At 41.2% G+C, this 288358-nt stretch overlaps 13 protein-coding genes and 1 non-coding gene across 40 annotated transcripts in view; 7 read left to right on the top strand and 7 right to left on the bottom strand.

Moving 5' to 3' along the window:
• Positions 1–91943, top strand: part of ptprfa (protein tyrosine phosphatase receptor type Fa) — a 350902-nt gene extending 258959 nt beyond the window's left edge. For 10 of the 24 annotated variants that reach the window (XM_084953588.1, XM_084953595.1, XM_084953593.1 and 7 more), the window contains 22 exons: positions 16632–16749; positions 17713–18294; positions 19606–19715; positions 19866–20122; positions 21169–21250; positions 27863–28075; positions 42736–42899; positions 46464–46475; positions 48438–48547; positions 55721–55753; positions 56320–56417; positions 65226–65349; positions 65442–65617; positions 69654–69773; positions 72187–72341; positions 76595–76880; positions 78364–78542; positions 83748–83874; positions 85271–85396; positions 85536–85690; positions 85807–85942; positions 88785–91943. In XM_084953588.1, the coding sequence (XP_084809714.1) occupies positions 16632–16749; positions 17713–18294; positions 19606–19715; positions 19866–20122; positions 21169–21250; positions 27863–28075; positions 42736–42899; positions 46464–46475; positions 48438–48547; positions 55721–55753; positions 56320–56417; positions 65226–65349; positions 65442–65617; positions 69654–69773; positions 72187–72341; positions 76595–76880; positions 78364–78542; positions 83748–83874; positions 85271–85396; positions 85536–85690; positions 85807–85942; positions 88785–88853 (3432 nt within the window). In that variant the 3' untranslated portion in view covers positions 88854–91943. The remainder of the gene's footprint in view (positions 1–16631; positions 16750–17712; positions 18295–19605; positions 19716–19865; positions 20123–21168; positions 21251–27862; positions 28076–42735; positions 42900–46463; positions 46476–48437; positions 48548–55720; positions 55754–56319; positions 56418–65225; positions 65350–65441; positions 65618–69653; positions 69774–72186; positions 72342–76594; positions 76881–78363; positions 78543–83747; positions 83875–85270; positions 85397–85535; positions 85691–85806; positions 85943–88784) is intronic. The other 14 variants (XM_084953605.1, XM_084953592.1, XM_084953594.1 and 11 more) reach the window with 9 other exon arrangements.
• A 2614-nt stretch (positions 91944–94557) lies between these two features.
• kdm4aa (lysine (K)-specific demethylase 4A, genome duplicate a) lies at positions 94558–117477 on the top strand. Of its 2 annotated transcripts, none has more exons than XM_084953089.1 (22): positions 94558–94666; positions 96987–97151; positions 97771–97946; positions 98033–98147; positions 98806–98999; positions 99304–99353; positions 100421–100524; positions 100696–100833; positions 100945–101180; positions 101665–101897; positions 103943–104325; positions 104770–104866; positions 105051–105235; positions 106222–106426; positions 106913–106989; positions 108949–109004; positions 109647–109755; positions 111516–111704; positions 111817–111987; positions 113018–113137; positions 113540–113632; positions 113733–117477. In XM_084953089.1, exons 2-22 carry the CDS (start codon positions 97014–97016, stop codon positions 113871–113873), a joined length of 3210 nt encoding a protein of 1069 aa, XP_084809215.1. In that variant the 5' UTR covers positions 94558–94666; positions 96987–97013; the 3' UTR covers positions 113874–117477. The 2 variants fall into 2 exon arrangements, with proteins under 2 accessions (XP_084809215.1, XP_084809214.1); XM_084953088.1 differs by having other exon boundaries at positions 104767–104866.
• A 5262-nt stretch (positions 117478–122739) lies between these two features.
• Positions 122740–125544, top strand: LOC146372681 (T-cell acute lymphocytic leukemia protein 1 homolog). Its single transcript, XM_084952084.1, has 3 exons — positions 122740–123053; positions 123439–123503; positions 124358–125544. The coding sequence occupies exons 1-3, from the start codon at positions 123013–123015 to the stop codon at positions 124789–124791; spliced, it is 540 nt and encodes a 179-aa protein (XP_084808210.1). The 5' UTR covers positions 122740–123012; the 3' UTR covers positions 124792–125544.
• A 4499-nt stretch (positions 125545–130043) lies between these two features.
• fam174c (family with sequence similarity 174 member C) lies at positions 130044–135078 on the bottom strand. The gene is made up of 3 exons (XM_084952537.1): positions 132599–135078; positions 130956–131078; positions 130044–130658 (listed from the first exon to the last, which is right to left on the bottom strand). The coding sequence occupies exons 1-3, from the start codon at positions 132856–132858 to the stop codon at positions 130655–130657; spliced, it is 387 nt and encodes a 128-aa protein (XP_084808663.1). The 5' UTR covers positions 132859–135078; the 3' UTR covers positions 130044–130654.
• Positions 135079–135235: 157 nt separating this feature from the next.
• On the top strand, positions 135236–156267 carry LOC146372679 (calcium/calmodulin-dependent protein kinase type IV-like). Of its 2 annotated transcripts, XM_084952534.1 has the most exons (12): positions 135236–136050; positions 138942–139020; positions 139389–139451; positions 141856–141938; positions 143013–143085; positions 146824–146914; positions 147845–147919; positions 149002–149077; positions 149390–149516; positions 150127–150279; positions 150869–151358; positions 153234–156267. In XM_084952534.1, the coding sequence occupies exons 1-12, from the start codon at positions 135944–135946 to the stop codon at positions 153272–153274; spliced, it is 1458 nt and encodes a 485-aa protein (XP_084808660.1). In that variant the 5' UTR covers positions 135236–135943; the 3' UTR covers positions 153275–156267. The 2 variants fall into 2 exon arrangements, with proteins under 2 accessions (XP_084808660.1, XP_084808661.1); XM_084952535.1 differs by having other exon boundaries at positions 150869–156267.
• A 928-nt stretch (positions 156268–157195) lies between these two features.
• LOC146372678 (uncharacterized) lies at positions 157196–160929 on the bottom strand. Its single transcript, XM_084952536.1, has 3 exons — positions 160856–160929; positions 160611–160762; positions 157196–159237 (listed from the first exon to the last, which is right to left on the bottom strand). The coding sequence occupies exons 1-3, from the start codon at positions 160888–160890 to the stop codon at positions 158924–158926; spliced, it is 501 nt and encodes a 166-aa protein (XP_084808662.1). The 5' UTR covers positions 160891–160929; the 3' UTR covers positions 157196–158923.
• Positions 160930–162872: 1943 nt separating this feature from the next.
• Positions 162873–170289, bottom strand: sid1 (secreted immunoglobulin domain 1). The gene is made up of 3 exons (XM_084954186.1): positions 170228–170289; positions 164849–164919; positions 162873–164161 (listed from the first exon to the last, which is right to left on the bottom strand). The coding sequence occupies exons 1-3, from the start codon at positions 170287–170289 to the stop codon at positions 163776–163778; spliced, it is 519 nt and encodes a 172-aa protein (XP_084810312.1). The 3' UTR covers positions 162873–163775.
• An 845-nt stretch (positions 170290–171134) lies between these two features.
• On the top strand, positions 171135–186356 carry LOC146372676 (uncharacterized). Its single transcript, XM_084953468.1, has 5 exons — positions 171135–171961; positions 177712–177808; positions 182687–182840; positions 182932–183077; positions 185015–186356. Coding segments are annotated over exons 1-5 (726 nt in total). The 5' UTR covers positions 171135–171634; the 3' UTR covers positions 185017–186356.
• Positions 186357–186473: 117 nt separating this feature from the next.
• Positions 186474–188449, bottom strand: LOC146372675 (cocaine- and amphetamine-regulated transcript protein-like). Its single transcript, XM_084953469.1, has 3 exons — positions 188193–188449; positions 187097–187180; positions 186474–186695 (listed from the first exon to the last, which is right to left on the bottom strand). The coding sequence occupies exons 1-3, from the start codon at positions 188322–188324 to the stop codon at positions 186588–186590; spliced, it is 324 nt and encodes a 107-aa protein (XP_084809595.1). The 5' UTR covers positions 188325–188449; the 3' UTR covers positions 186474–186587.
• A 534-nt stretch (positions 188450–188983) lies between these two features.
• LOC146372674 (uncharacterized) lies at positions 188984–202844 on the bottom strand. 2 transcript variants are annotated; one of them, XM_084953466.1, is made up of 10 exons: positions 202729–202844; positions 202469–202534; positions 201372–201503; positions 200838–201026; positions 199366–199560; positions 198293–198403; positions 194058–194201; positions 193418–193576; positions 191075–191111; positions 188984–189266 (listed from the first exon to the last, which is right to left on the bottom strand). In XM_084953466.1, the coding sequence occupies exons 1-9, from the start codon at positions 202771–202773 to the stop codon at positions 191076–191078; spliced, it is 1077 nt and encodes a 358-aa protein (XP_084809592.1). In that variant the 5' UTR covers positions 202774–202844; the 3' UTR covers positions 188984–189266; position 191075. The 2 variants fall into 2 exon arrangements, with proteins under 2 accessions (XP_084809592.1, XP_084809593.1); XM_084953467.1 differs by lacking the exon at positions 202469–202534.
• A 1437-nt stretch (positions 202845–204281) lies between these two features.
• trnak-cuu (transfer RNA lysine (anticodon CUU)) lies at positions 204282–204354 on the top strand. The gene has a single exon. It is a non-coding gene; the product is annotated as a tRNA-Lys (tRNA).
• A 2055-nt stretch (positions 204355–206409) lies between these two features.
• LOC146372672 (growth arrest and DNA damage-inducible protein GADD45 beta-like) lies at positions 206410–207053 on the bottom strand. The gene is made up of 3 exons (XM_084953233.1): positions 206953–207053; positions 206645–206858; positions 206410–206523 (listed from the first exon to the last, which is right to left on the bottom strand). Exons 1-3 carry the CDS (start codon positions 207051–207053, stop codon positions 206410–206412), a joined length of 429 nt encoding a protein of 142 aa, XP_084809359.1.
• A 1398-nt stretch (positions 207054–208451) lies between these two features.
• On the bottom strand, positions 208452–209900 carry LOC146372671 (growth arrest and DNA damage-inducible protein GADD45 gamma-like). Its single transcript, XM_084954398.1, has 4 exons — positions 209654–209900; positions 209328–209547; positions 209066–209149; positions 208452–208475 (listed from the first exon to the last, which is right to left on the bottom strand). Exons 1-4 carry the CDS (start codon positions 209752–209754, stop codon positions 208452–208454), a joined length of 429 nt encoding a protein of 142 aa, XP_084810524.1. The 5' UTR covers positions 209755–209900.
• Positions 209901–219735: 9835 nt separating this feature from the next.
• LOC146372670 (growth arrest and DNA damage-inducible protein GADD45 beta-like) lies at positions 219736–221388 on the top strand. Its single transcript, XM_084953739.1, has 4 exons — positions 219736–219996; positions 220183–220284; positions 220399–220621; positions 220743–221388. The coding sequence occupies exons 1-4, from the start codon at positions 219953–219955 to the stop codon at positions 220854–220856; spliced, it is 483 nt and encodes a 160-aa protein (XP_084809865.1). The 5' UTR covers positions 219736–219952; the 3' UTR covers positions 220857–221388.
• Positions 221389–288358: the final 66970 nt, after the last annotated feature.

Genomic DNA, 288358 nt, shown 5'->3' with positions numbered 1-288358 from the left:
GAACAGCTATAAAATCATTTGCCGTTGAGCGAGGATGGCCAGCATGCTGTGTTTGTCTGCTGTAATACTCGGCTGCCTGCCTCTGTTTCGCTCAAGTACCTGACTGCAAGCCTGAATATCACAGCGGTGAAGAGGCATGCACAGATTATTGTGGACATGTAGAGATTAAGATACTCCCATTAAAACCCTCAAAGGAAGCAGGCACAGAATTTATGTTGTAAAGACTAAAGAAGACTCGAAAAATGATACTCGGTGTATCTAGGTAGACTCATCACCACTGTCCTTTATTCAAACCTGTGTCTAAGGATTCTGATTATTTCAGAGAGAAGAAAGCGTCTCCACCCGTAGACCAGCAAAGCACTTTAAAATATAGTATAGCTGTGAAACCAGCCATCATGAGTTCACTGACAGAGCCAGTGATATATCACAGCGTAGAATACAGTAATGCATCAGTTACTGTATGAAAAAATGAGAGTTACTCTATGCTGAGGCCACTTCGAGCTGCTTTATTTAATGGATGTTGCTGTGATTTAGAGCTCGGGTTGCACTCTGGCCAGGGAATGGATGTAATTTTCACCCCATCGTTAACAGCTTACATTGTTTATGATATCGGCTTTTATTTATTTCTTCTAAGAAGCTGAGGAAGCGAAGCTCTTTGTCCTTTATTTTTGGGTACCCAGCAGGTTGTTCAGCACAATGCCCAGTTCCTCTGAATCAAGTTGTTGAAGCAGACATTCACATGTGAAATGTCATTAATGTCCCGATGGCCTTCGTGAGCCAGCAATCTTTTTCATCCATGTGTCTTTCTGTCCATGTGTAGCCGTCTGTGCTGTCGGGGTAGCAGTCCAAACAGAGATGCCAACCTTCCTCATCACAGCATTATTTTTAGGGAGTATCAAGCTAACTCAGAGACATCATCTCTAGAGTCTCCCCAGTGGGACATACCCAAACGGCTTGTGTAGGAGTCAGCTTTTTTAATAAGGTTTAATTAAAATTTGTAGGTCAGTACCCATGGCTTTCACAAGGCAATCCAAAAGTGCATTCAGAAAAATAGCAAATTGTTTTCCATTCTGTACATGAACTCAGTTTTTGAATCAAAAGGAAATCAGGATTTGTTTGTGATACTTTTTTGAGAATATCAAGAAAAAAAACCCACAAGTAATAATTTTGTTAAACCCTTCCTGCAGCTCTCCATTATACACAGAGAGTTTTGTTTTTCTCTCCTGGTCCTTCGATGATCCAGCTTCTCTTTAGTGGTTGCTATGAGTTTTAAAGATGTGCAAAGCCAAAAGGTTAGAGGGTTGGTGGTGGGATCTTGCTCAAAGCTTTGTGTTCTACACTTGGCTTCGGTTTGTTTGTTTTCTCCTCTCAGCATGTAGTTTCATTTTCATGTGACAATCAGACTTAAACATTTACTTTGTTAGGTGTAGGAACAGATTGTGATTAAAATGCACCCTTACAAATTCACTTTGTAAGGTTTAGGCACCAAAATGATTTATAACTCATGGTTAGGATTTAAACAGACCTTTTTACAACAGCACCCACATTAGATGATACTTTATTAGGTAGGTGTAACACAGGATGACTCCTGTTCTATCTAATATACTATCTGTGGTTAGCTGACAATTAGAAACATTAGGAAAGCAAAAAACATAAATATCTAAGATGTGTTAGTCAGTTAGTGACTTGGCTCTGTTGTGGGAACTTCACAAGCAGCAGCAAGACTCCCACACAGCAAAGAGCAGCATGTGACAATAAGGCTACGTTCACTCTGCAGGTCTTGATGCTCAATTCCGATTTTTTGATCAAATCCGATTTTTTTGTCTGCTCGTTCACACTACAAATAAAATGTGACAGCAAACGCGCACTAGTGTGAACGCTCAAAGCACAAAAGAAGACGTCACACACAACGCGCTCTGTTTAGACCCAGACCAACAGTATTGTTTGACAGATGGCCTTAATATAAAGACTTTACATTTCCCAATTTTGGCTTTAAGTTATAAAGTTATTTTGTTATTTACATTTGGCCTAATAATGATCCTTATTGCTGTTTTAGAGGAGCGCTGCTTCAAAGGATAGCTGCAGATTTCTGTCAGAATCTGCAGATTATACAGTACAAAGAAAATGTTCCCGTTTCTCCAACGTTGTCTTCCCAACAGTTTCACTGACATTGGGATGGCCAGGAAGCGTTCGCGATGTCTTCTCCAGCGCTGATAATCGGCGTCTGTCTTGTGTCAGTGACGTAAAAGACGGATTTAATGCGACTTGACCATCAAACAGCAGTCGCTTTCTGAAACATCGGATATGTATCGGATTCAGAACCACATACGAAAGTGACCCAGATCGGATTTGAAAATATCGGACTTGTGCCGTTCACACTGTCACACCATGATCAGATATGAGTCGCATAGGGTCAAAAAAGTCGGATTTGATGCGCTTTCGCCTGCAGTGTGAACGTAGCCTAAAAGACCTCATGGAAACGAGGGGCTGGAGTGCAGGTGTGTTGCAAATCGACTTGCAGGTAAAACCTGAAACAGCTTAAATAGACTTAAACTGGATGTGTAGAAAGAAATCAGCAGAGCGGTCAGCTGATGTGGTCTGGATCTAAGATATTGCTCTGCTGGGTCTTTTGGCAGAGTTTATCCAAATGCATAATAAAATGGAGAGAACAGGAGAAAACGGATGCCAGAAGAAGATTGAAAACATAAATAACCAGTGAACTCACAGATTACACCACCTCTTGATTTAAAAAAAGAGGTGTGTCTTCTGTGACACGGTTTTTCCAGCCTGGACAGGTGAGGTTCACAGTGAAATGGCTAAAAGATAGAGAAGGGACTTGTTTTTGTTCTGATCAATATATTAATGTCACCAAACTTTAAAAACACGTGTTTCCTTAGTAACAGTTTACTACAGCCAGATAAACAGGGAAATATTAAAATACTTGAACTATTATAATTTCAGGACCACGGACAGCGCACAGCATTTTCATCACGATCTCACGGACTGTGATGTAACACATGACTGTTTGTAGTGGTGGACCTACACAAATTCAGCTGCATGCACTTTGACAGTAAGTGGGCTATAGATCATAGATGCACCCACGTGCAAATCTCCCTGATGAAATCTGCAATTTCTTTTATTGATTAATTTGTCTCAAAACAAAGGTAGCTTAGAAAAACGGTGGTGATGTTAACACCACCAGAGTGTAGAACGTTTTTTAAGTTTAAACCTTTGTCAGTCAGGCACATTTGGTTTGTTTTATCCCTTGAAACGGTGCAAGTTGTCTTAATGCAACAATGCTGGAGGCTTACAGTCCTACACTGGAGCCTGTTTTCATTAGAGCAACCCTTTCTGCCAGACTGCCACTGTAGGCCTACATCTCACATACACATGTAAGACCTATATTTATATGCTTGTCTGATTACAGTTAAGAAGCTGCCCCTATCCTGCTAATAAATTATTCTTAGCTTGGACTTAATTGCAAGGCTCAATGGGAAGATTAAGCATGTCATATTTAAATGAACTTCACTGTGTTTAGAAAACAGCACAACGCTCAGAAAACAACCATAAAACTAACCACACCTATCAGCACAATATGTGGGTTATATTCACATATTGTGTGTTTTGGTAAATCTGGCCTGATGCCCAGTTGGTTGTCCAGCATCTGCTGGTCTGTCTGGAGCTTGAAGGGTCTTATTGCTCCCTTTGGGATTGAAGGGATTTCCATCAAGTCCATGTTCTCAGTCTTTGTCCATATATGCTGTGTTCCACTTGCATCAGTATGTTCATCAGTTCCTCTGATTAACTCAAAGTCACATGTTTTTATTGAAGAAACTTGTGTTCAGTTGTGAATATTCAATATAAGGATGTCAAATCTAAAGATTAAGAGAGTGGCCTATTGGCCCAGCACTGGGTTAAGTTTGTTTTAGATTCACAGGTAAGACATGCTGTATAGTGTGTAGAAAGCAAACTCTTTAAAAACAGTTGAAAGTTCAGAATTTTACAGGTCAGCACTAGGGATGGGTATCGTTTAGGTTTTATCCGATACCGGTGCCAAACCGGTACTTTTGAAACGGTGCCGGTGCTTAAACGGTGCTCAAACCGGTGCTTAAAGAATGAAGAACACAAAATTGATCCAAAAACCTCTCATGTTCAGCTGTTTTTTTTGTAAAAAGATAACAATGTTAGCCTTTTCTGCAGCTATGGGGCATATATGGTATCACTCTTGGCTGGAAGCAGTGCTTAAACAATGGAAAAAACACAAACTTTATCCAAAAACCTCTCATGTTTAACTGTTTTCCACTTTTTCTTTGGTCATTTTAGCCTTTTTGGCCAGGGTGAAGGGAGCATCTGCCATCAAACAAGAAGACAGCCGCATGTAGCTATGATGATGTTTGCTAGTTCACCTTACATGCATTAATGTAGTAACGTGGTTAGCCTACTCAACGTAAATTACACACGAACAACATTAAGCTACTCACGCAGAGAAGAACGGCTGCTGCTGCATCATCATCCTCATCATTTCTGCTACACTGGCAGGGCTAGGGGCCAGGACTCTCCTCTTCAGGTTCTTGGGGGATGTTGCTAACTCCGGGTCCGATAACAGGCACCACACCCGCAGTAGATGCGCTCGGTGTGAGGTCTCGCAGCAAGCTATCAAATACGGCGTATTTTTCGGCTTTAAAAAAAAACGCTATGCGTCGCCAGGTGTTTCATCAGATTTGAGGAGTTACCTCCTTTGACAGTATCACAGTATCAGCTTAAAGCACTTGTTGCAGGCTGCTGAGTTTGCATCTTTTGCTGTGAAGTACAGCCATACTCTTGACCGCTTCGCCTTGGGCATTTTTAATCTGTAGCTCTGCTCTAAAAGAACGTACGTACCTGGACCCGCCTACTATCCTCGGAAACGTAAAATGATTGGCTAGAATTCAAAGTGTATGACATCTCAGGAAAATAAAGCACCGAAATAAAGCACCGAAATGTGCGCTGCTTTTCGGTCTGGTTACTACCGTTTATGTCAGAACCGGTATCCGGATACCGGTACCCATCCCTAGTCAGCACTGTTATTGCTGATTGGTCATGTTTTCTTTAAGGCTTAAGGATTGAATCGCACGACTGTGCAGTCACCTCTGTATGCTCGGCTGTCGGACAGGTCAGTTCAGAGTGCAGCAGTGACGTTATTCTGCTTTTCATAAATGATTAATGAAGAAGAAAACACAGACAGACCACCCAAAAACAGAATGTGCAGGTGAAATGTAATCTAACTTTACATCAGTACCAAATTCTAATCTTGACTTTATCCTTTCTGTCTCCTCATCAGCGTCTCCATCTACACGTTTTCATCTCTGTCGCTGTGTCTGCTCTGAGCACAACCTCGGGGAAAAGCTATGACATCTAAAGTGTAGATGAGTAACTGTCTTTTTTTATGCCGCAGAATACTAAGCATGAGTAGATGCCAGCAATACAAGACATAAAATTATTTAAATCCTTCTCCCTATTGTCTGTCTCATAGCTTATGTTTATGGTGCCTGCATTGTTCAGATGGAATAACAATGCGGTTTTACTGCTGATACAGTTGGTTCAGGTTATGAATGTAGTGCTGCAGGTTTTTTAATTTTTTCAAGCAACATCTAGTTTCCATCCCCATGGTGTCATTTAGTTGGTTATTGTGCAGATTCATCAGTTATTGACCATGAAACACAATCCAGTGGCACAAAAAACACAAGTGGGAGATTTTTCTATTTTCTATTCCTTTCAATTCAACACAAAACGCTTCAAAAATAATAATAATTCTAATATTAGTAACAGTGTGAGTGAAAATGTGAGGCTCAGTTGATTTTAGCACATTTGTGACTAGAGACTTGTCAATGGCATAAAGTTGGTTTTTTTTTCATCGTCGCTTCAGTTTTTAACTTAGTTTTTTAGCTCTCAGCAATAAAAAGCTGACGGGGGTCCTGCTGGGCAGCAGGTGGCCGGGCGGGTGGCATAGAGACCCAAGTTTGTTAATGTGGTGACACAGGAGTTTGATGTGTGTATCTACTCGGAGGCTGAGAGGTAGCACGGGCAGTATTTTCTTTTTTGTTGTTGTTTCTGTGATAAAATGAAGAACAGTCACAGTGATTTCACAAGTTTTAAAATGTTCTATTGGAAAATAATAAAAAATTACCTGGGCTATGGTGCCACTGCCAAAACGTTTGTCCATCACTGCACACAAGCTTCAGACGTAAACATCCATGTTTTCATGTCACAGTGTTTTCATCTTTTAAAGACCTCATAGTTTCATAGAGCTCTTTGCTCTCAGACAGCAACGTTTCCAGATTTTTAGTCAAATCTGGTTGTGATGTAAAACTAGAAAAACATTTATAGTAACTTTCTAGAAACTCTGGATGACTATTAAAATAGTCATTTGAAATAGACATTAAAAATGGAAAAATCCGAAACGTCTGTGGTAACTAACACGAGAACAATCTGCGATTAACAAAATCACAAGTAATGGAAATATTCAGAGTTTTGAATGAACATTTAGGGCATCTATAAGTAGGTTTTTGTTTGCAGCTGTTTTTATATAAACCTGCAACAGAATCTACAGCTGTCTACTTGATCTGTTTACTAAAGTGTGCATGGATGCATTCCCATAACTTCTTTATCAAAATGGTCAATAGCCCCTTTGTTAAAAAAATGTAAAAATATTACTTGCCTCTAGATTTACTATCAAATGTACATAATGCATAATGGCAAGTGATTTTGTTCTATGGGTGTGTCTGAATGAAGCTGTGAAGGATATTAGAATGAAACTGACCTGGTTTTAAATGATCCATAACATTGATGAAGAACCATCAATGTTAAGTAAATGATGGCTGCAAAAAGCTTTGCATATCTTATATCTTTGCATATCTTTGCATATCGTTCTTTCCTTTGAATTACAGCTTATTAAAATCGGAAGTAAGGATCCTTTCTGTTGTGCTGTGGTGTATCGTCCACCCGGCCCAAATAGCTTGTTTTTATCGGAGTTTAGCGACTTCCTGTCCTCTACTATGAGGTTGTCCAGACTGCTTTTAGTTGGGGATTTTAACATACATGTTGATGATGACTCCGATCTCTTTGCCAGAGGTTTTATCAACATTATGGATTCTTTTCATTTTACCCAGCATGTGTCCGGCCCCACACATAACAAAGGACACACGCTGGACCTTGTTTTTACTTTGGGTTTGAATATTGATTCTATTTGTTCTGAGGACATTTTTATCTCTGATCATCACTGTATTCTTTTTAACATGTCTTCTCACGAGCCTTTGTCTCCTGTTCACCGGACAATTATCTCGCGCATCATAAATTCCTCCACAGCGCAGAATTTCTCGGATGCTTTTAATTTAACACTATCCCCGCAAAACGGCGTTGATTTCTTAACAGATCTATTTAATAACCATTGTTTTTCGATTTTAGATGAAATCTGTCCGGTTAAAATGAGACCCGTTTCTGTTTCCAAGTCCTTACCTTGGCTAAATGACAACATCCGCTCCATAAAACGTGATTGTCGTAAAGGTGAGCGCTTATGGAGGAAAACTCATTTAAATGTTCATCTCCTTTACTTAAAGGATCTTTTAGCCTCTTTTAACAATGCAATTAGAGATGCGAGGGCTGCTTATTTTTCTCATCTGGTTGCAAAGAGCAGAGGTAATCCTAAGGTATTATTTGACACTATTACTGATATTATTACTCCTGCTCCACCTGCTGCCATTATTTCTTCTAATGAAGACTGCGAAACATTTCTTTCTTTCCTTCTAGAAAAAATTAGTAATGTAAGGAAAAAATTGTCCCCATCAGCATCTGCATTGTCAGTTCCTACGCCAGCTCGGCCTGTCGTTTTAGAAAGCTTTTTACCCGTCTCACTATCAGAGCTGGAAAAAATAGTTAATGCAACAAAAGCATCCTCCTGTTCACTCGACATTTTACCCGCATCGTTATTCAAAAATGTCTTCCACTCTATTGGTCCCTGTGTGCTCACCATAGTTAACACCTCACTGGGATCTGGTAAAGTCCCTGCTTATGTTAAAACTGCTGTCATACACCCCCTGTTAACAAATGCTGGACCCATCTCTCACTAGCAATTGCAGACCAATCTCAAAAATACCGTTAATTGCTAAGATATTAGAGAAGGTTGTGGCTAAGCAGCTTACAGCAGTTTTGGACAAACATAATATCTTTGACAAATTTCAGTCTGGCTTTCGTAGAGCTCATTCTACTGAAACAGCCCTTCTTAGAGTTTCCAATGACATTCTGATGCAGAACGATGCAGGAAAGTGTTCTGTACTCCTAATGTTGGACCTCACGTCAGCCTTTGACACCGCTGACCATTACATTTTGCTTGAAAGGCTGAAATACTGGGTTGGTGTATCTGGGTCTGCCTTAGAGTGGTTCTCCTCGTATCTCTATGAACGATACTTTTCTGTGGCGGTCTCTAAGTACAGGTCATCTTCCACGTCCCTGTCCTATGGTGTGCCACAAGGTTCTGTGCTGGGGCCCTTATTGTTTTTAATATATCTACTTCCTCTCCAGCATATTTTGAGCCCCTTTGAGGACATTTGCTACCACTGCTACGCAGACGACATCCAGCTATATATTTCTTTTAAACCTGAAGATGTTTCTAAGCTGCAGATTCTAAATGTGTGCTTAGAAACCATCAAAGGTTGGATGGCTGACAACTTCCTCCAACTTAATGAAGAAAGGACTGAAGTCCTTGTATGTGCTCCGGACAGACATGTACCTAACATAATGAATGCTCTTGGTCCTCTTTCAACATTTGTGAAATCGTCTATCAGGAACCTCGGGGTAACCTTTGATTCTGCTCTTACCCTGGATGTCCACGTCAAATCTCTGGTTCGGTCCTGCTTCTATCATTTAAGAAACATTTCTAAATTGAGCCCCATAGTATCTCATACTGAACTGGAGATTGTTATTCATGCATTCATTTCATCACGATTGGACTGCTGTAATTCACTGTTTACATGTCTAAACAAAAACTCCCTGGAGCGTCTGCAGATTGTCCAAAATGCTGCAGCAAGGCTTCTGACAAAAACATCTAAGTACTCTCATGTGACACCGTTGCTTATACAGCTGCACTGGCTCCCCGTTGAAGTCAGAGTCCACTTTAAGATTCTGGTTCTGACATTTAAAGCTCTTCAAGAACAAGCACCAGCCTACATCATTGAACTTTTACAGCCCTATGTCCCTAGTAGGTCCCTGAGGTCTTGTGATCAGGGCCTACTTGTTATTCAGTATACAAGACTGAAAACCAAGGGAGACAGAGCTTTTGCCACTGTGCCCGCCAGACTGTGGAATTCTCTTCCTCAGAACCTAAGATCTGCAGACTCAGTGATTACTTTTAAAAAACAGCGAAAAACACATCTTTTTAAAATTGCATTTTGTTAACTTTTGACTGTTTTTGTTTTATACCTTGTAAAGCACTTTGTGATCTTTTATCTAGAAATGTGCTATATAAATAAAATTTTACTTACTTACTTACTTAGTTATTTTTCTGAATACATCTATATCTGTAAGATCCAGGAAAAACCATAGTAACTCACTAGAAACTGATTATTTCATTAATTTTATGTTTCTTTTTGGAAAAGCACCATAAATATTCATCTAGGCAACAAAGACAACAATGAATGAAATCAGGCACTTAATAGAGCAAACCTAGAGCACGCCTCAGTGTGTGATTCACATCCCCAAGTTGAGGAAACTGGGTTTATCTGGCAGGTGAGTCAGCGGCTCTGAATGTGCTGCCTGAGCGAATCGAGCTCTTTGCAAGCAAACACCAGTTTTCGTTATCGCCCTTCTTCTTAAATTGGAGCCCCTCATGAGCCTGGGCCAGACTCCCCTCATGAGTCGGCACTACAGAGGAGAGCACTCATTATTCACACATTACCTCCATTTCCACATGAAGTTTAAAGTGGCACCTGTTCCTCCTTCAGTCCCTGATCACTGTAGTGTTCCTGCTGATCCAAACAAACATTCTGCTCTTCTGACTGCTCTCCCTGTTTTTCATCAGTGGACTCATGAAGACTCAGCGGACTGCGTGAGTAGTCACAGTGTGTGTTGTGTGGACAGGGTTTATGGCGAGTGTGTTTTCTCTCACAGCGTCCCATGATCTCTGTGTGGGTACTCACACAATTATTTTTCCACCTACCTTTCTCTTCAGTTAGCAGTCTAAAGAAGAAGAAGCCTGATGGCGCTCGGCATCTACAAAACCAAGTAGTAACATATACATAAAGATTTTCTCAGTTATACCTGATGTAAGCAAGTGATCTGGATGTGAGCAGTTATGAAAAAAGATATCTTAGATCTCTGCTTTTCAGTTTAGTTAATTAAGGTGTTCGAGTGATCGCAATACATTTTTACATAATGCCAATTCAAGGCTGTATATTTATTGCACAGATATCAGTATGTTGTAGAATTGCACAACAGATGCAGACAGCATTTTGCTAATTAGGCTAATAGGTTTAATTCAACCCAACCTCGTACGGCCATATTAGAGGACTCCAAATCTAAACCATATATAGTGTCAATGTAGTGAAAAGTGTAGGGTTAGTGAAAGTGACCAAAGGTCACATGTGAATATTGAAAAAACAAACGAATTAAAATTTCTTATCCACAAGAGGGAAAACAATCTAACAAGAGTCTGAGAACTGCTTTTGTTCATAATTTAAAACAAATGATCACAAATGTGTAACGATTTAAAATTTGAGACTATATTGACAGCTTTTCGGGTCAGAGAGGAGACTGGCAGACGGTGGCGTAAACCTTCACAGCCTTTACAGATGTGTTGGTGAAAACCAGGGTGGCACCTGTGGCAGCTGCTCACAGTGTGTGTTTGTATGTGTGTGCGTGCACGTACATGTTTGGGGTGGGTGTCTTTTTGGTGTGTTTCTTGAATCACAGCCTCCCAGTCTTTGAAGGAATGCAGTTGTAAATACTCTGTTGACTTTATTCTGCAAGTGCTCGTGGTTTCACTGTTGGTTTTCTGAGCCAGCAAAGGAATCTCTGTTTAGCTGACATACTGTTACTGAACACACACAATATTCTAGACTCTGCAGCAGTAATTGTCAAACAAGTGCTCAGTGTCTCCTGTTGCCTCACATCACATTGTTATTTTATTGAATGTGGAATCTGTGTAACGCAGAGGTCTGCTTTATGCTACCTTCCATCCAATAAACAGTGTCTGCTTATTTATTCTACTTGAATGCAGCTGCTGTTGGTTTATTCTGCAATCCAAATCCACAGAGACATCAGTGCATACTGCTTTTGTTTGTGAGCATGAAAAGTACAGTGCTTCCCTTCCAGCTCTCTGCTCCATTCCTTCTCTGCAGTGCCCATCATAATAGTGCTGTAAGTCTGTGCACCGGTTCAACATAACACACAGTCCCATAGTTCAAGAGTAAACTAGATGTTTGTGTCTACCTGTAGTGCAAAGCGCGGGGCTTATTGATGAAGGATTACAGGGAGTTGGGGCTCAGTTTGTACTGCTGTAAGTGGGTTTTTTTTAGATATTTTGTTCTGTGGTATGTGCTCTGTGGGCTATGTGTTCACGCTTTGACCTGCTCTCACTTACAATCTGTGTAAGATTGTCTTATTTGCACTCGGCAGACACATCAAATCAGTGCATACACAACACGCTGCTGTTTTGTGGCTCCTATTGCGTCATTTCTCGAGGTCATCAACATTTGTGCATCTATTCTTGTCCAAACCTGTTAGAAGCTGAGACAGAGAGAAATTTAAAGACCGTTTGCAGGTAACTGATTTTTGCAATTTGGAAAATCATGTAGTATTGTTTTTATAAATTACAAAGGTCTGATACTAGACAATACTAGAGACTAGAATCAGCAGACACTGTTTCTGCAATAGCTGCTGTCTGAAATAAATATTTTCAGCCTCTTGAGGGTTATGGCTAGTTTGGGAAAGTGGAAAACGCGTTTTGATTGCATTCTCAGTCGTGCACCTTGCCTGTGCTCTGGTGACTCACTGTAAATGACTGAAGGCACAGTCAGACGTATTGCATCTGTGCTCTGACTAAACAGTGACATCACTTATTCTTCACAGCTTTGATGCTTCCTTTCATAATATTACATCATATTGATGAGCTAACAGCTTGTTAGTGAGTTTCTAATGAAGTAGAATTAATGGAAAATAAACGGAAGGAAGTTCTTCAAAAGCAGGCTTGGTGTAACCCGGCATTGAGCAACATTTTAGATACTTTTAGATCCTTTTAGGGACAAAACTAATTTAGGTTTCAACTTCATTGCTACTGTTCACTATTAAGTACTTATTAAATACTCAGTTATTACAGTGGAGCTCTCCACAAGCACAGACTGCAAAGGAAAATAAAGTTCACATTTAAGAACACGTCGGCTGCTCTCTGTGGACCTGTACATTATTGATGACATACATTTATTAATAACAGAGTGAAAACAACAGTCGGTGGTTCTGCTCGCTTCTTTTTCTTTGTGGTTATGTTTTTGTATTGTTTCTTTGTTTTTTACCTTTATAAAATGTGGTTCTTGGATTTAAACAAAAAGCCATAAAATCCTAAATGACTGACTGCATGCGCTTGTGGAAACAGTGCATTGGTTGCTTAGTGTTACCTGCCAGCATGTAATTACTTCTCTGCTAATACTTTACAGGTAAACTCAAATTAAAAACAATTTCAAGCATATCAGAATTATGAACAGTCAACAGAAAATGCAGAAAGAACCACTGCAAATCTAAAATATGTATTCAATTTCATTTTAATTCAGTTCGACTTTATTTGTATAGTAAAAGCCTACAATAATAACTATGCAGAAGGGCCAGGCAGCACTTTTCTGTAATACCAATTTCTACCACATGTTGGCGCTTCAAGTCACTGTAAGCTTTATTTTGTAGGAATCAACACATTTTTATTTACAATATCAGAGGGAAAAAGCAGCTGTTGAGGAAATGTTGGGAGGATTAAAAAGAAAACTATAGCAGCACATTTCTAAACATATTTAACTACCAAATGGTAAAATGCCACCGAGTGATGAAAGCTCTGGTTCAGAGCTTCACAGAGTAATTACAAAATGTACTTTTAAGACTATCGTGTCTTTAAGGCAGCTTTCTTCTTGATTGGCCCTCATAAATAGAAGCTTTGACCAGAATGAGGGACCGTCGGGTCACAGCCAGAGCTGTGTGTCTGAGATGAGAGATATGATGTCCTCTCTGCTGACATCATACAGAGCCAAACCGTGTTAAACTGTGAAGACGAGTCATTCAGATGACCCTGCCATCCATAATTCTGCACAGTGGAAAGAACCACTCACCACATCTGCCCCTGAGAGGCCCTGTTCACAGGGGAACACTCATTTCAGACCCATCCTTCCAATTTCTGTTGTAATGAAGAGCAAAGCTGAAACACTCATTAAATTTTTCATAGCGCATGAGTTTTCCCTTTAACTGGATTGAAACCAAAAAAGAAGCCTCTAAAACGTTTTAATTATTTCGACTTCATAGTTTATTTATTCAGTAAGCTGTGCCTGTTTTATTTAAATGGGTCAGTTATTTCGAGGAACAACTCCTTTCAAACTCTACACAATTAACCCAGAGTTGTTTCTCTAAGAGATTAAACCCCAACACGAACACCTTATAATGCTCCAGCAATAGAAATACTTTGTGCATTTACTGTTGAGTAGCAGAGCACAATTTTCCCTCTGCAACGGTCCAATACGTCAGTCCAGCACAGGTGGCTAATGATAGTGGACGGATAAATGTGCTGAACTGGAGACAGAAAACTGTGGGTAATAAATAATGGGTTATTTATTACCCCCACCTCGTCCTTGTCTCAAGTACATCAGTTTGGCTCTTTACCCTCGAAGGTCCCACTCTTTTTAAGCCCACATTCTTCTGTTTGGCTGCATAGGGTTTGAGCAGTAGAGCGTCTTGATGACCACATAAGAGATCTCTCTCTTTGACAACACACAGAAAAAAGACTAACAAAAAAAAATAGTGTGAAACTGAGCAGGAAAAAGCAGTGTGAAGCCTGACCTTTTATCTCACAGCGATTACTTGTACAAATGTCATTATTCGAAACTTTGGCCATGTCTAATGAGCATCCACTGCTAGAACAAAGAGGAATATGTCCAGTTTAAATTGGGTAAGGAAGCCCAGCCCTTGAACAAAGGTCTAGCTGTATGCTTCCAGAGCCATGGCTAACAAGCTTGCAGACTGTTAGCCCAGCTTCCCTAGCTGCCATTTCAAGCATCAAATTGATCAAATTCCTAAATGTAACATGCTGACTGTGGGTGTTGTTGAAGGGTCTCCAGCATCCACTGAAATATCAGGCACAAGTGTCCTTCCCTCTTCATGTGAGGAAGAATCCGCGCAGTGTGCGAACTGCTAATGCGCTTTTGTAGTGGATTTGTTCCCAACATTAGTGGAATCTCCCCCACTGGTGATGGAGGTTGAAAAGACAAGGAGGTGGAGGACAGCAGCGTTTGATGTCTGACACACAGGAAGTCACTGCCGATTGATTGGCTCCCGTTAAAGCAGACGTTCCCCTCATAGGAGAGATGTCTCATGTCTTAATGTAAAGCGTATCATCTGTTCAGTCCCTGGGAATTCATCCCTGCAGACTCCTGCTTGCACTGCGTTTGAAAGACAGATGAAAGACCAATTTGATTTTTTTTCTTCCCATTTCAAAAGCAAGAAAATCTCTGGCAACAAAAGTGGAAAGGAATAGCAGCAGATTAAAATAATGAGGCTTTTAGAGGACTTCAGTAGCTTCACATGAGTCGCATTTCTCTCTCATCTTTCACCTTCTTTGCCCTGCAGAGAACACAGGAAGGAGGGAAACATCTTAACTCTTTACGCCCCGGCTGAATTCAGTTTTGTACGTCTCTGCTCTTAAATTAGCAGAAGACAACCCTTTTAAATATCCAGTGGTAGATATTAAACTGCCTGCCACAGAATAATAATTAGAGTGGTGGTTGTTTCTGGAACACCCCCCCTTTTCCTTTGGCAGCGCTTTGCTAATTTGCAGTGACATCTCCGTGGCTCAGCAGCCCCTGGGCTGTAGGCAGAGGCACGGTCATGATGGGGAAAATGGAACCCACTGGGCATTCTTTACTGGAACTATCAACCCCCGCACACACTCGCAGCTCCACCACTTTCCCGCTGCCATTTTTCTCTCATCACACGCTCCTTCATCTCTGCAGCTCTGCTCCACTCGGCACTCAGGAGTAGAAAGCAATCCTCTGCTATCTGAGAAAAGTGGACCTTTTTCGTGCCTCTTAATGGACTCCCATCAGTTGACAGGCCGTACATGTGGCTATATTAACGCGGCTGGACGAGCATGTTCGAACATGTACCCTAATGTGCATGGCAGAGATTCTCCTGAGACAAGTTTCTTTGAGAGGTCTTTATCATAAAATACATTTGTGTTTAATATTGCTGACAGTGACTGTTTTGTATACTTGGAGACGGCTTATGTTCTGTGGGTAGATTACTGGAAGGCATCAGATCCTCGTAAAACAAAGTGAGAGCTGTGTTCAGGTCCTTGGCACTAAGTCCTCCACATTTTCAGGGGATGTTTTCGTTGTCTGTGATTTGAACCACACAGTCGCACCCTTGCTTTTTGTAAATGATATGGTTTTGTTGGCTTTGACAGAAGGTGACCTTCTGTATGTGATGTGGGGCTTTGCACCTGATTGTGAAGCAGCTGGGATGAGAGTCAGCATCTTCAAGTCTGAGTATGGTGTGAGATGAACAGGCTGAGCAGTGCAGCATCAGCACTACATCCTATTTTTTCTGTTTTGAAATTTTCTGCAGTGTTCGTGTTACGTAACGCACTTTTGTCAGACACCATCTGTGTTTTGCTTTTATACGCAGGGTGTCTTTTGGCTTTGGCTCCTTGATGCAGTATCGGACACCAAGAAATAACGTTGTCGTATCAGATCGCTAGAAAGTCGGAGGTTGATGGTGATTGGTGGTCACTGAGTAATCAGCCAGGAGACCATCGTTTGTCCTTGTTGTTGTGCTCATTGACTGCCTCGTTCTTTTATTGCTGTCACTCACTGGTTAGGTGGACCTACTAACAAAATGGCTTTATGTTCTAGTTTGAATTATCTAACTGGACAAACAGCAGGTATATTTTCATTATCTTCTCATGACTCGTTTCTTTAAAGAGAAGATCAGGATTCTGGATTCAACTTTATTGTCCATAAGCTGCATCTGTGCAGTTACCAGTTAAAGAATAATAGAAATAAAAGAAAAACAGATAATCAAACGGGAAACAATCTCTGAAGAACCTTAGTTTCCAAAAGCCTTTTGTAGCACTCGGTGCTGATGTGGAGTGATGGTATGTTGGAGTGCTGTGAACAGGTTGGTGTTTGGGTGGTGTGGAAATGTCAGAATACCTTGAGTGGTGGAAATGTGAAGCTGATGCATGTGTTGTGTGCTTCAGTTGCTCAGTGCACTAAATTTTCTGCCAATTGAACTGAAGCTGTTGTCTCAACTTGAATTTTGTTGCCCTTTCCTCTGTTTTTTCCGTCCTCTCTTCATCTTTGTCTCCGTTTCTCTTCCTCCTCCTCTTTTCTTCCCCGTGTCTCTGTGCTGAGCAGGAGGCCTTTATAGCAGGTCTGCTCCCAGAAACAACCTATTCTGTGACTGTGGCTGCATATACTACCAAGGGTGACGGAGCTCGCAGCAAGGCCAAGGTGGCCACCACCACAGGAGCAGGTGTGTGTGTTGCATACAAGTAATACAACAAATCTGAGGCCATATCTTGATCACATTCCTGCTTGTTTTCTAATATGTCACCATTTAATACCTTTCAGGAGTTTTTTTACAGTCCTGCGTAGTCTGATTTTTTCTGTTTGTCTGATTTTGATAATAATATGAGCTAATGTTGGCTCCATTTTACGTTTAGCTCGGTATCATCCTGCTAGAGCTTCTTAAACGGTTTTGCAAATAGGCAAACAGCTGCATTCTTATATAAAAGATCTTGAAATCTTGTTTTTTGTCACAGTAACAGTAAAATTTCTAAACTTAACTCACAGCTTTGGGTGCTCACACTGTTGCTTTTGAGTTTTCCTCAAAATGTACTCTAGAGTACTTGGCTGCCCCAAGTCAACACAAGTCAACACTCATTACATCCCTGATAGAACGGGCGGGGCAAGTACACACAGAGGCATTTGTAGCATACTCGACTTCTTTGAGTTGGAATTGACCGATGATATTTCACAAGAACAAAAGTAAACCCAAGTACACTGAGAAGCAGCTCTTGTTTTTTAAACCAGATGTCATTAGCAATGAGCAGATTGTACTAAGAGTCCAACAGCACTGCACACAAAGCCACTCTGAAAAGCATTCCTGACTTTGTCTGTTTCACTCCACCATAATTTACACATCAGAAAAATTAATTTTGCAAACAGTCTTTGCAACTTTGACTTCTTTTGGAGTCAGAAGAGTTGCCCCCTGCTGATCTTCCCCCCCACAAAAACACAGGGTTAAAGAGCTTTTTAGACTCAAAAGCTAGTCTGAATAACAGTCTTTGTTCTTCTGATAATAAAAGGTAGTGTGGCCTTTATGATAATCTCAAAAACAGGTCCTATACCTTCCAACCAACTAAGAAAATAAGCTAGATCATATCTAAATGTGTCTTTTAGTGCTGAATATTTACAAATGTTTCCTGCATCGCAGTTCCTGGAAAGCCCACTATGATGATCAGCACCACCATCGGGAACACCGCTCTAATCCAGTGGCAGCCCCCTAAAGAAATGGTTGGGGAGCACATGGGATACCAGCTGCAGTACAAGAGAGCAGAGGAGGAAGCTTTCACCATTAAACACTTCAAGAAGACAGATGATCATTTCACAGTCACCGGCCTCCACAAGGGTGCCGTGTACATCTTCAAACTGTGTGCCAAAAACAGAGCAGGGAACGGGGAGGAGTATGTAAAAGAGATCAGCACCCCTGAGGACATTCCCAGCAGCTACCCGCAAAATCTGAGCGTGGTCGGCCTTACTGCTACTTCCACCAAACTGGCCTGGGACCCGCCTCCTCTGGCTGAAAGAAATGGGAAGATTGTGAAGTATGTGGTGATGTACCGAGACATTAACAGCCCGAACAACAGCACCAACGTTACCGCAGATACACAGATGACCGTCCACGGTTTGCAGCCTGACACAACCTATGACATAAGAGTCCAAGCTTTCACCAGCAAGGGCGGAGGACCTATCAGCCCCAGCATCCAGAGCAGGACCATGTCCACCTCCATGCCAGGTGAGACCACAGGCTTAGGTGCATCTACTAAAAATCTCAGTGCTCTCGACCTCAAGGTCAGAGCAAGTTTCTGAAAATCGTGTGAATGCAATAACTTGAGAACAAGATGAAACTGAAAGGAGGGTGAGGCTAGCCCCAGTATTATTTAGTTCTGTCCAGTCCTCTACATAACTCAAAAAAATGTAGCAGAACTTTATCAGGGAAACAAATTATGTTCAGTTTCTACCCTTTTTTATTCCTGCGTTTTACTAGAGTAACTTTGTATGATTCAAAGTGAAAATTAAAACAAGTTTAGACAGTAAGTAGAGTCACAAGTGACTTTACTCCACTGACAACTTGGAGAGTTTTTATTTATTTAATAACCATTGCCTCTAGCTGGCATTTGCAAACTGCAGCCCTGTAGGATTCTACTCTAGAGATGTTAAACAAGGACTTTCTGGCCATATTTGATGCAGGAAGCAAGCAGCTAGTTCCTGTGAGTGTTTGTGAGTCTCACACTATTAAATCCACTTAGTTCACTGAGTTAGACCTCATTATAGCATACCATCTGAAAACAGTTAAACATACACTTAAATCGTGCCTGTGTGTTATTTATTACAATGATCTTTTCATTGGAAACCTTTTGAGATGAAAACCTCATGAAGCTGGTTATGATATTGACAAGAGTGTCACTAACGCACGCGGGGAATTTTAAATATGAAAAAAGCTCATTTATGTTTGTTTACAGTTTCCTACATAGTCCATGTGCGTCGTGTCATCTTTGCTCACTGCTATGATAGTTATTCGATAATATTTGGATATGAGGTATAAGCCTGGATTCTGCTGGTGCATCATGTAGTTACCTGCTGATTAGCATAATCCACTAACTGGAGCACAAGCTTTCTTGACTGTTAGTACAATTACATGCACAGCAAGCAATATTGTTTTTCAGATAATTGCATTAAAATTCCAATTAAAGTTATCAAAACTGCAAGCTGGCATTAATCGAGCAGACATCTGTCAGCTGCACACGTGTAAACGTTTTCATGCCACTGATAATGTACAGTTTAAGCCTTAATACAACTGAAACAAGCGAGTTGTTTAAAAAATGTATTGGCAGGCTTAAGTGGACATTAGAGAAACAGCAGTTTTTGGTCGTTTGTTATTGCCAAACACCTGTTTGTGCTTTTATAGAGTAAAATCATAAAAACTGTGCCGAGATCTATCTGGTAGTGTTCCCCTTAACTGTCTTGCTTTTCTTGCACCTCCTCATCAGCACTGAATCATCTCAGTCATATTCACAATCAAATTAACCACCTAATAATCATCCAGATCTTCCCTCAGTGTTTACCAAGAACTTTGGTGTGAAGGCTGTGACAAAGACCTCGGTCCTACTGACCTGGGAAGTGCCAGAAACATACAAATCTCAAGTGCCTGTCAAGGTAAGCTCAGCGCTCTCTTTCATGCAGGCAGAAAACTGGTTGATGTTTTGGGTAAAACAGAGAGCTGGATATTAGTGACAGACATCACAGTGATACTTATTACAGTAGTGCAAGGTGTAAATTAACCTCTATAACTCCATCCTGCTGTAGATTCTGTACAACCAGCAGAGTGTGGAGGTTCAAGGCAACCTGAAAAGGAAGCTGATCACACAGCTGCAGCCAGACACTGATTATTCGTTTGTGCTAATGAGCCGAGGGAATAGTGCTGGCGGCCTCCAGCAGCAGGTCTCCATCCGAACGGCTCCGGACCTTCTGACGGTGAAACCAGCTCGATACCATATAGATGTGGAGGAAGGTGGTAAAGTGACTATCAGCCTGCCGAAGGTCCCGGACGCAGCGGCTGTCAGGTCAGTGCTGACAGTTTGTCTGTTTTAACACTGACAGTTTCCGTGATTTGGACTGCTCTTCCATTTCCACATCTCAGTATTAGTGTGTTAGATACCGTCGCGTTGGTTTTTAGGCGCCAAGAGCGTTGAGTGTCAGGGTATTAGCCAGTCCTGTCAGCTGATCTGAGCCAGGTTCTATAGACCGTATGGATACGTGTGAATCTCAGCAATGTCTTGTCCACTGCATCTATAGAGTTTGTGCCAGGCTATTTTCCCCAACATACACTCAGCGTATTAGCAGTTCAAACATCTTAAAAAGCCAGAAAATTCTGGCGTGTTTCACCAGCCATTACAGCCTCTCTTTATTAACTTCTTGTCATGTTTTACCCACTTCACAGCGAGCCAATTATCAGAAGCAGAAGCGTTTTCTTTAAGGTCAGAGTAGTTTTAAGTGCAAACAAGACAATCAAACCTCTGGCCCAACAGCTCCGTGATTACAGCAGAAAACCACACGACTATATTAACAGTCGCCCCACTGCAACTCGTTGCCCTCTCATGATACCAGAAAGCAATTTGGGAGGTAATCAGCAATAAGAATCCCAATGCAAATGGTGCATTTCACAAGAAGTTTATTTCATATTATTACCCAGCTTGGTCAAGAAGACAAGCACATAGAAATAATTAATTGTGTTTCAAGTGTTTGTTTCTCCGAAGAAACAGCCCACAAGTCAGCAGTAATTAAGAGGAGTGGAGTCAGTGGAGAAAAAAGATGCTAATGTCCAAACCAGACCTTCTCATTAGGCTCAGTGAATCCATCTGTTTAAGAGAAGGTTTAGAAAGTTTATGGAGAAGATCTACAAGATGTGCTGAAACAACATTATACACACGCACACATATAAACTGCATTTTTTAGTCTTTTAATACGTCTTTAATTCACTTTGTGCTTCTGACTCTTGTGTTGTGGTAACAGGTGAATTTCCTCATAAACTCATCTTCTCTTAACATTGAAGCTCTGTGTGTGTGTTTGGTGCACAATCATATATGGGTGCATTATACGTTTTGTGCAGGTGGTACTACATAGTGGTTGTCCCTGTCACTCCAGTTTCTCTGAGGAGATGGGAAAACCCTGAAGACATGGACATACAAGAGGTGAGCGGATGTCTAGTTCAGTTTGATTTCATTGTTGCTGACAATCTTAAAAACGGCTCTTTTATCAGTTGTAATTGTTGCCATAAACTTTGTGAACACTGGGTAAAAGTAAAAAAGGAGTCAAATCCTAGAAAAAGTCTTTCAAATAAGTTGGGACATAAGCTGCAGTAATTTATCCATAACGTAGAAAATATCAAATATTAAAACATGAAAGATGTACAATTTTAAGAAAAATGTTGCTTTTAAATTTGATGACAGCAATGCGTCTCCAAAAAAGTGGGACGGGGCAAACAAAAGGCTGTGTTACCGCAGTGATGGTATAAAAAAAGAAACTATGACTGGAGGTTAGCTGCCAGTAGGTCAGTCACATGATTAGGTATAAAAGAGCATCTTAGAGAGGCGGAGCTTCTCTACAAATCATCTGCAAATTGTATAACAATTTCAGAAAAATGTTCCTCAACATAAAATTGCAAAGACATTAAATATCTCGCCATCAAGGCCAAAACTCAGTATTGGATGCCAGTGGTCTTTGTGCCCTCGGGCAGCACGACATCAAACACCGGCATGATTGTGTCATGGGAATCACTGTGTGTGAGCACAGCTTACAGTGCCATCCACAAATGCAGGGTAAACCATGCAAAGACAAGCCCACATGTGAATGTGATCCAGGAACACTAAAAACAGAATCACTCAGCCTGGTATAAACTGGGAAATTAGCTATAAAAACCAGAAGCAGCCTCAAGTGGCCATTGAGGGAACTGCAGTTTATTGTTCGTTTTTTTATTGCAGTTAAATTTCCCTATTAGTCCCAGTGTGAAGGGTAGAAGCAGCAGTAAGGTGACAGAGGGTTGGCATAAGGTGGAGGAGGAAACCTACTGGCAATATGCATGGGACTGATAACATTGAAAACAGGTGATTAAAGCTGCTAAATGTTTTTCTGCCTATGTTTATCTGGAAAAGGGCGAGAAACACTGAATGAAAATGTAAGTTATTGCAGTGTGAGAGACAAAACAGAGTTTGTGCACCTTCATTACAGGAAAATGTTTCCAGCAGTATAAATGGGAATCAGTTTTTATAATTTAGTGGCACCTTGGCAGGTTTTGAAACATCACTGACACCTTCTGATCCAGAAATGCTGTGATTATGAATCCGCTTCTCCAACCACCCTCGTGGAATGCAGCGTTCTTCGGCTTTTTAGAGCACCGCCTGACGTCACTGCATGCTTTGTGTTTTAGCTTTGTTTTCATTTACATGTCTTCATGATGAATTTTCACAACCAATCAGACTAAAAAACTGAAGCCCTTCTAGCATCCTCGAGGCTACACAATTCATTACACGCAACAATTCAAAAAGGTTGTGAGGGACAAACAATATTCGAATGACTTGACTGTTCTCACCGTCATGCAGTCAGAGATACTAAAAAACAAAATGTAAATATGGTCAGAAGCTATCAAACGAAAATGTTGTTTACAAGTGGAAATGTTGCGAGGCTAAATAGAGGCGATTAAAGAAAAATCATCATGCATCAATATGTGGATTGAGGAATATTTGTACATAGAGTCGCCACTGATGATGGCAAAAGGAAATTTTACCTCATGTCTGAAGCTATGTTTCTATTTTTGATTCAGTTTTATTTGCTGCATCTCCCATAATGCAGACGGGGTGGTGTGGCATCACTCTTATGTTGGCCCCTCTTGTAAACGATATTGGGTTAATGTTGAGCTAAGTGGTGGCACGGGAGCTCAGTAGTTAATTTTGTTGAATCTACAACTCAAAAATAAATGAAGTTTTTCACAGAGTAAACTAACTGCAGTGCATCATTCTGACATTTTGCTTTGTTCTTGCTTTAAAACTTGCTGACACATTAACTGCTGAGTCAGCTCTGCTCCTGAAACGTAAAATAACAACTAAGAAAGATAGATTTAAAGAGAGAAATGGGGCTTTTTTTGCTTCACCTGCAACTGTATATAATTACCTAGTGTCAGTAAAATCCTTTAGCTTTGATTTTATTGTATCTCTTCCAAGTCCTTTCTAACCTACAACAGAACTGCTGCTTAAGGTGTCATTTACACACATGAGGCGCTGCACTGCGTTGTATTCCCGTGAGCCTTCATTGAGCAAGCTCTAAAGGAGATGAGCTTTTACTATGTCTGCAGGCAGACTGATAAGGTTGAGCTGTGCAGTAACTGTTATGGGTTTGTCATTAATTCCCTCCCCTGACAAATTATGAAATGCATGCAAGTGGATAATGGTCTAACAATGAAGGTAAAAATCTGGAGTCTGGTATCTTATAGTCTAGACCAGCGGTCCCCAACCCCTGGGCCTCGGACCGGTACCGGTCCGTGAGTCGTTTGGTACCGGGCCGCGAGAGTTGAGGCTCAGGTGTGAAATGTATAGTTTTCAGGGTTTTTAATCGGTTTTCAGCGTTATTTTGTTATCGTTTTTATCTTTTACTCGGTTTTCCTGGGTCTTTTCACGTGTGTTATGAATAAATTTTCTTTTTTTCGGTACCGGTACTAGTTTCATTTTGTTGTATTTATCCGCGACACCTTAAAGGCCGGTCCGTGAAAATAATGTCGGGCATAAACCGGTCCGTGGCGCAAAAAAGGTTGGAGACCTCTGATCTAGACCCTTGTTTGCTTCAACTGGATAAATAAAAATGTAAAAGATGGACTTTCTAGGTCTTAAAAAATTAAGCCAGTGTAGAAGAGCTTTAAACCTGAATTATTTCCAAGGGTCAGAGGGGGGTTCATCCTCATTGCTGTACAGACTGTATAGAAATCACTGAAACAATGTATGACTCTGGTAGTGACAGACAAGTAGCTAAAGTATCCCTTAGTTTATCAGTCACGGCTTCAATAAAGTACGAGGGAGACAGCCAAAATGCTTCAAGCTTCAAAAGAGGACTTTGCAAACCAATGGGCGACGTCACACTGGCAGCTATAATGGATTTTATGGTGTTTACTATAATAGCTAGTATAGCAGTGTCTTTACCTTAAATTAAGTTTCGTTGCAAAATGGTTCTAAATAAATAAAACTTCCATGAAATGTAACTTTTGACTCTGCATGTCGAAAAACATCCAAAAGAAAGTAGCGCAAAGGTGTTTCTAATAAGATTCTTGAACGAAACTAGTAGGACTTTCAGTGTAAAGGTGTAGCAGGTGTAGAAACTAGACACCACAGCTATGTCCCAATTCATAGGGCGCAGCCTTTGGAGGCCACATTTCAAGGCCAATTATGTCATAGCTAGGCAACGAAGGCTGCTCCAAATGCGCCTGACAAATGCGTCCTTCATTTCCCCGAATTTGAAGGATGGGTGGGGTGTGTCCTTCGTGGCCCAACATATCCCAGAATTCATTGCGCGGCCCAGCCAATTCCAAATCTGAAGGCTAGACCAACCCATTTCACAGCCTCGCGCTTCGGGCCTTCTCAGTCTATGAAGGACCCGGCCCACGTAGACCGCGAAGGCCAGGTCCTCCGAAGGATGCAGCCTATGAATTGGGACACAGCTCACATCTCGTTTTGGCTGCATGTAGAGCTCATGACCATAACCGAGAGCTTGGAATACATTTGAATAATTCAAAAACTTCTGGCCCAGCTCTCTTGCCCCTTCACATGGGGCAACAACTGTTTCTCAGCTCAGAAGCAGCAATCCATCCAGAACCATTTCTTTGGACTTGAAGGTGCTAATTCAGCCGTCTCAGTGTGAATAACTGATTAGATCGTTACAGGACTTTAGGATCAAAGACGCAAATGTGATGAGTTTTTGCTAGAAATTTTACCTGTTCTTTAAGAAGAAACAGGAGCGGTCAGACCAAACCTACAGATACTCTGTAGGTTTGGTCTACCAATGCGCCCTAACCAATGCGCCCACAGCTCTTCATACTGCTTTCTGGCTTTTTTTAACCTTTTCTCCTGATCTTTGACAAAGAAACATGTTCACCTACATCCTGTGGCGCATTATTGATCTGTTCTGCTGTCAAAAAGGGGATTTCATTCTAATTGATTTTGTGCTCAACCACACGTTTTTGGTATTTTTGTAGTTTTCCTGAAACCAGCTCTCACTCCAAACACTGACAACTGGACCTCAACTGAAACTCTTGAACATATCCAATACATGTGTGCATAAAACAACACACAGTTATCAAAGAAGCATTAGTGTGCAATTACATTTGAATCTGGCCAATATGAGCTCTGTAAAAAGGCATGTATGTGTTGTAGAATAGCAGCATACACAGTTTAAAGCTGAGTCTTAAAGTCTATGTCTTTGTTTTTATAGGATGCTGATGCATAAAGACTGTGTAATTATACTAACTTATAGTTATCATTTGCATACAAGTCTAAATGTGACCTACATTGTATTTTTTAGTCTTTGTTAGTAACTCTGGCCTCCACTTTTTATATTCCAGTTATTTTGGAGCTACAGCAACTAGTAATGGAGTTGCTCAGTGTCTGTGGTTTGTGTTTACTGGTCACTATCGCAGCTTCCTCTACTGCAGATTGTGTTGTTCACTAAAATGCAGATCACTATCTGGGTTTGGCTGGAGAAAAGCACTTCACTTTAGTGGAGTCATTTTCTAATAGAGATGGTTGGCAGCACATCAATCTTGTCATGACTTCTGTCCTACTAATAAAGGGAGGCCAAGTGCATGTTTCAGTCTGGTCATGCACAATGTTAAATACTTATTTATTATATCTTGTGTGATTTATCCATATATTTGTATTTTTTGTTTTTGAGTTGTTGGTGACTGGTCAGTTTTAGGTTTCTATTCATTCTACAGAACTTAATATTACTGTTTATTTATTTATTGTCCTGAGTTGGAATGGTCTATGGCAGGGGTGGGCAACTCCAGGCCTCGAGGGCCGGTGTCCCTGCAGGTTTTAGATGTGTCCTTGATCCAACACAGCTGATTTAAATGGCTAAATTAGCTCCTCAACATGTCCTGAAGTTCTCCAGAGGCCTGGTAACGAACTAATCATTTGATTCAGGTGTGTTGACCCAAGGTGAGATCTAAAACCTGCAGGACACCGGCCCTCGAGGCCTGGAATTGCCCACCCCTGGTCTATGGCATGATTATAAAGTTCAGAGATTTCCCTTTTTTATATATCCTGGATGAGCCCCAGCGTTATAAGCCCTGCTTATTTAGGACACAACGGGGTGATTTTTTTTAGTAAGGTAAAATGTATTAATGGCAACTTAAAAATGATGGCAACGTGTCCCTGCGAGGCAAACATACAGCTAATTGGTGCTTTCCAGATGGAAAGGGAGACCTAATCATTAGGAGTAATTTAGCTTATAAAGGTCCAAATTCCTTCCAGCAGCAGTGTTTGAGTTTATTAGTTATCCAAGAAAGTAGGATATAGCTTTGGCATATATCATAGTGTTTTGGGTTTTTCTGAATGACACTTTTTCTTATGAAGTGTGGGGAATGTAAGAAAATTTTGAGAAATGTAGACTTATTGAAAGTGTGCGTAAAGGGCTCAAATTATCTGCCAGACAGCCCTCATGTACTTTGACGATGGGGGGGAGTCCTAGGCCCTCACATGGACTCCCAAGCAGGGGGGATAAGTCGGGTGAGATGACCAAGGACTGGACCGTCCCCAGTATGTCAGTGTCACCTTGAATATTGTTGCTTTGCAGGGACGTGTTGGTCTAAAATGACAAAAGCAGGTGGTTGAAAGACACGTCTGTCTCTGAACACAGAGAGCAGCTGAGTTTCAGTAATGAAGCCACGACCCTCGGTGCTTCCTGAATGTCACAGAAGGCTTTCAGACTTTATAAATTCAATCCTGCTAATTGTAAGGCGTTTGGCATCCTCCAACATGCACCTTTCACCGAGTGCACCACAAATTTACAAATTTATAAGATAGAAGTAACATTTTTACGTGGCTCAAAAACAAAATAAAATCAAATAACATTAATTAAAAGGTTTATCGCTTCAATTTAGACTTAGAGAAATCAATTTTCTAGTTTTTCCAAATTGCAGCTTTGATCAAACTGCTGAACAAAAGTGTAGTGCATCAGCAAAATAACAAAAGCAGCAACATGATGAAGCATCATTTTGAACAATAACATTTCATAATAAAGTGGTTTAACTAATATCGGCACCCTGTTTGTTTGTCTTCTTACACATTGCTCATCTTTACTGGTTCTTTTGACTTTGTTGACCAGTCACACAGAGGTCTCAGCAATTTAGTTCATTCTAATCAATAAGACAGGTGATAAAAACTGCAGAGTGTATAGAAAAGGATGGATATAACCCTCATGGCATCTCCCATTGGCTTTTGAATTTTGCATTTTGAAGGCTCGGTGGCATTGTTGCTTTGTGGAGCCATTAGTTTCTTGCCTGGTTATATTGTTAGCATTGTTACAGTAAGACATGCAGACTTTAAACCTTAATTAAGTGAAAACAGATCAACAGTTAAAGGTGGTTTGGATTAGAAATAAATAAGAGTAAAACAAGTAAATAAAATGGAAGAATCTTCTACTATAACTGTCACAGAGGGTCAGGAAAAGAGAGCCTTCATCTACAGAGATGAGGTTTGTTATGTCATCTTGTGTCACTATGCTCCATTGTCATGTCAACTCATAATATTTTGTTGCTCTGGTAGCTTCTGGAGTCCGGTGCTGACAGCAGCCTGCAGAGAAGGAAAAGGCAGAGCAATGACTTCCTGCAGCCCTACATCGCTGCCAAGCTGGATACGCTCCCTGAGATCTTCACTCTGGGTGATGAAAAGAAATACAGCGGCTTCTACAACAAACCGCTCCCTGGACAGCAGCAGTACCGCTGCTTCGTTTTGGCTGACCTGATGGACCACGAGTCTGTGAGTGACCTCTCTGCATTTATGAACACGTTCAGCAGCAGTGATGCATTTGGAAGTGGTTCAGTGGTTGATCTCAGGCCAGGGCTTCAGTGCATACACTGATTTCTTAAAAAAGAGCACCACCCCACCTCAAAACACGGCAGACTTACAGTACATTGTGAAGATAATGCTACATTTTTGTCCACAAGACTCTTTGGCTTTTTCTTTGATCGTGAGGCAATATAGCAAAACTGAGATTAGTGTTAGTAATGAACTGACAATTTGTTAATACATTTTCAATATATCAGCTGGTTCTGTCCATACAGTGTGTATTCTATAACTCATCCATTTGTGTAGCCTACAGAGAGTTTGAGTGCTGTCATCAGTGGTTAGGGTTAATTAAGGGTAATTCAGGGTAAGGGTTAAGTTTACATTCAAACTTCCTCTTTATATGGAAGTTTCACCTTTGACATAACCAAATTTGACTAAAAATGTATCCAAGAGTTGAGTTCAAAGATGAAATCCTTTTGTTTCCAAAGCTAGCTTGTTTTGCATGTGGCTAAAGTGCAACACAGTAGTTCTCTTTCACAGGAGGAGCATCCCTAAAGCAGGGATGTTACCCACATGACACAGCAGCAGTAGCTTAATTGTTATCCCTGTATCAAAGCCAAATTGCAATTGGGGTTGCTGTAGCTCAGGCGGTAGATGGTAGAGCAGGTCACCTATCAATAGGAAGGTAATGCTTCGATCCATGTCTCCTCCAGTCTGCATGCCAAATATCCTGGGCAAGACCCCGAGTTGCTGTCCGGTGCATTCATGGGAGTATGAGTGTGTATGTGTGAGCGTTAGACAGAAACAACATAGAAAAACAGTGCATGTGTGAATGGGTGAATTCGGGGAGTTGTGTAAAGCGCTTTGAGTGCTCAGAGTAGAAAAACTCTCTATATAACCCAGTCTGTTTACCATTCCCATTTACCAAGAGATTTGAGGCCAGACTAACAATCTGCAGCAGTGCGAAACCCTCTTTTGGCATTAAAAAGTTACTGTAAGATTTTACTAAAGAGGTGCAGTGTCAGTTTTGTGACTAAAAGGTGTGGAAGTATTTTTGCATAAGTATTTGTAGAAGTTTCCCTTTTTTGGGAAAGAAATTTGGAGCACATTTAAATGATTCCTACAAAACCTATTTAAGTTCATGCACTTTACAGCAAATAACAGAATTTAACCCTGAAAAAAGCAACTCTTATTTTGTTCCCTATGGTTGTGGTAGTTGTCTCTAGAAGTGTTCAATTATTAGGAATTAGAAGAGGAGAGGTTATCAAAATGAGTGCAGAGTTAGCACAGCTGGATGGCTCAAAGCTATGAAGGCACTCCCTAACTTTGGCTGTCCTGTGCTAGTGGCTTTACAGTGCCGCTTGCAGTGTTTCCAGTTTTTAGTTACATTTCTACACAGATCAGTCTTGTGTCTCTTGCTTTTGTTTCCACAGCCTCGTGCACACAATGAGCAGATTTTGTTTAACTTCTCTCTGGTATCAGATCTGTTACAAACTGAATGAAAATGCAGAAATGTGTCAGATTCAGACCTGACATCTGTTAGATTCATATTTGAATCCTACAATCTGTAAATTTTGACTTTAAAAAATGCACGCAGTCTCACACTTACATAGCCTGCAGAGATAAAGAGCATGCATTTAATGACAAAGTAATAGCAACATCATTAACAAAAGGCTGGGTCACGATGTGACATCCTCTCCTACATATATAAGGTCAGTAATGACAAACAGATTCATAACATGGATTCATTTGTAATAAAGCTGCGATCCTGTGCTCTAACTGAGCTGTCAGAATTATCCAGAGAATGAATGTCTCGAGCTACAAGACTGCGCATCGTCCACGGCAAATTCTAACAGAAGAGTTTGTCTTCCAGGCAAAAACACATTGATCTGAATTTCCAGAGAGAAGCACAAACATGAAACTCACATCCTGATTGGTTCTGCCTGCATATCTGCAGTGCTGTTGGTAGAATGCTGGTCATCATTAAAACAAACTATTTATCTTTATAAATTAGCAGATCGCCAACAGAACCTCCCACTTCCGTCGACTGTGGCATCACGCTAGTTTGCCCTGGTTAGTAAATCTGCCCATCGATGTTGAATTTTCAGATCTCCATAATGGAATAAACACTGTGGCTACCTGACCAGACCTGTCCTTCTTAGAACAGTGGGATTGTCTGGAAGGTGAATGCGCTCATGTGTCCAGCCACAATTCACAAACTCAGCAACTAACACTTGCATCAAAAACAATACAAACATTGAAATACAAGAGAGAAACTATCACAAAGATGCACCAAAAGTCAGCAAATCATTCATCAGCAAAGTTACTTGTGCAGATTTTGTATTGTACATCTTTATGAAAGTTGTATATTCACAGACAAGATTCAGGAAATAGAAACAGTAACAAGGACCAATGTTTGATATCATGCAATAGCCTTGCAATGAACGCAACCTGTGGGACACTTGTTACTGTGGACCTTGCAGCTGCTTCCTGTGGTGGTGTTGTACTGGATTGCAATATGCGCTTTTCCCCCCACACTGCTGTGTTTGAGTGCACATGATCAATAGTCAGAATAAAATGTGGAAGAAAACAAATGAATTCCCCCGAGTTTGACCATCTTGCCAACAAAGTGCCCATTATCTTTTATGTTATGTAATCCTTCTGCACTAATGTACCATCTGAACACACAATACAGCTGCTGCTACCACGTGAGGGAGAAGCAAAGTCAACTATTAGAGTGGAATAAGCTGTAAGTTACAGCCTGCCTTGTATGCAGCAGTGCTGTGTCAAGAAAGGTTCACTGAGACCAAGGCTATGCTTGACACCTCTTGCTCTTTAATAAATCATAAATCTGCAGCAGGGGCAAGGGAACAGCAGAGGCAACGTGGATGGTTTTTTAATATGCTGCTCTATTGCTGTTTTGTCTGCATTTGTGGCCTTTAAAGTTGTCAGATGAATAGTTCTCATAAAACTGTGGAAAAACTTCATTTATGGGTCACATTGTGGTACATACAGCTGCAGTGCATGTTCCATACTTCTTTGTAATGCTGAATGGATAGAGCAGAGTTGGTTGTGAATGGCATTATTGCTTTCTATCTGTGGAATACAAGAGCAGCCCTTCCAGCAGCGCTGCACACATGCCAAGCACGTCACAGTGATGCTAATCATGTCCTTGACTCATGCATGCATCTGCGGGTATATCTCCCAAGCAGTTAGGCCGTGATCCCCACTGTCACTCACATGCACCTTGCTTCCAAGAGCATTAAAACTTCAGACTGCTTCTCTAATTTTAACTGCTCTTGTTCTTGTTCGCCCTCGTGGCATCTTCATTTAAATGTGTTACGATCTATGGAGAGGGAGGAGGTTGGTCCAGAATAGAACACTTCTAAAGGCTTCTGGCTTTAAACAGTCTTATGAACTATTCACACAAACATGGTGATGCACCAGATCAGCAAAGATTCACTTGGAGTAAGGTGTAGGGGGAGATTAAGGTTCAAATCTTTTTATGGAAAGGCTTGTGAAGAAGAACAAAAATGCATGTACGGGGTCTGATCAGAAGGTTCTGACAAATCAAAAGCCTCACCTGATTTAGATTTGGCTGGTCTCACATTCATCTTCATCTTGTTCCAGCTGACTTTTGCTTGCTGTGCAAGTTTGAGGTCCATGGTGGAGAACGCAGAGTGGACGTGGTTACAACAGCAACTTCCATGACCTGAAAATAGCAGCTGAAGGATGAAGGATGACTGAATACATTAAAATAGATTCTCTCAAACAGGTTTTGATTTTTAGGTCCTGCTGTCTGAACTATTTTAATCATTCCTCATATGAGGCTTACATTGAAGTAAAGCATTTTCTGAAAATGTGCTTGTACTACGCTGAGCCCAAACCATGAGCGTGTTACGGAGAGCTGCTGGATGTTAACAGGATAAACCTGCATTCAGAGACTCCTTGTATGGGTGAACCCAAGTCAGGCTTTCATGACTAACCACTTTCACCTATTGCTGAGCAGACTGTGCAAATCCTTCACACGGTGTTAATATTTGCCTCAGCTCTTGTCTCGCCCCGCCCAGTGAAGACAGCAGGCCCACTGTGGGTCCTGCTCAGGGGAGAGTTACAGGGTTTTTCTTAAATGATCCAAGGTCTTGGCCCCACTATGTAAAGTGCTCAATGTGACATGTTATGATTTGGAGCTCTATGGATAAAACTGAAATTAATTGAGCGTTTAAATGTCATTCAAATATCAGTGGCTGAAAGAAGTGTGAGATTAAAAAAGGGGGCAGATGGAGAAATGAAAGCAAGCTTTTTTCAGGTTATCAATGAAGGAAATTCAGCACATTGGTCGGGTTTATCTGCAAAGTCAGTCAGTGAGCGAAGAGCGGCCTGAAAACCTTCCAGCTAGAAATCTGCAGATTTGGCCAACAGTTGTAGAAAATGGTTTTCTTTGAACATGTTTGATTTACAGTATTGACAAAAGGATCATCTTATATGGACAAAATTCTAGGTGTGATGGGACATTTCATGCCCTTTACAACAACCCTACCCCAGATGTGATTGGGTAAGAGGCACACCGTGGGCAGGTCACCAGTCTATCACAGAGCCAAACAATCCTTTGCACTCACGAGTAATTTAGAATCACAAATTAATCTAACTCTAATAACTGAATGACCTTTAACTGTGGGAGGAAACCAGAGTACCCACTGCAAACTAGCCAGACTGTGGGTTTGAACCTGGGACCTTCATGCTGTGAGGTAACAGTGCGAACCACTGCACCACCACGCTGTCGGTACAGCCTTCACAAAAGTAGGAAAGCTACGATTTCAAGGCTTGATGCAGAATTTTTCTGCACGTTTTTGTCCTTGACAGGTTAAACCACAATAAATAGCGCTGGCATGCACGGGGTGTGTAGGTGTCTGCCTCCAGTGATTTTCCTGTGGTTTAAAATCTCGTGTGGTCTTGTGAATTTCGTGAGTCCAGCAACTAACCACTCTTACTAGATTGTATCAGGTCATCTCAACAAGAACAAATGAAGTTGTTAAATCTCATACAGATCCTACATGATTTAATTACGTTCAGCATAGAAACAAAATACAAGTTAGACTTTTGTAAATGTAACAACCCTCCAATTTCCTTTTTTTTTAGTGTACACGTTTGGGATCTCTGTCTCTCCTCAAGTTACATAAAATTCAGCTTTGTAGTTGTTGTACGATCCTGCTGGCAGAAAAACACTGAAACTGCAGTTTCCCCACCTTTAGGCACAAAGATGAAACGCTGACCTTTCTATCTAAGTGGGTAAGACAGCAAATTAATACAGCAGAGCTTCGGTGGCCTCGGTGGATGTTTTTAGTGCTGTTTGTATGATCCTGACACTCGGTGGAGAGGTGGAGAACGGACATCAGGCCGGAGGACTGCGGTTTTTTAAGAGGAGCATCCGTGTGCATTTAAAAAAATGTTCAGAACTTTGAGATAAAAAGAAATAGTTTGATAAAAACTAAAATGTTGATACATATTTAAGCAAATCGCCACACATGCAGGGACTCTCTGTATGCATAATTGGGCATCTTATTCCTGTCATCCCTTAGTTCCTGGAACTTTATCAGAGAGACTTAGCAATTTATTGTTCTGTACATGCCATTGTCCTCCAACATTTAGATGCCATTCAGACATTTTAAATAAATGATTAAATGGAGCAGTTCTCATCACTCCCACTTTGCTGTGCCTCCGCTCATTACAGCTTTTGTAATGAGGGAAGTGCGTCGTCTTGGACAATACTTTTCCACAGTATTGAGAACAGAGCTGCAGGGTCCAGATTCGATAAATGACACGTTGCTGAATGTGATTCCAGCCTGTACAAAAATAGAAACCTAATCACATTCATTGAAAAAAGGGGACATAAGCTTAGCTTTTATTTCTGCCGCAAAGCTGCTGGAGGGGTGGAGGCGACAAGAGAAGAGTGGGAAGGAAAAGAAAGGCGAGGGGGCTGGAGAGTGAAGGAAAAGGGCACTGTGGCTTTCTGTGGCCCCCACTGCTGGTAAACAAGCCGGGACGTGTGAAATTGGATAAAAGAAAAAGGCCATATAAACAGTGTGATCACTTAGAGTGGAGGGGTGGAGGGTGGGTCGGCTAGGAGAGCACGGCGGCTTCCTGTGAATGCAGAGCCCTGTGGGAGCGACAGAGAGGTGAGCAGAGGAGTTAGAGGGAGCTTAATGGGAGGATAAGACCAAGAAAGGAAAGAAATGCTGCAGTCACTGGAGAGAGGGCCTTACAGATGCCGAGATGTGTTTCTAATGTGGGAGGAGGAGAGTTGCTGAACTTTGAGGGGAAAAGAGGAATAGGTACTGGATATCTTCCAGCTTGTACGCATAGATGAGCCGAGAAGAGATGACTCCGGCTGAGGGAGAAATATTCAGTGTTTCAGAAAATAACCGAGCTGTCAAAAGCATTGCAGTCAGATATTGTTTCATACTTTGTAATCAGTCACTTCTTGCGGAAGGATTACGGACGGTGGAAACAATTTTGTTGAGCAAAATGTTCATCCCCCTGCACCTCTGCTATTATAGACACTTCTCTTCTTTGCGTCTCCTCTCTCCAGTTTGCAGATGTAGCAGCAGCTTATTTTTCACCCCTGAAGGATTACTATCTACGAGGTCCCACCGCTGAGATTGATCACTTCAAAACTTCCCCCCTGAGATTATCTGAATATCCTTCAGAATATGCTTCTGCTGCATCTAAAAGCTGTGAAAACTGTCATTTTTCAAAAAGAAAAAAAGTTTTCTGAGCTGTAAGCAGTACTTTGCTAAAAGTGCCACAAAGTACTGAAGAGAGAAGCGAGCGGAAAGCGCTGAGGAGACAGATGAGCTGAGCACGTTATCAAGCGCCACACCTTTTAGCTGCTAATGCTTCAAGGTTTCTTCTATACGCTACGCTACAGAGCTCGGAAAGGTGGCTACCGTCTTTTTAAAGAAACGCTGAGGCTTGTCGTCAGTTATGAAAATGTGTAAACCAGGAATGGAACCAATATAATAAGACTTTTTCATTAGAATTATCATAAGAGAAAAGCAATGATGAGCTCATGAGTAAATCAGTCTCTTCATAATCCCCCCTTTAGGCTACAATAATAACGGTGCTGTCGGCGTGACAATGAAACAAGAGGGACAACAACTGAACTTTTGTTGTTTTACTGTATTTCTTTATTTCTCATAGAGCAGGAACAAAAATATAAACAGTGAAGCTTTAACAAATGCAGCTACTACAGTTTCCATCTGCACAGCACAAGCCCACAGTGTGCACTCTCCTAACATTAGTCACCTTCTCGGTCATTAGGGAGTCTTTGACAAGACTCACACCTGCAGCCGCTGCCTCACACTTTTTAAGTGACATTTCCTGTTGACTTGTTGTGACATTTTTGTCATTGCTTGGCTAAAATATCAACTGCTAAGACTTGTTTCTGAGACTGAAGTTGCAATAGAAAGATTCCCAGTCTCGTGCCACAGCTCTGTCCTGATACAGAGACGCAGACATTTGAAAACTGCAACACTGCAGTGCATTAATATAACCCCGCATGAACCGGGAGGATTATGTGACAGCGATGGCAGAGCAAGGAGACATTCTTTTATCACTGTGGTTAATTGAAGTAATAATACTGGGAGCATTTCTAACAAACAGCTTATCCAGGTGGCGAGCTCTGAAAAATGACACCAGTGCAGAAGCGCTAAAAGCCGCAGTTCCTCTGGTGGCCACTTGACTGACTACAAATGCCAGTCAAATCCCCTTATATACCCTCCCATATCAACCTTTACACCAGAAATAAACATGTACAATACAAGCAAACAAATGGCAAAATAAACATGGATACTGGAGCTTGGGAACCGGTTAATGACAGAAGTGCCTTGAATTAAAGTCACTGAATCAAATCTCTCTACAGTGTTTGTGCTGCCGTTTTAATGAACACAGACTACGGCCTGCTACAAAGTACAGCCTGCCCGAAAGGTTGTGCTTCAGTGTTTGGCAGTTAAATTTGACTATTTTACCAGTCTGCTATTTAGTACTAGTTAGCACATATAAGTATCTGTGCAATGCAGCGGTACTGTTTATGAATGCAGCTTGCTAACCAAAGATTAGCTGACAGCTGTCCAAAACTAACATGTTTATGGTGGCTATGTCCATCTTTTATATACAGTTTCAGTTTAACAGAACGTCCTTTTAAAGATTTTTAGAATTAGCAACACAGCTTGTGTTTAAATGCAGGATAAATAGTAGCAGTTAGGACATAGCTTCTGTAATGTGCATTATGTAATGAAAGCTGTTTAGCCATCTGCTTATGCTGCTTGTGCTGTTAGCCATGAGGAGCTGTTAATGGTTGGTTTAAGTTTGGTGAAATCGCTCAGGTAGAAAGTGAACTGGAAAACCATCAGAATAACTCAGGTTATGTTTCAAATCCATCCCCTCCTAAAATACACACAGAAGTGAATTATGACCTGGAGAATTAACACTCCCTTTATCAGCATGTAAAAAGATTATTTATTAGTTTATTATTTATTTCTGGCCTTTTTTCTGCTTTAGAGAATCAAGCTGTGAGTTTGTGCTGCTGCCTTGGCCAAGAGATTTGCTCGCAGTGGGACGGAAGCACAGAAAAACTGTTCCTCAAGGCAGAAAATATTAATTATGTATGAGTTTTCATTAAGGCTATATGCAATAACTAACAGGTGACCAGCCAACATAAACATCTTGCGTATGTACTTGATGGGTAAATAAATATATTCCTACCCACAGCTGTCAAGTATAATGGTGTGAAATGGGCATGACATCAGCCAGCATGCATATATGCATACTAAATGTCTGACATTTGCAGCTTGTACTAGATGCAAAAACAGGGAGACGTTCACAGAACCGACTCCATGGCACCACTTTTGAGACACATTTAAAAATTTGCTTACTGATAAACAGCCTCCTCTCATAGATTAAAGAAACGTTTAATCAGCTCCACTCCCTCCACTACTTAATCCATTTATAACTGTTCCAAGTCTTAATTTCTATCAACACTGCACCAGAAGCTGGAAGAAAGGAAGAGAGAAATGAAACCAAACTATCAGGTGCAATGCAAAACCAAAAAAAGAAAATTAAACTTCTTAACACCAAACATCTTTATAAATGACTGCGTGTCACATTCAGCATTGACACTTAGTGTTTGCAGTAAGTTTGCAGTGCATGAGAAACTTTCAATAAACAAGCGACAGCTGCACTGTTATAATAAAAAATCTAAATCCCAGTCGGAGACCCACCTGATTGGTAGATTACTTTTGCTTCGCTACAGTGCTTTAGTTGTTTGGGACGGACGAAACGGCAAAAAGTAGACTTGTCCCAAAAGACACTAACAACACCAAACTATAAACACTGAGGAGATAAGACATTTGGTTGGCAGCATGTGCTTCTTGGAGAAGGGATATGAAAGCGGTGCATCAGACGAAGGAGCAGAGACAGTTCGGCTGTGGGAGGATAAGCCTGGAGCACGCCTGCTGCCAACTGGTGCACGCTTCTAATGTGGGTGACAATTACTCACACACAGCAACACACGTACAGTCGCAGTCATTACGAAAAACAGTGGAAAAAGGAAATAGAAGAAGTATCACTCACTAAGCTTTCTAACAGTGTGTGTGTGTGTGTGTGTGTGTGATTATTATTATTATGCAAATAACAAAGGCACTTATCCAAAGCAAAGCAGAGCAACTTGTACCTTGACTAAAGTCATGCCAATTCAGCCGTGACAAATGAAGGCCTGAGTAAGAGGTTATATTTTAAGGCCTTTTAGTTCAAAGAGAGCTTTATTAACACGTCTGAGCAAAAATCAGGTATGTTAACAGTTATGACAGGATTAAATTCAGTTTTTCTGCGTGCAGGAAGTTCTCACCAACAACAAAGACAGAAATCGGATTGTCAAGACTTTTGTTTTCTCATTAAAAAAGAGGTTTTAAAAAACTGAGAGACAAGTTCATGGTTGCTTCTGTAGAGTGAAACTCATTACATGTGCATGCTGAAAATATGGGTAAGAAAAACATCTCTACTTTCACAGTGACTCAAGCCATGTGACTGCCACTTATTTTTGGTTAGCTTGTTGTTGTGTAACATCAGATCTTCAGGCCATCAGATTCCCGTGCGCTTCTACATTCATACAAGTTTGGATTAACAAGAATGATTATAATCAGGTTTCTTGCCTTGAAATTAAAGTTTACACTACAAAGAATAAACTTTAGAGTTTGATGTGTTTGCAAGGCCGTTCTGTGTCAAAATGATTTTTTTTGCATTTTGCATTTTGCAGCAGGACAAATACAAAAAAAGTCTGTTATAGACAAAGATCATGTATAATTCATGTGTAGCTGTCAGATTGGATACCGCAACCTCGACCATGAATGCTAAAGTGAAAATGAGTGTGAAAAAATGTGCTGAAATTAATGAATCATTAAGGAAACAAAGCTGGTCGAGGGTGGCTTTGTTTTTAACAAGCGGCACACTTCAGTGGGGTTTACGGCTTTTACCCAGCGGAGCTGCAGCCTTGTTGAGCCAGAGCCCGTCAGGCTTACAGGAATATTTATAGTCTCATTCACCAACACAGTGCAACATACTACACTTGTCTCACAGAACATAAAGTGACAAGCAGAACAGTTACTTAAAGAGAATTACTCCCTGCAAATTGATCCATGTAACCCCTTTTAATCTTTATTCTGTTGCCAATATCGGACTGCCTCCAACTCTGCAGCTTAGAGAAGACCTAAAAGTGTTTTCTTTGATTTCACTTCATCTGCAATATTTGATTATTTTGTAATGAAGCGATTTTTTTTTTTGTGCCCTGCTTTACTCCAGAGGTCATTAGGATGACAAACATCTCTTGGTTTGGTGTTTTTTGGTATTAATTTCTCTAATTTTACATGTCAAAGTCAATTGGAGAAGTACTACTGCTGTGCTGGTGAAATACTTGTTTAATGTGTTTGGTGGCTCTGGAGGAGTTTTTGTTTACTCGAGTGACATTGCTTGAGAAATGATTGGTCTCCACAGAGACTGTAATTACAGAAACACTGCATGAAAACCTGGCCGTCTGGGGGTTTAATGATGTGGGCTTTTACAGAGAGGGGGCTCTAAAATACTGATGCAATCATGGGAAACATTGCTGTTTAACATGGGAGTCATACTGCCATAGACTAATGGCCCATTTCCATTGAAAAAACTGTATACAAAAGATGGATGTAGCTGACATGACATCACTGCCTGGTATTTCTGATTACCATATTTTTCAGACCATAAGGAGCATTAAGTGAAACAAAACAGTCAGATAAGTCAAACTTTACTCAGCTCCTTCTTGCTTCCGTACCGTTGATTCATTAATGCTGAATCCTCTCACAGCTGCTCTATTCTCATGTTGTTGCAGTATATGAATGACTAACCTCGTATTGTGGATGGATTATCTCAGTTGTTCTCCTGACTGAAGTTTGGTCCGTTTACAGCATCCTGCCATGCGATTGCATTTGTCTCTAACCATCAGGAACCTTCACGTTAACTTTTATCCAGTGGAAAAAAAAACAAAAACATTAGACAAAAATCCATTAAAAGCTTTCAGCATATTGAAATGCAGTTAGTCTGAGAGAGAAGCAGACCCTCGCACCTACTCTGGCCTGTTTTTAAGTAGGTGACAATGATATGAGACTATGGCCAGATGGCATAATCGATGCTTTGTTCAGCGTGAGTCCGGATGGTCGACATCAGTCCATTACACAAATCAAAGCCCTAGATCAGGGGTGCCCAATCCTAGTCCTCGAGAGCTACTGTCCTGCAGTTTTTAGATGCATCCCTAATGGTTTGATTACCTCTTCAGCATGCCATCAAGTTTGGCAAAGGCCTGATAACAAGCCATTCATTTGATTCAGGTGTGTCAAAACAAGGATGCATCTAAAACCTGCAGGACGGTAGCTCTCGAGGACTGGGATTGGACACCCCTGCCCTAGATGCAGCTATAAAGAAATATGTATGCTTCAACAGATTTGTATGTCTTTCGTTTTTCTTTGTATATGTGCTGTTTTTTCCAAAGATGCGCGACTGCAGAGCTGTGACTTTCTGTCCACATAACATCATCAGCATTTACAAACATTAAAAATAAGTGGAGAACACAGATCTTTTAGATGAACAGACTCTGTCCTAGCAGCGAGACATGAGTTTATATTGTGCCAAAGTAAGAGTCTAAGTCCATGTCCTTTAGTGATGGCAGGGGAGAACTCAGGGCTGACCTCAGGTCTCCATGCCCCATCTGAAGGTGTAGTGAAGCTGTTGGCATTATTGTGTCCTCAGAGGATGTTGCCGATGCGTATCCTTGCACTGAGCTTCTTGCGCCCCCCTGGCCTCAGGGTGGGTCTCATGACAACAAGCAGTACGGTCCCACATCAAGCACATCCAACACAGCAGCCTGTCTCACACCTCACTCTCTGTCCTCCTCTATCCCCAACCCCATCCCCTCCACCTGCTGCCTTCCAGGAGCTGTTACAGATAACCAGTTGCCTTCACCTGCAGAGACCTGTTATCGTTTAAACCTCATTTACACTCCCACATGGAAACCTGCTTTACAGTTGCTTAAAATCTTTAAATTGATGAATTCAATCAAAATGTTTTCACCATTAAAATATTTAAATTACGTGAAGTTTTTTGGTAATGTGATGGATAGTCCTGTTACAGGTTTCACATTATTCCTCTGATCGATGGGGGACTGTACCACAAAATATTGTGAAGCTTCAACGAAAGCAATAAAAAGGCTTCATGCAGGTTACATGGATGCAATAAATGCAGGATTTTCTTTGGGGTTTTTCAGGAACTTTTTCAGGAACTCTGTGCACCACGAAGATATTTTAGAGTTTTAACAAGAACCAGCAAGAATAAACAAAAACTTATCCAAAAGAGTGCAAAACTGAGTTTCCATTAGCATATTGTTATGTTTGCCATACACTGGGAAACAGATCAGTTTGTATAGTGTTATTCTTTTCCTCATTGAGACAACAAATGCCTATTTGTGTTCTAATTATTGATGATTGTGTTTTCTGTTGTTGTTGTTGTTGTTTTTATTGTGATGGGGTAATCATATTAGTCATAGAAACTGAACTGGAATAGAAATAAACGTCACTGCACACATGGGGAACAAAGGTACCTTCATGCTATGAAGCACAAACCTCTATATCAGCCTGCTGCCAATATACAAGACAGAGACATAAACTAGCCAGAATTTCTTTCCATTTAATTTCAACAAATGAGAAAACAGTAAAACGCTCACATCTAAGAATAAAATTAATCTTTTATCTAAGTTGTTTTTGTCTTGACCCAGACTGTCTCCTGATATTGTATCGTAAAAACTAGATGAAACCTTTACCTCTAGGAAACGTTTTTTAAACAACCCTGAGAGCCACTAATTAGCTCTAAGAATATTCACAAGTTATTTCCATTCATGCAGATTGTATCTGTAGACAATGATTTTTACTGTCCCATTATTTTCTTCCTAATACATCGCACAACTACCAGCGGGACTGTTTGATAGATGTGTTGCATTGAAAAGGGACGCTGTGGTGTGAATACCTGAAATCCCAAAACTTGGGGAGCTGTGTGAAATGTAAACAAGAACCAAATGCAATGATTTGCAAACCTCATAAATCCGGATTTTATTCATGGTGAAACACAGAAAACAGGAAGAGGAATGACGTCCCCTTCTTGTCTGATATAGGACTGTAGATGCTCCGGTCCATGATGCGCCAGAAAGGTCTGGACTGCACTTAAGCTAGTTCAACACTGGACTCCTCTAGTATGAAGTCATGCTGTTGTTTTAGGTGTTTGTTTTTGTTTTTTTAGGGATTTTTTCACCGTGTTTACTTCTTCGAAACTCTTTCTAAGATGCTCCTTTTATGCCCACTCATGTTACTCACTGTTTACCAGTTAACAAAATATTCCTCCAGCTGTTTCTTTTTAGTACCACTTACTTTTCCAGCCTTTTGTTGCCCGTCTCCCAACTTTTCTCAAAACATGTTTAAAATGAGCAAAAATATTTCATGAAATAAAATGAATAAAATGATGTTTAGACATCTTTGTGAGGACAGAACATTGGGACCAACAGCCACTTGTTGCAGCGGTCCCCAACCTTTTTGGTGCTACGGACCGGTTTATGTCCGACAATATTTTCACAGACAGGCCTTTAAGGTGTCGCAGATAAATACAACAAAATAAAACCGGTACCGGTACCAAAAAAAGAAGATTTATTCAAACGATAAAAAAATAATGATAAAAACTGATTAAAACCCCTGAAAACCATAAATTTCACACCCGAGCCTCAACTCTCGCAGCCCGGTACCAAACGACTCACGGACCGGTACCAGTCCGTGGACCAGGGGTTGGGACCGCTGGCTTGTCCCCGTCCTCATGAGTTTGAAGGCATTTTTGAGGCTCAAAATGTGGTTTTGGTGTCAGGGTTAGGATTAGGTTATGGTCAGGTTTGGCACTCGTTTTTGATGGTTAGGGTGAGCAGCTAGGGAAAGCGTTATGCCAATGAGATGTCCTCACTGAGATATGAAAACAAGTGTGTGTGTGTGAACTGACTGAATCCTTCTCGTTTGCAGCAGAGGACATTTGCAGCCAGCCCTTTCTCTGATCCCTTCACGGTGAAGGTCAGTGGGGTTATTCGACAACCACAAGAAGACCCAGAGATGCTGTGGGTGATGGGTCCAGTGCTGGCAGTCATTCTGATTATCATTATAGTCATCGCTATTTTACTCTTCAAAAGGTGAGTATGACACACGCAACAGCAGACACTGCGAGGACACACACTGGTTATTTTTGGAGTGACGCCTCCAACAGATGCAGAAAACATTCATCGTTGATCACATCAGACTCATAGACATACTGAAAACACTGTTTTTTACAAGCACATTTTAATTTCTGTTAACATTTTCCTTCACAAGGCCTTTACTGCTTTGACTTCAGTGAATATTCAAGTAAAGACAAAGGCTCTTGTTTTGTTAAAATGCTAAATTATTAAATTAATGTAGTGGATCTATCAGTGACTGAATATGATTTTAATAAGTTTTAGTACATACCCTAATTTGCAATAGTAGGAAGGAAGAATTCCTTTTTAAGAGGAAATGATCGCAGCAGAACCAGGCGTAGGAAACAGCAGCTTTATGGGACGTGTCAGGGTAAAACGAGCGCACAGAGATAACAACAGAACTCAAATTATGGAAGACAAAAGACGAAATGTAATGATATGCAATACAGTAGAAAAGAAATACTCAATACATGATGGGAAGTCCTCCATCGGGCTGAGCCTGTAGTGACATATCTAAGACATCGTTCAAGATGACCTGATTCAGCCCTAATTTTCCTTTATTATCAAAAAGGAAAATTTTAAGTATGATCTTAAAAGTGAAAAGGGTGTTTGTCTCCTGAACTCAAACTGGGACCTGGATCCACAGGAAGGGAGTCTGATAGCTGAAGCTCTGTCTCCCATCCTACTTTAAGGGATTCTATGAACCACAAATAAGCCTGCAGGCTGAGAGTGAAGTGCTTCACTGGGATAATATGAATATGAGGTTTTTAAGATTGTATAGCACCAAGTCACAACAACAGTCACCTCAAGGTGCTTAATATTGCAACGTAAAGACCCTATAGTAATACAGAGACTGGTTAGGGTTAGGGTAAGCAGCTAGGGGCCCTCCACGAACAGTGGGAAGGAAAAACTTCCTTTTAACAGGAAGAAACCCCTGATAGGACCAGGCTCAGGGAGGGGCGGGGCCATCTGCTGCGCTGGTTGAAGCTGAGGGGAGGGAGATGGGACAAAAGACACACTGTGGAAGAGAGACAGAGATTAATAATAACTCATAATTAAATGGTTTATAAACAAATGGTGAGCGAAGGAGAAATGCTCAGTGCATCATGGGAAGCCTGTGGAGGGTGAATTCAGGGTCACTCGATCCAGCTTTAACTAGAAGCTCTGTCAAAAAGCAAAGTAAATGAAGATCTTCTAAATTAGTAAGACACCATTTCCTCTCCATCTTATGAGTAATCTGCTTTAAAGTGGGTATTTGAGAGTGAGACCATGGTGTCACGTACTTCTGATCTCAGAGCAGCCACAGTATTCAGAGTCGTACACAGTAAGGATGTAAGGCTATTAACAAGATAATCAACATCTGTGGGAGCAGGCTTTAGGAAGGCGCTCTGATAGTTCAAGACTTTGAATGTGAGCAGAGGAGAAAAACTAGAAAGATCCATTTTTCTAGTTTTCCCTGAATTCTCTCACTGCAGCATTTTGTAAAATAACAAAAAATGGAATACACTCACACCTAAATTACTTTTTCTAGTTACCGCTTTGTCATTTCAGTTAGCAGAGCAGTTTGTTCATATATATTTTTATAAACTTTATTTAAAAAAAACGTTTACATGTCAAACTATCAGATGTTAAAAAAAAAATTACACTTTTATTCCCTGAAATTAAGTAACAGAAGCATCAGGATACAGATGATCCTTTTTCGTCATCTGTTGTGAGAGAAGCAACACTTTTGGTAAACCTTGGAGGCAGTACATGCTCATTGTGTTCCTCCTCATATCATCGAGCTGAGTGATCATTTTCACATAGTCCACAGAGAGACCTGAAGCATTTTCTTCAGCACAACAGATGACAAGAAGATTTTATTAGAACCGAGTGCCAGGAAACGGTCAGAGTGGAAGATTTTCTAGAATAGAGACAGACAGTTGTCTTGTTTGAGCTGGCCTGAAGGCAAAGGTCCTCCATGGCATATGGGAGGGAGGTGCTGCGAGCTGCCTCGCGGCCCTGCTCTTCAAGCCTGACAGTTGGCTCGTGCTTCCTGTTCTTGGGTCAAACATCTGGAGTTACTGACTGGGCTGACGAGGGCCTCCATATGGCTGCTGCGCTGCTCAGAGGCACAACTTGTTTTGTCTTTTTCCTCATTCTTCCTTTTGCTGTAGTCCAACGTCAAACAAAATCCTTTGTTTTTCCAAGATCAATTTTTTTTAGTTAAGTAAAAAATACATACAAATATAAATATTGCCTGAGATTGTGAAGACTTGGTGACATTTTTAACTAATATTGACATATTCGAATATCTTAGAGTTACTAAGACCTTAAGTGCGTCTAATTAAGGGGTATTTTAGATTGTTGGGTGTGTTTTTACTGTAAGCCTCACATGATTCCATTTATTTTGAAAATCATGAAACTTGAATTAGGTCATTAGTCACAAGAAAAGTTTTCCACACAGTTAGCTTATGTATACCAATATCGACTCATGCATGCTAAACTGAAATATAAAGAGGCTGCTTGGTATTGTTTCACTTACAAATTTTGTTGAGGGGAAAACTAATGCAAAAGTTGGAATTAATACCAACCATAGAAATGGATAGCCATGGGTTTATGACCCAGAAGTGACCAGAAGGTGCAGTGTTGTTATTAGCTTAGCCAGGAGGCTAGGTTAGCATGCTGCATTCATAAACTATACAGGTCCAATTCACAGCCATCGGCTAATTCATTCCAAATAAAAAAGAAAAAGACAGGATTTGTCTCACCAGCAGCACAAATACTGCAGATAGATGGACTGAGACGAAGCCTAGCAGCTACACCCTGCTGCGTCACCTTCCACCTATCAATAAACGCCGCCAACCCCACATGTAGACTTTATGCTTTAACAAAATAAAAAACACAAATTCATCCACCACACGGCTGCTATGAAGAGGGGAAGGAGCTCTGGAGACCAAAACAGTTTTTTGTAAGCATGTTTATTTCTGCTGTAAGCTTCGACACTTTAACTCGGGAGTCTGTGACTCTTGGCTGGCTTTTAGAGCCAGTCTCCAATGACCATTAGAAGAACTTTGGTTTTTGGCCCTTTCAGCACTGTGGGTTGATGTTTAGGGGAGACGGCTGCTTCATCACTTTCCACAGACTGTGAAACCAGCCTTCCATTCAGGTTATACAGTAATTTGTTCCAGGTTGCTCTGTGGAGATCATTAGAAATATTCATTTATTTATTTATTTATTAATTTATTTAGGACAGTGCATGTTAATGAACATAAATGTAAAAAAAAAAATTACATGAATGTAAACATGCCAGATTATAGCCAAAGGCTAATTTCCATCTGTAATATATCTGTAAATATTAAAAACACTCTGTCTTTGTTCATGAACTACATCAGATTTTATTAGAAAATGAGATCAGGTCAAAGATTTGATGAAGGAGTAGTTTGTGAGGTGAAGCAATGAACTCTGTCAGGTCGACTTGTAAATGAATCCTCTCTGTTTCTTCCTCCTTGTTAACTGTCTGCCTACTTTCTGTGGATGCAGCAAACAAGAAAGGTTAGTGCTCCTGTCTGTTTCCACCCTCCCACCCTCCAACCTCTCCTGCCTGCCCTTGCACATCGTGCATGCTGTGTAAAACATGCTTTGTGGGTCAGACATGTCTACATTTGCTGACAGTGATGATTTGAAGTGACAGATACTTGTTTCTGTTACACGTTCAAATCACACCCCCACATCAGTGTCTCTGAGCTGTCTTCTTTTTGTTTGGTTTTCAGGCATATCGGCTTCAATTGACAGCCCCTCTAAGCATGTGTGTCTTCAGTGTCAGCGTGTGAGACTACATTTTAGCATGTTTGTCTCTTTGTGCGTCTGTTTTCTGCTGTTCAGCTCTGTGTCGAGTGTCGAATTCACAAATCCGGCTGATCTTTCCCTCCAGAATAATTCTCCCTTCATGCTTTCTTCACCTCTCAGCCCCTCACACACCTGCCGAAGCAGCCTTCAAAACAAATTGTAGACATGGAAAAATCGAATCCTGATATCACCAAGAGGCAATAACTGACATCACAATGGCATTTCACTCTCCTGTTTGTGTTACCTGCAAAAAACATGCTGAATACACACCTGTGTATATATGTGTCACGTATGCGTGGGCTGATTGATGATGTATGGGCTCCATTTACTTTCCACAGTCCCTAATTCAAAATGTATAAAATATATATAATATCCGTTTATCAAGAGATGTTTTAAATATAAAGACATTCTGTTTCAAGGTGAAACACTCAGGTTTTCCTGCACGTAAACCCTAATGTAGTTATTACATTTAAGAAATGCAAATTAACGGTTCATTTAAAGGGGCTATAGCTGTTTGAGCTGAGCAGATGAATTTCAGTGTCATATTTCTGTTTTAAAGGAGAGTCATTTGCATTTCTCATTGTAGCAGCCGTGCAATGCAGTCTCGTATCGCCACATTTCCAGAGAGGGGGTGTTGAGTTGCCCACTCTTTATTTGCATAAAGTTTGGGTCGAGGCTACTTTATGCAAATCAGGTGTGTCTGAAAATCTTTGAAACAGGCAGTTGATGATCTTAAATCAGTGTTTGAAAAGTATGGTTAAATGGAGAAAGCTTCTACTGTGCAGTTCAGTAGCATACTGTAAATATTAGGTCATACTTACACGTTTAATATTCCCAAGTACAACAGATACTTCACTAATGATAAAGCCCTGTTAAATAAATACCAACATGAGCCACTAACATTTGAACTGATTTCACTCATTTTGTTTGGAAAACTGTGTCATCGGAGAAGGGTCTGGATTTGACTCATCTGGTCGTCTAAGGAGTTTAGAAGTGCTGAGAAATAAAAGATGCCCTTTCAACCAAATTGAGATATAACAGGATGTATTTTTCTGGCTCGCCACCTTTCACTTTTTAATCAGTTCTTAATGTTCTTTTGATGCTTGGTATGACGCCTTCAGCGTCTTCTTTGAGCGTCTTCTTTGAGTGGGTTTTAGCTGAAATTCTGTGCAACCCTGGAATCAGGAACCAAGACTGGACACATTGTTACCCATCGACAGATTTTATTCACGTATCCAGTCCAGGGTCAAGTGACTGAGTAAACCTTAGGTTGCTGGTCTGTTTCAGGAATTATATTGTTACTGATTTTAAGTCTGTGTTTATTGTTTAGTAGATACTTTTCTTGGGCCATAAAATAAAATTTTAAACAAATACATTAAAATTCCTATAAAATTGAAAAGTCAGAGCAAACCAGTTCAATATTGCAAATAGGAGGACACTGCGTGCAGCCAAAGTTTTAGTCCTCAGACATTCTTTTCATCATCTGTAAAGCATGCTCAAATTACATGTAATCCTTATTATTTTTTGCACAATAGCTTGTTGCAGATTATTTATTCCCAGTATTTTCCAGAAAATAAAGTTTAGTAATTTGCTCATTCGGAGTCATTAATACCCATTTGGCCTGTTGTTACATTATGTAACATTAAATTGGTTTTGCTTTTTCTCCAGGAAACGAACGTCTCCAGCCAAGGATGAGCACATGGCAGGAGTGAAGGACTCGCTGCTGGCCCACTCGTCAGATCCTGTGGAGATGAGGAGACTCAACTATCAGACACAAGGCACGGACACACACAAACACATGCACATGCAAACATTCAGCCCCATAAACAGACTTTTACTGTTGCATCCAGTTTCTTTTTCTAAAGGTGCTGAGAAATTATCACTGAAGGATTGTGTTACTGAATCCATTGACACCCAGAAATATAATGAAGGGTCCTGTTTTTGAGGTGACAACTAACTGTCAGATTCAGTTTCTCAAGTATCAGTGTCACCTCAGTCATTTTTGGATGAGACTTAGACGGTTTTAAAACTTGTGTTTTAGTGTCTGTGCAAGAAAATGAAACAACTGCTTTAGAAAATATCTTCATTCATATTTTGAAACCTCCACTTTGGCACTTTGTCTCCATGTTGTTGTTCTTTTCATGTCAGAAGTGATATTTTCATGAGAGGGTGGAGTCTTAAGTTAGCAAGTTTAGCAACGTGATTTTATAGAATTTTTTTTAGTTCAATTTAATTTCATCAGTTAAGTTTTAGTTACATAGAGCCAAATCACAACAACAGTTGTCTTAAGGCGCTTCATATTTTAGGTAAAGACACTACAATGTTACAAAATAACCCCAACAATCAGACGACCCCCTATGAGCAAGCACTTAGCGACAGTGGGAGGGAAAAGTCTCTTTTAACAGGAAGAAACCTCGGGCAGAACCAGGCTCAGGCTGGTTGGGGGTGAAATTTTAAGAATGCCTTGCTCAGACACAGACTGACTGACTTTGCATTCATTCCAGTAATGAATGCAAAGTAACAAATAAATCACATTTCTTGGACAGTCAGTTAATCTAACCATTTTGTTTATCACATACTTTAATTAAAAATGCGCCATCACCACACACACTGTCAGGAGGGCCATATATTAGCATGAATTTAAACATCTAGTGCTAATTATTGATGCAAAACTGACTCCCACTCATGTTTGTCACAGTGATTTCATTCACTGCCTCCTATTCCCTTACTCCGTTACTTTGAAAACATGGCGTTAAAACAAAGTGTGTGTGAGACATCATACTTCTGCATTTTGTTAACTTCATTATCGTGCTGTTAAAGCCTGTGCTGAATCTTGTATGGGTGGCATATTGTTTCTGGGGCAGCCATGTCTCCTAATGCATGTTTTTGGAGGCAGGAAGTCCGTCTATAACTAAACAGTTTTCAGCTGGCTTAGTCTGATGTTCATTTCTGAGAAAAATGTCTGATTTCCATCCATAATTTTCATGTGAAAAAGCATGTAAACACTCTAAGGTTGTGTGCATCGGGACATAATAAAACAAAATCACCTGGTCTGTACCAGGTTCTAAAATTAGATAAGTACACTGCTGGTCAAGTTTTAGAAAACCCCACTTTTTCCTGTTTTTATTGAAAATTATGCCGTTTATTGTCTCATTGCACTTTGAAATGAAAGTATAGTACAAATAAACAATTGGAAGCAAGAAATCTTGGAATCAATTTATAGACTGTGGTGGGGCGCGGTCTGCAGTGCCGTGCAGGGGGGGCGGACGCACCTGCACGGCATCCGTAATCACGCCCGCCGAGTTAAAACACGGGGACTCAGGTGTGTGTGGTGTTGTTTCGTGGTGAGAAGTGTAAATAAAATGGCTCTGAATGTTGATCTGTGGTCCCGCCGTGCCTTATTCTCACCACATAGACCAAAATGTATTCTCCGCTTTGACTCATCACAGTCGCCTCCTTTGGCTGATAACAGCTGAACACACTTGTGTCATTCTTTCTACAATAGAAATCAAAGTTGTTCCCATATCTGTTGCAGAAGTTCCCATAAATATGTGACACTTGTAAGTTCCAACACTGCTTTTATTTTAATCCAGAACACCTGCAGAAATCAGTAACACCACCTTTACTGCAGAACAGCTTTAATTGTTCACCCGTTTTGTGTTCCCTGAAAAAAGGACTTTTTGTATGATTGTGAAATACACACTATTTTTCATTTTCCTGTAACCTTTTAACCTCTGGCGGTTCATCTCTTACCTTTTGTACCGTTTCAATTCATTGGACTTGAACAACTTGAATTGCAGTAAAACAGGAAAAATGGAGGTGTTCTCAAGCTTTTCACTGGCAGTGTATAACATGTGATATTTTAAACACGTCATTACTAATTCGTCAGAGACAAATGTGGAAGCGGTGTATGAATAAAATACATATTTACAGTGTCCATGGAAAGAGGTGCAAGTGGCAGCCAGGTTCTACTAATTAACTGCACTTGATCAGCAAGTGTATAAAAGCAGAGGTTTTGACAGTTTTCTGGTCTGGAGCGTTCAGGTGTGTTGACACAATGCAAAGATGACAGAATAAAAGACATCAGCAGTGATTTCAGGGAAATATTGTTGTTGCCCATCAAGCTGGAAAGGGATATAAAACCATTTCCAAATGATTTAAAGTCATTCTGCAGTTACAAAGATTATTGTTAAATGGAGAAACATTCAAAATAGTCACCAGTCTTCACAGTATGTGCAAGTCTCAATTTCACCACAAGGTCAAACTGTGCAATCTGCAAAAAATGCAAATGCTTCATCTTCTGCTCTACAGGACTCAGTAAGCACGTCAAATGTTAAAGTTCAGTTCATTTTTATTTCAAACATATACAGTCACCAACATTTCATAATATTATTGGGACATGGACACCTTGAAGTCATCTTGTCAGACATGATCTCTTCTATCTAATTTGAGAGCGTCTGTCCAACAGCTACAGGAAGCCTTGGATGAAAATGGCCCACAGAAGAAAGGGAATAATAACAAGAGCACCAGCAAATCTGTTAGGAGAAAAGAAAATAACCAAGGTGTCGCTCTGCATTAGTCAAAGCCCAGACCTCAACCCGAATGAAGTACAATGACAAACTCTTAAGAAAGCTTTGCCTTGGCTTAGTTTTTGTTGAATAAGAATGATGCTAAATTTTTAAGTTATGGCCTGATGCATGAAACCTTAGATTTTCTTTCCATATGATTGTGCAATCAAAGACTAAATTTACCGTGAAAACAATTAGAGTGAGATATTTCTATTCAGATGTTCAAAAGAGAAATCGAATGTCTTCACATCCAGTGATCGTTGAGCTGTCCATTCACCCTGACCTCCTAGCGAGGACTTTGTCCCAGTAACTTAGTAACCCTTTATTCCCATAAGAATTACTTATAAACAATTAGTTTTTATATTTTTAGTCTGCATGCATACTGTAGCTCTGTTTTTCTGTTTTATCGTCTCTTTGTGTCCTCATTCATTCTCCCATCTGACTGTTTAACTGATTTTTAGTTTTGTTTTTCATCTGTTCTACGCCTCCCAGCATCTTCTCTTATCCTTTTCTCCCACCTGTCTTTCAGTGGGAAGTTTTAAGCATAAAGTATGTCATTGTTTTTTTGTCCACGTTCTTCTCTCTTGAGATGGGTGGCATTTACCTGTGGTGGCAGCAGTAGGAGGGATTTTGGCAGATGTTGTTTACTCGAGCATAAATTCATCAGCTCACTTGACAAACTCTGCACGCTGGGTGGCCTCGACGTTACTCATAACAAAACACTGGGAAAAATGACAGATGATATCATGATAATGAAGTCAAACTGTGATCTTTTTTTTTTTCAATAAAATGGAAACGCTCCACAACTTTTAGTTGTCAGTTCGGGTGACCGGGGCCATTTTACTTTTGTAGAATTTCCAGGTTCATATCAGGTAACAGAATTAAATTATGAAAAGGCTCAAATCTTCATTTCCCTCTTTAATATAATGTGTATATAACAGGATTTTCATGATAATCTTAAAAAAAAAACAAGTAATGATATAAATTTATTTAAAATTCCTTGTGTATCAAAAACTTCACACAGCTTTTTCATTTTATTTTCTACTTCCATCATGGACTTCCTTATATCACTCTACAGGCAAGGCCATCAGGTGAACTAAATCAATAAAATACAAATGCAGCCACAGAGATAATCTGCAGTTTTTGGGTTGGTGTCCAAACTATTGACTCGTGCTGTATAATCATTGTTTTTTCAGGTTTTTCCAGTTTAAATATTTGTCATTTAGTTCCATTTATGTCTGTCTAGCAGGGCAGTAAGCCTCATGTGCACCTTCTAAATGAATTGCAGTGGAATTAATGGATGATTTGATCCAGTATGAGTCACTGGGTGTTGTCCCTCAGTAGTTTTCAATTACTTAACCAATCAGAAGAAAGTAGGCTTTCTGAAACAGGAACAGGGCTTGAAGAGACAGGAGCTAAAGCAGGTTAAAGAACCCAATGCAGACAATGTAGGCAGACTGATTTAACAGAAGGCCACTCAATGAAGCTGCCGCAGAGTTTAAAGACAATATAATCCAAACAAGCTCACGAGATCACAGAGGGAAATGCATGAAAGACTGAGGCAAAGATAGAACTATATATACACATGGAGTGATTAAGGGATTGGAGACAGTTGGGACAGAGGTGCAGACGATCAAAACAGTGAGACGGGAGAAGTACAAATAAACACAAAGCACAGGAGCAAATACTGAAGTACAACAGGAGCTAACTCGGTGGATGACTGCGATACACAAGCTGTGCTGAACAAAGCAACTGTGAGGAAACTAAACTCAAATAACAGAACAGTAACTAAACACCAGCTACAATTCAAACACAACGAGAGATACAAGGCTTAAAACACAAGGGTGCAAAAAGTTCACAACTTTAAAGAAATAAACAAAAAGTTACAATGAAACCAAACAGGAAACACAGAAACAACTCAAAGCTTCAAAGAATACATAAACAAACATGATACACAAGGGATGATAATGTAGTAACTACTAAACAGGAATGGATGCAAAACACAAGGAAACACAAAACTGACTCTGCAGAAGCCAAAGATTTACAAATTGTTATAATAGTTTTATAAATGAAGGGAAATCATTAACACAGGAATACACTAACACAAAAGACCAACAACGCTTTGTGTGCTTATGTTCGTTCGTCTGGTCATGATCTCGAACTCTGAGCATGTTACTACTTCAGCTTGAGCTAATTATTTTTGCCCTGCTTGTGAAACAAAGGCGTTAAAGGCACACTCAGACACGAGCTGGTACTCACTGCTTCTGCTGTTTTTTAATTTGCTCCCTTCTGAGATAATGACAGCCAAACTCGTTGTAACTTCCCACCAAGGCTCATTCTGGGACATCTGTGGCAACCGAAGAAAGCGCAGAGCAAAATAAGGAAACACGAGTCTGTATCTGAAAAAGAAAATCTCTTCTTCAGCACCAAACACATCACCATAAAAGTCTTGTTGGAACAACATCAAGTTTTAGTGTTTCTATTAAGCATTCACATATACAGAATTCACATATAGTGACGAGTTGATAAAATTGTTACATGTTACTAATGATTGCCTCTATTTTATGCTACACGCTGCTATTTTGGTTACAGTATGGATGAGATTGGAGTAGATGAGGATGCAGAGGCGCTGGATCGAAGTTCCAAAAACGCTCCAAACTTTCAGTGTTTTTGCTTCTGTTCCAACCTGACGTCTTTGCAACACGTAGCTTAAATGGACACTCTTCAACTGTTAGGCCACGCCCAACGATGTTAGGCCACACCTAATCAATGTGCTCTCATGTAGTTACACGTTTAGTCTTAATATTTGCACCATTTTGTAATATTTTGGAGTTATTTTATTCAAAACAAGCGCTGTTGGAAATGAAAGTTCTCTCAGCAACATAATCTTAATCTTGGTTGGACTGTATAAAGTAGATCTGCTCTCCCATTTGCTGCAATCATAAATCAATAACTAAAACAACACCTTTGATCTCATGTCGAGTGTATTTATTGCATATTTCTTGCTTTAGCACAAAATCAAACTTAGACTTTAGTCCAATCAGTCCACAGCACCAAGGTCAGCCTCAATTTTGACAGATTTGCTTATGATGCTACTTCTAAATATGAAGGTTTTTGTTTTGTTGTTCCAGATATCATTCAGCACATATGACATATATTGTTTAAATGATCACAATGAGCAATTTCAGGTTCAATAAGCATTCATTTTACCCAAATGATTTTGTTCATAATGTAGCAAAGACTGAAGTTGTGAATTAAGTTTGCAATAATTTTACAAGACTGGCAAAAAACAAAAAGACGTTCACTATATTATTACTTGGGTGAGTTACTGAGGTCTTGTGATTGGTTATCGTACCCAAATCCTTTTAGAAGCAGCCATCTTGGCCAGAGTCTGAGCAGCTATTCTGAAGCTGCTGTGTAAATGAAAGTGAAAAGACAAAGTTCCTATTGGCACAGGGACAGTAAAACCACTTTAATACAATCATGACTTAATCAAATAAAAACAAACAAACAAAAAGCTAAAAGTTGGCTAAAAGTTGCTACTGCTGTGCATAGACAGGTTCCAGGACATAAACAGCTCAGTCCAGAGCACTAAACAGATACTGTGCTGGTTTATATTATGGCTGCAGGTAGTCAAGGAAACGTTTTTTTAAATGCATCTTACATATATTGGTACATATGCTTCTGGTTTCAGCTGTTTTTTCCGCTCTGGGACAGTAGTGACAAAATCACCACTACAATAAATTTCAGGCCGGTACGATCAATGACTCTGTTACAGAGTCATTGATCGTACCCAACCTAAACCAATGTGTCTGTGAGATGACGATGAACGTGTGTCTAAAAGAATGTAGTTTGCATTAAGATCTCCTTAGCAAATATGTAAAGTATACTTCACTGGGAATGAAGGACCTTCAAACACAGGGGTAAGGGCCTTTAAGTGTCAAGAGTAAGATGATGAGCTTCTTGAGGCTTTAATGCTCCTTGCCTAAAGAAATCCTCATTTTGAAAATGAAAAAAGGGAGACGTTTTATTCTTGGCAGCTGTGGTTAAAAACAGATGTCAGAGTGCCAAGAACCAAACATCCAAAGGTGCTAATAACAGCAATGTTGGACCAATACAGCCCAGTTTGGTCCAAAATGGACAGCTGAGTCGGACCACTTCAAATGAAACCAAAGAACAAACAGATACGAAGCACAGTCAGTTTATTGATTACAGTGAAAATGATGTTAAATTCTTTTAAATGTTATTTAGCCATCTGGGAAAGTTGTGTTCAGTGTCTCTTAAGTCTTTGCTGAGTAGGGCAGCTCCTTCCTCACTGTTCCTTGTGTCCTCTTGTCCTAACTGACCCCTGTGCTTTGGTTTTGCCTCATCTTTCCCACACAGGTTCCAGTGTCCTCAGTTGCCCGAATACTCCAAGTTAGTTTTCAATCCTCCTGTGTTTTACTAATGTTTCCTTTCATTCCTGCCTGGTGCCCTTTTCTGTTTTACATAGAAGCCTTTAGAAGTAGAGACCTCCCATTTATCACCATCACCTTCTCTTCTCATGACCTGCCCATGTCAGCTATTTTACACCAAGTGGGTTTCATTAGCGCTAAATGTAGACTGTCTATCTAATTTAATAAAGCAATACATCTACCATTAAGTTAAAATATATACATATATATTTGACCACATCAGTTAAAAATGCTGTATTTTTTGCACCCCAGCCACCTTCCCACTCACCTACTGCTTTATGGGATTTCTTTAACCAATCAGCATGCTAGTTGGTGCTCATCTGCAGCGTGGTTACAGCATGCTGTTGAAGAGCTGCACAGCCAGACATCATCCCTCTGCTCAGCACACAGCACTCTCACTGTCACCTCATATCACTGCGACCAGTTAACACTGAGCCTTCAACATGCATCTGCACTCTGTGTGCGCACACATTTCTGTGCATGTGTGTCTGTGATGGATGGCACTCACCACTCTCGCTGTCTCTGCAGGGATGAGGGAACATCCTCCCATCGCTATTTGTGACCTGGCCGACCACATTGAGAGACTCAAGGCCAACGATGGTCTGCACTTCTCTCAGGAGTACGAGGTAAATGTTCCTGCTCTTATACACGCCTTTCAAGTAAAGTAATGCACATTTCAGCCACTGTCAGTTATTTCAGATTTTATAAGCTAGTTTTCCGTAGAAAAAAACCTAGATGTGTAATAGGAAAGCCGCAATTACTGTGGTGTACAAGAGTGTGAGAATTGATCGTTCGTGGTTCAAAATGAAGAATTAGGTCAGTTGTAAATTGCCAGGTGTATTGCTGCGGACCTGAGTGAATGCAGTGCTGAGTTTTCAGGTTGTTTGGATCAGTTTTTCTGATGTTTTGGCTAAAAGTTGTTTTCTGTTACCAGAGTTTGCACTGCAGTCATTGCTGCATACTCTCGGCTGTGTGTAGAGGGGTTCACATGAACACAAAGGCATGCTCTTTTTTGCTTTGAACCTAATTTAGCTTAAAAAACTCAACTTGTATAAAGATGTTCTAGCTTTTAAGAAATATATTTTTTCTAACAAAAACAGCTGGATTCAAATGATTTATTTACCTTTTTTGTTTGTTTGTTTCCTTAAGTCATTCTCTTCTGTAGTTTGCATGTCTGCTTCTTCATACCAGTCTGCTCCTCTGAATAAGCACAATCTAAGCACACACATATTCAGTGAGCGTGTCCTTGCAGTTGTCCTCTTTTTAAAACAGAACAGTTCTTCTTTGCCTTAATAATTGATTATAAAGTCACTTTAGAATAAGTGGTCACTTACGAATGTTAATCTCGAACTTTCTGGGTTCTAATTTTATGAGCAGCTTCTTCATCCTTCAGCCATCTTTAACTTGTTTTCTCTCGAGCACTTGAATACTCTCAACCTCTCCTGTGGTGAAAGTCATCGTCTCTTTCCACCTTGATGACAGCCCTGCAGCATCTCTCTCGTTTGTCTGGTTTGACGCCTCGTACTAACATGCTGCTCCAGCTACACCTGCATAGAACAATATTAGCTCAAAGGGATCGTTGTGTGGGAGGTGCCAATTATGAGCTTAAAATGAGTCAGTGCTTTTTAAAGACAATAAATAAGTGAATTTCCTTATACTAGTCAACACTATAGATCAGTTGTTTGTTTTTTTAAAACTGAGATGATATCAGCCTGAATAAAATACAATGGCATAATATCTTTAGCCCCTCTTGAAGAAGTGAAGAGAAAATAATCTCCTTTGCTGACGCAAAACTTTCTTTTTCTTGATTTTTAGCCGTCTTTAAACCTACTGTTTGTTTCACTCAGTCCACGTTTAAACATACATATTGACACAAACCCATCTGTAAAATCAGCATTTTATTTTGTAACTAAAATACCTCACACAGCACATTTTCCAAGAACCATTTTTCCCCCTGAGATGTTTTCATTTGTGTTGGCCGAGCATTACAGAGTTAAAGTTTAGATTAGCCAAAAAAAAGGATGCTGCTAAGTATGCATGACTTCTCTGCTTCCTTTCCAAGAATAATATTCGACTGCTTTTACCTACTGTAAGAGCCAGTGAGGGATTATGGCTTGTTGATGTCCTACAAAGGAAGGTAATTTGCATTTAAAGTGGTGAATTTCCAAGCGGATAAACCAGGACAGATGGGTGCACTGTTTATGCACGGCAGAAGGAAGGGGGCATATAAATTATGAAACAGCAACTGAATCAACTTTTCCACCTTTCCCATTTTTTCTTACCTCTGTGATGCAATGGAGGGAACTTTCTGCAGACAAGTTGTCTTGTTTGCAAAACAAGACAGTTCAGTTCAGATACGAACGTTTTGGTTTGAATGATCTGTTAAATGTGATTGTTCAGATGGAGAAAAGGAAATGCACAAAACTAGGTTTAGATTGCTTTGAAAATGAAATTTGATTTCTGATCACAAAAGTGTAAACTGTTAAAAAACAATATCATTGTTATTGTTATGACAGCAAGCTGCTATCTACATACTTTCTAGGGTATGTGACAGGTGTATCGCTTCAAGCATCTTGAATTTGGGGTCCGAGAGAGACTTTTTTAGACATGTAAATGTCAGGTGGTCTTATCCATAAACCATACTGTGGATGAAACATGGATTTAGCGATCATGACTCATCCACTGGTTCAGATGTTGAAACCTTAGCTTGCTTAACACCGACGCCACTCTGTTGTTACAACAAACTGCACAACAGGCAGACATGTTATTTGTCATTAAAAATGCTCCAAAGACATCAGCATCACAAACGAGTCAAAAGGTCAGTAAAAGAACTGAAGTTTTTGGCCTTGGCTTCATTTTCAAAACATCGGCGCGGCTACAAGTCTTAGTATCAAGTCTTAGATGATTATTAATTAGCATTGTTGTTGCCTTTCTCGATTACATGAAGTTTTAAGAAGGCAACTTCTCCACAGAGCAACCATTTGCCACACATGCTGAAGTGTGATTGAGAAAGGATTTTCCAGAGGATGAGGCCAAAGCCTTTCAGAGCAGCAGGCTGACACTGGAGAGCACATTGTTGGGACGTGAGCCCAAAGTCTGCACAAGTGTCTAAAACCAGCCTGCAGAGCACATTTATTAACTTTCTCCAAGACTTAGAATAAGAAATGCAATTATTCATTCAAATTCCATTTTTAAAAAAAATAAGTAATGAAGACAACAAGTTTAGTGTTTGTATCCACTCGTGATGACATCCTGAGTGTGTGATGTGTAAGATGCTTTTCAGGCATGTGCACTAAAGAATTCGTTAAACTTTGATCAGGACAGAAGTGACAGAAGCATAAGGTCTCACACACACACACACACACACACACACACTGTCCCCTGTCCTGTTGCAAAGGAGGCCCCCGTCATTAGTCCACAGTGAGAGCAGCAAGGCTTGAAATGAAAAGCTGATAATGGCTGTGTTTAAAATGAGACCTGCCAGAGGATCCCACAGCTTGTTACGTCTGATAAGTGGGCCAGTCTGTTTGGGGACTACTGGAGACCACTTCATATAACGCATATGGCCCTGAAACAGTGCTTCTCTTCATTATATCATAATGATTACATCTGCTATTTTGGCTGTATCAAATGGTTTGCACAAGTAAAACTTATTTTGGGCTGATGCTCAGGACTCCTTAAAGGATTTCTAATATGATCATTTCTAACTCAACCTCAACATTTTTATTCGTGGACTCTTCTAGAGTACTATGAGTCACAGTCACTGTTAGTTTGTTCACTGCCCAAAACAAGACAGCCCCCCTCCCTCTGAACTAAATGTCTTCTGATTGGTTGTCTCTTAAAAAAAGAAGTTTTGAAAAGATTACAGGCGGGGCTTCTGTGCTGACAGCTAGAACTGTGTGCCTGGGACGAATAGGCCACACCCACCCTGATGGGTGCGGTCTATTCGTCCAGACAATTTGGGATTCATCCTCAAGGACAATATGCAGACTGAAAAATCCAGGGACTAATAGATGACACGGGAATATCTTTTATAACATCGTGCAGATCAAAGAGTAGAAAACTCATTTCAGTCTGAACCCTGATTTTCTGGCTTAAAGGTATTACTTATTTTCACATAGGTTGACCTCATTATTTGAAACTGGAACCAGTAGAACAGCATGTGACTGAAAGGGAAAGGCAGCCTAACACAGCTCTGTTGAAAGATCTGTTTCATATCTGCTGCCCTCAGCACTGCCATGAAAACTGCCCACGCTGCTGCTCCAGGCCTTTTCCACCTCACAAACACCAGGCCAAACAAATTTCATTCGAGTCCCTTTAAATGTCTCAGTAAAGCATGGCAGTGAACCTGTGTGTACCACAGCCGGGCCTCCCATAGGTGCAACACAGTCAGCATTAAAGCACGTCTGTTTTTTCTGCTGTGTCAATTATTAAAATGAGTTTTTAGGATGGGCAGCTGCTCAGAGTGCATCAGAACTATCTCGGGTCACTTGCACAGAAAACATGACACATGAGGAGATGTTTTATGCCACTGTCAGTAAATCGTCTGGGAACTAATCGTATATTAAAAACTGATGTGTCTATATATTATAGTCAATCACAAGTACTGATGACTGTGCTGCAGTGTGACTGTCACTGTTTCTTTTTTTTTATTTCATTTTCTGGCTTCTGCTGCCTGCACAGCAGGAGGGGTGGTGACAGTGGGGGGGTTTGAAACTTTGTTCAAAGATGAACCAAAAGAAACAAACCAAAACCAACACCAGCTGCCTACTGAGCAGGAATGTGTAACCTCTGCAATGCTGTGTGTGTGCACTCAAGATAATCTACACTTAATTACAGCTGAGGTGTTATTAATGAAGCTGTGTTTACATCAGGGCTGCCACGATTAGTCGACTAGTCACGATTACGTCGGCTATCAAAATTGTCGACGACTGATTTAATAGTCGACGCGTCGTTTGAAGCTTTGTAAGATCACAAAAGACGCAGGAGGAGTAGTAGGATTTAAGAGTGTAATAACGGACTGAAACAGAAGATGGCAGCACTGCACGCACGTTCACTCCCGCACGTACTAAGAACAGGGAGGTCGTCTCAGGACAATCTCTCGGTTGGACACACAGTCTCACAAAATTGCACAACATATCACAAACTTGTTTGTCTCGAAAGTAGTATCGGATGTCTATATAAGGAGAACTTTGGAACTGTTATCATTTCCAGTAAGATCTAGCTGTGATGTCATCAGGGTAATATAAGGATGGGGAGCGGTCTGCTCGAGGAAGATTGAAAGATTGTAGGGTTGCTGTTGCAAGTTTCTTCCCACACTGTACTGTGTGTTCTAATAAAATAATTTGTGTTGACCCACTATGGACTTCCAGTCGTATGTCTCTTCCTCAAAAAATTCGAACCATGACACAAGTTAAACCCCGAAGAAGAAGAAGCAGTAGTGTCCAGTATCGTAGCTGTGACCCAATTCAGAAACCGCATCCTCCTGTGCCCCCATTTGTTGGCCGATTACGTTACAGCGACAAGACGAAAACTGTACAAATTCGAAGACTCCGACAAATGCGCCCTTCATTTCCCCAGGTTTGAAGGATGGGTCGGGTGAATACTTCGTGGTCCAACCTATCCCAGAATTCATAGCGCAGCCCAGCTCAGTTTCCAACAATGGCGGCAGCTAGTTAGTTTTAATATTACTGTTATTATTCTTTCTGGGTCACAAAATAAACTTTTAACATATTTTCAGGCGAGAATGTAGCTGTGTAAACCTCAAATATCTGCTCAGTTTATCAAGACACCACATATTTTCAAAAGCGCTCCGACGTTTTCAGAGACGTCTGTTACCCACTAGCTCGATAGCGAGCCGGGGTTCAAGGCTCACTAGAGCCGTGAGAACACCGGACTCCCGGCAAGTCGTTTTCAAACCCACCGCCGTCTTTTGCTACTCAGGTTAAATATATATAAGTCACTTAGATAACTTAAAAATGTTATTGTTTGGCTTTTTTTAGTATTTTATTTGTTCCTGAGTAAATCGGTTTGGCTGAGATTAAAGTTATAGTTTTTACACAGCTGAATAAACGTCAAGCAGACAGCTGATTATCAGAAGTGTGAGGTCCTGTTATATTTTAGATAGCAAGGAGTTTATTAAACTTCACCGAAACAATCTGCAAATGTCATTAAAATTTAATAAACGATCATCTTGTCTTTATTTTTAGTTAGCACATACCTTAAACACTTAAAGCTGTAAGCTAATGATAGTTATATAAGAGCAGATGCTGCTGGTGCAATAAGCTGTACGTTTTACGTCCAATGGATGATGATCTGATTAGCCGACTAATCGCAAAAATAATCGGTGACTAGTCGACGATCAAAGTAATAGTTTGTGGCAGCCCTAGTTTACATATGACATCAGTGTATTCAAGCTTTTTTTTTAATTTAGTAAAACAGGTTATGGGTTTAGTTAAAAAAAACTAAAGTTGAAACACAGAGTAGTAAAAACATCTGATATTACCTCTAATCTGAAAACTGAGAAAAAGAAAACTATGTTGAATGTCTGCAGGAATAAGATATGTTCCTTATACCAGCTGTATAATAAAAACATTACATACAGCAGTGACTAGTCAATCAAAATGTAGCCACGAACTGAAGCTTATCCAGCTGTACCGTCTCTTTTCCTCTAAATGAGACCCTAAATTAGAAAATGAACGTCATGTTATATTTAATAAGACGTGAAACTAGTTAGTGAGATTATAAATGCGTCAGGCAAGTGTTTCCTGAGGTGATGTATCAAATGAGCAGTGGGGTATTTTCACATACAGTAAAGTTTATACTTTAGCCTGCTAGGGCTGCCTCAGACGCTGAGCATTTAGTTGGTCTTTGCTGACAGTCAGCATGGCTGTGTGCTTGTACAATGCACCAACTATGCACACGACCCAGGCAGCATAATTTAGGTGGACTTTAAGAAACTGTAACAGGAATGACTATTAGCGAGTCTCCAGATGTCCGTATCTGTAACAAAGACTTAAAACATAGTTTTGCAGCTTATTTTTTCAACTTTTTGTGGCCATTGCAATGAATGCAAGTTTAAAACAGTACCAAAAACACAGGCGACATCAACACTCTAACCAAATGCATGCCTGTGTGCAGGAGGAGCATAAAACTCCCGTAGTAATCTTGGCTGTTTTGTCCATATCTCCCATAATGTCTTTGGTCAGTCAGTCTAATCATTTTAGATTTGGAATTTGGTTTTTGTAAGTGTTACTTTTGGCTAATGTTTGATGGTTTATGTTGCCAATACCAGTTTTCCTGTACATAGATAGTGTTTAAACCATTACCGAGGTTAGATTGTTTGAAATGTACTCATTCGTAATCATGAATTTATGTGACTTTAACTCTGACTGAATGACATTCATAGTAGTTTCTTTTTCCATTCAGCTGTAAGCCGCACAAAACATCGCTGAGGGCTGCAATTAGCAAACAAGGCGTACTTGGAAAACCCTGGTTGTAGAAGATCTGAACAAAGAACACATTTATGTATGTTTGAACAACAGTGTGAAATAAAATAGATGTAATGTGTGCCTGTGCCGTTTTGGGGGATTTAGTGTATTAAAGGTAAATCAGTTATAAATTGCAATCCACTAAATCTGCACACACTGAGTGTGAGCTAACCCTGTCACATGCATGTGCTTCACAGAGGCCTGTTCCTCTCTCTGTGTTTACCTGCTTTGTTTTTTTTGTTTGTAGAAGCGCAGATAGTGATTACGCTGTCATCGCAGTAACTGATCTACATGTAGGCGGAGCACATTAGCAGTAATGTGAGTGGTTTGTCAGCGCAGTGTACTGGAAGCCTTACCTAACAGGCTGTTAAATAAGATGTGCTTTCAACCTGTTTCCCCGTTGTCATTATTATCAGTTGTAGAGCGCAGCGCTGAGCAGCTATGCAGCCAGTCAGAAAGAGAAAACGCAGCAGGATATTAGAGCCCTCGCCACCGATTCATTTTTCCCGTGCATCGGTATCTGTGTGTTTATTTACAAGTGTGTGTGTGTGAGATTTCTTTTTTTTCCAGGTGATGGGAGATAAGCAGCTGGAGCATAAAAGATCAATCAAGAATAACAGTATGCAGAATGCCATTTCAGTTAAACCTGTGCCTGTGCTCACAGCCAGCAATCGATAGAGACTGTTAACAGGCAGTAAACCTGCCTGGTTCATATCAGCTCACAAGTGCAGCAGAGGTAAAGGAGGCAGAACGGCTCGCACGCTAATTGAAAGACTGGCAGGTTCCTCAAGTCCGCCTGTCAAAGTTACTGAACCCCAACTAATAGCCAAACCGGGTGATTAGGCAGCAACTTAAAAAAACAAATAAAGCTGACACTGGTTTCTTCATCAGGTCAAAATGAACTTTGTTCATTTGATTTGTGTTTCCTCCCACATTAAACTGAGGTTCTTTCCTTTGTTGGGCGACTGCTTAAACAAAAAGCCGCTCAGTGGAGTCGTTAAAAACAGTGACTTTCTGCAGAGCTTCGTTAAAACAGCACATGTGGCTTGACCTTGCTCTCTAGTGCCCTTCTTATGTGTTGCTGGAAGTATTTGTGCCTTCTTCTTGCACCTGGTTCGACTCAATAAACATCACGTAGTAATCCAATAATTTCCTTTTGACATGATATTTTCTGTTGGTCCAACCATGCATTCAACTACTGTTTCAAATCTATACGTAAATTGTCCAATGAAATTGTTCCGACAAGATGATGTAGCTAAAGGTTGATATCAGGGTAGCAAACATAATGTGGTTACTCACTGACTTCATCCTGCTCAGCTTTGAAATATCACCTGAAGCAGTGACTCTGCACTACATATTTAAGCAAATTCAATTATGCAGCTTAAGTAGTTGATGAGTCATTCTTGAGCCTCTGATCATTATACTTTTGCATAATTTAGGCTTCAGCAGAAACTTGTTTTGCTTTTTCTCCTGTGAGTCTCTACCTCTGCTCACAGGTGCTTTTCAGCCGGCTCATATAATACAGCGACCCCATCTCACTTGAGTTTGACTGCTTTCCTGCCTCTGCCTTACTGTTGGTACTGAGAAATAAAATCGAACACAGGTCCTTATCTCTTCACTTTAAATATGATGCAAGTGGTCCCCATCGTTCAGTCTCATATGAGGAAAAAGACATGTCTAAGGCCATCGTCCTAAACCTCACCTCAGTGCTTTCCTTGATTCACCACACACCGAGCCAGTAGGTGGGTGGGTGGGTGGGTGGATGGATGAGATTTTAGGAGTGGAATGTGGATTCAGGGGCTTAAAGATCAACTAGGTGATGGAGCTGCAGGCTGAAGGAGGGATGATGAATTTATGTCACATATATCGGCCTGCACTCTTCACTCAAAGAAGAGTAAAGATGCTCTCTCACCCACCTCTCACTCCCAACGCTTGTGTGTCCAGTCTATTGATCCAGGACAGCAGTTCACCTGGGAGCACTCCAACCTGGAGGTCAACAAGCCAAAGAACCGTTATGCAAATGTTATTGCTTACGACCACTCCAGGGTCATCCTCACACCCGTGGACGGTGAGAAACAAGCAGTAGTCGACCTCCATTTTCTGATCTGCTGCCATTTGTTTTTGTTTGCTCATTATGTCCAACTGTGCTTCTTGCTTAAGGAGTTCCAGGTAGTGACTATATAAATGCTAACTACATTGACGGGTACAGGAAACAGAACGCTTACATCGCTACCCAGGGTCCGCTGCCAGAGACGCTAAGTGACTTCTGGAGGATGGTATGGGAGCAGAGGACATGCACCATCGTTATGATGACTCGCCTGGAGGAGAAGTCACGGGTGAGCTCCATTAATTTTGCAGGAAGTATCAGACAGTTTTTTATGGCCTGAACCTATACATAAAGCTTTTTCTGGCACTTCCTTCAGGGCTATTTTTTGGGGGTTGAAGAAGTTATATACTCTGGGAGAATCTCCTGTGTGGGGCATCTGAAACCAGAACAACCTGAACAACCTCAAAACCAAGCGACCTAGACAAAACCAGCTGAATAGAAGCACAAAAAGTGGGAAAGATGTCAAATTTCAAATCTGCAGTGGTGGATAAGAGACAGACAGTGGCTGAGGTTCAGCAGGCTAGAAAGCGAATAAGGAGAGAGGCTGGTGTTAATGGAAATAAAACGTTGTTTTCTGTCTGTTTTACAGCAGTTCCAATCAAAAACACATAATAAACACTAAACACACCTCTGTCTAACATGCAGGGACGCTCTGCTTGTCCTGTGCACTTTAGCTGTGTATGTTTGCAGACTTGCAGCTCTAATGCAGACAGAGAACAATAAACAATAACAGAACACTAGCAGCCTAGACCCACTGCAGCACAACTAAGAGAGCATGCAGAGTCATGTGATCCAGTCCTAACTATAAACTTTATCTAAGCCTGATCTTAAATGTAGAGAGGCTGTCTCCCAAATCCAGACTGGGAGCTGCTTCCCAGCTGCCTCCCATTCTACCTGCAAATGCTCTGGAACCACAAGTAAGCCTGCACTCTGAGAGCAAATTGGGAATATGTGGCACTGTGAGGTCTTTAAGATAAGATTAAAGACTTTTTATGTAAGGTGTCATCTGTAACAATGAAACTGTATGGTATGATTTTGTTTATAATACTCCCTAAGGGTAGCATGTATAATGTAAGTGGACCTGGTCCCAGCACATAACCCTGTGATTCCATATATAATATATATGTGGTTCGGTACATAATTACAAAAATAAAGTATATGAAGAAGACTCTCAAAAGAAGATCATTTGTAACCTTCATTCATGCTGTTTCTGTGCTGAGATGAATTCTGAATTCAGACTCAAACATTTGTCTGCAGGTGATCAGTTCGGTGTTGGTCAGCTACGTTTTCAAAAACGTTTGAAATAAAAGGAAGGTTATAAATTGGTCTGATTAGCTTACACAGCTGAGTCAAGTAAAGGCTTTTATAAAGTAACGGTTTAATTAGCAGCACCTTAAAAGCCCGTGGACTGTAGCCCATTAAGCAATAGATTCATCATATTTAAAATTTGAAAACAATAATTAATGGGGAAGCTTCTTTGAGCGGTCTTCTAGGAATGGGGTCTGAAAGCCACATTGATGGTTTAGAGGAAGAAATCTTTAACGTTATAATATAAGTAAATATCAGGAGTTATTACAGTTGCTGTACTTGACAGCTGTAAATGTTTTTTCACTAATAGCTGCAGTTTTATTTATGAAGAAATTCATGAAGTTTTTGCCAGTTAAAGTTAAAGGAATATGTCCAGTTGAATTTAGAAAACTACAAACTGTGCACAAAGTTAAATGGCCTGACACGTAAGTGACTGTGTGTGAACCAAGGGTGTCAGACTGCTTTAGTCCTCTGGCCATCCATCTATTCACTTTCCTAATTATCAACCTTAGGCTCACATGGACCATATCTCCTGGAGGCTATCCTGGCTATTCAGGTGGAATACACTCTGGACAAGCTGATAGTCCCCATCACATGACTAATGCAGAAAGACAGACAAGCATAGACTCTTGCATGCATGTGACCTATTAAGAATCACCAATGAACCTGACACCGTATCTGTGGACTGTGTGAGGAAGCGGGCAGAGGAAATCTGCACAGCAGCACCTTCAGGAACTTTCTTCCTGTGAGGCAGGAGTGCTTATCAGTGCAATGTTCTGCTACTACAAAAAAGTCTTCAACCATCAAGTTTATGTGTACCATACAAACTGGCCTTCTGACACGAAGCGACCCCCAAAAAGAGCATCAGTTGCAAAAAAACTAAAAATCCCTGGTCAGTTATTTGTGTTGCTCCTTTTCGAGCTCCATCACTTTGAGATTCGGCTTGAAGAAACATATTGTGCTATAGCTGTATGCCTCTTTTCAGTTCAAGGACGTTTCACATCCACAGCTCGTATCTCTGCTGGTATGTGGATACAAAGTGACACACATTGGGCCTCACTTTAAACTCAGTAACGAAGCACTCGGTCTTCCTCCTCTCCTTCAGCATTGATGTTCATTTTTACTTCCATTGCCTGTTAACTATCGTGTTAGCGTGCAGGTGCAGTGGAGGTGAACCTGTCTTTTATGTAGAGCAAAATGTTTTACAAATAAAGGTTTTTTTGGGTTTGATGAAAATTTCAAAGAGGCATTATTGATTTTGACACAATATGTTGTAGTCATACAAAAACGCATCATCCCAGCTGCTGGAGGGAGAGAGGTGGTGGCTTGCTGCAACCCATAATTTAAGAATATCAGTGCACAGTTTATATATTTTCTAATATTTTGCTCCATTGCTGTCTGGATGAAATTCATTGATTCTCTCACAATGGAAAATACATTACAAATAGGAGAAGACAAATATAAGACAGGAGGCTGGAAGAGGATTGTCGATCCTCTGATTTACTGCTCTGAATGTAGCTCACTCGCAGTACTGATGAGCTTGGCTCAGCAGCAGCAGCACGCCGCCTGTGGAATCACATGGCAGGTAGCAGGGTAGAAACGGCGTTCATGTGAGTAATGATGTGAAACCCTCATTCTCACTGTTAATAACTCCACAACCACAGGGCAGAGCTGAGTGCCACAGCACTGTGCCATTACTATTTGTGACAGTGGCCATCAGCCCTCTGCCAGAGCCAATAACAGCCGTCTGTGGTTCAACCAGAGGCGCAGCAAATATTAGATGCTCTGTAACCTGAGAGCAGAGGTGACAACCTGTCTGTCCACACTTCCTGCTAATGTGCATGGCCCACAATCAAATGAACACATCCTGCCATTATTTACAGACTATACAATCAGAGGCTGCCATTAGACACACCAACAAGTTTCTCTTATTAGTTATTACATGCAGCTTCCTTAGCAATAATCATTTGGGGGCCATGTGAAGTAAATCATCCTGGAAGCTTGGGGTTGTGAGGGTCTAAGATTATGATTATGGTCTAATCTTATGTAATGTAAGCACTGAGTCCTTTTCCAAATCCATTTTCATATAGGAATGAATATATCAGGAGAATCAGGTCAGAGCATTGTTGAGTTCTCCATCCTTACATGTAGCATGCATAAGGACTTAGCCTGTCTCAGACATTATTTTACTACTTTCTGTAGAAGCTGTTTCCACACAGGCATCACAGCCCTGAGCTTTTCCGTGATTATCTGATGGAGGAACATTAGAGAATCTAAATATCCATCACACCGGGCTGTTTCCTGATGTGTAGGAAAAAACAAATCTGGCTGTCACCCGACCCAACTCTCCCGATATTGCCGGTAGTTCATGTGTTAAAAAAGGTATCCCAATGGCATGTACGTCTGGGCCTAATCTAGGCTACTTATGGTACTTTTAGCTTTGATATAGCCCTGGTAAATGCTGTGTGGGCCTGATGTGCCCCAAATACAAGTTCCACCGTCTACAGTGGAACTTAGTTGAGGAAGCCAAACTTACCCTAAGTCAATACCATTAGTTTAGACCAACGGTGGCCAAAAACACTGCAAATAAGGGCCACATTTCAGGTGTCCAGGTCACAGGCCAGCAATCTCAGAAGAGATGCCCAGACCTCCCTCTCCCCAGCCCCCTCTTTCAGCTCTTCCAGAGGGATACCAAGGTATTACCTGAGACCAGACACCGTTAGAAAGGTGCTTGTTTCAGTCATGTGCATATATGATCCTGTTCTTTCAGTCACTGTCTACAGCTTGAGGCCAAAGGTAAGGTCATCTCCAGCTCTCTCTTTTCACCCGCTGAGACCAGCACAGCAGTCACATCACTGCAGATACTGCACCAACCAATCTGTCTATCAACACCTACTCCACTTCCAACACCACTGGTTGTAGAGCTAAATAGTCCTTTACGTTGTCTCTGTTTGCAGGTGAAATGTGACCAGTATTGGCCCGGTCGAGGCACGGAGACGTACGGGATGATTCAAGTGACTATGTTGGACACACTGGAGCTGGCTACGTACAGTGTGAGAACGTTTGCCCTCTATAAGGTAAGACCACCATGTTGCTGTTGGTTCGTTTAGTTACACAGATCACCAGGAGCAACTCAGGGTTCAGTATCTGGTCCAAGGATACTTTGACTTGCAGATCAGGGATCAAACCTCTGACTTTCCAATTAGTAGACGACCAGTTCTATCTAGTGAGCCCACAGCTGCACAAGCAACCTCCCATCCAAACACTAACCAGGACCAACCCAGCTTAGCTTCCAAGCTCAGACAAGACTGGGTGTGCTCAGGGTGGTATGGCTGGAAGCCAGCGTCACATCTTAGTCCACTTTACTCCATAAAGGAGTAAAGTGGACTGTTTGAAAATTGCTTAAAAGTTAGAATCTTCTGTAGTTGAGATTAAGCTTCGTTAGCATACGGCTTAACTGTAACCTATCTCTAAATTTATGCTATGCAGTTTGGCAACCGCCTGGTGGAGGTTAAATCACATCAGTCACTATTTTTCACTAACAGTAGACCCAGACATATAAAAAATATGTAGAAAAATTAAACACCAATAGTAATAAACTAAGTATCGGTATTTTCACCCTGTATATTCAGTTTACTTTCAGCAAACAAAGGAGTGTCATTTTTTATCCACTTGTTTCGCTTCATCAGTCATTTCCAGATCCTTCATTGTTCAAAAGCAAATAAAAACTGAAGCATAACAAAGAACTAAAACAAGTCCAAATTCTTTCAGTTTCAGTAAAATGATCTGAGACTGCTTCATACATCCGAGGAAACATGGAAACAGGATCATAATTTAATCACTTAACAAACAGATTGCTGAACTCTCGCAATTGCAAATCACAAAATGTCTTTAGCTCATGGACCTAATTCTGCTCACCAGTGTGCAAGTATTATAAACTAGTGTTTCCCACAGAACCTTTTTTCTCTGATAATCCAAAAGCCACATACTTTTTTATAAGGAGCTGACAAAGAAGTCATTGGGATGCTAAAGACATGCTACCTTCTGGGTTGGCCTACAAAAAAGGTCATCCCTGCAGCACTCCGTGCTGATTAAGGCTTCCGCAGCTTTAAAAGGATAGAAAATATTCTTTCTTGTCTAGAAAGTACTTAAGAGTCTAAGCCAGGGGTGTCCAAACCTTTTTCACTGAGGGCCACATACATAAAAATATAGGAGGGGCGGGGCCACTTACTAGAAATTAGGTATATAACCTTAACTTTACTGTATTACTCTGTGTGTTAACAAGAAAAACGCAGATAAGAAAGTGGTGCAAAAGCAGGGTAGTGACAGAATCGATGCGCATTATTGATATTTGAAGCATGTGTACCTGCACATTAACACACGGGTACTGTGGAATATATTTTTAAAGCGCTCGTGCTCTCGTCCACTCCCTGCAAAAAATTAGCAGCTGTGCGGCGTCTGTGGCGTCGGTGCTCTCATCGCTTGCGATGGAGTAAAAATCAAAAGCACAGCTTTATCAGACAGTTGCAGTTTAATGTTGGCCGACGAGTCTTCGATGCGTCGCACGACTGGATTTCTGGACACGCTGACGTTGTTGAAGTCCTGCACTTTTTCCACATTATTTCGGTGACTTTAACGAGGCCGTGTTTTATGAGGTCTCCATCTGAAAAAGGCTCGCCATGTCTTGCGATGAGTTGGGCGACCTCATAGCTGGCTATTGGAGCCTTTTCCTGGACAATTTGAGCACGAAATAAATACTGTTGCTGACCCTGCAGGAGAGTTAATTTCTGCTCTCGCTCAGCACCAGTGTCGGATGCATAGGCCTGATGTTTGGTTTCATAATGACGTCGTGCATTATACTCTTTCATAACTGCCACAGTTTCAGTGCAGATCAAACAGACACACTTCCCCTTGAGTTCTTTGAAGAAATATTCACTCTCCCACCGTGTCTGAAATTTTCTGCACTCACTTTCTACCTTTTGCTTCTTTGGTTCTGCCATGTTTAGTAACTTGGGGAAAATTTCTCCTGTGATTGTCCTTTTTGGTGGAGCAACTGCCTTGATCAACAGCAGCTCCCCCTGGTGTTAAAACTAAGAAGTGCAATACACTCAAGCAAAACTTGAAGTGCGGCCATATCCTATTCTATTCTGCGGGCCGCAGTTGGCCCGCGGGCCGGAGTTTGGACACCCCTGGTCTAAGCAGATTGTGGCCTTGGTGCCTGAATTGGGGAAAAAAAAATGTGGTGTGCTTGATATTATGTTTGTCACTGATAAAGCTATCAAAACGTCATCATTCACCAAGGACACTTTGTGTGCTTCTGAGTGCAGCTCAGAGTGCATTTGTGATGCACAAATAGTGCATAATAAGAAGTTCTTGCATTAATCATTCAGATAATTGAATTTATGCCAGTGAATCTTTTAGCCTCATAATCACATTAGTGTGTTGGGGTCTGTTTTTATGAGTGACAAACTTGAGTAAATGTGTCAACAGAATGGCTCCAGTGAAAAAAGAGAAGTTCGACAGTTCCAGTTTCTGGCTTGGCCGGACCATGGAGTGCCTGAGTATCCGACCCCAACACTGGCCTTTCTACGCAGAATCAAGTCCTGCAATCCTCAAGATGCTGGACCCATGGTGGTTCACTGCAGGTAGACCTTATCTTACATTAACACAAATACTGCAGCATGCTCAAAAACTATTGTTTCAGATCATGTGACATTGCTGGAAACCATCTTCGTGTATGCAACTCTCAAACCAGTAACCAGCCCCCTTTAAGGGACATGCACACTCTTGCATCTTGCAAGGTTTTCACAGCTACTCTGTGTGATATTGATTTAATATACTTATTTGCTTTGCCTGTTTTCTGTCTCCATCTGTTGATCTGTATTGTTTAGTAATTCATTCATTTATTTATTCAAGTCTTGTGTGAGAACGTTGTAGCTGAAGTCTGATATTATCCTAAATTTCTAATATTTTTTAACTTTGTCTGAGGCTAACATTGATCTTGTTACAAAACCAGCTGAACCTTTTTCACAGCTATGGCGCCATCATTTTAGAACGAAGATAAAAGTGCATTTTAAACACTGTTGGTACGTCCGTGCCTGACATTTGCATTTGTGCAATTTATTTCTCTATGAACACAAATGCAAATACACCAAAGTCCTAGAGGTGAATCAGGCAGACAGAGATGCAGCCTGGAGGAAGCTCTCACAGAAGCCTTTTCACCCCAATTTCCAGTGTAAACATTAATCTGCCTTTAGACATGCTTGGACAATAAGTCGCAACCTAGTTTGTTCAAAGCATACTAACACCTTTAAGCCAAGAGCAGCGATTCTGTTTAAATACTTTGCTTTAAGTGCTGAACGTTCCTCACAGCTAACCCATCAAAGAAAATGTGTTGTGCCGAAAGAAAACAGAAATCCTTCAAAGTGTTTTCGTACGCTGCACACAGCACACTCATGTTTACCAACCCAGCTGATCTGGGGAGCTTTAAACCAGACTTATCAAAGGAACAACAGGGGCAAGGATCTGAAAAGCCAGTCCAGTTTTCTGTAGGCAGCGTGCTCCCTCCCTGCTGTCTGAAGGACCTTCACACCACTTCTTCTGTGAAGAAGTGGGATCAGTGATTTCAAAGTGTAGCACTGAAATACTTCAGTATCTAAAGCTCATACTGCATTTAGTCTCCAACCTGTAATAAAGAAAAAGCAAAGCAAACGGAGGAAACTGGAGAAAAACAACTACTGTGGATCTTTCACTCTACGCCCTAATGTGGCAGTGTGTTATTCATCATGGTCTCATGTGTTCACATACAACATGGTTTATAATTGAAATCCATCCATTGATCTGTTTACAAGAATGAGTTAAGTTGGTCAAATGAACAGAAGTGTATTGGATTCTGTAAATCAGAATACTGTACAGCCTTCCTGTTACAAAAGAATCGCCAACAACACATTATTTCACTTTACAAAAAATGTCGTTTATTTGTCTTTAAATGGAGGGAACAGAGTCCCTTATGCTGGATGGATGTCACTTCCTGTTTCTGCTGTCATATAGTGCAGGAAAAGGGACCCAAATGCAGGACTCAGAAGCAGGCAGGGGTAAAACAGAAAAGCACATTTATTAGGTTAATGCACAGAACCAAAAATAGTAAGTCCACTGGGGAAAGACGAAATACACAAACAAGCCACACAGGGAGGGTCGATAAATGCTCAGACATAGATAAAGGGGGAGGGCTTGATTATAGATTTACACATGAGATAATCATGGATAATTGAACACAGGACAGTAACAAGACAAAATTAATTTAGGACATTTACAGAGGAGAAGTAAAACTATCAGAAAGACAAAATAAATCAGGAAATAGCCAAAAGAAGGACTATTAAATAAAGAAACATCACACTACAACCTAACATACAGTGAGGAAACACTGAGGGTGATAAGAATGGAATAAACCAAAATCACAAACAAAAAAAAAAAATGAAACTTTTTTGTTTGTGAGAAACTTTCGTTTCTCTGAGGCACGTGCTCAGAGAAACAAAACAAAGAAGCCAGTCCGTGAGTATCAGAGAGCAAATTGTGAATACTAAAATACAGAAAGACCCAAACACAAAGCTAAGCCTGCAAAGTAAGGACTCAGACACCAGCAAAACACACAGACTCTAACATCTACACTTCTCCACCAGATTTATATGGCACCAAATCAGAACAACGCCTGCCTAAAGGTGCTTTATGTAACAATAATGCAGAGAAAAGCCTGACAATCAGATGATTCCCTATCAGCAAGCACTTGGCAACAGTGGGAAGGAGAAACTCCCGTTTCACAGGAAGAAGCCTGTAGCAGGACCGGCGTCAGGGAGGGGCGGGGCCATCTGCTGCAACCGATTGGGAGGAAAAAAATATAATATCACATCGTTTATACGCTTTTCTTTGTCTTGGAAATGTTTCCGCTTTTATGTGGCTCTTGGCCAGCAGAACTCTTTCTTCTTTATTAGTCTGCTCTCATCGAAGGTTCGTTTTAATGTCATGCTGAACGCATGAAGAATACATCATATGAACGAACTATTCCCTTGTGATTCCATTCTCCTCTGCCGTCCTTTCAAAGTCAGCTTAAAATTCAAAAACGGACACTGCTGAAGGTCGTGTAGAAACAGGAAGTGACATATAGCTGTCATCAGGGACTCCCATGTGCCGCTGCAGCTTTTGGATGTTTGTTTCCTCCGTTTTTTATCAACCAGCATAAAACACCAGTTACAACATAAAAGGTACAATCTTAAAATGCATTGTTTCATTTTGTACTCTCACCTTATATTAACTGTTCAGGAACTTTCATTATTTTGTATTTAACAGTCAATAAAATTGTAATTAAAAAATACAGAAACTGCTTTTTTATCATTTTAATAATCAGATGCAGTTTTACAATAATGTTCTACAAACAAGTTAATAACTACTACACATTATTATGTTTGTTAATTTTGTTAACTAACAATTTATAATTAAATAACAGTGATTAAAAAAAAATACCCGTTTATTAACATTAAGGATGGAAACTGTTCTAAGGCGAGCAGGAAATAGATTTTTCTTCTTTTTTCTGCATCTCAACTGACTGGTCTGCTTATACTGTACAAATTTAGACACAAAAAGCAAATATATTTCTTCCTTATGGAACAGATATTACATTTCCATAAAGTCAGAGAACCGTATCTGGCTTTTCCATTTCCAATTCTACAGCACAAATCCAGAATTCATATATTTCCATAAGGGGATGTTAGATATAAACTGCAGGTATTTTTATTTATAACACAATAAGCATGTATGCAGAGGTCCTGAGCTGCACTTTAAAACCCACAGTCATCCTGTAACCCTGACATCCTGCAGTGCTCACGGTGCAATCTGTGGGCCTCGTCGTCCACAGCACAACATTGTAGATGGAACCAAATAATGGTAAATAATACAATGATATACTCTGAAAGCTCTTGTCCTATTTATATGTTCAAAACAATACATTTTTGGATATGGACTGTTCTTCAAATGGCTCACAGCAGTTTGGTCCATTCACTAAAATCAAGGTTGTAGAGTAATCTCTTTACTTCTGCCACACAATAGAATAAAACAAGTTTCCATATTGGACTGCAGTTTGTTAGCTCCATTAACTCACACTTTTTTAATTTATATCATCATTTATTTACCTTTTTACTGTTAAAATTAAAAATCTCTTTTACAAGAGTGTCCTGGCCAAGCTCAGCAGTGGTATCATAAACTAATTATGAGCACGGCAAAATACAAGAAACAAGTAAAAAGTGCACGATCGTAAAGTTCAAAACTGAGGAAACGTAGCTGATCTGTGTCAGAATAATTAGTTTTAATGTGAGCTTTAAGCGCAGGTGCCACGAATAAGTCTTTGGACCAAAGACAATAACCATCTATAATTTCCTTCATGTGTAGGTCAATAAGAAAGACCAAGAATGGCCTTGTAAAAGAAGATTTTACTGATGCTTGTGTCTCCAGAAGGACAAAGCAGCCTATCCAAGCCGAGCAATATTCAATGAGGTGTAGAGACTCTAAGGTCCATCATGAATCTCTGTGCTCCATGACAGACAAATCCAGAACGTGTAAGCGTTGTGAGCAAGCAGGCATATAAACGAAATCACCCTGATCAACCAATGACATAAAAGTGGAATCAATGGGCCCCTCCTTGCCTCCATAATGTTAAAGGCCAGCCTCGTCTCTCAGTGAGTCTTTATGGAGGCACGAGGACCCATTTGTAACTGGTTTGGACTGGTATTCATGAGGATTTCGATGCTGTTCCCGACCCGTGGAAATGCCACAGTAGTCAGGGGAAAGATGTGAAGCGCTCAGGGATCTCTGGTCTGACGCCTGTGTTTCCTCTCTGTGCTCCCGTCAGTGCCGGTGTGGGCCGGACGGGCTGCTTTATTGTGATTGACGCCATGTTGGAGAGGATGAAACACGAGAAGTCGGTGGACATATACGGTCATGTGACGTGCATGCGAGCTCAAAGGAACTACATGGTGCAGACAGAGGATCAGTACATATTCGTCCACGAGGCCCTGCTGGAAGCTGCAGTCTGTGGCAACACAGAAGTCCCTGCCCGCAACCTGTACGCCCACATCCAGAAGCTCACCCAGGTGCCCGCTGGAGAGGCGGTGACAGCTATGGAACTGGAGTTTAAGGTGAGCAGATCTGGACTTTACGATTGTACGGCTTTGGGCACTCAGTATATTTAAGGAAGCACTTTAAACACATACAGTAACTGCCTCGACTGTGCTTGGATTCAGTGACAGACACTTTAAGTCATGGAAAAAGATGAGAGAGCAGCTGCACCTTTAGTTTCTTACAGGCTTTTCAGGATCATGCAGTGAGTTTGCACTCCGTTGTGCAAACTCACTGCATTTCTGTCCGCTAGTAAACTGGAGGTCATTCCATAACAATGTACAGTACACACACTGTGTGTTACCATGTTTCAGTGCAAATTAAGAATAAAAGAAATGAGCTTTAAATGACTGCAGTACTAGTAGTAGTCTCAGAGTCAGATTCACTACATGTAAACACTTTAATGCATCTAGAGAAAAATATTAAACAGGTTTTGGGGATGGGTGGATGGATCATTGAACACAACCATGCCATGAGGGTAAAAGCATTTTTTGTTTATTTAAATTGGAGTCCCTTAGAATACAGGGATCTGCAAGACTCATATCCATCCAGCCTACTTTAGGTAGATTTTAAATCATAAAGTCAGAATCAGTTACTACAACATTGCAGTCAGTAAAAGTATAGCTATCATGGCCTGGTTTGTACAGTCTCTCCAAATTCAAGTAAATGTAATACTCAAGTGCAAGCAAAGGCAGAAGGAAGATTTTCCTTCTTCTCAGAGGAGAAGTTGTTAAAGCTTAACTTCTGAGCTCCTGATGAGGCTGGAGTAGAGGGAGCTGCAGAGGGAGAGCAAGAGCAGGGACAAACCAGGAGATAAGGTCATCCCAGGTTAGGTAGTTTTACACAGGATGATCTGCAGCAATCCACTGTCTTCAACTGCTTTAGCAAAAGTGCAGTGGCTTTAGCAGTTTCTGTCCTGCAGCAGGGGGAATGCCCAGCATTCAGTATTATGCTGCCTTTTAATGCAAGCAGGGTGGCTGTAAATCTGAACAGAGCATGATTAGGTTTTGATCCTCAGTTCACTGCAAATTTGTTTGTCAAGCAATTCTGAGATTGACACCTTGCAGTGCAGAGGTCTCACATTAGTGCCTGTCGGTAAAGAAACACCTCCTCCCCACCGAAACTGAAAAGAAAAATTTGAGAATGAAATCATTCACGCAGCTAGGTTTGCATCCAAACATCTTATTTCTCTGGTTTGATCTGCATTGTCACAGGCCTGTCGGCTCACACTAAATGTTTCAGGATTTGTTTTGACTTTTCAGCATCTTCAGGATGAGCTTCAACACACGACAGTATCCGACATTCATTTGAAGTCAGAGAAAAAAAGGATCGTCTCAAAGTGCATCATTCTCGTGCATCAGTACGAACGTTAGCTCCTCGTGCCCTTTAACAACCTTGCTCACGCGCCACACTGGTTTAGCACTATAAAGACCAGAGGCAGATGATAGACAGTGGATGCTGCCGTGTAGCTGCAATCACCTGTCCTTTCTTCTGTCTCTGCAGAAACTGGCCAACTCTAAAGCACATACCTCAAGATTCATCAGTGCCAACCTGCCGTGCAACAAATTCAAGAACCGCCTGGTGAACATCATGCCTTTCGAGTCTACTCGCGTCTGCCTGCAGCCGATCAGAGGGGTGGAGGGCTCTGACTACATCAATGCCAGCTTCATCGACGGGTACAGGTGAGCCCACAGAAATCACTTCACAGAAATAAGTAGTGCGGCGCATTTCTGCTCAGCTGCTGCACCTCTAATGAGCCGGGGGTTGGACCTTCTCTGTGGCAGCTGACAGCATTAAATTACAGGCTGACATGGAGTCCGGTGTTTCACCGCCTCACATCCCTTTGTTGTGTCAGTTGTCAAAACAAATTGGTTTTATTGACAGGCCTGTTCATTCTCCCACTTTTTCCACCTCTTGTGAATGGATAGGCTGTTTGAGATCAGTGACAGGTCAGAGAAATGAACTGATTACACCAACAGGTCCACGACGCGACTGCCGTCTGTGTCCATGTTCTGTCTTTGGACATGAAGAAATCTTGAGGGTTTTCTACCTTTATAGAAGGGAAATGAACTGAGGTGACACTCAGCTTAATGCCTGTGTGATCGTAGCTCAGTATGAAGGCCAGAAGTCTGATCAGTCCTTTTCTTATTTCTATCAACATTTATGTGCAAAAACATAATGAAAACAGTTTAGGTTAAGTTTATTTCATTGTCTTCTCTTCTCAAGGAAACACTGACATTGCAATAAAACATAGTAAAGTAGAGACATGCATGAATTTGAGATTCAAAGTAACGCTGATTTGAAGAACATGCAGTCTATATGGTTCATATTACTTATTCCTGTAGTCTGCATTTGGAGCTCTACGATGTAGCACCATGCCCAAAAGATTATGTGACAACACGAGTCATGATCGTCTCCACAGCTTTAGCCAGAACTCGTATGATCGCATGATTATATGGTTCAGGATATACAAAGTTGGTCACTTGAGCTTTGGGCTAAAATTCAACTCACAAACTTTCATGTTTTTGCTCAGATTTTATTCTGAAAGTTATGACGGCGAGTGATGATTCAAATCTCCCCTCAGTCTACTAACATTGTCTTCTGTTTACAGTAAGCTTACAGCTGCGAGATGCATCACTGAGCACTATCACAGTCGGTCACGTCCCCTTACTTCAGGTGTAGAAAGCATGTTTAGACAGTGCTGTTTATTTATAAGCACAGATGAATATTAAATTCTTTGAATGGCCAGCAGGTCGTCGGCTGCAAAAAACAACTTGTGTTTGTGTAGATTTCAGCTGGAAAATGACTCCAAAGTTATTGATGAGTGCCCTCAATGCACGGCCTTGGTAAACCGTTACTAAACTGAATACAACACGATGTTTATTTTATAAAATCTCTTCCCCAATCTTTGTCCAGAAACACGATAAACAGAGTGACTCTGACATTAGCCTAGGAGCATAAAGTGTCCCTCAGACTTAGTCACATTCAGCCCAACACGTCACAATGTGATTTCATAAACAGCACACATATCTCTCACAACATTAGCACTGATATTGTCACACATCACGTTAATCACGGCTCTTTTATGAAAACACTTACTGAAAGTTTTCTAGCGCACTTTCACAGAAAGCAGTGGCTAATGAGTCAGGACTTCCCATTTTACATGCAGGGTGGGTGTATGTTGTTTTTGGCTCCCAGCACCTAATGAAGTCCCCTGAGTACCCCCCACCAAAGGGAGGCAACGGAAAGAGGCAGGGGTGTCGTGTAATTCCTCTCTAATTCCTGTGTCGGTAATTAAGAGCGAAGTGAGATTCGGGGAGCTCCATCCCTCACTGAGCTCAGCCTTTAAAGAGCGAAGCATGGATTAGGATAGATTAAGGTGAGGGGAATGCACATGATTATGATGATTAGTGGACATGCCCGGTGACGTCTTTGTGTATCACCATTAGTTATTCTCTTCCTACTTACTGCGCTGCGAGATACAAAGGCAGCGAGTGCTTACACCACCACGTTATTAACTCTGCATGAGTCAAAAGTTACAACAGTGAAATCTGCTTCCTGCTTAATTAACTTTTGATAGAACTCTGTTGTGGTTCTCACTATTAACTGTGAAATGCTTTAATTTGTCTAATATTAATGGAAAATCTATTCTATTAACTTTTCCGGGTTATTGATTTGGCTTTCGTTTCTGTCAGCGAGTTTGCCTGAAATTCTTGCTTCATGCAGAATTTTAACTGGTTCATATTTTTTCATAGTTTCAAAAAGATAAACCTTCACATATGCTATACTGATTACATACAAACTGAGGTATTTCAAAGGCTTTTAATGATTATAGCTTGTAGCTCAAGAAATTCAAAAATCTAGTATCTCAGATTATTGAAATATTTCATTTAAGGCTGCTTTTCAATGAACCATATATCTGTCAGTCTAGTTCAGTAGACACAACCACAGGGAAGTGTGCTGACTTGAAAGTTGTCCAGGTGATGATCATCAACACCCTCTGCAAGGAAAGGAAGCCACAGAAGGTCATTGCTCAAAAGGCTGTTTGCAGCACGTATATTCATGATAAGATCATTAAACCCAAGCGACAGAGATGACCACAGATTTTTGTGGATTGTGAAGAATGTGGGAGCGCTTCATAAGTAGTAGAGTGAGGGACATTAAAAGCTGTCACACACAAGTGTCTTGAAGAAAAGTGCTACACCATCACAGTCCTGAATCAGAGGCTGCATTACTGAAACTGCATTACTGCTCAGAGGTCCAAAGTCCTCTTTTCTTTGGTGATTCGGGATGCCACGTCATCTGCTGGTGCTTTTTGCTTCACTGTGTTTTATCACGTCCAGAGTGAACACAGCTTGTACCAGAGTATTTAGAGCACTTCATGTTTCCATCTTCTGACAAGTTTTATGGAGATGGAAATTTCTTTTGTCCAGCAGGAGCCAACACCTGCCCACAGAGCCAAAATCACTACCAAATGCTTCGCTGACCAAATTATTACTGTGCTTGATTAGCCCGTCATTTGTTTGTGGTGTGAAGATGAGAAATACTCAACCTTAGAAAAGAAACAAAAACAGAGAAGCTGAAGGCAGATAGCAAAACAACCTGGTAATAATAACACCTCAGCAGTGCTGCAAGCTGATGGCCCCATCACACAGCACAGGGATGCGATAATTCATGGTTAATGGGGTATTAAATAAGGACTATATACTGCTGGACCCTTTCTGCTCTTGGCTCTGTATGATGGCACGATCATCATGTTGGTGTTGTTCCCAGATCAACATAGTAAATGTTGTTCCAGGACCAATCAGAGTGTTGTGACATCATACTTTTGCGACTTCGGGAAAAACCGCCGTAAAACAAAAAATTGTACTTAAGCTGCGAGAAACCGCCTCTGTCCGCCGATCAACAGACCCTGACCCTTTAATAAACGCTGAGCAGAATTGATATTGTCCTTGCAACACTGGAACTTCATAAATGCCCGAATGGCTTGGCGCGCCAAAGAATAACGTCACAACAATGTGATTGGTCACTTGCAATGTTGATCCTGGAACAACATAGTAAATGTTGTTCCAGGATCAACACCAACACGACGATATCAGATCATCCCTGTAACACGACATATTATACATATGTTAGACTAAGTTTAGATCAATATAGTCACAAAAGCTGCACCACATGTTGTTAAAGCCTTAGTCATCCATTTAGATACAAGCTGCCTTAAAGGGGGGCTAAGCCAAGATAATAATAACAATGTAAATAAGGATTATTTTGAACTGCAAATCATGCAAAGCCACTCTACTCCAAGAATAGAAATGTGGAGCTTTCAGGCTTCCAACTTGCAAATGATTGCACACCGTTTTTATTTACATTTTAAGCAGCATCCAAAGTTTTGTATTCAATCCCAGGAGGCTTAAGTGACATCAGCTCAACATGAACATCCAGAGAGTTCTTAGAGACGGGCTACACGTTGGTTTTTGATTTTCTGCTGGCAGTAGAAAAAAAGCAGAATAACTCCAGCCTTGTCTCTAAAACAAAGGTCTGAATATTAGCATATATGCTAATATTCAGACCTTTGTTTTAGAGGGTTAGGGTTAGGGCTACTACAGTTTAGTAACATTTGGTTCAAACTGTTCTGGGTGCTCATCAACAATCTGGCTTTAAATGAACTTAGCCAGGCAGGATCAGCTGCTGCTGGTTAAATGCTTCAGTCAGTCAGCAGCGCTCAGCAGGTAAAGTGACAGCATCAAAATAAGCAGCTTTCGTTCCTATATTTGTTTTGGTTGTTGTATTATGGAGTATTGAAATAATAGCTCCACTGCTTGTGAGAGGAGGACAAACATGTAGCCAAAAACAACAAAGCCTCCAACCACCAGTGTCACACAAGAGCACTGATATATACAGATAACAGAAACACACCCAGGCATGCAAGTCTGTGGGAATTACCTAGGCCCACTGTTATATGCGTCAACACTGCCCCCTGGTGGTGTCCAGCTGCAGAGGATCGCCTCGAGCCGGCAGAGCAGCTGGGGTGGCATCTGTCATTTTAACAGAGCTGTTAAAAAGGCTATGTGTTCAAGCAAAACTATTTAAAAATCAGCGCACACATTAGCAAGCAGCTGACTCATCAAAATTTCTTTAAAGGGGTATGTGAAATTAAATATTTAACACCTGAGAGGTTCGTTCAACACTTGTGGGATGTCATTGCCCAGAACTCTTATCTGGATGTGGTGAAGCCGCAGCTAAATTAACTCTTTTATTTTTGCAGTGTCACGAATTGTGAAAAACCATGACTGTAATTCATAATAAGCATTTTAGGCAGATGTACTTGACCCATTGCACATTTTAATGGAGCAAGTTCTTGTTTTCTAAGGTATTATTTATCAGCTTACGTGTCTCAGAACCAGCCAGGCAAAGTCGGTCATCACCCGAAATACCCGGACCCCCAAGTTCCTAAAACCAAATCACAGATCTCTTTGGGAGCACTGAGTCGATCATTAACTGACATAAAAAAGCAGGTAAAATTAGTTTGGGGCAGCTGGTGATTATCTGGCTAAGCAACGCATACACAGTTTACTTTACTGAATCACAATCAGGTAAGAAGATGAGAATAAAGATATTTCTTTGCTTTCATTGGACTGTACATGTACAAACTCACTCGCAGCCTTGACAGATCAAACTAAACCTTTTCGATTTCTGTCCATTTCATGATAATATGAGTGGGCAACAGTGAGATTATTTAACTGCTGTCACTTTGCTTTACAGAAAGAAACCCAAAGTGATTTTCTGAAGCAGAGCTGAAGTGGAAGAAAACTGAAGCCAAATAGCAGCTGAGCTGCTGCAGCCCAGAGGAGTAAACACAGGCTCTGTGTCTCTGTTTCCATTTGCAGGCAGCAGAAAGCCTACATGGCCACCCAGGGCCCGTTAGCCGAGACCACAGAGGACTTCTGGAGAATGCTGTGGGAGCACAACTCCACCATCGTAGTGATGCTCACCAAACTCCGAGAGATGGGACGGGTAATACAAAACAGCTTCACCTTCTTTTATGTCACGTTGCACTGAAAACAATGCAAGATCTGAATTGTTTCTATACATCAAGCAGAAATCTGGAATGAAAGTGATGATAAAGGCTCCACAGGGAAAAGGAGGGCAGAGCATACACAAATGTATATTTTTAACATGAGTAAAAATGCTTTCTTTTTTTTTTTTAAGGAGCATGAAATGTTTTTACATTTTGCCAAATCTGGTTTTAATAAAACTCGTATACACTGAATTTACTGTTAAGTAGAATGACATTTCAAAGAGTATAATGATCTGTACTTAACACATAAGGCTCTGCTTGAAACATCTGGCTGTGTGATTTTGTACAATAAATATTTTTCAACTACTGGTAAAGACAAAGTTTGTCAAGGATTTAAAGTCTTTGACAAAAAGTTCAATATACTCCTAAATACCATCCAGTAATGGGTTTCTAAAGATGGTTGGATCAGTGTGTATAAAAGTGGAATATACAATTTGAATATGCAGAAAATGTAGTGCTTTACTTAAATGAAGAAAGACATTTATTCACTTTATTCAGTAAAATTTAAGTTAATTTAATTGTTTTATTTTTGTCATTGTAACTTCTTGTTTTGTCTGTTTTTGCTTTTTAGTTAGTTATGAATCTATTATTTGATCATCACACCTCTCAGGTCCATTAAATATGCAGTCTTATAATAAACAGTAAAAACAAAAGGCTGTTATGTGCAGTGATTTTATATGTCAACATGGATTTGCTCTGGCTGCTCATGGAGGTGGGTTGCAAAGCGACTGGCAGCTTAAATATATTTTTGGGCTGAGCTGATATGGACGAGCTGTGAGATCAGCTGAGCTGACAGGCATGTAGCTGAGCTCGACGTTACAGCCTGCCTGATGTCATGCAGGATTTCTGCAGCTCTGTGTATGTTACAATGTAACTGTATCCATGCAGATTTACAGTATGTGCACATCGATGCATAGAGTTCATTGTCATATACTTTTAAATGTTACAAGAAACAGCACTGTTGATGACTCATAAGGACATGCAGATACTCACATTTTGCTATAATTCAGCAATGACCTGCTTTCAAATGAACGCTCCTGTTCCACCACGTCAGCCTTTGTCCAGTCTCTGTGTTATCAAAGTCCTTGAAGAAGCTGGTGCTGAAGTGTCACACTGCTTTTATTTCCTTTATCAGCAGACACTGGGGTTGTTTGCTGTGCTGTGGGTGCTTACACAGAAGGAAAAAAGCGTGGTGGTCAAAAGCAGCCTGACAGCAACAGAAGCCACTGCCCATTTCACACTAATCTGAGGCCTAATCGTTGCATTTTGGTCTCATTGTTAAAACTCCAAGTCAGTTATGCATTTTGCGATCATCTTCTCTCCATCTTTCAGGAAAAGTGCCATCAGTACTGGCCTGCTGAGCGCTCTGCACGTTACCAATACTTTGTTGTGGACCCGATGGCCGAGTACAACATGCCTCAGTACATCCTCCGAGAGTTCAAAGTCACTGATGCCCGGGTAGGTTCTCTTTTAGCAGCAGCAGGAATGTGACTGCAGATCATTCATACGCTCTTTCCAGCTGGTGGGGGAGGCAGGGATCGTTCTGTGTGAGCCATTTATCTTTTTTTTTCTTTCCATTTTCCTGCATATTAACCAGGATGGTCAATCGAGGACCATCAGGCAGTTTCAGTTCACGGATTGGCCAGAGCAAGGAGTGCCAAAAACCGGGGAGGGATTCATTGACTTCATTGGCCAAGTGCATAAAACTAAAGAGCAATTCGGACAAGATGGACCCATCACTGTTCACTGCAGGTAACTAAGAGTGTGTGTACGTTTGACAGTGTATAATCGGTTTGGTTGTCAAAATCTGACACGAGAAGCTTTAAGTGATAAATTTCAGTATAATAATGTTAATGTATGTTTACCAGTGCTGGTGTTGGGAGGACTGGTGTGTTTATTACTCTGAGCATCGTTCTGGAAAGGATGAGGTATGAAGGAGTGGTCGACCTCTTCCAGACCGTCAAGACTCTCCGAACTCAGAGACCGGCTATGGTGCAGACAGAGGTATCAGTGTGATGCAGGGGCGTTCATCACAAGGGGCACAGTCATAGACAGCACATAAAAGAATATAACACATCTTTTTGATTCTCCCCAAACAATAACATATCTTGGCTATATCTCTATCTACAAATTCAAAAAGCAACACAACATTGTGGCTTCATTAGTATCTGTGCAGACACAATCCACGTCTCTATGGCTCCTCCTGCCAGAGCAATAAACAAACATGTTGATCGACATCACGAAGTGCACAGAACTACATAAGTAACAAGAAAATTAGTTCACTTGTGTGCCACAATGCACAGCTGACACTGTCGAAACTGTTTGTTGCATCAGTGCAACAACATGATTAGCGCATATGTTTACTAGTTTATCTGTTGAATGGGTCTGTTAGGGCAGGGCGGGACAACCGCCGAATTTACAGAGTTCTCCCATAGATTTCTGTTCCGCTTTAGTTCCACACCTCCACCTTATAATGTCTCTGATGTAGCCTTCAGATATGAAAAGTGAAAAGTGACTTTGCCTTAAACCTGCATTATATCTCATGACCAGCAGGGGGCAGTCCACTGAACGCAAAAGCAACCCAGTAAAACTTTGTCAATGAGTTTAAGGTTTCAGTTTGTGAATACATTATGATGTTTATTTTATAAATTGCTCCATTTAGAGTGAAACGGAGCTCAACAGTGAAGAGTAAGAATCCCATCCATATTCTGATTAGGAGCCATAATATTGCATCCATCCAAAGTAAACTTGGATTGTGAAACAATGGCAGGTGCTCCTGTAAAAGGTCTGTGATCTCTCTGATTTGTGGAGGTCACAGTTACTGTGGAAATGTTTAAAACCACAAACGTCACGTCGCTTAGTGAGTATGAAACTTATGTAACCACGACTGTACCATGTTGAAAACAAGATTATCGATTGTACAGGGAGTGCAGAATTATTAGGCAAATGAGTATTTTGTCCACATCATCCTCTTCATGCATGTTGTCTTACTCCAAGCTGTATAGGCTCGAAAGCCTACTACCAATTAAGCATATTAGGTGATGTGCATCTCTGTAATGAGAAGGGGTGTGGTCTAATGACATCAACACCCTATATCAGGTGTGCATAATTATTAGGCAACGTCCTTTCCTTTGGCAAAATGGGTCAAAAGAAGGACTTGACAGGCTCAGAAAAGTCAAAAATAGTGAGATATCTTGCAGAGGGATGCAGCAGTCTCAAAATTGCAAAGCTTCTGAAGCGTGATCATCGAACAATCAAGCGTTTCATTCAAAATAGTCAACAGGGTCGCAAGAAGCGTGTGGAAAAACCAAGGCGCAAAATAACTGCCCATGAACTGAGAAAAGTCAAGCGTGCAGCTGCCAAGATGCCACTTGCCACCAGTTTGGCCATATTTCAGAGCTGCAACATCACTGGAGTGCCCAAAAGCACAAGGTGTGCAATACTCAGAGACATGGCCAAGGTAAGAAAGGCTGAAAGACGACCACCACTGAACAAGACACACAAGCTGAAACGTCAAGACTGGGCCAAGAAATATCTCAAGACTGGTTTTTCTAAGGTTTTATGGACTGATGAAATGAGAGTGAGTCTTGATGGGCCAGATGGATGGGCCCGTGGCTGGATTGGTAAAGGGCAGAGAGCTCCAGTCCGACTCAGACGCCAGCAAGGTGGAGGTGGAGTACTGGTTTGGGCTGGTATCATCAAAGATGAGCTTGTGGGGCCTTTTCGGGTTGAGGATGGAGTCAAGCTCAACTCCCAGTCCTACTGCCAGTTTCTGGAAGACACCTTCTTCAAGCAGTGGTACAGGAAGAAGTCTGCATCCTTCAAGAAAAACATGATTTTCATGCAGGACAATGCTCCATCACACGCGTCCAAGTACTCCACAGCGTGGCTGGCAAGAAAGGGTATAAAAGAAGAAAAACTAATGACATGGCCTCCTTGTTCACCTGATCTGAACCCCACTGAGAACCTGTGGTCCATCATCAAATGTGAGATTTACAAGGAGGGAAAACAGTACACCTCTCTGAACAGTGTCTGGGAGGCTGTGGTTGCTGCTGCACGCAATGTTGATGGTGAACAGATCAAAACACTGACAGAATCCATGGATGGCAGGCTTTTGAGTGTCCTTGCAAAGAAAGGTGGCTATATTGGTCGCTGATTTGTTTTTGTTTTGTTTTTGAATGTCAGGAATGTATATTTGTGAATGTGGAGATGTTATATTGGTTTCACTGGTAAAAATAAATCATTGAAATGGGTATATATTTGTTTTTTGTTAAGTTGCCTAATAATTCTGCACAGTAATAGTCACCTGCACACACAGATATCCCCCTAAAATAGCTCAAACTAAAAACAAACTAAAAACTACTTCCAAAAACATTCAGCTTTGATATTAATGAGTTTTTTGGGTTCATTGAGAACATGGTTGTTGTTCAATAATAACATTATTCCTCAAAAATACAACTTGCCTAATAATTCTGCACTCCCTGTATAATCTATTTATCAATGAATTGGTTTGATCCAAATCAAATCTTTTTATGATCACGTTTCACCTCACCGCTGGTTGGCTTGGTTCATATAAGTGTTGTGTAGCAGGATAATTAACAGGGTATTTGGGGCATGTATACTCAGTTTACTACTCCTGCATAATATCCAGTTTTAAAACAACAGACGGTCAGCCGGAAGCTTCAGAACAGGATTTATGTTTGTGACATATTTACATTATAAACTGCTGCTGCACTGCAGCGGCAAACCTGAAGTTCCTAATGAAAATAAATCCACTTTACTGTACAACTTTGTCTCTGCTATAATCCTCCTTACGTGCTGATCAAAACTTATTTTGTGTCTCTAGGATCAGTACCAGCTGTGCTACCGGGCTGCTCTGGAGTACCTGGGAAGCTTTGATCACTATGCAACATAACCCTGCCCAGAAAGATGCCTCAGAGGAGATTTGTGTCTCTTCTGAGCCACATCCACTCTGCTCCATTGGCCCCTGCAGGCTGATGAGGAGGCTCTGAAGAGGACTGATGAGGAGATGACCACAGCAGGAATCAGGAGAGATTAATGGAAAGAGGAGAGGCGATGTGATGACCTCCCCCTCCTGGACTGGTGCCATGATTCTGCCACAGACCCCACACAAAAACAACCCAAAAAACAACCCTGAAAGACTCGTACTGTACTCATGCCTCATTCTGATCCCTGCGACTCCCCAATTTCTGCCTCCTCAAAATAGCAAAAACTATTTTTCTGCTACTTTCATTTATATCCATCATTACTATGTTGTTAGCCATTATTAGAGTTTATTTTGTGATCACTTACATTGGTTACTATATGTCTTAATGGGTCTTTTCTTAATTTGCCTCTCTTGTTTTTCTTAATTTTTAATAGAGGACATGTATTTTCAACATGATCCAAGTCATTAATACTGGACGCCGTATATTCACAGCTGCTAATGATTTTTTTATTTTATACCACAGATATGATATTCTAATGTTTATCGTTATTCGGTTGGTCTTATTTAGAGGGAAACTTGGAGAATGATGATCTCTACTAGACAGATCAACTGAGCAAATAAGGTTTGTGACCTGCAGTATGAAATACATCACAGCTATAAATGTGCAAAGACTCATCACATCTGAAGAACTGCAAGCATGTACAGAGTTTTTTGTCATTAAATAATGTTCTCGGAGTCTTCAGAGATCTGGAGGCTTTCAGCAAAAGAATAATGAAGCAGTTGGAAAAGTTGTGGACTCAGGTAGACTAACACAGATGGCCTGTTCATGAGTTTTTTTGTGAAATAAGTGTGACGTCAAATGCAGAGCTCGTGCTCCACACGTAAAAAATGAAATTCTGACACCTGGAGAGAAAAAAAGAATAAAACCCCAACATCAGAAGATCCTCTGTGAGCAACATTAGTGACAGTGAGGACAAAAAACTACCGTTTAACAGGAAGAGACCTCTCACAGAGCCAGGCTCAGAAAGGAACAGCCATACACAACAGTCCATTGGGGGGAATGAGGGGAAATAGAAGCGAAAAAAGGGATCGTGAAAATGAACAACAGACAAGTTATGGGAAAGAGCAGACAATATTCTGGGATGAATTTTAATCAGATTGGTTTTATTGCTTCTCCTTGAAGGATTAACTTCACTCTTTATTTCTGTTATTGTCAGCAAATTCCATAAAAAACCCAACAGCACAAGTTACACACTGCAGTGTAGGGAAACGCAATCAGGACCTCTGGTAGACTTTCTTTGCTTAGCTGTGATCAGCTCAAATGTGCTGCTGCTGCGACGCCAGTACTCGCTGCTCTTTGTGGATTTACACACCTGAATTCAAAACAATATCAGGTGATGTTACATGAACCATTGTGACTGATTTCTAATCCCCTGATACTACAAAGCTGGTATAAAGGTGAAATTCAGTGAGTGAATCACCTTAAATGTCATTTGATTTCTGCTATCTCTGATATGAACCAGCACAGACTGTGGCCACTGCAGCTTCTCTGCACTGTCAACATCATGCATTACTGTGAACATCACCACAATGCTGCAAACTAACCTGTTTCACCTTGCACTAAACTGCCTGGTATTTTTATGCAACGTTCAAATAACACAAAGTTAGTAGACTTCAATTTGCTTTAAAGGATGTTTTAAATTTAGGGAGAAAAAATGTCACATCAAGCATTGATCTGATATCTGGAAATTTTAAAATGGCTTAAAAAATGACATGTAAGCAGTGGTGATGGCGCCATGTTGCTCAAAAGACAACAGGAAGAGTGTTTCTGCACAGCAACAGAAATCAGCATAGTTAAAAATTACTATTAACAAGCGACTTGTGTTTGAGACCTATTGGAGTTTGTTTTGACATTTAAGTTGACGTTTAGGCTAAAATAGACTTTTATAATAATCAGTACACGTTACCAAGTTCAGCTTTCTAGCCTGCTACTTTTACACATGACCACAAGAAACTAGAACACACTCTCTGGCCTAATGTGGCTCTTTGGGATTGTTGAAGAGGCAAACTTAAAATGCCAAGAGCCTTACAGAGGCTCAACTGACGGGCAAGCAGCGTGATACGTCTGGGGCTACAAATGTGCCACATGTTTTATGACTGGCAGATCCTGTGTGGACCAGACATGGATAAAAGTCATGAGATGGGCTTAACATTAAAACGAGTGTTGTGTGGGCCAGATATGACCCAAATGTCCAACAACATCTGGCATCTTGTCCAAATAAGGTGGACCTGTGGCTGAATTTAGGGAGGCAGACTCAGCCTGAGTCGGGTACATCACCCAAGGATAAATGCAGCTCATAGAAAATTTCATGTGGGCCCAACATTTATTGGTGTCTGGATATGAGATAAATAAGGATTTTTTTTTATTGTAAATCATTTAATGCTCCTGTAGTGGACTACAAACTTTAAAAAAACTGCAACAACAACAACAACAACAGGGAAATGGTTCTAGAAATAAGCTAAATAGGCCCTCCGTTAACATCAGGGGTTACTAATGTGAAAAAGCTCTGCTGTGACATGCAGCCTGGTTTCTGATGCTCATACTCATTTCACAAAGATTCTCCACATTGTGTTTGTACAAAAACAGCCCAGTTGTTGTAAAGCACACTGAATATGGACTCAACATCCTACAGTACAAGACAGTCATATCTCACATATTCACTCATCTTTGCATCTCCATCTGCATACATGATTTTACATTGACAGGATGCATTTAAACGGGATCGCCACCACAGATAACTCACCTCTTTTATCACTGTGTTGCAGGCTCAGAGAACAACATCATTGTTCTTTGATGCATCTCTGCGTTTTTCATTGAAAGATACAGTGAGGTGGCTTTTGAATGATGCGGACCACTTAAAGGATTCATTTCTCATAGTTGTGCTGTAGGGGTCCTAACTGTTGTATAAACGATCTGTTTTCTATTAAAAGCAGAGAAAAAATGTCTTCAAAATCTTGATGTTAATAAAGTTGAAATGTTGGGTTTTTCATATAAAAGCAGTGACTTCTTTCAATTTTTATAAAAATGTGACGTGAGGTGACACCCGGTGGACCAAGGGGAAACAAATATGCTGTGCTTTGCTGTCCTCGTGTGACTGTTTGGTGTTGTTTATTTTAAGAAATATAGAAGTAAACCTTCATTAAAGTAAATTTAGGGGATTTTGTTTATGAAAATGACATTTCTGCAAATTTCCTGTTGTCTAAATTTTACCCAATAAGAACTTTATTTTGCACAGCATCAAAAGCATCAAAAGTAAAAGTACTGAAGGTGTATAAAAAGGAAATCCTACAGTCACTTAGTAATAATGACTGAAAAGAAGCGTTTCTCCAGTGGAACTTTTTATCTTCTCTGCATTGTTACATTAGAATGTCTGGAGTAAAAAGACAGCAAAACAATACAAATTTATCATAAATGTAGTGCTTTCTGGGCACCCATGTACTGAGATATCGCACCCTGACTTCCTTCTTTTAACAAGGCTGTTTGGTTTGGCAGTCTTCCTACACAGTAGCCCATTCCACAGCTGCAGACTTCCTCCTTCATGCTGAAGAAAAGCAATCTCTGGGTGACTGCTCTGAATAACAGTGGATGGCTGCAATGGCTGTTATTTCCGATTTCACCCTTCCAATAGCGTCATCCATCCTGATCCCTCCATCCATCCACCTTACTTAGCAGGGCCATTAGAGTATCACCCAATGGGAGTCTGGAATAGCAGAGAGTGATGCCCCAAGTAGATCAGGTGCTACTAATTTCCATGTGGTGAATTTAGCACCACATGGAAATTATCAACCACAGCCCATTTTACTCAAGATGATCATTTCTTTCAGAGTTCCAGAACCTCTCTGGGTATTCTTGATAGAGTTGGATGGGTGACGAAACGTTTCTCCCACTGAAAACGCTACATCCAAATGAACAGAATCAAACTTTGGGGATTTACTTACCTGGATGATTGAGCATGCATCAAGATACAGTTTACATGCAGTATATAGGACTTCAGGTCAGCAAAGGCCAGGACGTAGGCCACGTGTGATGTCCAAAAGGCTCTGATTTCTTAAAATAGATGGTCCTATGTGCTGGAGTTTGCTTTCCTCGGTGTGCTGGAAGGCAGCATTTTGTCAGATCTGTCAAGACTTGCACAAAAACTGAGTAACTGATAATAAAGCACTGATAATTCAGAAGGAACAGCATATACAGAAACCCAAGAAGGATTATAGGGTCTTAAGATCAGTAGGCTGGAGCCACTAAGTTATTGCTTATATTTTTCTAGGCTGGTGGCAGACACAAAGCAGATGTGCTTGGATACAGTTTTATAAACTTGGAACTTGTCAGTGGACACCTTCAAATCATATTCCTGAAAATCTGAATCAGAAAACTTTATTAATACCTATGGAAATTATGTGGTTACAGTTGCTTCAAGGCAATAACAGTAAGAGACTGAACAAATTTCAAAGTTAACAAAATATAAGAAATAGCTCTAATATATACAAATAACTCAATTATAAATATACAGAATATCACAGAAGTGAAATATTTATGATTGATATTTTACATTAACCTGTAAAGCTTTGCTATTTGTTATTTTACTGTGGAGGATGTGCAAAAAGGTGCAGCTATTACACTGTGTACTGTGCATTAGATAGAGGAGTTGTAGATGGATATGGCCACAGGCAGGAATGATTTCCTGTGCCGTTCAGTGGTGCATTTGTGTAATCTCAGTCTCTCACTAAACGTGTGTATTTATAGTCCTCGACGATGTCCACATCGACCCCCTGGATTGAAACAGGGGTCGCAGGTTTCCTGGTCCTGAAGTCTACAGTCAATTCTTTGATCTTTATCACATTGAGCTGTAAGTGATTCTCCTCACACCGCGTGCCAAAGGAGTCAACCACAGCCTGGTACACTGTCTCATCAAGCTCACTGATGCATCCAACCACTGAGTCTAAGGCATCATGGGTTCGTGTACTTATTTGGAATGGTCTGTAATCAATATACATCCTGATTATGCAATTTGTCCCCCTTGCTACAGCAATTGGGGATGCATATAGACTGTGCGACTCCTTGATTACTCCAGCAGCAAGTACTTTTTGTCGGTGGAACCACCTGTCGTCTATAACTGTTGGCACAAGGCATCTTGATCAGGATGAGCTCCATCATCTAACAATTCAACGTTGATTGCTACATTTGTCACACTTATATATATGTAAAAGCTCAAAGCTCATTTACTTACTAATGCTAGTTGTATTTCCACACAAAACACAGATTGTAACTGATCTCAGAGCAGTGGAAGCCTACAGTGGCTTCTTGCCTCACAATCTGGTTCTCATCAGTTTACCATCAAAGGCCAAAGGTTCATCCACAATACAAACGTGAAAAAATGAACATAAAAAAAGCTGCTGGCCTCTCACAACCGTGACATTAAAATAAAACATCAGAATCTCTTCGACTTACTTTTAATATCTCAGAATGGGAAACAGGTGTTTCATCAGCTGAGCTGTCCGTAATCAGAACAGCAGGAGGCGTGGTCTGGAAACACAGGGCGTTGTGATTAGCTGGGAGACTATGGAAGCCCCGCCTTCATATGCGCTGTGTAAACAAACACACACTGGGCATGCGTCACTGTAATAATGGAGGACTGTCTTTTCTAGCCGGACTGATGTTGTCCGTATTGCAACTCTGTTACCTGTAATCGGAGAGCAAACAACTCCCCTTCATTTCAGCGTGTGTAAGTTAAAGTTTGTTACTTGTGAAGCGGCTCACTTTGAGGGGAGCAGAAATAACTGCTAAGTTTGCGCATGAGAAACTAACGGTGAGCAACAAGCCATGTTTGCTAGTTGGTTAGCAGCTGTCAGATCTCCGAGTCCGCAGCACACTTCTGCTATTAACTTCTACCAGTTTTGACGGTAGGATCTGCGCTGTCCGTAAATGTTGGCTACTTAGTGGTTACTTTTGAACATTAGGGTGTTTTTGATTTTTGTTGACTTAACTTTTAATTCTCGGGTCGCAGAACAAGCTATGTTGCAGATAGCATTTTAGCTAGCGGACTAGCTAAATATTTTTCCGAGGAGATGCGCTGTAAGTGGGCTACCACGTGTGAGTGACGTTCTGCTGAGCCAATCACATGCCGAAGATAAGACTGAGTCGGGACTGTGTCCAATCACAGGGGATCTCTGAGTCTTCCAGTAAAGTCCGTTAAGACAGAGTGCAGCGTTGCCTTTAGCTAAAAGTTGAGTATGTGTGTAATCGGAAATTGATTTTTGTCATACACATTGTTTAGTTAAACTAATTACTCCGGGAGTTTACGTTATTATTCTGTTAAAGAATAAACTAATCAAATATAGTTTATTGTGTGTTATTACTAAAGGTGGAGGCTTGGTTAAAGTTTTTTTTTTTTTTTCTTTGAATTCACAAACCTGAAACGAGGCTGTAGATGGTGTTTGGGATCCGTGTGTTTATGTTCTGGTCCCAGTCTGGGTGGATGTTTTGCTGGGAGTGCTTTTGACTGAGGAGAGAGGTTTTCAGTTTTCATAAAGTTAGGAAAATGTTCACAAGCAGACAAGAATGTAAAATCACAGAAGTTATTGCTGTGATGCTTGGTATAGTTCAACTTGGTGATATGTCCGAAACTGTGTTTGTTGCTATAATTAATTATCACGAGAAGTCTCAAATAAGCATTTATTTCTAGTTTAAATGCTGCAAAGTGCTAATTGTTACTGGGTGTGGGCGTGGTGCCTTTGTTGAAACTGTAGTGCCCAGCACTGCTATGAGATTGTGGTTTATTACATCCTGTGTAGAGATTTTAATTTGAATTATGATTATGGCTTTTAACAGTTATGAAAACAAGCTAATCAGGATAAGATTACTCATTTTTTTCATATTCATTTGAAGATTTTGTTTTGTCTTTGTAGTAAAATGAGACCAGATACAGCCTCAGGTCAACGCAATATTTTCAGAAGTAAAAGTTGCAGAAAGGATCTGTAGCATCATTAATGTTTGTGTGTGTTTATATAAAGCATTTTGGTTGGTTGTTAGCTTCAGCTCTACTTAGTTCTGTGTGTGGAGACCAAGCATCTCTCCTGAGGTGTGTGAGTCTGCTGCTGTCTGGGCCTTTTTTAGGCCTTGTCTGCCCCCAGAGATATCCCACTGTGGAAGCTGTGGGCCAGCAGGTATTGACAGTTGCTCTTGCGAAACGGCCTTTGTGGTCAAAACACCCACTAGTCAGGCAACAATCAGTCCCTGTGAGCTTGACTTTTTTATGTATTTATATAGTTTTTTTTAATTGACTTTTCTTTAAAGTTAAAGGGTATCATCTATAAACAAAGAAAAGGCCATAAAAACTGGATATTTGCTAAATTAATGACTTATCACTGTAAATAATTGACCAAAATCATTGTGTTTTTTGCTGTAATTGAGCAGCCTTGTTCCTGTGTGCTGATTTCAGGTTTTAGGTTTTATCATAGATAACATTAGTCTTTGTAATGTAAAAGTGAAACTGGCTCCAAAGTGACAGAGTGATTTTTTTTTTAACTTGCTAAGTTGAAGTTGTTTTATTTTATTTTTTTTCAAGTTTGTACTAAAAAATTGATGTTCTGGTTTTATCACCTGGCAGTGTGTTTGAGATGATCAGTTAAGTCTGTTAAATGGCACAGAGGGGTTCAGACGTGGTCACAGACTTAAAAGAGGAACTGTGAACCTGTGGCGATGGTGGATATCTGGTAAATGTCACTGATTGTGGTGTTTGTGATCACTGCGGCAGATCAGTTAGAATATATGAGAGAAGATGCTTCAATGGTTTCCTGTACTTAACTGACAGGCTGTGCAGATTTTCACTTTGTGTGTATGTGAATGTAGAGCACATGACAAAAAAATGCATAGTAACTAACGTTAATAAAGAGCAACATCAGCTAAAGGCAAGTCACAACAAAGAAACTGAGTTACTCCCAGGATGCTCCCACAGATGCTCCATTGATGCTAAGCGTGCTGCATTGTCTGAATGTATGCTTAACTGTCAGGCAAACAGACATAATCGTGTTTATGTTTTCCAGAGTTGAGGTCACAATAACCCTCCCAAGATGACCACAGACACGCCAGCCCAAAGTGTGGGCGGCAGGGTAATGACATTCACCCCCTCCAAAGAGGAGTTCAAGGACTTTGGACGTTACATTGCCTTTATGGAGTCACAAGGAGCGCACAGAGCTGGGATGGCAAAAGTAAGTGGCTTCTGTCTTTTTGTCACTTTTTGTTTAGCAGAGCAGAGAAAACGCTGCGAATGTCTTTGTAACAACAGCTGTTAAAAGACTTTTGAACCAAACGCACAAAGTCAGAAGCCAGTCGTTTCCTGTTCATTAGTGTTTAGAGGATCACATCTGAAAGTTTGCTCTTAGTGTGAAAACATGAACCTAACAGGAAGTTAGGTTAACTGATCGTGTTCAACGTTGACATATTCAGAGTTTTATCATCCTACTTTAAATAGTCGCTTATAACATTTGTGTTGACATATAAATGTTCTGAAGAGGCAGATCTAAGAGGAGTCTGAGACTCCTGTGCTATTATTTAAAGCTAACATGCCTGTAAAGTCACTCATTAAAATAACACAACTTGTGCACTGATTCATAGCCGTACTTCCTGTGTCATCTTTACATACACACAACGGTATCTGTCTACACAATTTCCAAGACTTAAGACAGGAAGATAAATGTATTTTAAATAATAATAATATCTATGATAATATGTAAAAAGGTTGAGAAATTTAGTGTGATACTAATTCCAGAAATTCACTATTTTCCTTCTGCTGTTGCCCTGAGTTTCTCTCATCCGTGCTCCTTGCAGGTTATTCCTCCTAAAGGCTGGAAGCCCAGAAAGACTTATGATGATATCGATGACCTGGTGATTCCCGCTCCCATCCAGCAGGTGGTTACCGGCCAGTCAGGACTATTCACACAGTACAACATCCAAAAGAAGCCCATGACTGTCCATGATTTCCGCAAGACCTCTAACATGGACAAGTCAGTTTACTCAATGAAACTTTGCATGAATGGGTTTCAGCGACTGTGACCTCTGCTCAGTCTTCTCTGACAATCTCTCTCTGTAGATTCTGCAGCCCACGATACGTGGATTTTGACGAGCTGGAGAGGAAGTTTTGGAAGAACCTGACCTTTAACCCTCCACTTTACGGTGCTGATGTCAGTGGAACGCTATATGATCCAGTGAGTGGTGATAGGCTGCATACATGGAACGTACATATATCTTTAAAAACAAAATACTCACAGATTTGGATTCTGTTTGTGGTAGGCAAGTGGGGTTGTTAAAAAATGTAGTTTACACATTCCTCCTGTGCCAGTGTTATTACCTGAGTATTTGTGATAAATCGTTGAGCGACAGAATCAGCTGGCTCTCAGAGAACCTCTCTTCCGGCGCATATCTTCAAGTTCAGTGTCTCTGTTCTGTTCTGCAGCCTCGGTGAGCTCAGAGCAAATGAAGCAGCTCTACCTGTTGCAGATTCGGACTAGTCTGGCACTCCAAGATCAGAAAGATTACCGTTCCCAGCTGGGGTCCAACGAATTGTAATCTCTCATGGAAAGAGAGAATCTGTGGAGAAACATGTGGATAAAATTGAGGCAAACTGATGGGAAAATACAACCACATATTATACACTGGAGCTAGCTTGTTACTAGCTGGACTACTAAATTGATAAATTGGGATGCAGTTGTTCTCATAGATAGATTAAAAAAAGAGACTTTTATGTTCACAAACTCAAAAATCTTTCTTCATTCCTTAGTTTTCCTGATCAGTTAAAGGTAAATCAGTTTCACACATACAGTTAGTCGTCCTGACTTGCAGCCTGTGTGAATCCTTCCTCTGCAGGATGTGACTGAATGGAACATTGGTCGTCTCAACACTATCCTGGACATTGTGGAGAATGAGAGTGGCATCAAGATCAAGGGTGTCAACACGCCGTACCTGTACTTTGGGATGTGGAAGAGCGCCTTTGCGTGGCACACAGAAGACATGGATCTATATAGCATCAACTACCTGCACTTTGGAGAGCCCAAGTCCTGGTAGGGTCACTGACAAACCTCACCTTTGTTTGAACGAATGAATATTAACACATATCAAGTTTTTGTATTTAGCAGAAGAGTCTGTTTGCCAAAGCAGCCAGTTTACAAAACAGTTTAGAAAAATCCTTTAAAAATGTCTTTGTTTGTTTATTTACTGTTGAAAACATTCAGTTATTGTTTCTGTTCATGTAGTTATTACTTAAAGTGAAGCAGAGATCTCATCCGCAGATTGGAGCATTTTTGACTCTGATGTAAGCGTCACAATCACCTTTTTCAGTATCTCTGTACGTTTGTTACTTCTTAGGTACGTCGTCCCACCAGAGCACGGGAAACGTCTGGAAAGGCTCGCCAAGGGTAGGTGACAGAACCCTTATTTTTGTCTTTAAGCTGCTTGATCACAGAGTCGATGCCTGAAGTGACTTCAGCTTATTATGTGTAGATGTATGAATCCAATCCAATCCAATTTTATTTATAAAGCACTTTAAAATACCCAGCACAGGGACAAAGTGCTGTACAGAAAATAAGTTAAAACAATAGAATAACAGAAAACAGCAAAATAAATAAATAAAACACGTAAAACATAAAATTAAAACGGCCCTATGTTAAAACAAAAACAAGATAAAACAGCATCGAATCACCTAAAAACAACTAAAATAAAAACCAACATCTCACGTGGTGTCAAAGGCCAGGGTAAAGAGGTGGGTTTTCAAGAGTGACTTAAAAGCAGATAAAGAACTGGCCTGTCTAATCTCTAAAGGAAGCTCGTTCCACAGTTTTGGAGCTGCTACAGCAAAAGCACGATCTCCTCTAAGTTTACGCCCAGTCCTGGGTATCTTCAGGAGCAGCTGATCAGCTGACCTGAGAGAGCGGGTGGGTGTATGAGGCTGTAGCAGCTCAGAGAGATAAGATGGGGCGAGGCCATGGAGAGCTTTAAAAGTAAATAAAAGAATTTTAAAATGAATCCTAAAAGAAATGGGCAGCCAGTGAAGTGAAGCTAAAACAGGGGAAATGTGCTCAAACTTTCGAGTGCCAGTTAAAAGACGAGCTGCGGCATTTTGCACCCTCTGCAGACGAGTAATATATGATGCGCTGACCCCAATATAAAGTGCATTACAGTAATCCAGCCGAGTGCTAACAAAGGCCTGGATCACTGTCTCAAAGTGCTGCCGTGAAAGAATTGGCTTTATTTTTGCAGCTGCCTGAGGTGAAAGAAGCTAGATTTTACCACTGCCGTATGAAAGGGGAAGTCCAGTGTACTCAGAAAGTACCCCAGAGACTGTAACGGCAGTGATGTTTACATATCCCACATAACTGTTTTACACTAAATCCTACATTTCTTACATTTCTTAAATCTTACATTTAAATAAAAAGAGCCAAAGAGGCCCAACTGCACCACTGCTGATGAGATCCTGTGTTTCCAGGTTTCTTTCCAGGTAACGTCCAGGGCTGTGAAGCCTTCCTGCGCCACAAGATGACTTTAATTTCACCATTCATCCTGAAAAAATATGGCATACCATTTGAAAAGGTAATCTTTTATTTAATTTGCGTTGTCTTACATGCAACACCAAATGATGATGAACAGATAAGCAGAAAAAACCGTCATGATTAAGTAGTGATAATGATCAGAGAGGAAATGAGTGGATGCTTTCAAAATAAAACATTCATCTTATACTGATCTGTGTTGTTCTCGACTCAGGTCACTCAGGAGGCCGGGCAGTTCATCGTGACGTTCCCGTTTGGTTATCACGCTGGTTTCAACCACGGCTTCAACTGCGCCGAGTCAACTAATTTTGCCACTCAACGATGGATCGATTACGGCAAACAAGCAACGCTGGTACATAAAGACGTTTGAGCGGCACTGAGTATAATTCCACAGCTGGTTTATTTATAGTGAAGTGCATTCTTATCAACTTCGTAGTGTGTTAAAAGAGTGTTTTCCTCTCAGTGTTCATGCCGGCAGGACATGGTGAAGATCTCCATGGACGTATTTGTACGCAAGTTTCAACCTGAACGTTACAAGCTGTGGAAGGCAGGGAAAGACAACGCTCCCATCGACCACTCCAGGCCCACGCCAGAGGCCGCCGAGTTTCTGAAAGAAGACAAAAAGATCGAACCTTCAAAGGAGAGTCCCGCTGAGGTGCCATCCGAGGAGCCCAACACTGCTGTCCAGGAGGACAAAAGGTCTGGATTTAGTCACTACTAACCCACTGCTCCTATATTCACGCAGTTTTCTGATACGGATGTAAACCGGTCGTAATAAATCATTCTTAAATGCTCATAAAATCTTTACCCAATTTTAAGTACAATAACATTAATAACAATAATCAGCTAAAGCTAATTAGTTGAATTAAAACATGCATCCACCATAAAGATGAAAATTTGAGTCACTGCAGATTTGCAGATGTTCTCAGCTTAAAGATTGCAGTGATTCAGACTGTTTTCAGTACAGAGGTGCTTCTGTCTCCACTCAGAGGAGCAGCACTGACACAAATCTCTTTAGACTCTGCCAGAAGTGATTGAACATAGTCTGTGACAGATTCTGTGATTTGCTCTCACATGTCAGCCTCACTCGGAGTTGTTTGTTTGTTCTCGGCAGTCTTTGAGAAACACGGTTTAGTTTTGAGTCCTGTCCAACATGTCTTCGATGTGCTCTCCCACGTATCAGTCCAGAGCCTCAAACTGGGACTAAACGTCAGCTTGAAGCTGTCAAAGCCTCTGAAGATGTCAAACCTGAGCTGCCAGTGGTGGAGGTGGAGCCAAAGGAGGTGGAGGTGGAGCCAAAGGAGGTGGAGCCAAAGGAGGTGGAGGTGGAGCCAAAGGAGGTGGAGGTGCAGCCAAAGAAGGCCAAGCTGTCACGTAAGGAGTCTCCAACTAAAGTGACCAGCAAGGCAGAAAAAGGTACCTCACACTTCACACCAATGTTCCCTCTAATGTTTCACGTGTCCGAGCGAACACACAAACTCCCTGAGCGTCCCCTTGGACCACTGTGAGCGACAGCAGACGTGTGCACTGTGGTCACGCCAGCATCCAAGTTACATGTTTATTAAAATAATCAAATTACAGCGTTTCTGTTAGACTACTTTTAATTAACTGCTTCAGCCCACTTACAATGAAAATTAAAGAAAATCGTGTTGATGACCTGTGCAGTATGTTAACACTATTGGAAGTAAAAATAACTTGAACTCCAGTTTTGAAAACACAACTTCCTTTTTTTATATATTTATAAAGCTCTGACTTGTATAATGAGTCTGTGGTCTGGGAGAGAGTCTGTAACTCTGTCTGCAACATACAGTAAATAATGACCAATGTTGGGCAGTTAATGATATAGTTACTTCTTCAAAAAAGTAACTGAGTTATGCAAACAAGTTTTTTTCAGCTGTTTACCTAAAAATGCAGCCAAGACGTTTTTTAAACAAACATTTCAAACTATTTACAGAACAATCAGCTGTTCTGCATCAAATCTGATGCCACACAAATTATTTGTGCCGCTCCAAAAATAATTTGTGTCCACTATGAGATGAAGAACAACAGCCTGATACCTGCAGGCCTGACAGCAGCAGATGTATCACTGCTGTAACACCTGTAACACTCAGCAGTCGCCTCATTGTTCTGACACACACAACAAAACTATTGACTACACTACACACTAACGACACACTAACTACACACTAACGACACACTAACTACACAACATTTGTGCTAAACGTCGCAAATCTCTCACATCTCAAACACGCCGTCACTCCTAAAACTTCCCCCTCCCTAAACAACTAAATGCCATGTTGCCATATCATTTTTTGATTGGTCCACATGGTACATTTTTCGACCAATAGGAAAGGGCGGGGTTTTTGGTGTTTTTGCTCTCAGGCTTTCGAGCGTTTTCCTTATAAAACGCCGTTTTTACCGTTTCTTCCTGCAGTAAATATAAACAACGACAGTATTCAGGAAGAAAACCAAACATTGCAGATATTTTTATCATAACTCTGGTTTTACGTGGCCGATCAACACAATTTAAAAACTGGTGTAAAGTCCACACTTTCTCCGTCAGTTGTTCCGTCTGTCCTGCTCACATCTCCAATGGTTGTACACGTTGTCATTAACGTGGCTTCGCTCCACATCAGCCGCTTTGCTCGCTAAAACACCGGCACATAAGGACGCTGTCAGAGCCTGTCAACCACGTTGATTAGCTGCGTATATACGACTGTGAATCACATCATTGGCTGGACTTTGGGATAAGGCGGCATCGTTCTGATCCCATACGGGAGCAGCCAGTCACTCACTGACTCACACTGCAAGACAGAATCGTTAAAGTTTTCATTTTAATTTCAATTCAGGTTAGATTTTTTTTTTTTTGTGCACAGAGACCTGCCAGCAGTGCACACGGTCGCAGCTTAGAGGGAACAGTGCTTCACACGGAGCAAGTTTTTTTGTTGTTGTTGTTTTTTTGTTATTCGTTTTCTTTGCTTTGATGCATTGCAGATAAAATAGAGAAAACAGATAGTTTTACACAAATCAACACTCAAGTGATTTATGCGCCTGATGGTCTGAAGCTTTTTTTAATGTAATGACCGACTCATCACTGATTTAGCCCCACAGAATCATATTCCATGAAAGTCCTTTCAAAGGTCTAACTACACGCAGCTGAAGTAGTAGCTGCATATCAAAAGTCACATGAATGTGGTCACATGCTACCTGTCCAGCGCACTAAAGTACCTACGTTTTGATGGTTCAGTATAAATGGACTAAATGTTTAGAGGAACATAAAACACAGAAGAGCTCACAAAAGGCTCAGAGTTGATTTTGGGCTAAAAAGTTGATATTTATTTTAGGTCAATATGTGAAATAAAGTGAAGATTATAAAAAGACTCTGTGGCACACTGAACCAATGTCCTGTAAAAGTTTGGGGGCAAAGTGCTAGTCTGTGTATCTCAATGAATCTCTTTCAGTCAAGGAGGTGAAGAAGGAGAAAGGGACCAAACCCCAGCCTAAAGCTCAGTCCAAAGCCAGTGCCAAGAAAACTTCAAACAGACGAAGTCCGCTGAAAAAAGAGAAGAACTGCGTGGTGGCTATGGAGGTCTTTCCTCCCGAGCCCACTGAGAACCAGGTGGTTTCTCTGGGCGCCGAGGAGACCGCTGGAAGCGAGGAGCCTCCACTGGACAACAGCTGCAGCAAAGTGTTTCAGAGGACGCTGAGTCCCGCAGACGTCCTGCACGTCCACAGCTACGCCAAAGGAGACTACGGCGACGGAGAAGTGCTGTCCAGAGAGGAGAAGACGAGTGAGGACAGCGACCATGAAACTGAGGAGGACAACTGTCATGTTAGCAAAGCAGTGAGTGGACATGTATTTAACATTGTAAGTTACCCACTTATAGACCACTGCTATAGTTTTTGCACTTTTCTGGCCTTGTCATTCCAAGATGTGTGATCTTTGTACTGTTCTAAACATTTTCTCCAGTCTTTGGTTCGTGTGTTTGTCCAGATGCATACATGCAGCCATCAACACTCTTTGCTACTTTCCACGACTTTGAACATTGAATAACTGCATTACTTTAACTATAACCATCGCTAACTAAGGATTCTGGTGCAGCCCAGTCTAGTCATCTAGTGGTGTGTAAGCCTTTTTTACTTTCATGCTGAGATATTATTATAGGAAAAACACCCTATAATGATGAAGGCGCAGGCCTCTGGAGGAGAATGATGCATATATGGTGCAAACATGATCAACTGCAAACTAGCTGCGTGGCCTTTTGAAAATGCTGTTTCTCTCCAGCAGGTGGCAAAAGCGATGGCAGGAGTTCGAGAGTTTGAGACTGACCTTGGGCAGCTTCCAGGACACCATCCACTCATGAAAGACGGCATGAGTGATGAAGGTGTGTCTGAACACTTTAAGGTCCCATTATCTGCATGTAGTTTATATTTGAGAGGTAATTAAGCCACCTTTGACTTCAAAGCCAATAACAGAATTAGATTAGTGAAACTAAACAAACCAGGCCTCTAATGTCATTCCTAATGCTGTTTTAGCTAAATGTGTTGTCTTTGCTTTTTGTGCCTCAGAGACTCCAGAAGAGCCGCCCCCAGTGGAGGCAGGGGGTGTGGAGGGTGAGGGCTGGGCCAAGCCTCTGGCTCACCTGTGGCAAAGCAGGCCACCCAACCTGAAGAAAGAGAGGGAGTACAACCAGCGAATAGGCTCCAAACCTCCATACTGCTCCATCTGTTTGCTCTTCCACACGTACCACCAGGTAATTCGCGGCAGAGCAGACCTGCTCCTCACCAGTCCACCAAGACAAAACCAGATATGGTACAGGCCCCCGCAGCATCTGAACGTGCAAGTAATATAGTGTTCTTTGGTAAGATAAGCAAACGATATCATACAAAAATACAGGTGAGGTTTGCTAAAAGGGATTTTTATGAGAACAGTTGCATCATGGGAAGTTTACACTGTTTTAATTGGTCCAGACTGTATCTTCTGATACATCAGAGTGCAGAGTAAATCCAGCCTCACGGCAACTTCATTTACCAAACTGCATCTACGTGAATTCAATGAATGTACTTGGTAGTGTTGGGCGATATGTAAAGATTTTCCAACCGACACCTGTCAGTCCAATAATCGACGATGGGCGATACATTCGCGCACGCGCAGACTTTTTGATGGGCAATGTAATCATGCACGGACTGATTTGCCCGTTTACAACACAGAAGTTCAAACATGGACGAACTAATTTCCCCCCAAAATTAGGGCTGTCGTTGATATGTTCGTCCAGTCTAACCCTGGTACTTGGCATTGATCCTCTTTATGGCTGTTCGTGGAAACTTGAATAGACTCCAGATTTTCCATGTTAAACAAAAGTCCGTCATCTGTGAAATCTTCAAACATTCCGTTCATAGACTGAATGTCGTGTCATATCATCTATATTTACCTTTTTCCTCAACTATTTTCCCTTCTTTCATTCTACAAACATCTCATCTTCAGTACTGGTTTCCAGTCTGCTAATATTAGCGCTGTACCTTAATGTGCGACTGTTTTGCTTCTTAGATGTTTGATCATAATCAGGTTTGAATATGGAGCGACTCCAAAAATAGTATTTTTGACAGCTAATCAGGGCGCGTAAGATTACGGAGCATTTAAACCTCTGCGGCTGAAGATGAAAGCAGTAAATTGTGTGTTTCGAGAGACAAACAGCAACTCTTAACAGAGTCCACATGTGTTTGTTGTGACTGCTGTCAGACTGAGTGTGCGAACAGCATCGACACGCACGTGGTGGTGGCCGGGGAGCGGATGCGAACCAAACCTCTGATTCCTGAGATGTGTTTCACCACCACCACAGAGGACGACGCTGAGTGTGAAGAGCAACCGGTCACTCCTCGTCTGGAAGAAGATGGAACCAGTCTCCTCATCAGCTGCTCACAGTGCAGCGTGAGAGTTCATGCATGTCAGTACACGCATGTGCGCCTGCACACACACACACACTCTTCAAGTAGGAGTGTTAGTTTATATCTAACCTAGCCTTGTTTGACATATGAGTGTTTTCATCAGAGGCTTTTCCTGCTTTAAAACGAGTCTTTAAGTGTGACTACTATACGCACAAATGATGTTTCAGCGAGAAGAAGAATTTTTGTTTCAAAACAGAGTTTATCAAAATGACCAGAGAAGGAAAGAAATAACAACAAGGAATTAAATTCAAAGAACAAAATAGAATATGAAGTCTTTTACGCTCCTGAGTAATCATTTCATTACGAGTTTGAACCGGTGCAAAGACCAAACAAAACAGAGGACATTTCATACACAGCATTTATCATATCATCAGTTATTAATCATGTTATTAGAAGTGTTTTACTACAAAAATGGAATCATTAAAGCTTTTCATAGTTCTTCAGTGTTTCACTAACATCTCAAAGTTTGCATTTCTACCTTCCAGCCTGTTACGGTGTCGATCCAGCCAGTGTGAACAAGGAGTGGAAGTGTGCACGCTGCAAGGCCAACGCCATGACTGAGGTCAGCCAATAATTGTGGCTGTTTTTACTCTTTATCGAGCCGTGCAAGTTAGCATGAATCCAGTTGGTAGGCAAGGGATTTGTTTCCTAACGGCTTCTAAAAGTGGAACTGTCCATCCTGCTTCTTCACAAGTCCCATATTCCAAATCATGAAAAGATATTTTACACAATCACTATTTGCCCCATTAACGTGTAACATTAATTACATTAATTAATTAACGTGTAGTGTTTGTTTTTTTGTTTTTTTTAAGGGTGTTGAATTATATTAATTTAGTAGATGTGATGGATGATTTTACAGTTACGTGTTTGCCACACCAGAGAGAAGAAAAATGTCACTTTTTACAACTTGTAGGCGGATCATTTGATACCTTCGGGGTTACAAGCAAAAGATTACTTGCCTAAAACAATCAGATACATTAAATGCTACATCAGTTTAATTAGCTCACATCTTGATAATGTACTGATATGCACCACTGCATGAAACACATTATTATAAATAGAGACTCAAAGGAGAGACTGCTTTGAGTCTGTTAAATTTATACTCTAACACTTTGGTAGTGCAGGGTTACTGAATGAAGAAAGGATTAGGCTACTAATTACTATTTATGAATACAATATACACACACACACACACACACACACACACACACACACACACACACACACATAAAGCAGTTATCTCCCCCCTGACCTGTCATCCTGGCTCCCCGTTGCCGTCCCGTCCCCAGGCAGGGACGATATATAGACAGAGGGAGATGGAGTATTTGTTATTTATTCATCAGGATTGAAATATTTCTGCCTACATGTGTGGTTGTCATGTTTGATCATGTGATTAAACACTGAATTAACTGCCTTGTTTATCACAGTTTAGAAAATAAATTCACTGTTTCAAAAATTCATCACGGAGAGAAAGAAGTGTGTGTGCAGTAGGGGTGGGGGAAAAAATCGACACTGTGTAGTATCGTGATATTTTGTTTGCTAATAATGTATCGATACAGCGACAGCAGAAATCGATATTTTGTTACAAAAAAGTTTTTGTGGACTGGAACATGCTCCGACTTCAGAGCTGTTGATCAGCTCCTTTTTCTGAGCAAGAATCCTTCACTGTCCAAATGTGTTTAACTTTTTTTATGGCAGCAATAAACATGACAGTTTACTTATTTTAATTTAAGATATGTTTTATTTTAATTAAGTTTAAAACTTTTTTTATTTAATGTAAAATTACATTTTGTTTTAATTTACTTTCAAATTCTTCAGTTGCTGAAGGGGCTGCATAGTTTTCATAAATTGCATAGTTCAGAATAGCTATAATTGTACCAGACGGTTGCATTCAGTTAAGTTGGACTAGACTGTAATACAAACCGTTCAGTTTGTCAACAATACAACTGACTGAAATGAGAGAAAGACTGAGTGTGAGACTTTGATATTAGATAAAATGAAAATTGATAAAGTTTACCTTTATGTACAGAATCTGAATATCGCAAAATATTTTTAAAAATTGCAATAATATCGTATCGTGATAATATCGTATCGTGATAATATCGTATCGTGGGATGTATGGTGATTCCCACCTCTAGTGTGCAGTCGTTTTCAGGTTTGCACCTTTTCTTGAGCTCTCCTGTGACAGAACCTGAAACTACTGCAGGCTGACTTCATCACAACTGTGTGAACTTAACGTGACTTGACTGTAACAGATGTTCATTAATATGTAAAAGACGAATACTTAAGCTGTAATGTGACAGTGAGGAACTTAAACAGATCCATTGGGTCCCTAATTTTACCTCCCACGTGTTTGAATAAACTTTTAGATCAGACACATTGTGTTTGATATTTCCAACCACATCATAGATGTTGGCCCTTAAACATTGATTTATTAAATCCATATTTAGATGTTAACTACCAAATGTTCTGTATTTTCATCATTTTGATCATCTCGCTCTCTTTTTTTTTTTTTTTGTAGAATTGCTGCCTGTGTTCATTGAGGGGCGGAGCTTTGCAGAAAGCCAACAATAACAAGTAAGTCATTTAAGATACATTAGTGAGTGAGCACATCTGATCATGTGGTGCATCTCGAGATTAAATTCTGTTCTTAGAAACAGAAATCCTCTTGTTTTATTTTCCTCTCTTTCTGTCAGAGAAAATGCAGCAGGTAGCTTTTCCCAGCCACATGAGATCTCTGTCTCCAGAAGAAGCTGAATATAATTCAGGGCCTGCACAATAGTGATCTGGCCAAGAAGCCAGATGGTAGGAAATCATGAAATTGGAAGGATAAGAGCGTGCATGTTAGCAGGAACTGAAAGATAAATTCAAGGGGATTATTCTTGAGTAAATCAGGTGGGGATTTTGTCAGTCTGTGAGACGGTGATTTAAAAAAGAAAACATTAAAATGTTAAAATGAGTCGCTATCTTGGTGCCTGGAGGCCCTTATTATATCTAGACGGCCTGCAAGTAAAGTGGAAGTGGGGAAACGTGGGTGTGATTCAGTAATGGACTTGACTTCATTGTTTTGTGTGATGATGCGTACAAAATTGACTCCCCTGCCATCTGATTCATTTTGCTGTATCTTTGCTTGGATAATTAGAACCATAAAAACAGATGAGGAAAACAAACCTGTGGTCGGGTGTGACCTCTTTGTGGGGGTGTGTTTGTGTGTTGCAGGTGGGTACACGTGCTGTGTGCGGTTGCTGTGCTGGAGGCACGCTTTGTCAACATCACAGAAAGAAGTCCCGTGGACTTGAGTGGGATCCCACTGCAGAGATTCAAACTGGTAAGTTCACATTTTTATGAAGAAGGAAATTAGAGTCTGAAAGCTGCTAATTAGAGTGAAAGTGCGGCCTCCAAACAAACAACGTGAACAAAACAAAGATAGCAGCACGTACAAATAATTGACACGAACGGAGAGAGAAGCTGAAATCTCCGGTGCTCGTGTAGCTCACATAGGATGTTTAACACTTCCTCTACACAAATGACATCAGTTTGTCATTCGTTATCTCTTTAGAAGAAACACTGTTGTTCTGAAGAGATGACACTAAAACGTGTGACACTGGTTTCTTTATGTAGTCGTCTGCTACAGATTGTGATTAGAAGCATTTCAGGACCCAGTACAGACTTTAAGCTGGCGAGGTGTGATTGCGGATGACGCTCAGGTGCGTCCGGACTCTGGCCCAGCGACAGGGAGGTGTCAGTTCAGGTGGTCGCCCGCGTATCCATCGGCGCTGGTGACGAGGTGGGTCCGGAGGTGGCGGTGCGGCAGGTGTGGCCGTGAGCCGAGGCTCCCAGACGGGTTGGCGGGCGGCCGGTGGGCAGGCCTCTGGTGGAGGTGAGGCCGGTCTGGCCAGCATGCCGACTTCAGGCTTAGCAGGACCCTCGCACGCCCCGACCTCCATCTCCGGCGGGTGAGGTCCCTCGTGCGCCTCGTCCTCTGCCCCCAGCTGGGTAGGTGGTGGGGGTGGAGGTTGCTCGGCTACCCTCCTTCAGGGAGAAGGAACAGGGTCGGGCCCCTGCCGGGCACCAGCCGCTCCTACCCGAGGAGTGGGTACAGGTGCAAAGACAGGTTGGCTGGTCTCACTCGGGGGCCGGCGCAGGTGCACTCCCACACAGTCGAGGGTCAGGGGTGTGGGTGGCGTTGGCCAGGACCCAGTCTAAGCTGCCTGCCTCTGGTGCTTGATCTGGTCCAGCAGTTCTTCCTGTTGTTGCCACCTGCTCCCCCCACGTGGTCACCATTTGGGCCAGCTCCTCTCCTGGCTGGCCCAGTACTGGGTCGGGCGTGGCCCCATCCTGGGTTTTGGCACCCCTGTAAACGACCCACAGCAGACCTGCCCACACATTCATGCTTTTCAGCATTTACTTTTATTTGCACGGTTGCTGTGACACACAGATGGCTGCAGCTTTGCAGCCACACACACCCACAACAATGACAGCAGACAGGACCCAGTACAGACTTTAAGCTGGCGAGGTGTGATTGCGGATGCCCCTCAGGTGCGTCCGCCTCCCCTGCAGCGGCACTGCAGACCACGCCCCTCCACAGTCATGATGCAGGTAGATACAGTACAGTTGTTCGAGAAACAGCTGTGTTACAGTTTAAACTCTAAAGAGGTTAAAATATCTTAGATTTCCTGACAGTGTAGCTCCTAAAATGATGGCACATAAGATGAATTCTGTATGTTGGTAGTAGTGCTTTCATGTCACTTGCTCAGCGTCGCTTTGTTATCACCAATTTACTGATTTTAGGATATTATGTGAACCAAGATACTAGGGGGCACTAATTTTATGGTGTACTTGCAGACAGTTCCTGCTGTTAAATACCAACTACAGGGTAGCTTCTGGTGACACGACAGTGTCCCTAATGTGGCCGTAACTGTTTGTTCATATGTTTGAAATGGAAATGTGTGAAAGAAGAGAGAAGATCTTAGAGATGAGTTACCAGGTACATTTAGTACTTGGTATGAGGGCAGTTTGTTGCTTGAAGTTTTGTTAATGAAAAAATAATTTCATAGACTAAAACTAATTTTCTTTCACTTCAAACAGAAATGTTACTACTGTAAGAAGCGGATGAAGAAGGCGTCCGGCTGTTGCGTGCAGTGCTCTCACGGGCGCTGCCCCACCGCCTATCACCCCACCTGTGCACAGGCCGCCGGGGTGCTGATGCAGCCAGATGAATGGCCGTTTGTGGTACACGTTACCTGCTGTCGACACAAAGGTCCCGCTCAGATTGAGGTAAAAAACAAACAAACGTTATTTTATATCCCAAACTTCCCCAAATATCAGATTTATGAAGCCGTTTGCAGTCGCACGCATAAAAATAAAAATACTTTTTCCCCTTTGACAGCGCAATAAGGCAGCCATGCACGAGCTGACCGTGGGACAGAAGGTCATATGCAAGCACAAGAATGGGCGCTACTACCAGTGTGACGTGGTGCAGCTGTCCAAAGAGACGTTCTATGAGGTCAACTTTGACGATGGTTCTTTTAGCGATAACCTTTTCCCCGAGGACATCGTGGTACGTTCCACTACCTTCTACATCTTTTCATTTTACAAAGAACACAAAGTGGTTAAACATACTCTCAGATCTTTAATAAAGGAGACCACACAGAATTTAAATAAACTTAATGTGAGGAAATGTCGATCAGCTGTCTCCAAATAAGCTGGCTGCTGGTGTGGAGAGGCTGAACCGCCCTCTTCACAACCTGACTCGCTGCAGCGATGGCGTCCCATTACTGTACCGCGCTCAGAGCCAGTGAGCCGTTAGCTCGTTCAGCTCGCTCACTGCATGTGGCAAAGGGACCCAGTGTCCATATATTGTGTATCCTTGTAAACAAGCAGAGATGTCGACTTTGTACAGCAGTTAGTTGGCAGTAACATCCCAGTGTCAAAACAGTGACTAGGAGAGATTAGCTAACAGTTTTAGCTTAAAACCGGCTAAGCTGAAACTGTTTAAAGGAAGTTAACGTAAAAAAACCAAATGTTGCCAGTGTAATACAGTGGTGTGCTCATGATGAAGATGATGAAGATGCTAGGCAGCCTCCTGGTTAGCCTGTGGAAATGGGAGGATGGACGTTGAACAACAACCACCTGTTGGTAAACTGTGAAGCTGGTATGAGGCCGTGAATATGAAGCAAACTGTGCTGGATGTCAAAGGCGACGCTCGTGTGTTTGCTTTCTTTTAGCAGACATTTGTTCAGACGTGTAAATGCACGTCGACACCCTGAATGATCCACAGTGTGTGTTTCTCTGCAGTACACAGCAGCGGTTTAACCCTGCACTATATTTGGGATATTTTCACAGCTTGCCCCTGCAGGCAGACAGTTCCTCCTCCTGTGCTCTCCTTAAAGCCACCACACACCTTTAACAGTCATTTTACACAGCAGTTCCTGATTATAAGCCTCTGGAGTAATCCAAACATCATTGAGTGCTTCACACTTGACCCGAGCACAAGAACAGCTGACACTGCCATATTTCATGTCAGGTTGCATCAGATATTTATCCTCCTTTCACGTTTCTTTGAACTTCGTTTGTTTTTTGCCTGTTAGAACCGAGACTGCGCTCAGCTTGGACCACCGCCGCAGGGTGAGGTGGTTCAGGTGAGATGGACGGACGGCCTGGTGTACGGGGCCAAGTTTGTGGCAGCTCACGTCATTCAAATGTACCTGGTAAGATTTTTTTTCTTCTTTCTCCAGTTTTTAATCATGTGAAGAAAAAACTCTTTAGCGTGTAACAGCAGAGACGGTAACGCAGGCGGGAACCATTTCTGACTTTCAGTAAGGAAGGATGCGTTCACTGACGAGCACATCTCCTTCATGCCTCGTATTTCTGGCTGGATTGGGGAATATTTTCAGAGTATGTTGGACGCGTAGTAAGAAATCAAAATGCTTTACAGCTTCACATAAAATGAGTCACCTGCTCAGCTTTAAAGGCTGCGTGTTCAGTCGTCTTCTGGCCGTTCCTGGAAACTTCTAGTAAATCAGCAGCAGATTGCAAAGATGTTGTTCAACAAGCTGAATGTTATTATCTGTTTGTGTCCTGACTCAATGTTCAATGTTTCTGGACTGCAGGTGGAATTTGAGGACGGATCACAACTAACAGCCAAGAGAGATGATGTCTACAGTCTGGATGAAGAACTCCCCAAGAGAGTTAAAACCAGACTGGTACGTGCTCCCGTCTGTCCCATTCAGCTTTCCTTTCAGTTTATTTGGAAGTTCATCAAAATAAAGAAGCACTTTCAGTGACGGTACCATCTCTTTACAGTCGAAAGCATCGGACATGAGGTTCGACGGGATCTTCGAGGAGAAGGAAATCATTCAGGAGTCAAAGAGACAGAGAGTAATCAACTCCCGTTACAGGGGGGACTACATCGAGCCTGTGATCTACAGAGCCATCATGGAGTAACGGCCACTTCCTGTCTGCCCACCCACTCACCAGCAGCACTGACAGACTGAACTGTGCTCACTGTACCTTAACTTAGCAGCTAGCCGCAGAGAGAGTGTAGCTCCAGATGACTTCCTTCAGGACCCGCTTTGGACTGTTCTCTTTTTTACTCTCCTGTCTGTAAGTCGAGGAAACTGCAGTGTTGTTTCATTCAGTTTTTTCCACACAAGTCCACAGACGGGCTGAATCCACGCCCGGCAGCACGCATCAGAAGGAAGCAATACAACAAAAAGCATTACATCAGTCAAGTAGCATTTTGACACAAAGATGTCAATTTAAAAAATGAGGTTTTGAATCTGCTCTAAACATTTCAGTCTCCTTAGTGTTGATCTAAGCTTAAAGCAAACTCAGCTTTATTTCATTTCTGTCCTTTACCATTAGTGCCTGTGATACACTGAGCCCGGCAAGTAACAGGTCAGCAACTTTTTATACGCTCGGATTTACAGTTTCTGACTGTCTGAGTTCGTTAGAACGACCAGCATTGTCCAAAATGTTCACTCTTAAATTTCACCGATAAGACTCGATGATTTATTACCCTACACTCCACTGTTTGTAGCACAGGAACAAACACGCCTGACTGCAGGTCCTGTGTTTGACCTCTGCACCCGGGTTTGCCACTGGTCCACTTCTCTTCTCTACAGTAGAGAAAAACCAAAACACTCAATTGTTCCAACAGTTGGACTTACTGAAGGAAGGCGTGTGGAAGGGGCTGGTGTTATATGTGCACACCAAGATTTCCTTCACAGAAATATTTCCCCAGTTACTGGTTCTTAAATATGTGGTAGCGTCACTGAAGCCAGGGCCACAGCAGTAAGCAAGGCTGCTTCTGAGGGGGGAGGCTGAGCACTTCCTGCTCACACTAAGAACGAGCATCACAGACATACTTCTCTTCTTAAAGATCATTTATGGAGATGTTTAACATTAAATGCAGAAATCTTCCATTTTTGCTGACAGCAGCATCGCAGCAGCTTCTTTGAGGGTTTTTGTGTTTAGAGTTGAAACTATTGCAAAACGATTGTATTTTCAGAATCAGCTGACGGCTCCCACCTGCTGTTAGCTGCAGCAGTGGAAACGCACAGAGACATCAAACATCTTAACGTTTACAGTTAATTATTTAAGGAGTCAGATCGAAGAGCTGAATTAACTTTTCTTCTTCTTCTACCAGTTACTCAAAAGATTAGTTGGTTAACTGATTGAGCTTTTAAAAACTTTACCCCTGAAACTTGCCGGGTTTCAAACTTTGAGGAGGTTAGACTGAAATACTGCCGTGCTAATCTAATTGAACACAACTTGCTTCCACGCAGCAGCGCCACAGTGTTACAGAATGAACAGGACCCCCTACTTCACTAAAAGTGGATCAACTTCATAAGAATGTGCAAATTTGCCACAAACCATCAGACTTCCAGCTTGTGAGGCTCATGTACTACCATAGATGGTGGTCACAGAGGAAACTTAAATAGCATTTCAAAGATGCAGGAGTGACGTTGAAGAGTCAGGACAGATCCCAACCTTAGAAGGTTCTTCAAGCTGTCCTGATGGTATTTTTAAAGGTTTAAAAACCTTTAGAGAAACTGATCTGTGACGTCTGTGACAGAAGCCTGAACTGAGGCTTTAACACTTTAACAAGCAGGTGATCAGACCTCGCTGTCGCCAGATTTATTACTCGGGGCTACATTTTTGCATAATGTAATTCATCACTCGTTAACAAGCTAAACTAGCCAATTGGTTGATCTTCTTCCATTTGGCATCCATAGATGTAAATGATTTGCAGAGTTGGAGAATTAAATTTCCCGATAATGACATTTGGAAAAATCCCCAACCCCCCAACCCCCAACCCCCTTTCACCCAATAGAAACACGAGTCTATTAAGCCACAGTGCAGGTTACACAGTTACTCTTCACTGGCAAACCTTCCAGCACATCTGGACTGGTGTTCAGTCCAACGACACTCTGATCACCTCTTTGTCAAGTGATCTTGTTACAAGGAGATAATTTTAAACAGCAACCTCAGTGTTTATCTGTACTGCAGCTTGAACGCCCGAGTTTCTGTACCGAGACTGAATCAGTACTTAAAAACAACTAAGACCACCAAAAACTTTGCCTTAAATCTATCATTTAGAAACTGTCAATAACCTGTATTTTTACTCTGATCAGACGACTGCTAATCTGACGGGTTTTTAGACACATAGTGAGCATTTTTAAGGCGTTTTGAGTTCAGTAACAGCAGTAAACTAAATATTTTCCACTACAAGTACTTGGGGACAAATAAATAACATATCAGTGAAGTCTGTTGATTCTCCAAAGAGCCTCTTCCTGTGGATGGACTTTGGTTTCATTGGACTGCAGCTGGTAGTCCTCGTTCAGCTCTAACATCCTCAGTGAGCTTGATGTAGTGGCACATGAACCAGTACACCTTCTACTGGTTCTGGTGTCCCTTCAGCTTGCAGTAGGTCGTCAGCAGCTGCAGTCCAACAGCAAAGCTGGAGTCTGTCCAGCAGGATGACATCCTCTGTGGAGGAGCAGCGCACTGATATTTAGTACAACAAGGACCCTGTGAAGGCGTCAGGAAGGGAAAACAAGATGAACAGTAGCAGCTGAACTTCTTATAATAAGGGCGAGAGGACTGTCCCAGTACAGGTGGCAAGAAAATAAATTCAATGCTTAAATTTGTCAATAAATATACTTGAGCAACACGACCTTAAGTTTGTATGTGGAAAAGACTAATATGTGTAATATTTCAGAGTTCAGAGGATTTTACTTTGATGCTGTTTGAAGGAATCTCCCTGTAACTTTTCCCAGCATTCCCGGCTGCAGGGATACAGAAATTGATGACCTATTTCTCTTTGGGAGCAGTGCCATTTAACACACTGAAATTGCCTCCTTGTCATTAACTGCATTCCTTCATTTAGCAGAACTGAAATTCGCTTTTTCATGTTTTTACCTGCCTATTTATTAAAGGTGCTTTGAGAAAGCAGCCTCTGCATTAATAAGAGTCTGCAGTGACCCTGCAGCCGTCGAGGTTGACGATGTATGTTCTATTTTTTCTACACTATAGAGATGAATTTTAAAGAGTCCATTTGGATTTTTAATGCGCTTTGTTTCCTCTCTCCTACTGAAAACTGTGCTTTGCACTTTTATTTAAATTTGCGAGGACATTTGAACAGCTGTGTGCTAAATTTGTTAAAATGTTTAAGAATGTTAATTGTACATTTATAAGATGTCTTATGGATTGTGTGCTCCCCTCCTCCTCCCGGCCGAGCCTCGGGCGTCACAGAGTCCGTCTCCATCAGTCCGGCGCAGAATGAATTTATTTTATTCAGAAACTATCAAAAGAGTTTTACGAGAGCGAGTGGGGACGGGATTTTCTTTCAATTCTATTTTGTTGTTGTTTTGTAAAAGCTGTTCTGTGTAAATGTCATTTTAAGATGTTACCTGTCGACACAGGAGAGACCGGTCCACTCTCGTCGTCTCCTCTTGAAGGAAAATATGAAAATACTTCCAGATTATCATTGAAACATTTTGTAAAAAGTCATGTGTTCGTTTCAGTAAAGAAATCTGCTTAAGCACCAGTTGTCTGTCTTGATCTTATCCATATAATTGAGGTAAGCTGTTTCCTGTTTCATTACTAAATGACTTCCCCTTCACTCTTGCTGCTGTCCGTCTGTCACAAATCGCTTCCAATACTCATCTCTGAGTTTGCAGATTTAACTGTCTTTGTGCTGAACCGTCTGATGACCCAACGACTTTCAGTTAAGTTCAGACTCAAATTTTAAAGCCTGAAGGTCCTCGGGCAGGTTCCTGTCCTGTGATGTAAGGACGTTTATGTTAATATCAGAGCCTGGTTATTATAGTTAAATAAAAACTACTACTTTTTTTTTTTTTTTTTTAACTGGATGTTTAAAAAAAAAAGTAACTAAAATAAAGACTAGTATTTTCAATATTGTAGCATAGTATAATACCTGCACTGGTTTTCCTTATTTTGCCTCTGATATATGCCCTCCTTACAGTAATAATCACAGAGACTGAAACTAATAAAAACTTAAAAACTGAAGTAAAACATTTTCAAATAAAATCCACTCTAGAAATTAACTGAAACTAAAAACAGTCAAATAAAATTACTAATTAGAAAATACTAAATTTAACTCTTTAACTTAGTGCAAAAACATGCTGGCATGTCATATTATACCAACATATGTTTAAAGGTGCTCAGTGTGAGTGAGATTGCAGCTCATCAGATTTGGCTTTTTGAGATTAGAAGCGAATTCATTGCGTTAGAAGGGCACTTTCATGTAATACCAACTTGAACCACAAGAGGGTGCAACTGCTCAATGTTGCGTCCAGTCAGTCTGAATCCATGCGCGGCTCCACCTCTGTGCAAATACCGCGCATGAGGGAAAAGAACTGTAACCGAGGACAAAGGTACCGAATAAAAGGGGCAAAGAAATAAACTGATAATTTGTTACATTAATTAAACATAGTTTTCCCAGTTATTTCCAGACGGCACTTACAACACATCCTGCTGATATCCCAGCTGCACATGAGACAAACCAAACAAACGGTGCGAAAAATAACACGACACTGCAATCCATTTACCTGTGGGTACCCACTGCAAACAATCTAGGTCTCAGCACAGCTGGGAATCAGCGCTATGTGTTGATGTTAAAGGAAGTGGCACAAACAAATAAACAAAAAGAGAGGTTAGTCCTCACACGGCTCAGTCTCAAGCATTAACCGCCTTTACGGCTGCACGGACCAAAACAAAATTACAAATCAATGAAAAGAACGACAAAAGCACAGAGGCAGCACAACAACAGCTGAAAAACACAAACAACATTATGGTTTAAAATGTTACCCAATAAAATATCAGTTTTATTAAACCATTGAAAAAATCACAGAACTAAAACAAACAAATATACCAACGATCGGTTTCCCTGCGCGCAGTCGATCAATTCCTCCAATAAAACTCGTGGTCACACTAAAAAAGTCCAACAACACGCATTAAAAATTGGCACCTACAATAATAAATGATCCAAACGAAATGGCAAAAGTCTCTTACCGAACAATACACCCACTCGCACCAGAGTGCCTTAATCGCCTCTGGTTTTTTCCACAGAAGAGCGCCGACCTCACCCCACGCACCCACTCTGCCAATCACCTGGCAGAGAGCAGCGAACTGCCAGGTGACACTTACAATACATACTAGTGGGTTTTGTTGTTGTTGCTGTTTTTAAATATATTATTATTTCTGATATAAAATTACTTACTTACAACCTCAGACGCAGCACTGCTTTCACTCAGAGAAAAGCTTCTTCAGACACCCACTCACACTCAGACAGTGGTGTGTTTGGACTGTAACACATCTCTCGCCTCTGCAGAGTGAATCTGAACCCAGTTTCATAAAACTTATTGGCAACCAGCCTATTTTAAGCCAACACTTCTTTTATTTTTTAACTTTCTGGAAAAGCCTAAAAGATGTATATATTTTACATATTTTATTTATTTACAGACTTGTGTCAAATTTATTTTTTTAACCTTTTTATTGGTGCCGTTTTGCACAGTTGTTTAGGTTTGTTTGTGTCATTCTTACAGGTATGTGCGTTTGTGTTGTGGGCTTTGGGTTAAAACTGGCCAAATTTTATCCACCATTGCCCAGCTGATAGCTCACGTCTTTTTCCACTTTGACCATCGTGGTAATAAAACAAATGCTTAATTCATTTTTAGTGTCCACAACTACTGTCTTTAACTTCTGTTTCACCTGATCATCAATGGTAGTTCTTTTCTACTCTCTTTGGCCACAACATGGCGCTGTTACACATTTGATTCAGTCCTGATCAAACATTAAAGACCATTTGAAAAATGGCAACAAAAAAAAAAAAAATAGATCATATTTTGCATGGTTGGATCTTAACAAGGTTCCAAGTAGAGCTTAAACACGCAACAAGAAGAAATGGGAGTGAGACAAAACATTTTTTTGAGCATGACATCATGAGCAGCAGCTTTACAGCTGTGGCTCCAGCAGACATCAGCTGATACTAGAAATTAATATTAAATCAATTCTAACATCAGCTGATCAAGCTTAAACGTGCTGCTGTTGTTTAGCGCGACATCCGCTGGTTTCCTCTTTCTGGAAGAAAGTGGGCGATAAACAAACGAGAGAAAAGCCGATCAGCTGATCATTGATCAGTTTCATGATTGAAGTAGGAACAGGAGAGAGAGGGGGGAGAGGATGAGAGGAGAGGAGGCAGCTGACAGCGTAAAGACAGAATAACTCCAGCTTTGTGTCTTTTTCCATTCCAGCTGATGTCCGGGACAAACTGCTCCTTTTCACCTCAATACGAAACTTCAAAGTTCGACCTCATCGGCTGTAATCTATCCAGCCCAGAGTCGATCATGACCAATTAGCCAATCCACCACCTTTCATTGTTTATACCGTTAAAAAAAGACCCCAAAACAAACAAACAACAAAACATCGGCCCATAAAAACGAAAAAGCACCAGTCCAGCTATATATGGCAACGGGTGGATGTAACTGACTGATGCACAGAATGGGGCCCAGGTGGTGTGAATGATGAGACCAGACACAGAAAATCTGTCAAAGAAAACCAAAAATATATTGAACAAATTGGGGAAAAGGGGAAGTGGAACAAAATTAATACAAAACACAACATGGATAAATACATGTACCACAATTCATTTCACTGCTTGCAATCGCTGTGCAAAAGACTTTTAAATGCCTGTGTTGAGAATCCATTCATTTCCTTTTGAAGGTCAGTTTTCAGGACTGAACCCTTTAGGGTTGAATATGAAGAAGCACAACAACAAAAACATCTGACCTGCAGGGACAGAAAATGTCCATTTCAATTTGAATTCAGTTTAAACATCAATGATTCCACACTTCTATACGATGGCGTGAATCTGATCATTGCATTGCCACATTTCACAAAAGTACAATATTTCATTCATAGCTTCATCTGTACACTTCAGCTAGAATTTGCTGCAAACAAATACGGAAACTGCACGAAGGAAGGTAGTTAAATAACAGACAGCGCAGCCGAACTCAAGGCATCTTTGCCGCGGCGGGGACGCAGCGAATCAGCTGATGTGGGTCATGTGACAGTGTGTAGGCGATGTGGGTTACATACGACTAATCAAATTCGCAACCAGTTTCATGTGATTGGTGATATTAGACTAAGAGACGCCAGATAAAGAAACGATATGCTCAAAGTCCTGAATCAGTTTCTGAAGCTGTTCCTGTGGCTCAGTAAATTTCAGCCTCTGCCCTGAAATGAGGTGACTTCATTTATACGAGTTATCAGCAAACAATAGATGTCATCATTATGATGAACGGAATTCCTGTTTATTTCACACAGTTGCATTTAATACGTTTTATTTTACTCAATTAAATATCACAGACCAGAAGTAACACAGATTAATATATATATATATGAACTGAAACCAAAATGCAATAAGAACCAGAAAAAGGATCATAAAAATAAACTTTCCTCCATAAAGGAAGAAGTTGAGATTTATAATGGAAGTAATAAAGGACAAAACAAAAACCACGTCAACATCATCACAGACAATTAGAAAGATTCAAACAGCTGATTTTATTTAACCTCCACATCAACTCTACAAACTTTAATGAAAATAAACACCATAAAAAATAAAAGCACATTGTTTGCAATAGTCCTCATTAAGCGTTTTAATCTACGATGGTCACTAATCACTAATGTTTGTGGATAGTTAAGGTTTTAGATATCACTCTGGGTCAACACACCGGAATCAAACGATTAGTTCATTCCCAGGCCTCTGAAGAAATTCAAGACCTGTTGAGAAGGTCATTTGGTAATTTAAATCAGCTGTAGTGGATCAAGGACACGTCTAAAACCTGCAGGACACTGGAACTCGAGGCCTGGAGTTGGACACCCCTGGGCGCAGGTAGAGACTTTAACGGAAAGCGAAGCGGCCGTTTGATGGCGTCAAACATCAGATAGACGAGTCTAACAGCTCGTGAGTGAACTGCTCAGCTGGAACCACACGACACCTGCAACGCTTCCGGCTGCGCGCGCACACACGAGTCATAAATAAAAATTATAAGATAATTAAGTAAAAGGCGATTGATAGAAGTTTAACAACCACCACCGTCCCATCGATCAATAAATCAATAATGAGTTACATTTTTACTTTTATAGGCTGATGCAGTATAGAAGATGTTATATTCCTGTTTGTAACTGACCTTGGACAACATGGCTCAGTGTGAGTATTTAGCATGTTTTCCTCCTTTGTCTCTGATTTTTAAGTTGTCCTGCTTGGCAAAGATTAAAACAAAATCCCAGTTTACCAGCATTTCATTAAGTCTTCTTAATATTATTAAATCGTGCCGTTTCCCTCTTACTGACGTGTCCTATAATAGCTGTAAACGTATTTTGGTGCAGAAATGTGAACAGATAGAACTTCCGAGGAGTATATAAATAAAATAAAAATTCCTCTTAAAATTTCGGCTCACCTGAGAGGCGCATTAAAGCTACTCAACAATAAGTCTGAGACTTTCAGTTTTTTAACCCCGCAAACAAAAGCGAGAAACCCTTAGAGCTGTCAAGAAAAGAGTTTAAACAGAAACAGTCATATGGCATGTTTGGTTTTACTTCATGGCAATACGTAGATACTTCAGTTAGTGTTTCAGTCACTGAGAAGTTTTCGCCACAGGACCAGCCTTGATGGTCTGTGCGTACTGGGTCCGGCTGGCAGCGGCGGCGCCGAAGGCTGTGGAGTCGTGACGGAGGAGAAGGAGGAAAACACGACTCCTACAGAGGGGGGAGGGGGGAGGCGGACCAAGGACCCTGCAGGTCCCTGGAGAGCTGCTTCCTGGGACCCTGGGTTTAATGGCTTTAATGGGACTGTCTTTATCAAAGGGGGCTCCGAGAAAACGACGCGCCGGGACACGGGGAGGTGGGGGTGGGAGGGTCCGTGGATATAAAAAGAGGCGACTGACACTGACTCTCCACAGAGCCGAGGGAAAGTCAGCGGAGCCCGAACTGCCAACTGAACCCCGATTAGCCACCAGAGTCTCCTTCACTTCTGCTGCTTTTGTCTGCAAGAGACATGCTGCACGAAGATGTCCAGGACCTCCACACCTTCCGCAGGTGAGACCGGCGTTTATTAATGAACTGTAAACGGCTTAAAACAACCATTTTTGTTACTGTAAAGATTAATAGATGTTGGAGTTTACAACAGTCAGTGTGTTTGCACTAAAAAGCTGCTTGTTTTACATAAGCCGCAGTTATTACCTGTATATGCCATTATTGGCTTTTTAATCTGCGGTATTTACACAGTTTTACAAGACAGGGAGAACGCCATTATAACGATTATGGTGCATTTGTTTCAGCATGTTGCTGGCAGCTACATTCTATTGAAACCATTTTTAAAATAAAATATGATTTTCTATAATTCAGGCAAAACTTTTGCAGAAAACATCACCAAGGAGGATTTTTCTGCTCCTCACTAACGTGTCTGTGTGTCTGTGTGCAGTGATCCAGATCCACGCATCGCCCTGAAGCTCAGAGCAGCTCCGTATGAGAGGAACCTCACTGAGGGTGAGTTCACTGCATCACCAGATATGGAGACAAGCATGTTAGTGTGCTCTTCTATAGAGCTGACAAAAGACATTTTAGCAGCATTAAGCTTTAATTAATTCAGCATTTAAGAAAAATAATATCACATTCAAAAGGTCCACTTATTAGTTATAAGTGGTTATCAATACTAGCAGCTGTTTTCAACCGTGAATTATAAAGAAACCAGATAAGGATCCTATAAGATGAAAGAGGGCTGTTTTAATTTGTAAAAAGCTTCGCAGTTTTCCTTTCTATTAAAGATAAAACCTTGACGACGATGCTGTATAAAAACATGTTTTATAGACAGAGTGAGATTGTGTTTCTTCTTCGTGTGGCTCTGTTTAAGGTGTCGTGTTCTCTCCACCGTTCAGTGGTTTCGGTTGTGAATCCTTGTCCTTGTGTTTTTGAAGATTCTCTTTTCTTTGCTTCCTGTCTTTCCTCTGTTTGTCTCACTGTTTCTCCCACTCCAATTCCTGTCTTATTTCAAAGGCACGGTCCTCATGCAGCTTTCAGTTTTTTCCACTTCCCTTCTTCGTTCTTTTCTGACTTCACCTGTATTTTGTAATCCTTGTCTTCATGTTGTGCGTTTAATGTGAGTCTTTTCCCTCAGTCTTTGTCAGGTGGTCGTCTCTGTTTCCTTCACTTCTGTGGTTCTCTTTTATTTATTTGGTTCTTTTATTAGATTGTTTCCTACTAGAACAAAACAGCTGTTTTTCGTCACTGCACATGCTTATGCTGTCACCAGCTGAGGGTCACTCAGCTACTTTGTACCCAACCTTACATCCTTAGATGTGGTTCTCTGGTCACCAGCTGACCCTTCTTTGCTCTCCCCTCAGGTACCCGTCCCAGAGTGGTACGTCGGATTTTCACCAACAGTCGAGAACGATGGCGCCAGCAGAACGTGAATGGTGCATTCGCAGAGCTGCGACGTCTCATACCCACCCACCCCCCAGACAGGAAGCTCAGCAAGAACGAGATCCTACGCCTCGCCCTCAGGTACATCAACTTTCTGGACCATCTACTGACTGAGCAAGACCTCAGCGGGGCCCCACAGAGCCAGGCTGTGAGGCTGGAGGAAGACAGACTGCAGGGGACGCCATCACCTAACTCCACCTGCGAGAGTTCATCAGAGGGAGACTCTGATGGGCTGATGGGGGAGCAGAGGCAGCTCCAGTACCAGCAGGTACAGCTGAGCAGGTTGAGCAGAGATCAGCTGAGACTGTTTCATCACTCCAGATGTGAAAGCCCCTGCAGTCTGGGGTCAGACTGATGCTCATGTGCTCCAGTTCTGCTGTGAAGATCTGTTTGTCGTCAGTCAGCTGATTCAGGCTCAAACACAAAGATGTAAACAGGGAACACTAACAAGACAGAAACCTTCGTCATTTACAAGCTTTTTGTCAGACAATGCCTCTGCATTATTTCTGACTGGTTTTAGAAAATCACAAAAATGATACACGACACTTCATGCAGCAGACAGATGAATTATTGATCTTCATGAATAAATGATTATAGGTCAGACGTACTGGCATTGGGAACATCTGTTCATATTGTAAATGTTTTGGGTTAAACTGATGATATTCTTCCTCAGTGAGGTGAACAGAGTGAAAGGGAAATGTGGATTTTAAAGGCCATTTAATACATGATTGAGATGTTAGTGTAGCTAAATAAAAGCACAGAGTGATGGCTGGTAGCTTTAAAAGCACACATGGAATTATACATAAATATGAATTATTCTGCATTTAGTAATTCACTAATGAAAAAAGTTCATGTGATATTCACATGTGTCAGTGTTATTAGACGTGTGCTTTCCATGTTGTTTGTGTGTTTTATGTTTGATATTCAGGGTGATGTTCTGCCATGAAGCAGAAGAACCAGTAACCAGATTCAGGTTCTTTCATGAGGAACCTTTGGTGATTTTAATGTTAATAAAAATGTCTTTTTGTCCACTGATGAAATCTGTGATGATGCGCAGGTGTGATGCTCATATCTGAATACAGAGAAATAAAAAATACAGAGAAACTGATGCTTTTCCTCTTCGTTAATGACAACCTGCTGAGTCACTCGTGCAAGACTATCATAAATTCTTCATTTATTTTATTCTAAATTTGCACCTGATGATTGAGTGAAGAGCTGCAATAAACTGATATCATCACATACTCATATAGCCTTTGTCCAAGAAGTCCTCGGCATACTTCAGTCTGACATAAGGGTGTCTCTTTTGCAGAAGTGGAGGTCTGGGGTCTTTAGACACATTGCTCACTAGTTTTCTTTCCAGAGTCTTTGAAATTTTCTCTTCCTGCTTCTGCCACACGTGCTCTGTACTGTGAGGGCCGATGTGAGCTCCTTGACGATGCCTCTAACTCCAGGTGTTAACAGAAATGCTGTGATAACTTGGTATATCCATCTGCTGCTTTGTGACATCAACAATTCTGTTTTTCAAATCTAAACTGATTACTGTTTCTGCATGATGTTTTCTCAAGAGGCAGCAGTGGTTAGCATTGTTGCTTCACAGCAAGAAGGTGGTGAGTTCAATCCCACTGTACGGTCGGGGCCTTTCTCTGTGGAGTTTGCATGTTCTCTCTGGGTACTCTGGCTTCCCCTCACAGTCCAAAGACATGCAGCGAGTGGGGTTAGGCTAACTGGTAATTCTAAATTGCCAGTAGGTGGAATGTGAATGGTTGTCTGTCTGTGTGTGCTAGCTCTGCAACAGACTGGCTAAGACAGCTGGGATAGGCTCCAGGCCCCCACGACCCCGAAACGGAGACGAGAATGGATGGACGGGTTTTCCTATTGTGCATAAACTGGAAGTTAACTCTCAGTTTTCACATGATTTTACAACCTTTGATCATTACAAAGTTACAGCACATCATTGCACAGCAGAGGTTTGTGCTCTGGATATGGCTCGATAAACAGGTTTTAGGGGATCGTAATATCTGACATGGTCATTTTTTTCTGACATAATTCTGTTATTGTGTGTAAATATAAATGATTGATTCTTTCTAAGGAAAATAAATATGTTTTGAAATACTGTTTTGAAAAAAACAGTGCATAAGTAAACGTTGTTGTTATATTGTAACATGTGATGTTTTTTTCTTTTAAAAAAATTATTTAAATTAATTTCAATGCCAAATTTTGTTGCAGCATTGTTAGTGTGCGTCTGTGTGTGTGTGAGTCTGTGTGCGTCTGTGTGTGTGTGCGTCTGTGTGCGTCTGTGCGTCTGTGTGTGTGTGCGTCTGTGTGTGTGTGTGTGTGGGTCTGTGTGTGTGTGTGTCTGTGTGTGTGTGTGTCTGTGTGCGTCTGTGTGTGTGTGTGCGTCTGTGTGTGTGTGGGTCCGTGTGTGTGTGTGTCTGTGTGCGTCTGTGTGTGTGTGTGCGTCTGTGTGTGTGTGCGTCTGTGTGTGTGTGTCTGTGTGTGTGTGTGCGTCTGTGTGTTGGGGAGCAGGGGGGTTGGGGTGATGGGGCGGAGTAGACTGTCACTGTAACAAGGCCATGATGAGTTGAGGAGATGACTGATAAACATCTCACCCAATCAGACGGCCCTGAGGGAGATGGCAATAACAACAGGACAACTCAGAGGAGCAGAGGGGCGTGTTTCAATTAGAGAGCTGTGTGTGTGTGTGTGTGTGTGTGTGTGTGTGTGTGTGTGTGTGTGACAGAGAGATATCGGCTCATCCTCAGTTCCCACCACTGTTTCTCTGTTTGGCTTCCTCCTGAATATCCAGTGGGGTTAAGGTCAGGTGGCTGTGGAGGAAAGTCCACTGAAAACCAGCTCCCCCTTTCAAAGCTCCGAGGTGGGTTTGAGGCTCATTAATCTGCTTCAGGATGAATCATTCTCCAAAAATACGCAAACCGGAGGATACAGCATAGCTCTAAAGGATGGATTCCTCCATCACCTCATTTAGATTTAAAGTGGAGTCACAGCAGAGAATGATTCTCTTCCATCATCCACACCTGCACTCTCTGTCCACTTCAGTTTGCCTCAGCTTTATTTCACTCTTGGTGCATTTGTTTGGGCCAATGTGACAACCTTACTCTCACTCAGGTAAGGGCCGAATCAGCTGCTTTCATTAAACTCACTGTGTGTGGGGATCTGATCCAAACCAAGTACCTGGTGTACTCTGCAAGCTAAGCAGCTCACAAACATATGGACGTGTAAATGCTATCTTGCTCAGAAGGTTCATATAAAACCTTAGTTTTTAATGCTGCTTTTTAGTCTTCTTTGTGTGTTTGGGATGATTTCCACATTGCATGGATCAGTGTCAGTCAAGCTTTAGCCGTTGGACAGATGGCCTCACGTTTGACAGACCGAAGTTCATGGTTAACTCAATGAGAACAAGGTGCCCAGGTCTGTGGCTCCAAAAGAAGACCCAAATCATTACCTGTCCATCACCCCACTTGGCAGGTGGATTGAGGTGTTTGTGCTGATTTGCTGTGTTTGCTTTTCACCAAACTTGGTCCTCTGCACTTTGGCCTCATCTTTGCAAAGGACATTATTCCAGAAGTCTTGTGGTTTGTTCAGACACAGTTTTGAGTCTGAGATGCATCCGTTTTCTTCAGATTCTCTGAGCATTGCAGGCCAGCAAAGTGTCAACATCTGGTTTTATACATGTGTTCACACTTGCTGATGATCCTTCAATCGAGTAGATTTGAGTAAGCAGTTAGTGAGCACTGAGTGTCAGCCAGTTGGGTCTTGGTTTTTTAATCTCTCAGCTAACACAACTTGATGTACTGGACTTCTGATGATGTCACCTTTATCCTCCGGATCCTGCTTTGGATCCATGAAGTGTTTTTGGGCTCCATGCTCCGCCCTCTTAGAAACCTTTGATCCAGCTCGATCTGGCTCTGAAACTGCCCCTTGATGCTCAGAACAATAATCTTACATCTGTCCATTTAGTTGGCTCTTCTGATGTCATGTTTCCCACTATCACAGTGTCTGCTGGAAACTGGAGGTGCAGCCATATTTCTAACAGGTGAACAATAACTGCAGGTTGATTTAGCTAAAATTAGTGATGGTCTTCAGCAGATTTATTGACACCTGATCAGATAAACTGTGTGAAAACAGAGAGACTAAGGTGGGAACCGAGGATAAGCCAGCATCTCACAAACACACACACACATATACTCAGCTTTCTCTAATTGAAACACGCCCCTCTGCTCCTCTGGGACCTGTTGAGTTGTACTGTTGTTATTGTGATCTCTCTGGGGACCGTCTGATAGGCTGAGATGTTTATCAGTCTTCAGCACCACGCCCACTCATCATTAGCTTGTTACAGTGGCAGTTCAGCAGTCACCCTGCTATCAGCGATCCCGAAAAATCGCCACTTCCTGTTTTATTACCTCAGAATTAGCCTGTGTTCAGTGAGTTTAGTAACAAAGCAGCAACAGGTGGAAGAACAGGGAGAGAAAATTCTTTCAGTTATGGCGACAAAAACATTATTTCCACATGAGGATTTGTGGGTGATTTCTTTTCAATTTGTTTATTGATTGAATATAACAGTAAATCAAATTAGTTTTTTATTAAGATACCAAACTAAAGTTATTTATTTACAAAATATTTTTGGCTTAAATCTAGTATATAAGTATTGGTCTTATAAAAACATAAAACTGTCTTTTTTGGCAGCTTTATAAATTATCTGTGTGTTTGTGTTTTCTAATTTTAATGACAGGTGACCCTGTGTGTGTGTGTGTGTGTGTGTGTGTGTGTGTGTGTGTGTGTACACATACATAAAATGAAGTATTTCTCACACTTTGCTTAACGTTGTTTCGATTGTTTCCTTATTTGAATACATTTTGCAAAGATTGTTTTGGATGTTCATTCATAATATTTGTCCCACGTTATCATTCAAATCTGATCTTTTTCTGATGTTTTCTGGTTCAGGCTGTGCTAATATGATCCCTATACGACAGGTGCAGGTGCAGGCAGGTGCTTTGCTATTAACGTTGCCTTTAGCTTAATGTTTGAAACAGTAACACTGGTGACATCTTGTGGTGAACGCCTGCTACTACAGCTTCATTTTGAAGCTCCGGCCCTCACCACTAAGCTGTAAATAATTTTATTATTCAAAATCTAAGTAATGATTAAATTATTTAAAAAACAAACAAGCAGTTACACAGACTCAGTAGCTGCTTTGAGATCCTCATCGATTCCTGTTTCTAATTTAAGACCTAAGAGCTCCTTGGTAAAAATAACTTATTTTTTACATATTCCAGAAGTATTTTGCTTGGCAAAAGTATTTTCCAATATTTTATATTTATGGTTATAACATTTTTACATATTTTACTAAAACTTCATGTACTTTGGAAATATTCTTTACGTCATGTATTTTCACTTACTTCTGCAGCACTTTTACAAAATTATTTTTTCCAATACTGTAAGCACATTTTTTTTAACTACAGATATTTTACTTATATATTAAGTTTGTAAAAGATGACATATCATATCATGTCACCTGACACGACATGATAGAAAATAAAGTAGCCAATAAAGACTCATGTTCAAAAAACAAAAACAGATGGTAAGACATTTTTTTATATCCAAAAATCAGATTTTAATGTTTTGTTAAGAAGTGTGAATCTTGTCCACAGAGAAAAAAATGTCATCAGGAATCAAAGAGTTATACAAAAAGCTTCACATTCACCCTTTTAGTCTCAACACAGCCGATGTGAAACACTTTGTTTCAGGGCAGGCCGACCGTCTGTCAAGACAACAAATCCTGATCAATTGCAGCATTTCACACCACCATTGCTGCTGCCTGCCATCAGTCTGCAGTAGTATAAAGCATGTAGTCAGAGCAGAAAAGCTCAGAGTGGAAAAATACACCAAATAAACTCTTAGAAAAACACTCTGAAATAATATTAAGAGGAGTAACGAACAGAAAAGGAACATTTGGCCTCATGAGGATCCACTGATCCGTCATGTCTGCATTTCATCCGACACCACATTTAAAATAACAAAAAATTTGATTATCCTGCTCGTCTTCCTTGAGCAGCTGTGATTTGGCATTTTTCTTCAGTGACTATTTGGTCAGTTTGTTTGTTATTTCCACTTCTCTCAGCAGGCGTTGGTCACTTCTCCCACCCTCTCTCAATCTGTAATCAATACGGGCTGATCCGTCAGAGGACAAAGACCAGGACTCATCTGAACAGAGACAAAGATAACACCAATCAGACTGATTGTAAATCAAAGTCAGCAAAGTTCAGACTTTGGAACAATTCCAGTCAGTGTCTCTGGATTATTTAAATAATCAAACTATTCAAAATAATCAAAAGTATTTATTTACTGTTTTGACAACTTTGTGTTTTCATGATTCTATGTTTTTTACTTTTGCTGATGAACATCAGATAAAAAATAAAAATAAACTTTTACTGGTATTAGCCTTAAAATCAGGTTCTGGTTCTATTTCAGCGTTACTGCTGTTGCCTGTTAACCTCTGACCTGCGGAGGCTGCGAGATTCGTACAGCGTGTCGTCCTCGTCGCTGTCCACCGCATCCATCTCCACAGCATCGTCCTCGTTGGACAGTAGACCATACTTCTTTCTGTGGGTGGGCTTCTTCAGCCTGACGACATCATCACAAAACAGACATTTACTATTAACTCGACGCCACTGTGCTCCAAACAGACAGTTGTAATGTACAGCACTTAAAAAAAAAACACGGGTGAATTATGATATTTATGAACTGAATGTGAAATGTTAGGAGAATGAGATTCTTAATGTCAAGGCACTTAAACTCAGAACAAGGCCAACTGATGGCCAAAACAAATTGAGACACTGGTAGACGAGGATTAGTGTTAAGTGTTACCTCTTGAACCGCACAGTGAGTCCAGCAACTTTACACAAACGCATGACTGACACTCTGCACAGGTGTGTCACATCGCTAATATGAGACAGAGCTTAAAATGACCGAATTTACAATGACGTTTGGTGTGACATCACTCAGGTGGGAACCAAACCTGTGATTTCATATGAACACCACAGCTGCTCTAAATGATGGGAGAGACCAAAGGCCAGCAGTCTGTCACTAAACCTTCTGGTTGATGAAGTTCAGACTGAGGTTACACTTACAGCATTTCTCATGATATCTCTCCTTATTTATGCTATTTTTTGTAGCATAATGTAGATGAAGTATTGCCTAAGTGCTGCACAATATGTCCAACTGGCTCTGACTCACTGACAAACTAATGGCGGGACTCTAACTGAAGAGTGGCCACTAAAAGGCTTGCTCTAGTGTAAGTTTAGAAATTGCCAATCCTCATATGTGGACAAACATTAAGCCACACTATTCATAAATTCACAGTTTTAAAGTTTCTCCGCTTCTCAAGTTGAGGACATATTGTAAATGTGTCTCACGTGACTTCCTAAAACTACAGGAGCGACTCTTCCGTTTGGCTTCTGTAAATATTTGTAATTATTGTGACAGTTGACCCTCGATTCTGACCGCATAGTCTCCGTCTGTAAGGAGCAGGTTTGCTGAGGAAATTAAAAACGTACTTCTCACCAAAGAATACGTCGGATGAAACGAGAGGCCAAGTTCCACCTACTATTATCAGCAACGGCTACACTGAGAGGAGAAGGGATAGGAGTTTGGAGTGTATGCCGAACTAAAAATGGTTACTAAAACATTATGCTAGGACTTATATATAGTCGTTTACAGCACATAAAAACAGCTTCTACAAGCGGAAGTTTTAAGTTGATAGATTTATGGAGGGAATTCGGCTTTATGCATGTTACTCTATTCTTACTTTTGGATTTCTCTAATAACTTGTCAGATACAGTAATATACACAACCGTGTACCCCGAGAATGCAAACTATGTCAAAAAGCTAACAATAAACGTGCAGCACCTTATAATCAGCAGACTCCATTCGTAAATCCAGTTTTTTAAACTTTCTTCGCTTCTCAAAAGTTACTGAAGTACTGTAAAGTGATTTTTAGAAGCTGGAAAATGTGCTCTTCAGTTCGGCTTTCATCTGATCTGTAAATATTTCTAATTATTTTGGACATTTTAGGCCGAAATTGTGACTGCGTAGCGACTGTAAGAAGCAATGTTTTTGTTCTTGAATTAAATCGTAGTTCTCACCGCACGGCTCGGATGAGGAAGTAGAGGACGCCGATTATAGTGATGCCAACGAGGACGTAGAGGGCCCTCTGGATCATCGAGCTGTCCACGTTGAAGGCATTAAACGGACCCTTGCTGGTGCCGTTTATGGCGTTAACCCTGCTGGAGTTCGTCGCGGCGGTTCTACGAGTTTCGGTGCTGTTCTTCACATCCTCCGCCACGGACAAGAGAACCCAGCATACCGATACAAGAACCGCTGAGAGACTTCGATAAAAAGTCATTTTATATTTGAAAACTCTCAAAACAAAAAATAAGAAAGGAAGCTTAACGACTTTCGAAGCGGTTCGGAAGCAGAGTCGGGATTTCCCAGATACACGTAGCGTTAGCTAAACTCTACCGCCACACTGTTGACAATCCCAACAAGGAAGTTTAGGTCCAGCAAAGGTCGACGTCACAATAAAGATGGAGTCGCAGTCGTAGGGCCGCACGTTACCGCTCACCGACCAATCATTGTAAACCAATCCGCAGAAGGAGGCGCGGGGTTTACGCAGCACTGTACCACAAAATACACCATGAACCCAACACTTTAAAAATTATACAAATATAAAAATGGGCGCTAAAGTTTTTTTGTGTTTTAGATTGTAATTTATTTTATTTTTAAGCATTTATACTTCATCTAAGTTTATTTGTTATATTATGTTTAATAGGCTGCTGTAACAAGTTCTAGGATAAACAATGTAACCTATATCTTATCCTATCTCACAAGGGACTCAAAAAGAACCAGTATAACACAACTTGATCACTGATGAGTTTAAAGACATGCAGACACACAACAAGGATCCAAAACCAGCAAAGGGGGATTGGGGAATTTAACGTTACACGCCCCCACCCCCAAACACAAAGAAATTAAAGAATAACCCGACAAAAACGACAGCGACAGAAAAAGATACACATAATCACACTTGGCTCATCCGGACAAGTGATAGGTTAGTGAACCTCAGTATGCTTCCGTTTTATATATTGTGTGGTTTTCAGCAGCCCTGATGCAGTAATTAACTTTTATACTGTTAATGCCTCTATCGATGATCGCAGCAGCAATAAACTGAAAGTCCAAAACAATTTCCTTTAATCCACTTAAGCTTCTGTTTACCTACCGTCACTGTCCGAGGCTCCTTACCTTACCACTGTTGTCTGAGTCACTGAATGTAATCCAGAGATTTGTATTAAAAACTTGCTGGTTCATAATAATGTGGTGAACTTTTATACTGTTTACAGTGTAGTTTTTATTTGTTTAATCAAATGTGACAATGATAGAAACACACACACACACACACACACACACGCACAGAGGGTAAATGGTCTGTATTTGTATAGCGCTTTACTTAGTCCCTGGACCCCAAAGTGCTTTACACTACATTCAGCCATTCACACACTGGTGATGGCAGCTACATTGTAGCCACAGCTGCCCTGGCTGCCGGACACTGGCGACACCGGGCCCTCTGACCACCACCAGTCAACGGGTGAAGCTTCTTGCCCAAGGACACAACGACCGAGGCTGAAAATAATTAAGACCACCTGATGTATTTTAAATAGTTTGGTATTTCTTTTGTATATTCTATTTACTTTACTGGATTATTGGTAAGACCATATTTTCATGTAATTGATGACGTATAGGTATCAACGTAATAAGGACACATAAGGAATAGAAAAAATTAAAAAGCAAAGAAGAGACAGGAGAAACGGCCTTCAATCGTATTATGGATGTTGACAATGCACATTTCTTTCCACTGGAGGGCACTCTGCAACTTTGCTGATGGCAACTAAAATACAACAACCAGCAGATCAGAGCAGAGAGGGCTAGAGCAAAAAGTAAATCACTAACTCCACATAACAAATGTTAGGGAATTATGCTTATCTTTCATCAGTCCAAAAGTTTAACAATTTGTTTTAGTTTACTGTGGACTTCTGTACTATCAGGAGAGGCGCCATCTGGTGGATATTAGACGGACTGCAGGTTTAAAGCATTTCTCACTGGCTTCTCTTTTCAGATAATGATGTATTTAGTGTTGTGCACTCATCCTTTCATGTTCACAAATATCTTTATGGAGTCCCGGAATTCAGTTTGATAATATTTTTAATGTCTCTTTAATTTTTGCACACTCTGGAGTGCTCAAATAAAAGTCCTGCAGCTTGTTTACGTTAGGAAGCTGTTGCCCCAAGGTTACCACAATATGATGTCTTTGAAATATAGAGGTTATCTTAGAAACAATAATAATCCTTAGCACAACACTATATCAAACTGCGAATAAAGCCGTGGAGTGCGTCTCCTGTTTGTTCGTTAAAACCTGACCAGAAACTGATGAGATGCAAAGAAGGAAGCACCTCAGTGTTTCAGCGCTGTGCTTCTGCGGCGCTGGGCACGTGTGAAAGAGTGGTTTGATTCGCGCAGAATCAAAGTCTCCACATGTCACGCTAATGTACATTTATGTATTTAGGTTATTTCTGTATTTAGGCTGCTGACAGAACTTCGGTGACTGAGAGGATGGTGGTCCAATAGGAGTGCGGCTCGGCTCCCCCGCGGGGCTGTGATTGGTCTGCGGGGTGGCGGCGGGGCGGGGCTGTGAGATTACAGCAGCATCTCTCTCTCTCCGCAGATCCAGCAGACATCTGGAGCAGCCCTACCCGGGAATCAGACCTCTGAGCATCGAACGCTGACACCCTCCACCTACTCACCCCGGTGTTCGCAGTCTGTTTCCCGACACGTACCCGCTCTTCGGTGTTGCTGTGGTGGCTCTGTGGGCTGCATCTCCGGAGGGAGGCTGCTGCGCTCCGGAGAGACGGACGGTCCGTTTCTGCCAGTGAAAACACGGAGGTACTAAGCCTAAACCTGGGAGGATGGTGATGGACTGAGCTGATCCGACGTCTGAGAGGTTTTTAGGGCCCGATGGAAGCTGCGACACATCTGGACCTGGAGCGTCTGGATCCCGGCTCCAGCTTCAGTCTGGATTAAAGAGCCGTGCTCATCACCGGGGGTTCGGTGTATTTGTTTTCTTCTTTTAGTTTTTGCCCTTTCCTCACAGATAAACGGTCCTGATTGAGAGTTTGAAGGAGCAGGCGGATCCCCCCCTCCTCCTCCCCCTGCTGGTCTGGATTAAAGCCCATCAGGATCATGAATCATCCCCCCTCCGTGACTCTAATCTGGGTTTTACCGAGCTGGATTTAAATCTGAGATCTGATCGGGATTACTCTGTTCCTGGTTCTGATCGGGTCACATCCGGCCCGGTCTGAACCGGTCCAGGAACTGGTGTGATCTTTGACTCGGTCCCGGTCTTCTTGGTGCTGGTTTGGGGGAGGTCTGCTATCATCATGCCGACGTCCCGGCCTGGTTCGGAGCCGGTGGAGTTCTGGGTGGACGGATCAAGGCGGGACGGGACGGTGGAGGAATTCTACACCCTGAGCTCGGAGCTGGGCAGGTCTGGACCACATTATGGGGGGGACAGGGGAAAACTGATGAGTTCATATAGACACTTCATTGGGCCAAAGTTGCCTGCATGAGGGGTCCATGTGATCCTTCAGGATTAACTTTGGCCACACTTTATAATCCATCCCGTGGATTACAGGGTTACTCATTTGAATGAGGTACCGGTTAAATACTGGTTCCTGTTAGAATTTAACGGGAAACACCGGAGCAGAAGCAAGAAAACGAAGCTTGAGCTTTGGTGTCAAAATGTTGTCAGCAATCTTTGTCTTCTTGTGTAATCACAGAGTGAAAATGTGTTTTATGCGCAGCATCTTGTCTGCACATTCACGTTGTGTAATCAATATAAGATTTCAGACTGCGCCACTTTAAGCAGATTTAAGTGAAGGTTGTTAAAAATATTGATAACAGTAAAACAGCTGCATCACGTGCTTGGTGCATGCGTATAATCTGGTATTATCTATCTATACATATTTGTAATGATTTTTAAAATGAGGTATATTTTTTATCAAAAAGGTTTTGCATTTTTAAGACTGGTATTTGATTTGGTTATTTAGCTTTTAGCTCTATCTAGGTGGTAAATTAGAATATTGTACTGGCATCTATCCAATTTCATACTTACTTTTTAATGGTAGGGGAATTATTTCCATTTGCCGATACAAGTTTTTTGAACAATTTACAATACAGTTTGTCAAATATTTTATTAATATATTTGAACACTTTACAGATTTTTTATTAATAAATCATATTAATATCTTCCAGGTTTTCAAGTCAGTATTGATGTGGATATTTTAAAACATAAAAAATGACAACATAGAAATAAATACATTCAAATGTCTTGCATTGATCAATAAGTACTTCTGTTGCTTAAAGTACATTTAGCTTACACGTCTCTACTTTGACTGCAGCAGTTTTAATCCTGTACATTTATACTGCTGTGCTTTTGCTTCAGGTGCTCTGAAGCTTCAGTGTCTGCCAGTCTGTGTGGCTCATGTTTAAAAACCATAAAAAGTCAGAGCAAACATGGAATTTGAGCTAAAAGACAACAAAGATGAGTCGTGAAAGAGACCTGCAGACTGTTGGAGCTCGGGCAGTTTGTTCGTTGTTTGAATGTTTACAGCGTGCAGTGGACTGTGTGTATTTACACACTGTGTTTGTTGTTATCTCAGCAAACACCAACACCCACAACACTGACAGCAGATCTGCAGAAAATGATGAAAATGATGTCAGCAGTGAAATCAAACGTGTGAGCATGCCGCCACCAGTTCTATTACCAGGTGTCCTGTTGCCATGGAGACCAGCCAGGACTGTGTGAGAGAGCGAGAGAGAGAGAGAGAGAGAGAGTCTGTGGATGCTTCTCAGATGGATCTGTTTCCTCCATCTGTCCCGGCAGAATACCAGATCCCTAAACACACACACACATACACACAGAGTTGTGGTTGTGATCCCATGACTTAATTGGACTTACCCTTAAGTAATCTTACTCTAATCCTAACCGAAACCCAACTCTCTTCCAGCTATAATCTAACTTAAGTCTAACTTTAACAGGCAGGTGTGAAAAGAAAAAAGCACACTCATAACAGAAAAGATGTGAATAAAACATCTCAAATAAAAACTCAACTTGATTTTTTTTGTATACGTCCACCAGCTGTTAAACCTTATCTAAACCTTTTTAATTTGAGTAACAGATAAGTTGAGTTGCATACTGCCAGATTCTATTGCAGAATCTGCTGCGGCATTATTGGATGGATGAACCCGTTGTGCATGTTTCAAACACAAGGACTTCCTCTTGTAGGACCAAAAGTACCTACAGATTCGAGGCCTCTATGTTAATTGGTTTAAAAAATAATATTTTGAGAGAAATGTGTGAGATGTGTAAAATATGGAGCTGCCACAGCTGCTGTAGTTCTATAAAAAGCCTCGTGTAGATGAGGTAGTGAAAAAATTGGTTTCGTTAAGGAAATTATTTCTCTTTTAGCACATGAACAGTGTGGTGGGAGTTGAAAAGAAAGAAAACCCCACACAAACCTGGAAGAGTTAAAATGGCTGGCAGTGGACAGCTGTGAGAATATTGATGGTTACACCCTCGTGCAATAAAGAGGATGTATGCAGTATCACAAGACACAATAAGACACAATAAGACACAACGATCAATTTGTTTCACTAACTCATCCACACGAGGCATTTTGTAGAGGGAACAGGAGCCATGGCAGATGTTTGGCTTTACATGACAACTGTAATCTCTGCATTTCAAATTTCAAATTAATCTTGAAATTTTGACTTTAATATAAAAATGGACATTCATTTTGTTTTCCTAATGTGGCCCTAATTCTCCGTCGTATAGTCTAGTGCAGGGGTGTCCAACTCCAGGCCTCGAGGGCCGGTGTCCTGCAGGTTTTAGATGTGTCCTTGATCCAACACAGCTGATTCAAATGGCTAAATTACTTCCTCAGCATGTCGTGAAGTTCTCCAGAGGCCTGCTAATGAACTCATCATGTGATTCAGGTGTGTTGACCCAGGGTGAGATCTAAAACCTGCAGGACACCGGCCCTCGAGGTCTGGAGTTGCCTACCCCGGTCTAGTGGAACATGTCTGAATGCCCTTCAGTGGAACAAACACTAGTTTCTTGGGGTTTTTTTTCACTGCACCAACATTTAAGTACCAGCAGGAACCAGTAAAAAGTCTAAATGTTGTGTCATTCATACAGTAGAATAATTATCAGTGTTTCCTGAAAATGAAACTAAATTTTAGTACTTAGTTCAAGTGCCTGTTTGGCTCCAATAAAAGAATCTCAGTTCCTCCTTTTCAGTAGCTCAGACTGGTTTCCATGTTGTACACACAGGTCTTTGCAGTGTTCAGGTTTAACTGTTTTGTGTTTCCTTCCAGAGGAGCGACTTCTATTGTGTATCGCTGTGAGGAGAAACAGACCCAGAAGCCCTACGCTGTCAAAGTCCTCAAGAAAACGGTCAGTGAACCAGCATGATGGAGACTTTAGCAGTCCAACAATATATAACATGTGCACAGATGAGTCGAAACATTATTAGCAAGAAATGATGAAGAAAATAACGTAGACTGTCCAGTTAGAACAGTGCAAGTCAAAGTCTAGGAGTCGAAGTCACGTGTTGGTTTGCCAAACTGTGTTTGATGGGGTGGCTTCTGATTCTTGGTGGCTACCAATCCAACGTCCCGGACGGATCTGCTGCTAATATCTTTGTGATATACAGGAAACCTTCAAAAATCTGTAGGGTAACACTGTTTCAGCAGAAGATATTTGTTATGTTTTGACTTATAAGGGTAAATCCGTCCATTCTGATAATGTTTCTTCTGTTGCAGATTGACAAGAAAATTGTTCGCACCGAAATCGGCGTTCTGCTGCGTCTTTCTCACCCAAACATTGTAAGTATATGCGATATATGTTATTGTGGTTTTCTCTCTATAACTGTAGGGTCTTTACCCTACATTATAAAGCACTTTGAGTGGTTTGGCACTATCTAAATGAAACTAAACTGAATCGAAAAGAGGGTTGAGTGCCTAAAATAGGTTTTGTGCTGAGCTGTAACGATGCTTGTTTAAGGGAGTCTGTGGGAATTGGGTTGTTCTTGGACCCAGCCTTGGTTCCATTTGGCTGCAAACAGGTAAACGTTTTTCTGAAATGCATTTTCAAAACCATCAGAAATTTAAACGTGGATCTGCATTTGTAAAGAATTATTTGATGGGTGGAAATGGAAGTCTTAGCCCAGAGATCCACTAGACCCCAAATGATCTGCTAACCCCATCAGATGACAGCCAATAAGCTCCCAGACTGTGAGCGGTCTAGTTCAAGTCAGGTCACTCGTAGAATATTTATATGTATTACTTAATCAAAATTTTCCTCCAGCTTTTAATGTTGTTGGATAAAAGCGTTGTAGAGTTGTGAACTTTCAAATCAAATTCAAATTCAAATTTTATTTGTCACATACAGTCATACACAGTGCGATATGCAGTGAAATGCTTACACAACTGCTCGTGACCTAAAGAAAAACAGGCTATGAATAAGAAATAAATATGAAAATTAAAAAGGGTAAATTTAACTAGGAAGGAATAAAATAAAATATAAAAATTAAAGTTAAAAATGAAACAACTGCACAACAACAAATTAGAATGAAGGGTAAATTTAACTGGGAAAGAATAAGATAAAATATATAAATTAAAGTTGAAAATAAAATAACTGTACAACAAAATACACAATACACAAATACACAGTATAGAAATATATAAGAATGTATGAAGAAATATAAATATATATATACAATAACAGCAGCTGTACAAGTATTAAATGGAAATGAAGAAATATAATGTCCAGTGTCCACATTTGTGTCTTGTGCAGTGCAAATATGCTTAAAGTGATTTAGTGATGAAGTGATTCGATTAGATGACCACGCATCTAATCGAATTAGTGTAAACAAAGTCCAGAATGTCCAGCGGACAACTTTGAGGAATTATTCTTGGTCCATTCATGTGAGTCACACATAGTTGAAATAAGTGCAAAATATGAAAATATGGAAGAAAACACCAAAACAGACACTTCGGGTTCTTGCCAGGATATGAATTAATGACTGACTTTATAATATGCAGAATAAATCAGTTCATTTTTATTGTTAAAGTTCATGTTCACCTGGTCTGGTGTGACTGAATAATCTCTCTTATTTTTAGTCGACTCTAAAATTTTCCCCATAAATCTCTCTTTTCTTTGTATCACCGATTTTAAACACGACCCCTTAATGTGAGCTAAAACACTTGTTTATGAGCTTGTAAGAATTTAGATTCAACTTTATTTCAGTCTGAGCATGGCCCAGAGTTCATCTACCAAGTATGTGAGCTATAGCATGTATTCTAATATTTTATGTAAGACAAGACTGACGCATCAGTTCTGTTTTTCTTTTCTTAGTACTATTTTAAAAGCAGGTCGATAAACTGCACCACATCAAAGTACGTGATGTGTGTGCATTTTTATTGTACTTTAAGTATTGAACTGTCTATTGTCTGTTTCATGTTTGTTTCTTTATTTGTTGAATCTGGGACAATGATGACTGGAAATATGAAAAAAATCTCGTTACTATGTTCCTGCTTGTAAAGTTCAAAAATACTTCAAAGTGTTTGCTCTTCTCAAGCATGTTTTAAGTGATATTGAGTGTTTATGTACCAGAGGCAGAATCATTTGGTTTTGCCTTCCACTATTAGTGCAGTTTCAGTTAGTGCCTGTTGTTTACCTGGTGGTTAGGCTTTGGCACTAAAAGCTACTTAGGCTTTAAAGGCTGGGTTTAGGCTCCGAAGGATCCTAGAAAAGGTTTACAGGCCTAGGCTGGGATTAAGTTGTATTAATTAACATCTAATCCACCCTGAAATGGATAATTGGATGGGTGGATGGATGAATAGGAACAACTTGGTTAAGATTAGGTTCTATAAAGTGCTTAGTTAGGTTAGGTTTAGGTTTTACGCTGATAGATAATTAGTAGGTTCAGACACTTAAAATCCTGAAATGGTTTAGGAAAAGATTGTGCTTATATCGTTCACATTAGAGTTGGGAATGACACAACCAAACCCAGGATGTGTCAGTGAGGAACACCAATGGCTTTGACAAAACTGGACATTTTTGCACTCTTAGAGTGAATTATTCAATTACCAGTAATTTGAGCAAATAACAACAGTCCCACTGAAGTTCTATTTTTATATGGACATTGTTATATACATATATGACTCTCAGTATTCGCTCATGCATTTTTAATATATTTTTGGCTTCTTGTGCTTGCCTGTGGCTCAGATCCAGCTGAAGGAGATCTTTGAGACAGACACAGACATTGCTCTGGTGCTGGAGTTGGTGACTGGAGGAGAGCTCTTTGACCGGTACGTACACACTCACATTAGCTGCTTTAGCTGTCCTACTGACATTGCTGTGGTATCACTGGTTGGCTTAGTTTGGGAAATCTTTGATTACAAGTTGGGCTGTAGTCTGGAGTTCAGTTACAGTAGCTGTTGTGCAGTTGTAATGGCAGTAGTTGCTGTGTTGCATTTGTTACATTAGTTTCAGTGGTGTGTGTAGATATATGCATTGCTGTGGTTGCACATGCTGCATCAGTTGCAGGTGTTGATCGAGATGGTGAATAGTGGAGTTTGGCTCGATCCATTTTGTTGTTATGTTTAGTTACAGATGCTGAGTTGGTGTGTTTAGCTGCCGATTTGCTGCAGCAGCTGTTGTGATTGGTGGAGTAGCGAAAGTTGCAATCGTCTATTTTTGGTATATGGTTTTGTTCATGGTTGGCAGTGTGGCTGTAGTGGCAGAGGCTGGTTTTGCTGCAAAAGTTGTGATGTTTGGTTGCTATAGTTAAGAGCACAATTCCTGCTAATGAACCAATCACTTAACTTGGCACTTGTCCTGTAGTTGCAGTGGTTGCCATGGTTAGATGTTGCTGTACTTTGGGTGTTTTAGAAGTTGCTGTGTCCGGTTACAGACGTTTCTGTAACTGAAGTTCTATGTGTGGGCTCAGAGGTCCCTGTGTTAAGTTACTCATGCTTTTATTAAAGAACTTGTCATGTTTACTGGAGGTGTTACTGAAGTTTCTGTGTCAGCGATTGGTCATTTACATAAATTAACATGTTTAGTTGAAGCAGGTGTTGCTGTGTTTCGGTGGCGTTGTTGGTGTAATGTGATGTGGTTGTTTTGACTGCATAAGTTGCCATTTTTACAGGCTACAACTGCAACAGCTACAGTGGTTTGCTCATTTTGTCCTGAGACTCTTAAACTGAGATGCAAAAGTCAAAGAGAATGAAAGTACTAACAGCTTGTTCCAACATCTCTGTTGGAAAACCGAACCAGACAAACACGTACATTAGTAAAGTGTAACCAATCAGAGAAAAGATAAAGAGATGCTGCTCTTGAGTTTCATGTCATTTTATCTTTGACTGTATTTTTGTTTCCAGGATTGTGGAACGTGGTTACTACAGTGAGAGAGATGCCGCTCATGTCATCAAGCAGATTCTGGAGGCTGTGGCGGTAAGATGCTGTATTCAGTGTCTGGTTTGACTTTGACAGCGTTTTATTAAATTGTAATAAAAATTTAATTATTGTGGAAACAAAGGCCTCTACAGGCTACGAGCAATGAGAGGAACTACAGAAATCCTGAAAGGAATTACAAAAAAAGATTCTTTGCCTATAAATAACCTTTACAGGCCCAAATGCTGCTGTTATTAATTTAAAACCAAAAGTGTAGTTGCTGTTTGGTTTAGTTGCTGTACTTCCCATGTTTAATCCCTGGTGCTGCCTTTGTTACAGTAGTTGATGTACTTGCAGGAGAGGCTTATTTTTTGACCTGTGTTTGGTTACATGTGTTGCTTAAATTGGTTGGCTTAGTTGGAGTGGATTCCTTGTATAGCTGTAGGTGTTGCTGCCACTGCAGTAGCTGGTTTAGTGGTTGTTGTTTGGTTGCAGTAGCTTCCATGCTGCAGGTGCTGCTGATACTACAGTAATTGGTTTAGTTGCACAGTAGTGATGCTTAATCACATTTTCAGTAGTCGCAGGTTTATTTAGAGTGGCTGCTGACAGCTGGCATTGAGGCTCAATTTGATCTATTTGGTTGGTGTTGCTATACTTTATACTTCGTAACTGCTTGGTGTGGTTGCAGCAGTTGCTATGTTTAGTTGCAGTTTCCTCCGCTGATGCATGGTTGTTTGGCTGCATTATTTTGCAGTAGTTGCCATATTTATTTCCAGCTTCTGTCATTCCACTAGTTTGTTTATTTGATGTGGTTGCTATGTTTAGTTACAAGTGTCGCATCAATTGCCATGTTTGGTTGCAGGTGCTTCTTTTGATGTAGTCGTTAATTCAGTTGCAGTAGTTTCCACGTTTAGTTTCTTTTGATATACAGTAATTGCTGTTATTTTAAGGCTTAAAATGGAAGAAGGTCTGGGAACCTGAGCTCTGTCTGGGTTTTCTGCTTCTGATCAATCAGCTGCAGCGTCTCTGCTGTCTGTGGATCATTTACCTCCATCCACCCCTCTGCTCATTAGATTACTGCTCGCCCCCACCAGCTCTGCTCAGTCTCTGCAGCCTCACACCCAACCTCAGCTTTAAACAGTCTGTTTATAGATCTGAAAGGTTTCCTGGAGAGCAGGTCGTCAAATCCGTAGAGGCAATGTATGTAAAATTAAATCAACACTGTCAAAGGTGTTGGGCTTTTATTCTCATCTGATGGAGCTAATTTACCGTTTTTTTGGTCACAGGCTGACTAGAAACGTATTAAGCTGATATTTATCTGAAAGAACTAGATGTGACATTTCATTAGCACAGAAACATTATACGGCTCTAACAGGAGTCTGCTATCTTGCCATTCAGAAGAGGATTTTTTTCCTCGTGTAGGCGTGAGCCCTCCTCCAACTGATGAATCACAATCTTCCTGTTTCTCAACAGATTTGATCAAACGTTGAAGTGGCAAAGAAATCATATTTAAAGGTTAGCGTGCTATGCTTAATACAAAACCAAGAAGCATTCACTGACATGCTTATACAACACTGTACTGAACACAGACACAGAATGAGCTGATTAAAGAAGCGAGTGAATCATAATAACATGTCATTATCGCCAGCATGAGACATCCCAATCTTTTGATGATCGTCTGAAGCTTTTTGTTGCAGCTGCGGTTCTGTCTGTAATCATAATGCAAAACACACTCAGGCTGAGAGGCGTGTCTGCCTGTCAAGGCAAACTCAGGGGACCCAACACAGGTGTTGATGTGTTTATACTGTTGATGTATAAACATACTGTTGAGATATATATATATATATATATATGGTTTCTGAGCATGGCTCAGTTGGAGGTATTGCTGTAGTTGCAAGGGTTGAATGAGTTGTGGTAACCACCATGTTTAGCTGTGGGAGGAGGTTGTTTGTTTGTTGGTTTAGCTGCAGAAGTTGTTGCTATATTTGCAAGGTTTTAATTAATTTTGATATTAACCATGTTTACTTGCAGGTGTTGCTGCTTTGGCAGGATTTGCGATTTTTGGTACCAGGCTTACTGTTGTAGCAATAGATTAGATTTAGCTGCAAGTGTTTTGGGTTGCTTGGTTACATAGCTGGCTAATTTAAAGTCACATACGTTGCTGTAGTTACCAGGTTTGTTTTAGTGCCAGTAATTGGCATGTCTAGTAGGAGGTACGGCATGAGTTGCAGTGGTTGGCATAGTTACAGTAATTTATAAATATAGCAAGTGACATCGTTGTAGTTTCATTTGTTTGTTTAATTGCATAAATTACCCTGTTTAGTTGCAGGAGTTGCTGTAGCCGTGGTTGATTTAGTTGCAGGTGTTGCTGGTATCAGTGTTGTTGCACATGGCAGCAGCGTGCAGTGGCTGCAGGTCTCTTATGTAACAGCTGCTTCCATCCTGCTGCTGAACAGATTAAAACCAGAGAGGATTAACGCACGCACACACTCGTACACACTGACCACAGCTGACCTACATCTACAACACAGAGAAACATACGCCCCTTTATGTGTGTGTGTGTGGGGGGGGGGGGGCAGGATTACAGTACTGTTGTATTTGTTGTATGTGATGTGAGTGGCATTAATCTGTAGCACAGAAACATCCCGCAGCCCCTGAACACAGCAACAGCTTTAACAGCAGATTCTCAGCATCTGAGTAAAGACCCTACAAGGTTGTGTTTGAAATTAGAAACAAAATATAAAAAGAAATCCATATTTAAACTTTTAGATTGCCAAACATCAAAGCAGAAGTGAAAAACGACACAGAGCCCGTCTGCCTGTTCTGAATTACAACCCCACACCTTCACCAGCATGAAGGAGGCTCTTTGACTTCCTCACAATGTCAGCAACTGATTTTGTGATTCAACATCAAGCCGTAACGTAAACCTTCTCTGTGGCTCTTTTCCTCCTGTTTGGCAGCTCGATCTTCAACATCCTTTGTCCAATATATAAACTATCCCTCCTACGCATATCTTTGCTGCTCAACCTGAGCTGTTCCTCTGATGTACTCAGTCCTAATGCTGTCCATCCAGCTCTTTGGAAAATCTTCAACGTAGCCACCTCCAGCTCAGTTTCCTGTCTTTTTAAAGTGCCACTGTCTCCAAACCAAGCAACAAAGCACATCTAACTGTTATAATCTATTTAATTTCATTTATATAGTGCCAAATCACAACAACATTTACCCTGAGATGCTTTATATTGCAGGGTAAAGACCCTATAATGATACAGAGGTAATCCCAACAATCAAAGATCGCCCTATGAACAAGCACTGTGTGTCACTGTGGAAAGAAAAACAAGAGCGCGTCTGTGGAAACAAGAAAAACACCCTTTCAGCTAGATTGTTTGTCTTTATTTGTAAGTAACCTGGTCCTTTAGGATAATCAACAGTACACCGTTTTGTTATTTACCAGATAATTGCACTAAAATGCTGTAAAAGGCACCATCACCACAAGAATAGTCAAGAGATGAGGCCATGGCCCTGTGATGCAAACTACGCCTTGATAAAGTTTTAATATTGGGCTCTATTCCAGTTCTAAGGCTAGAAACGTGTTTATTTTTGCTGCAAAGTTGGGGATTTTAAATTGGGAGTCCATGGGGACTGACTCGCTTTTGGACCAGCCTCAAGCTTCAAGTGGCCATTAGAGTAAATGCACTTAAGCTCTGGCTTCATTTTTCAGTCCAGGAAGTTTCCGCTTGATGAGGCAACAATTGGATCATCTTTCCCACGTTTTTCATGCTTTTCTTCTCTGTGCTTTAGTATTTACATGAGAACGGTGTTGTGCATCGTGACCTTAAACCTGAGAATCTGCTGTACGCCGACCTGTCTCTGGATGCTCCGCTGAAGATAGGTAACAAACTCTCTGCATACCCTCTACATCTGAATACAACAGCATGAAATGACAAGTTTATCATGTTCCAACACAAGTTGTGGAAAATATTTTTCTGTTATTATCGACCACGCTGTCTGTTATCATCAGTGGTGAAACAGTGCAGTTTGGAAATGCTGAGTATGACTGTGATGACACATCGATGATCTAAAACACATGAAAGTAAAACAAAACTAGTTTCCTGGCTCATAACAACAGGAAATTATTGCTTTGTTTATTTCAATTTTAAACACCGTCTGCATTTGCAAATAACATGTAAGTAACTGCCCTAAAGACTGTTTTCAAATCTGCTCCTATCAACTCAATTATGTCAGCTCCTATTGTGCTTATACTTTATGTAAAATAAAAATCAGCATTCTTAAAATACCCACAAACTGTGGTCGTCTTGTGGCCCTGAAAATATGCACGAACACTGGAGTTTGCTGTGAGAAAGCCCAAACATTTGCATACAGATTTAGCATCAGTCTTAAATTGAGGTTTTGCATACAGCTCAACCTTCAGTGTCTTTGGCTGCATTTGAGGCATTAAACTTGTGACTGCATCATATTTCGAGCTTGTTTAGTCCGAGAGGTAAAAACTCTCACAGAAACATATTGTTGGCTCAGAATTTGGTTCATTTTTGAAGGAGCTCCTGCGTCCAGATGGCCAGCGAGCCCTCGGCTAACAGATACAGATGGAAGCCTCCGTTCCTTTCGAGTGAAACTCTTCTCCACCAACACCTTCCTTTAGTTCAGAGACTTGCCTGCAGAAAAACACATTTTCCTCCACCTCCACTGCTTCACCCCCTCATTTCTCTTAATATAGAAACAGGACACTGAACAAAACAAATGCATTACAAGGTTTTTATCTCGCTTCAGTCTGAATGAAAGAAAATATTCTCTTCTTTTACAGCTGACTTTGGTCTTTCAAAAATCGTAGATGACCAGGTGACCATGAAGACAGTCTGCGGTACTCCGGGGTATTGCGGTGAGTACAAAAATACCACACTGGTGTAGCGTAACTATGAATTAGCTATCTATATCTTATCTATATGGCCTCCAATCACACAACATTAGTCATCTCAAAGTCCTTTGTACTGTAGGTTGAAAGCCTTCAGCATTATAACACAAAATAGTCAAACGATCCGATATAAACAGCACTTGGCAATCAGAGAGAGAGAAAAATTTGCCTTTTAATAGGAAGAAACTTCCTGCAGAAAAAGGCTCAGGGTGGGGCTGCCATCTGCTGCGACCAGCCCGGGCTCAGAGGAAACAATCGATGGCAAAAATAAGACTCAGCTCACAGAAACAACGAACAGGACAACACAAACTACTGCAAAGAAGCATAAAAGAGTGAATGAGAGAAGAGTGATGGAGAAGTGCTACGAGTGTCATGTGAAAATTCTCAATTTATCAGGACGTAGTGAAGATGTCAGTGTTTTCACTGTGATCCTTCTAATCAGCTGAAGGCTGAAGGACAACCAGATAATGAGAAGTTACAACGTTAAAATTATTTTTCAGCATTGCTCTGAGCAGGATGCTTCTATTTTTGGCAATGTTGTCAGTTAATTAGTACATCCTCAAAAACGACTGCAGTGTTGCTCACGGTAGTACTGGAGATGTAACACCATCCAGAGAAGATTTCTGGTTAAACACCAGATTTTTAGGACCAAACACAGAATTACTGGATGGTGTCTCTCCCACAGCAGCACATCATGTTTGAGGAAGACTCAAACACTCCAGCATAGTGTGGGATCTTTAATCTCAGTGATACTACATGGCACAGCAGCAGGACTTGGTGGTGTAGTAACAGCCAATGAGCAGCACTTTGAGGTGTGGGGAAAGGTAAAGTGGTGACGATATGGCAGCTGACGCTCTGGATGGTGTCTGTAGATGTTGCTGTAGTAGGTGTAGTATCAGTAGTAGATGTGTTTATTCACCTGCGTTGCAGTGATATATGCGAGTGGGCAGTAATGCGTTCCCTGTAGCGTGTTCTCTGTGGCATTTCAAAAACTCTCTGTTAGAGCTTCTGTCAGCCATCTGCTGTCTAACAGACTCCTCTGCTTGCAGCTCCAGAGATCCTGCGGGGAAATGCCTACGGCCCTGAGGTGGACATGTGGTCGGTGGGCGTGATCCTCTACATCCTGTGAGCCCATTAACACCTTGCTGCCAGTCCAAGCGTACACTCACACATATATACTAAAATATTCATTGCTGACTCACTCTCATCAGTATATAAGTTTTATGGTCCATCTGATTCATGACAGCCATTTAACACAATGACGTAATGTGGAAGTCTGCATCCTGTTTATCTGCTTTCCTCAGACAGCAATTAAGCTTTTAATGCTGCCTTCAAATGGATCTGAGACCAACACACTGCTGTGGTTTCTCATCTAGAAGGGATGTGGCAAAATAAGCGTCCTTTCCTAGACTCTTTCCCTTTGGTTTGTTTCCCCAGACTCTGTGGGTTTGAGCCCTTCTTCGACCCAAGAGGGGATCAGTACATGTATAGTCGTATCCTCAACTGTGACTATGAGTTTGTTTCTCCGTGGTGGGACGAGGTCTCCCTCAATGCTAAGGATCTGGTGAGTTACACCAATGATTTGACATTATTATTTATGTTAAATGTGAAGAAGTGCAGGACCTCACACTTTATTTTAAAGCTCTCAGACATGTTTTGTACTAACTCTTGCTGCCCAGGACAGCGTAGTAGAAACTTAAACTGACCTGAAAGACTTTATACTGGGCATTGACTGGGATTGGTGACATCACTGGGACTTCACACTTTATATTAACTTGTCTGGAATCACTTTGGACTTCAAACAATATTAGACTTGGATGTATATTTGTGATGCTGTTTTTGGACGGCTTGGTACGTGTTGGATCTTTGGTTGGTGTCGACTAACACGACTAAGGCTTATGCTAAACTAAAACTAGACTTGGACTTGACTTGAGTGGAGACTTGTTTGAAATGATATTGAGATTTATGGAATGACTTGACACACTAAATTGTCTTGATCTTTACCTCTGGATGACTAAAGATCCATTTCTTGGTGTGATTTGAATTCAGAATGAAGTGAATGACTTGATAATTCACATGAGCCTGATTCTAAACCTTGAATCTTAACATTTATTCATAGATTGGACTTGGACTTGTTTGAAGGCCTCGGTTTGTCCTTTCTGATTTGTCCGCAGGTCAGTAAGCTGATTGTCCTCGACCCTCACAAGCGCCTCAGTGTCCGGGAGGCTCTGCAGCACCCCTGGGTGCTGGGCAAAGCTGCCCGGTTCTCTCATATGGATACTACCCAGAGAAAACTACAGGAGTTCAACGCTCGACGCAAACTTAAGGCTGGTCCTTTGTCATAGTTTCATTTCACAGTGATTGGTTTTGTGGGCATCAAAGGTCACAGAAGACTTTTTTGTCATTTTAAGATTTGAGTTGACATTTTGGGAGATAAACTAGGGAATGACTCTTGTACATAAAGCCAAAAATGAAATCTGCTCAGAGCATCTGCACCTGTATACTCTGTGGCCTAAACTTTTATATACACACACATAGACTAGTTAAACTGCAGGTGAAACTTCACCGGGGCTCCAGATTCCACCCACCAAGAGTTGGCTTTCAGATGATTCAAACTTCATGAATGAGGTCAGTAAAGATCTTAGTAAAGCTGACTCCGGTGAGCCTGGTTGCAGCATAAAAATGTAAATTCAACAATCACAGGATTTACATTCGAGCGGGCAGTTAGCAACAAAATTATATTTTTTCTACGTGGCATTTTGAGTTTATTGAAATTACAGGACAGGGTAATAGAGAAACATATTTAACAGGGAAGAGGAAGCTGAAAGCAAATATCAACTCAACATAGTTGACAAATCTGCTTTAAAGACTTTTAAAAGATCCTGAATACTCACTCACTTTTCTGTGTGCTGACAGGCGGCCATGAAAGCTGTCGTGGCCACAAGTCGGATGCATGAAGGTTCGCGGCGTCGCACAGACAGCTGTGACATTCCAGGTTCAGGGGCTTCCAGGCAGAGCAGCATGCAGCAGGACCCGCCTCCTGAGTCTGCATGCTCCACCCAAAAAGACAAAGAGGCTCCACCTCCTGACCAGCAGTTGCCACAGGAAGTTGAATCGAAGTCTGCTGACCCCAACGCCCTCAGCCCCTCTCCTCCACACAGCCCCAAACTACCCAGCTCTGATGTCACACCCACAGGGCCCATCCCCACCAGACCGCCACTGCGCGCTGATGGGCTGCGACAAGTATCTGTAATCCCTAAAAGCATGCTGGTCCAACCCCGGCTGCCGCAGAAAAGCTGCTCTGTCATAGAGCCAACCCCCAGAGTTGGGGCCACACCCACACCGGGCTCACCCCCGAGTCCCAACAACCTCAGCAATGGCTTCACATCTGGGGCGGAGCCTACCAGTAAGAGCACCCACTGCCAGTGATCACATGGCAAAATTAAAAAAATTCTCGACTCTGCTTCAGTTTCACACAGAAGTAAAAAACGTTCAGCTTTCAGCATCTAAATTAACTTATTTGGACCAAATTACAGTAAACCCAAAATCTGCAGCTCACATCGCACATTTAACCCGCATCACCACACGTCTGGGATCTCTTTGGCTTACATGCTAACAGATACTGATTCATGGAGGGTTGGCTGGACATTTCTGAAGATGGGCAGGTGTTTTATCTTCTGTTTTTTAGTATAAAGGCCTTCGATTATTTAGGAGAAGTAAAAATAATTTCCCCCATCAGCACTCGTTTATGTGAGGGTTGACTAAAAACACAAGAAATGTAATAAATGTGAATTGTGTCTGTTAAGCACTTCAATCTCAGTAGCATTGTCGAGCTTGTTTGCTCATTTTCACTGAGACAGTGGATGTGTTAAGCTAAGTCAGTGACAAATAACCAGCATGCTGGGGAGCAGTTATCAAGGCCGTGCACATTTGGACTGGAGGGTGTGTTAGCATTTAGCTCACCCACTACAGCACTTCATCAAGTAGCTCTGAATTATTCAGCACATCAGCAAGACTCAATATATTTTTGCAAAGACTCAACATATTTGGAAAAAATTCGAATAATAAAATAACTCGTAAGAGCTACAATTTATTTGTCTTACCACAGAAATGAACCAGTGACAGTGACGTGTGTGTTTACAACCAAAATGAAGCACTCGATCAGTGACACTGGACAACTGTTATCACACCTTCTTACTTACAACCGGTATCAAAAGGGAGCTATTATTTTTTAAGTTCTTATTTTTTTGTTATTTCCTGTAATATGTTACAGTTTGAGCTGTCAATTTTAAACATGGCTAACATTTCAAATAAAAAGGTGAAAGTATGTAAAAGTATGTACTTGGCTTACAATGAATTGAGGAGTATTTTTAACTCTGCTAACTCTGCACTGACTATCTCAGTTGTAGAGATTTGGGGAAACTTCAGAATAAATAGGCCACTGTGGCTTTCAAAGTAAACTTTAATGGAGCACACATTATAAAAGTAAAAACTAACACCCAGAAAGTTTCTGGATTACTGCAACTAAATGCAGTTATTGACTGAGCCATTTATTAATACAGAGTTTTTAATAACCCAGATTCACCAACAAAATCTGCATCTAACATCAAAGAGGTTAATCGCCGGAGAAAAAAACGACAGGTTTTCTTCAGGGAGGAAAAAAGTGCTTCATTTTTGCTGCAAACATTTATTTTGGTCTTTGCAGACTCCCACGTTAAAGGAACATTACAACATTTTGCACCAAACACTTTTGCTAAATTTGACTATGACTCACATGTCCTACAGTTAGCTTAGCATAGCATAATACTGGCAATAAAGAAGCAGCTAGCTTTAAGTCCACTTTCCACCACCTTCAGACTTAACAGCCCAGATCTCGTAAACAGACTTGGACTGCTATCATGTGGGCTTGATGAATGTATCCGGTACCAGAGGAATTAGGTTCAAATTTTGACTCTGTTTCTTTTCTTTAGCGTTTCTGTGGTAACACTTGGGTGATCTGGCAAAGAGCTGACTGTTTGTGGGCCTAGATTGTGATTGTGCCTGCTGTGATTTAGATTTGCACCACAACTTGGGTTTTACAAAATCATGTTCAAATCCAACATTCAGATAATGTATGGATTCCCTAACTGAGTGGCACCGCAGGCCGACCTTTACTGCAGCTAAACATTCAACAATCTAATTGAAAAGAAAAAGGAATTCATTCAATTTCCACAAAGAGGCAATAATCAATTATTTCTATCCTATCCCAGGTTTAATGTTCATGCTTTCTGTCTGTTGGCAGGTGTAGGTGGAATTTCCTCCATACTTAACACAAAAACATGAAACTGAAATCCATGCTGATCTTTTCCTTTAAGTCCTGCTCTGGGACAAACTGAGACTTGAGTATTATGTTTGGGCTTCTTCTTCTTCTCCTGACGCAGAAAGCGGACTTTTCCTGTGCTGCTCAGGACAGAGACTGATTGTATTTTATTAAACGTACACAATGACTTGGCGCTCACCTGCATGAATGGATGCTCTTTATTCATGGACAAGGAGAGAGAGCGCAGCTTCATTTCTCGGCTTTTTCTTCTTCTTCTGCATCCCTTTTTTTAGCATGCACGCTCAGACGCTTCAGACTTTCATGTTGCTGTAAAACTCTGAGTTTTTTAATCCTTTTTACTATTTACCGTCGACACCCGCTGCCGTGATTACGCAGCTGTATGAGTAAATAGAGTACCTCCAGTGTGTAGCGTTCAGGTAAGTAACTCGTGTTTGTGATCTTCTCGTAAAACGTTGTGTTGTTTACACTTTATCAGCAGTGACGATGCGATCTTATTTGCACTGTACATACTGTAGTTTGGTTTTAGACAAGTTATTACTAACATCTTTACTGCTCGACTCGCTAAGAAACATGTTCAGTGTTTAAGCTCCCAAATATACCAAATTTGACCTTTGTGGAAAATAAACCCCTTTCATCCAATCTAAAACCACACGTTCTACCTCTTTTTGTACAGGGGCTTCCAAAATGAAATGAAAAGATGCAGATCTGGAAAGAAAATGAGATGAGACAAGAACGATCCAATTTACATTTACACTTAAAGTTATGGTGGCCAAGACAGAACTAACAGAAAGTCTGAGAAACACAAGCAAGCACTTTAAGGCAGGCAACAGTGTATGCTACCTAGCAGGAAACATTATACTGCATAGCTGGTTCCACAGTAGTTAATCACTGTGAGGTTTTGGAGATGTTACAGGAGTTTGTAAGAACACTACATTGGCTACCGAGCGGTTTCTCAAACATTTTGTTTGATGTGTCAAATGTCCACTCACGACACCACAGCTCATTAGTCAACAAGTCCTGAATTTATCACGAGCCAGTGCAGGAAATTCCTCTTAACTGACCGCACATATGCTCACACAGAGCAATTCATTTGTTTGCATCACTGAGTGAGGCTGGTCAGGAGCTACAGGCTCGCGATGAACTGGCTGTTTCAGATGTTGTTTATCCCAGCAAGGCCACGATCTCCGAAAAATCATGGAGAGCCTTGCCAAGATGTCCAAGCCTGGATGCTTCTTACTTCATTGTTTTCTGCATTCGTTTCTTGTCTCACTGCTGGCAAGCAGTTTTCTTGTACTGCATATGAAGAATGGACACGACGTTGGTTTTTTGAATAGATGAGAGGGTGGATAGCTCATGTATCAGCTAACACTGGCAAGCTTGGTTCGTAAGCTGCATCCATTAGCGTAAGGTGAATGATGCAGTATTCTCTCACTGTGCTTCTGAAAGTGAAAGAAGGATGCTTAACTGCATCTGAATGACATCATCTACATTTGAATCCACACTGACAAGTTGTTTCTCAGCAGAGAGCTCAGTCCGCAGTGAACCGCTTCACATAAAACCAGTCCAGTCTCTACTTTATCGAGACGTTTTCACTTTGCAAACAGCAAACCTGCATCACAGCATCATGTCTGGAAGATAACTAAAGCTAATATCTCACAGCTTTGATTCTCAGCGGTTAAATCACCCACACAGACGCCCTGCTGATTTTAGGATCAAATCTTTTATTTTAAAAGAAGCTAATTAAGCTGCATGTGCAAAAAGTGGGCATGTCTGCAGCACACCAGGCTGGATGAACGTCATTATATGTCAAATTTGTAAATAATATTAATATGTTGAAGCAATCCATATATTTGGTATGTGATGTAGCTATCTTTTGATTCTTTTGACTCAATTCTTTTCAGAACTGAGTTAAAAGAATCTCATTTTAAAGCACTTTAAGAAGAAACATGAAGAGGTGCAGTAAAGTCTCATTAAGCAGTAAGCTGTGGTGTTTACAGCTGCCTAAAGGTCTTCTCGGTTTTTTCAGCTTCCTCTGCTTTGTGTTCTGTCTCAGCCACCAAACAAAATCCTAGATTATGAAGAGGAGCACATTTGTTCCTGAAGGGCTTTTCTTTTTTAAAGAGGAACCACAGCTGTAACCAACACTGCTCCCAAAATTGATGAAAACTGATGGATGGATGGACATGCTGATCACCAGCTTACCATCTCATAAATGTAACAGTCTGTCTAATCGCTGTCCCATATTTTATTTAGATAAAAAATGTATTTGCATTTATGCATCAAATTATTCTCTTCAATTTAGATCACTCACCCGGGTTTTCACATGGTTACATGGGAAGTAATTAATCATTAAAAAGGAAATGTCAAACCTGCAGTTTCAGACTGTCAGTCACAAAACATATATTTTGGATTTGAATTTCAGTTTGTGATTTGGTTCCTCTTTAAACCATTCAGTTAAAGCACGAGTTTTCCGTTGGACAGATGTGTCACAGCTGGATGCCACGTTTACCTGAGCACAGGTGTTTAAAGCTTCTTGCCAGACGGAACACACTGGATAACTAGCAGTCACGGTGAACGCATGTAACTGTATATTTGATTTATATCTATACGCTTCTGTGAGAACATGAACATTTTGCTTCTATTTATCTAACCTGTTAGAGATTTGCAGGGTGGGGTTGAAGTGGGCGGGGCTACAACTGTAAATGGTATTTGTTTTGTGTTTGATGAGTATAATTGTACCTTTTTTTAAAGATTCTGACAGCTGACATATAAAGTGACAGTGTGACAGTCTGAGCTGTTACACGTGTATCTTTGCATGTATTATTTAACTTCCTTTGATCACATCAGATTGAAGAAGCAAGCAGGGAGTTTGAATCCTGCAGGACTCTGTAACAGCAGCTCAGCTGATCTGAGGTCTGTTTGAATGAACTTTTGCTGCAGGATGTTTCAGGCAGGGTTTTGCATCACATGTACAGTAAAGGATATGAATCACTCATTGCTTCTGGTCTTCTTTCCACACCTTTGCTGTCAGCCAAAGACGTTTGGAGGACAGACGGTGTTGACGGTATTCTGGTATTTCTTTTGGTGACAAATGAGTGTGCTCATCATACACACGTTTTGTTCGTCATACTCTTTCTAGTTTTAAATAAAATAGAGAATTCTAGTGTGAAAATGCTATCATGGCGTCTAAATTCAAGCGTAGCTTTCAATATAATCAGACAGAAAATAGAATTCCTTGGAAAGATTTAGAATCGGAAAGAGGAAAGAGGGAAGAGGGAAGAGGAGGCTGGAATGGGTTAAGTTCAGGATATTACAGAGTTAGTACAACCTGATTGTAAATCAATCATGTAAAAAAATAAAAATAGCATATAAATATAAAACAAATATAAATGCTATGTACTTATATGGTTTATTTTTGACTTCTGTTGCCATGATGACAGGTCTCTCTTGAAAATAAGATTTCTAATCTCAATGAGATTTTTACCTGGATAAATAAAAGACTAATAATAAAATGTAATTCGTGTTAACCCACTGAGCATTATCTGTTGGTTAGAGAAAAATCTACATGCATTTCAACTCAGAAATGCAAACATGCATTTGAGTATATCCACGTTTATACTCTGTGTCAGTGAACTTTCCTGACCAGGTTCTGTTGTTTGACCTGACCAGTGTGTTGACCAGTTAGCTCACGGGCTTCGGGGTGAAAGGTCAAAGGTTTCGTTTCGAGAGTTTCTGTTCACTTTTCTTCAGATTTATAGAAAGATAATATAAAACAATTCTTGTATTCACATTTCCAAGAATGATTAGGACAAAATGCATCAGAGAGCACGGTGACGTTTTCAACATCACAGAATCGATTGCTTTGATTTTTTGTAACAACTTTTTAATACAGACTACATGTGAAGTCATCCAGTGTTAAAAAAAAACAGTTTCCCATGTGTTACGGATTCAAATATTGGGGATGGATACAAGAGGAAAAACCACAATAACAACACTGGTCCGGCCGGGTTGAGTCAAACGATGATTTTAATGATCACACGCGTGGGAGATGGACACCGTACGCAGACAGCATCAGATCTCAAAATGGTGGAGCATTGATCAAACTCTTATAGCCTCTAGTGGCCCCCACCTGATCATAAAAGCCTAAACATTCACATTCTTTCTCTCACACGGCGCCTAAGCTACGACCTTGGCTCCCTGTTTATCTGCTCCTGCTGAGATGGGGCAGAAAACCTCTCCAGTATGTTCTGTTCTCTTCTAATCAGACAAATACGGCGATGACTTTCTGCAAACAGTATTTCTTATAACTCAGCAGTATAATGCATCATAAAACAATATCATTCATTCACAATAAATCAGCAGTCTAATGTAATGCAACTCAGTTTAACAAATGCAATAGTTATCACCTTCTTCTAATTCAGGAGAATAATGCAAACTAAAACTACATAATAATTCACCATCTTTAATTAAGGGTCTAACATGGCATAAAATAATATTATAATCTCACACATGCTAGGGGCACACTGAGGACTTGGTAAGCAAGCAGAGAATGCAAGTGGAAGTCGTGCCCTTTCTCCTTTGAACCATGAAAACCACAGGGAGAGAGGTGGGGTACAACCTGGACAGGTCACCAGTGTTAACACAGACAACCATTCACACTCACCCCCATGAGCAATTTAGAGCCAATTAACCAACCCTCACTAATTGCATGTCTAATTGCATGGGACCACACAGACACGGGGGAACACGCAAACTCCACACATAAAAGTTCTGGCTAGACAGTGGAATCAAACTTGAGACCTTCTTGCTGTGATGCAACAGTATAACCACTGTTCCATCATGCTGCGGCTAAATAACACACTAAATATGACTATGAAACATGAAATATGTGCTTCAGGTTACCGTGTGTCTTTCTGTATAAAAGCCTGGATTTATTACCGATTAACCCATCCATCCATCGGGTCACTGCCGCGCATCCTTTTCAGGGTCACGGGGGGGCGCTGGAGCCTATCCCAGCTGTCATAGGGCGAGAGGCGGGGTGCACACTGGACAGGTCGCCAGTCTGTCGCAGGGACACAGAGACAGACAACCATTCGCACTCACATTCACAGCTATGGACAATTTAGATTTTTCAATGAACCTATCCCCACAAAGTGCATGTCTTTGGACGGTGGGAGGAAGCCGGAGTACCCGGCAAGAACCCACGCAAACACGGGGAGAACATGCAAACGCCACACAGAAAGACCCCGGCCTGATGGTGGAATTGAACTCAGGCAACAGTGCTAACCACCGTGCCACTGTGCTGCCCATTAATGAACCCATTAATTAAATTCAAACAGAAGATATCAGCCTGACCATCATGTCCAGTAAGAATACCAGTTTAAGGTTTCTTTGGATTCATTTAATTATTTGCTGTGATTTCCTCTGTACACCTTCATAGCAGAGAATCTGAGAAACAGCAATTGTAATATTACAATTTTACCATCAGTTTTATTGTTTCATGAATTATTCCTCATAATTGTGTTTGTTTGTTTTACTTTACATAAAAGTTCCCATCAGAAAAATACTGAGTTTAAGTAATATGAGCTCAAATCGTGATCAAGGAGCGCCGAAATGTCATTCCAGGAATTGAACCTGTGGCCTCCAAGTCATTAGTCAGCCTCTGAGCAGAGTTTCTGTCGGTACATTTTCCCTCCTTGCATTGTTCCACACCAGTATGAAGATGTGAGCCTCCAGTCGGCCGTTGACACCTCCCTCACTGAGGTGGCGCTGTAGCCCCGCTTTGACTTCTTCCATGGCCGCTCAGGCCGTACTGATGTCAGCACCATATCGTTCAGGCCCCACAGGATGTGCTGCTGAGGAGAGGTTAGTCCAGTCAGAAGGCAGACCAGGAGGGGAGCAGATCGTGGATGCTGAGAGAGCCGGACGGACGACAACAACTGAATAGACGGCGTGTTGGAGGAACCTGGAAACAAAGAACATTGTAGTATTTTTTTCCATATTTGAAACATGTTAACAGAAGAAAATGGCAGAACTGTATGGATGTGTTTAATATTTTAGATGAATTTCCAAACTTCCATTATTAGGTAAAATGCACTGAAACAACAACACAAACATCAGATCCCAGACAGGCGCCTTTGTACTGCTTACTGTGATTTCTACAGTGCCATGAAAAAGTATCTGCCCCCTTCCTGAGTTTTAATGGTTTTTCTTTTTTGCATAGTTACATGTGTCAGACACTCAAACTTCCCTTATTAGATAAAGTTGGGGAAGTGGTAGCTACTTAACTGAAAAAGTTCAACGATGTTGTCTGTGGAACCTCACAGATTAATGTAGACTTAAAACATATTTTAAGGTCAAAGCTGCATAAATTTTAAGATTATCCAAGTCAAAGCAAAATAGTTTTATGATTATTTCCATCTATGAAGGGTGGAAAAAGCTCTCCTGGACCGCTGTAAATGGGGGGATTTCCAGGTTCATCTCAAATTTTCCAATTAAAAACATCAACATCTGTAAGACTTTTGGGAAAGTCAAACGCGGGGGTGATGTCTCGGGGCTGCTTTGTGATGGTCTTGGGCTTTTTTGCTGCCTCAGGGCAATTTTCTTTCCTGGACATAACCGTAAGTTCTGCTCTCTACCAAAAAAAGGAGAATCTCTGGTCATCAGTTTGTGAACTGAAGCTCACGCAGACTTGGGTTATGCAGCCGGATCCAAAACACACCGCAAAGTCCAACCCCTGAATCTGTGGCTCCAAAGAGAACCAAAATGAAGTTTTTAAGTGGCCAAAGTCTGGACGTAAATCAGACTGAGATGTTTTGAAGTGACCTTAAACAGGCTGTGCATGCTGGAAAACCTCAATTGTGGCTGAATTAAAGTAATTCTACAAGTAACAGTGAGCAAAGTCCTTCACAACACCTTGAACGATGGCACGAGCAGTTATTAAGTTTAGGGGGAAATTTCTTTTCACACAGGTAGGTTTGGATAACTCTTTCCCCTTATTCAATGAAATCATCATTTAAAAACTGCATTTTATATTTGCTCTGGTTATCTTTGTCTTCTATTAAAATTTGTTTGATGATCTGAAATATTTAACAAGCCATTCATGGCATTGTATTCTTAGTTTTTCAGTTCTAAAGTCCAGAGAGGCCTGGACTCAACATACAGATAATTAAACCCCTGACATACTGGTCTAAAGGGAAAAAGAAAGAAACAAAGACGATCTTTCATCTTGTTTTATGTTTCCATGTTTTTGTTAGTTTCTAAAGAGAAGCTCTCAAAATCCAAACAGAATACAAACACAGTGCTGACCGTGGTGCAATTTGTCTAGTGGAGCTGTACCTGTTGACTTGTTTTGATGGTTGAGAAGGTCATCATCAGCATCAAAGTCAGCCACTTCTTCATCAACATGCACCACCAGCCGGGTCCCAGGGCCAAAAACCATCGAAAAAGAGAAAGTCTGTCTGGTGTGAACTGAGCAAACAGTCCAGCAGCTGCAGCAGCAGCAAGAAGCAAACCACCATTACTAACAGTGGAACAAACGTGAGTGTTAAAGGAACAGTTCACTATTCTGTGCAGCATCTTACCTTATGAGGATGATGAAAGTCACTGCAGTTTCCATGACGATTCCACTAAAGATTTAGCTGAAGAGAGAAAAATCCTGGTAAACAAAGATTAAAGTAAAAAGCTGTTGAATAATACCTGTGCATCTATCAGATTAAAGTCTGGTACTTCAAGAACATTTCTAAATCATATCGTTTTCCTTAAATACTGATATTAATTTCTCAGCTGCCTCGACCTTAGATATTTATCTTTGATAAGTGTGTCCCCGTGGTTCCTGCTGTCACTCTGATGCCCACAGATCTCCTGTGTCGTATCATCTCTCATCAGTGAAATCAGGAAACTTCAGGGTCTGGAAAATAGAAACATGAGAAACTGCTGGAGCAGAACAACAACAGTCTCCAGAGGAGAGAAACTGCTCTTGGATCACATCGACCGTTGGTTTAGTCAGTTGGTGAAGGACAGAAAAACAGGAAATTTTCAGTTTTTTCTTAATTCAACTGTTGGACCCCAAATAAGATCCCAGTGAAACCGTCAGTTTGCATGTTCACAAACACTGTTTTTATGATTTATTAGCTGAACATTTCCCATAAAGATACACTGTAACACAACATATAATATAATATAATATAATATAATATAATATAATATAATATAATATAATATAATATAATATAATATAATATAATTCATGTTACATATGATCTTTGTTACATTTAAATAAAATGTAACTGATGCAAGAGATTACTGACAGTTTAAGGAGACTGACAATAAATACAGCGCCGATTGTAACTATGGCAATTACGTTTTTGATTATAATTTTCTTGAGATGTTTGATGTTGAATGTTTATTTCCTATTTCAAGTAAAAGAGTTGATGAGTGTTTTTAAAATATTTCACATAAAACATACTAAAATTACTTTGGGGACTTTAAGGACAAAAACTTTCAGAGCAAATAAAACTAAAAGACTACGTGTGATTAAACATTTCATTTAACATTTCACTTGGGTTGATTTTTGTTTTACAGCACAAACACAAAACGCACCAGAAGTATAACAGCTCTGCATCAAACACATTTATAATTTTATTACCATCTTGTACTGAGTTTTTAAAATGGTGTAAGATTGTCTTGAAAGAAAGTTTCATGTTATAGCAGCTTACAGGAAAGAACATCTTTAAAGGGTGCATCCACTTAGAAATATGATTTTGATGCGTACTTCACTTCATGACATCTGCGCAGATGTTGTTCGTCTGCTTGCTTCAACACCTGCAGCTTTTATGACATCACAGCTATTTTTCAGTCACTTGGGTTCGAGCTTTAATATAAAATGTGAAACGTTTAGGTTAAAGAAGAAATAAATCTCAAGTTAAGCTCGCCTACATGCCCCCATGGCACAGAGGCAGGCTGTCCTTAATTCAAGGACAATAGAAGGGTGAAAAGTAAGTTGTAATAATGAATCTTTAAGTCATACTTTATCTGTATTTTCAATTTTAAAAATATATGGTTAGATATTTAATGATATGAGGTGCGTCAGATTTTGACAGGCTCTAGAGGTTTCTGCTTACTAATGAGAAGTTTTTTACTTTAATAATAACTCTTTTTTAAACTATTCTTCATTAGATCAAAAAATGTTGTTACGTGTGTTTTCCTGTGCATATTATTAATATAAAAGAGAATATAAAAAACTTTCAGATAACCTCGACATTCATGGTATAAATTTAGGAGTGGCAGAGAAGTACATGAAGGTTGTGCAGAGGCAGCGCTGAGGTGTGCAGTAAGAGTGACAGAAGGCTCAACTCTGAGCTGCTTCTTGTTTGCAGTGGTGATGAACAGGTTGACAGATGAGGTCAGACAACAGTCTCTGTGAACTATAATGTTTGCAGATGATATTGTGATCTGTAACAACAGCAAAGAGCAGGTAGAAGAAAGCCTGTAAGTAAAAGGAATGAAATGGCCTGGGATTACAGCACACATCTGTGAATGAGAAAAAGGTATAACAGTGAAGCTGCACAGAGCACAGGTAGTGAAGGTGGATGAGTTTAAGTACCTGTGGTCAGCCATCCAAAGCAGCAGGCAATTCACAGGAGAGGTGAAGAGGAACATGCAGACAGGGTGGAGTGTGACAGAAGGACAATAGCAGGAGTGAAAGGGAACGTTCATATCCACCAAATCAAAACACACACACACACACACACACAAAACTAAATTATGCTGAAAACACAGTAGACACCAGCAAAACCACATCACTGCTGTCAGAGCACATTCACAGACCAAACACAGCCTGGCTAACTGCTGCAGCTGTGCAATGGTTTCTCAGGGGAAATGGGTGGCAGAGGAGTTCAGGGAAGAGACAGGACACAACTACAGGCACACAAGGCTGAAACCTATGTTTGGATCAACAGTTTTTATTGTGGAAGGTATCAACAGGAAGCAAGCATTCTTGCTGGGTGAACAAGTGTGTTTCCTGTATTTGGCAAAGACAGAATCAAAGAAAAGATACTGCAATGTACAAGAAAGGCAGTTTTTATTTATGTAGTTTTAGCTTTGCTGATGCTATAATCTAGCAATAAATCTCCCAGCAGAAATGGTGGGGAAAGAAAAAGTAGTGCCACAAACCAAATACCTTTACAGCAACAGCTTCATTTGGCCGGACTGTGAGAGCGCATGGATATTGAAAAAGCACAGCCTTTAAATCACTCTTAATTCAAACACAAGTTAATTAAAAATCTCAAAAACTTGGCCGTTGTACATGTAAGCTCACTGTTTTCAGTCACTGCACAAAAAAGCACATTTATTAAACTGTGAGATGGGGTGCAGATATTCTTCTGTGTATGATGTTCAAAGATGAGGCTTAAAAATGAGGGAAACTTAAGAAGAGCAGAGAAACAGTCTGAACAAGCAGCCAAGTAAAGCCAACGACTAACTGGCCGATCCTCACTCCTGACATTATTTCCTTCTGCGGCTCCGTAGCCTTGGTTCCTTCTTCCGGTCATCTCCCCGGCTGATTCCACAGTAATAAACCGCCGAGTCGCTCTGCTTGGAGCCTTGCACCACCAGTGAGCCATCGGCTGCTATAGAGACTTTACTGCGGGGAACACCGTTGCCGTATTTCAGTTTGAGTCTATCCATAGACCTGAAGGAGACAAGGAGCTGTGGTCCCTGTCCTGGTGCTTTCCTGTACCAGCTGAGGGTGGTGGGGGCGGTCGGGGCAGCGGTGGTGGTGAGCATGGTGAAATTGGAGGTGTCCAGCAGAGGGCACTGCAGGGTGGCATTCTCTCCAAGCCTCACCTGGATGGTCGATGAGGGATCGACAGCTGCATGGTTCTGTAAACCTTTACATCAACAACATTAAAGCGTTTGATATTCCTCACATACTGAAATGTTGTGTAAAGTAATATGAACACGTAAAAAAGAAGAAGCTTGTAGTGGAAATTCAAAACCTACAAAGTGAGTGTTAAAAATAAAAAATTAACATGGGAAAAAATGTTATAACATGTCATAAAATCAGAAATGTTTGGGTCCAGATTTGTTGAATACATGTTAAAGAACAAAATAGCTTAAAAATTAAAGTATGTTAAAAAAAATCTCAAAATATTACCATTATGATCAAAAACTTGAACTTTTTGGAAACGTATTAAAAATGTGCCTGTTTTCTTTGCATTTAACTTTAAACAACATCAGCGTTTAGTTTGTTTGACCAAGATTTAAAACCAAAAGAAAACAGAGAAAAACCTTCTAAATTAATTTTTAATAAATGTTTATCCAATCAAATCTGTTAGTCTGTAAGCCAATAAACATTTTCTCTTTTGCACTCTAATCTCTTAATCCTGCACACAGGAAGCTTCATTTTGAACAGATTTTCACCATAAAATCCTTTTAAATTGGCCTAAAGTGGCGAACAGAGCTTCAGCTTGTCGACAGCGTCTTCGTTAAACATCCAGTTTTAAAGTCGGTGAGTCAGTGAAGTGTGAATTTGAATTCATTAATTGACGACAGAAAAGACAGAAAGTAGAACTCACCACTGAGAGCGAGCAGGATCACCCAGACCAGCAGAGACTCCATCATCAACTGACTGAGGAAGCTGCTGCTGCTGTTAATGAAACCAGCAGAGTGTTTCAAAACAAGACTAACGGATAACAACACATGGCTCAGTATGTGAATGCTGGATGTTTTCCCCTCATGTGAGACCTTTAGTTCTCATGTATGTAAATGTGGTAACACTTCATTCATATGTTAGATACATTTTTAAAAAATGCTGAAAATTTCAAGATATTTCAAAGAAAGTTTTGTACTAATCAGAAGAGACATACTTTTAACATTTAACATAGTTAGGTCCATATATATTTGGACACTGACACAAGTTTGTTTTTTTTTACCTGTCGACTGAAACATATAATGGACATGGACATAATTTGTAGACTCTCAGCTTTCGTTTGGGGCTATCCACATTTCAGTTCGATGCAGGGTTTAGGAGTTTCAGCTCCCTAACATGTGCTACCCTCTTTTTAAAGGCGCCGAAAGTAATTAGACAACTGACTCAAAGAATATTTCATGGGCAGCTGTGAGTAATTCCTCTGTTATGTCATTATCAATTAAGCAGATAAAAGGCTTGAAAGAGTTGATTTGAGGTGTTATGTTTGTATTTGGAAGATTATGCGGTGAACAGATAACAGTCAAAGGAGCTCTCCATACAGGTGAAACAAGCCAATCTTAAGCTGCAAAAACAGAAAAAAGCCCATCCGAGGTATTGCTACAATATTAAAGGTGATAAAAACACTAAGCTTTGGTTCATCCTGCAAAAGAAAGAAAGCACTGTCCATGTCCATGGAAGTCAGCAGTGGTGGATGATCACAGAATTATTTCCATGGTGAAGAGAAACCCCATCACAACAGCCAACCAAGTCTTCAGGAGGCATCGATAATCAAGTCTACCATAAAGAAAAGACCGCACGAAAGTAAACACAGAGGGTTCACTGCAAGATGCAAGCTACTCATAAGCCTCAAGAAGAGAAAAGCTCGATTTCACTTTGCTAAAAAACATCTAAACAAGTCCACAAGTTCCACACTTTATACTGTCATCGCCAGCAAAAGGTTTTCAACCAAGTATTAAAAATGAACATTTTATTTTCAGTTATTTGATTTGTCCAATCACTCTTGAGCCCCTGAAATTAAGGGACTGTGTTTAAATAAATGCTTTAGTTTATCATTTTTTTATGCAATCTTTTTGTTCAACCCCCTGAATTAAAGCCGAAAGTCTGCACTTTAACTGCATCTGAGTTGTTTCATTTAAAATTCTCCAAAGGTTGATTCTGTTCATCAGGACGTTTTCAGGGGAGAAACGTTTCGTCGCTCATCCAGGTGACGTCTTCAGTCTCAGCTGACTGCAGGTCAAATGTAAACAGTACATTTGCACAATGACTGAAACCAGCCCACTGAAGGAACAATGGGCTGGGAGGTCAGTTCATGATCATAATTATGCAAATTCTCATGGCCATTGATCAACAACCACTGATCAATGGCCATGAATGTTTCTCCCACTGAAAACGTTACGTCCAGATGAACAGAATCAACTTTTGGAGATTTACTTACCTGGATGATTGAGCATGCTTCATTTAACATTCTTTGTGGTAACGTACAGAACCAAAACTAGAACAAAGTTGTCTCTGTCTAAATATTTATGGACCTAACTGTACATGTGCTGGTAATGAAGCAAATAAATATAATTTTTTCCCCCCAATGTTTTATTTAATAAGAAGCTAGATAATTGTGCTTGTTAGTAAAATGCTCTCTTGTGCAAGATTAGGGTCTTCAAACGTTTCACCTTGTTTATCTATCCCCCAGTAAAACCTTTGTACTGTGATATAACACAGAGAAATATTTCAAACAGCTTTGAACACTTTGTGAGAGACCTTCTGCTTTTGTCTGTGTTATTCTGTTTAAGCAGCCCGAGTCTCATGTATATTTCAACTGTCTTTACAATAATAGGAAAATGTGTAAAACTTAAATAAACAGAATGCAACGACTTGGAAATCTCAGAAACCAATATTTTATTTAGAATAGAACACAGAAAGTATGAAATGCTTAAACTAAGAAAATGTACTATTGTAATTTGAATTGATGGAAGCAACACATATAAAACATGTATCTCCAAACTGAGGAGACCAGTTGCTTCTGGGAAAGAAATGTTCTCCTATTCTTGCTTGATTGTATTTTTCATTTCATGATGTTCCAGATGTTTTCAGATGGTGAAAGGTCTGCAGGCGGGCCAGTTCAGCTCCTGGTGTATCTACAAAGCCTCACTCTGATACTGCAGGTGTAGTGTTCAGTTTTGCATTACCTTACTGAAATATTTAATGGCCTCTCTGAAAAAGTCAAGACGACAGCGTATATTGCTCTGCACACCTTTCAGCACTGATCATGCTTATCCAGACGTGCAAGCTGCCAGTTCCATATGCACTAATGCAGCGGTCTCCAACCTTTTTTGCGCCACGGACCGGTTTATGCCCGACAATATTTTCACGGACCGGCCTTTAAGGTGTCGCGGATAAATACAACTAAATAAAACTAGTACCGAAAAAAAGAAGATTTATTCATAACACACGTGAAAAGACCCAGGAAAACCGAGCTAACGATAAAAACGATAACAAAATAACGCTGAAAACCGATAAAAACCCTGAAAACCATACATTTCACACCTGAGCCTCAACTCTCGCGGCCCGGTACCGGTCTGAGGCCCGGGGGTTGGGGACCGCTGCACTAATGCACCCCTATACCAACAAAGATACGGGCTGTGGACTGAGTGCTGATAACAAGCCATATGGTCTCTTTCTCTGACCTTTACCTCGATGGATGCAGCATGCATGTTTTACAAACTGAATTACAAATCTCGATTCTTCTGACCATAGAACAGGTTTCTACTTCCCCACATTTTAAACGAGCTTTCGCCCAGAGAGGAAGGCCGCATTTCTGGATCATGGTAACAAATGGCTTCTTCTTTCCATGATAGAACTTTAACCTGCATTTATCGATGGCATGGTGAACTGTGTTCACAAACAATGAAGTGTTCTGGAGCCCATTCACTCATTTTCACGACAGAATCATGCCTGTTTTTATTGCAGTGCCCGCTGAAGGCCCAGAGACTGAACGAATACACAGATCACTGTTGATGGTCACAAGTTTTTTAAATACAATTTTAATAGAATTTTGTTAAATGATCACACTGTATAAAATAATACCATGAATAATTATTGAACTCTTGTCTGTGTTTCAGTGGGAGTTTGAAGGTGTAGAGTATGTGATCTTCCAGCAGGTGGTGCTGTAAAATCATCACTGCTTCGGAATCAGTCTGAGGTATGAAATCCTGAGATGATGAAGCCTCAAAGGGCACACAGGGACTGGAGACTGTCACAAGCCAAAAACAACTTGTTTCAAATCTGAGCTTGTGCAAGGGGCTGCACAAATCATTCGACTTTCTCTCCTCTGATACAAAGCGACAGTATTTCACTCACTGTCGCAACTCTGACATGCTGGATTCTTATGCGTTCTGTTAAACTGAACCACATTATCTCATTAGTGATGTCTTAGTGTCAGCAGTAACACAACGCTGAACAAAACAATTAGAAACAGAAATGAAAACTTTGGTTGTATTTGGACAACACAATCAGCTGCAGAGCACAGCACTGCTTTTATTGGTAAGCTGGAATATGAAGCCACTAACACACAGCCAGCAGGAAGTGTGACAACATGACACTGTTTTAGTTTACCTGAGTCACCCACACATTCACACACACATTCATCCAAGCACACGCTCACACTCCTGGTGGATTGGGGGCATTTCAGGGTTCAGCAACATTCAAGGTTGCTTTGGCAGACAGGGAGAGCTCGGGATTGATGAGTAGATTAGCTGCTCTTCCTCCTGAGCCTCTGTTTTTGGTATATCTGCTGCTAACATCAGCACCATTGTTCCTGGTTTGAATTAGCTCACTTTGCTGAGACTGCTTTTGCACTAAACTTTAAACGTGTTCATTTGTGCTGTAAAGTTTTGCATTTTAAAATCAGAGTCAGTGGAGATTGATTCACTTTTGACACCAACACCAAGCGGCCATCAGAGCGACTGTGGATTTGTGGCACTGATGGGCTCATCTCTTTTCCAGGAAAGGGAGGAAAACAACCTGAACCTTATTAGAAACTACATGTTAAAATGCATTTAGATTTCAAAGAAGGTTTTAAAGAAGTTTAAAATTGTAGGTTTGAGTTGATGCAACCATCTATCATTGGTTAATACTGCTGCACCATCAATAAATAACAAATACAAGGCACTTGATTCATAAGACAAAATTCACATTTAGATTATCCCAGAGTGACAGAGTACAACACTGTGTGTCCAGTGCTCTCATTATATGGAACTAGAGGGTTAATTTAATTTAAAAAAATACAATCATGGACATATTATTTCCGGTCTTGGCTTAGTATTGCCATGCTGTGTGAGAGTGCGGTTAACCCCTGACCTCATCTGAATGCACAGCACTTCCTATGTTTGGACAGTAGAAAGGAGGGTCAGAGGTCAGCTGGCTGTCTGCCTTCAAGCCAAAAACATCAGATCTGAGAACAGAGGAGTGTTTTCTTTCTCTGTTCTCGTGTTTTCTCTGCATTATTGGGTCTTTACCTAACAACATGAAGCCCCTCGAGGAGACCGATGTTGTGATTGGTCCTATATAAATAAAAAGAATGGAATCGGTTCACAAATCTTTATATGGTGGCAAGAAAGTGATGCTGATTAAACATTTCCTGTTGGCTTTTGCTGCAGCTTTTGAAGGTTTGAAGAATTCAGATAGTTTTGTGTTGCCATTTGTGTTTGCAGGTGGTTCATATTTTAAGGTATATACACATCATTTGGCTAAAGTGATAGCTACTCTGTTTCTTAGTTTAAACGGTGATTTTGAAAACCTGCATTCAGGATGGCAAAATGAGAAAAACATACGGTAATTTTAATGAATGGTTTATTGCTTTAATCAAGAAAAATAATCAGTTTCAGCTTCTCCAAAGTGAAAGGTTGGTGCTCTCAACTGTTCTGCATCCTTGTATATTTAATATTTTTGGAGCCCTAAATGAACTAAACCTGTGAATGTAAATATCTTTTTCATGGCACTAACATATAATTAACTAGTGTAACTGAATTGTCGAAGCATGCAGAGGTCCACAGCATTGTTAAACTTGACTTCCTTTGAGTCTCGATTTCAAAAAAAGATCAAGTTAAAACTGGACTGTAGCTCTGATGTGACTAAATGAGTCATGCTCGGCTCTCACTTGAAAACTAATTCTAATGGGACAGTCGATTGGTGTAAATTGTAGAGAAACATATTTTATATTTTTCAGTCGGAGGATTGAAACAAACCAAACCTGGTTGAAAATGAGCTGAAATTGTACAGCAACCTATTTTGTGTACAGATGTCGCTCCTCATAGATGCACTCAACCACCCAGCACTATGGCAGCTGTGCTGATGAACAGGCATATTTATCATTGACAATGATGGCAGAAAGCCACTGTTTCCTGCTCACTGTTTTTCTCTGCTATTTATGGACTTGGCCCAGGACACCTTCACTACACTAACTGTTTCTCTGTCAGAGCAGTTAGCAAACACAGAACTAAAGGCAGAGGTCAGTGCATTATTGTTTGGACAGGAAATTTAATGTTATTTCCAGTTAGATTTGAAAAAAGAAGCATTTTTCTTTAAGCTGTAATGCATTTTGATTCTAAAATCTCTTTAAAGCTCTCCCATCAGCAACAATAGTTTGGTGTTTTCCAGCTGTGAGCAGCCGGTCCATTTACCAGAAGTCCGTGTTATTTGGTCTTAAGGCTCTTTGCTTTCAGTAAGTCTCCCTGTTTCATCTATTCTGCAGACGCTGCCCGTAAACCTGCTGAGAAGTATTATCCACTGGCTTCTTTATGAAAACAACTTGCATGTGTTTGGCTCCATCCCTGAAAACTCTGTCCTGACGGGGTGGGGTAGGTGGGTGTTGTTAAAGGAGTGGCTAACCCTAGGTGATTCAGAGACATGGAGCCACAGCTGGGCCAGGGTCCCTTAAAGCTCCTGGTAGGAGTTACAGATGTTTAAAAAGATGTTTGGCTAAACCACAGAGACTGTTGCCCCTGAGCCAATCACAGCGAAGGTAGACATGTTGGGCATTGGGGGCTGTGGTCTTGTGAATCAGAGGGTGGGGCTTGTGGGATCTACGTGCCAGCAGCTGGCATGAAAACATGAATGCGGCTGTAAAGTAGGTTTTCTTTCTGATGCTACGTTTCTTTGTCTTTCTTTTCTCTGTTTCTGTTTCTCTTTTCTGAGTTTCATTTCTCTGCCTGGAGCATATTTGCAGTTTGAGTTCATCCAAGATCATCACTGGCAAGCTGGGAAATAGAAACAGAAAGCTTCAGTGTTCGACACACACACACCCACAGACACACTCCCTCTCTCTTTACATGTAACTTTCCAAGTTAGCTCTGTGTGAGTGTTAAACTCTGCTGGCTTCACTCTGATGTTGTAACTTTCCTGTTGATCGCTGCATGCTCTCTGGGTTTGATAACACCGACACAGAGGAGGGCGAGGTTCAGGGTGGGACGGTTCCTGGGGGTGGAGATGGTGAGGTTTGCCGTCCTCCTGTCATCGTGTGAGGGAGCCCCTCCCTGTGTCCCTGCCCAGCCTGAAGGGAAACTCCAGCTCACTTCAACCTGAGAGACTCACTGAGAGCAGCTGCTCACTCCACCGTTCTTCATCTTTGTCATCATTTTCATCACCTCCAATCCCCCCGATGGCGGCCGCCTCCAAGTCCTCCCAGATGGTAAAGAGTGTGGTGATTGCCCTGCTGGCGCTCTGGTCCATCATCTCTCTCATCGTGATCGTGGTGTGGGCGACATCTCCCGACATGAAAGGCGCAGCCCAATGCCGCGCCGAGCTGCAGGAGGTCACCGAGAAGATGGAAGGGGCAAAGGTGGTGTATAACAAGAACAAAGAAGCTCTGGAGAGGATGGTGTTGGAGGAAAGGAGGAAGACAGACCAACAGAGAGCTGAGAACCTGGTGCTCCTGGGCCAACTCAATACCACCAATGTCACACTGGAGGAGTGCCGGCAGGAAAACGTGAGTTCAGTCATTTATTTATCATTTCAGCACCTCCTCTGCTACCCATGGGTGGCATTTATGTCAGACTGATTATGTAGTTTACAATGACGTAGACTTAGTTGAAGAAATAGAATAGAATAGAATAACAGAGCACCAGTTGGATCAGTTATCAGAGCCATGCAAAGCTCCCCTCCTGCTGTACCTATCTTTGCATAGTATGGTTGTTTCATTAAAATGGTGAGCCAGCCTTTGCTTCATATTAGAAAATGTTCATATATCGTTGGACCAACGAGTAATTTTCTTTGAGGTTAGTTTGCACGATGGTCGGTTAGCCTTACTACACCCTTAACTCCACAAACCCTTCAGAAGCTTCTTATTGTATCTAAGACATTATAATAACTTCCAGCTGCAACATTGCAGTCATATGCACATGAACAAATTACTAAATATTATCCTGCAATATCATGTGCAGGACTTTTCATAGAGGTTTCAATTAAAAAGCTCTACGTCTTTTTTAATAGAAATATGTTGTGTAGGTTGGCCTGCTGCTACAGTGGTTAGCACTGTTCTCGTACACCAAGAAGGTCCCGTGTTCCTGTGTGGAGGTTCATGCTCTACTCATCTCCGGGTACTCCTGCTTCCTCCCACAGTTTAATGATGATTCCTAATTGAATGTTAGTGTGAATATTTGTCTGAAGGGCATACCTGCCTCTTGCCCTTTGATAGCTGGCATAGCTAGGCTCCACAAAGTAGAAAGGGGGGAAAGGTGGATGTTTGGGTGGCAAATTTAAACTAAATTAAATGACTAATATGCTCCTTTCACTTTTGAGAATTTTAAACCGGTTTTAAAAAATGCTCTTTATCTTTGATACTGCGGGAATAAAAGTCTAAATCTTTTTGATTGGTTCCTTTCATCACAACCACCAATAGAACCTACGGTCATACGGTCGACACTGCAAAGAGTCAAATAGAAATGCATTAGATTTACCTCAGTTTTTTATTCCTGCCAGTTTTAGACTGAAGCTGAAGTTGTGCTTAACTCACAATGAGTCCCAAACATCAGACTTCCCAGCATGCACTGGAAGCTCCCAAGAATGATAGTTTGACTTAAATTACAAACTTAATACTGATACTGAAAATAGCATCTTTTTTTAATCCAGCTTGCAAAATTGAAACCAAAGCTGCCCCACCCACCTCACCAAAACCCTAATGGCTTCCATCTGTCCTCAAAAAGAAAAAAAGCTGAGACATATCAATAAATCTCATCAGAGAGGGTAGACGGAGACCAGAGTTTAGCATGTTTAGGAGTCAAAATGTAAAACTTGCAAATATCCACAGTGAAGGTGCAGAGCTGAGTTTGATGCAACAAGGATTTCTCTGAGTGTGGAAATGAGCTCAGATATGAACAGAGTGGGATTCTCTCCTCCTCTTTGCTCAACTCTTTCCACTTTGGGAGACCTGATTTTCCTTCGCGTACAACAACTTTTTTCCTCCCTGCAGGCTTGACTCAGTGTTTATAGGATAAGAGGCATTCAGTTGCTTCCAACATTTCCAGCTCTGTATTCTGAGAGTCGCTGGTTGGAAAAAATGAGTGTTTGCCTTCTCTCTCCCTCCTCCTGTGGTTCGTCCTGACTCACTCCTACTCTCCACCTCTTGCTCTCCTTCACTCCTCCCTCCCTGCTCCTTACTTTTTCCTCAGTCTAACTTCTCCCCTCTTGACTCTGACTTTTGTACTCATCCAGTAAAAATGTTTGGCTTCAGCACACATTTTTGTGCTGAAGTAGTTGCAGGCGTCATTGCTGCTTGCTGTCCACAGCTATTGAGATTATGGAAATGGATGCATGCACAAATACACACAGCATTTTTCTAGAAAAATGAACCTGAACAGCTCACCACTGTGATGTGCGCAAATCAGGTCATCGCAAACATAAAAGGAAAATGAAACTCAAGGAAACAAAATCTTATGTTGAAGCTGCTTTTAGGGCTGAGTGCCAATGAGCAAAGCTCTCTTAAATATGCATGTTTATGAGAATTATAGCAAGATGTTCATCCACACTGACAAAGCAGACATTTTGGAAAGTACCAAAGAAACCAAAGTTTATTTTGTTCTTCCTGTCAGCTTCCTGTGCTCAACTTCAAGCTGGTAGAAGAAATCCTGTCAGATATCATTCAGCTCCTTTTCAGAGATTAGCAGTTATTCTCAACTATCTTCATCAACATTTCCCCAGCATTGCAATTAGTGCTGTTAAGTCAACCGTGCAGGCTTTTTCTTTTTGCAGGTCTCCTGTGGCATCACTGCACAGACATACAAAGTTTTAGCAAAGTCAATCTAAACATTTACATAAACAGGGTTACCATTGTGAAGAGTTTCGTTTTACCCCAAAGTACTGGCTAAACCCTCCCAGCAAATGAAAGCAAAAGTAAAAAGTGAGGCACAACAAACAAACAAACAAAATCCTCCTAAGAAGCTTTGAGCCTTGGATGCAAAGTGCAAAATACAAAGTTTTCAAAGGGGCCTGACAAAGTTGCACCACCTCTATCCCTCCAATCTTCTGATGTAGATTTCACCTGTCTATAAAAAGGAAAGGTTATCTTATATTACTGCAGCTGGTTAATCGGGACATTCAGTGAATATGCAGAGGGCATCTAACAACAACAGGGCTGAGAAACAAAGCTGAAATTCCTCCAGTACACTTACGACCTTTTGGAGGATTTTTAAAGGAGATATCTGAAAGATAATTCTTAACTTTACTAACATGTCCAAGACGTTTGTGCTGAATTCACAGTAAGTTAAATTGTAGTGTTTTTTATTTATTTGTTTTATGTATTTGTTACTTAACACTGTGTGCATAAAACACCCACACAGTAAATGGATGCAGCTTGCTAACAGAGGCTACGTGGTAGCACTGGCTGATACGCCACCCGAGTCCTTTCTGACTCCATAAAACCTGCAGCACTCATGCTGAAAGTCCAAAACCTGTAACTCCACCGTGCTTGGATTTTTCTTGATTCTGATTAGTTCTTTGGGTGTGACTGTGCAGAGCGACGTGCAGTAAAGTCTGTTACCTTATATGACCATTACTTCTAGCCATCTAATAAGCAATAATGTTAACTGCACCTGAGTAAGTGAAAATCTAATTAGAAAAACTGGTTAAAAAAAGGCAACAACAATGTAAGAGGTGGGAGTTTCCTAAAACCTTTGTCCAGGATTAAGAAAGACAAAAACGTCCTCTGTGGAAGGAAAAGCCTGGACGTGTCAGTTAAACTCCACTGCCGTAAACACACTTTCTTCTTTTCTGCATGTAAAGAACAACTGTCGCTCAGTCCTTCCAGTCATGCTCTGAGCTCTCAGATGTGAAACGTTTGGACTACATGTGATATTTGCAGTTGTTACGTGAAATTTTGAGATCTGGGTTTAATTTTAGTTGGTGTGTTTTCATGTTAATCAGCTGAGGCTGTCTGTAATGTTTGTCTTTTGACTTGGGTATTAACTTCCTTTAAGTGATTGTCATTGCACTTTTTTTTACTGTAAAAGTTATCAATGAGACCAGCAACATTGGAAGCACCTACCCTTGATCCATTTTTGCACTCCTTGTCTATCAGAAATCAATAATCAGTATGAATGTTAAGACATTGGTAAAGATCAGAAACCACACAGTTAGCAGAAAGGAGCACTGCTGTGAGTGCAGAAGAACAGCAAACAGAAAGTCATCCAGATCCCTACATCGAGCCTTCAAAAAATGTTCTACGAAAACAAGAAAAAACCCAAAAACTGATCAAACGGTAAAGTGAACCACTGAGACGCCATCAACCTGAGTCATGCAGATATCTTTGTTAATGTTATGCTAAAACCTACACATAATTGTCTAACAATCCCACAGTGCACTACACCATATTTTACAGATGTCAAAATAACAAACGCACAACTCAACTCCCGACCAGTGATGATACAAAACCACTGCAGAGGTTGACTTTAGTTCTCACGTTTGAGAACTAACATGAAAGTTCTCACTTTACATACTGAGGAGTCATTGTGATAACAATAGGGGGATTTTGGAAACCTGTCCTTATGCTCCAGTATTGATAAGAGATTGATGTAATAAAGATCTCTGCCTCTGCACAGCATCAGTGTCATTATCAGTGAAGTCTGAGTGGACAGATTATGTTATATTGTATCATTAAAATGCCTCTCAGGATGGAGAGATTTGTTTGGACTGGTCCTTTACATCTAATAATAACTGTTGCCTGTGATGAAAGGAATTCTTCTAAAAGCCAGCGCTGTCCTGCTTTCAGTCACCAGCTGAGCTCTGAGAACACAAAGTTTGGTCCAAGTTGATGTCGTACCAAAAATGATATGAAACACTGAATTGTTGCCACATAGAAGCTCTGTTCATTACAGAAAACAAAAAAGTCCTAGCTATATATTATTTATGTGAAGTCAAAATATCTAGATTTTTTTTACTGAAAAAAAGTTCAGAATTAAATTAATGTTTCTACTGCTGATTTAAGCTTTGCCAAATTTTCTCAATTGCTCAAAATGTTCATGTTGCATGCTCCCAAAGAGCAAAGAGGAATCCTGCCATCACACAGCAGGAAGAAGGCAACAGAAAAGCTTCAGTCGGAGAGTCTGAGTCATGATGTGTGCCAAACCCAACAGTCACTGAGTCACTGGCATGAAGACCCAGCACACATTTTAGCAACTGATTTACAGGTTTAACAAATCATACATATAAAAACATTAAAATTGTTGGAAAGAATCAACTTCATGAAAAACGTTGTTTACAAACGAATAAATCTTTTGTTAAACTTGAAAATCTTTACTGCATGTACAGAGATTCAAACTGTAACGTGACTCTTGGTGAGGCAGCAGTTCTAGTTGTTACACATAAAGAACCTGTCAACTTGTCATGCTGGTTGTGAACATTTGAGTTTTCTACTAAAAGACTAGTGACTAGTTAGTAGAGGTAGTCCCGGTTCATCTATTTGCCAGTTTCTTGGTTCATTGCTTCCTTTGATCCAAAACACCTGTGAAGTTTGTTTACGCCCACATACTTGCCTCCTAAGAGGATGAAGCACCTTGTGACAAAGTGGATGAGCAGTTGGAATACGCTCCACACACCTAATCAATGCCCCAAATCTTTAAAGTTTCTTGAAAATAAACGAGTGAAATCTTTCTGTCACAATACTCAGAAAGTCAACAATGTCTCAGACAGGAACTTTTTTAAACTCACTAAATCTAAATATGAATCCTATTGTATGACTAAAAAATGAATTCTTACCACCAATAAACTGTTTGTGGTAAATTTACACAAAACATGGACATAACCCTGGTGATGCCACCCAGTGGTTAGTGAAGCTGCATGTTTTTGTCCACACCATCGTAGCCTCAGGGTGATGTGTACTCGGGCCATTAGGTGAGCAGTGGGATCATTTTCCTACAGATTTTGATCAGAATTTTGCTGTAAGTTTTAAATTATTACAATATATATAAAATATGTGGTTGATAATGATGGAGGCATAAGAAAATAAGGGCGTAGTCTTAAACTAACCACTGACCCTCTTGCTACAAGTTGCTGATAGTTGACAGAACCACGGTCAGAAATCTTGCTGTTAAATCAAGGGATTTGTGATATAAAATGAAATATTATTGATAGGAAAAGCGAAACATTACACAAACGTAATGCAATGTCACGCAGAACTGTTAACTCACAGTAACATCAAGGTTTCTTCTTCTTCTCCCTTTGGGGTGTGTTTAATTCATTCTACAGGTCCTCCTGAACAGGAACATGACCATCATGCAGGAGGACATTGAGGAACTGCGACAGAAAGAAGCGAACCTCACTGTTCAGCTCGGCCTGCTGAGAGGTAGGAAAAACTCCATCACTGCCATGAAAGGAGACTTTTCCCCGGCCCTATTCTTAGCCATATTTTCCTCCACTGTTACCATGAGGACAGAGTGTAAATAAATACACGATTGGTCGGTCAAAAAACAAAAAGAAGTGGAGGGCTGGTATTACCAGCAACAGCCCAAGTTGTAGGTGTTGTTGTCTCACCACCTAAAACACCCATTACTCTGTCTGGATCTCGTTGTCAGTGTTGTTGTCATTTCTGTACGTTGTCGCAGTAGATTTGCCTCATCAGTAGAATTTATTCCTTTTTTTATGTTTACTTTATCAGGAATTCTGAGATAAAAATCTCTTTTACATAGAGACCTGGCCAAGGTAGCAACTTTACACACAACACTGGTGCATTGTTCCTTTGTTGCCGGGTCCTTTGCCGGTGTAATTACTTTCAGAACAAACAGCGGGACTCGTCAGGTCTGAGGAATGTGGGTTTCCCTGTACTGAAGGATCACAGCGCTATGCCAACAGCTCGCAGGGCAGAAGTGACTTCACAGAGCAGCTCAACATGTCACAAACTCCAACACCTGCATTTTAATTTAACTCTTACATATCTTCATGTTTCCTCTAATGATCAGGTCCAAAACCTGGTGCAACAGTTGTCTTTGATTCTTTGTGCCGTTTGCAGCAACACAAACTACAAAATTCTGTGAATCCAAGTGCTGGAGATATTTCAGTACCAGCTGGGTTGATGGTTTAACTGCATCAGCATTGTGTGGAGCTTCTAAAATTAATTAGATCATTTTTTGTTGTTTTGTTTTTCTTTCCAAAGCCAGGCAATGTCTCGTTGTAAAACAGCTGCCCATCGGTGTTTTTTCATGTCCTTTGTTATTCTTTTAAAGCTGATGAAACAGTTATGTAAAAAAACCTTCGACTGAGGTGTTACAACAGGAAACTGCATGGTTTTGAGTTTAGGAACCATTTATGTTTCACTTCCTCTTTTGTGCACATTCTCTCAGGGAGGCAAGTGGTTCACTTTGTGGTGTTTTTGGTGTATAAACTACCAGTCAAAGGTTCAGACACGCCTCCTCATTTAATGGTTTTTCTTTATTTATACTACTTCCTACATTGTAGATACATACTGAAGAAATCAAATATTTGAAGCCAGATATAAAGAATTATGTAGCAAAGAAAAGATTGATAAGATATTGATATGTTTAATATTTTATATTCCTTAAAGTAGCCGCCTTTGGCCTTCTCTCAGTGAGCTTCATGATGTAGTCACCTGAAATGGTTTCACTTCACAGCCGTGTCTTGTCAGGGTTCATTTGTAGAATTTCTTTGCCTTGAGTGGGACCATCAGTTGTGTTATGCAGAAGTCAGGTTGGTGCACAGCTGACAACCCTATTTGACAATTGTTATAATTCATATTATGGCAAGAACCAATCTGCTAAGTAGAGAGAAACAACAGTTCATCATTACTTTAAGAACTCAACGTCGGTCGGTCCGGAAAATTCACGAAACTTCAAATGTGTCCCCAAGTGCAGCCACCAGAACCATCAAGCGCTACAACGAAACATGATCACACGAGGACCGCCCCAGGAAAGGAAGCCCAAGAGTCACCTCTGCTGCTGACGATAAATTCACCAGCCTCAGAAATCGCAAGTTAGCAGCAGCTCAGATTAGAGCCCAGATAAATACCACAGAGCGTTCCAGTAGCAGACACATCTTTACATCAACTATTCAGAGGAGACTGTGAATCAGGCCTTTATGGTCAAATAGCTGCTGATAAACCAAGACTAAGGAAAAGCTACAACCCCAAACACACCTCCAGGCTGTGTAAGAGCTAACTGACCAAGAAGGAGAGTGATGGTCTGGCTTCCACAGTCACCCGACCTTAACCCAATCAAGATGGTTTCGGATGAGGTGGACCGCAAAGTGAAGGCCAAAGGGCCGACAAGCGCTCAGCCTCTCTGGGAACTCTTTCAAGACTGTTGGAAACCATTTCAGGTGACGACCTCATGAAGCTCATTGAGAGAATGCCAAGAGAGTGCAAGGCAGTAATCAAAGCTAAGGACGGAAAGTTTTGAGTTATTTCACACTTTTTTTACTACATAATTCCATGTGTTCATTCATAGTTTTGATGTCTTCAGTGAGAATCTACAATGTAAATAGTCGTGAAAATAAAGCAAAACCATGAAATTGGAAGGTGTGTCCAAGCTTTTGTCTGGTAGTGTATATGTGATGTAGGATTTCTTTAAGCAGGTGTAAAGTCTATATTTTGTCATTTTGAGAGTTGCACTCATGGAGATCTGTTTGTTGTTGAGGCAGTTGGGCTTTCTGAGCGTCTTCGAGGTGATGTCTGGATTCTCTGTAATGTTAATGTTTAGTGTAAAAATGCAGTTCAGTGCTCAGAGTGTCCCGGACACCAAATATGCAGAAAAGAATCACTATCGACTAAGGTTTTGGGTTGGTCATTAAGTTTAGTCATTAACACTTTCACAGCAGCTTAATTCAAACCACCTATTACTGACTAATCAGTTAAGTATGGGGTCATCTAAGATGTTCTAACCCTGCACAATGAAAACATGCATTTTTTAAATTTTAATCCAAAATATTACCTGTGCCCAGTGTTTATTTTAACCTATTGATTTAGCCCTGGAGGGCCTACTTTTGGTAGCTAAAGATGCTAAAACCATAGCGCAGTCAGAGGGATGACAGCAGCATTTTTTCTTTGTCAAACCAGTTTGAACTAGTAAACGGCAACAAATAAGATAACCATCTCAGAAGATAATCTGCTTTAGTCTTGTTTGTCTCATTTCATCGTAAACTGAAAATGAAACTGAAAAAAGTGTTTCTGAGGTTCAGAGGCACCACTTTGTGGTGACACATAGATGTTTTCTCCCCTGCTGGCCAACTCAGCACTCACATTCTTAACTTTTGTTCAATGAGATCAATTCTTAAAGCTGGTCATATTATGAGTTTTGAACCAAAGCAGCAGGACTTGGTTTAAGTAGTTCCTTTTTAAAAAGAGCTCATTAAAAAAACAGATGTCAAACTAAAACTTCATTAAAGGACTCTTTCTATTGTTTAAGTGATATTTTTTTTATACTGTACCATAAAATACTAATCTTTATCATACGAATGAAAGCAATTTTTCTTGACTAGGAATCTCAAAAAATAACAGGGCAAGAACAGTGGCCTGATGGGAAGTGGAGACATACATTAATGGAGGTGACTTCCTGTAGCAAGCGGTTGAAGGGAAACAATAAATTCCTGTACAGAGGAGATATGAAAGGAGCATTGTGTTAGCAGGGAGAGGGTTGCTCTGATAAACATCAGTCACTATTTAATATGAACAAATCAGTGTGGAAGAAATCAGTCACAAAAACATCGGACTAGGAAAAAACATGTAGCCAGGGCGTGTTTTCGTTTAAAATGTGTACTTTTGATCCCTGAAATTTTTCTGTTTGCACCAAACACTGTATGTATGTATTAAACAGACTAATAAAACCCCACTAATTGTTTTTCACCAAAACCAAAGCACAGATGTCTTGGACAGTTATTCAGCGAGCCATGCTATTTATCACATAACTGCATTTGAGTCATACTGAATAAAAAAATTAAGTTACGCTTAAAATTTAAGAATGCTCATTGACTTACAAGTTTCCAGTCTCAGGTCATTAGGAAGCGGTTTCACAATCAGACCCGTGCCTTCTTGTCACTTCTGGTTTTTGAAACCAAGATGTCAATGGGAAAAAACCTAATCTCAGAATCAGACACAACGAAACAAATGGACGATGTTAGGTAGCTACTTTCATCTTTTACACCATCTATGCACCAATGACTGTAGAAAACTTTTATACAGTCATTGCTATGAACCTACAGCTACAGCCCCCTATGTCTCTAACTACCTGTCAGTCAAATAAGCCAAATGCCTAATAATGCAAACTTTAAGCTATAATATAATTGAAACTGGTAAGTTACTTAAAAGTTCACATACTATACAGCTGTTATGAAGGATGGGATTTGCTACAAAGTCAAAATTGTTGTTTACCAGGTTTGGGCTGCAGTTTTTTACGCTTCTGATTTAGGTTCATTTTCCAGCTTTAGATGTTGCTGCTTTTTTTAAACATACTGAAATAATTTTGCTGTTTCGCAGAAGACTTTAGGAGCCTGGTTTTTAGAAGTGTGAGAATGTTGGAAAGAATTAAGTATGAAAGGAAATAAATGAATGTGTGTTGGAAACAAGTGAAATGATGCCACAACTCTAGAAAAAAAATCAGGTTGTAGGATTGATGATGATGATCTCACTGAGCCTGAGTAACATTCTGCAAATGAACAAGTCAAAGTCCAGACAAGACGAGTGCTGGCAGCACAGCACAGGTCATTCCTCACATAGCTCCCACTGGAGGCTCTCTGATACCACTCCATGTTTCCTTATAAGCTAATGCAGGCGCAGACCCGAGACGAACCCTCAAAGCGTGTCCGGACTGAGGAGTTCCCAAGAAAACAAATGTAGGATTGGTTAGTTACTGTTGCTGGGTTGGAAAACTGTGAGGAAAAAACGTGACCATGTCAGCCTGTTAAAGGGAAATCTACAGGTCCAGAAAACTAAGCAGAACGTAGACTTGGAGTTTTATTTCTACTTCACAGAACTACATTTTTTTAAAGTACCAGTTTTCAACCGCAGTCCTCTCAAGATCCTTTATATTGTGAGACAATATAATAAGATAACCTCAGCTATCAGGCAATCCCATGTAAGGAAGCACTTGGCGACAGTGGGGAGGGAGAATCCCCTTTTAACAGAATCTGGAAGTATCCTGTATGTGTGCTGTTTGTGTGGTTCATCTGTTTTTGCATTGTTGCATTCACTGGTGTTTTCCCTGTTTTCTGTTCTCAGATCAAATTGACACCCTTGAGCAGAACCTGACCCAGGCCGTTCATAAGACCGAGGCTGCAGAGAGTCTGCAGAAGGCTGCTGAGAGCAACATGATGGCAGCTCAGGCTCAGACCAAAGGCTGTGAGTCCAGCAAGCAGGCTGTGCAGAAGCAGCTGTGAGTCCACACTGTGAGCTAAACTGATCATTGGGGGATTCTCCTGAATGAGGCAGTAGTTCTGACTCTGTCTCTGCTTTTGTGTTAACAGTCAGAAGTGTACAGCGACCAAATCTGAAGCTCCTCAGCTGACACAGCCACGGGCCCCCACATCTGCCCCTAGTTCCACTGCTCCTCTGTTTGCTGGTATTCCTGCACTGATGCTGCTTGTCTGCAGTGCTCTGCATCTGATAACCTGTGAGTAGCAACAATGCTTACACATCTGTCTCAGTGCAATGTTAATCCCTTATGCATGATGCCAAATCTGATCCTAAACAACCTGCTGCACCCAAACGTGTTTTGCACAGGGTGTACTTAAGTTGAGTTTAAGTAGATTTGCTTATTTCAGTTAAGAGTTTATTGTTAAAAACATTTTTCATTTTACTTTAGTTTTATTTATTGTGTGTGTGTGTGTTAGTTTTTATATGTCTTTAGTATTTACCAGCTGGCATCCTGCAACAAACACAGATAAAAACTCTTTTGCTTAAAAATGTAACAACATGGAAATGAATGATCTATTATCACTTTCAAAAAACGTACAACAGAAAAAACTCATTAATGGTGTAAAATAAACGATTAAACATGTAATTATAATATGCAACAACATAAAAAGATGACAAAAGTCTGCATGAATCTGCAGTTACTAAAATACCATAGTTCATTACACGGGTTAAGTTATCATTAGGAAAGACACACACTCACAAAATAAATAGTTCTCCATCTGCTGGCTGGAGTTGCTCACTGCAACGAACCAGCTGCAGAAAAGCCGTAGAAAAGAGCGTCCTTAAATTTTAAGTCCTTTAAATTTTTGAGTCCTTTAAATGTTGGGGTGGAGCTAGACACTTCAGTTAAATTCAGTTTTATATATAAATAGTGTCAAATCACAACAGTTGCCTCAAGGAGCTTTACACTGTAAGGTAAAGATCCTACAAAAATACAGAAAAAACTGAAAACAAACAGCCCCTATGAGCAGGAACTAGGCGACAGTGGGAAAGAAAAACTTCCTTTATCCTTTAAACAGGAAGAAAGCTCCGGCAGAGCCAGGCTAGGGGACAGGCGGCCATCTGCCACCACCACAACGTGAGATTTCGTTGATCTTCATTGTTTTACACATTTCTGTTGTCCTAAATCAAATTCCATTTGCTAAGTTTCAGGCAAATGGAATTTAATCTGGCAAACTTAGTTATTCTGAGAGAAAAACAGTTTTTAGGTTTGAATATATGTGGAACTTTTTTCATGTATTTTTTCTGTATTGTTTTTTAATGTGAAGAAAAAGTAAATTCAGTAGAACGCAGTGCTCTGCTATTTGCTTTGTAAAGTAGACTCAAATGTCTTTATTATTATTATTATGACCAAGTTTCTTTTGCATCTTTTGTTAAGGGAAGTAAGCTCTTAATCTGCATGTGACATATATCTATGTCACTGTTTTAGTTAAATTTCTTCAGTTTTTTTTTTTATCCATTTGGGAGATTTTAACAGCCTCAACAACTACTGATCAAAGCCCACTGATCAATGGCCATGAGTACCATTCATAGAGAGTTGGTGAATGGCTACAATCAAAGCATTGTAAGGTGGCGAAAGATGTATCTTTGCTCAGTAGATGTTGATCAATGGTCATGAGAATCTGAATCTGAATGATCATAAACTGACCTCCCAGCCCATTGTTCCTTCACTGGGCTGGTTTCAGTCATTATGCAAATGTCCTGTTTATAAGATTGAAACCTGCAGTCAGCTGAGACTGAAGACGTGACCTGGATCAGCGACGAAACGTTTCTCCCACTGAAAAAGTCCAGATAACAAAATCAACCTTTTGGGATTGACTTACCTGGATGGTTGAGCATGCATCAAGACACACAGGAGATGTTTATTATTTATTTACTGTATTATGCAGAGTGAATAGACACCCACTTTATTGGTGGTAAGGTGACAAAGGCTTGAACACTGCCACCTCTACAGCAAAGAGGTCCTGGGTTCAACTCCCATCGTCCAGCTAGTTTTTTGTGTGTGGAGTCTGCATGTTCTCCCTGTCCCAGTGTGGGTTCTGTCTGGGTTCCAGCTCCCTCCCACATTCAAACACATGCATTTTAGGTTAATTAATGATAACCATCACTTAACTTGTTTTTTCTGCTTTTTAGGAGTTGAACATGGAAAACGGTCGTACTAACAGCGAGCACTACTGTCCAGCAGGAGGAGCGGAGCCTGGACTAACATACCGACTGCTGTACAAACTTTTTGCGTAACAAACAAACTGGTTACCGTGGGGATGCATCACGCTGAATGACTGGACACAAACCTTGCTTTTTGTTTTTTACCCCACAGCTGAGACGTTTACTGCCCACTGGACGCTGTTGACTGTCTTTTTTACTGTTACATATGGCCATTTTTAGAACAACCATTTCCATTAAATGAAATCAGATAAAGGTCAGATTTTTACTGCTAGCTGCGATCAGGTTCAAGTGTGTGAACGATGTTTTGCTTTTTGCATGCCTTTTTGTGCGCTTGAAGCTTCACTCATCCAAAAGACTTTTACAGGCTTTTCATGACTTTCATTAGATGCTTTTGTTTTAGGCGGTGGGGGTGGGGGTCAACGTTTCCATTTAAATAAACCTGAGGATTGTTTTAGGTTAACACCATATTTTTTTTCTCAGTTTTGGTTTAAAGTAGCTTTTTTTTGTACATTTCAAGCTTTGCTCTTTCATTGGGAAATTTTGACGACTGAAATAACCTGAATGTTACTTCGTCCAAATCTAAGGATCTATTTTAGTGTTTTAATATTGCAGCTGTTGGTTTTGCAGGATATCCTCAAATGTTACTGTTGAAATGGAGGTTGAACATCTGAAATGTTTGTTGCAGTAAAGGTTGAGGCACTTGGAGCAATGTACGTGTTCTGGAAATATTGCTGGTTTTAATTTCACTCAAGTACTTGTAAGGTAAACATGACAACATGTTCAGTGTGCAACTTTTTTCAGGTATTAAATGTTCTATTTGGTCACAACAAATTTTTTGTCGCCAGAAGATTTAATGTAATTTGCAATTTTCAACTTAATGCCAAAACTGGACCCTGTCTGATTATCTGGTTTTTGTACATACTTCAAACAAGTACAGACAGAAATTTAATTATCACAGATGTTACTTTGTTTTTAATGCTTTTCACACCGGCAGCTACAGTGCTGACGTCAGTTTCATTAAACATCAAACACCACACATTCTGGCTGTTACTAAGTGATCTTAAAATCTTTTAAAGTTGACTTATTCTGCTTTTGGTCATTTTGTTTTGTACTGTTTCAGTGATGGATACTCATATTAAAAAGTTTCAAAGTCAGTGTTTGCATGTATGCAAAATGTAGAGGTCAGACTATGTGCAAATAATCCCTGTAAGGCAAAAGTACAAACTTAAGACTGTCCCTGATATCGTCCCATCTGTTGTTCATTAAAATAACCCAGAAACTGATAAATAAAGATAACTTTGAACTGTGATCGTGTAATCATGCATTATAAATACAGTAGTATCTGTGCAAATTGAGTGAATAAGTTCATGTTATTTTTTCTTCATAAAAAAAAGCTAAAAAAGAAACAAATTTCGATTGTCAGTAATGATTTTTTTATTTAAGGTAATGTTTGTATTTAAAAAAAACAAACAAACAGACGAGAGGCAATTTTAAAAACGTGTCTTTATTCTCTGAACAGCCGGACTTTAGTGTTTGAACTTTACAGACACTTGAGGACACTGAAGTTACAAACGGTTCCTCCGGGACAGCCACACAGCTTCCCGATTCTCGAAGCCTTACGTATTGCACACTGCTCACCTGCATCACACTGACATACAAAAACAACATGACTTTCAGTCTGGATACAGTTTGATCATGATATTTGCTAGTACAGTATTAGTTGGACAAACAAAGACTGACAAGTACATTGTTACATATTCATATAAAAAGAGATGTGAATCACCAGAAACCAAAAAGGTTTGTGTCTGTAAATCTTTCGTTTTTGTGGAAGATGGGAGGCATTTCAGTTTGGCACGAGGCCGATTGTCTTATCCACTCAGGATCAGTGGTACTTTATTACTTGGATGGCATGCTGCTCTAGAACAGCAGTGTGAGAAATGTGCATGCTTACTCTGGAGGTGGAAATCTGCTAACCTGAACACCTAAAATAAATCCCAAGCTATCTGATCAGCACTGGAGGAGGAAGGAGAAATGAACGATCGTACTTACAGCAGCAAGCCAGCCGAGTTTTTTCTCTGAGGATGGCAGCTGTTTGCCCTTTAGCTTCTCCAGAACTTCCTGCAGAGCTTCAATCTAAGGAGGAAAAGAGATCATGTTAAAATCTGACTCAGAAATCAGAAGAACTGAAACTAACATCATATTGTGTTTATGGCTACGTCCATCGAATTAATTTGAGATCCCAGAGGAGCATTTACCATCATCAGCCTTGGACTGATAATGATCAGCGGCACCTACTCTGTGGTTTTTAAGGGCTGTAAACATTGCATGAATTCAGACTTGGCTTCATAACTATTACAATTCTTGTATATCTAATTTTCATACTACATGTGGACAGCATTTCAAATAAAGAGAAAAGCATGTAAACTAAATCCTGCTGCTTGGCACCAAGTACAGCTGTTACAGACTACGGTTTGCTCTTAAGGAGGTTTCTGAGAGATCCGGCTTTTAGGCAGAGGAGGGGCCTTAAAGAGACCTAAAGCATTCGGCTTTGCCCGTGATAATCATTAGCATGTTAACACTAAACTGCTTCAATTAAATTGGTAACATTTTCAAGTCAACTTCTCATAATGAAGAAAATGCTAGCATAATTTAACAGCTCTAGATGATGATGTCAGCATGATGGTTGAATAACTGAGCCCCCCTCTCTCCTACCCCTCTCTCCTTTACCGCAAAGGAAGCCTTTATGATACAGCCAATACAAGAAGGTGACTGGGAATATTCAGCCCTGAAGTTTGTACTGGATTTAGTTTATATCAATCAAAGCAAAGCAGACTAATTTTTAACATTTCTTGCAAGTCCTGTTTGCAGGGAAGCCAAATAAAACAAGATAACACAAGACTGACTAAAATCTCAAATTTGCAAAACTCAAACTGCAGGCAGCAGCTGATGGACAACATGGTCATGCAGAATGGACGACAGACCTAGCTTCAGATTTTCTGTTCCTAAAGGCGTTGCTGTTGTGGGTTAGTACAGACAAAACAATTCAGAAACAAAATTTGTAATGAAAAAAAAATTGTTGCAGCCCCCTTTGTCTTTATAGCATCATCATGACCCATCATAAGTCAGCCATGACGTTGCTACTCACCAGCTCTTTCTCTTCTTGTGTCTCGATGGCGTCGTATTCGGCTGACCTCTCTTCGATTGGCTCCTCGCAACTCCCTAAAACAACGAGCAGCCAGCAGGAGGCACCGAGAAGCAGCATCCTGCTGCTGACCATTGTGCTGAAGGACTGCCGACAGGTAACGGACACTAAAAGATGCTGGCCAGCAACACTCAGTGTGCTCCCTGATTCTGAGGCTTATTCTCAGATGTTTTTAAGTGAGCAGCTCTGACGTCACTCAGACAATGTTTAGTTTTCAATAATGAGACAATCAGCCGTCTCACATCTGAGGTCAACTGTGAGAAGAACCTCTGCTCTGTCAAACAGGACATGAAAGCAAGATTTCATTTTTTAATATTGGATTAAAATCAGACTTAAGAGATGACACGATTCCTGCTGCCATACAACACCACCACACATTCATTTTAAATATTTTCTCAAATCAAATTCATCAGTGTTTCAAAATGATCAGTTCTTATTGCTGTGATTTATGGATAATGGCTCTTTACAAACAGCAGCTTGATAGGAAGAGGTGCTACGCCCAAAGGTCTTCGTGTGTCACCGTTTACGTCAAAGCACATAAGAAGCTTTAACATCTAATCAATGGAGTCAACATGTGTCACGCAAGCAGAGCAAAGGGGGTTAGAGTAAAGTTCAGTGGCATGAATGAGGAGCAAATGTCAACCGGCAAAAATAAAACCATGTGCAGGATCAGAACCTGCCACAGGAAGTTGATCTGTTTTTTTTTTAAGACACAGAAGAAGATGACGCTCAGAGGTAATCCAGCTTTCTTTTTAATAACAAAACACTCTTTTCTCCAAATAATCTGATTTAATTTGTCAACAGCTGCAACTTTGAAACAAACACTTCATATTCGCTTAAAAAAAAAAAAAACAACAACAAAAATTCCACTACATGCACCGTTTCCATGACAACATTCAACTAAGAACAAATAAAATACTTGTAGAAACACAAACAATAATCAGATTACAAATGAACGTGAGCTGTGAATGAAAGATGAACATCCCAACTGCATCTTGTCCCTTGATTCTCTCGACTCTACAGTAAAGAGATAAAATAAATAAATGCGTACATTTAAGATCAGTCGCGCTGCTCAGATCCTGCACTCATTCAAACTTTGTCTTTTTCCTTTTAATCAGGTAAGTCTATAGAAACACAACTGAAGAGAAACGCTGCTGTCAGAGAGATCTTCCAGGAACAGTGACACCATTATCTGGATAATCGATTGGTCAGCAGGCCGTGATTTCATATCGGTTTACCTCTAACCTGGAACCTAACCTGCTCCTTAGGCCTATAGCATACGTTTCCAAGATGATTTACCCCAGTAAGACGTGAACCACCTTCACAGTACAAAAAACCCAGGGTTAACCCCAATAAGCCAAAATTATGCTTATAATACAGGCTTCTGGTCCATAACTTGCAACTGTCACCTGAGCCAATGTTGGGACTTTTAAAGCTTTTTCTATTTATAAAGACCTCCTCAATGGCCATTTAGGCTAAACAGAGGAATTAAGTGACCAATGAACAATTAAATGACAGAAAAATAACCTCTATCTGGTCTTTAAGTCTGACGTCATCAGCCGTGTCAGGCCCAAACTCTGCTGCAGGTTATAAAGTCAAACGAACACTGTGGCATCACTGAGAGTTACAAACTGTCTCAATTCTTTCATCTGTAATAAAATGATCAGTGTTGCTGCTTTACCAGGTGTAACAATGAAGTTTAACATCCAGGCATCCATGAAAACAGAACTGATTACATTTAACAGAGTTAGAAGTTAGCAGGAAGTTAGCTCGCTGGCTTCCACCTAAACATGATATAGCATGCTCTGACTGAGAGATTTCTGAGAAATCCAAACGTACAGCTCTGCTATCACTTCCAACATAAATGAAGACAGAAAACTAAACAGCAGTGACGTTTGTAGGGTTACTGAAGTTGGGCTAGCTGGTAGATAATGATGTGCTACGTGATCGCTAGCAACACAGCTATGTTAGCATAAACACAGTGAAGCTGGAGGATGAACGCTAACTTTTTTCCACTCGATAAACGTTAACGTGAAGATTCCTGATGGTTAGAGACAAATGCAATCGCATGGCAGGATGCTGTAAACGGACCAAACTTCAGTCAGGAGAACAACTGAGAGGTTAGTCAGTAATATACTGCTGCTGGGCTGGAGTTACATCGTAAGGGTTTAAAAACTGAGCTTTAACATGAACGGCGGCAGTAAAAACTGAGAGGCGCCGACAGTGATCACTGACTGTTTTTATGGGCTTGTTGCGATTAAACACAACAAGATACAAAACATTAAAACATGTTAAAAACACAAAAGCCTTAATAAACACAGAGTAGTTTGGACCTGAAAGCAGGGCTCATCACGTCATCACTTAAAGACCAGATAGAAGTTTTGGTTATAGAAAACAAATATAATAAAGCAAAATAAAATTATTTGTGGCAGTGGTGTAAGGAATTAGCAAAAGCTATGTTTTATAAATAGAGGACAGTCTGGGCTATGAGCTACCAGAGCTTTTTGTGTCATTTTCCACATTTATCATGTGGAAAAACTGAGACGTGCTGTTGAAATTACACATTTTTCTTATTTTAAGATATCTCAGGAATTTGTCTCTCCCGCTGGTCTCAAACTGGAGATCTTTCACGTTACAAAAGTGTAAACCACTACTCTATGAAGCTATGTATACACTCCATGGCATAAATATACCTTAAAAAAACTTTTTATATATACACTGACATGTTTTGCTGTGATGTGATGCCTTTGTGTGAAGCGCATTATCACGAAATTCTATTCCTGCCTGTCTCCGAGTCTGCGCACATGTTCAGTGTGGATTCTCACCTCAGTCTCTGGAGGTCGGCTTGAACATCTGCTGAGCCTGAAACAAATTCACGACACATAAGTTCAAAAGCAAGTGTCACATTCTGATATTTATAACTGTGCTACAAAAAATTTATTTAATGACACAAGCAAAGTCCTGAGTGTTTCTGGAAAAGCCTCGTCTCACCCCCAGCTCTTACAGTGTTCACTACTCAGTTACATTTCAATGCAATCAGTATCATTTACTGTTGTTTTTAATACACCTCTACATTCTATAATTCATTTAACAAATGATGCTTTCTACTAGCTAGCATCTACTGGGCTTCACCTCAGGTCATGTTTGTGCTGCTGGTGACTTTGTAGCATTTCTGATGCAATTATCTTTTATGGATGAAGCTTGCTAACGAGGAACTCCACCTGTCTTAATATTGTCACTTCAGGCTAAAAAAAAAAAATAATAATAATAATAGACACCAGTAGGTGACGTCAAGTAAGATCCACCATTTATGTTTGGCTGTTCTGAAGGAACAGATTTTATATAATTTCAGCACAATGAGCTGCAGTTGTGAGATTAATATGCAAAATATTACTGGAGGTCAACTTTTTAAGGTTTATTATAACCTCCCCTAACACTATATCCAGTAATACCCTTAACTGGCAGTTCATTACAACTGTACCATCAAACCAACTGGTCACATGGTTTGGATAAAACACGTGACCTCTCAAGTGCTGCGTACTTCAGAGATACAGACCTCATATATGAAGACAACAGAGATGGATGAAGATTTATTATTTTTTGTCACAATTGTCAACTTGTTTTGTTTTGTTTAAATGGCAGTCACACATCTTGTGATTTATCAGTTCATATTCATTTATAAAGAGCTTTTTATACTCTTCATATGTACTCAGGACGTGCCATATACGACCATGGGCCCCATAACGAGAACAACAGGAAACAGCTGGGGGTGAAAGAGCGTTGGAACCGTTAGTGAAGTATAAACTTCAATACCATAAAAGGGGTTGCAGCTAACTGTCACTGATGCATGATAATATACTCTGCTTACGCACACAGAGCGTGTACAGCCCTTTAAATAGTGACACTAGTGTGCTTCCTTTTTGAGATCTACGCAGAGGGTGGTATTGTGTACATCTCCCACATATATGTGCTAGGGATGCACCGATACCGGTATCGGGTATCGGCCTCGATACCACATTTTCTAAAGTACTCGTACTCGTTAAAAGTCCCCCGATACCGAGGACCGATACCACGGTCTGAGACCTGTCTATGTTTGAGCGGCATGTAAGGGGTTAATCACAGGCGCCGAGTGCCCGCCCCCAGGCCCCGAGTGCCCGCGCCCAGGCCCCGAGTGCCCGCCCCCAGGCCCCGGCTGCAGCTCAGAGCGGAGAGAAAGCGAGGCCAGACATATCAGCTGTGTGGAACTATTTCAATGTGAACGAAGACGCGAAAACAAAGGTGGACTGCAAATTGTGCTCAGCGAAATTGTCCAGAGGAGGCTCAAAAGGTAGCGCATTTAACACAAGCAATTTAATCAAGCACCTAAAATCCCAACACAACAACGAGTACAAAGAGTTTACCCACGCTTATTTACCCACGCTTATTAGCACAGAGGAGCATAGCTGATGCTATAGCAGTGGGACGGAAAATAGTTGGGCATTTTAAACATTCCGCCTTAGCCTACTCCCGCCTCGAGGACATTCAGGGACAGCTCAACCAGCCAATAAAGAGACTGCAGCAGGACGTACAGACGCGCTGGAACAGCACGTATTACATGCTCCAGTCCCTCATTGAGCAAAAGCGAGTGCACGAACTCCCTGACTATCTCACCGCTCACCAACGGGCTCTTATGGAGACGACTGTTGCCATCCTCGCCCCCTTTGAGGAACCAACTAAAAAAGTGAGCAGCTACGACGCACTAGCCTCTGATGTCATCCCAGCTGTGACTGTGCTAGTGAGACTTCTAAACAGAGAAACAGACGAACAAATTTAAAATTAAATTTTGTTTTTTACAATTATTTATTCTGTAATATGTTGCATACAACATGCTTTTCATTTTAAATAAATGTTCTTAATTCCAAACTAGTCCCTTGTTTGTTTGTTTTTTGTTAAATTATAGCACTAAAGCTGTTACCTGCCAATTTAAATCATGTTTTTATTAAGTACTCGGTATCGGCGAGTACTGAAATGCAAGTACTCGTACTCGTTTCCAAAAAAGTGGTATCGGTGCATCCCTAATATGTGCTTAATAAATAACTGTTGTTGACTGGACCTGATCTGAGTATTGGTTGTTTGTTCTCAGCCCAACATCAACGAATCGGGACACTGTCTAATAACCTGCTACTGACCATGAAGCTGCCCGTGTGGAAGCCACACATGTACCACAACATCAACATGCTGAATGTGGAATCAGTGCCAGGAGAGCCATCAGACTCTTTCCCACCAAACATCCACGAGGGAGGAGGAGGAGGAGGAAAAGGGGGTGGAGTCAGGAAGGACAAGCGATCCTGACGAGGGAGACACCGGCAAAGGAAACATTATTATTACATTAAAAACAACATTAATAAACATTAACTTGATCCAAAGTAAAGAGAATTTGATTTCCACGTGTCACTGAAAAAAGAAAACGTGAACAACGTCCACATTAAAAAGATAAAGAAATGGCAGAAAAAATGGATACAGCACAGCATTGCAATGTTTTGTGTATCCATGTTGTGTTAACGCACAGAGACAATATATTGCTATATTATTATTTAAATTGCTATTACAAATTTAACTTTGCGGTACTAAATTAAAATCACTTCCTTTTTTAGTCACCAGATGGTGCTGTTGAGTGTTTTGCTAGTTCCTACAGACAGGTTTATAAAACAAAGACTGAGACATTAGAGAAAAATCAGAGCATTTAAAAACATCTGGACTTATTTGGGATTTATTTTTATTTTTCAAGAACGAAAAAAAATCTCATAAGTTGAATAAATGTAGGTTTACCTCTGAGCCCAAATGAGGAGGAGGAGGAGGAAAAGGAGGGAAGCTGTGACTGGTTGTTTTTTCTGCTCCTACTGTCTGCTGGCTTTCTTTCTTCTCCTCAGCTTCTTTCTCCACTTCGCGCTGATCATCAGGTCTCTCCTTATCCTGCAAAAACATGTATGACAAAGAACACACAAAATATCAGAGGAATCTTTTCTGTAAAGTACTAACTATGAGACAAATTATAAATAAATTGACCATGTGCACGTTAGCATATGCTACTTCCGGTGCGGAAACTCCTGTGGGGAGCTTTGTTTCCGGTGTCCTATTCGCGCCTGGTTTACGGTCCAAAACAAGTTAAGCAAGTGAATGAATCAAGCGGCGATTTACATTTCTATAGATGTCTCGGGCATTTACCCAATATATCTGTAAATGATGTTCATCGACTTGTTGATATTTTTCCCCTGCACCTCAGAGCAAAAGAGAAAAGGGATTCAAATGTTATATTTCTCAGCTGTCCCTCGTTTATCGTGGGTGTTATGTTCTAAAAATAACCAGCGATAGGTGAAATCAAGTAGCCAATTTTATTTTTTGATGGTGCAAAACGTTTCGTGGACATCGTGGACATACAGTACTGCACTTCAGAGTCACACTGCTAGGATCGATGCAGCGATTCTGTACTGTACAGGAGAGACGTCACGGAGGAGATCGTCTGCAGCGATCAGGACGCAGGACACAATGTGACGTAAAAAAAATAAGCATGCAAACTTGCACTAAAAAATCTGCGAAACAGCGAGGTGAAAGGTGAACCGCGTTATAGCGAGGGACCGCTGTAATTTTGAAGTCACAACGTACCCTTCGTACATACTAATGTATAGAAACCGTTACCAGCAATCATTCATTTTTTGTGTGGCTTTTTTCACGGTTTGTTAACATGCTGTGTAGGCGTGTACTTGACTAGCTGATATCGACATAATGGGGGAAACATCTGGTTTGACTATTGTTCACCTGTAGTTTGAATGCTGAACATTTGCCTGTTTAAGTCATAAGACCAGTCACTATACAGAGATGTGCTTCTGAATGTGGACGATGTGTCTTCTGCTGCAGTGATGCAGTTCTGCTTGTGTTGAGTGATGTAAACAACTGATCGATCTAAACGCTTTAAACGTCAAAATTGATCATTGGATTTTTTTATGACACAACAGTGGTGAGTGTTCCCACCTTCTCCTCTTTGTAACGCGATCTTTCCGTTTTCGAGTTTTGGACATGATTCTGGAGGATATCTTTGCAGTAGCGATTGACCGCAAAGTAAAGCTACCGGAAATGTACAACCCCACATCCGGTCTCAAACCAGGAAGTTAGCATTTTCTCGTGCACAGGGTCTATTAGGCTATACTGAGTGAAAACACTTATAGTGTATCTATTAAGCTTTTCTGAATTGACATCAAAGTGAACAGTGTGATCAGTAATCCAACCGGCATTTAAATGATTGGTTATATGACTTTTTAAGTTAGAAGTAGAAACTAGTTATGTTCTTGGTTTCTGGTTCTTGGTTGCTTAGTCTGCAGTTTAAGGATAACATCAGTAGTGCTAGTGTCTTGATGCATACTCAATCATCCAGGTAAGTAAATCCCAAAAGTTGATTTTGTTATCTGGACGTTTTCAGTGGGAGAAACGTTTCGTCGCTTATCCAGGTGACTTCTTCAGTCTCAGCTGACTGCAGGTTTCAATCTTATAAACAGGACATTTGCATAATGACTGAAACCAGCCCACTGAATGAACAATGGGCTGGGAGGTCAGTTCCTTAATCATAATTATGCAAATTCTCATGATCATTGATCAACAACCACTGATCACAGCCCAGAAGATCACACCAAGAAGGTCTTGAGTAAAGGTGGTTGTCCCAGCTGGAAATTTTCTTTGCCTAAAGAAAGCTCCAGCCGATCCAGGAAAGAAGGAGAAGCGCAGCCTAATGCTGGGCATACACTGTGCGATTTTTGGCCCATTTTGAGCCAATTTTTCAGTCGTGTGACCGTTTTGGGGATCGGCCCGAGTTTCGCCTTAATCGTGTGTCGTGCTTCGTATACATGGGGTAACGAGAAGCGATTAACACCTCACGACCAGCTCCCGATCATCACTCGTTTGGGCGTAAGAAAATCAAACCTGTTTGAAATCCTGAAAAGTCGGAGCAGCACGGCAGTGCAGCGCGTGATCTGGACACAAGCGATGGAGGCACAACTTGTAGAACTTTGGCTCATCCGAGCCTTTTCGATGTGGCCTCACAAAATTATCACAACCGCAACAACCGTGAAAATAGTTGGATGGACTTTGCTGCTCAATCACAGCTGCCTGGATCAATGTTTTTCATTAGCAATTTAGCAAAGTTGATGGTTGTGGTGTGCGTGTCTGTGTGAGTGAAAGGCAGGGAGGGAGCGACAGATTTTGTGTTATAAGCTTCATGTTATGGACGCACAGTGTGAGACCTACCAACTTCTCACCCCTGCGAGTCAATCGTACAGTTTGAGCAGGAGCTGAATAACGTAACTGATAAAAATCACAATCACAGCTTAAGCGAAAACCCGCAGTGATCCCGTACTAGAGCAGGGCGATATGACCAAAAATATTTATCACGATATACATTTGAAAATTTGCGATAATGACATAACTGACGATATAATTGACACGAGACAAAATACTTTACAACTCCACAACTTTATTAGTGCAAAAAAACCCATCAATGTATTTTCACTTAAACAAGCAGCTGTTTTCATCAAAGTCATATAAAAATGTAACAGTGCAAATGCAAATTCCTCGCTGACAGTTTAACGAAAAAGCATTTCCAGTGGAAACTGGCCGACATATCCTCAGCATAACCATGTATAATATCCACAACACTTAAAAAGAGGTTATACACACACAATACGGTAATATTATGTTGAAGCACAGTACGTATCACTCCGCGAGGCTCCTGCCTATGATAGCCGTAACGCTCCGACAATCCATCAAGCGGTGCGGCTTCGTAGCTTAGCAAAGTCGTACTGAAACATTTGACAGACTTTCGAGCGCCGTGTACATAAAATCGTTTCGAGGTCAGTAAACACAACCAGAGTTCATACATAAGGCTCACGGGATTATAAGGGGCTCTGTCGACTTTCAGAAAAATCAAAGGATTGATTTCAAGTGTGCCGTATTTTCCAAACAACACGGTAATAACGACGGCCCGCTAGCATGCGCTACCAAAAATAGTGCTTTGTTGTGTATCTGACGGACGAAAGCTAAACCAGTTCCACCACTGAAGCTGCAGCATTTTTACAAACCAGTTCAGGTTCATCCGTTTCATTTAACGATCCGCTCTCGCCCTTCTCATTCTCCGTCGCCATGTGCGTATGAAAACAAAGGCACTGCACGTTTTACCCATATTCTATCGTGATATTTCATTTTCCTATCGTTGCCCAACATTATACCGGTGTTACCGTGAACAGTATGACAGCCCAGCACTACCCCGTACGTGTCAGGAGTATCACAACAGTTGAGACGTATTTCTTCTAAACACAGAGTCTCACGCTGCTCCAAAAATTGGTCCACTCCAACGATCGGGTCCCCCGACACAAACAGAGTAACATAGTGTACGCTGTGCCAGGAGGACTGCCAGGATTTATACATCAGGGAAACCAAACAACCTCTGGAGAAGAGGATGGCACAACACAGAAGAGCCACTTCGCCAGGCCAGGACGTCTGTTTACACCTACAGGCCAGTGGACACTCTTTCAATGATGAGGATGTAACATCCTGGACAGGGAGGAACGCTGGTTTGAGGGCGGAGTCAAGGAGGCCATTTACGTGAAAAGGGAAAGACCATCTCTGAATCGAGGAGGGGCCTAAGGCTACATCTGTCTCCATCTTACATGCTGTGATTGCAGCCATTCCCCAACTCTCTGTGAATGGGACTCATGGACATTGATCAGTGGTCATTGATCAGTGGTCATTGATCAGTGGTCATTAGAATTTGCATAATTAAGATTAAGGAACTGACCTCCCAGCCCATTGTTCCTTCAGTGGGCTGGTTTCAGTCATTGTGCAAATGTCCTGTTTATAAGATTGAAACCTGCAGTCAGCTGAGACTGAAGAAACTGAAAACATCCAGATGAACAGAATCAACTTTTTAGGCTTTTATAAACCTCTTGAAGGCTCTAATGTTTTGATCACTCACCCATGAATCACTCTATTTAGATTCTTGACCACAAATGGAGACTCACTCTGGAGTAGTTCTGATCATCTTTCCCTGCAGACCTCCTCTCTGCTCCTCGTTCTCCTTGGTTCTCCCTACTTCTCCGCCTGCTTGTTAAATTGGACCTCCAGTTGCTGGCCTACAGGAGAACAACACAACACCTTTTTTTCTTTATGGGGCATAAAGACACTGATCAATGAAATTAAAAACACAAAAGAGAGCAGAACAAACAAAACAACCCCAAAACCATCATTTTGAATAGTTAAAACAGAAAGACTGCCCCCCCCACTTCATATCAATGATGAGAAAAGCTTTTAGACCACATCAAAGAGGTGAGATTCTGCCCTCATCAGACAGCAGGGAGGATCAGAAGTGAACTACATCTAATTAAAAGAGTCCTTTAATAAAGAAATGTATTTTGTTTTTTATTATTTTCGTTTAACTGCTTTCATATTCGTGCAGTGGTTCAGTTATTTTTTAAAAATGCACTCAATGTTGCTCCATAAATGTAAATGATTTTTTGTTACTATTGTTTCTCTACTGCTTTGAAAGGTCCTGAACACTTTCTTTCATCCTGAACATAGATTACATATAAAAGGTAGACATCACAGCTTCGGTTAGCTTGATTAGCATGCTATATCCACCTATACTGCACAGGTGCAGATAACTGCCGATCAGAACTAAACAATGTACAAAAATAATACCAGAATTTCACTAAACTCAAGCAGAGACAGCAGGAGCCAACCTCAAGTTATCTTTAAGGGAACTGCAATGTTGAGCTGACTGAAACTGCCGCTTCGCTACAACAAAACATTTTTTCTCAAGTGTTCATATCCATATCAAAGACAGGAGCTACTGTATAATTGTAGGGTCTTTATAATATAAAGCACTTTGATTTGGTGCTATAAAGTTGACTTCAACTGAAGTAATAACCCTCTGTAAAACAACTGAGTAGCAGCACAAACAGCTGAAAAACAACCTGACGTGGTATTAACCTGTGATCTGGACCAGGAAAGGTTCTTAGACTGTCTAACTTGTCAATACTGTCTAGACTCTTTATAGACATTTCCCCGTCACTCAGAGCCTGGTGTGGGTCTCTACCTTGATTGTGGCGGCTCTGCTGGGTCCATAGAGCTCATCGGGACTCAGCAGGCAGTTAACATCTTGCTCTTCCTCATTGTTGTAGTCATCAAAGCGAATGCGGCAGCGCTGACCTTTTACCCACAGAACCACAGCAGGATAAAACAAACCATCCTCTGAATACACCGCCCGACATCGAGAACCAGGCTTCCAGTCCTGAAACACATAGAACCAGTTACTGAATACAAATTCACATTTTCAGTACATTAAAAAATGATGTACTTTGATGTATATTGTGATTCCAACTGGTTTTCTGTATTCAATCAAGAGGATACAAAAAAATACTTTTATTAAGATAAATTTAGACCAGCACTACTCTAAAAAACTCGCAGATTTAACGCTGTTCATGAAGCTAAATTTTTTAAAAATGAGTGTTTTAGGTTATGGTACTAAAAGCATGTATACCACCATCCTGCCTAAATTGCATCACTAGATTGGCTGATTGTCTGTAGTCGATAGTTTATGTTAGCTACCTAGTCACAGGACCAATAAGTCAACGGAAAACAAGGAAACTAAAAAGCAGTTTATGGTCACTCTTGTGTTGGCCCTGACTGCAGCAATACATTTTATGTTTCGGGAAAAACAGAAGGAAAACAAGGAAAACTGTCCACTTTCTCTCTTAAGCAGTAAGAGGCTCTTCATTGTTACTTGCAAAGCTGGTGTCTGTAGAGAACTAATAAATTACAAATGTCTTGAGCACTGTGAGGAGAGGGTGCTTGAATTAGATGCTCTGTTGGTTTGCCAAGCCAACAACGTGAGGTTGATGCTGAACCCTAAATTTGATTCCTCATTGGGTTGGGTGCACAGAGTGTTTGACACAATCAGCTGGCATAACAGATGTCCACAAGACACGACGAGTACTACTTTATTCAATAATAACTTCTGATTTCCCATCCATTACACTGGGTCATTGTGACCATAGGACAACGGAAGGAACAGTCAATAGTGAGGAACCACTTACTGCTTAATATTTATCATTATTACTATTATCATCATCACAACAACAACAACAGATATTGACAATGTTTGATGAAGTATTTAAGGAAAGTTAACATACAAACTATGATGAATCATTCTTCACTCTGAATGTGTTGCTTAACAAAACTGAATTAAGACATTTTCTGGCTTTTTTCCGATTGATCTTTTGACTACATACCACAGCCAAGCAGAGCTTCCTCAGCTGTTACCATGTGCCTTTAGTTGTTCTTCTCAAATAACTAATAAGCAGGTATCAAAAGAATTTTTAAACGACGATTTTAAAAATACTGACAACTGCCAGTGCTACCCCTCAACAAGACTTTCAGAAAACTCACTCTGACATAGAGATCAAGGTCAATACCACATCAGCTTTTTACAGCTGAGGAGTAAACACCAAGCACCGACTTACACTTTAACCCATTAAATATTGCCATAATATGTTAAAGTGCATTAACCTGAGCATGTGAGTTCTCCATTTGTGGTGTAGCATTAGGACTCTTAAGCGCACTCAGTTCCATGTCCTCCTCATTGCCATAGCCAGTGAAATGAACTCTGCAGTTGTTGCCATCCACAGACACCACAGCTGCTGGATACTCCTTCCCATCTACAGACCACACTGCCCGACACTGAGCTCCCACGACCCACTGTGAGACATAACAGGGTTTTTTTTGCACAACATATTATTTATTGAAATCACCAAAATAGCAATAGGTGTGTTTACTTAATTTTTTATTTTAATTGGTCAGGGAGTAGTTTGTTAGTTGATCCTGCATCAAGTTATGAAAAGACAGAACAAATTCTGAGACAGTAATTTAAGTGACAAAATTATAAGCTGACAAACTTAAAGTTCTCTCAACTTCCCTGCAGCTGCAGTTCTTGATCTCTGTCTGCAGAGTGCAGCAAAGTCACACGTATCTGCTCCGAAGCTCTGGGCTACACTTAAAAACTGCTTCTGCAGATTAGCCCTCACCTGTCTGTGAGGTCATTACCTTTGACTCAGGATCAGCAGAGTCAGCTGAAGATGGACAGGCCTTCTGTCCATCATTCTGTCCGTCCCCATGTTCTGGCTCCTCTCTGCCGTCTGCCTCCTCTGAGGCTTCAAGCCCTGTCAAAGTCACATCCTGTGTACACACACACACACCTTATCCAAAATTTGTACAATTTTTACTATGACATGGAGGCCACAGTATTATAAAAGCTGGGAAAAGACCATTTTACCGCATTCTAGTCGACTTCATAAAGCAGTTATCCACTGGTTATGGTGGAAATGTCTATTTATTTACAATTTAAAGCACAAAGCATTTAACTTTTGGCTCAGATACTCAGATTCTGTTTGGAAAGTAACATCCTTAAAAACAGAAATGCCTGTTACGCTGAACAATTGTCTTCTTTTTAAATTGGACGCTCCCTTTAGGGGTCACCACAGCAGATTATCTGCCTCCATCTCACTCTATCCCCAATATCCCGCTGTGTGTGTCCTCCTTCACTACGTCAGTCAATCTTCTCTGAGGTTTTGCTATTTTCCTCCTTCCTGGTAGCTCCATATTCAACATCCTTTGTCCAAAATATCCACTATCCCAGCTCTGCACATTTCCAAACCATATCAGCCAATCTTCTCTAACTTTGACTCAAAACTGCTCAACCTGAGTTGAGTCTTCATCTCTGCCACATCTCTCTTTTTTCCCTCAATAAAATATACTGTAAAAACATAACCAAGTTGAAGAACAAATCTTTCAGTTAAACTGACAGAAACTGCAGAGGTAACCCAGAAATTTACAGTAAAAAAAATATCACATTTATTATTATGCATTGCATACCCTTAACTTTGAATATAATTTAATGGGTGGTCTTTGCAGTTTGGTGTAGCGTTGTGTTAAAAAAACAACAACAAACAAACAAAAAATTTGATTTTTTTTTCCTGTATTAGGATATCTTTGGGAATAAATGTGCAATTATAGATTCTGTACGGTGACAGGGGAGTTTCACTGGTCTGGCCCGCTTAAGATTAAAGTGTGCTGTATGTGACCCACAATGTGAAATGAAGGCCACTTGTGGAATAATGTAGATATTTAACTTTCAAACCCACTTGGGATATTTCCAGGGCGTCACTGAAAACTTCTGCCAGAGAACTTTGGTCTTTCACGGACTCCTCCTGAGGACAGAAAACTGTTAGCTACTCCAGCACACAGGCTAAACTCTGCACATTATAAAATATCTTCAACCCTTCAGGCCCTCGGTTTGGTGTGTAGCCAGCTAGCTGCCTTTGAGGTTTGTTGTACTGTTATTAGTCGCCGTCTGGCTGTTTTGTTAATTAAAATAGCAAATACACATAATATAAACACGTACCAGACACACGGTATCGAAAACTCCGTTTTCGGTCAGTCCAGTCATGGCTGTAAATAGTTACAGATACAACCATTTCACAAACCTTAAAAAAACGCGCCAGCACCTGCGTTAACTAAACAGCTTCCGGCCCTGCATTTCAAAATAAATGTTGGACCGGAAATAAATCTTTTAATAAAGACGTTTCTTCCAGCTGGAAAAATATAAGAACACATTTTTCGTTTTGTTTTGTTTTTTTTTTTGCTTGTTTGTTTTTTTAACGTCACGAACTTCTACATAAATCTGTTTTTTTTTTTAAAAGTACATTACTTTCATTGTTTTCCTCATATCATCCCCATGCTGCGCCAGGGCATATTGGGAGCTCATCTCTGAACTTTATCATTCAGCTTGTTGTCAAATGCTTAGAAACTAAATGAGTGTGTGCAGCTGTGAGTAACTTATCCTATTGTTGGCAAACCTGGGAACTCACAAAAGGTCCACACATACACAAACCGTTTAAAAGCATGGAAAAGAATATTAAGAAAGACACGTGCAATAAAACCTGAAGAGATTAATTTTTTACAGAAACATCGTTAACTACAACCCCACAAATCTGATAAATTACAAAAAAGAAGAAAAGAAAGAAAACGAATCACCTTTGTTCACTCATATGTCTACACCAGGATGAAATTCCAGTAGGCTGCTGGTACAAAACTGTCAAAGCCTTTTCACATTTTTTTCCTTTAAATTGAGCATCTTGCCACTCTTCAATTCTAGATCCTCTGAACTGACGCGATTAGCTTTGTAAACGTAACTATGGTCTTCGAGGTGCTGCAGACAAACCCACATTGTGCACGCGGAGATCACGTTTGATTATTAGTTTGTTTTTTCGTTTTAACTGCTTTTTCTGCCCCATGTTCACAGGTGGTCCGCCTACGTCTGATTTTTGCTACCTTTGCAGCAGCTAATCATCAGAAGACTGCACGCGTATTTCCTCGTTTTTGCCTTTGTTTACAAGACCTGTGCTGGCAAATGGTATGGGGGCAGTAATTAATTTCAGTTCACTTTAATAGGTAATTGCACTACCGAGCATCAGGATAAAAGTAGAAAAGTTATAGATTCACACGATTTGAGAGTTGTGTGTTCACAGTTAAGGCTTTGTGCAGGAATGCGGGAGTGAACCAGGAAAAGAAACAATCGCTCTCACCGGGGGCTAAATCTAAAGCACGGTCCCTTCTCAACAGTTTTTGACCAATCAGATAGACGCGCATTCTCTTTTATAAATAAAAAAGAGAGTGTGTGTAAAATAAAGGAGATGCCTATCAGAGAGTGCCATCTCTGCAATGACTCGTAATTACGCATTGACAGGATGTTCCGATCCCATTTTACACCGATTCTTAGACCAAGTTACTGACCTGACCGTTTTTCCGTTTTTCCCCGCATATTTAGTGACACAGCACCAGCCGCAGAAAACTGTGGAAGTTTTCTTTTTACAAACCCATCTTCTTAAGTCATGGTCTTGCAGTCTTGACACACACACACACACCGGGACGGGTTTATCTTTCTGGCTTCACACCGCCCGGCTAGCTCAGTCGGTAGAGCATGAGACTCTTAATCTCAGGGTCGTGGGTTCGAGCCCCACGTTGGGCGACACCTGTTTTTTGGAGCAAGCAACTTCCTCACGTGTGAAGTCTTTGCACGCATCCAAGAGTTAGCTCAACCCACTACAACTTCCAAGCTAGCAAGACTTATCTGTTCAATCTAGCATTAACAGCTCCATTAATATGCGGCACACACGTACCACATGTTCACAGCATCTATTAAAGACAGAACTAAAACACAATCAGGAACTTCAGGGTGGATAAAGATAGACAGACATAATTAGTGTTGGAAAGGAAATGACACCGACCTCTCCCACGGGGGGATTGAAGAAAAGGCAGTGGCCAACCGGGTACCCCAAATTTATAGCGTTGCACCAAAGCAGAAGAAAGGGATGAGGAGGGGCACTAAATGATAATGAAGATAACTACAGGCTCTGAGGTCCTACAGGTCACAACAGGTTGGGGTTTATAACACATTTTGTGTAATTATAACAATATGTAATTTATGACCCGGCCACACCGAGTTAGTGTCACATTTGACGTTGGCTCACTGTCTCCAGCAACTGCTGATAGCTAAACTGTCTTAACACGTTAGTTGTGCTGCTCTGCTCACTTTTGTTTTGAAATTTCTTAATGCCCCCCCCAGAGTTTGCCCCCCGTCTTTTTTGATACCCCGAATGTCATTGTCATTGTTTGTAAGGCGAGAAAAGAGCATCGGAGTCTCTTCAAAAGCAACCGAATTAGTTGCATCACATATTATGTCTAATTCAGTCTTGAGTCTTTAGTCATCAAACCTGAGGCAAAGGATCAGTCATTAAAGAAGTTAAACAACTATTTGTGGCTAAGCAGATGGGAAAAGTACACAACATTATTTCCGTTAACATATATGAGGCGGTCAACCAAGACGCTGGAAAATCACTCTGTCACTCCATAAACCTGTACACGAAGCAAACTCGTAATAGAATTTTTTTATGTTAAAGTTTTTGAACACATACAAAAACCTATAATGCAGTCTGAGCACAGAGCATCATCTACACCAGTTTTACGAGTGGAGAGTAGATTTGTAGTCCGTGGCACCAATGAGTAGTCTCGCTCCATCCTCCTCACCGAACTAGAATTGTATTCATGGAAAATATATGTAATCTTATACTAATTAGAAGAGTAGGTTGGGGATTTATAATTGATAACAGTACAACACACTGCTTACTTATGTTAAATCATCATCAATGAACGTTGATAAGCTACAGCTTTATCATTTTTGGTGAATTTCACTACAGGTCCACTCGTTTCTTTTTGCTCTCACTTTGCGGTCTTCATCCTCCTCTCTGTCCTCCTCTGTCAGTCTTTGTGCCGTCACCCTAAAGTTAAATGTTACAGTGAATAAAAGGCATAAAGTGATCCACATCAGTTTATACCAAGATTCAAAGTGAAAGCACACCGACAGCTAACATCGGATTGGATATCTGTTCATTTTCGTTCAGAAAGAAACTGTGTTGTACAGCGAAGTATTTATTTTCCGTTCGGAACATGATGCCTTCATTAACATCAGACAACAGATTTAGACATCAGACAGTAAATTACAAAAAAATGATGTTTAATCAACATTAACGTGATTTTTTTTATACAATATTATGTGAATGAAACACTTTAGATTTATTAGTGAAAAATAAAAAGAGGGGAACGAGTGAAACTGTGTTAGCTGACCACATTCCATCATGTACGAGCAATGTAGGAAATACTGAAGTACATTCTTTCAGTTGATAAACTTCATTTTATTTTGCATGCACTGCTTAACAAAATGATTCCGTTTTAAAACTAAATCGTCCTCAGCTGCTCTATTAAATCTGACACGGGTCTGGATGAACCCGGTACCAAAACACCCGGAGCCTCTGCCGGCTGCTGTTCGAGTTTCACGAGCAGTTCCTCAGTTTTCCACCCGCCCACTCAGGTCACATGTCGAGACATTTTCTCACACACCTCTTCATGGCCCAAAGCTTCCCGTCCTGAACCAGATCAAACTGAACTCCCGATAAAGCAAAACCCCGTTACTCTACTTGGGCCAGTTTCCAATAATTCGAACCGCTCTGCAGCGGTCTAGTTTAGGTCAGCGGTCCTGCAGATCAAGGTGGGGGAGCCACTCGTACCTGTGGCGGCTCTCCTCGCAGAACCTGGCGACCTGCTGAAGAGCCTCGCACTGCAGAATCTGTTCAGAAGTGTTCTGCAAAACAAAGCGTGGTTGAATATTTATGTTAACCAGAGTTTATCTAGAAAATAAGTCAGGATCCACACTGGCAAAGTTTGACAAATGCAGTGGAGCAGAATGAGGCGTTTGGACTTACAGTGACCAAGATGCAATGCAGGTTCCGGGATTCGTTTCTGTTGCTGGTTTCCTCTAGCAGCTGAGCGAGCCGCCTCATTCCCGTCACTCGCAGGATGTCGAGGTAATTGTCGTAGCAGAAAGCCTGCAGCAGTTTGAAGTGAATCTGCAGCGCAGCGTCATCTTCATCCTCCTCATCAAGGGCCAGCACACACAGCACCGCGCCATCCGGGTTTCTGCGGGCAGGACAGGAGAATAATAAACCCCACATAGCGTCAAAATCACTATTATTCTGACAGTACACATGAATTGCTTTACATTAATACTTACTCATTCAGGAATTTTGCAGACTCATAAACTCCCACAGTCAGACAGTTCTGATGATGAGCTGTGACCAATACATGTTCCAAAGTCTGGCTGATGGTCTCCATACTACAGAAACACGAAGGAAAGTAAGTCTAATACAGGCTCTAAACAAGAGCATAAAAGCGTATCAAACTGCACTGTAGCCGGATTCAAAATGTAACTTGTGTCAGTGCGTAATTACGCACCAGACATGCCTATCTTACCTTTTTTCGTGTGCTGCTGGATTCCAGAGAAGAAGAAGAAGCAGTCGTAGACAAGTCGGTGGTCATTGAGCAATGACGAATCTCTGTCTCTTCAGGTCAAAACTTTTATACCTGCTCTGGGACGTCACACCTTACCCCTCCCTCTGTTACTGGCCAGCTGTACCCCCCGTCCCTTTTCAAACTTCGCTCCCCGTCTCCCTCCTCTCCTTTCTGCACACAAGTTTGTTTGCTTAAATCCTTCTCGTTAAAAAAATAATAATTAAACTGTGGAGAAGATGATTTTAGCATAGGGATAACCTCTCAAGATAAGCCTGTATATTAGCTTTGTTTTTTATGGATGAGCCACTGCAATGTGAAAGAAGAGGCACGCAAAAAATATTCAAAATAATATTCTGATATCTATATTTTAAATGTATGTATGCAGCGTCTCTGTTCCTGTCTTACGCATGCTTCACATCACGCATGTTTGACAAACATGACTGGAAGCGCACTCTCCCTCTTTGATCAAGTCACGTAGACCTGGAATGGACCTTTTGGAGATGTGCACAGTGAGCGGGTTTAAACGGGTTCTGCTCTTTTGTTTGGTGAATTCGAAAAGTGTTCCGGTGGACGTGTGAAGGGCTCGCAGAGATTAAGGTGAAAACAACGCAGAAAGCTGTGAGCTGTAGCTGATAGCTGGTTGAAAGTGCATTGATTGTTTCTTTAGGCTGATTCACTCAAACATTAAGGACATCATGTGTTCACTGTCCCTGCAGGGATAAGACCCCCGGAAATATCTGGGCTCTGTACTCAATCACTGGACTGTGTCTAAATGCATTTAGATAAAGTTTATGATGTCAAATCTCTGCAGTTTCCTTCACTTGTAAGTTTTTATCTTCATATTCAGTGTTTATTACATTAATACGTTAATATCAGATAAAATTATAAGATCAATTAAGTGAAGGAATCCAGTTTACACAAGATGTGGGGGCATTTTATGTTAGTTTATGTCAGTCTTTGAGTGATTTTGGGGTTTTCTGAAAACATCTCCAGGAAATGTTTCAGTTGAATCATGGCTATTGTGTTTAATGAATGAGAACATTAAACTTGATGAAGCCCCCAATAAGGTCTCGTGCGGAAAACACCTGATTGATTAAAGACTTAATCAGTGGCGCTGATAAGGTGAAGCTGTGGAGTTTACTGACAGGGTCGCTGTTACAGCCATGCACCCGAAATGCGTCCACAGTCTTTTTTTTTTTTGTTCAGTTTCAGTTTGGTGGTTTATGAGGGGGTGGGTGTCTGTTTCTACCGGCAGAGAAAATGTGTGATAGTTAGACAAAGGTGACATGAAAAATTCCAAGATCACATGAAAACTAAAACTAAAGATTTTTTTAATTTATTTTTTATTTTGGTTACATTTGCACGCAGAGAATAGCCCGAAGTCTAGTTTGGTTTAATTGTTTTTTGTCATCTAGCCTTGAAGCCTTTTGTTGTCGTGAAATTCCTGTACAGCACTGACAGTGAAATGAAACAGCAGAGATGATAAACTTTATTTGGCTTTAGTTTTATTTTAATTTTTGTTTTTCTCTTATTTTTCATTAAGACAGCCCCAGGAGGCTTTGGTGCATCCGTTTCATTGGCAGAGATATGACTTTGTGCAGTTTTCGCTTTAAGAGGCAGTAAATCTCTCGTTTTCAAAATAATAAATTGAAAGTCTGAAACTGAGGATTTCACCTTTACCCCATTTTTTTTCTCTTTGCAACTTTAGAACGTGGATTCAGAAACAACGAACACGCTGAAGAATTAAATCCTTCACTTTTATTTACAGCAACGACAACAACAACAACAACTGGGTAGCGATAAGAACAAACGTAGTAACAAGAAAGGCAATGCACCGACGAGTCCCTCCGTCGGCTTTCTTCGCAGAAGCTGCAGAGGATCTGCAGGGCCTGGCGTGGAAGTGGCTCCACTGGAGGAACCTGCGAAACACAGCGAGGAAGGACGATGAAACTCCCGGAAAACACATCACTTTGCTTCTTATTCGAAGTAGCCTATCATGAAGCCAAGTGTACAAATTACAACGATTTTAATAGAGATAATTGGCAAACATGCGCCATTTGTTAACTGCGCAGCAGCACAAATGGAAATTTGGCTTACAGTGACCAGAATGCAGTGCAGGTCCCGCGAGGCCTCGTTGCCGCTGATGTCATCCATGTTCACCAGCTCTGCCAGCCGTCTCATGTCTGTCGAACACATGATGCTGACGTTCTTCTTGTAGCACATATCCTTTAGCTGGATTAGATTCATCTGTAACATAATGTCACCCTCTGTTTCCTTGTCGCTGGCAAGGACGCACAGGACGACTCTGTGCGGGTTTCTGCGGGAAACAGGACGACATTAATGTCACCATTGCCACGTTGTTCCACTATTAGATCAACTACTGCATTTGAACTGTATTTAAATGTAAAAATTAAAATACTTACGCTTTCATGTATTTGTAGGACTCAATTACACCGATTCTGAGGCAGTTCTGGTGATAAGCTTCCACGAGCAGCTCCTCCAAAGCCTGACCCACCATCTTCATCCTACAGATACGCAGACGGTTAGAAATGCGCACAAACTAAGACAAAACAGCCCCAAAGTCAACAAATAACCCCAAACAATGAGAATACACCCTAACCTATGACTCAACATTAGAAACTGCTATAAAAACCAAAATTGGGATGAAATTTGAGCAAACTTACAATGTATCGTGTAGCAGGGGTGCGTAATTACGCACCACTGGAGAGATACAATGTAAGTTTTAATTTGGAAAATTGAGACTTACAAAATCAAGTTAGCGTAAAGAAACATAGTGATTAAAGAAATCAAATCCTTTTTCAGACACCGCAGAATGTTGCACTGAACTGAAACACAAGCAAACCTTTTAATAATCATGTGCAATTACCTGACCTTACTTCGACCGAAGCAAACTTTTAGACCAGGCCACCCAGCCCACGATTATTCTAATATTTATCGACAATTGGAAATTAAAAAGTAAAATAAAAACTTTAATTGAGGTCAAACAAACATGTCTGTGCGTCCCCCTTACCCCCTCGTCTCCTACAGACTTGAACTGAACTTCGTACACAGCAACACCAGGTCTCGGACCCCTACCCCCACCCTGCCGGTGGTGGGGTGTAACTGGGACAGAGAACCCTGCTCTCTGCATTGTCTCTGCAGATCTGATTTCCCCTAAATAATTTAGACACTGCCTTAATATGAAGTGTGTAGGAACTTAAACTCGAAATTGAAGATCAGCAGTTTCCGTAAATGCGTGTTGATTATTCTTTGGAATTGTGAGATGAACATATGTATAATTAAATAAAAGAGTGTTTCATTTCTTTCTCTTTTGTTGTGCATTTGTGGACTTCCTGAGGTTTTTAAATGGGTTGGGGTTTCCTGGATTCAGCTTCATGATTTACAATGATATAAATAAAACACCCCATGAGAAAGAAAAAAACCTGTTATGTCTAACATCATGTTTAAACATTTCCGTTAGGAGAATTAATCAAATCAAATCTTGCAAGTATCCATATTTAGACTTCCAGAGAGCAATGTAAAACACTTCCGTTTTAAAATAAAACATTTTATTTGTCATATTTCTAAAAACAAAACAAAAACAAAAAAAACAACTGGCAATTTTTAGAATGCACGTAAAAGAAAATTTTATTGCTCTTATTTATTTTAATTTTTCTTAACAGGTTAATTGCTACTGGGGTCAGAAAGATCCTTCCACAGGTTAATGAAACAAATGTTTCCCCCTGACCCTGAACAGCGCAAACACCGACAGTGTACCTCAAAGCAAATATGAAACTTAATTTGTCTCATGTCTTTCAGTACCAAATTCAGCTGAACGACTGTTTTCACACTGAAACACACTCCACCCACTTATTAACGGTTCTTTTATTTTATATTTTCTGTATATAACTTGTGCATGTCCTTTTGTGTAGATACTTATTGTGCATTACATACATTCCCTGTGTAGGTACCTCTTAAACGTATTTTATCTTTATTAATCTTATTGTCTTATCCGAAAAATCTGAATGTAAAAACCTAAAAGCTGCAGAGAGACGCCAAACAGTGACAATAAAGATCTATCTGTAAGACAGATAAGAAAACAGGTTGGAAAGTGCCAGACTGACTCACTGTTACAGGGATTCACCTGAGAGAACCATCAATGGTCACCGTTCACCTACAGTTAGTGAGTCTTGTTTTTTTCAGGGCCTTGGAGCCAGACGACTCCTCGGGGTTTTGTCTCTGCCTGTAAATGTCTGATAGTTACATATGGGACCAGTAGCGGTTTTTGATACGGGCGACACGGGGCGGCATCGTGGTGGGGGCGGCATCACGGGCAACGGCAAAAAAAAAAATTGCTCGTACTCATGCTGCCCCGACATCAGCCAGGGCATATTGGGAATGGCATGGGCACCGATCGGTTTTCTATCGCCCATTTGCTGGGAGTAAGGGCCCCTTCGTTTGCCAGGTGCGCCTGCTGCTTGCTGCACAGGAAGGAGAGGGCGGCCTTTTGTCGTCATTTTGCGGAAAACTGCGGAAAACTAAAATGACGTCACTTCCTGTTTTGGGCAGGTCGTGGTGGACAGGCTATAGTTCGTGCTGATGGACGTAGAAAGTGTTACAAACAGCTGATCAGATCGGCAAAGCCTGTTTCTGGAATATTATGTTTTTGTTGCAAAGCTATATGTGGAAGGAAACTGTGACCTAGGACAAGCTGATGGCATAAGATGTAAGAACAACTCCTCCGGTTTCATATGCAAAAAAATGATTGCACAAGCTTACATGGTTCCAGTTCTACCAGGATTTAAAAATAGTTACGCAAAACAGAGCGTGCCCGCTCCAACCGGCTTTAAAGGGAACGGACAAATATTTGTGAAATTATGATACATTTGTGAATGTATTTTAACAATCTAAATATGCATATGTACAGACAAATACATTTAACAAACAAGAAAATGATGTTTTATTACATTTACAGTGATTTCACGTTATTTTACATTTGAAATGTAAAATCACAGTCTATTTATGTAAATTTAATGATATTCTAGAAAAACAGTACAAAACCGTAAAATACACAGTAAAAATACTTTTATATTACAATTTTTTTTTACAGTGTAGCTCGTACTGAATATCGACCCACGGAAATGCACACGATAAAAAGAAAGCGTTAAACTTAAACATGTCTGGACGCATGCTCAGTCGTCCAGGTCAGGAAATCCCACAAAGTCGATTCTGCTCATCTGGACGTGGCGTTTTCGGTGGGAGAAACATTTCGTCACTCATCAGGTGACTTCTTCAGTCTCGGCTGACTGCAGGTTTCCCCAAATGAAAACGCTACTTTGCAGATGGACAGAATCACTTCATTTGCTCCTGTAAATATTTGTTTGGTTGTGTTTTTAAAGAAAAATGGACACAAAGCCCAGTTTGGGGAGCAATCACCCTTTGTACTTTATATACATACTTAAAAAAGAAAATCTGTTAGTCCCAGAAATGAATCTGCCTTAGGAGAGGGCATCGACTCCTTTGTATCATTATTACAAATATTTTGTTTTATTTTGTTTTTCTTTTGTTTATTTGTTTTATTTTTCCACCTGTGCTTCTCCCACAAAATGCTATCTTTCTGCCTAAGCTCGACTCAGTCCTGGCCGCTCGTTATGGAAGCTATAATGGGACACTCCCGGGTTCTTTCCATGTGGAAAGCTTCTCCATTTGTTCTTTATGAGGCCTGTTAGCAACCATTCAACCTGTTTTAAAAACCAAAATGAGGACCTGATAAAAGAACACGTGCTTTATCATTACCGGAACCGATTAGCTTAACAAAAGAAGAGGCGAGGAGCACAGGAGCATCGGACTTTAGGGCTGAAAGCACTTAGACAAAAAAGATATAATAATCCAGTTTGGAAGATGTAGAAACATTCGCTTTCTTTTGAATATAACGCAACGTAGAATACGGGGGAAAAGAGGAAAGAGACAGGAAAAAGGTATATTGTATTTTGAAGCGGAACTGTTCCTTTAAATAACTTCAAGATCCAGTTACACACGTAGACCCAATGCGCTTAAAGCTGCAATTATACACTATAATTGTAAGTACAGCTAAAATGTCCCATTCGTGTCATCAAGAATTCAACAACTGAGACATCTTCTATGCAGCTGGTTTGTGAAATTGGCTTAAATTCACCCTAATAGTGTGAACTTTTGTACAACCCCAACTTTTATCTTAGTCAGTGTGGTAACCAGTCTGCTCTAAGCCCTGCAGAAGAAGAAGAAAAAACAAAGGAGGATAGGGTCCTACAGTGCAGCACCTGGACTCTCATCACCAACATGCAGACTTCGCTAGAAGAACAGGAAGTTTGAACCCAAAACCCTCTTGCAGTAAGTCGACGGTGCTAACCATTACAACAGTCTCAGGGCAAATGCTTGGTTTTCTTAGGCCACCATATTAAAACATTTTGGTGAAACACTGCCATCTAGTGGTGAGGTCTTTTTTGGTTACATTTGGCAAATTGCAAGATCTTATTTGCTGAGAACTTCATTGACGTTTACTTGTATTTGAACCACCCTCACGTGCCAGTCTTACTGGATTTTATCACTTCTATCATCAGTTGATCATACAATATTCCGTGGCTGTGCTCTTGATAGAGGTATTTTTTATTTTGTTTGGTTTTGTTTGGATCAGTCTGCAACAATGTCACAAAAAAGAGAGAATCCCAAAACAGGATGAAGACCAGGGTAAATATCCATTTCAAGTCCATTTTTTTCAGCAGTTACCCAGAGCTAATGACCATGGGTAATGGTTGGCATGTTGACTAGTAGATTGATACTTAAATGTCTTTGCTTGGGACAGCCCCAACTCAGGGGAAGCAGTCTGCAGTTTAACAGCAGAGAACCCTGCTAACGTAATGGATCAAACTATTTCTTCCAGCTATTCCAGCTGTCACAGAGTGGAAAGCAGGGTAAACCCTGGACAGGTTGCTAGCACATCGTTGAGTGTGTTAGCCCTAGAGCAGCGGTCCCCAACCGTTTTTGCACCACGGACCGGTTTATGCCCGACAATATTTTCACAATAAAACTAGTACCGGTACCGAAAAAAGAAGATTTATTCATAACACATTTGAAAAGACCCAGGAAAACCGAGTAAACGATAAAAACGATAACAAAATAACGCTGAAAACCGATAAAAACCCTGAAAACCATACATTTCACACCTGAGCCTCAACTCTCGCGGCCCGGTACCAAACGACTCACGGACCGGTACCGGTCCGAGGCCCGGGGGTTGGGGATCGTTAGGGGTTGTATTAATATGGGACAGTGTGTCCATTTTTACAAGTTGTCTTGTGTAGGGATGGGTACCGGTATCATGGCACCGGTTCTGACATAAACGGTAGTAACCAGACTGAAAAGCGAAATGCTTTATTTCGGTGCTTTTTTTTTTTTTCTTGAGATGTCATACACTTTGGATTCTAGCCAATCATTTTACCTTTCCAAGGATAGTAGGCGGGCCCAGGTACGTACGTTCTTTTAGAGCAGAGCTACAGATTAAAAATGCCCAAGGCGAAGCGGTCAAAAGTCAGGCTGTACTTCACAGCAAAAGATGCAAACTCAGCAGCCTGCAACAAGTGCTTTAAGGGGATACTGTGCAAAGGAGGTAACACCTCAAATCTGATGAAACACCTGGTGTTTTTTTAAAAGCCGAGAAATGCACCGTATTTGATCCGAGCACATCTCCTGCGGGTGTGGTGCCTGTTATCGGACCCGGAGTTAGCAACATCCCCCAAGAACCCGAAGAGGAGAGTCCTGGCCCCTAGCCCTGCCAGTGTAGCAGAAATGATGACGGATGATGATGGCAGCAGCCGTTCTTCTCTGCGTGAGTAGCTTAATGTTGTTCGTGTGTAATTTACGTTGAGTAGGCTAACCACGTTATTACATTAATGCATGTAAGATAAAATAGCAAACACCGTCGTAGTTACATGCGGCTGTCTTCTTGTTTGACAGAGTGATGCCATATATGTCCTATAGCTGCAGAAAAGGCTAACATTGTTATCTTTTTACAAAAAAAACCAGCTAAACATGAGAGGTTTTAGGACAAAGTTTGTGTTTTCCATTGTTTAAGCACCGGTTCCAACCAAAGGAGGTATGTTGTATCAACGGAAAAGGCTGACTTGGTTATCATTTTGCAGAAAAAGAGACTTCTAAAAATAAAAACATAAGAGGTTTTTGGACAAAGTTTGTGTTCTTCATTCTTTAAGCACCGGTTCGAGCACCGTTTAAGCACCGGCACCATTTCAAAAGTACCGGTTTGGCACCGGTATCGGATAAAACCTAAACGATACCCATCCCTAGTCTTGTGCTCCATAAACAAAAAACAGAAGAGCTGTTTGTGTTCCTGGGACAAAATAGGGTATGTTTTCTTTTGTAGCTGATTTTCAACCATCAGTGCATGGCGTCCAGTGGCTTGGGTCACTCCATTATTCCTTCAGGGAGGTACAACAAATATTCAGTTGTTCCTCTGTCATCAGCTTCTTACATGCATTGTTGTTATGTAAAATGCTTTTTTTGGTATACTTTTTTAATCCCCTGTAGGGAAATTACTCTCTGCATTTGACCCATTCACTCAGTGAAGCAGTGGGCAGCCACCAATCAAGTGGCCGGAGAGCAGTGTGTAGGAACGGCACCTTGCTCAGGGGTACCGGTTCGATTGGATTTGAAACCCAACCTTCCGATCATATGGTGAACGCTCTACCTGCTGAGCTATCCCCTCCCATGTGAATGCAAACTTGACATTTTTTGTCCAAATCTGATGGTATTACGAACACAAAAGCAGATTCAGAGTTTGAATCACCATGTAATTCCATCTTGAAAGCATCTAATTGGCAATGGATTCATCTCTTACTATGGCAATGATCCTAAACATACTACAGATGCAGTAAAAGCATACATGGATAGGAGGAAAACAAACAAACAATGGAACACTTTCGGTCATGGATTGGCCTCCCCAGAGCAAAAGCCACAATCCAAAGAATAACTCTGAATGACCTTCAAGAAGCCTGGAGATTATTCTTGCAAATATTTCATTAAGTATTTCTTGTATAAGCATTATTATTTATTTGAATTTAATGACGTATTCTTTAGACTTTTTAAGGCCTATTTGGTCTTGCACCAAAATGTATTTCAGTTCTTCTGACGCTGATCATAATCTGAGGCTCAGATGGCCGTCCCACAGTGCCACAATCCAACATCCTACAGAAAAGAAATTTCTATAAAAACCTTTTTTTCTCAGTATGGGAGACATATTGAGGACTTTTTCCCCCATACAGTTTGTGTGTACACCTGTGTGGATCAGCGTGCTTGTATTCAAAAGGTTTCTTTATGTAACGGTCTGCTAGAGGGTGTGGGGAGCCATAGCCCCGTCCTCCAGGGCATGAAGCAGGTATGGAGGAGATCCAGGCTCCAGACATCCAGAGACCCCCAGAGCACAAGAGTCCAAGGAAGACCAATGAAGGGGCAACGGTGCCACTCTCCCGGAAAGAGCTGAGGAGAGCCCCAGACGAGGGGTCACCCAGCAGCCACGGAGCAGAAGCCAGAGGGGGCTGAGGTGATGTGCCTGCGAGCTCCACCAGCAGCCAGCTGTGCCAGAGTGACCCAGTCCCAGGCCCAGAGCCCAAGGGACCTGACATATAGACACAGACAAACAGGCACACACAGATACGAACATCCATCCCCCCTCATGCACACATATGCAAATACTCAGGACTCACCCAACGTGGAGACAGACATAAATAGACACTGTACACACAATCACACTCCCCAAACGTACTCTATACCCCAGATCCAGGTACCCCTGCCCCTAGAGGGGGAAAATGCACCCAAGGGAAGGGAGGGGCAAGTGGTCCTTCCCTGGGGCCAGCTTCCCTGCTGACCCTAGTAGGCACCCCAACCTCTGGAACCCACCAAGGCAAGGGGTCCAGGCCCATCTGGACCGGGGCCCACAGCCAGCAGCACCGCCCAGCTCCAGAATCCGGGGCAACCCACCCGACCCCACCACAGAGAAAACCGCACCCACCCCATCCACTCATCTCCCAGACTACACAAGACAATAGACACCCAGGTTAAGTTCATTCTCCATCTCTCCTATATCGCTCTCCCACCTGCAGAGTGAACTCCTGGAGACCAGTGAACTTCTGCAAGGATGTAAAAGCCTCCCCACCAGTTGAAGAGCCCCTGCTTTGGATACTTTCTAATAAAGCTGGTACCCTGAATAGTACAGTGTAATTAGATCATAAGAAGGTGAGAATTTTGGATGCTTTATAGCAGACTTTGCACTTATCGTAGTATTGTATAATTACTGATGATGTACTTGAAAGAATGAAAATACTTTGCCCTTAGCACTTTATTTAACATTAAAGTTATGCTTTGCTTTATTGATTTGTTCCACTGTTTCATGGATATTTCAGTCTCATGGAGAAATATCGTCTTTAAAGTGCATACCTGTTGTAAAGTTATTGGGGAGCCCTCATACAAATCATATGTTATGGCCTTCACGGTCACCAGATCTCAACTGAAGCTCAGAAAGAAATGAAACAGAAAAAGAGATTTTATATCAAACCCATATTTCTATAATTTGTTAGTTGCTGCTTATTTATTGAGGGAATTCTGGAGTGTAAAATCTGCATAAAACAATACACAGACAATGAAAAATTTACATTTTTAAACTAATCTCATCCATAAAATAACACATCAATGTTTGCTTAGTAAAAATTGTAGTGGGTATATTGTTTATGTGTATAAATATTTATTGTATTGCTTTCTTTCATTTTATACTGTTTTCTTCCATGAATATCTAAATATATCAATAAATATAATAATTTAATGTATTTAACTAGTATCTATTTCTGTTAGAAATTGTAAGAAAACACTATAAAATATAACAAAACCATAACACAATTATTTACACACGTAAAGTGTGAATCTTTCCACCAGGTGGCGCAGTAACACCAGAAAAATCTGTTCATACGGCAACGCCAACAGATTTTCTGCGCCTTTCAGTGGACAAGTGCTAAATCAGTTAAGTGCTTGTAATGTAAGCGACAATACACAACATTTCATTGTTTATTAAACAATCCTACATATTTGTGGATGTTCCTAATGAATGGATTTGAAACTGTTTAGCCGCGGCTGCCCTGTTACCTATGCACACAGCGTTTGCACAGATTACAGGCGGATTTTGATAAATTTCAAATAAATTGTTGGACATAGTAAAGTGAAGCCTGCAAATAGTTTCATTTTGGTGGAAATTCAGACCCAGGAAGTCCCCGAAAAACAAAACAAAACATCAAACCCCCTAAAAAATTTTTCCACTAAACCTCCCCTTTAGGAATTCCCAATATTTTCCAAAGACCGGGACTCGCTCTTGCTCTGCACGTGACCCAAACGGTTGTTGCAGGGTGCTGTTCCAACATGCCTTCTCTGGGGGTTTCGCTGCGGACAGCAGATGCATTATGCTGCCGCTGGAGGGAGTCTGAGACCTGGTTTTAATGGGCAGAGAGTTCATAGCAGGCTCGGTGAGCTGGACCTGATCACACACAGGGCCACCGATCAGACGTGTGACAGCTCTGCGTGTGATGTTAAAAATGCATGTGACAGAAAAAGGGAACCTGCTTTCATGAACGTGAAATATGAAGGTTATAATAATAGTTTTGGATGTTGTTGTAACATACTTCCGTTCTGCACGCTGCTGTTGCAGGCTTCAGCAGATAAACAGCTCTGATCCTATATCTAAGGATTATTTTTATCCCTGTTGGAGGTAGTGGTGCTGAGCTGAAGCTTCAGAACAACACGTGCTCTGCAGCTGCAATAGCGCCTCAAATGGTTTGCAAGAAAACAAAAAGATAAAAATATGTGTGATATAAAAGAGAAACATCAGTGTCATCTGAGATTCTCGTGAATTCCGCCTCGTGCTTATCAGACAGCGCCTTTTCCCATTTCTTATAACCTTGCTCTTGCACAACGCCGTTACACAATGTCCGCTCAGCGCGTGCTCGCACACGGGGCTGGTCAGCTGCTCCAGCTTCCCTTTTATAACATAATTTGAAATATATTTGAATTTCATGTGCGTCTCCGCGGGTGTGCAGGTGTATTTGGGGGGTTTGTGCACGAACACGATGCGAGAGCATTGCCACGGTGAAGCTTTCTTTTATTCGGCCAGTGGGGACGAGGGAGCGGGGGGGGGGGGGGTACAGAGATCTGGAAATTCCTCCACTCATAAAGAAAAGCTGCCGGTAAACAAACCGAGAGAGAGGGACAGAGCGGCGAAAGAAGCGTAGGAAGAAAAGGAGGGAGAGAGCGGGGGATTCTCCGAAACCACCAACGTGGGATCACCAGCGTCTTCTGGCTCTCAGCAAATAGGCGCAGAGAACGGGGGACGTATTCATAGCGGCAAACCAATGAACGAACGAGAGGCTGGGCGTGGCCACGCCTACGGTCGAGAAGCAGTAATATAACAGAGAGTTTCGGCTGACAGAGGCACAGTTTCTTTCTGCTCACGGTCTCGCAGTAATCGGACTTGTTACTCAGTTTGACCGTTAACGGACTCTGAAAGGACCTTTACACGATCTGGAATACCACTGTGTTTGGACGTTGTATCAGGAATTTCATAGTACAGCCGTATCTCCGCGCTGTGGATATTTCTTCTTATCCTGGATCTTGTGGATTATTTTACTGACTTCAACATGACTTTGGAAGAGGTCGTTGGATCAAACAGCACCGAAAAAAAGTAAGTTTCGGCTGTGTGTGATGCGCAATTACGCATTGGCACATTTGATCTGACATTACAGATCGCGTTCTAGTTGAGTTTATAATCCCGGCTTGCATCTGCATGCTTATATGTAGACTTTAGAGTTGTTTGCCACAGTTTAGTCGTGTCGTTCGCACATTTCTAACCGCCTCCGCTTCTCTGCAGGATGGAGACGGTGAGTCAAGCTCTGGAGGAGCTACTGGTCGCTGCTCAGCAGCAGGATTGTCTCACGGTTGGAGTCTACGAGTCCGCCAAACTCATGAATGTGTAAGTATAAGTTTGATTTTCCTCACCTTAATTAACCACGCCAAAGCTTTTGATATGAGAAATATGTAATGACGCTGACATTAACCGGGTCTTTCACCTTCTGTCCCGATGCAGAGACCCAGACAGTGTTGTACTGTGCATCCTCGCAACTGATGAGGAGGATGAAGACGACATAGCGCTGCAGATCCATTTCACGCTGTTGCAGGCTTTCTGCTGCGACAACGACATCAACATCCTGCGGGTGTCAGGCATGAGGCGGCTGGCTCAGCTGCTGAAGGAGGACACCGAGGACAGCAACAGCAATGAACCCCGGGATCTGCACTGCATTCTGGTCACTGTAAGTGTAAACTTGCTTTGAGCTACTCGAGAAATGATACAAGTTCATGATATTATACTGTTATAAGTTTTAAAAAAGTGTTTCCGAGAATCTAACCGTCCGTCCCCACCGTGTTTTGCAGAACCCTCAAGTGCAGCCTCTGCAGTGCCAAGCCCTGCAAGACGTCGGCAGTTTCTGTGAGGAGAGCCGATGCAGCAATCAGTGGGTGCCCTGCCTGGAGCTGCAGGATCGTTGACTGGAACCGGGCCAAGCCAAACCGAATCAGACCGCCGGGGAGCGGTGAGAAAAGAGTGAAAACAATCAAACCTGCGCAGAAGTAACGCGGTATGAGTTGTTGTGCTGTGCCGGACCGAGCCAAATCCGAGCCCGATGGGGGAGGTCTTTTTGTCCTCGTGGAGCACGTGAAACGTCGGTACTGGTAGTGGCTGTGGAAGCTGGACCAGACTGAGCAGGAAGTCTCAGTCATGGAGCTGCAGAGGGGGAAGTGAAGATGAAATGCCAGGACTTGAGTGCCGCAAATGGATGTCACATGAACGAACTGAAGAGCTGCATGTAAAGCTCTGGACTACCTGCGCTGCAGGTGTGGCAGGTGTTCTGCTTACCTGTTTGCTGCACGTGAACTTTTGTCATGATGTGATTTTACACACTGATGTATCTAAATACATTAAATATGAGTCTGCTTGATGTGATGGAATAGCCACAAGTGAGAAGTGAAGCCACATTGTGACTTATTCTGTTTGGTCAATAAAGTTCTGATGGAAATATAATCGATTTTTGTGTGGTTCATCTAAAAGAAGTGTGTATGTATGAGTGTGGGTTTGTTTTACTACCTTAAAGGGGTCTTGTGTCATTTCTGAAGCATAGGAGGACAGTTCTGTCACAGAATCTAGAATTAGTGTCTAGAAAAACTAGCATGCAGTGTAGGGTCCATCAACAAATTCTGGCCCCATAAGTTCCACAGGAAACTTATCAAGTTCTGCTTAAGGTCCTATATTTGTAGAAAGACAAATCGTTCTGGCTCCAGTTTGATTCTTATAATTTTTGTAGTTGGACTGCTTGGACCTGAAATTATGAGCTATTCCTGGCCCCATGAAGGGGACTCTTTAAAGGACATTCCACTAATTTCGCACAAGGTTCAGTTCTCTATTCTGAGCGTGTCCTACTGGTGTAAAAAACATGCAGAGGACATCTTTGGTATCACAATCTTGTCATCAGAGAACTGATTCAACTACATTAACCTCCTAGGACCTGGCGTCCACATATGTGGACATCACATTTTGGGTTATTTAGACCAAAATACTCAATTTTGCTCTACAAGGGCCTGATATCCACTTATGAGGGCGTTATACTGCTACTGTTCTATCCAAATTTTAAACAAATATCCTCATATGTGGCTCTTATTTTTCTTAGAAACAAAAATCAGGTAAAAATTGGGTCCAAATATGCCCAAATATCAAAGAGAAATCAAACATGCATGCCATGGAAGAGTTCGGGTCTTAGGAGGTTAAATGAAACTCAGCACATCTGTAAAATGCTGACAGTGTTCCAGTGCAAACAGTGCAATCATTTACAAATAATCTGAATTTTATATTTAGCTGATGCAGCTCAATGGGAAAATGCTTCCTTGAAAATTTTCTTAGAAAACTGTTGCATCCACTTTTCAGACAAAAAATGCCTTTGATGTGGAAATGTGGTGTCGTTCTGTAGTTAATCCAATTTAGGTTTTAAGTTGTTTGCATGATGCATATAAATGGTTTATCTTGTCTGTGACTCTGCAGGATAAAAATGGATGAAAACACGGAGGAGTATGTCGGTGGACATCTTCACACCATCTCGGTTTCCATGGTGATGCTTGGACGGTGTGTAGGTTATTCCTGTCCTGTGGGTTTGTGGCTGCCTTGCTTGAAAAAGAAGAAGATAAGATATAGACAATAATAAGGCTTTTTGTTTGTTTTTTAAGCTTTATTAATGCTGTTCTTTACAGAATTCCCTAAAATTGCAGCAATAACTTACATAAAATCTGACCAGGGGAACAATGAAAAACAAAAACAATAAAAAATAAAGAAGTCACCAGTATAAAGCACCGACAAGACATTATAAAATGTTTACAAAAGCCAGTCTATACGAGTGGGTTTTGAAAGTTTTGAAGGTTTTTTTGAATGGAGAACTTATTGAGTTGATCTAATAGTAAGAAGAACCTTTTCCACAGCATGGGTCTAAAACAGTGAAAGTACTGACCCTCTGTGTTTTAAGCCTAGACCATGTTACTCTATCAAATATCAGAGGTCTGGAGCAGGGTTTTATTAATGTTTGAATGCACTACATGCTTGTAACTATGGACTCAAGGCTCTAGCTCATGGGCTAACATGATACTTCTTTGATAACATTTGTGGTTTATTTCTGACATTATTTATATTTCAGGACATCAAACATTATTTAAAATAGATTCAAACAGCCTGTTACTGCTTCCCTGGAGTTTTCTTGACTTCTTTATGCATACTGAACCTTTTTCTACGAGACATTGTGTGTATGAAAAAGAACACCGAGTTCTTCCACTTGTGTGCCTGTGTGAAACCGGAGCAGTAAACTAAAGCTGGGCCTGCAGCCAGTTTTGCCCATGATGTCACATCCTGATGTCACATCCTGCTGTTACTCCTCCCGCTTATGGATTTGATGGGGACTCCACCACTTTGCTGACGCCACAGGTTTGATTGTTTTGGCAGCGACCCGTCCCTGCTGGGGCCTGAAGGCCAGACACAGCCAGCACTCCCAAATTCTTCAGGTGATTGGCAGCTCAGCTCAGCCAGTGTGCTGCAAGAATTTAGTTCTGAAATGATCAGCTGGTTGCTAAAGGCAGCACATAGCACTGTACGAAATGAACTGTATGAAATGTACTGACGCACACAGTGTAATAATACAACATGTAAAGTTATAGTACAGTTAGCCTCTCTGCTTGCAGTTGTCTTTAGAGACATTATAAGACAGAGGTACGGGATTCTAAGAATCATGAATTGAACACTACTAATTATAGCTAAACATGCTGTATCAAAATAACTGCCAAGACAAGAGAGGCATTTCAATGAGGTTGCAAAAAGGGAAAACTTGCTTCTAAAAAGGCTTTGTTTCGTCTGTGCTATGCTAGCTTAGTTATTGCCTCTGTCCTGCTAGTTTACAGTCAGCTTGTCTGACTGGAAGCCAAGTTGCATTGGGCAAAACACACGAGGCATATAAGTGCTTTCAAATTTACACAGTGTTTTGCTCACACTGTCATGGAGTGGTTGTGACGAAGCTTTTTCACACCTCGTCTCTGATGGTGTCATTTCTGATCCTTGTTTCAATCTGAGCCGTGCAATGTAAAGTATCCCTTTTGAAAGTTTTAGTTTCTCTTGACGTTAAGCATCTGCTCTGTGCTGTCCAGCTTTCACTCACACTCGTTTGCAGACCTTTAACTGAAACTATGCTTCCAATAAATTTTAACCCTCTAATCATATAATTTGAGAGAGTCAAAATGAGTCAATCCTCATAGATTACCATGTTAAAATCTTCAAATCAACATCAGAAATAAACATGGATAGTTTCCCCCTTCATAAAACTGTGGTACAGGAGTGATTTCATTCAGGTGAGGCTGATAGATGCAGTTAAAGCACCTACCTGTCTGCTGAGTCACTGATCTTAACAACTCCACTGTGTTGTGGTGATCCAAACACAAATCACCAAGAAGAATATCCAAGAAGTTTAATCAGTGAATTTTATTTTCAGCAGCTAGAATAATTTTCTGCAAGTGCAGCTTAATTGAGGACAATTTGGAGCAAGACTTGAACTTATTCATGCTAAAAGTTAAGATGTTTGTATGAAGATGTTATAATTTGTTTTATTCACAATTATTCTTACAGGTGCCTGCCATGTCATCCTCGGTTATGAAAGCAACACTATGTAAACATTAACATTAAGCAAGTGCAGTTGCAGTGGGTTACACATGAGGAGCTCACGCCCTGAAGCAGACAAACGGATCTGATCCAGAGGCGTCAGTGGTGGCAGCACAGAGGTCACTGTGTCCCTGATGTGAATAAGAAATGTATCCGCCTGCATTAATCATTTTACACACCCACAACGATATCCCTGTGCGTGTGTGCATTAAGTAAAAGAAACTGGGAGTGTAAATACCTCACAGCAAGGACACAATGAAATACCTTCAGTGCAGTAATCCAGTCTGACTGCAGTATCAACATGTCGAGACTTCCGACTCCTCCACAACTGTGCTTATCTGATGACACTATATCGAATCCAAATCTTTCAGTCCAAGGCTGAGCATATATGCATGGAGGAACACCAGGTATAAAGGCAAACCCCTAAAAACAAGCAAAATGTCCTGAAATAATTGATATGTGATTATTTCAGGACATTTTACAGTAATAAACACATTGAAATATGTGTTTATTACTGTAAAATGTCCTGAAATAATCACATATCAATTATTTCAGGACATTTTGCTTGTTTTGTGCTTGTTTTTAGGCTTTAAAAAAATGTACATAGTTTTTAAAAGTGTTGCATATTTTCTTTTTGTGCCAGTGTTGTAACATATGTGAGGTTTTTGTAAATATAATACTTGACTCTCTTACAACTCCAAGTGTGACTCCACATCTCACTCACACATCAAAACATCAGGTCAAAGAGGACAAGCAGAACAGAATGAAGTGAAACAAGAATAAAACAAGAAATGTTTGTTTTGATTGCCATTACACAATATTTCTGTCAGCCTGTTATGACGATCACAGATTAAACAATTATAGATAAAATTTTGCCTTCTTGTCTCAGACATACACTAGATTATATAATGTTCTCCATTCATTCATGCAAGTGTGCCATCATAAGCAAAAGAATGTAAACACAAAACTGAAGTTGTCCCTGTTTTTTTGTTTTACCTTGAATCTAGAAAATTCTGTTGCTTCCTATGAAAGCTTGATGTACTATTTGTGCCATTTACATTCAGCATTCCCACATCCCCCTTGTGCAACGTTTGATATGTGCGCTCCTGATGGCGTTGGTGGCGTTGACCTGCTAAACAGATCACCAAAGCTCAAGAATAGCAGCGTTATTTTTAGAAGACTTAAAAAGAAGCTCAGTGTGTCACTCTAGCAGCTATTTCTGTTCACAAACGGTGAGGAAGCTCCCTACTCTCTACATCACGTCACCCTGGAAACAGATGGAGTGCACTGATTGGACGGCTGGGCAGGCGGCGGTCTCTATATTAGATAAGGTGCCGAAGCTGTGCTGAATGGCACGTTGGTGTGTTACGTAGGGAGATCCTGCCACCACGTCATTGACCATGTAAGGTTGGTTCAGGAGCAGAGGAGAGCATCAGAGCGATGAGTCAGAGAGAGGAGGAGAGGGATGATGAGTGTATGAGAGGTAGAGATCGCTCCAGCGTCACAAAACACACAAGCATCTAAGTAGTGAGAGAAAGGCAGCAAAAAAGCTGCAATTACTGGCTCACTGACATTGAATTAAACACAAAAAATACATCTTAACATTATTAATTTAACCTTTTACTATAGTGAAGGATGCAAATTTGACTGAAGTCCAGGTTTGGGTGTCTGTCATAGCCATCCAGCATGCACAGACAAACTGACTTCTTGATCTCTGCCTTGAAATTCATTATTTAATATAAAGACACCAGCTCTATGTTCTGCAGGCCTTTTCAATAATATGTTGCAGCCTGTTCTTTTTGTCAACACTACCGGATGTCAGATGCACAAGATGTCATGTGGCATCGGTCAATAATGGACAAGGTTTAAACTCTTTTCTAAAACTAACCAAGTTGTTTTAGTAAGTGTAAAAAATGTTACCAAGTATGACATAAACTGCAATCAGCTGGCTGACGATTTATTATGTAGTCCAGTATAACACAATATAATAACCAGCAGTTATCTGACAGAACAGCAGTGACTGATGACCTGGGATGAGAACGTTTCTTATCTGTTACACAGTTATCGGCTAATCAGTGAGGATTTATTCTGCAACTTTTTCATTTTGTTGCACCTACTTACCCCCGTCCACTGAATTTGCTTGCTTCAGCTCTTTCTTCTTTTGGAACATATTTGTGGGCCTTACACCAGCTCAAATATACTAGGATCAGCAGCCACAACATCCCCAGTGAGACCTGCTATGGGAGGAGGCATCTGTGGTTGATTGTTCCACTCAGCTCTCATCAGCAGCTGTTTGGCCGATGAAGCACGCTGTACTGTGACAGAGAGCTCTGCCTGCGTTTGAGTGGTGAATCAGTGATTTCACCCATTTGCTCCTCATCTCTTTTTTTCCTCCACATGAAAAACACCTCAGGATGACGGCACAAAGAAAAGTCTTTATCGCTCTGTGGTTTGGAAATGGGTCAGCGTGTTTGTTGTCTTTTGGATCCTGAACACAGACTTTTGTTTCTGTGTCACAACCTTTGTGCAAATCCAAAGCCACCTGTCATGAAGACGAGAAGCAAATGATTTAATCTGTTGTCCCTGAGGTATTTCGGCTTTTCTCATCATAAGTCCTCATTTCACAGACAGGAATTCACAGCACTCAAACCGCTGAGGAATTTCAGGAATGTAGCTTCACATGTTTTCGTTTGATGTTGACTTTTATCTTTTTCTATTCCTGCTCTATCGATGTATGCTTTCTGTTTGCATTAAAATCAAAATTTACTTTATTACATTTGTCTTTTTTTTAATTGTTTTAATTGTTTCATGAGTTACACCTAAAACAAACCAGGAGCCAATGGCACTGCTCGTATGTGCTGTATGAAAACAGGTTGTTAAAAACAACGTATTTGTCTCTCAGCTAACCTTCACTTTTCACCCCCTGACTCTCACCCCCATGTGATGTCATCACGCCGCACGTGTAGTCTGATGTGGCAGGACGCTGCAGACGCTGATTAGCAGAGAGAGACCTCTGACCTCAGCAGTGCTGCAGGTCCTGAACTCGAGGTGCTGTGACGCTGCGTCCAAACACACAAGCAGAATCTGAACTCAGGACCCTTCAATGAATTCGACTCAAAGGGGATTTGGGCTTTGTTTATAAATTGGAAATGATATTTATGTTGGACTTTTATTTACATGTGAAGTCAGTGTGCTTCACATTAAACAGAACTAAGATTTATGTTAGGCAGACTATACAGAAAGGCCCCACCTGACCACTGGGTGTAAGTCAGCCTACAGACATGACAAATGAAGCCAACACTTATGTGCTGTTACTTGCAGTTCCTCTTATGGCCACTTGAGGCTAGCTTAAAAATTCTAACCAATTCCCACAGACTTTAATGTTAAAATTAAACATATTCAACTAAAATAAAAACACATAAGAGTTCCCTTCCATATCGAATATGATACAATCATCATCTGCTGGGGAAAAATGCATATTTCCCAACATGCAGTAGTGCCTGAAGGTTCCTGGTTCTTACTGAGTCAAAGTGCTTGCAAGGAAGGTGCCGTACTAAATCTCTCCTAACAATATCTGTGTTTGCTAGCACGTTGTCACGATTGCCTTTATGCTTCATGTTTGTCTGCAAATACTTGATAACTACTGGCTGAGGATGGTACATACTGAAAAAGTATGACTGCAAAGTGGAAATGGAGAAGGTTCTCCTTCAGAGCAGAAGCTGTGCCTCAGCACTATCACTGTTTCAAAAGGTGCAACTTTTACTTTGAGGCTCTCCGTTTCCAGTTTGTGTCACATTTTTCATAGTTCCATTACAGTTTGGAGACAAGTCTGTCACCTGTATCCAAACTACGAGCATGGCAATAGGCTAATGACCAAAGCAATCACAAGGAGGTTTTTTAACAACCCGCTTTCCCTCGTCTTCACAATTTTTACGCAGATGAACATTATTCAAAAATTGTTCCTCAATTTGCAGCTGAACCTCGGTCCATCTCTATGTCGGAGAAACACTACCTCTCTAAGATGGTCTTCCGTCATATTATTGACCTGCTGCAAATTAACTTGATTAGTTGAAAAATCTTCAGTCTGTTTCTTTTTATTGACACTTATTTTTTAAAAGTGGATGGGAGCAACAAAAGGCTGGAAACCTGTGTTGCTAAAATTCAAGAACATCTAGTGCAGCGGTCCCCAACCCCCGGGCCTCGGACCGGTACCGGTCCGTGAGTCGTTTGGTACCGGGCCGCGAGAGTTGAGGCTCAGGTGTGAAATTTATGGTTTTCAGGGTTTTTATCGGTTTTCAGTGTTATTTTGTTATCGTTTTGATCGTTAACTCGGTTTTCCTGGGTCTTTTCACGTGTGTTATGAATAAATCTTTTTTTTTTTTCGGTACCGGTACTAGTTTTATTTTGTTGTATTTATCCGCGACACCTTAAAGGCCGGTCCGTGAAAATATTGTCGGGCATAAACCGGTCCGTGGTGCCAAAAAGGTTGGAGACCTCTGCTCTAGTGCACAAGCTTCCCTGTGGAATACTGAAACATCTCAATTTGAACATTTGTTATGACTGCTGGGCTTCTAAGATTTGCAGATCATTGCCTTTTGTTTTTCTCTCTGTTTCAAACAGCATCTGAACTCTGTTGCTGTTGGACGTGTTGGTTTTAAAAAAGTGGCAGAAGATGTTGACCCCCCCTGCCCCCCCTGCAGGTTACAGACTCTTGTGTCATTTTGTTTCCTGGGTAGTTGTAAATAAAGTTCAGGGCTGATTGTGTGAGTTAATGATTACATGGATGTTTGTGACCTACTGAGTTCATCACTCTGTGTTCTGAACAACACAAACCAGAAATGACACCACTTCCTGCATGTGTGTATGTGTTAACAGCTATCTGTATGAGGACCGGTGTGTGTTTTAGACCTTGTAGCTCGTCGCCATAGGAGCTTTATATAGCTGTTTAAGAGGTAAGATTCATCTTTAAGGTTCAGGTTAGAATCAGGATAACAGTTATGAGAATTTGCATTATGCAAAGGAGGGTTCTCACAAGAACAGACGTACATGCATGTGTTCAGGGGGCGTGTGTGTCTGCGGGGGGATTTACTGGCAGCAAAACCAGAAGTTGACTTTCTTTATCATCCCTTACTGAAATCTTTCCTGTTTGTAACTTTTTATCAGCTTCCAGTTGTAAGTTGCAACTTTATCTTTTGGCTCTTAATTCCATTCAACCCACTCATGACACAGATGAATGCAGCTGAAAAACAGATGACTTCCAGTGAAATATTTTTATTCTGTGGTATTTAAAGTCAGGGTCATATTGATCTTTCAGAAACCACTGAATATATTAATGTAGATCAGATATTCATTTCAGGCAGCACGGTGGCACGGTGGTTAGCACTGTTGCTGCACAGAAGGTCCTGAGTTCAATTCCAACATCAGGCTGGGGTCTTTCTGTGTGGAGTTTGCATGTTCTCCCCGTGTTTGCGTGGGTTCCCTCCGGGTACTCCGGCTTCCTCCCACCGTCCAAAGACATGCAGCTTGTGGAGATAGGTTAACTGGATAATCCAAATTGTCACTAGGTGTGAATGTGCGAATGAATGTGAGTGCGAATGGTTGTCTGTCCCTGTGTGTTGGCCCTGCGACAGACTGGCGACCTGTCCAGGGTGTACCCCGCCTCTCGCCCTATGACAGCTGGGATAGGCTCCAGCGCCCCCCGCGACCCTGAAAAGGATAAGTGGAAGTGAATGGATGGATGGATGGATGGATATTCATTTCAACCGTGGATGAACTGAGAGAATATCTATCTGCAGCTTTACACAGCTACTAATGTTTCAGCGTTGCTTGAAACTGAAGTGACAGAAGGAGCTAATCAGAAAGTAACCTTTGCTGGATTTTGTTACTGTTTATAGTGACACCCAGACTTGCAGAGCTGCAGGTATGTCAGCTCAGTTGTAAGTAATAAAAACAGGATCCTGCATTAGGACTGAGTAGCAACAAAATTAAGCTAAGACACAAGCTGCAGGTCCACTAGTAGCCACTTGAGGCAGGCTGCAAAAGTAAGCTTATCCCCGCAGTCTCCCATGTTAAGTTGCTTAACCTTACAGCAGACATAAACATGTTTACAGTCTGCACAAATACAATATTAGTCTCTGTAGATAATTTCATATATTATAACAGCCTGGATAACTCTAAAAAACAAATCAAATTAAAACAAACAAACAAAATGTTACCTCTAACCTGCTCAAACTGAATTTTGCATCGTTAGAAGCGTGCCAGCTGTACCCAGAGCTGTCTGTTAGGCTTCACCTCGGGTGATTCAGCTCACTGAACTGCATCTCTTGACTGAGTGTGTGATGTCATTGCCTTTTTGAACATTTCTTGCAATTTTGTGACAGATAATATAGCTTGCTTTGTACTGTGAAATAGTAGTAGCAAGTTAGAAGGTGTATGTGTCTATGTGATGCACCCATGCAGTTTATGAATGCAGCTTCCTAACCAAACTGTCCTCAGCATTTCATCCTGTGGTCCAAATTCAATCTCTTTGGGCTCCAAAAACTAACAAGATGCCACAGGGTGTGAGATAACACTGCATATTTACAATAAGCAACTTCAAATAAAGTGAACTTTGATCAGACTCAAAGAGTAAAATGCATTTTATGCATTTAATAGGGGGAAGAAGGGAAAACACATTCAGCAAGCTCATTTACTTTTATTAATACTTCATTTTTGCATTCTTGGATTTGAGTTTAGACACTTTTAGATGTGCGCTTCTATTTGACCCATTTCGTTTTCAGAGCTCCCTTTCAGCCTCACTCAGACTGTGACCTCAGCTCTCTGGTTTGACCACAGTGGAGAATTGAGAAGGAAAGGAAAAGGGAGGGGTTGGGGGTTATTCTGTGGCGGGACGGGTGTGGCGACGCCTGGCTCGGTAAATTTAGCCTCAGTTGGGATAAAAATAACTGGCGGTGTCCAGAGAATCTATTTATAGTTGAGATATTTTGAGCTGCAGAGAGGAAAACCCTCCCTCCAAGGAGCCAACCACACTTTCCACACAGATGAAAACAAACATCTGCAAAAGAGAATAACGCAAAAGGCCACAGCTTGTTTTGATCAACTCAATTATGTTTCTATTTAGTATCACCTAACTGTTCCATCTACAACCCTCATTTAGCTGCCTCCACCAGTGTGTGAATGCGAGAGTGAATGAATAGTGGCATTGTAAAGCGCTTTGGGTGCCTTGAAAAGCGCTATATAAATCCAATCCATTATTATTATTATTTGTATAACATACAAATCACATTCAAAAAATAGACTTTACATGGAGAGTTTAGCTCAACTTGCTTGAGTGAAATCTTCCGTACTGTCCTCTCCTTGCATTTACTATGTTTCTTCACAATGCTCTGAAAAGTTCTTATTCTTTTAAATAAAGTTTTCGCGTTTAACAAAAAGAAACTTCCAATTAAAGGGCAGCTCAAAGTTTTTTCTCTTTCTTCAACCAGAGCTCATCAGTGGCTTCATCCAAACACCATCACGCAGCCTCAATTCTCTGAATCCACCAGCCCACAATTACAGGCCATGTGCTGAGGTAACTTCCATTTGCCCACCGCCACTCTAACCCCACCCACCCAAACCACACTTTGATCTCAAACCAAATGTTCCCTCCCTCATGTGGCAACGCGTTTCTCCTCCAGACCACAAAGTGGAGGGATTCCGAGTGGAGACCTGCACTAACCCTCTGAATGACTGGAACCACGCAGGTCCAGACCAGGGTCTGGAAAAGTCTAATGAAGCTGGTGCATGCAATGAACATGCACCTCTGAGTCTGAAGGGATATTCCACACCAGCAAGTAAAATAAAATAAAATAAAAACCAAGAACACTTGTTTGCATTTGTCTCAGAGAACTTTCAGCGAACAAAGTTGCTTTAGTTGTTGCCTTAGTGGCAATAGTTGTGGTGTGTCGTTCCACGCTGTTGTAGGTAAAGCGTTTGGTGTAGTTGCAGCATTTAGTTGCAAGTTGTTAATTTACTTGCTGGTCCAGCTGCTGTAATTGGAGCAACTGGTTTAGTTGATCTAGTTGCTGTGTTTAACTGCAAATTGCTGAATATTGAGTTTGCAGAAGTTTCTCTGTAGTTGCAGGTGTTTCTGTAGTTTCATTAGCTGGAGTTGCAGTTATGACTACAGCTAAATGGTTATGTTCACTAGCTGATTGAGTTTAATTGCAAGTGTTCCTGTACTTTGTAGTTTATTTGCTCATAAGTGTATATTTTTGAAGGAATTTATTAAGCAATAGTATTTATTAAGAATCATTTATAAAAAAAAGATGACCATTATCAAAAAGACAGGACAGCTACTTTCTGCAGAAGGCTTCAGATGCAATGAAACAGTCTAATTTCTAAACTCCTTTGAAATGGACAGCAGTCTGTAATGACTGTAAATGTGTGCATGAATGACTTTTTCCCATAGCAGACTCTGAGTCCATCAAGAGCTCACGTCAGTTTATACCAACAGCATAAACATTCGTAGTATCAGTTTCTGTTTCATTATGCAGAACTCAGCTGAAGGGACAAACCCCTGAGAGCAGAAACAGTTTCCCTCCACGTCCAGCTTGAAGCCTCCAGCTCTTTGTGAACAATATGCAAATGAGACTGATTCATGCAATCAGCAGCCAAGCGCCCACTGAGAACAGACTTTGTTATCACAGCGCAGACAAACTGTTCCTTCAGCAGCACCAAAATCCAGGCGACACTTTTAAAGAGCATTTTTATCAGGAATGCTAGTTTGTGATTTTTTTTAATCTATGTTAATGCGCAGAATCAGACTACATCGTCTCTGTGGAGAAAGTGTGACTCACTAGTTTCTGTCTGACTCTCGTAGAAAAATTAGCTAAAAAGCAGACATGCAGGCAACTACTGCAAATACACCCAGTGCTTTATCTAAGTTGCTGTCACTGTAATTAAAAGGACAACTGTCTAAATAAAGACAGTTAATATTTATGTGTTGCAATAAAAATAACTGTATTCACTGGATAAGGTTTCTTAAACAGCATGTCAGGGTTTTATTTATATCTGGTTTTGCACAACAGTCCACTCTTTCCATGAGCAAACAGATAATTTGAGTCAGTCACATCTCTATAATCATAAGGCCAAAATGAACAAAATTAGTCTGCGTGGATCAGAGACACTGTAGACAAAAATATAAAGACATTTTTACACATGCATTACAGCCCTGAGCCGTCAGTAAATGACACAAGTGCATCAGAAGACTCAAATACCAGAATAAGCACCGCAGCACAAAGCCTGCGAAATTTAGTTATTAGCAAATGCAAAAGTTGTTTGTGCATTCAGTACTGCTGTAATAGCATAAAGTAATCTATTACTGTAATTACCTAACATTTTTCTGCAACTGTACTAAAGTCAGTAATCACACAAGTTGCTGATCAAAAAACCGTGTTGTTACTTTATTAAAGTTCTGTGGTCATTTCAGATTCAGTTTGTATGGTCAGCCCGGTTGAACTCTTTAGTGCTTTGATTAAAGGGTGAGATGATTATTGGACTCTTTCTGATTTAACTGGATTCACGTGGAGTCTGAGCTGGACTCCTGCTGCTCCACTGTGAATGAAGGAGGGTCAAAGTTCAGGTGATCCTCGCTGTTCCCTGCTTCTCTCTGACCATCGTAACAATGCTGTGAGTTGTTTCCTTCTTCCAAGTGAGAAATCACAGCAGAGAAACCATGTGAGTGTCTGGTGATAATTATTAATCGAGACAGAATTAATTATTTTGCAAGAATGAATCTTTTTTTCATGTTGACTTTCTCTCTAATTAGAGCCCATCACTAATAGGACTGTACTGCTGCAAACAGCTAAATCTGTTGTTTACATTAATGTATATTCTTCTCCACCCAGAGGTTAATTTTATTTTTAAATTCTGAAAAGAATTTAAATATCAACACAGCAGCAGGCAAAATAATTCAATAAAAACAGATTCAAAGAGGTAAAGAACTGAAGTGGAGTAAAATAAAATACCATATATATCTCTACTTACAATAAAAAACATGCTTTACGACCTTTAACCTCCTAGGACCTGCCGTCCACATATGTGGACATCACATTTTGGGTTATTTAGACCAAAATACAGAATTTTGCTCTACAAGGGCCTGATATCCACTTACGAGGACATTATGCTGCTACTGTTCTATCAAAATTTGAAATGAATATGCTCATATGTGGCTCTCATTTTTCTTAAAAACAAAAATAAGGCAAAAAAAAAAAAATCTGGTAATTCTTTGTTTTTACATTCATCGGGCCCCAATATGTCCAAATATCAAAGAGAAATTAAAAATGCATGCAGTGGAAGAGTTCGGGTCTTAGGAGGTTAAAGCAGTAAAATATGCTCTATGATTCATCCCAGAGGTCACACGAGTTATTACACTAAATGTTACTGGAAAGACTGGTCAGTGAGGGGGAGAAGAAACTGGGAACACAAGAAAACAGAACTACAGTGCAATTGTCATTTAGTCAGATAGCAGTGGGACACTGATGCTAGTGCTAATACAACCCCAGCCACCTGCAGTGAGGCAAATGTATTTACAGCAAGAACACTGCAGGAATGTTTTTCTCCTAATAATCATTTTCTCCTCCTTTTACTGACCTGCGACCACTAAAGATAGAGATCTGTTTCGTGTGTCTGTGATAAACCTTTTATTCATCAGCGTCACCTGCTGAGTTCAGGTGATCCAGTCTTTTGCTCTCACCCTTTTCACCTTTCGCATGCTTGTGAAAATGGTGATGTGTGATGCTTCCATGTGACAAATCACAGTGGCAGGAGTCAGGTGAGGTTTTATTTAGCCATGTGATGAATGTTCTCTTCTACATTTTAGTATCCCCTGGAGAGAAGGACAGATGAAGAAAAGTTAGTGAAGCAGAAAGTGCAGAGGAGGCAGTGATGACAGTACAGCTTCATACTGAGAAAGAGCACTGCAGATGCAGTTGTTGCTTTGAGAGTGTTGATTGAGAGCTATTGAGATTCATGGCTGTAGTGAATGGTGTGACAGACAGGACACCAGGAGACAGACGAGAGTAGGGTTAGGATGAGATGGTGGCAGATGATCTGCTACGGCGACCCCTAAAGAGAACAGCCAAAAGAAAAAGAATAATTCAGAAAACCATAAAATAATTTTTAAAAAGAATAAGAAAAAATTAAAGACAACTTCATTCAACATTTAGAACAATTTCAATAAAATATGTTGGAGTGTAATTGAATTAAAAAAAATATTTACTTGAAATCTTTTGAGGCTATATGTTGATCAGATGGGTGATCAATAAGCAGCAGATACGAATATGAATGAAAAAACATGGGAACAGAAAACAAACAGAACTGAAGTGCAAATGTCAGCTGACTGTGGGCCACTGTTGTTAATGCTAATGCTACCTGAGGTACCTGCAGTGAGGCTAATGTCTCTGCATCCCCACCTCCCTCTCTGTGTGTTTATGCAAACAATGTAATGGTTGTGTTACCTGCTGCCTGATCTAAAAACAGGAAGAGCAGTGAGCTTTTAAGTTAGACGACAGGAAGGAAAAACAGGAAGGAAAAAATCAAACAGAAGGAAAAGAAGAAAGCTAGAAAGAAGAAAGACAGTCACATGTGAGGTGAAGAAAGTAACAAATTTCGGACCTATTAGCCAGTATTGATTTGTCTCAAATGAAGATGAAATTTGAAGCACTTTTTAAAATGAATTCCTGTACAAGCAGAGAAATGAGAGCGATGTGGAAACCTTCCCTCTAATCTCTTCCTGATAATCCTTTTCTCCTGTTCCTCCTTTTTAACGCTCACTTGTGAAAGTGTAAATGTGTGTGTGTGTGTGTGTGTGTGTGTGTGTGTGTGTGTGTAAAGGGTTTAGAAGAAATAAACTCGGTTGTAAGAAAAGTGAAGCCAGATGTAGAAGCTGTAACACGTGTTTTTTCTGCTTCCTCTTTCTTTGAAGTGTAGCGTGTGTTTCTTAGCTGTGCGTGTGTGTGTTTATATCACACTGACAGTCGACTTAATAACTCATGTTTGCTGGTGTTAGTGTTTTCCCCTCAGTGAGGTTCACTTTCTTTTTCTCACTTCAGCCTCTGACCTGAATAAAACAATCTACTTTTCAAGAGTCTGTAAATATTAACCTGCATTTTGTTTTCATTGAGAGAAAAAAACTTTCTAAGATGCTGCTGCTGCTGCGCAGTGAGGCTCACAGGTGTGAGACAACAGCAAAATTTAATCACAGAGTAGAAATACATAACGCAAAAAAAGATTTGAGCAGGATTTAAAGTCTGTTTGATGAGAGCAGTCCAGAATGAGTACGTATTAAGTGGTCAATATGGGATTGTTATTTTCCTCTGCATGAATGTATAGTTGGTGGTAAAGCTCTCTTCTGAGACCTCCGACTCAGGAAAGCCTAAAGGCAGCGAGAGAAGCAGCAAGACTCCCATAGCAGGCATCTATGACAACATATGTCATCATATATGAGATCTGTCAGTTACAGTATTAAACGGAGGTCCTGAGGTCAAGCTGGGCTCAGTCTAGCCAGTTTAAAAGCATTCATATTTGAAGCATACATGAGCTCTTTTTCACAGTTTTGGGTTCTGCAACAAAGCAAGTTCCCAGAATATCTCTTTTATATGACTTTAAAACCTAACAGGTGTCACAAGATGATGGTTAGTAACTTAGGAAGGTAAACCAGTAACACGGACGGTCCCAGAATAAAGAGCCCAGCTCCTGAGACTGGTGCATAGTTTATATGAAACAACTGAATTCTAAACAGGAGAACTTTCATTGCTGGTATATAGATGAGGATGGAGTGATCTATAAACTATGTTCTGTTGTTCTTTAACTCTGTATCTAACTGATATTCATACTGTGGCTGAAGTAAAGCATCAGAGTATTTCTGTCACCACAGCATTAAAGAGCCCAGGTCCTTATATTCAGCTCTGATTGCTTTGTTAGTCTGTGTAAGTGATAGGTGTAGCTATGTGTGAGTGTCTCAGCCTTTACTTGAGAAGCACGTGGCAGGAATCACTCACTGCGGTTAACCTCGCCACAATAAAAGCATCCTCCCTGACTCCAGTCCTTGATGAGACTCTAAGCTCTGTAACGGACTCTTATTGAGCCTTTCATCACTTCACCGCTGCAGATGACTCATCCAGCACTCGCCCGGCTCCCCGCCATCCTGCATCCTCCTGTTAAAATCCTGTGTGACTTCACTCATGCCGACCCTTCCTCAGCCAGCTGCAGGACAGGGGAGGGGCTGCTGGGAAGAAATGAGAGGCTGATGCATAAAGAGGCTGATAAGGAAAATGCTCCAGTTTCCTGTGATCTGAAAAACTGTTTGAACACACAACAAAGTTTGTGGTTTGGATGGAAATTAGCACAAAGTAAATCTGGAGCCCCACAAAGGAGCTGTAGGGGTCCAGTGGCTGCTGAGTAAAACCTCATCAGGGGGTTTTATTTCAGTCCAAACTCTACACCTGGGGCCTCATTTATCAACCAAGAACACTCAGAGTTTTACCCTTAATTCACGTGTACACTCATACATAAATGTCAACTGCTGCCTGCACATTTTCAGTTTCTCAGTTTTTACATCTGATTCTGATTCTTGGTGAACTGTTTGAACTAATGTTAAGTAGGATTACTGTCAAAGAAGAGACAGTGAAGTGATTATGAGGTCCCAAAAGGTTGCTTCTGTTCATCTGGACGTAGCGTTTTCAGTCATCCGAGTGGCTTCTTCAGTCTCAGCTGACTGCAGGTTTCAATCTTATAAACAGGACATTTGAATAATAACTGAAACCAGCCCACTGAGGAACAATGGGCTGGGAGGTCAATTTCTTGATCATTAATATGCAAATTCTCATGACCATTGATCAACAACCACTGACCAAAACCCACTGATCAAAGGCCATGAGTCCCATTCACAGAGAGTTGGGGAATGGCTGCAATCACAGCTTTGTAAGATGGAGACAGATGTACCCTTAGGCCCCCTCCTCAATTCAGAGATGGTCTTTCCCTTTTCACGTAAATGGCCTCCTTGACTCCGCCCTCAAACCAGCGTTTGAGCCAGCGGGGGAAACAGTGTCCACTGGCCTGTAGGTGTGAACAGACTGCAGAGTCCTGGCCTGACGAGGTGGCTCTTCTGTGTTGTACCATTCGCTTCTTCAGAGGTTGTTTGGTTTCCCCGATGTATAAACCCTGCCAATCCTCCTGGCAGTTAGCAGCGTACACTATGTTACTCTGTTTGTGTCGGGGGACCCGATCCTTGGGGTGGACCCGTTTTTGGCGCAGTTTAGAAGAAACGCGTCTCAACTGTTGTGATACTCGTGACACGTACGGGATCACTGCGGGTTTTCACTTTGGCAGCTTGTCCTTCTCTCCTGGATCGGCTGGAGGTTTCTTTAGGCGCCTTCCAGCTTTGACAAATGTCCAGCTGGGAAAACCACATTTACTCAATTTGATTATGAGGTCAAACTGAGAATAGCTAATAAATTACAAATATCCTGCAGAAAACTCTCATCAGGAGATGTTTTTTTATTATTATTAATTGATTCTGCAGCTCCGTTAAGAAGACTTTACTTAATTCATAGATGAGTTCATTTGAACTCAATGTGCTCCTGTGAATGACGTGCTGGACAGTCACTGGAGACTAAGATTACCCAAATGCACCACTAAACGACAGAGGAAATGATTCCTGACATGCTGCACACACTTACTATCTTCACATCCTCTACAGAGAAAATAAAGTACAGTATGATAAGAGGGGCATCTCAGTGTCCACCATTTATGCTTAATTTTGTGTAATATACCAGGACATTTATCATTAGGGCTGTTAGTATCTATTAGAGCTCTTTTGTTATGTTTTGTAACATGATTTGATTCGTAAGGTGCGACACTATCTTGTTGCGATGTGAAACTGATGTCTAAAGATGTCTCGATTATATTAGAAATTCTCTGCCTTTGGTTAAAATTTCAGCAGGTTAATTCCTTCTTTTCAGTCTCCACAAACCTGCCTGCAACCAAAGCCTGCAGACAAACTGGAAAGATTATTTGTGCTGTCCGTGTCCACCTGCGCATTCATATGCTTATACATCTGTTTATAGAGATGAAAGGATTCTAGAAATTCATTCAGATTCTGCAGTCTTATTTGTTTTCATTGTGAAGTTGATGTTCTTCATTAGAAACCTGCAGAACAGTAAATGTAAAGCGTTTCCACAAGAAGATCTTTATGTGTCAGAGGTTGAGCAAAATAGAAACGTTACATTAAAGTAGATCTCTCCTGTTCCTGCCACCACCGTTTATCTCTATTATTAAAAGTCACATGTTCAATTCCACCACCTACACAAGCTCACTGTCAACCTACTGCTGTAGTTTACGCAGTAGACACACGATATATGCAGTTTACAGTGAGTCATGTAGGTGAGCTGGAGCTGAGCAGACAGATTATATCACTTTCTCACCGATGATGACTAAGCGCGCCGACTGAGATAGATTTACACCTCTCTGCTTTCTCCTCTGACATGCTCAGTCTCACTCCAGTTATTAAACACACATTAAAGCATCCTGGGATTGCACTGTCACTACGAAATGTTCTGATTCAAATCCCTCGCTGGGGTTTGAGTCATTTCTGTGGTGCATGCCTTTGTGTTGTTATGCTCGGCTCCAGGAGGATTCTGGGAAGTGAACTGACAGTTTAAGAGCAGTAAATTCTCATTTCTGATAAATGTTTTGGCTCAGAAAGAGTCAAGCTGATGACACATCTGTGCACTTTCTGTTTTTTGGATGTGTCACTCTTGTAGTTAAAGCTAAATGCTCTTGTACTTCAAAGGTTGGATGATTAAAACGCAGCAAACCCATCAGGGTCCTTTTGTATAAGCGCTGTGCATGCATAAAAAACATGCACCTTCTTCTAAAAAGAATCATTTGTGGTGTCGGTGCATAATTCAGTCAGTCGGTGTATACATGTGTGAAATGGTTGATGTAATATAAATCAAAGCCAGTGAGTCTCATATTATCACAAGACATTTTCTTTTCTCAGATTCTGACACCATCCTGTATTAACAGGCAAAATTCATCACTGCATATTATTTGGCATTGACTAAATATTCTGGTGTCTTTTAATGTTACAATTTTACAACCCTAATAACGTCGAGCTTTAGTGATTGTAATTATGGCTGCTATAAATAGCTGTGTCTGTGCACATGGCTCCTTGCTACTGTTCTTTTTCCCTCAGTGGTTCCTGCTGCTTGTAACTGAAAATATGACACACATTTCCTTTTTTCCACTTCCCCAGTGTCTTTTGCATTACAAGGCTTTTGCTCCAGAGGACTTTACACTAGCATGTCTAACAACCTTGTGTATATTCAGGTGTATGTTAACACAATTCCACAGTCTTCCCAGGAGTGTATATCCCACCAGATTCACCATAAAACCAGACTTTGCACCGCAGAAAAACCAAGTGCTTTAGTGACTCCAAACTGGAGTAAAGCCAGCAGCTTGTAGACACAGCATGTTGTGGGAGCAGCCAACTCAGTCAAAGATGCATGCACTTAATGATGAAAATCCAAATAATAAGATTACAAAAGGTGAGTTTGATCTGCTTTCTTTGCATTCTTGTAAAGAAACTTTGGCTCTTTCAGCATCAGAGATGGGCAGTAACGTGTTACTGTAATCCGATTACTTTTTTCAAGTAACGAGTAAAGTAAGGGATTACTATTGCAAAAACGGTAATTAGATTACCGTTACTTTCCCGTAGGAACGCTGCGTTACTGCGTTACTAAAACCGTGATTTTTTTGCCAGAATGTCTCATGACAGTGACGTAAGCAAGTGCGACGTTCGTGGCAACAGCTGTGTGCAGATCAACAATGGATCAGTATGAGCGTGCAGCGTTTAAAGCGTGGAAGTACTGACCTTATTTTGAGTTTGATTCCATAAAAAGTGACAAAAACATTAGCGTCCGTTGTGCGTGGGAAGAAAACTTCTTTTTACAGCGAAAAAAACCCCCCTAAACTTCCAAGCAAGCACCGAGTGCGCTACCACGTAATGGGAAATTCACAGAGAAACTCGCGGATTCTTCCACTGACCGCTGCGGCAAACCTGCACCAGGGTAAACCTCCGCCTACCCTACTCCTGCTTTACAGGTGAAAATAGAGCAAAAGGACCGCTAGTCTTTGACTTTATTTATTTTCTGCTGTGTTTTACTTGCATCTATTTGAAAGAGTGAGTGTAAACACACACAAAAAAAATATTTTATGTGCTGGAATGTGCAGAAAATAGGTTTAAATGTTAAACTAATTCATTCAAGTCAGAGAATGTTGCATATAATTAAATTTTTGCTTGATGCATAAAGTTAAAAGATTAAAACTAATAAAACAAGTTTTAAAATGAGACTTTTCCATTTGATTACATTTTGTATGATGGATTATGCAGAAAAAGTAGAATTGGGCTGAAAGATCTATCGTCTTATCACCTATTCAGGTTGTAAATCGTGTTTTTAAAAAGTAACTAAGTAACTAAGTAATTAATTACTTTTGAAAATAAGTAATCAGTAAAGTAACGGGATTACTTTTTTGGGGAAGTAATCAGTAATTAGTTACTGATTACTTTTTTCAAGTAACTTGACCAACACTGCTCAGCATTGCTGCTCAGTTAACAGTCCACAAGTATGTCCAGTCCTCACAATCTCTGACTTACAGCATGTCCTCACAGTATCAGTTATGCAAACACACAAACATGCATGTTTATCTCCTTCTTTTTGGGGGCTGTCAGCAGGAAAGTGCACAGAGCTGCTTCATCCAGAATCAGTGATGTTGTCTGATGAAGGTTTGGACTGTTATGAAACAGTCTGACTGAAAACATCTGCTGTCTGTCCAGATGTTAGAAATCAGTTGTTTAGATGGACTAAGGAGGATCAGACATGTGTGTGTGTGTGTGTGTGTGTGTGTGTGTGTGTGTGAGAGAGAGAGAGAGAGTTGCATTGGTGTTGCTCAGACAGTAAAGGAAGCCAGTGTGTGTGTGATTAGTCAAGTTCCTGTCTGGGTCTCTGTTGTGTCTGTCCAATCTGGGTTTCCCCTGTTGTGACTCAAACACAACTCTCCTGTGAAGCTTTAGCATAAAACTGAGTCATTGATGAACTTTCTAACTGAATGTTATTCTTGTTTTCAGATATTTTAATGGAAAACCAAACTTATTTTAAATCGTAAAGATGAGTGTGGCTACATGCACACGCCTGCATGCCTTCAAACCTCTACTAATCTTAGTTGCTGTTTGTGCAACAGTCATGATATCCATAGCTAATGAAGCCATTTGCATGCAGTTTCCTCCTTTGGTAACATCAATGTTACTCATGGTTCGATACACCACAACATAACTGGAAAAAAGTACAGAGAAATTTTACCCAAATCAAATCAGTTCTAACTGCTGGAAATATTCTATTTTTATTGTATTCTGTGATATATTCACTCAGCAGGGCACACAAACTGAATCAGTGCTGCAAGGAAACCAAAAAGAAGAAGAAGAGAACCTGTGGAAACTTGAAATGCAAGGAAAGGAAATCAGACCAAAAGAGATGAGTCCAGCGTGATGAGTCAAACAGCAACTCCTGAGACTGAAAACTGAAAAAACAACAAAAAACTAAAGAGAAATTCTCTCACTCACCACTTGAGGCGAGTGAGAGTGTAATTTTTTGTCAAGCAACATAGCTTTCAGTTCATGTCACGAAGTATCCAAGACGTCTGTGCTACGCTGAAATTCTGCTAATTTATCTGTATGTGTTTGTGTGATGCTCATATACGGTAGCAATTGTTAGCTGATAAGTGACCGTCTTATCCAAACGTGGTCACTTTTAGTTCCAAAAAAACCAACGTGAGAGGGGCCAAAATTCTTAGGTTGAAGCATCAAAGTGGGCCTTCACAATCCTTCTATACACATAGTACATGAGTCAGTTGTGAGATTTTTTGGTGGTGGTAGTGTTGGACATTTAGGCGACACTTTAAAGAGACATACTGTGCTATCTGGTTGAAACTTAATGGGTCCATCATTACTTCTTCAGCAGGCCGACTGCGTGGAGCGCAAAATAGCAATATGTGTGAGAACTGAAGACATTTGGAAAGGATCCAGGTAATGGCCTTGTAAGGCAGCTGGAGGAAAGAGAGTGTGCTTACATGTAAATGTGATGCAGCACAGATGGAGGTTCTCTGTTTTAAACAGTTAAAGGAAGGAGACAGAAAGTCTTTATGCAACTGACATGCAAACTCTATGCAAATGAGTTTGTTAACAGCAGAGTGGTGAGACATCTTAAAACAGATTATCAGGGTGCAGAGAGGGACTGTCTCCAATTGCAGAGTTTGTGTATTTGCACGACTTGAAAATTTACTGGCTATTGACATTTCAAACACTCTTCTTGCAAAGCATTAAAACTTTCTTGCCCTGCAGAGGTGCAAAGGTGCAAAGCCCTAAAATCTTAAATCAACCAGAATTGAAGGGGGGCAAAAGCCTGAAAGTCTAAAATAATCGTGTTTGTTAAAGTCTGAATCTATCTCACTGACTTGTGGTCGTTCAGCTCCACGCTGACTCCGCCCGTCTCTGCCTAAATGAGGCTCCTCTGGCTCCAGACATGTGGTAAACCCGAAGTGCAGACTTTAATCCGTCTCTTCAGAAAACAGAGGGGGACCACACAAGACTGCAGACCGGATTCATACAGTCTGACTCCTACTCAGGATTTACAGACAGTGATTCAGGCGTCTGAGAGGTGTTTCCACCACGCTTCGCCCAGAAATCTGTTGCTTTTGCAGTATTTTCAGGTTCAGACTGTGCAGTTTTCCCTCTGTCTGCACAGACTGTTCAGGATGTGTGGAATTATGTCTGCACAGATCCAGACTCAGCTTTCTGTCTGTCTGTTTCTCTGTCTCCCTACGAGGCTATTAAATTGTGTGTTTCCTCTCAGGCTGCTGCTGTCAGACAGAGTGTCCACATTACAAGCTGCAGGCCTCATCAAACATCAAACCTTTTCCATAAATGGATTCTCTGCTCCAGAGTCAGAGCCGCTGCAGTTGGACGGTTTTCTGGGTGTTGCCACTGCGCTGCATTCCTGAATCCTGAGCAGCCTGAGAGGAATGTGAGAAATGCAGGAGGCACGTGACAGCACTTGACAGTTCAGGAGCGTCTGCATCCGCACAGATAATATCACGAGACTCACGGTGGGCAGATACTGGCACACCTCTCTGTCTGTGCAGCAAGGGTGACAATCTGTGAGTCACAAGTTGTGGTTCAGGGGTCACAGAAGCACATCAGTGGCTCTCATCAAACGATGTTAATAATAGTCATTTAAAAGTTGTAAAATAAACACATCAAAGAGGAGCAGACAATAAAATCAACTGAGTAGTTTGGATTTTTTTTTTTAACCAGCCCAGCTTCACTGAGCTAATGAGGAGAACAGGAAGTTGGAACTCAGTTCAACCGGAAATGCACCCCATAGTTTTTGTAACCTCATGCTGCTGCGGCCAGTTCTCACAGTCATTTTAATGATGTACCAGTACGGACTGTGGCGACATCGCTGTTTTTGTGGAACTCAATCAATGCACGGTTACTTTTGTAATGACCGTATTTTAACTTAAATCATAATCTCCAAAACCAACCATGTGATTAAACCCAACCAGCAAATGGGAAAATAAACCACAAAGGTACACAATGCCACGGTCTCCCAGCTGTTAAACACGGCTACTCACGTAATGCAGACACGATGCATCTTTTAGTGGCTGCCACAGTGGGCGTATCAGTTCACCCAAAAAAAAGAAAAAAAAGTGACCAGGCAGTATTTGACAAAGTGCTCTTTCTCTGACATTGAAGGGCCTTTCCTTACAAAATAAAGTGCCAGGAGTTGTGTTATTGTGAAGCAGCACCGCATAAAAAAGTTGAGTTATTCTCCAGAAACACACCTCTACAGGCGGGAAATGTGGTGAACAATGGAGCAGAAATGGAAGGAGCTTTTGGCCACAGTTGGTGTGTGTGTGTGTGTGTGTGCGTGCGTGTGTGCGTGCGTGCGTGCGTGTAAAAGCAGAAGACACTGCAGAATGTAGACTCTGGCTGAAACTATGAGGAGAGCGCCCCTGCTGGTCGTGGATAATGAATGATTGATCACTGACTGGCCTTCATGGAGACCCTGAGCCTCAGAAGCAGAGATGCACCTGAACATGACTAAACAGTTTTTTGGAGGCGTGACAGGCAGCAGGGTGTCCCCGTTGGGAAGACATGTGTTGAGCTGTCCCACTTTCCGAACCTCCTCCTCCCCACAGAAAGTCTGAGCAGCAGCTGTTAAACCCCCTCACTGTCTGCGAGCTGCTGCAGGTTTTCTATCTTTGTCGTGTTTGTGCCACAGTCTGCAGATTCACACCGACTTTATTATGTTTAGTCTTATGTCCACACAGAGGCATCCAGAGGGTTGCTGTAATTATGGAGGCTTTCACTCAATTTGTTCCCATGACACGCTGACGTCTGATGCCAGCCTGGAAAAGATATATATAAATCTTATAAAGTTTGTATCTGTCTTGTGTGAAACTTGTATGAAAAGCATACTGTAGCGGTAGTCTACTGTTCCCATAAGGCTGTGTGTGGGGGGAGCTTCCGGGTTACGAGTAAAGTTGGGAAAACATCACCCGAACACGCTCCAATGTCATCATTTATACGTGGTGTCAGAAGTGCGAACGGCGGTCTCCACAGTTTTTCTTTCTTTTTCGAGTACAGCACCGTGCAGTTAACTGCGAGAGAAGTTTTCGCATCGGTAACCCGAACAAGACCGGCATGCAGGTGAAGCGCGGCCGAGGCTGTGACCGGCGCCAGCAACAGGGCGCGTGCGCGCGCGCGGTCGAGCACGAGCCACACATGTCGGAGGGAGGAGACGAGGTCGGCGCACCGGAAAGCTTGGATTCTGAACGCGAGGAAGCCAGGGATCCACACGTCACGATGGCGACCACGGTACAAATAACACCCCCAGAAACATTTGACTTTTCTCATCCTGCCGAATGGCCAAAGTGGATCAGAAGGTTCGAAAGATTTCGCATTGCAACCGCTCTTGATAACAAATCAGACGAGTATCAAGTTAACGCACTCCTGTACGCTATGGGAGACGCTGCTGATGATGTTTTGGCAGTTTTACCACTGTGCGATGCAGATAAAAAGAAATATGCAACTGTCAAAGAGGCATTTGACAAACATTACGTAGGAAAACATAACGTAATTTTTGAAAGAGCACAGTTTAACTCCAGACGGCAACAGGAAGGGGAAAGTACAGAGTCGTTCATCACTGCTGTGCACAAACTTGCAGAAAATTGTGCATTTGGAGCACTCAAAGACGAACTCATAAGGGACAGAATTGTAGTTGGCATAAAAGACAAAAGACTGTCCGAGCTGCTGCAAATGGACTCAGAGTTGACTCTAAAGCCATTGAGAAAGTTAGGCAGAGCGAAACGGTAAAGAAACAACAATCAATACTTCACAGCAGCGCGGCAGTGGAGAAAACACTGAACATGGACACAATACAGACAAATACAACACGCGGGAAAACGCAGACGTGGCAGAAGAAAGAACAAAAGCCAATCGAGCAAAGTGGAAAGGAATGTGGCCGCTGTGGTCGCAAGAACAAACACTCATGGAAAGAATGTCCAGCCAAAGAGGTACAGTGTCGAAAATGTCAGGAAAAAGGGCACTTTGCTGCGGTCTGTCGCAGTAGTGAAGCTGCAGCGATCCGCGAAGTGACAGAAAATCAGAAAGATACAGACAGCGAGGATTGTGTGTTCTTGGGTGAAGTAGAGACCGGGAGGTCACAGCCCAGGGTGCAAAAGGTCAAGTTAAATGGGGAAAATGTATATTTTAAACTCGACACAGGGGCGGATGTTCCATCTATTCCAGAGGGTTTGTACAGTCCAGACAGGGATGGTAAGCTGCAGAGACCCAGAAAGAAGTTACTAGGGCCGGGCAGTAGCCCACTCAATGTTAAAGGCTGCTTCGAGGCACAGCTAGCAGTGAAAGGGCGCAGTGTTTCTCAAGACGTCTACCTTGTGTCAGGTCTAGTACAGCCACTGCTAAGCAGGCCAGGATTCTGGCAAATTCCGCTCACGCCAGAGTCAAGGCCACTCACTACCTTCATCACGCCTTTTGGAAGGTTTCAGTTCAACTGCCTTCCTTTTGGCATTGCATCGGCGCCGGAACATTTCCAAAGGCGAATGTCACAGATGCTGGAAGATTTTGAAGGGGTGATTTGTCACGCCGATGATGTGCTTGTATATGGCAGAGACAGGCAGGAGCACGACCAGAGGTTGCACTGTGTGCTCCAAATGTTTCAGAAGGAGGGTCTCACTCTGAATGAGAAGTGTGAGTTTGCTAAAAGTCAAATAATCTTTGTGGGACACAAAGTGTCAGCAAAAGGCATTGAGGCTGATCCCAACAAGGTAACAGCAATCCAGCAGCTGCCACAGCCTCAGAGTGTGGAAGATGTGCGCCGTCTCATGGGCATGGCCAACTATCTTGCCAAGTTTATGCCACAACTAGCCACAATCACCCCACCATTAAAGGAACTGCTAAAAGACAGAAACGAGGGGATATGGGCGGAGCCACAGGAAACAGCATTTAGGAGACTAAAAGGGATATTAAGCTCTCCAGAAGTGCTCGCTCAGTACTCCAACTCAGCAGATACACGAGTCGCTGCAGATGCATCGCCATACGGTGTCGGGGCTGTTCTCACTCAGAAACAGTCTGACAACTCCTGGCGACCGGTCACATACATCTCAAGAAGTCTCACAGACACAGACAGACGCTACGCGCAGATAGAAAAGGAGGCGCTCGCTGTAACGTGGGCGTGTGAACGACTGTCATCTTACCTCATGGGCTTACAGTTCACTCTAATCACAGATCACAAACCCCTGGTCCCTCTTCTGAGCACAAGAGGCCTGGACGACCTGCCTCCACGCATCCTGAGATTCCGCCTCAGGCTGCTGCGCTTTACTTTCACCATTGTCCGTGTTCCAGGGAAGAACCTCGTCACTGCTGATGCCCTCTCACGAGCACCGCTGGCGGGGCCTCCTTCTGCTGGGGATCTTCAGCTGGAAAAAGAGGTGGAGGTTTTCGTGGACGGTGTAGTTTCCCCTCTCCCAGCAACAGATAAAAGGCTGGAGGAGATTAAGTTGGCGCAGGAAATGGATGACCTGTGTAGAAAGGTGGTGTATCAATGTGGGACAGGCTGGCCAGAAAAAGGTAAACTAGATCCAGAGTTAAAGGGGTACTGGCAATACAGAATGGACTTCAATCTAGTCCATGGTCTTCTCATGAAAGGGGAGAGACTTGTGATCCCACCTCAAATGAGAGCAGAGGTTTTGTCACGTTTGCATGAAGGCCACCAGGGCGTTTCAACATGCAGGGCCAGAGCAAAAGAGTCGGTGTGGTGGCCGGGCATCTCAACCCAAATACGTCATATGGTAGACAGGTGCGAAACATGTCAAAAACATAGGTTACAGTGCCGTGAACCAATGCTGGCAACTCCTGTTCCCGACCGCCCATGGCAAAAAGTCGGCATGGATCTGTTCGAGTGGTCAAAGAAACACTTCCTGCTGATTATTGATTTTTTCTCAAGGTACATTGAGATAGCTGAACTGAGACACACAACTGCAGAGGTCACTATTAATGCTGTAAAAGAAGCCTTTGCAAGACATGGTGTTGCCGAGACTGTCGTATCGGATAACGGGCCGCAATTTTCATCAGAACAGTTCAAGCACTTTGCCAAAGAGTACCAGTTCACACATGAAACGAGCAGCCCCAGGTACCCCCGAGCCAACGGGGAGGCAGAACGCGCTGTTCGTACCATTAAAGACTTGTGGAAAAAGGACTGTGACTACACCAGAGCACTGCTAGCGTACAGGGCCACCCCACTGGAACATGGGCTCTCGCCGGCGCAGTTGCTTATGGGGAGGCACCTGCGGACCACGCTGCCACAAGCTGTGGCAAAGCTGGTGCCAAAGTGGCCTGACCTACAGGCTTTTCGCAAAAAAGATGAGGAGGGGAGGCGTGAGCAGGCAAAACACTACAACCGCAGACATAGAGTCAGACCGCTTCCGGAACTATCGTCAGGACAGAAAGTGTGGATTACCACTGAAGGAACTACTGGAGCAGTAGTTGGACCTGCCAGTGCTCCCAGATCCTATGTGGTAGAGACAGACAGAGGTTTTCTGAGGAGAAATAGGAGCCACCTCAGACCAACAGGGACTATTACCAGATCTGGTCGAGTGGTGAGACCTCCTGAAAGACTGGATGTGTAATTCTCTGAAGTTATCCATTCATGCCCTATTCAAAGATGGGTTAAGTTGTTAGAGATGTTTACAATAATGTGTTTTGTTTAAATGTAAGTGAACAAATGAGGGATGTGTATAATTTTCACGTTTCATGATGCTCCCCATTTCTGTTCTAGTGAGCTGTTTGAGTCGTTATGAAGTATGTCTTTAGCTAAAAGGAGGAGGTGTAGCGGTAGACTACTGTTCCCATAAGGCTGTGTGTGGGGGGAGCTTCCGGGTTACGAGTAAAGTTGGGAAAACATCACCCGAACACGCTCCAGTGTCATCATTTATACGCATACAAGAGTGAAAACAGATATAAGATGCCTTGAAAAATTATATAAATGAAACTTGTATGTTTTGGATACTTACTAAAACTATATATGTAAGTAATGAGAAAGTGGCCACTTTCATGAGTAAATCATATAAGTTTTTACTATTTCTTTTCCATATGTGTGCGGCTACAGACGTTTTCACTCTGCATTGCAGGCCTGTTTTGTATTTTAATTTGTTTGTGTGCACTCATGTCTCGACCCCTTTCTGACCCCGATCCTGTGGGGTCAGTGACTGGGGTGAAAATTCACACCTTGAGTCCTTCAGAGCTTCAGAGAAACTGCAAGCATGAAGGTGTCGACTTGGAAACACGCTTCACGTCTCCGACGGCCCAGAAATCAAACGATGATGACTTTTCTTTTTCTTTGTTGTATTTATACAGATTTGAACACCACATATGTATTTTGCTATTTATTGGTGGACAGATTTTTTCCTGCCTTTTTAAGCACTTTGTAAATGTTTAAACTTATTTCATGTTATATATGTTATATATATATATATATATATATATGTCTAAAAGGTAATACTACACCAGTAAAAACTGCATTTCTGATGACATAACATTTTGCAAATGCAGGTCGCCAAAAAAACAAAAAACATCCGATTAAAAAACACTGTCACCTGCTATGAAAGCCACTGATGCAATGCTCTTCTCTGCTGTTTAAATCTTTATTGTGATTCCTTCCAGTCTCTTCTCTACTTCACTGTAATATCATGTCTTGCTGACAAATTAAAGTGTTTCAGGCTTTAAGTCACACTTATAGCACTCTACTCTTTACACTTCAAGTACTTTATCTACCTCACATCCATGGCCAATTTGGAATCACCAGTTAACCCAACAAACACGTCTTTGGGCTGTGGAGGGTAGCTGGAGGAAACCCACACAGGTACAGAGAGAATATCCACAGAGAAAGGCTGGAAACGTAAACCAGGAAACTGCTCGGTGTGACACAACAGTGCTAACCACTGCACCATCCAGTTTGCGAAAAAGATCCCTTAAGTGTATTTATTTTCTTGCACACTCATTAATGTGGTTAACACGGACATGTAGCGCTTATTTCCATTTCCAAATTTTAATTCCTAGATTAATTCCAAGTATATTTGCGTGATTCCCAGTTCTGAATAATCCCTGTTTGTCTTATATTGCACGTGGGTTGGTTCATCCTCTGTCTGAAATGATTCATTTTAGCTTATCCCACTTTAAGACCTCCCTTACTTTGCGCCAACTGTTCCCTGATTTCAGTTCTTTCAGCTGTTCTTTGGACATTGGCTGCTTTATCACTCATTTTCAGTTCAGTCTTTGTACCTGCTCATTTTCAGAGGAATCATTATTTTGTTAAACCAGTTAACTCTGACCTATGAATCATTCAAGTATGACAAAGCGTGTTAAACCACAGGATAAATTAGCAAATAATCAATATTTAATTGTATCTTTAGGCACTTTTGGCACTAGAAACCTGTCACAATAACACAACATTGATTCAACTGAATGTTATCAGTGAAAGAGACAAGAAGCCTTTCTTAAGGAAGGGAAACGGCAACAAAAGGCTGATTTAGAGGTCTTAAAAATTAGAATTTGACACTTTTGGTTTAAATCATCATCAGTTTGTAACCAAGAAAGAGGTTCAACTATTTACAGACACCTACAGTAGAGGTGCAGTCACAGTATTGAGCTGCATTTCAGCCACTGGTGTTGAGAATATTCTTAGAATTATGAATGCATTAAAGTTCTGTCATATTTTGTTCCCCAAAGCAATACCATCTGGAAAAAGTCTGATTTGCAATGGCGTCGTTTCTCAGCGTTACAGGGATCCTAAACACAGCAGTACATGGGCAGAAAACACAGTGGAGCACTATCAGTTCTGGATTTGCCTTTCCAGATCCTGGACCTCAACACTGTTACAGTCTTGTAGGATCATCTTAAAGAAGGGAACAAAAGGCCTCCAACATCCAAAGAAGAGCTTTGAATGTCCTTCCTTTACTGCTTTTAGGGTTTATTTAGAGTTTATGTGTTATTATGCAGAAGTCTGTTTTAAATAAATTACATTTTACATTTAAAATAACATTTTATTAAATAAATTATTCTGTAATATGAGTTAAGAGGTTGATTGTTAAAGCTTAATATTTTGAGGAATTTGCTAGATATGAATAACTTTTTATAATAGTTCTTCTCAGTACACTTTCACTGTGTCATATACGTTTGTTTCACTGGATCCAGTGAAACCAGCAGATTCATCCATCTAAGTTGTTTTTCTTTTAGTTTTACATCACAGATGTGTTCAGTTACTTCCACCACTAAACAGTGTGGCTTAGCTCCCGTGTGACCTGAGGGGTCCTTTATTAGTTCAATTTAATCAAATTACCACAAACTTTAAGAAGGTCAGGGCGCAGGACTGGATGGGTATGTCGGGGGTCAGTGGGGTCCCACAGCAAACATTTTCCCAGAGGATGCTGAGCAGGTCAGCCTGTCCATCTTTGAGCTGTGACCTCTAAGTGGTCCGAAGTGCACCTGTGGTTGTTTACCTGAGGAGGTGTGAAATGCTCACCAAAGAGGTCACGACCTTCAGAAGCCCTAGCAAGCTGAGTAGACTTCAGTCACCTGTCACCGTTTAACACACCAGACACACACACACACACACACACACACACACACACACGCGTCAGCTGCTTAATTAGTGAACCGTGACGGGAAACTGCACATGTGCAATATTCTCAAACAGGCTGTAATGTGCTTAACTAGAAAAAAGGATTTTATCTTTATATAGATACATTTTCATTAGCAAAACACAATAACAGTAGCATAAATAATGCTACACAACAGAATGAATTAAACCAATATGAGTAGAATAAAATAAAACGAAATGAAATAATAATAAAAACAAATAATTGTTTTTTGAAAAGCTGTTTGATGGACACAGTTAAATAAAAATATGGACATAGTAAAATCAATAATTCAAAATAAAACAATGGAACAGCATTAATACATTAATTCAGTAAAATAAATGAATCAGACTCCACTGCCAGAAGTTCTCCATGACAGAAAAATTCTGCCTGCTCGTTTTTCTAATTATCTGACACAGATAACAATACAAACAATTTGCTAAGTTTTGGGACATAAGGAGGTGAATCTAATGTTGTTGTTGATACTGTTTAGCTTGGCTTATTTGCATTTAATCAAACTACACTGAACCAAATGAATGTTTTGGAGTAAACCTGGGCCTCTGGGGGCCTCTGAGGGGTGTCTAGCAGATGCACGAGTGTCTGGAAATCAACCCTCCTGGCAGTTCAGACATTTTGGGTGGGCCTGTGTGGGAAACAAAGCTCTGACTTAGTGCCAAACTCCAACCAGGATTTATAATTTTTGTTTATGAAGATGACAGTAATTAGCTACAGCTGAGCTCGCTGAGCTCCTCCCACTGCTCCACATTTACCTAAACCCCAATATTAAGATACCACACACAAACAGTGTGTGGTAAAATATACATACACACACATATATATATACATATATATATGTGTGTGTGTGTGTGTGTGTGTGTGTGTAGCAGGCTGATCTAGCTGAGTAAGCTGCCCATATCGGAAACTGCCAAACAGTGCCCAGATCGAAGAAGTATACCAGACAGATGGAGAGGGGCAGGAGAATAAACCAGATGTTTTCCACTGAACCATCCACGCCGTACTTCCACCAATATGAGAACAGCAGTCTCACCACAGCAACCTCAAAGCAACCATCCAAAGAGCGACCAATAACCTACCCCAGTACCACATGGAAACTCCTCTCAGGTATCATAGACGAACAGGCACATGGCTCAAGATTCGACTACGGATACCGACAACAGAATGGAGCAATTGTCAGCCACCTCCTCTACATGGATGAGTTCAAGCTGTATGCCAGGAGTAAACAAGACATTGATTCAATGATCCACATTACTAGGATCTAAAGCAATGACATCAGAATCATTTGGACTGGAGAAGTTTGGTAACACTAATCGGATGGTAACAAAGAGCAGGAAGGTAATCAGAACTGAAGGGAATTGCAGTATCAGAAGGCACCATTGCAGACATCGAGAGATGTCTCAGATACTGAGTGGTAGCAACATTAGGGAGGAGGAACACAAGAAGCTCAAGAAATACCAAGGGCTGAGAGCAGAGCTTGAGAAGATGTGGAGGGTGAAGGCCACAGTAGTCCCAGTGGTAATCCTAGCACTCGATGCAGTGACCAACAAGCCAGGCGAGTGGCTCCAGCAGATCCTGGAAGAACATCTGAGATCTCTGTCCAGAAGAACGCAGCAGTCCTAGAAACAACAAAGATACAGCAGTATATCGCCTTTCGCCGCTCTGGGTGGTCTTTATTCTCAGGCTTAGCTTAGGTCCTCTACCAGAGGCCTGCTTGAGGGTCCTGCACAGCATCTTTGCTATTCCCAGACCTGCAGAAGTCACTTCAAGCTTGGCTTTACTTTTTAGACCTTGGAGGTATGGCTACTGTTTATATAGTCTCGGGTGGAAACAAAGATTTTGTGTAGGACAGTCTCACTAGTAATTAGGAGAAAAAAAGGGTGTGACTTTCAGTTGACAGGAAGTTTATCCAATTTAAATTTGATGCTTTGATGGTGTGTCCTTGGGCAAGACACTTCACCTACCGCCTACTGGTGTTGGCCAGAAGGGCCGATGGCGCAATATGGCAGCCTCGCTTCTGTCAGTCTGCCCCAGGGCAGCTGTGGCTACAACTGTAGCTGCCTCCACCAGTGTGTGAATGTGAGAGTGAATGGGTGGATGACTGGGTGTGTAAAGCGCTTTGGGGTCCCTAGAGGGGACTAGTAAAAGCGCCATACAAATACAGGCCATTTACCATTTACCAAAAACACAAACTGGAGGAAAAAGACCAAACGCACTAAAGATGATGTAAAATTGTCTTCTTTGTACAATCTCCGCTGAAAGCTTGGCCTGCCATCTCGGCTATAACAAACTACACGTTTACAGTGTAGTTGCTGCAGCAGCATCCTCCGCTAGGGCTTGGTTGGTCTGACGGTGCCTCTCCTCTGCGTCTGGCGTCAGACCGGTCTGACATTTGGATCCAGGCTATTTAAAGCGGGCCGACTCTGGTCTGAGTCAGGGCTCAGTGTCGACGTATTTGCTGCATGTGTGTGTGTTTGCGTGTTTGTTTGCGTCTGTCGGGCAGCAGGGCGAAGCCTGAAGTCTGCTGTGGGAGTTTTCTGACTTTACAGTAGAGTATGTGTGTGTGTGCTTGAGTGTGTCTTCACTCTGCAGATTGATGAAGCCACTATGAGTCACACCAACGCTGTCTGTGCGTATTTTGCACATCTATCTTTGTGAGGACTGATATAAGTTGTTAACCTAAGGTAGAGATTTTTGGAAAGTAAGGTTTGAGCTTTGAAGGATTGATTGAGGCTTCAGAGTTCATGTTAGATTCATGTTTAGGTTTAATGGACCTGCGTGTGCAGATGTCATACAGGGCTCTCACAAAGATAGAAGTACACGTGTGTGTGTGTGTGTGTTAAAAGGTGTGGGCTCAGATTCCTGCAGCTCTTGTTTGTTGTGGAACATAACTGTGGATGAGCTGCTCTGTGTTGCACACTGTGTGCACATTTCCCTCTTCCCACTGTCGAGACACGCCTCATCATGCTCTCACAACATGCTGTCTGTGTGTGTGATATTATGCATATGTGTCTGTTATGAGTAGTGAGACATGAAGCTGACTCTGCAGCTCTTTAGCATGTTAAAGAGTTTGAAATGAACATATTAGTGAAATCTCCTCTCTGTGATGTCATACAGATCCAAGAATAAATCTGTCCTCTTACTCACCAGATGACAGTGATTCCCACACAGGTAAGAGCTGAGGTATGTTTTAGGTGGGCGTATGTTTTCTTATTTTGCCTTTCAAGTAACGTAAAAGCTACATAACTGAATCTTCTGAAAGCGAGGCAGTGGTGGGGCACAGCCAAAGGAAAAATTGAACTGAGATTAAAATGTATAAATAGGGAGAGAAGATGTTGAGGAGCCAATGTTTGTACTTCTTTCAAGATAAAAAAGAGAGAAATAATCTGGTAGGAAATCTATTTCAGGAACTGGGGTTTCATTCTGTGGAAGCAGGATCTGGTTGGGGTAGGGGGTCTGCCGCTGTGATGGGTCGTGGTTGGAGCCCCTCCCTCTGAAAAGGGAGCAGTGTGCAAGGAAGGGTCTGCGGTAAGCATGGTTTGTTCTTTTCGGGGGTTGGAGGGCTTTCGGGATGCAGTTCAGAGAACTTTTTTGGTTTTTTGTGGGGGTCAGGAAGGTGGAGGGTGTGCTGGGATGGGTGTAAACTCCCGTGGTGGCGGTGGTGGTAGTCAGGATACCATTTTAGTCTATTGCTAAACTAAAATCCAACCAACCAAAAGAATAGAAACAGAGGAGATGAGTATGTGGTGCAGTGGAGGATGGGCATGGGGGCCTTTTGTCAACCAGAGATCTGCTGTTTGATGTAGGAGCAGGTCAGTGCCTGGAGCTCCTGAGCCCAGAATCAAGCAGCATCTGCATCTTCTACCTGTAACTAAGTGCAAAAAACAGATATTCGAGATATTTCGGGCAATAACGCATTACACAGTAACATGTTACTGTAATCACATTACATTTTTCAGTAATGCAGGAATGTCACACGTTAGTTTTGTTGTACTAGCATTACAAAACCTCTTCAGTTATTCACACGCTATGCAGATATAAAAAAAGCCACCATCACATGTGTTTTGGTTTTCTTCCCTCTTCCTGTGCAGTTGGGTTAAAATCAGCTGATTTCAGTTCATGTGCCAGAAAATAAAACAGTGGTGCAGCTTTTCATCAGCAGAGATATGGACGTTGCTTTTCTTTCATTGCACAACTGGACAAGAGTGCGATGTTAAAGTGGAAACAGCAGCAGTACACTGCTAACACAACTTCAGCTCTTTGCAAACCTCTGCACAGACAGCATGCTAACGCTAACCTAGCCAAGAACCCAGAGCGATGGGTGAGCCGCAGACATTCAACCTGTTCCTGTTTCTTTATTCTTTGCTGCTTAACTACTCCCACAGTTTTTGTGCGATTTTCACCATTCAAATTTTAAACTGATCTGCTATTTCTGCTAATGCCAGCTATATCTGTTGGTGCTCAAAACCTTTATACTTTTTAAATGGTTAAGCTTTTTAACATTTCAACTCATCGTAGCTCCTAAACCGTGGACTCCAGAGACACGAGCCTTGTGCCAATATATCTTCAGACACTCCTGACGCTCACGGTGGAAGAATTTTTTTGAGACCGTTTACCGTTTTCCCATGAATTACGTTTGTTTCAGGATAGGAAATCTGTCCTTCTCTCAGATTTCAAACTCTGGAATTGAAGCTGTTTTTTCACTCGTCATATCTCTCTCTGGGACGAGTGCCGGTTTGCCTCACTGAGATGAGCAGGCGCCCCTACAGTGGGCCACGCAGGTTCGAATCCTACTTGTGGCTGCATGTCGTCCCCGCTGTGGCTCCCTCTGCCTTCTTGACACTCTTCAGTGTACCCTTTCTAACAAAGACTTGTTCAGCTGTTTTCGGCACATGATTTCCACTACACGGCAGTCCTTTGGGTGGCAGCGTGATGGTTGGGACTGTTTCCTCACAGGAAGAAGGTCCTGAGTTCAGCTCCAGCATGTGGACAGGGCCTTTCTGTGTGACGTTTTCATGTTTTCACATGTTTGTCTGGCTTCCCTACAGGTACTCTGGCTTCCTCCCATAGTCCAAAGACATTAGCGGGGTTAGGCTAACTTGTGATTCTAAACTGGTGAAAAATGATTGTCTGTCTCTCTGTGACAGACTGGTGACCGGTCCAGGGTCCAGGGTTCTGCCTCTTGCTCAATGGTAGCTGGGATTGGCACCAGCTCCCCTGCAGCACTGATAAGGAGAAGCAGAAGAGAATGGATGGTTGAGGAAGTGATGTAAGGATGCAAGTAATTTAATGAGTTACATTGGTCGGTCCCTACTTATTATAACAGTATGAACAAACAGAGCAGTTTACTCACAGCATGATTAATACAGGTACACACACACACACACACACACACACACACAGACTGAAATGTCATCAGTGAAGCGTGAAGAGCCTTCAAAGAAAGGTGTTTCTCTTTCTGACCTTTGACCTGTCTGGACTTCCTGCCGACCCCCACATGACAGGAAGGAGCTGACGTCAAATAATGGTGCTAGTAAGGAGGAGGTGAAGGGGTTAGTTGGTTAGTTAAGTTAGAGAATGTCAGAATGTGTGGTCAGGCTGCACACCTATGACGATTTCCTCCCTTTCCTTTGTAATAAGGAATTTACAGACATTCATTTTGGTGGAAGTGTTGGGTGGGGGGGGGGGGGGGGGGGGTCCACCGATTGTGACTGTGTGAAAACATTTATAATTTCTGTTTGGCTTCAAATTCACTCCCTCATTAACATGTTAGGTCAGCGCTGCTTACTCTCACGATTGGTAAATATTTGCAGATGTATTTTTAGCTGACAAACAGAACATGCGTGTGTGTCTATTTTTAACTTGTCAGCTGGCCTGAAGCCTGTTATTATCTGCAGTAGCTGCTCAAAGTACAAGGATTTATGTACTCACTGAACTGAGTACTGAGTACATAATAACAGCACGATATTTAAACCATGAAAATAAAAAAGACAATTTCCATGAGGTTCAGGTACTTTGGGGTCTCAGGCTCACTCTGCTCTGCTTATAGTTCAACTCAGTGGAGAAGAACATCCACCTCAGTCCATGACTGTAGAACAGCTTTCTTGACTTTATTGTAGTTTTCCTTTTCCAGAACTTAATTTTATAGTAAATCTTATTCAGTTTTTTAAATATTACTACATTTATAATTTTATGTGCTTTAAACAGCTTTACCTTATTTGTGAGTTGTCAGTCAACAGTGAAGCGATTGGAACTGCATGAATAGTGCAGTTCAAATGTATTTTTACTGAACTGTCCTCACTCCCCTGGAAGTTCACCTTGATGCACCTTCACCCTGCCACTGTCCTGTGAGTATCAAGCAACACTGAAGTGCCAAAAACTCTCTAGTGGCTGTTTAAGGCAAGCTCCTAAAGTCACATATTATTAACCTTGTTTTGTTCATGATCAATGTATTTTTTATAACCCACCTTGGGTTGCATTGAAGCTTTAATTGCATTGAAGCTTTAAGTTAGCATTTCTGGGCGTGTGGCCTCTTTTACCTGTGCTCACACATTCACAGCAGGTGTAGCTTTCTGCTAGACCCTGAACTGAACCTCTTGACTGTGTTTGTGTTGCTGGTTGCAAAGCATTCATTGCAGTTATCTGATAAATAAGATAAACTGTGCAGGTTAATTGTACTAAAAGACCATCCAATAAGTCAACATTGCACTTTTGTTGAGTGAAATTATAGTAAATTATTTGTCTGTTCCTTGGCACTAATAAGAAGGTATGTGTGTCTTTGTGATGCACCCATACAGTGTTAGCTGCTGCACCCTCCTTTCTGGCCTATAGATGGTAAGTTTGGTGCCAGCATATATACAAGTAGTCCCTGTGCTTTTTAAACTCTATTCAAGATAAAAACCCTTTCATGTCATGCTGTGCCTCACCTGCAGCCTGTCTCAATGTAAACACGCCCTCATGTCTCATGACATCAACAGGGATGGAGGTGTGACATCTGTAAAATGTTGCCCAGAGGCAGGTGACGATCAAGTTTGTTTGTGCATGTAAAGACCTGTGTAACTTTTAGGTCTTGATCCTATTAAACTTCATAAGTCAACAACAAAAGTCAAGTACCCTGCAGCAGCTTTATGCCTGTACAGAGATGCCGTGTGACACTGTCCGAAGTCAGCCAGTTGTAAACAGAAACTGATTCAGATCCAGATCCTGGGAGCCTGCTGCATGCCAGCAGGGTTCATTTCCCAGAAGTTTGCAAGACAGAGCGGCTGCAGATGGAACAGAGTGTCCACATGAAAGGGAACAGCCATACATGGTCAGTGTGTCTGTCTCTCTGTGTGTCTGTGTGCGTGTGCATGCACGATTTGAAATATGCAAGAAAATCCAAACATTAACAGAAGCAGACATTATGAAACCTGTTTGGAACCTGCACGAACAGAAGAGATCAGAAGTCTGCAGGACCCCTGCAGGCTGTAGGATTCCTTTAGCAGGCAATACAGTTCTGCCAGGACCACTGCAGTCAAAATTAGACAGTTATTCCATCTGCAGTAATTTATATTTGGTAGTATAGCTCCCTTCTGCGACCTCTCTGCCCTGCCTTGTACACACGTGTAAAGCCAGAAGGTAGGGAGAGGAGCACGAGCACTGGGAAGAAGAAAGACTGTAGATAAATGCACTGTCTGCATTTGGGTCCCCACAACCCCACGGTCTGCCAGCGCAGCCGTGACAGTTTTAGTCAATTAAATGTTATTTTTGTGAGAAAATTCAGATTTTTCTGTGACCGTGGGGTGGAAAACAATCAAATAATCCAAAATGTGTGAGAAGAGAGTGAAACAATGCTGTGAATGTGTAATGTGTACATGATCTCCGCCAGCCTCTATTCATTCTTCTAAAGAAAAATTAAAAGTGATACGACGATTAAATAATGCCATATTTCAAGCTCCAGCACATTGTCTGCGTCCTGACTTTTGACTTTTGTCCCACTTTGTCCTGTACAATTTTTCCTTGGGCTCATTTGTGCTGCAGCGTCTGGATGATAAAGATGTGGAGGAGGAGAGGAAATGTCCACTGTTCTCCGGACAAAACACTATTGTATCAGCGGAGTGGACCTGAGAAAGGCTGTGACAAGAGCCAGTCAGTATTCATGAAGGCAACAATAAAGGCATGAACAGAGAGAGGAGAGATCAGTCAGAGTCAGTTCTCACCAAGACAAAGACAGGAAGGCATTAAGACTTGAGACGCTGCTGGGAGAGTTTTGTCTCTCACCAGCTTCCAAGACACACCTGGATTTCACTCAGACGTCAGAAAGTCCCAAACTGTGACATGAACATTAGTCAGCGCAACACTTGCACATCTTGTAATAACAATAACGACAGACTACAAGAGCTCATGCTTTAAATGTCTGCTGGAAACAGCAGCTTTAACTTTGGTTTGGCAAAGACAAAAGCAGAATCACATTTATCAAACTGATAAGTCATAAAATCCATACTGTGTGTACATTTTTATTATATGCTTTTACAATTCTACTGACAGCAGCAAAGAGTCTCTTTGTATCCTTTAAGTGATAAATGCACTTGAAATGGTTGTTTGTCTACATAATTAGTGATTAGTCACATGAAATGTGAACACAAGCAAAGAAACGGTTTATTTTTACAGAGGAGCACAGTGAGGCTCTGTGGCACAGAGGAAGAAGATCAGTCAGCCTCGTCATTCTGAGTTTAAAGTCACAAGTCTGGCTTGATCAGGACTGTCTGATGTCTCTTCCTGTGGAACCTGATCTGTGTCTGTTTACTCAGCAGGAGAGAACAGGAAGCTGTCAGCAGCCAAAACATTAAAACACTGGATGTCACGACATGCCAGGAGGAGGAGGAGGAGTCGTCCCACCCAACCGCTGCAAGTATCAAGAACATAAAGTAGTTGAAAACATTTTAACACTTTGTGCTCATTGAGAATCTTTAAGTAATATTGACTTGACTTGGACTGAAGTTTATTTGGATCCTATGTTGGCAGCAGATGGTAGAAAGAGAGAAAAGCTGAATTTTTGTTGCATGTTTACTCTTTTTAGAGACGGGGAGGGGGACAGCCATGTGCAGGGATGCTGAGAAATGCAGTCTTAATGTGAGCATAGACAATATACAGCTCCGCTTGCAGCTCTGCAAGCTGACCCCGCACACTGTTGCAGGCTGGTTCATTAAAAACAGATGATTGGTTGCTAATTGAGCGTCTTCAGCCACCCTTACTCCCGCCTCTCCTCGCCTACTGCGCTTCGCTGAACCAGCTGCTGCCTGTCTGAGACTCCCAGAGCCTGCAGACAGACCAAGCGCAAACAGCAGTGACGCTTCCCAAGAGAACAAAACCAAGCATTAATACTATCACACTATCATCACTGACTATTTATCCCATTTATCAACATAGTATTTAACACTCCAGAGATTCGTAGCCTGTGTAAAGTAGTTTTTAAAAAACTTTTAAATTAAGATGTAACTTAAAAAATCCAGCACACATTCATATGGCCTTGTTTGTAATTGTTTTTCAATACGTTGGCTACAATATAAAAATAGCGTAGCTCGTATATCATTAATATTAAACTACAATAATTGTTACGTGAAGTATATTGCTGAGGGTTAAAAAATATTAGTCAAGCAGCTGAGTGGTCATCCAGAGGTCAGGGGTGCAGCTTGCTAATGACAGTGACTTACCATCTCAGAGGCAACAAATTAACACATGTTCACACAGCACCAGTGTGTTCCCCACCCAGTGTGACTGTAGCATAAGCTAATCGTTCAGTTAGCAAAGCAGTTGTGGGGTCAGCTTATCAAATATTCCCCTCAAGTCACTAAAACACTGATGACCTTAGTTTAAGATCAAGAATTAGGTTTAGTTGGTTAATTAATGTCAAAACAAAATTTGGTTAACCAGGTTTGTCCAACTTTAAACCATTTAGATGACAGTTAAAACACTTCAGTTGTTTAGCATTAGCTTGTTTAATAATTGAACATGTTGATGTGAGCTAAATGAACTAAACCATGTTTTAAGGATACCTAATGCTTTCAGGACATTTGATTTTATAGTCTAGATAAAAGCTCAAACACATGAGTGTTCTGCAAAAAGAGAAAAACAAACAATAAAAACAATTAGTCAACATTAATTTAACAGTCAGAATGATTTGAATCGTCTTACCTCTGATGTAAGCTGACGTACGCACCTTTTTTGCCTCTTTATGTTTGCTTTTTACTGAGCTCGCCTTTTGCTTTTTAAAAATGTTTTTAAAAAAGCCAATTTTATTAGCTTTGTGCAGAGACACGGTGTTCCCGCGTGTGATCAAAGTTCACATTAAATACTAAATTAGATGTAACTTAACAAGAACAGAACAGCCAGTGCCTTCACTAAAATAGCCGACGTGCCAGGACAAGTCCTGCAAAATTGAATAATTAAATTATGGAACAACAGAGCAAGAGAAAAAAGGACAGAGGCTGGGAAAATATGTGAGGAGCAGACGAATGGTAACGTCTTATCGAGATGTTTTAGAGTGAAACTTCCTAACAGGTGGTTACTGATAAATGCATGCATGCATCTTAATGCATCATGTCAGGTTCATTTTAGAGCCTCGTTTAGAAAATAAACAACATGAAAGCTGTAATTTGCATTTTCATATCACTTCCTCTGCTCAATCTGACACTGTTCATTATTCAGAATGAATAGCAATCTGTAAAACCTGACCATGGCAAGATGTTTATGATCAGAGGCTGTAAAAAAAGAAAACTTCCTAAACAAAAATAAATAGAATAATATGACTGGACAAATAAATATATTAGCCGAGAAACACAATGTTGAACCATTGCAACATCATAAATCACAGCACCGTGTCACATTATGCAAACCTAGCAACAGCGCAGAAGGAAAACAAAACAAAACAAAACAGATAGGATGAAACAGTGAATCCAAACCTATAAGAAGAAATATGTTTCTGACTAATGGGCCACAGGTCGCTCAAAGATTTGTCAATTTATTGGAAAAGAAAATGTCAAAGAAAAAGGGCGTGTGTGTGTGTATGTATTAGGGGTGCAACGATACTCGTATCGATATTGAACCGTTCGATACAGTGCTTTCGGTTCGGTACGCATATGTATCGAATACAACATTTTTTATTTATTTTATCAACTTTTCTTCTGACGATGCTGTCTGTGTTGAGAGCTCAGTGGATCTGTGATCGACTACTCCGCCTAGGCTGCACTGTCGAGCGCAGATCCACTGAGTGCAGCGCAAGCTAGCAAGACAGAAGCTAAGCTCGTTGCAACATGGCCACTGCCTCAACGCTACCCGAAATTGAACCTCCCCCACCATCATTCAGATCTGGCATTTGGAACTATCTTGGTTTTCATGTGACGTATGACCCTGAAGGTAAGCGCGTCATGGACTAAAGTAAAACAGTGTGTCGGATGTGCCACGCAATGCTCAATTTGTGGGAACTAGTGCGTTAGCGCAGTTAGCTTGTTAACGTGTTGACGCCGTCCAGCCCCACGCACGGGGCGATCCGCGGTAGCTCGTTAACGGAGATTTGCCGTGTTGTGGCGTTAACGTCATTTCAGATTAACGCTGACAGCACTAGTGGGAACACAACGAATATGACTGCACATTTACACCGACATCATCCTAGTGCAAAGACAAGTGGAAGCAGACAAAAACAACAAGCACGCATGCTACAAACTTTACCCGAGTCATTTAGACAGCCGTTAGCACAGGATTCTCCTTATGGGGACCTGATATGTTTAATATGCTGCTGAGAATATAGCCCAGAAGAAGCGTATAGTATAGCTTTTATTTTGGAAAGAGCCATTTCTCTGTAATAAACTCTCTTTTCCAAAGATGAGTGATTCCTCCATCAGATAGATTAATTTTTTTATTTTGTTGTTTCAGCAACATTAAATTTAAAAACTGTACGTTTGAGTTAAAATATATATTTATAATTTTAATAAATGACAAATTAAGAAGGCATGAACATTTTTTTGTATCGAAAAATTATCGAACCTGTCACCAAAGTATTGAACCGAACCAAATCGTGAATTTTGTGTATCGCTGCACCCCTAGTATGTATGTGTGTGTGTTTGTGTGTGTAAAATATATAAAAGAGCAGAAGTACAATTAAACATCACATATTTACATGTAGCTTTAAAGACTTCCAGGACAGCTCTCCTGAAAGCAGCTGCTCTGTTAGATTTGGGCTAAGGGGCCTAAAGGGGGCTGTGTTCATCTTTAATGTTCCCAGGGTCAAACGTTACTCCCAGAGCTGACTGATTGAGGTTCCCGCTTCATCAGAGTTCAGAATGAAAAAGGAGAATCCATATTTTGTCTCCACACACTTTTTTTTAAAGGTTTTAATTTAACGATAACAGTATTTTAACTCATTACAATACTTTGCATTGTGCAGTCGTACAACATTTATTCAAAGTCACTTTGAGACACTAATCTGTGGAGTCACCTGCAGCTTAGCAGGTTGTTGCATCAGTGTAGGAATGTTTTGGTGCAATAGCCTGAAGCTTTTCCATCGCTCCCTCTGTTCACTTCCTCCCCCTGCTCCTCCCCTCTTCTCTATATTTCCAACCATTAGCGAGAAGCACTCGCCCCTTTTTCTCTCTTTCGTCCCACCTCTCTCTGCTATCTGCTGTAAACAAACTACAACTGCTGCCCCTTCTGCACCTCCAGCAGCTCTGAAACTAACAGAGTTCAGATCTATTTTGTCCCTTTTGGAACAATTTTCCATTGCATCATCAGAGCAGGTGGGAGCTGTCCTGACCTCTGACATGACATCCATGTCACAGCCAGCGTGTGTCCTGCAGCTCTTTCTGCATTCACAACCCATTTGCTGTCATTGTTAAGCTGGAATAAGTACCAAATCGATAAGAAACGTTTAAAGTAGGAATGAATATTTATTAATATCTACAGAGGATCATTTTCAGCATCCATCACTGCTGCGTTCCAGTGGAATACTGTGTTACTTCATGCAAGCTGAAAGCCTGACTGAGCTGTACAAAAAACTTTTTCCAGTTATGTTAACACGCCTGAAAAAGTGTTGCAATTAAAAAGCAATATATGTGCACAAACAAACTTCCCTCAGTTCATGTACAGTAACACATCTTTACATTTAAATGATGAAGGCTGAAAAAGAAAACAAGCAAAACAAAGTGATGTGACTTCCACTCCTTACATTCAACAATCCTGTTTGCTGTTACTGTAAATGAACCCGCCTCCAAACACGTGAGCTTGTTCAAACTTTAAGACAAGAGTTTACTGATAAAAAGGAAACAGGAGATTTAGTATTGCTGATGCTACAAAGGTACGAAGGAGCAAGAAAAGCCTGAGTTTTAGAGATAAAGAACAAAGTATAATAAACGGAGCCTTTAAACTGGATTCAAATGCACAACAAAGATGTCTCGGTTTTTGTTGATTACTTAAAATCCCTCATGTCTTTAGATGCTACAGGGAAATTTTTTTTTTGCAGGCCAACCAGGAAGTTAGCATCGTCCTGCTTCCGTTGAGAAAAAAGCAGAGAGGATTTTATTATAAGCCTTTGGTTTATCACATAAATACAAAGAATGAGGAAGCGCTGTTGTTCTAGAAGAGCAAGTCACGAAGTCAAATAGACATCTCTCATGCTGGTGTTACTCCTCTGTTTATCCTTCACATCACGCTATCTAAAATAAGGTATTATCATGTATGCGTGATTCAGTAAACAAACAAATCTGGCGTAATAAGGGTTCTTCCTAATGGTAGCATAGCAGGATCTCTGTTTGGGTCAAAGCAGACTGGAACAGACTGTCTTACTTCACCCGCTGAAGCATTATTTGGACAATATTGCACTGCAGGTAGCTGTAAAGGGAGACAGACCATTACCCTTGACATTGTGATACTTCAGAAGGAAAAACCCACAAAAAAGGTTAAGTGGTCAGAAATATTCCTACAATGGAAAGCTTCACAGTGGTTGATGCATCAGCTGCCCCAGATAGCAGATAAATGTAGAACTAATCTATGGCACTTTGGACTCAGTGTGGTACTGACAAATGTTGTGCAGGCCCAAAAATCATGAGCTTGATTTGGGCCAAGTGTCACAATACACCTGACATTTGGCCGAGATTAGGTGAACCTATACTGAAGTTAAAGTGTCCAGAATCAGTAATCAGTATGACTCAAGTAAAACTGCAGATATGAGCCACATTTGTGCCAAACAACTACTGCTACCAGGAAAGCACCAGCACTGCTCTACGGAAGAACTGATGCTGAAAATGTGACTGCACCAAGCAGGATTTTAGTGCATCTTTTCCCAGATGCAGCATTGAGGACTAGACCAACACAATCTATGGCCATGGCATGAGATGATTCCTGTCTGGTGTCAGCTTGGGCGGCCATTCATTTTACAGAAAGATAACGAGCCATAAGATACCTCCAGCTTTTTCTAAACCGGCACAGAAGAAAAGAAGATCGCAAAAACCACAGGAACAGTCTGCAAGCTTCAGTCAAGCTCGTGTAGGGTGAAATGGGAAGTAGTTTGCAAAAAACAAAAAAAACCATTACGGGTTTTATAAAGACCATTATGTTGGTGTTATAAAGAGCTTGGAGTGCTCAACGAGTAACAAAGCACCAAATATGAAGTGGGCTTTTTAGCACGTCTGCAAAAAAAAGTGTAAAGCATGGATGTTTTAAATGAAAGGGGCAGTACTGTAGGCCATTAAATTATGTCAATTAAAACATGGAAAAAAGAATGATCAGATTATATTTATTGATGCATCAGTGTTTGATTCATGTTGCAGCTAGCTTTGAGGTACTGCCAGGCTGCTCAGTCTAAAATAATTAGACTGTACTGAGGCCGCAAGTCTGCAGATAGATAGAGAGGTAGAAGTGGAGGGTGTGGTGAAGTCCGGTGTGTTCTGGGCTCTTCCTGCAGAACTCTGTAATTGCACTTTAGAGACTTGCTGGCTGCTTTCAGATCAGTTAAGAGTGCAAGATTCCTGCATGATGACATGTGACTATTTCCCGGGACAAACAGTCCTCAGGTTTGTGTTTCGTTAGAACACAGAGAGGCACAGGGCGAGAGCTGGGCGAAAGAGAGGGAGGAGGGGTGGACTAGAGGAAAGTTCATGAAGGGAGGGAAGGAGGGAGGGAGAGTTTTTTTCCCTAGCATGTTTTTGTTTTTGTTTGCTCTGAATCCAGGTAACGTCCTGTCCCTGTCTGCAGCGTTATTGCTGGTACATGCTCGTGCACGTGCACGTGCACATGCACTCACATTGTTCATGCATGTGTGGGTGCGTGCACATGCACATGCACTCACTTTGCTCGTGTCGTGGAGACTAATCTGTTTGCATGGACAGATTGCTCTTTTGGGGATAACAACACAAGGTCTAATCGGGTAAATCATTCGATTTTAGTATGAAATGTGGAAAATGGATGCTAGTCAATATGATGTCCTTACAAACACCAGAATAACCCTCTATGTGTGTGCACTTACAGCATTTACCTATTTACATATTCATACGGTATAATGTGATTTGCAGTGATACTCTGCATTTAAAGATTCTGTGTAGATTTATTAGTGTGTATTATGACTCAGGAAGAAGAGAGCAAGGTCAAACTGAAATAGAAACTAAAGGAAAGAGCAAGGGGGAGTCCTGATTCCAGGGAATCTCGCTCATCATTCCTCACATTCCTAAAAAGTTTAACCTTGTCCACAACTTCCTTTGTTTCTCTGCATGAATCTTTCCAGTAAAACGTTGTATTTCCAGAAGAGGAACATAGTCTGACCAGCAGCCTGTTTCCTTATATGGTCCCTCTGAGTATGAATAGGAATTGATATAACAAACACACACACACACACACACACACACACACACACACACACACACACACACACACACACACACACACACACACACACACAAAACTGTGAAAAACTGGAAAATCCCCCTTAGTTACAGTCAGTTACACCGTAAATTTGTTATTGCTTTGTTTCTACTTTGATAACTTTTAAAACAAAAACAAAAGAAGCTGATAAGGTGACTCATTCCACAAAGTTTCTCTAAAATTAATAGTAAACACTCAGTTCAGTGGAAATGATCCTCCTGTTATTTTAATCTTTACTGAGACAAGTTTCACAGGGCTAGCAACAGTAACTAGGGGGCAGGTCTTAGTGGTCAGTTGCAGTAATAAGCTGTGTGCATTATCTTATGAGCGGCCTCTAGCTCGGACTAGAGGAGAAACACAATGCACAGGGCTGCATGTGTGAGAGGCTATGAGTGACTCAAGTCACCACAGCAACAGCACTGGTGCGTCTCCCATAGCAGCAGAGCGTTGTCTGGGAATCCCTGTTCGACTGGGACGCCAGAAAAAAGGTATTACAGTTTTTTCTGAATGCTTAAACCCTAACTGTGATTCTTACAGCACAATTCCTAAAACTATTAATACTTATAGCAAAACCACTCACTGAGTTTGCAAAACTAAAAGCACAAACACTGCTTTGCACTCAGTTTGCCATATTGTAACACACACCTTGCAAAATTGTGGCTACAATCCACTGCACAGCACTCTTTTTGCAGAACTGTAAACACAACTCACTGCTTTACACTCAATTTCCAAATGATCAACGCACTCCTAGCAAAACTATACACATTTATGGCTATTATGTTCACTATTTTGCCAACTGTCTGGCACACTGTCACATGTGAAAACTGTGTTAGATAAGTAGTTCACTTTGCAATCAGCCTAAGCACTATAAATAAGCTACAGCAGCGGTCCCCAACCCCCGGGCCTCGGACCGGTACCGGTCCGTGAGTCGTTTGGTACCGGGCCGCGAGAGTTGAGGCTCAGGTGTGAAATGTTTGGTTTTCAGGGTTTTTATCGGTTTTCAGCGTTATTTTGTTATCGTTTTTATCGTTAACTTGGTTTTCCTGGGTCTTTTCACGTGTGTTATGAATAAATCTTCTTTTTTTCGGTACCGGTACCAGTTTTATTTTGTTGTATTTATCCGCGACACCTTAAAGGCCGGTCCATGAAAATATTGTTGGGCATAAACCGGTCCGTGGCGCAAAAAACTTTGGAGACCGCTGAGCTACAGGTAAGCTGTCCACGTGGAGTACAATGGAGGGAGCAAGAAGAGTGAGAATTAGAGGAGGCTGAGGAAGAGGACGTGGAGGTGAAGAAGTAGGACGAAGAGGACGACAAGGACAAGGAGGTGAAGTTAGAGGAAGAGGACAAGGAGAAGCAAGAGGAGGACGAGGAGGGGGAGGAGGAAGGGTAAGAAGAGTAAGAAATATAATTACTGATGACATCAGAGCTACAATAGTGGACCATGTAATAACCGTGGAGTGACCCTGAGGGAAGCTGGCCAACGGGTTCAGCCTAACTCGAGCCGCTACACTGTAGCAAGCATCATAAGGACGTTTTGAAATGAGAATCGGTGAGTACAGTCACTTTGCACTAAGACTTGTAGCACTGCCGTATGCTAATGAGAAACACAACAATACCATAGATGTAAAATTCCAGTAGATATTTTCCCCAGTGCCTTGGACTAGAGGACATTGCATGTGATGTAGATGAAATTTTGTGGCCAGAGAGACGACACGATGTAGACTGATTTCTTTTTTTTTCCTCAGTGAAATTACTATTTTGTTTTGACTTGGAAATAAACACTTGTGTTTGTTTTGATGTGTTTGACTAAACACCAGTACTTGAAGTTTGGATCCGTCTATGTTTACGGACCTATGACAAAAGTATGACCTCAATCTGACATGGCCTACCTTGTGCACAGAGAAAGCAAAAGCCAGATGTGTTTTTCATTCATACCATCAGTGTGTAGTTGGTGCATTGTGTGCTTATTAATGTGATGGCTTGTGTTAACTGTTGGATACGAAAACACCATTTTTACAAAGGTGTGGAGAGTTAAGCAAGGGTTATTCGCTTTTACAAGAGAACTACAATGTTTTGCTGATTGGGTGAAGAGTTTTCTTATTTGTGTGTAGAGTTTTGCAAAAATAGCCAATAGTTACAAAAAATGTGCTCAAGACATCAGAAAAAACTGTAATGGCTGGAGAGAGAGTGCCTTCTCTCTCTGTCTCTCTTCCTCACACACACACACAGTAGATAAATACAGGGAGTGCAGAATTATTAGGCAAGTTGTATTTTTGAGGAATAATTTTATTATTGAACAACAACCATGTTCTCAATGAACCCACAAAACTCATTAATATCAAAGCTGAATGTTTTTGGAAGTAGTTTTTAGTTTGTTTTTAGTTTGAGCTATTTTAGGGGGATATCTGTGTGTGCAGGTGACTATTACTGTGCAGAATTATTAGGCAACTCAACAAAAAACAAATATATACCCATTTCAATTATTTATTTTTACCAGTGAAACCAATATAACATCTCCACATTCACAAATATACATTTCTGACATTCAAAAACAAAACAAAAACAAATCAGCGACCAATATAGCCACCTTTCTTTGCAAGGACATTCAAAAGCCTGCCATCCATGGATTCTGTCAGTGTTTTGATCTGTTCACCATCAACATTGCGTGCAGCAGCAACCACAGCCTCCCAGACACTGTTCAGAGAGGTGTACTGTTTTCCCTCCTTGTAAATCTCACATTTGATGATGGACCACAGGTTCTCAATGGGGTTCAGATCAGGTGAACAAGGAGGCCATGTCATTAGTTTTTCTTCTTTTATACCCTTTCTTGCCAGCCACGCTGTGGAGTACTTGGACGCGTGTGATGGAGCATTGTCCTGCATGAAAATCATGTTTTTCTTGAAGGATGCAGACTTCTTCCTGTACCACTGCTTGAAGAAGGTGTCTTCCAGAAACTGGCAGTAGGACTGGGAGTTGAGCTTGACTCCATCCTCAACCCGAAAAGGCCCCACAAGCTCATCTTTGATGATACCAGCCCAAACCAGTACTCCACCTCCACCTTGCTGGCGTCTGAGTCGGACTGGAGCTCTCTGCCCTTTACCAATCCAGCCACGGGCCCATCCATCTGGCCCATCAAGACTCACTCTCATTTCATCAGTCCATAAAACCTTAGAAAAATCAGTCTTGAGATATTTCTTGGCCCAGTCTTGACGTTTCAGCTTGTGTGTCTTGTTCAGTGGTGGTCGTCTTTCAGCCTTTCTTACCTTGGCCATGTCTCTGAGTATTGCACACCTTGTGCTTTTGGGCACTCCAGTGATGTTGCAGCTCTGAAATATGGCCAAACTGGTGGCAAGTGGCATCTTGGCAGCTGCACGCTTGACTTTTCTCAGTTCATGGGCAGTTATTTTGTGCCTTGGTTTTTCCACACGCTTCTTGCGACCCTGTTGACTATTTTGAATGAAACACTTGATTGTTCGATGATCGCGCTTCAGAAGCTTTGCAATTTTGAGATTGCTGCATCCCTCTGCAAGATATCTCACTATTTTTGACTTTTCTGAGCCTGTCAAGTCCTTCTTTTGACCCATTTTGCCAAAGGAAAGGACGTTGCCTAATAATTATGCACACCTGATATAGGGTGTTGATGTCATTAGACCACACCCCTTCTCATTACAGAGATGCACATCACCTAATATGCTTAATTGGTAGTAGGCTTTCGAGCCTATACAGCTTGGAGTAAGACAACATGCATGAAGAGGATGATGTGGACAAAATACTCATTTGCCTAATAATTCTGCACTCCCTGTAGACAGATGTGCTATTATTCCTGCTGACAGTTTCCAGAGTCTCAATTATGGTTTTCTTGTTGCACCTCTCTTTATCCAGGACCGGTCTCTTGTGACGCCCTTTTGCTCCTCAGTTAACCAACTAACATTCTTCTGAGCTTCACTGATTTTGGTTGCCAGCCTTCCTCTTCCTCTTCACTGGGGGCTTCCTCGGTCTGCAGCCTCCGTCTTATGTCCAACTGCTTTTAGGATTACTATGGCAGTGGCCAATATGAGTTTGCTGGTTTCAGTGAGGAATATGCGTAGAGCAGTGTTCACATCTCTCCAAGCACTTTGGCTTCCTCCCAAAGTCCAAAAACCGAAGCTCAGTTAATGGATGATGGTTGATTGGTGATTCTAAATTGCCCATACTGAATGTGAATGGTTGTCTGTGTTTGCTCTGGCAACCTGTCTAGTGTGTACCCTTTCTCTCACCCTGTGGCAGTTGGGATAGGCTCCACCCCCCCAGAAAATGGATGGATGAATTGACAGAAAAGCAAATCAGGAAAAGCTCCAGTTAGCATCAATGGGTTTGAAATAGAAAGCAGTTTTTAAACAATAAAAATCCATTTGGGATGTGAAGGGAACAGCTGAGAGACTTCATGACTTAATGTTTAATCCTCTGAAAACCAAACTGAGGAAGAAGCCAAACAGTCTGAACACAGTGGTGTCGGAGCAGACACACTCGCCAGCTGTCTGAGGGGATTAACACCAACACAGACACACACGCAGGGACGCTCAGTGAATTCATTCATGCACATAATGAGTATTATTTCATTAAATGCTTGTCAGAAACCATGTAGAGAGACAAACTTTCTGTTTAACACATCACGAGGTGACAGTGCTCCACCTTCAAATTACACTCAGTTATTAAACTGTATCCAGTATGAGGAGTCAGCAAAACAAATTAGAAATATAATCTTTAATCTGCAAATCACAACACATAAAATATTGATCTGTTTACCAACAGTCGAGTTAAACTCAGAGTCCGATAACAGTTCTGAGCTTCATTGTTTTTCTGTATTTCTCCCATGATGCATTGCCTGCTATCCAGCATGTTTACAGCAGTCTGCGGGTTAGTTTGTGTGCCTGTTAACTGTTTGTGTCCAGCCTGTTTCTAATTTTAACCCTAAATAAATTCAGAATCTTTAACTGCTGAAAAACAGCTGCAGGGGACAAACTAACAGCTGATTGACTCTGACAGCCATTTGTCTGTGTAGATACTCTCACAATGACCAGCACTGATCAGACTGCATGTGACACCGTGACTAACATAGTCACATGCATAACATAATGACAGTTTCTTATCTTATTTTGAAGGTCCAGCTGCTGATCTCTGACTTGCAGTGTGACCCTCTATTTGTCTCAAAGTTTAGCAACAAGACTTTAAAGACTTTAATTTCCTCTAAATAGAAACACTGTTATTAAATGACCATCTTTCAGTTTGTGAGCTGCAACATATGTGAATGTGATTCGTCTACAATGGGTTTCTGCAAGCTGTGATGAAACTATTATTCTTAATGCAGGGCCAATCAACAACATGCAAACTTAAAACATTAAAATTTTCAGAGTGAAGATTAACTGGATACTATAAATGTTAAATATGAGCAAGTATAAGATAAGATGAGAAAAACATGACAGCTGCAAACAGCATCTCTGTTCACTCAGGGTCAGTGAGTAACTGATGTTTTGTGACCTTTCGGCCTGCTGCAGGTCGACAGGGAAGCCAAGTCCTTTCAGTATGTTGGACTCATGAGATCATGTGATTCATTTTGATGTACAGTGTCCCTCACTATAACGCGGTTGACCTTTCGCGGCCTCGCTGTTTCACAGATTTTTTTGTGCAATTTTGCATGCTTTTTATTTATTTATTTTTTTTGCGCATTGTGTTCTCCATCCTGTAGACCATTGTCAATCAGTCTCCTCCGTGCCGTGTCTCCTGTGCAGTACAGAATGCGTTCAGCTTTTACATGAATCTTCGATCACTAGCAGTGTGAGTCTGAAGTGCTGTACTGTATGTTTGTAAGTTTTCTCCCCAACAAACCCAACAATGTCGACGAAACGGTAGCACCCAAAAGGCCGAGGAAGATGCTAACCATCGCACAAAAAGTTGGACTTCTTTCCTCAACTCATTCTGCTTGCGTCCTCCACGTCCGTACCACTGATTCATTAATGATTCATTAATGATTCATTCATGTTGAATTCTCTCACAGCTGCTCTATTCCCAGGTGCTGAACCTGAAAACAGGGTTTGATCTTTGGTTTCATTCTATAATACTGGACTTAATTTTCTACGAAGGTTTGAACTTTGAGAGTTTAAACAAGAAAGAAAAGTGTGAAAATGTTCATGCCGGTCTGAGAAAAGTGTATAAATTGTGTAGTGAGGGGTTTAACAGCCTTGAAACATCTATAATAATTGTAAAAAATAAAGTTGGCTACTTAAAGTTGGTTCTAAAAATAACCCGCCTTATCGCGGGTTATTTTTAGTAACTCCCGCAATAAACGAGGGACCACTGTATTTATTTTATACCAAAATGTTTTTGTCATTTGAAGCATATTTCATGTGCTTTTTATTACCAAAATATATTTTTAACATTTCATTTTCTAGCTTGCATTATTTAAAGATAGTTTATGACTTGTAACATTTTGTGGATATTGTATCAATTTAAACAAAAAGCCGGCTGTTATTTCTGAATGTGGACATCATAAAAGTCTGTTTAAGCTCTTTTTGTTCTTTGTTCTCATTGTTTCGAGCTCAAAGCTGTCGGCTATTTCTGACTGAAAATCAAAGTCGTCAGAGTGTGTCAGACTCATGAGGCCATGAGACTCAGCACCCATTAACCTCATTACTGTAACACACAGTGGCTCTGTGTTCACACAGTGAGGGGTTAACATGCATGTGTATGTTTTCAGATCACATGACTCCTCTGTTATGTTGCTGTCACCAACAGTCGCTCACTGTTTCAGCACTCAATGAAGCACTTCAGTCTGACAGCAGAGCGACACCCCCACAGAGGCCCCTTTAGTCCCCTGAAGTTGCCTCTGAGAGCTGTTCTCAGGTCTTCTGTAATGTTACCCCGCTCAGAGGTGTTTCCCCTTCAAAACAAACACACGGTGACCATAAGGGACTGAGGAGGGAGTCCTGCTACTAAGCAACACTGACTGTAACAGAGTAGACCACTGAAAAATTCAGAAGAACTACATGAGAGAAACAATGAACTGTGACACGTCTGCGCTGAGGAGCAGGGAGGAGATTGGCTGCTGTTTCTGTATATATTTGTTTTTTTTCTAAAGCTCTGTCTGTGTCTGGTTGTGCAGGAAACCTCTCAGAAAATGTTTTCAGAATATCCAACACAAAGTTTTATTTGCTGATTCTGGACAAGCTGAGGCTGACTCAGCTGATATCAGAGTTTCCACGAGGAGGAAAGCTCATGTACGACTCCCACTGTTACAGCTGCTCCCTCTGTAACCTCACAATAAAAACTACTTCAAAAGTGAGTGTATAAAAGATCTGCCTGCAAACACAGAATTACAAGCCTAACAGCTTATTTCATGATGGTAAGTTCCAGTCTAACTGCTGGACTGCAGAGATCAGTTCTGTTTATATACAAGACATATACATCTTACAGTGTTCAGAGGATGATCACTAATGGCATGTCAGGGGATGTTTGCCAAGTTTCCTGACCTCTAAAGGTCTTTTGTCAAGAAAGGGAGGGATGGTCTTATATTCAGGCGAGTAAGTAGGCTCCTGTGGATCCACATGTAAAAACTGGTGGGAGGATTTCAGTTCCTGTTTCAGCAGTTTAGCTTCGTTTCCTAGAAGTGTGCAGACAGAGAGCTGGGTGGGTGACTGGCAGAGGGACAAAACTCAGACGCTGAGCTGTGTGTGTGTGTGTGTGCGTGCGCACGCACACGTGTATATTTGTGTACCTGCAGGCTCAGCTGAAGGGCTTCTAGGAAAAACGAATGGGAAGGGCTACAGTGTGTCTCTGTTCTGTTGATGTATCTGAAGCAGCAGAGAGTCTCTAAACAAAAATGGGGAAGAAAACGAGATTTACAGCTCAACCCAAGGACAAAATACTTTTAAATTGCTTCATAAATGTTGCATTTGGTTGAGGTGACTGTAGGAAAGTTCAGACTCTTCTTTAGTCTTCTAGTATGTTTCCAAAGCGTGTCCTTTTTCACATTACAAAATATCAGTTTTAAACAGTTTGATGATTTTTGGTGAGAAAAAAATGTAAAATCATGAAAACATGTTTGTGACTTTCCTGTAGTATAAAATTGCAGTTGCAAAATATCAGACACACACATTCAGTATGTGCTGCATGACACACACACTTTCTCTCCGGTTTCCAGATGTTGCTGGTGATGTCATTTTCTCAGGGCTTTCTCCAGAATGAATCATCGTCCACAGACACACAGGATGCTCCATAAAAGGAGCATGGAGCAAGGTGTAAGCAGTAAAGTGTCTCAGGTAAAGCACATAAACCTCAGGCTGAACCTGTAATGACTTTCATGTGCAGCTAATTTTCTGTCATTTGTTCTTTTATTGTTTTACTGCACAGGTGTAGAATAAACAAAAACTGGAAAGAAGAGTGAATAAGTTAGTCAAACCTCAGATTCAGGACGAATAACTACCAGGTTATTTTTATGCTAGTAGTGGAATACTGGTGGCTAGCTCAGTACCTCATCGAGTATACTGAAAGGTGCTGGGACTTTGTAGACTTGGACCGGGCCTCAGATATACTGTTATAGATTATTCAGAGCTTGAAGGGCTCGAGGTCTGGTTAGACCGTTGACCTGTACACGCAGTAGAGGATGGATGGATGACTGTCTGGGTTTTAAAAGTTTGGAAAAGCTGTTAGCAGATCTGCGATTGTTTCAGGTGTTTGATTAATTCGATTAATGTTTCTCTAGAAGTCATGGTCTACATCTCAGGTTGGACCCTGCATTTACATTCTTTTTCTTTGTGCCTAATTATGACTACGTGGGTTCTTCAAAATGACCACAACCTGTTGAGAAGATAAGGAAATACTGAAATACAACAACAACTAAATTAAACTGAATCCCTGAAATAAAGTGAAAACCCTGCGATAAAGGAGTGGTGTAGGCTCCACGGAGCCTGAAAGCTGCAGGACGCTTACACATTTTCCACTGATATGCACAAACCATTTTTGCATATTAAAGGGAAGTCCCACAGTCTAAAATACACCAGAAGTATCCTTTACTGAATACAGAGGGTGTGCTCTTCATTTTCTGATAAAATGTGTGTATTATACAACAGACCTTTTTGCTGGCTGTAAGGAAGCTCGGATGCTACTTCCTGCTTGGAAATGTTTAGGCACAGGCCCTGTTTGCTCTTTTGTTCCTGAAAGATTTTTTCCTATAAGGTGTCTATGAGAGCTTTTGTCCTTATTTGGGAAGTGGAGAAGAAAAGGTGCTGTAAAGTATCTGGATTAAATAACCTGTAGCCTACAGACACACCCACACACAAATACTCAGTACGGTCAGTGGGTGTGTGTCCTCCCTTATCAGATCAAAGGGGAAATGATGCTCACGAACACATGCACTTGCGTGCACGCACGCACACACACACACACACACACACACACACACACACAAAGCTTTTTGTCTGCTTTATGTATTTACTTATTGCAGGAAAAACAAACACAAATGAAATCCAGTAATTGCTCCATTGTTATTGTTGCACTTCTGCTTTCTTCCAGTGTACAGTGAAGTCCAGGAAGTTGTGCACAAACATATAAAGTATTTTAGTTGCACTCACTGCCAAACTGTCAGATTACCAAACCCTAACACACCGTTTAAAATTGTGCCAATTTTAACCTTTAACCTGTTTAACCCTGTGATTTTCAAATGCAAGTTAGATATAACCCAGGTACTGTTGCTGACCATGTTCATTTCTTTTTGTCCACCACAGAGTGTTTCAGCAGGATGATGCGCCGTGTCCTGGCAGAACAGGACATTGGCTGCACATTTGTTCTCAAAGGAAAGTATTCAGCCACTTATCATGACTGATAATGAATAAACATGTGGAGCAGAAACCTCACGGCAAAGTCCTTATCTAAGCAACATAGAGACAGCCTTGGATCACGTTAAATGCGCAAAACTGCAGTTCCTCTGATACCCACTTGAAGTTGACTGCGAAAAGACATCCTCTCTACTTTTAACTTTCCTTTTTGATGAAGCTTTTAGTTAGGATTGGATCAAGTGACCCTAAAGCGTGCTTTAGCACCCTTACCTTTGCAGTCTGAACAAAGATTAAGAGCAGTTAACTGTCAGGTTGTTGCTGCATTTCAGTTTGGAAATAAAGAGTCAGGGAGCGAAGAGGAAAATGTTGGCGTCACAAATACCAGGATGGCTGAACTTTTTCCTCGAAGGTAATTTGGAAGTTTAGCTCCCCCACAGCAGGAACACACACACACACACACACACACACACACACACACACACACACACACAGAGTCATGTGTCCATGACTTCAGAGGAATTTACAGTGGCTTGCATTCCTTTCCCGGGGTGTTATTCTGAAGGTCAGGAAGAGTGGGCTGTTTGGTTAGGCAAGTAGTGATTTTTAAGTTTAAACATGTCTTAGAACATGCAGTGTTAGGGGAACATGTGTTTGCTCCTCTATGGTATCATGTAAGTGTGTAGATGTAAGTCCCTACAGTGATACCTGGGCCACATGCACACAGAGTTACACATGCATCACTTTAAGGAACATGACAATGAGTTGCATTCAAACCTCGAATCCTTATGAGAGTGTTAAGCTCCCCCCAGTATGACTGTAATACACATGTCCTCCTGCACACACACAGACACACACATGTCCTCCTGTAACTGTGAAGAGTAAAATCTGCATGACAACCATGTGGGCGAATAAGTAAGAGTTGTCGCCTCGGTAGAGTCAGCTGACCCTGTGTGTGTGTGTGTGTGTGTGTGTGTGTGTGTGTGTGTGTGTCAGCTGACTCACAGAAACGGGAAACACATGCTGATTGGCTGATTAAAGCTAAAAAAAAACAAACTGCATTCACAATCATGAAACAGCAAATTTAAAATGTTATGATGTTATGAGCTCAACACCACCACCATCTGCCCCTGCAGACTGCAGTCTTCATCACAAACAGAACAAATCACATCATGATCATTTCTCTATTCTTCTTTACATGCATCATTTGGGGGCAAAGGATTGTCTGTAAAGCAAAGTAATTTTGTAGAAAGTCCTGTGCTCTGAGGTAGCTGTTTGTCTTTATGTGTTTTCCCTGTGATGGACTGGTGACCAGGATGTGGCGTCAGATAGAGCCGCTCCTATCAGACTTTGGGCCCAAAGTCAGATAGGAGCGGTCCTAGCTGAGCTGTCAGTATCTACAGGATTGCATTAAGCTGGTATAATTACCAAACCTGATTAAACTGAACACCCCTTATCATCCAGACTTCAGCAGCTGTGCAGCTGTGTTGCGTTTGGTTAACTTTGGTTCTTCATCTCTGTAGAAACAGCCTGAGCCTCATTGGAATTGAAGTAATTCAACAGTGGGTGGAAAAAACTTTGGAAAAAAATTAAGAGAAGATTTCTCACTTGTCAGGTCATAAAATCATAGAGCAGGGCTCCGTGTTAGGAAAGTTTATCTTAACATAGCAAAAGACGTTCCTAACAATTCCCAAGTATGGGTGGGTGTTTTCTTGTTGCTGAGCTGAGGAGAGTCTACACCCTCAGCATCAGAAAGGTCAGCTATTTACCCTATGAACTCTAAGGTAGGTGGCATTTCCTGGCAGGAAAAATGTTGAACCTCCCATGTGTTTCCCTGTCCTGGACATGAATGCACCACAGGCCTCCTCTCACAGTTCCCAGACCTATAACACTGACTTGCAGGAGTTTGAGATCAATGGTCACCCCACAGCACCACTACCAGGCTACCCCTGTTAACAGGAACCCCTCCCTCCACTCTTCTAGGGAGAACTTGTTTTCCATCTCTGGCTGCTTTCTGACTCACTGCTGACATCATCACTCAGCTTCAGCACAAAGCAATAGCTTCTATTGTTTTCCAGGGAAGCCCTCCACCCCTAACGCAGACACACACACATACACGCTCGTCAGCATCGTCACTGCTGCCCAAGACTTTCCGTCCATATAAGGACAAAATAGCTTTTGATGCTGCTGATTAGTTTACAGGCAAGCATCTTCACACACAGCCTTTCACAGCTCAATCTTGCAGGAACCAACTCAGGATGCCTCCTTTGACTCATTGCCCAGTCTGCCACGGCTGCGTCTGCTGCTTGGTCCCAGTGTGTTTCTTCAGGCCTCAGCATCCTACTGTAGAAGCTGGTATACAGCACACGTGCCAGTCAACACCATTTGGCACTGCTCCCTGAACTACTCAGGCTGACCTCTCCTCTCTACGAGCTGAGCTAAAACTCCCTGCCACAGGCCCAAACTGGGGTAAAGTCCCTCTGTGAAGAACTTCATGTTGTTAAAATGCAGTCCTAGAGTGAACAGCAGGTTTTTATTGTGTTTAAACATTATTTGTAACACAAATCTGAGCTTTGATTTACTTACAGTTCATAAAATCACACAGCAATAGTAGCAAGCTTATTCATTTCAAGATTTGGTTTATTCTTTAATAGCATCATTGGGAGGTGCTAAAGGTGGCGTGAACAAAAAAATATGAACACCAGGTGTGAGGAGGATGTTTGGTTATAATAAAGGTAACAACACTTCATCACCAGGTAAAAGTTCACTGTCTGCATTTTGAAAGAGTTCCTGTAAATGCAAAAGTGTCAGTGTTGAGAATGGGACTGTCAGGGTACAGGAAGTGGTTCAGAGGTGCAAAAGAGGACGACCCCGAAGAAAATAATGTACGGTGCTTAGTTTGTTTTGCAAGTTGCTGAAAGCTGTGATCATATCTGCATATTGGAAGAAATACATTTTAGATATGAGTAGCAAGGCTTTATTAAAGAAAAATATAGTTTGACCTTAGAAAAACGTTAAAGTTTGAGGATTAAAAATAGGAAATGATGATGAAATTAAAACAGCAGGTTCTCCTGGTTGCATCTAAAGATAAATGGTAAAAATATAAAATAGGAAAAAATAACAGTTCCAGATAAAATAAGACTCATGAAGCACAGAGGAAAGTCTAGTGTGCACTGGAAGGATTTCTATGGGGGGGTTGTTTTGTTTTTTTGGTTCTAGAATGAGATCACTGCTAAAAATGTAGTCTGATATCATCCAAGATGAACTACATGATGTCACACACACACACACACACACACACACACACACAAGGTCGGTGTCTCTGTCAGCTGATGTGTTTTCGGGAAGTGTTAGGGTCTATGGGAAATGCAGACCTGGAGAGAAAAATGGAGAGAGAGACTGATCTCATATGACCGGTGAGTCAGCTGCTGGTGATGACATCATCCCCTCCCCTCACACTGCCACAGGATTGGATGAGTCAAACAGTGAGCCGGGCTCAGCTGACCAATCAGAGGAGGCCGTTGTGGATGGAGTGAGAAGGCGGGTGATCAAAGCACAGAGAGAGAGATGAGGCTCACATGATGTCAGTATGAGCTCGCTCTCTGTTAGAAAACACAAAAATGGATTACTCATCAATATTTACGCATTTGAGCCTCACAAAACAACAGTTACCCTCTGAGTTTGCTCCTTTATTTCTGATGTCTTCACTGTGATCAGTGTAAGGATTCTTTCAAATTTACAGGCATGAAATTGACTGTTTTGCTAAAACTGTGTAATCTGCACTAAAATAACAAGATATAAGACATATATGAGAAAAAAGAAAGGAACCTCTGCAGTCATATGTAAAGGCATACTCCTGCTGCTAACATATTAATCAAGAGGGCAAGCACTTGCACTTGCACAAGTGTGAGCAAGTGACTTGTGGCAGATGTTGTTGTGATTTGGCACTATATGAATAAAACTGATTAAAACTTCAGCTATGTGCTAACAATGTTCCCAGGAGTGAACGTTAAACCAAATTCACCAATTTACCAACAATTCATTAAGTGCAGTTAGCAAAGACTAAACCAGCATGGCTTGTTTGAAAAGGAGAAAGCCTCGCCTCGATAAATGAACCATGCTAGGACAACAAAGTTTGCAAAGCTGCATCTGAACAAACCACAAGACTTCTGAAACAATGTCCCCTGCACAGTTAATCAAATTGAAAATGTCTGGCCATGGTGCACATGCCATGTTTGACAAAAACCAACCACAGCATAGTGACATAAGCACTTTGTACCAGCTGTCAAGCATGGTGGCAGAAGTTTGAGACTCAGGCCATTGGAGGCTTGCAGTCGTTGAGTAAATGGACTCGTTCCATTATAGCACTTTTCTTCTCTGAGCACTCAAAATGCTTTACTTGAGCTACACCCACTGAGTCACTCCAAATGAAATAATTTTGATGTAAATCAATCAAGCTCAGCTGCACCTGTATGACAGTGTAAAATACTGCTGTTACGTGAGCAGAGGATTTGCAAACTTTCCTCTGAGGAGCAGTTTTGGGAAACTGTTACATGATGCGGGAAAGCTGAAGCTCCTGAGTTCATGAAAGCTTCAATTGAAAATAAACAGATTTGAATGTTTACAGGAAGATACAAAAAGTATATAAGCTGAATGCTGAGTAGTGTCAGATCTCAGCTGGTTCTCAAGGAGAGAAAATACAGAAAGCTGCTGGTGTCCTATGACTGTGAGCTCAATGTGTATTGATCTCTGTTAGCATCCATTAACAGCAACATCCCTCAGTGTGTGCATGATCCTGATGTGGGTGTTTTTAACAAACAAACACAATCAATATAATATTGAACTGTCATAGAAATCTAGACAGAGCCTATGTGATCCCATGTGTATGTCTTTAGACTGTAGGAGGAAGCCAGAGTACTCAGAGAGGACTCATGCATCCAAATGTGGATTCAAATGTGAGATGACATTGTTAACCACTGCACCACTATTATTAATTTTATACACTGCACTTTTAAGACATATGGATACATAAAAGATCACTCACACATGTTAGTACATTAATTTATGGAGTTATTATGACTTGATCAAGTTCACAACATGTCTAAAACAGATTAAAACCATCCATAAGCAAGCCAAGGAACAGTGCATGCATGCTCTGAAACCATCCCAACGCAGCATAGAGGAAACTAAAACGAGCCCTAAAAACCAGAAATAATATAGTTGAAAACTAGTCCAAAACCTAATGATGGATCCAAGCATCATAGCGTTTACCTAGCTTTGCATAAAAAGACAAAGAGATCATTGGCAATGACCAAGTGGGAAATTCTTGAGCTATAAAAGCGAAGCCAACACGCCAATGCCAGCAAATGCAGTTCCTCTAATGGTCACTTGAAGCTTGCCCCACTTCCTGGAAAAAAACAATCACACTGCTTGGCACAATCAAAGATTTTGTTTTCTATTCTTCCCCTATGGTAGCAGCTGTACTGGGGTTGATGGCGTTTTGTTATGACTCACCTGTTCAAACTGTTTTAAGGTTTTAGGCTTGCACTGGGGGCACTGGTTTCTTTGACTGTCCGCAAGGCTATCCTGTTAAATTAGCACTTAACCATCACATCTAAATGTGGTCAATTGTGACTCCAGTAAAATACAAACCAAACATGGTGGTGATCAGAAAACCGGTACCTAGGGTTCAAAATGCACTCAAAACCAATTATCGATGCCAATTTTGTATGCACAGTCTGTGGTGGTGGTTGTGTTATTGTGTAAGCATCCTTCCTGTTTTGGTTCAATACGACATTGTTGCTAACTTGAACCACTGTGATCATTGACATGTTTCTGATTGTCTAAACAAAATCTGGAGCTGTGAAGATTTTCAATGGTGTTGGAGTGCAGCAGCCTGTAGCAGCATACAAGAGTCTGCTGAGAAAACCCCAAACTGTACGATTAACATCATTTAGAATATTTTCTGTCTGAGCCGAAGGAGAAAGTTGAACTGCTGTCTGCCACACACACACATAAACACACACAGACACACATAAACACACACAGACAAACATACACGTTCTCCTGCTTTTCTGCGGTAAACTGAAGTCGAGACGTCTCAGCACACAGGACTGAGGAGGTGGAGGAAACTGTCTGGAGTTCTGACCCACTGACAGTCTGAACCAGAGGGACCTGGACATGAAACGAGACGGTTCAGACTGTTAGTGTTTCACTCAGGTCAACAACTCTTAGTGATTTTCTGATGGAAACATGGTTCAGATGTTCCAGCTCTCCAACTCATTGGTTTGACAGTACTGCACACTAAAATTGGAGATCTTTAGGTTACTCCTACAATGTAACAATGTGTTACAACTGCAGCTGCTAGGAGTGAAGCATGTTTTAAGTGGTCTGCATACAGTTTCTGTCGTGACAAAAAAAATCTAGCGAACAGTTCGTCCTGGAGCCCAGGCAGGCCGAAGAAGGGACATCTGCTCACCTTCGGTCGGGTGCAGTGTTTGATGCGTGTTGACCAGAGGCTGAGACCCTGGTGGACCCCCAGCTACTGAGACTAGTGACTGTGGCATGGTATGTCCCCTCTCTGCTGGGGAAGGAGGCTGAGCTAGTGCGTGAGGTTGACAAGTACCGGCTAGATATAGTCGGGCTCACCTCAAGACACAGCTTGGGTTCTGGAACCAGTCTGTTGGAGAGGGGCTGGACCCTGTCTCAGTCTGTAGTAGAGAGAGATCTCAGTATCCCCTCGATAGCAGATACAAGAGGCGGAAATGAGCTTTCTCCAAAAGGTGGCTGGCCTCTTCCTTAGAGATAGGACGAGGAGTTGGGCCGACCAGGAGGGGCTCAGAGCAGAGACGCTCCTCCTCCACATTGAAAGGAGCCAGTTGACAGGGATGCTTTGTGGGCACCTCCTGGGTGAGGTGGTCCTGGGATTTAATAAAAACATCGACGATCTGAGAAAGGTTCAAATCCTAGAAAAAGAACTTTCTTAACTTTTAATCCGCTGATATGTATCACCTAGTGTGGGAAACAGCAGACAAATGGATTATTTTCATTACAAATAATACACCAATTAATCACCTTCCAGATTTTGCCATAAAAACAGTTTTCTGTTTTATCAACATCCTACAAAAAACACCGTGTTCACATCATCGTTTTATTTTGTGATATTTGTGAGTGAAACATCATATAGTGTTGAAATTCATGACTTAACCTCAAAAACACATGATCAATACCACTGATCAAAATCTAATCAGCAGCAGTGCTGGTACAAGCTGCTACCACTTAACGGGAAACTAAAAACCAAGTCAAGTCAGGCCGAGTGAATCAGGTAAGTACTGGTGAAAAAGGGCTTTTAGTCACCAGCCCAGCAACACCTCTGCAAACCCCGGGGCTTCTAATTTCCACCAGTAATTTAAATTCAAACTTTTGGCCTATTCCTCGTCTCACTCTGTTTATTTGACCATCCTGGGACAGAGATGTCATTGAACCATGGATCATTGAACCTGGATCTTTTGAAGGGCTCTTTCTAAAAAGGGGAGTTTTTCATTCCCACGGTTGCCAAGTACTTGCTCAGAGGGGACTGATGTTAAAAAGGAAACTTATTTGTGATTCTCTCTCAAATATTATCTTTGCCTTACAAAATAAAGAGCTTTGAGGCAACTAGTTTGTGGAAATAAGAACTAAAGTGAAGAGGACCAACCAGCGTTATGAAAGGACAGACGTTATTTTATGCTTTGCAGACTTTTTTTCAAAGTGGGTGCTGGTGTTTGTGATGTTTTCTCAGTTTGTGGTTTTAAGAGATTCAGTTTTGTGTTATTTATGATGGAGAGGCCCTACTGCCTGTTCCCAGGCCCCACCCCTTTCTCTCCTCAGGCTCTCTCACCCTCACTGTGGCTCCCTCTATCCAGAGTTTCCCACTCTCTGCATTTGTTCTCACAGCCCTCCTCTCTCCTTCTGTCATGTGATACTGCACACCCTACAGACTCCCACACACACACAGACTCCCACACACACACACACAGCCTGTGTTACGTTTCCTCTGTAGCTTTATGTATGTTTGTGTGAACATCAGTCTTAGTTTCTGGGAAACTGGCAGCAGTACAAACATTTGCAGTATTATTTGAGGTACTGCAGCAGTAATAGTGCAAAGTAGCTGCAGGTATTCTGCAAGTTCAGAATTTTCAGGTGCAAACATCAAATACACTGCTGTTACTAGGCAGATATCTCAGTCATGAAGCCAATACTTTGGTCATGTGCATGTGTTGGTCATTAGACTTGATGCCGTCTTCTTTCTTCTACCTGCTCACACAAACCACCATACCTGCAACATTTAAATGAACCGTCAGTACACATTTTTCTCATATTCATGTTGAACACATTTGTGGTTATATACTCCAGCATCAAGTGTATTTATGAGACAACTTTTAAAACTCTTTAAAATACTTTTATGGTGTGATGTCCGCCTAAAGGGACAGATGGGGGTGGGAGAGGAGCTGCAGGAGGTGTTAGTTTTCCCACATTTCCTCCTGCTGGATGAGATGTGAGTTTTCAAGAAATAAAACCTGTAGGACGAGACTGAGATCAGGGAGAACCAGAGAGACCAGCTGGATCGAGAGGACACACAGAGACGGAGCAACAGGACACACAATGGGGCAGAAAGTGAGAGAGCCTGAGGGGATGAGTTTCAACCTGCTGCTGTTGCACAACAGAGAGGGAAACTCTGAGCTGGAGAACATACAAAACCTGCGGTGCTGTTGTGTTTATACATGAAAGTCGGCAAGATCATTTTAAGGGTGAATTTTGTTCAGTATGTTGTCTCCTAAATTCTAGATATCGTATCGATGTTTCTAAGCCTAAAGTAGTTCCTCTCTTTCACTCTTTTTCTCACAGTTTTGTTCACCAATGATTAAATCTGATGATGTCAAAAGGTGTCGTTGTTTGCAGCTCCTTCTTGTTACTTCTGCTACACAGAGTCCCTGGAAATTGTTGCCGCTAAAGCAAGTACAAACCTGCAATGTTATAGATTGGTGCGCTTCAGTGTGTGTGTGTGTGTGTGTGTGTGTGAGCTTCTAATGATTCAGTTTGTTTCTCAGGCTGTGAAATCGTAGTTTACACACTTCACCATCTTCAAGCCGTAACGAGTTTTTCACATGAACAAACCTGCTGATACAAACTTGGGTGATTTCTAAACAGATAAAGTTGCACGTGTCAGCAGTTTCTGTAAGACAGGTGAGTCATCGCACGATGTGAAAGTTGAAGAGTCTGAGTGGATGATTTTCAGTTTCCTGTAGGTAATCCTGCATTACTTCTTCTGTAGCCAACATGCAAATCACAGCGTGCTTTTGAAGACTCCAGGAAGTTGTCTGTCGGACTCAGAATGAGCGGGTGGAGGAGGTGTATGATTTACATACAGGTACAATTCAGAAGCCACATCAGCTGGTTAGGAGACGGAAAGGCGTGATGTGAGCATGCTCAGAGGCTTCTGTTCTGTTTCCATCTGGCCTGTAAAATAACTGCTTTCCTTTTGCATATATTCTACTGTAAAATTACTCTGCTTGTGATTAATAGTCAACTTGGATTAAAGGAAAATGATCTGTTCCCGTATCGGTGGCTTATAAGATGATCAGCAGTAAAATGTATTTTGAAGATTTGGAGGTAATTAGTGGCATTAAGAAATCCAGAATTCTCCAGAAGGATCCACTTTAAACTTTGTCTTTATAAACTAACAGATGAGGCTTCAAGGGAATCTTGTTCACCATCAGCCCGATTCACCACAGCCTGACCTCCATGTC

Source organism: Perissodus microlepis, chromosome 15, assembly GCF_051167445.1.
Source record: "Perissodus microlepis isolate ML-2025 ecotype Zambia chromosome 15, ASM5116744v1, whole genome shotgun sequence".
In the NCBI taxonomy this organism is placed as follows: Eukaryota; Metazoa; Chordata; class Actinopteri; order Cichliformes; family Cichlidae; genus Perissodus; species Perissodus microlepis.
This window is presented reverse-complemented; position numbering and strand designations above follow the sequence as displayed.

Coding starts and splice junctions, on each gene's coding strand:
- LOC146372679 (XM_084952534.1), top strand. CDS start 135,944: ATGCCGACGTCCCGGCCTGGTTCGGAGCCGGTGGAGTTCTGGGTGGAC. Junction 143,086..146,823: donor AGATTCTGGAGGCTGTGGCG/GTAAGATGCTGT, acceptor TCTGTGCTTTAG/TATTTACATGAGAACGGTGT. Junction 146,915..147,844: donor GGATGCTCCGCTGAAGATAG/GTAACAAACTCT, acceptor CTTCTTTTACAG/CTGACTTTGGTCTTTCAAAA.
- LOC146372671 (XM_084954398.1), bottom strand. CDS start 209,754: ATGAAGATGGTGGGTCAGGCTTTGGAGGAGCTGCTCGTGGAAGCTTAT. Junction 209,548..209,653: donor TCCTACAAATACATGAAAGC/GTAAGTATTTTA, acceptor TGTTTCCCGCAG/AAACCCGCACAGAGTCGTCC. Junction 209,150..209,327: donor TGCACTGCATTCTGGTCACT/GTAAGCCAAATT, acceptor TGTGTTTCGCAG/GTTCCTCCAGTGGAGCCACT.
- LOC146372681 (XM_084952084.1), top strand. CDS start 123,013: ATGCTGCACGAAGATGTCCAGGACCTCCACACCTTCCGCAG. Junction 123,054..123,438: donor GACCTCCACACCTTCCGCAG/GTGAGACCGGCG, acceptor GTCTGTGTGCAG/TGATCCAGATCCACGCATCG. Junction 123,504..124,357: donor TGAGAGGAACCTCACTGAGG/GTGAGTTCACTG, acceptor CTCTCCCCTCAG/GTACCCGTCCCAGAGTGGTA.
- LOC146372676 (XM_084953468.1), top strand. CDS start 171,635: ATGGCGGCCGCCTCCAAGTCCTCCCAGATGGTAAAGAGTGTGGTGATT. Junction 171,962..177,711: donor AGGAGTGCCGGCAGGAAAAC/GTGAGTTCAGTC, acceptor TTCATTCTACAG/GTCCTCCTGAACAGGAACAT. Junction 182,841..182,931: donor CAGGCTGTGCAGAAGCAGCT/GTGAGTCCACAC, acceptor TTGTGTTAACAG/TCAGAAGTGTACAGCGACCA.
- sid1 (XM_084954186.1), bottom strand. CDS start 170,289: ATGAGGAGCGACATCTGTACACAAAATAGGTTGCTGTACAATTTCAGC. Junction 164,920..170,227: donor TTCAGCTCATTTTCAACCAG/GTTTGGTTTGTT, acceptor TTTCATTAACAG/CAGCAGCAGCTTCCTCAGTC. Junction 164,162..164,848: donor GATCCTGCTCGCTCTCAGTG/GTGAGTTCTACT, acceptor GTTGATGTAAAG/GTTTACAGAACCATGCAGCT.
- fam174c (XM_084952537.1), bottom strand. CDS start 132,858: ATGACTTTTTATCGAAGTCTCTCAGCGGTTCTTGTATCGGTATGCTGG. Junction 131,079..132,598: donor TTCCTCATCCGAGCCGTGCG/GTGAGAACTACG, acceptor TGATGTCGTCAG/GCTGAAGAAGCCCACCCACA.
- kdm4aa (XM_084953088.1), top strand. CDS start 97,014: ATGACCACAGACACGCCAGCCCAAAGTGTGGGCGGCAGGGTAATGACA. Junction 104,326..104,766: donor ACTGTCATGTTAGCAAAGCA/GTGAGTGGACAT, acceptor GTTTCTCTCCAG/CAGGTGGCAAAAGCGATGGC. Junction 111,988..113,017: donor TTTTCCCCGAGGACATCGTG/GTACGTTCCACT, acceptor TTTGCCTGTTAG/AACCGAGACTGCGCTCAGCT.
- LOC146372672 (XM_084953233.1), bottom strand. CDS start 207,053: ATGGAGACCATCAGCCAGACTTTGGAACATGTATTGGTCACAGCTCAT. Junction 206,859..206,952: donor TCTGCAAAATTCCTGAATGA/GTAAGTATTAAT, acceptor TCCTGCCCGCAG/AAACCCGGATGGCGCGGTGC. Junction 206,524..206,644: donor TGCATTGCATCTTGGTCACT/GTAAGTCCAAAC, acceptor TTTGTTTTGCAG/AACACTTCTGAACAGATTCT.
- LOC146372670 (XM_084953739.1), top strand. CDS start 219,953: ATGACTTTGGAAGAGGTCGTTGGATCAAACAGCACCGAAAAAAA. Junction 219,997..220,182: donor TCAAACAGCACCGAAAAAAA/GTAAGTTTCGGC, acceptor GCTTCTCTGCAG/GATGGAGACGGTGAGTCAAG. Junction 220,622..220,742: donor TGCACTGCATTCTGGTCACT/GTAAGTGTAAAC, acceptor CGTGTTTTGCAG/AACCCTCAAGTGCAGCCTCT.
- LOC146372675 (XM_084953469.1), bottom strand. CDS start 188,324: ATGGTCAGCAGCAGGATGCTGCTTCTCGGTGCCTCCTGCTGGCTGCTC. Junction 187,181..188,192: donor CACAAGAAGAGAAAGAGCTG/GTGAGTAGCAAC, acceptor TTTCCTCCTTAG/ATTGAAGCTCTGCAGGAAGT. Junction 186,696..187,096: donor AACTCGGCTGGCTTGCTGCT/GTAAGTACGATC, acceptor TTTGTATGTCAG/TGTGATGCAGGTGAGCAGTG.
- LOC146372678 (XM_084952536.1), bottom strand. CDS start 160,890: ATGGAAACTGCAGTGACTTTCATCATCCTCATAAG. Junction 160,763..160,855: donor ACTTTCATCATCCTCATAAG/GTAAGATGCTGC, acceptor CTGCTGCTGCAG/CTGCTGGACTGTTTGCTCAG. Junction 159,238..160,610: donor CCATCAAAACAAGTCAACAG/GTACAGCTCCAC, acceptor CTTTGTTTCCAG/GTTCCTCCAACACGCCGTCT.
- LOC146372674 (XM_084953466.1), bottom strand. CDS start 202,773: ATGACTGGACTGACCGAAAACGGAGTTTTCGATACCGTGTGTCTG. Junction 201,504..202,468: donor ACGCCCTGGAAATATCCCAA/GTGGGTTTGAAA, acceptor GTGTGTACACAG/GATGTGACTTTGACAGGGCT. Junction 194,202..198,292: donor ATGATCAGAACTACTCCAGA/GTGAGTCTCCAT, acceptor ATGTTTTTGCAG/GATAAGGAGAGACCTGATGA.